General features: G+C 45.8%; 1 protein-coding gene and 1 long non-coding RNA gene across 2 annotated transcripts in view; one reads left to right on the top strand and one right to left on the bottom strand.

The window, feature by feature from the left end:
• Positions 1-77,598, top strand: part of LOC143639765 (uncharacterized) — a 215,757-nt gene extending 138,159 nt beyond the window's left edge. The window contains exons 3-4 of the long non-coding RNA XR_013154792.1: positions 45,179-45,265; positions 77,351-77,598. This is a non-coding gene — a long non-coding RNA (uncharacterized LOC143639765). The remainder of the gene's footprint in view (positions 1-45,178; positions 45,266-77,350) is intronic.
• Positions 77,599-129,195: 51,597 nt separating this feature from the next.
• On the bottom strand, positions 129,196-269,442 carry Anos1 (anosmin 1). The gene is made up of 14 exons (XM_077107807.1): positions 269,189-269,442; positions 249,521-249,568; positions 195,971-196,033; positions 183,451-183,673; positions 175,572-175,756; positions 173,897-174,026; positions 162,516-162,721; positions 158,113-158,257; positions 142,234-142,380; positions 136,459-136,553; positions 135,769-135,940; positions 135,360-135,580; positions 134,004-134,145; positions 129,196-132,484 (listed from the first exon to the last, which is right to left on the bottom strand). The coding sequence occupies exons 1-14, from the start codon at positions 269,393-269,395 to the stop codon at positions 132,426-132,428; spliced, it is 2,043 nt and encodes a 680-aa protein (XP_076963922.1). The 5' UTR covers positions 269,396-269,442; the 3' UTR covers positions 129,196-132,425.
• Positions 269,443-288,358: the final 18,916 nt, after the last annotated feature.

Genomic DNA, 288,358 nt, shown 5'->3' with positions numbered 1-288,358 from the left:
GGACCGTGTGACCTAAAGACATTTGAGAAAATGGGTGGAAACCACGTGCCTGTGTTTTCCTTTTCAAGCAAAATCTCAGGCTTAATGGATGCACTTGAACCTCCCAGGTCCCTGAATCTCGTCATAAATGATGTCTTGGAATCCCATCTGTGTTTGAACTCTTGGGTCTCCAGGTGTTATGGTTCAGATGGGTGACATTGGCTCACGTGTGAGAAAATGCAGGAAGGTTTAGAGCTGAAATGATTGAGTTATGACAGCCTTAACCCAATCAGTGCGTTAATCCACCGATGGAGATTAACATGTCGGCAAATATAGGAAAGTGGGGTGTGACCGGAGGAGGGGTCCCTGGGCTGTGCCTTTGGGGTCTCTGTCCTGTCCCTGGTGACAGAGCTCTCTCTGCTCCCTGGTGCCCTGTCCTGAGCTGCTCTCCTCCTCCAGGCCCTGCCGCCATTTTGTTCTGCCTCCCCTTGGGCCAGAGCCATGGAGTCGGCCAGCCATGGACTGAACCCCTAAAAATATGAGTCAAAATAAAGTTTTCTTCCTCTAAGATTTTCTTGTCAGATCTTTTGGTCACAGCAACACAAAAATCTGACCCAAACACCAGGATTGGTTACTTTACCACAGTGACTCATTCACTAAGTTGTTTATTTTGCTTTATGTTTTTATCTGAAATAAAAGAAAAAAAAATGTGGTTGGAAGGCCCTAGCTTTAATCAACCCAAACGTTTTCACTGATTAAAGATACTTGTAATACCAGAAAGACAAAGCATCCTGTTGGTTCTGCAGGTCTTCTGTTAGTTCAAGGTAACATCCTCTTCAATATCCCCTTTGGGACTCCTGAGAAAATTGTCGGCACTATGCTTGACACTCAAAAATTATAAAGTAAAACGAAAAACAAAATGGAACTTCTTTTTCTCATACAGGAGAGCCCATATAATATCGTCCATATGAAAACAGATAAAATGCAAAATGATAATTACTTAGTGCAGGCATCTTTAACGTAAATAGAAGGCAGGTGTGTGCGCATAATCTTAGAGAGCTTATTATAGGGGATGGTTTTAAATATAAAAGACATAAATATGTCTATGCTTGGAAATATAAGCCTATATATAAATATAAAAGATTTAAATATAAGTCTGTATTTAAATTGTATTTAAATATAAAAGATTTAAATATAAGTCTATATAAATCTATATTTAAATCTTATTTAAAAATAAAAGACTTATTTAAGTAAGGCTATATTTTTAAGTCTTTTATATTTAAATAAAGTTAAAGTATAAAGCCAAGATTTTAAATATAAAAATTCGGGCAAGGAAATGGGTATTAGCGTGCTAAGGAGCGTATGCATCACAACCCGTGGGAATCTGTTGAACGCTGGAGACTTGGGCTAAACTTGTACACAACTAGCGACCTTTTGGCCCACTCGCTTTTCTGCTTATGATTTTAGATCTGTTGACGTTTGTTTATGGTTTTGAATCATGGCCACAGCCACTTATGCTTTAATATGGTTTTGGACTATAAAAGGTGTCCTCAGACCACGGAAGGGCGTGGGAGGTGTAGACTTGTAGCCTGCCCTTGGCCCACCAGCTGGTGGACTGCACCGCTGGCTGGTGAATAAAGGCTCCCCTCTCCTGGTTTAAGATGGACTCGGAGATTTATTGCAATCTTGCCTTAACCTCAGCAAGTACCAGTAGCCCTGAGCCCTATGATGCTGGTTTTCCCTCTGCACATGCATCCCTACGCGTGAGTTCTTTTATTAATTAGAGGTCAACAGCGATAATACTGAAATAGAGCAGTTTTAGCAACGTGCAGTAATGCAGTTATCGGCTTCTTTGATTTATGTTTGGGACCGTTTCCAGTAGAATGAGGGTAACATGAGAGAATGGATTAGTGAAAGAGGTGGGAGACTACTGCCTACTTTGGGGGAGCAGATAAGACCTTGAGAATCCTGCGTTCTGGGGAGTGAGGGGCGGGGGGGGGTAAATGATACAGTGAATGAAGAAATTGGAAAGAAAAAGTCTATGTGCACATTTGGAGGGTCAAATTGATAGTACTTAGTAACCAATTGTATTTGGAGTTTACTGACAACCTGTGTTGTCTGTATGCTGGACCAGAAAGAGGGGGCTCAAGTCTGCACCAAGACCAACAATGTGGGCACGCTGGTGTCAGAAGCGGCCAGGTCGAGCAGCTGCCTCCACTCTTCCTGCTCACGTATAGGTGATGCTTCTCTTTGGAATTAGGAGCCAATTTAAGCCAGGGGTCTCACGGGACTCAATGTGCTGTGTTGCTCGCATGGTTTATCTTTCTTTTTGCAAATCATGATGATTAAAATAATGTAAAATGAGTCCTGAAATAATCGCACGGACTCATAATGTAGTGTATTAGTCTCATAAGGAAATACAAGAGTCAAAGCAAAACAAACATCCAGGTAGGCTGGACCCTGACTAGTGGTAAGCTCAGGATGCAGACAAAGCTCTGTATATAGGTACAAGACGTCGCTCAGCCTGTTTGAAAGGCCACTGTCTGCCTCCCGAGACTCCTGGCCCCAGCTCCGGGTCTCCAGGGTCCCATCTCTTCCTTGTCTTCCCTTCCTGGTTTAAGGACAAGTCACCTCTCAGTGGAGGGTCAGTTCTACTGCATTTGCACACAGACATCCTTCCCCTGGTGATCCAAACTGCCCCCAGTGAGGACTGGCCCCGAATATGCAAATATCCAGGTGACTATGGATCCTGTCTTCAAGGACAGCCCCAGCATCTGAAATCTCCCTCCCACTGACCATAGTCCACATTTTGTAATTAACACAGACCCTTTTGTTTTACAGAAATGGAGTTTATTTGACTTTTATGACTTAGACCCATCCGCGACTTCAGAAATCATTGCTCGAAAGTCCTACTTACTTTAAAGTAATGATGATGGGAAGTCCTGCTCATAGCACTTGTAAATTATACGGTAATTGTACACAGATCCAGCGACGTGCCCTGGCTGTGCCATTCATTATCGCAGTGACATTAATTATAGCAGTTAACCATGATCAGTTATCATTAGCACACTATTAATTAATAGCAAGTAGTCGTTAGTAGTGGAGCTAGATGACTAGGTTTTTTTTTTTTTTTTTAACATGTCACCTCTCTTTTAATAAGATTTTTAAACATTCAGCCTCAAGGAACATACAAAGTTTTACAAAGCAGCAAATAAAACAGCATTCCGAATTGATAATATTCCTTTAGTTGTTCAGATGAAATACATTTTAAAAATCTGCTCTAAGAATTGAAGACCCCTTTAAAAAAAATATGTGAGCATTCAATTGTGATTCTCTATCGGAGTACGATCATTAAAGTTCCTCTCTCCCTCTGCTTTCTTTACCTTCCTCAGAAGAAAACAAACACAATGCACTCAATGAAGCATGACATTATGCTGAATTGATTTTATGTTTAGGGGGTTTTACTCCCAACAAGGAATGGAAGCAGACCCACGGAATGGTGGAACACTTCTGGCTCTAATAAGGCAGGAGCAGTTGATGAGCCCGTCCTGAGCAAAGACATGATCTGAGGCTCTGTCTGTCAGGGACGGTGAACTTGCACCCTGAGTTTCTGGCATGACCCATTTCAAATTGTCTCAGAGACGAAAGTCAGAATCTTCCCTTGGAAAAAATGAAGTAGGCTCATCTTGGCACAGGGGTGAACGACTTTTTAAAAAAAGGCTTAAAATAAAGTAAGAGGGAATTTTTCTCACTCTGCTAAACATAAAATCGATTGTCTTCCAAGTTATGTCGAAGACATTTCCTAAAGAGGACTATTTAAAAGGTAGAATGTCAAGCCAGATGTGGTGGCACACACACCTGTATTCCCAGACCCGTGGGAGGCCAAGACAGGAGGACTACAAATTCAAGGCCAGCCTCAGTAACTTTAAAACTATGTGAAGCAAACAGTAAAAGAATAACCTCTACCAATATTTTTTAAATTAATTATTTGTTCCTGAATTGTTTATCACTTATTAAATTAATGGGGAAACTATTTATATTGAAAAACATGAGGAAAGGATGTACTCTAGTAAAATTAAGATATTACTTGCCTTTTGGTAAATGGATGGAGTTGGAGAATATCATGCTAAGTGAAGTAAGCCAATCCCCCCAAAAAACAAAGTCTGAATGTTCTCTCTGATAAGTGGATGCTGATCCATAATAGGGAAGACCTGGGAAAAATTAAATAATTTTGATGGGGCACAGGAGAGGGAGGGGTAGGGAGGGGACATAGGGGTAGGAAAGATGGTGGCATGAGATGGACATCATTACCCTAGGTACATGTATGACTGCACGTATGGTGTGACACTACATCATATACTACCATAAAAATGCAAAGTTGTGCTGCAATTGTGTACAATGAATCAAAATGAATTCTGTTGTCATATATATCTAATTAAAATAACTTTACAAATGAAAGTAGAATTCAATAATTCTCAAAAATAATTTTTTATTAAAGATTACTATTTAAAAAAAAAGGAAAGGAAGACCTGGCCTGATAATTAGAATGTCTAAATGCATTAAAGAAATTTATCACTTCCTGTTTCCATTAAAATGCGCCCATTAGTTTTATAAATGGCTTCCTATTCTAGTCAGTATTCTGAGCAGGTTTTTATTTTTCAAGCATGCAAATTGAATATGCTGGAATTTGATTCATATTATCTCTTGATTTCACCCTAGTGATTTCTCTTATCAGACTAAATAAATATGCATATTGTTTATACTAAGTGGCAAACAGTAATTTCACTTTGGAATGATAAAACGATGTTTGCTCTCTATCATCTGTATTTAAATAAATGCACTAATAAAGCATGCTTAGATTAAAAAAAGACTTTACTTGCATTTTGAAATAAAAGTAAAAATACATTATCAGGTGATGTATCATTGGAATGTAGGAAATGCCCCCATATATATATATATATATATATATATATATATATGATTTCTGAGACATTGCAGTACTAAGAGCACCAATTAGAAGAAAAGATGAAGAAAAATATAAGGATTTTGCAAATATTTTCTAGGAAGCGATTGAAAAATAAAAATGCATTAATATATTGAGCTTAAAGTAATGAAAAAGCAGTTTGGGGGGGTTGCTTTGTGTTTTTATTTATTTGTTTTTTCCTGGTGAGTTTTGTGTGGTGATAGGTGAAGTGATGGCTACACAGAAAGGTGACACAGGAAAGGGAGAAAGCAACAGATACGTTTGAGATATTTCCCTGTTTGTCTGTGACCATGGTTGCTTGAATCATGACTTTGAAGCTGTGGAGAGGCAGAACATCATGGTGGTATGTGGGTGGTGGAGCAAAGCTGTTACTTAATAGTGGCCAGGAAACAGAGAGAGAGGGGCCAAGGTTCTAATATTATCTTCAAGGGCATGCCCCCATTGACCTTGCCTCCTTCCACCAGGCCCCATCCCCAATGACCTAGCCTCCTTCCACCAGGCCCCACCCCCCATGACCTAGCCTCCTTCCAGAAGGCCCCGCCCCATTGACCTTGCCTCCTTCCACCAGGCAACACCCCCAAAGACCTAACCTCCTTCCACCAGGCCCCACCCCCAATGACCTAGCCTCCTTCCACCAGGCCCCGCCCCCAATGACCTAGACTCCTTCCACCAGGCCCCACCCCCAAAGACCTAGCCTCCTTTCACCAGGCCCCGCCCCCAATGACCTAGCCTCCTTCCACCAGGCCCCGCCCCCAATGACCTAGCCTCCTTCCACCAGGCCCCGCCCCCAATGACCTAGCCTCCTTCCACCAGGCCCCGCCCCCAATGACCTAGCCTCCTTCCACCAGGCCCCGCCCCCAATGACCTAGCCTCCTTCCACCAAGCCCCGCCCCCAATGACCTAGCCTCCTTCCACCAGGCCCCGCCCCCAATGACCTAGCCTCCTTCCACCAAGCCCCACCTTTCAAACATTTCAAGTAGTACCACAGCCTGGCAACCAAGTCTTCAACAAGTCAGCTTTCAGGGGACAATTACTTAAATCACAATACAAGCCCAGACAGAAAAGAAAACACAATAAATTAAAAATAAGAAAACTTTATGAGCTGTCTCCTCTGTGCTCCATCAGCCTCATGTCCTCCACTACACATAACTAATTTCACTAGTTTCTTGCAAACAGAAACAGGCGCTACCCTCTTTCCGTATCCCTATATAAAGACCAGACACTTGTGCAGATGCACATTATTAATAGTGTGGCTTCCCGTAGTTGGTTCAGCCATCCCTGCTAAGAGACACTGGGGTTGTTCCCAACTATTGATAAACTTACTTAGACTTGGTCACACTGTTGTCACTGGAGGAGGGTCCAAGGCATTCCCCAAGAGGGGAACTAGGCGCAAGCAGAGACTTATTTGGGAAAGTAAGGATCGCGCACTTGAAAGAAAATGGACCGCGCAGGCTGTCTGCAGAGCGCAGAGCGCCCTTTGCTGTGGTCCCGTATTGCACGGGTGTTTCTGCATTTCAGCTGTTTGTGGGCATTTCCTACATTCTAACGATCCGTGAGCACTTCTCTTTTGAGACTCAATTTCTTTTTTTTTTTTCTTTTTTCTGTATCTCCCAATTTCTTTCTCACTGTCAACTACAAGAAATCAAACATCGATGAAAGCTTTTCCTGTGTGTCTAGAACAGGAGAGATCCATCTGCATAGCCTATGGTAGTTTCATGCTCTGGACATACGGAAAAGCCTTGGTTTAATGTAGGACGATCATTGCTGAACCCGCAGCAGTATCTAGGCATCTGTCCGTTCTCCCCCAACCGCAGAAATGATTGGAAAAATGAAGACACAAGTAAAGCCCAGCTAATCCATCAAGTTTGACAATGAGTTTGTTATTAATAAATGCCTTTGATGGTGTCGAATCCAGGCCAGCTGTTTAGAAACGATCGGGATACGAAGCGTGCAAGTCTGCATTGGTCCCCAAGTAAAGTGTCTTGTGGATGGTGCGTCCATTTCTCTCACTCCTGTTTTTAGACATGAATATACTGAGCACGTTAACACATTTCAATCCAGCCCAGCCAAATTTGGGAGCGGGAAGCGGCTACAAGCCGCACTTTGCGTTCAAGTCTTGAGTCAGTTACTCATTTGCATTCATTGCTAACTGTGAGATCTGAGATGAGGTGCAGAGTCCTGGACATGTGCAGCCCCAGGATAGTCCTGCCTGGACACCCCAGGACGGGTGTACATGTTGTGTATAACACAAGCTGTTCCGGTGCAGGCCGCTCCCATCTGATCTCGGGGTACCCTGTGCTATTGGTTATTGAATGCCTGAGGTCCCTGTTGTCTGGTAGGACCCAACGGTGTTATGTTTTCATCTAAGCTCTCTGAAGCAGACCCAGCGCTTCTGTGAGTCCAAAAATCAACAAATATTTGGCAGAATAAGCATCCGAGGCTGAAGTAGCTGGATGGGTGAACTCCTGTACAAGAACAGCTGGTCTGAAGTTTAACCCCATCAGGGAAGATGAACATGATCGTCCATAAAAACTGACTTGGTAGCTACCGTAAAATGGAGATGTGAGACCAAAAACCATACCCCTGTCCAGACTGGGACATAACAGGATTTAGGAGCCCTCCGTTTGGAGAAAGAAGGCTCCTCAGCTTGGGATTGTCCAAAATGAACGTCTAGGTCTGTGGGAGCCACGGCCATGTATCGTCCCGGGGAGGGCCAGGCTGGCCCAGAGTCAAACAAACAGCAGATGAAATATGTGCTCACTCTGCCGCCCTTAATCTGCTCTCCGAAAGGAAGAAGACCAGATAAGGATGACTGATCTTCTAACGCTTCTCTAATTGCTTCGGGTTGTTCACACCCAGAACCTACAGTCGACAAAGTGCAGTCTTCAACAATATGAAAGATTGGGTCACGTGCTGCTGTGAAATTATGAATGAGCCCCGGAACCTTCTAAGAGCAGATGCCACGCCGGGCCCAGGTTCAGTCGCTCACGTTTCTTTGTCTTTAGGATTTTAGGGACCGTTTCAGAGTTAAAGGGAGCCAAAACTGGCAACGTGGAAGGCGTTATTACGCAGACACGTCACGTCTCTCTGTTAGGATGAACTAGCTACAATTTGTCATCAGTATTCAGTGGCGAAGACAGACCCTGCCTCAATATGTCTGGAGCAGTATCCAGGACCCTCATTGGGGTATAAAACCTACAAAGCTGGACCCCCGTGGGCTATGATGGGCTGACGGACTGACTTCCATACCTGGGTGCCCGTCCAAGACGCATCCGGTGCTCACTCACGAGAGACCCTAGTCTCAAGATGCTCACGATATGAGTGAGATTTTACTTACTTCTACGTACACTTCTGAATTATGACCTGGGTTGAAAAATATAGATTTTTAATGTTTGAATTACCAATGCCTTGACCAAGAACGAAACCCCTAAAGCACAAGAAGTCAAATCAAGAATCCATAAATGGGATAGCGTCAAGCTATAAAGCCTCTTCACGGCAAAGAAAGCTGGGAATGGAACCACCATTTGACCCAGCCATTGCCCTTCTCGGACTATTCCCTGAAGACCTTAAAAGAGCGTACTACAGGGATACTGCCACATCAATGATCATAGCAGCACAATTCATAATAGCTAGACTGTGGAACCAACCCCGATGCCCCTCAATAGATGAATGGATAAAAAAATGTGGCATTTATACACCATGGAGTATTATGCAGCACTAAAAAATGACAAAATCATGGAATTTGCAGGGAAATGGATGGTACTAGAGCAGATTATGCTTAGTGAAGTTAGCCAATCCCTAAAAAACAAATACCAAATGTCTTCTTTGATATAATGAGAGCAACTAAGAACAGAGCAGGGAGAAAGAAAGAGCAGGAAGAAAAGATTAACATTAAACAGAGACATGAGGTGGGAGGGAAAGGGAGAGAGAAAAAGGAAATTGCATGGAAATGGAGGGAGACCCTCAATGTTATACAAAATTACATATAAGAGGTTGTGAGGGGAAGGGGAAAATAAACAAGGAGGGAAATGAATTACAGTAGAGGGGGTAGAGAGAGAAGATGGGAGGGGAGGGGGGATAGTAGAGGATAGAAAAGGTAGCAGAATACAACAGTTACTAATAGGGCATTATGTAAAAATGTGGATGTGTAACCGATGTGATTCTGCAATCTGTATTTGGAGTTCATAATCCACTTGAATCTAATGTATGAAATACGATATGTCAAGAGCTTTGTAATGTTTTGAACAACCAATAAAAAAAAATAAAAATAATAAAAAAAAGAGAATAATCAGGAACATCAAGAGAGAGCCTGCGGCATGGGAGAAAATCGTTGCTGCCTGCACCTCAGGTAGAGCACTATTCTTTAGGATATATAAAGAACTCAAAAAAACTTAACACCAAAAAAAAAAAAAAAAAAACAAATAACTGAATCAATAAATAACCCAATCAGCTGAACAGACACTTCAGAAAAGAAGAAATACAATCAATCAACAAATGTGTGAAAAAATATTTAACATCTCTTCCGATTACAGAAACGCAAATTAAAACTGCACTGAGATTTCATCTCACTCCAGTCAGGAGGTGATTATCAAGAATACAAGCAACGATAAATGTTGGCGAGCATGTGGGGGAAAAGGCGCACTCCTACGCTGCTGGTGGGACTGCAAATTGGTGCAACCACTCTGGAAAGCAGGATGGAGATTCCTCAGAAAATATGGAATGGAACCACCATGTGACCCAGTTATCCCTCTCCTCTGTTTATACCCAAAGGACTTAAAATCAGCCCATTACGGGGACACAGCCACATCAATGTTTATAGCAGCTCAGTTCACAATAGCTGAACTGTGAAACCAACCTAGGTGCCCTTCAATAGATAATGGATAAAGAAACTGTGGTATATATATAAATATTTGTGGAATAAATGGATAAACACAGGAAGCCCACAATTTCCCCCCTCTGCACCCTCCCACATCCCAAGATGAAGACCGGGAGGGACACTTCTCGGTTCTCCTTTGTTCTCTCAGTGTGCACGAATTGGGCAACAGGGTTAGAATTCCATGTACGAGCAAATATCCAAGTGGGAAGTGTTCCGAATGACTCGGTGTGACCAGTCGGCTTAGTGGTGGGGCCTCAGGTCCTCGCCCAGGAGCGAGAGACCCTCTGATGTACACCGGCTCTCTGCCAGCCCCTGCCGGCCAACCTGCCCAGCTGCTTGCAAGCATATGGCCCTGAGTCGTTGCAGAAACCGTGGTAAGAGACCCCGGAGGGCATTTCTGGGAGAGACTAACCACTGGGTAGGGAACATTCCTGCACCCCATAGGCAAGAGCATCCTGGGATTCACTTGGTTTTAAACAAGGGGAAGAATCTTGTGGTTGGGTCAATGGAGGGTGAGTTAGAGAAGAGGAATCAGCTTAAACACCATGAAATGCATATTGACTGAGACTCATTCAGTCTCCATTCACAACACTCGATTTTGCTCTATTTATGTTGGCACGCCCTTAGCGTATTTGGTCACAACAAGCATCTCTGCTCCAAAGTCTTCTCCGATGTCTTCCTTTGCTTCTTCAATGAGAGAGTGGAACAACTGAGTTTGAATGTCTCTTTCCCCCATAAAGTGATGGAACCCAGTACTAAACACTCCCACCTCAACCCAGCCCAGGAGAGCAACCCACAACAACTGATTTTGTAAATCCGCCGGGTGCCAGGCGATGGAACCAGACAGCTGCATGGGATTTCCCCAACAAGGCATGGGGATCGTTCGTTTTAGGTCAGGAGAACCCAGCTGTATGTGCTTAAAACAGAAGTAATCTGCTTTGAGATAGTTAGATGATAGATAGATAGATAGATGGATAGATAGATAGAGATGATAGATAGAAGATAGGTAGATGGATGATAGATATAGGTCAAGTAGATTGATAGGGAGACATTTAGCTTGATATTCTCCAGTTCCATCCATTTACCAGCAAAAGCCATAATTTCGTTCTTCTTTATGGCTGAGTAATACTCCATTGTGTATCTGTACCACAGTTTCTTTACCCATTCATCTGTTGAAAGGCATTTAGGTCGGTTCCATAGTTTAGCTATTGTAAATTGAGCTGCTATAAACATTGATGTGGCTGTGTCCCTGTGGTGTGCTGATTTTAAGTCCTCTGGGTATTTGCTGAGGGGTGGGATAGCTGGGTCACATGGTGGTTCCATTCCAAGTTTCCTGAGGAATCTCCATCCTGCTCTCCAGAGTGGTGAAAAAGGACATCCCTGTCTTGTTCCAGTTTTATGCTTTCCATTTTTCTCCACTGAGAATGATGTTGGCCTCAGGTTTAGCATAGACACCTTTTACAACATCAATTTCAACATCTGTGTTACACGGATTGTTACAGTCTTCACATTTGTGCCACCATTTTCCATCTCTAGCAGAGGACTAAATGTGTGAGGTACATAGAGGGAGACGAAATGCAGAGAAACGCACACACTGAGCAAGGAGAAATCAGAACCTACCCGCTTTCAACCAACTTGGGAGGTGGTTAGGAGTAGCTGATAAAAGAGCCCCATAAATAAAGGAGGTTCTTGGCTGAAAGAAGGCGGGGAGATGCCCTCAGGGAAGTTCCTCTGTGCCTCTGAGCTCCCTGGAGAGCCAGACCTCCTGAAGATGGGAGATGTGTGCAGGTGGCTGGCGGCGATCAGACTGGCTTGTGAAATGTTCCCTGTGTTCTGAGCCGACAGGTGCGATCGTTTCCTGCTGGAAACCAAAGAGGCCAGCGACGTACACTTGCTTCTTCAGTGAACCCTGTGAATTTGAAACACACAAAGAAAGATCAGGCCAGGTAGGCTGCTGTAACAAAATACCACAAACTTATCAACCGTGGACCTTAACTCACCTGGAGCCTGGAAGGTCAAGGTCGGGGTGTGGCAGATGCAGCGTCTGCAGAGGGCTGCTTCCTGCCTCCTAAAAAACACCTTCTTTTATCTGTATGTATGTTTATTTATGTATTTACTTACTTATTTATTTAAATACTGGCCATCTCATCCCTAGATTTAATATGGTGATCTGTATCTCATTTTGATTGCAGCCGGGGTCTATCTGATTCATACAAAACTGACATGAACTTAATGTAGATCCTGTTTCCTTTGAGTCTCAGCTAAGCCCTGATGATAAGCCCGTGTGCTAGGAGGGTAGAGTGCTATAATACGTGATTACCAAGCCCACTTACCACGAGGAAGGAGACGGCATGCTGCCGTAAAATATTGCCGTACGTAGCACTATAATTTGATCTTCTGACCGGCTTTATTCTGTTAGAATTCGTCACTGGTCTTGAAGAGAATGACTAACGGCCCTTCATCAAGCTGTGAACATAATAAAACCATGCTTACAAGCAGGAGCTACTACTTTCCCCCCATTTTTTATGTTTTTTTTTTCTTTTTTTTTTTTGGCACTCGGATTGGACCCAGGGCCTCTTGCATGCTGAGCAGGCACCGTACCCCTGAACTGCACCCCCAGCCCCCTGGAACTCTTTCTTGACTTTATGGACCGTCAGGAGCTCCCACCCCATTTAGTCGAACAGAATCAGGCTTCAAGACCCACCCGCATCCCTTCACAGGCTGTTTGTCTCGGGGTCTGCTATTTAACATCACTGACATCCCATCTCATCTGTGAGATGGCCCTGAAATCAGCTACACCAGTCATTCTGGAGCTCACAGGTGCATGCGGTGCTGGAGGTACTGATTCCTGGGCCCCACGTGGGCTTCCCCTAGGGCTCAGAGTTTGCATTTCTGTGGAGCGTCCAGCTGATACGAAGACCTCCTAACTCATCGCCCCCTCTTCTAGCTTTACTGAGACGTCAGAAGATACAACCTTTCAGGCCTCAGTTAATAAGTCGGATAATCATTTGCATAAGCATTAAAGTGCACTCAAACACTTATGCAAATAAACTACCCGAAAGGCTTTCAAAGAGGAGAGAAATCAAACAAGCTTCTCAGGTCATCGCATTAGTCCACCCTTACCTGCACTTTGGCTTTCCACAGTTTCCATTAGCCATCGTCAACGGAAGTCCAAAAATATTAAATGGAAAATTATAAAAGTAATTTATAACATAAAATGTATGCATCTTGAATAGCATGATAAAATTTTGTGTGCTGTTCTCTTCTGTACATCGTGGGAGGTGACTCATTTCTTTATCAAGTGTATCCGTGTAGTATATGCTACCTGCCTGTTAGTTATTTAATAGCCCTCTCAGTATTCAAATTGGTGGTTGTGATATCCCAGTACTTATCTTCAAGCAACCTTTATTTGACTTAGTAGTGGCCCCGAAGCATAAGAGTAGGGATGATGGCCATTCCGATATACCAAAGGGAAGCTATAAAGTACTTCCTTTAAGTAAAGAGGTAAAAGGTCTCAACCTTATAGAGAAAAAAATTAAAAATATGCTGAGGTTCCTAAGACCTTTAGTAGGAACAAATCTACCCCTGAAATCAGAAAGAAGGAAAAAGAAATTTGGCCTGATATTTCTGTCGCACCTCAAATTACAAGTTATGCCCACAGTGCATAGCATACGCTTAAAGATGTCACGTCTAGGGTAAAAACTGCAAAAATGGCATATTTGGAGTTCAGTATTTTCTGCAATTGAAGGCATCCACAGGACATCTTGGGTTGGAGGAACAATTGTGTCCACTATTGAAATTGCAAATAATTCTCCTCAGGCTAAGTCTTTTATTTTGCTAAAATGTAAAGAAATCTCCAGGTAAATGATTCTTTCGGAAATTGAAATTTATGCATAGATTGGTATTTAAAAATTAGAGGAAGCTCTTTCTTATTGATAATTGGGGGAATAAATTTCTTAATAGTATCAGATTGCTATCCAAGATATTCATAGTGACTCTTAAATATTAATTCAGTGTACTTTAATACACGTTTAATAGATGCTAACGTACTATGCACTCTGCGAGATTTGAGTTACAAAGATCAATAAGACACTGACTGTGGACTCCAAAATGTGAAAAATGTGGCCATCGGTAAGAAGGTAAGATGGTGACTGGTAGAACAGGTTGATCAGGGGAACAAAGCCACTTGATGGGGACCTCAGTCTCCCCGAATCCTCCAGCCTGAGGTCTAGGGTATCCACCGGGACCAGCCCAGCTGGACCTGCAGAGAGTCCTCAACAGCAGGAGAGAAGTAGAGGCTGAGAACTGGGCAGCACCCCTGGGTTCTCTGTATCATATATGTCTCTATAAAGAAGGTGGAAGGCTCAGGTGTACAAGTTGCAGGCATCAGTGTTAATGGAATGCAAGCAATTATCTTAAAATACCTAATAACTTCTCTGAGTAGTGAAGCCCTAATAATTTCCCATCCCTTCTCTATAAAATTTCACAGCATGAATAAACCATCTCGGTGGCTCAAGGAGCCCTGTAATGTATCTGCATATTTCAGCATGACCCAAGGACCTAAGCATAATGACTTTGTCCTTAAATTTAGGAAAGGTCCACAAAATGAAGCAGGCTAATGAGAGAACACATGTTTCAGGGTGGATTGGGTGAATCCTGGAAGAGATTGTTAATAGATTGGGCTTCCAAGCATTTGAAAGGGAAATTGGGCTGATTTATCTCTAATAGACCTTTGCAGCCTGAAATGATTTGTCAGTGGTTCGAGTACTATGAAGAATTACAAAGAGGTATCAGGCTCTCAAGAACTTACATGGTCTTTTCAAAAATTTTGCTTCCGTTCATGCTTGAGTCTTAAAATAATACAGGAGAGCCTACTCAAATGTCTTACATGCAGCCACATCGACAGGGTATCAAAGGTATCAGTAGGGAAGCTCTCAAGGAAAAATAGTGTCGGGAAGGGACGAAGGGGTGAGGGTTATATTTTTTGTTTGTTTTAAATTTAAAAAATGCTATAGAATGATTCTTATTTGATAAAACTGACAGTAATAGTCATCTGTTAATATCCAACATATTCTCCTAACAGCAAGTTAAAGCAGTCAACATGTCTTCTCACAGTCTCCATGAGGCTGGAGTTTGCAGATGAACTAGGGCCACTGAGGCTCAAGTCTTTGAGGCAGTGGAAATCGTGTTGTCCACTGGGGCTTTAGCCTCTGAAGGCTCTGTGGTGCTGGAGGATCGGTGGGCTCTGGCAGGATAACCCACTAATGTAGACGCTGGCCTGAGGTCGCGGTTCTTCATCACATGAGTCTCTTACGGGGCTGCTTGAGCCTCCTCCCAACATGGCCGCTACATCCTCCCAAGTGAGTTACCCAAGAAATTGCAAGAGGAAAACCCAAATGTCTTTTGTGATATTTGGAAGTCACATGCCTTCATTTTTCTTAACTAGTCTTTTGCTTCTGCCAGTGAGCCCTACTTGGAATAAATGTCATACATGATCATAAAGAGGGGATACATTAGATTGTCTTACACAAGTAGAAGCTGGATAGTTCCACGGTGGCTGTCTACAGCCTGGAGAGGAGGAGGAACCAGTCCAAGAAGCTGGTGCTACAGAACAGAGGGACCAATCAGACAGCCCCAGCCCAGGACTGAAGACTCAGAAACCAGTGAGAGAGTCACTGGTCAGAGTCCCCTTTGGAAGACGACTCTGATTTTGATAATAAAAATTAATAAATGTTTAAAAAGAATTGAAGCAGACAAAATTATGCTATGTGCATACATGAATTTATCACAAACAATCCCATTACTATGTATAAATATTATCCACCCATAAAAACTTCATAAAGCAAATTTTGAATAAATCTTAAAAAAAAAAGAATTTCAGCTGACTTCTAAGCTGCTGGCTGTAATATTCTGGGAATAAGAAGTACACAAAGTAATTATATACCTTTGAAAGGTAATAACGTCTCTGTCCTGCCTGAAACCTCACCAGTAAAGTGCATGGTATAAAGAGGTTTGGAGGTGGCCACGTGCAGAATCAACTCAACCTTGGACTTGGCATGTTCATGTCATTCACATCACCTCTGACTTAGAAGCGCCTTTTTCAAAGCCTGAAGGTCAAACTTGGTGTCAACCAACTTGAGTTTTAGAAATTTGTTATAGCCTACGTTTTTTTTTTTTTAACTGATTTTTTAAAAAAGTAAATGACAGCAGAATGCATTTCAATCCTTATTGCACATATACAGCACAGTTTTTCCTATCTCTGGTTGTATGTAAAGTTTGTTGACACCAATTCATGTCTTCATACATGGACTTTGGATAATGACATCCGTCACATTCCACCGTTCTTGCTAACCCCCCCAAACCCTCCATGTTACCTTCAAAATAAATTCAAAATGGGTGAAACCAGTGTTGTCCAATAGACTGAGGATTGCAGATAAAGTCCACTCAGGTGGTTATACATTTCCTAGGGGAAATCAGTGGAAGCAATCATCGTAGCACAAGCTACGGTCACAGCGCTATGGTTTTAATGTGTGTCCTCCTGATTCCAGGTATTGGAACTGAATAGCAATGTAAAGGTAGAGAAGGGGGAAGCCCTTACAAAGTGACCAGGTCACAGGGGCTCCTGACTCATGACTAGAGTTAGGGCACTGAGGCTAGGAAGTCTTAAGGCTGGGTGGCTACATCATCTTGACTTCTATAAGTGCCTCAGGCTGCTTCTTGGCATGGTGGAATACCAGAAGGGCCAGTGGGTATAAGTAGAAGAAAGAAAAGGGAAACAAACCCCCATAGTAAATAGCCCATCCCCTTGGAAAGGCATCAATCTATTCCTGAGGTTCTGCCTGTGTTACAGCTTTCAGTTACTGTGACAAAATGCCAGAGATAATCAACTTAAAAGGAAAACATATTTGTTTGGGCTCATAGTTTCAGAGGGTTTGGCCCATGGATATTTGGCCTTTTGGATTTGGGCCTGTGGAAACACGGTATTGCACTAAGGCCCACCTCTCACTACTGTCATATTGAGGAATTAAAGTTCCACCCCATGAGTTTTCAGAGGATTTGCTCACCATAGCAAAGCTCGAATAGACTAGCTCACAGTTATAGCTCACAGTTATAGCTCACAGTTATAGCTCACATGTTCTCCCAGTAGGCTGAACTGGGAAACTTAATCCTTCTAACTGGATTGCTGTGGTTAGCATTACAAGATCTCCTGGTTGCATGAGGTCCTTCAAACCTACTCCGAGAATTCAGAAGTGGGCTCAAGACTCCCTGGCAACATTGTGCAGCGCCGCAAGAAAAACCAGTTGTCCAGAGAGAAATCAGAGCCCTTTTAACAGGACATGAGGTCAGCAGCAGATGAAGCAGTGGCACAACACAAGTCACGTTCCAACCACCAGCTCCTGACAAAGTGCATGAGGAAGCCCTCATCCTCAGCGGGGACCACCAACTCATGGGGTCGGTCCGTGGTTAGTCACTTGAGAGATCTGTGACCTACTTCTTATTCAGTCATGGTGTGCCGATGGCCAACTTGAATTTGTAAGGCAGTCACAGTATCCTGAATTGACAAAGCGGTAGGAAATAGAAAATGTACTTGAGAATAGGCACCCTCCGGCACGTCCAGGAAATAATTTCAAATGGGATTTGTAGTCCACATTCACTCGCGAAAGCATCACGCGGACTGTTGGATTGCCACTGAGATGCTTGTTCTAACCTTAAAACTGTTATCGTTTTTTAAAAAAAGAATTAAAAAATTCCCTCCTGAGGTTTGGGTTAGATATCTTTCTGGAGCGTATTTCCTGAATGTTATTGGCCAGGCACGGTGGTGCACGCCTGGCGTCCCAGTAACACGGGAGGCTAGAGCGAGTTTGAGGCCAAGCTCAGCAGCTCAGCAAGTCCACAGCTCAAGGTTTACGAATAAAAAAGGTGCTTCCCCACTACCAAAAAAAAAAAAAAGACTATTATTGGATTTGGTGGGTCTCATAAATTTATTTGAATAGAATTTGCACTTGTGAAAGAGGCCAAAATAATAATAACATGATTCTTTACCAAAAAAAAAAAGATTAGTTTGTACTCTATGGTGTACTATAATTGAACCATTTCTTAAAATTATTCCTCCATATGGTAAAAGTCAAGGTGGGAAGTTTTTTTTTAATGGAGTAATGTGCTAAGTTTGATAAAATTGTCGGTGGTATTTTTCTCTGCCAAAACCTGATGTTGATGTTATAACAACATTCGTGCAAGTTTCGAAAGAAGACGTATTTCTAGGACCCCTGACTGCATGTTTCCGCAGCTTCCACAGAGCCCTTGAGGGTTGAGAGGAAGGCTGTCATACTGAGGTCCAGAGAGGAGCGACCACTTTCCCTTGAGCGTGTAACACGAATCCCCACGCAGGGCTTTCTCAGGGTAAATCCCGCCAAAGATGTACACAGTGAGTGAGTCGGTCAGTTTTCTGTTACTGTGACAAATTACCTAGGATAACCAACCTGTAAGAAGGTCAGGTTTGGTTGGGCTTACAGTTTGGGAGGTTTTGGTCCATAGTCAATTGGGGGGATGCTTTCAGGGCTATAGTGAGCTAGCACATCACAGCGGGTGAAACTTCCCCAGGCAGAACCCAAAGAGCTCCCCCCCCAAAAGATGAGACTCGAGGCCAGACGGGCCGAGGGAAGGTGTCACAGTGGTGCTATTCCTGTGGCCAACTGAAGTGACACATTTGCATGTTTCTGGTTCTATTTAAAGTCCGTCTTTCTAAGAAGGCCCTCTGCTTCCAAGGAGCTTTCCCACCGCCTGGCCAGCGCGTGAGGTTCCCACCCTGAGTCACGCAACCCGTAAGGGAAGGGAAGTTTCAGAGGGCCTTTGTGAAGCAGCGAGCAAGTCTCTGGAGTAGCTGTCATAGTAACTGAAAGGGCTTTGTGCAGCATCCCCGTGGAATCTGTTGAGCAGCCAAGAGCTACTGAAACGGCAGGGATGGGCCCATTCGGATGGGCCTGGGAACAAAGAGGGTTCGGACTTCTCATGGGTACTGACTTCTCATGAATACTGAGTTCTCATGGGTACTGCTTCTGGTAAATACTGAGTTCTCATGGGTGCTGACTTCTCATGAATACTGAGTTCTCATGGGTGCTGACTTCTCATGAATACTGAGTTCTCATGGGTGCTGACTTCTCATGGGTACTGTCTTCTAATGAGTACTCACTTCTCTGAGTATTGACTTCTCATGGGTACTGTTTCCTTGTGAATACTGAGTTCTCATGGGTACTGATTTCTCATGAGTATTGATTTCTCATGGGTACTATCTTCTAATGGGTACTGACTTCTCATGAGTACTGACTTTTCATGCGTACTGTCTTCTAATGGTACTGACTTTCATGAGTACTGTCTTCTCATGGGTACTGTTTTCTTGTGAATACTGAGTTCTCAAGGGTACTGACTTCTCATGAGTACTGATTTCTCATGGGTACTGTCTTCCAATGGTACTGAATTTCATGAGTACTGTCTTCTCGTGGGTACTGTCTTCTTGTGAATACTGAGTTCTCATAGGTGCTGACTTCTCATGGGTACTGATTTCTCATGGGTTCTGACTTCTCATGGATACTGACTTCTCATTTCTGGTGCTAACGAAAGCTACTGTTTCTCATCTTCTTAGCCTCCTCCGGAGATGTTCTTAATCCATGAAGAGTAGCTCCCTGCTGCCCTAAAACTTAGGAAGGACAAGTGGGTCTTTATCTTCAACTGAGCCATCAGCTAGCATCACTGCAGGTGAGGTCTCTTCTTACACCATCGGCTTGGCATAGCTCAGCCTTTCTCTAAGTCTCTCTCAAATCTCAGATTTTCCTCTGCATCTAAAGTGTGGCGCTCCGCACAGGGAATCTGTGTCTGTTTAAGACAGCTTATCTGGCGACCTAGAGCAAGGAGGAGGGCCTTCCTAGTCCTCCTCAGAATGAGAAGTGGAAGGCTGCGGGTGGATCCAGTTTTCTTCTTCTTCTTCCTCCCTCTTCATCCTCTTCCTCCTCCTCCCTCCTCCTCCTCTTCCTCTTCCTCCTCCTCCTCCTCTTCCTCCCTCCCTCCTCCTCCTCCTCCTCTTCCTCTCCCCTCCTCCTCCTTTTCTTCTTCCTTCTCCTCCTCTTCCTCCTTCTCCTCCTCCTCTTCCTCCTCCTCCTCTTTCTCCTCCTCTTCCTCCTTCTTTCCTCCTTCTCCCTCTCCTCCCCCTCTTCTCCTCCTCCTCCTCCTTCTCCTCCTCCTCTTCCCCCTCTTCTTTCTCCACCTCTTCCTCCTTCTCTTCCTCCTCCTCCTCCTCCTCCTCTTCCTCTTCCTCCTCCTCCTCCTCTTCCTCCCTCCCTCCTCCTCCTCCTCCTCCTCTTCCTCTCCCCTCCTCCTCCTTTTCTTCTTCCTTCTCCTCCTCTTCCTCCTTCTCCTCCTCCTCTTCCTCCTCCTCCTCCTCCTCTTTCTCCTCCTCTTCCTCCTTCTTTCCTCCTTCTCCCTCTCCTCCCCCTCTTCTCCTCCTCCTCCTCCTTCTCCTCCTCCTCTTCCCCCTCTTCTTTCTCCACCTCTTCCTCCTCCTCTTCCTCCTCCTCCTCCTCCTCCTCCTCCTCTTCTTCTTCCTCCTCCTCCTCTTCCTCCTCCTCCTCTTCCTCCTCCTCCTCCTCCTCTTCCTCTTCCTCCTCCTCCCCCTCTTCCTCCTCCTCTCTTCCTCCTCTCCTCCTCCTCCTCTTCTCCTGGTGAACTTCATTGAATAAGATCTTTTGTTTACTCCAGAGACAGAGTAGAGAGTGGAGAGAAAAGGACTCCCCCCCTGTGGTCCAGGGCACGGCTTGGGGACACGGTAGAGCTCTGACCTAGGCAGAGCGTCTTTCCTCAACAGTGTCCTCTCCCCACAGGTGACCTCTGTCAAAGCCACCCTCTGAAATGCGGCAAACCCACTCTCATCCTGATGGCGTTAGGGGAATGGGCGTCTGATCCATTCCAGAGTCTCCCTCCACTCATCCTCTGTCCTTTATTCCCAAAGCCAGTGGTCCTGGGTCTGCAGTGTCAAGAGACCAAAGGGACTGACTTAAAATGGTCCTGGGCAGCCTGGCTACTTCTAACCAGCCGCTCCTGCCCGGTGGAAAGGAAGAAGTCCGTTAGGTCATTGACCACAAGCCCTCTGTGCAGCAGAACAGGTGCTGGACATTGTTCATCAAACCCAAGAACGCAGCAATCCATAGCAGGTGTGATGTCCAGTCCCTCTGACCCTGTCCTCTTGCTGCATGGTATCCGTCCACACCGAAGCAGAATTCAGACCACACACTCCAGCACCTGGGTGTCTGGCTGGGTTTGGATTTCCTGCAGTGTGGCAGTGGACCAAACAGCCCTGACCATGGGTCAGTTTCTATTAGTTACAGCGAAGCTTCTTTCTCCCATGCCATGGGGCCCTTCCAAGTTGTGAGCAAGCGTTGAGGTTTCCTTGGGCATGTTTGTGGCACACGATGCAGACCAGGCTCACCAGTCAGTGCGAAGGGCCGGGTAGAAAGCAGGAGGTTGACCCACCTGTCGTTACTCCACTCCGAGTGCTTCACGAACACTCTCCAGTCGAGGTACGGACTTCACACTGCTCCTTCCAGCCTGTACTGTTAATATACAGAGAGAAAACCAAGAGAAACGGAGAGGGCTTAGCTGAAATCAACCCAGTCCACCCAAAGATGGGTAGAACGTAAACCTCTGCCCATTTATAAAGCAGTAAAAGGAAAAGGAAAATGACCAGGAATGAAAGACCCCGCATCCTTGAGCGTCCACTGCCCGTCTCCCTGTCCCTCCAGGACACTCTTCCTGGGCGTTGGGATGCCATGTTGAGTCCTGCGTCTTCATATGTGAACAAAGGAAAGTTCTGTCTGATTCATTCCACTGTCTTTCCTGTTCCCATCCCTCCCCTTCATTCTCCTTTGTCTAATCTATTGAACTTCTGTTCTTCCCTCCACGACCCTTATTATGTGTTAGCATCCACATATCAGAGAGAACATTTGATTTGACCTTTGCTATTTTGGGGGACCAAATTATTTCACTTTAGCATAATAGTCTCCAGTTCCATTCATTTTACTGGCAAATGAGATGATTTCATTCTTCTTTGTGGCTGAGTAATATTCCATTGTGTTTATATACATCACATTTTTGTGATCCATTCATCTGTTGAAGGGCACCTAGGTTGCTTCCATAGCTTAGCTATTGTGAATTGTGCTGCTACACACATTGATGTGGCTGTTGTCACTGTAGTATGCTGACTTTAAGTCCCTTGGGTATATACAGAGGCATGGGATAGCTGGGTCACATGGTGGTTCTGTTCCAAATTTTCTGAGGCATCTCCATAGTGCTTTCCAGAGTAGTTGCGCCCATTGGCAGTCCCAGCACATGAACAGGCTCCTAATAAACAAAGACACACGCATGCACGTTTAATATGTCAAAATGCACTCTACTGTCACGCACATCTAGTCTCTGTCCACGCCCATGCTGTTACATTCCTTTTTTAAATTATCATAGTCACTCTATCATAAGTAGAAATTCAAGGTATTGAAGCCAAACAGTTTTTAAGAACCTAATTTTCACACCATAAGATCGGGGAGGGAAAACCAGAAGTTCAATGGGTTAGACAGAGGAGAACCAAGGAAAGACAGTGGAATGAATCAGACAGAACTTTCCTATGTTCAAGTTCAGTTTTAAAGAACTCAGAGTTGAGTCCTGAACTGAAGAAGAACTAGGAAGGCAATGACCATTATTTCGTGCACATCCTTATCCAAAAGTTGAGAACCATTTCCTTGTGGGCGCTAACCATGGCGACACGTCTTCTTGTTTATACTTTGACATGATAAGGAAAAAGCAAACTCACGTTTTCTGTAGCCAAAGCAGTAGAAAAATGTTATTTTAAGAAAAATTTAATATAAACTTCAACACGACAATATGGAGAAGATTTTGAGCCAAGTGACAATTTTATTTTTTTGTCTTAAAAGAAAATCAGTTTCTTTCTTTCTCTCCTTCTGTGGTCGGAACTTCAAACGGACTCATCACTGGGTCTGAGCACATTGAAGTATCGTTTTCTGGGCTGCACACTCTGGAGCCAGCACCACGCCCAGGAAAGGAGACCTGCCCTGTTTCATCTGGGACGCAGCGAGTCCACCTCTCTCCCCCTCTCTGCCCCGTCCCCACCTCTCCCTCCCCCCATTGGGCACGGATTTCCTGGTGTGGCTTCAGCGCCCTCCGGTCCTGCCCACAGGATGTCAGAGCCCCTCTCCCAGCCCAGCTACAAAGCAGGGCTCGGGATTCCCACCCACGCCCTTCTGGCTCAGAGCACCGTCCTCATCCGTCTCCAGAAATTCAAGTCTTTCAAGTCAGATGAAAGAAGAACTGGGCGCCAAGAGGGATCCTTGGGAAGCTGCCTGATTAAATCAGACCTCCCGGCCCCTCCCCTTTGAGGTCCCAGGAATAAAGTGCTTCAGCGGAGGTGACCTTAATGAAGTGGTGAACGTCGTAGATCACACACACACACACACACACACACACACACACACCACTTTGGACGCCAGCTCTTCTGACCCCCACCCCCAGGCTTTCTTTTCCAAGAAGCAATTGACCTGCTGCCCTGGCTGGCCTCAGGGGACAGGAGATGTCACATTTCTCAGCAAACTACCTGTTACCTGCAGGAGAAATGCAGGCCCAAAATAATGTCCCTGAGACCAAGTAGAGGTCCTATTCCAAGAGTAACCCCTAAAGAAAATTCCCCAAATAAGTGGAATGTAAGTCTATAAATTTAAAATTAACCCAGGTAATTTTCCTTCCCGTGTATCCATCTGTAAATAATAAAACTAAAGAAGAGAAAGCTAAGCCAAGATTTGGGGGGTTTGAAATAAAATTTACAGCTTTGTTACAATAGAAAGTGGGACTGCCAAGCCCTCCCTGAAAATAATGTTTTAGACATATTTTATGCGGTGAAATACTCAGGGGCCAGTGTTGGCATTCAAGTCTGTTATTGCAATCACCAAATGTCACTGTTGCCACAGGGCGATAGGGCAGTGGTAATACAAATAACATTACGCTTCCTCCTCTTAATTTCCCTGCAAACTGTAGCGAAGCCGACGTTCATGGAGACTTAGAAACACATAGAGCCAAAGTTAATGACCCAAGAATAAACCTTCCTCCACACTGGGATGTGAAATAGTCCTGTCGAAGGAAATAGATCAAAAATATTTCCTCTGGCTTCACGGCTTGACGCAACCAAGGCCTAGTATTCTAATTCCAAAGACTCCCTAGATTTTCTGCAAATTGGGAGGAGAGACACAAATGGTGAGTTAATGTGAAAACAAAATGTAGAAGGTGGTGATGGAGAATGGGGGGGGGGTGGGGAGAAATCATTTTGGTTCTCAGTCCTCTAGAGACAGAACCCTCAACTCAATATCAAGACCATGTGATCCCCATTTGAGAGCCTTGGTCCTAATGATGGTGATGTTCTGTAGTTCTGTGCTGCCTACTACGGAAGTTCTGGACAACCCAGGGCTGGGTTCAGTATGGTAGTCCTCAGAAACATAGGGCTGGATTCAATATGGTAGCCCTTAACAACCCAGGGCTGGATTCAATATGGTAGTCCTCAGAAACATAGAGCTGGATTCAATATGGTAGCCCTTAACAACCCAGGGCTGGATTCAATATGGAAACCTTCAACAACCCAGGGCTGAATTCAGTATGGAAGCCCTCAACAACCCAGGGCTGAATTCAGTATGGTAGTCCTCAGAAACATAGAGCTGGATTCAATATGGTAGCCCTTAACAACCCAGGGCTGAATTCAATATGGAAGCCCTCAACAACCCAGGGCTGAATTCAATATGGAAGCCCTCAACAACCCAGGACTGAATTCAATATGGAAGCCTTCAACAACGCAGGACTGAATTCAGTATGGAAGCCCTCAACAACACAGGACTGAATTCAGTATGGAAGCCCTCAACAACCCAGGGCTGAATTCAGTATGGTAGTCCTGAGAAACATAGGGCTGGATTCAATATGGTAGCCCTTAACAACCCAGGGCTGAATTCAATATGGTAGTCCTCAGAAACATAGAGCTGGATTCAATATGGTAGCCCTTAACAACCCAGGGCTGGATTCAATATGGAAACCTTCAACAACCCAGGGCTGAATTCAGTATGGAAGCCCTCAACAACCCAGGGCTGAATTCAGTATGGTAGTCCTCAGAAACATAGAGCTGGATTCAATATGGTAGCCCTTAACAACCCAGGGCTGAATTCAATATGGAAGCCCTCAACAACCCAGGGCTGAATTCAATATGGAAGCCCTCAACAACCCAGGGCTGAATTCAATATGGAAGCCCTCAACAACCCAGGGCTGAATTCAGTATGGAAGCCCTCAACAACCCAGGGCTGAATTCAGTATGGAAGCCCTCAACAACCCAGGGCTGAATTCAGTATGGTAGTCCTGAGAAACATAGGGCTGGATTCAATATGGTAGCCCTTAACAACCCAGGGCTGAATTCAGTATGGAAACCTTCAACAACCCAGGGCTGAATTCAATATGGAAGCCTTCAACAACCCAGGGCTGAATTCAATATGGAAGCCCTCAACAACCCAGGGCTGGATTCAATATGGAAGCCGTCAAAAACACAGGGCTGTTCAGTGCTTAAAATATGCCTAGGCGTCGGTGAAACTGAGCTCCTCGCTGCACTCAATGCTGATTGAGATTTAAGTTGCCACATGTGGCTAGTGGCTGCACTGTTGGACAGGAAAAATCCAATATGTGGATATGATTCTTGGGTCCATGATGGAAGGATCTTGAAGCAGATACCTGTTAGACAACAACAGACAAAGCACCCAGACACACGGACACAATGTGCATTGTGCACACACGCCCCAGTGCCCGTTCTCAAAGTTAATGCGTCTAAATCCATGGTCAGGAAGAGAATCTGCTTCCTAACTGGAGAATGCCTTGTGCTGCTTCGTTTCTGTGCCAGGCCCCTGCCGCAGCCAACGCTGAAGAAGCCAAGGCGCTCATTTTCAGACTGACCCACCCTTCCGTCAGGCAGACATTAAGTTTGCTAAACCTTCACATTTATTCATTCTCTTTACTTTATGCCAGATTACATTCTTAAGCTAAGCAAGCATTAGACGCCTTGGTGATTTACTTCTGGTCAGAGCAGCATTCCAGCAAGCTCAGGTATTTATTTGCTTCAGTTACAATGATCCCTTTGGAGGGAAATATTTTTGCTCAATAACTAACTGTTACTTAATGGCATTGCAAATATTTTAAAGTCAGGTACACTCAGCCAAGGCCCTCATGTATCAAAAGAAAAAAAAAAAAAAAAAGCAAGGTATTTTTCTCCTCTGTGCAAGGTCCCAGTTTCTCATGTCTTAGTGATTCCATTTTGCCAAAAGGGAATAGAACCTCTTTGAGTCGGCACATGCCCCCTGCATAAGGAAATTGAATACCGTGAATACGTTAGTCCTAAAAAATACTCAAGATAGATTTTTACATGATGTAGTAGATAAGGGGTGAGCATTTATCTTCCATCAACGGGACAGAAAGCAAAGGTTGGAGGTTTTGCACACGACATAGTTTCTGTTACGGCCCCTGCACTCTGCCCTGGGAACACAAGAGCATCCAGACAATATGCAAACAAATGAGCATGGGGGGCTGGGGTTGTAGCTCAGTGGTGGAGCACTTACGTCACACGCATGAGGCACTGGGTTCGATCCTCAGCACCACAGCAATCAATAAATAAAGCAAAGATATTGATTGGGTCCATCTACAACTAAAAAATATTTTTTTAAATGAGCATGGTTGTCTTCCAATAAAACTTTATTTACAAACACCATGTGGACGCGGATTTGGCCTCCAGACTGTGGTTGGCTGGGTACCCAGAGACTTAACCTTAAAGGTCCACAACATGTTGTGTGTAGCTACCTCCCTTACAAACCATGAGTGTGGACTGTGTCTCCCTAAAGAACACCTTACAAAACACGGCTTTACAGGAATCTTGAACACTAGACAAGATCACATTGTGCTTCCATCCTTGAACCCCCAAACCGTTGACCTGGGGTCTTGTCACAGCACACCATCTGCACAGATGTCACTTGGCATCACTGTAGGATAAAAACCCAAAGCACACCTACTGTTCCAGCGTCATCCTTGTCTGTGCAAGCACTGGACCAAAATCTATCTTTTTATCCTCTGTATTCACCTAATTACCACAGATTCCTGCCAGAAAACATCCAAGTCATGAACCCAGGCAAATGTCTTTGGAGGAAAGTTTTTGCATGAAAACTCTCATTGTTTTGTGATAGCCCTTATTATTGGGTTGGATCTCACACAATCAGGGAGTGGTCACTATTGCATTGCGTGAAGAAAATCTGTAGCAAAGTCCACCAGGGTTCGGGAGGTACAGCACACGGTCAGTAGTCGAGCTATAGCCCAGCTGGGCTTCCTACTGTGTCCTGGGGATTTTGACTGAACTCGAATAACACATTTGCAGGAGATGGTTTTCTTGTTTTTAGTAGTACTGACTTGGGGGACCAGGTAATTATGTCTATTGGGGGTTTTTCCCTTCCATGGTAGGACAAAAAAGTCAAGTATTCCTAATGATGTACAAATCTGCTATATTCACATACGTGGGCATATGTATGTATAATTTAAACAAAAATTTACTTCCTAGTTTAAACATGAAAGTAACATGCTTACAAATGTCTCCAGTTCTACCATTTGAATGCATTTTACTCCTGTTTTAAAATTAATTAATTTACTTGTTCTAATCTGTTGCACATGGCAGCAGAATGCTCTTTGATTTATTTACACAAATGGAGATGATTTTTGACTTCTTTGGTTGTACCCAAAGTAAGGTCACACCACTCATGCAATCATTCATGTACCCAAGGTAATGATGTCTGTCTCATTCCACCATCTTTCCTACCCCCCTGCCTCCTCCCTCCCTCCCTTGTGCCATGCCCCACCCAAAGTTCCTCCACTCATCCCATGCCCCCCCCCATTATGGATCCGCATCCACTTATCAGAGAAAACATTCGGCCTTTGTTTTTTTTGTGGATTGCCTTAATTCACTTAGCTTGATATTCTCCAACTCCATCCATTTACCTGCAAATACCATGATTTTATTATTTTTGAATGCTGAGTAATATTCCACTGTGTACATATACCACAGTTTCTTTATCCTTCATCTGTTGAAGGGTATTTAGGTTGCTTCCACAGGTTGGCTATTGTGAATTGAGCTGCTATAAACATCGATGTGGCTGCGTCACTATAGTATGATGGTTTTAAGTCCTTTGGGCGAATGCGTTTAGCTCTTCGTTAGGATTATGCATTGTTGGTTTGGCTCATTGCATTTCCAGAAGGAACTCACTTTCTCTCTCTGGGTAAGTTGGTTCTGCAGAACAGGGTGTGGCGTGCACGTGAGGTCTGATGTCTAAGGATGGATTCTGCGTCAGCCCAGGGCCACATTCCCCAGCTGCTGTGCCTATACAGGAATGCAGGGACAGAGGTCAGCACCAAAGTATCGTCCCCATCCCAGCAGACCACCTGACATAGGAGCCTGCTCCCACTCTATCTCCCCGGGCACTGTCTTACCCCGGAGAACACAGAGGGGGCGCTGTTGTCATTTGGATCACAGTGATGTATCTCCGGATCCTTGATGTGGGATCTGAGAGCTGAGCCGTAGAGCACTTGCCTCGCATGCGACGACCCTGGGTTCTTGTCACATGCTAGGCAATTGGGGACTACTGCAAAAACAAGCAAACAAAAAGCTTATCTACCCTTGAATCGCAGCTTGTACAACAAAACTTTTTTTTTTCTTTTTCCCCCGAAACACATTAAGAGGAGGCAAACAGTCAGTGTCCCCTTTACCCCTCAAAACACGAACCTGGTTTTGCTACTGAATGTTATTCTAATGAATGAAGCAGCCGCAAAGGGGATAGTAGGGGCCTTTCTCACTCTGGATTATCAGCCTCAGATTCAGTGGTTCTGTGTCCGCTGGTAAATTCTCAGCCACCCTGAAGTCCAGTTTTCCTGTTTCCAAAGCAGATAATGTGAGAATCCGTACTGCAGGCTCTGCACACCCAGCCTGGAGATCCTAGAGACAGCAGAGGATATCACTGGGGATATTACGTGACATTGACGGTTCTTTTCAAAAGCGCGTGGCTATTCCTGATGAACATTTAGAACCGTGCTTCTTAAACTTAGTGACCCATGAGAATCACCGGGTGGTTTCTCCATGTCATAGATCTACCCCACCCAGCCCCACGCAAGAGTCCCCCATGCAGTAGGTCTGCGTGGGGCCCAGTACTTACCACTGACCACGGATCCTCGGGGCACACGGATGCTCCTGCTTCAGAGGCCACAGTCACCATGAATCTAGGGAGATATTTAACTGTCATCCCTATCAGTATTTGTACGCGTTAAACAGCCAAATTCAATCAAGTGAAGAACATTGTTGTTCTGCATGAACTCAGACTATATTTTTTAATTAATTGTGTGGTCTGCGTGGGCCACCCAAAAGCCCTTGGGACACACGTGCCCCACGCCAGAGGCTTTGTCTCTGGACGCCCTGCGTGGGCGAGATGGCCGTGGAGGGGCGAAGACTCGGCCGCTGCTAAGTGTTGATCACTTATCACAGCAAGACAGAAAGCCCGCTGGAACCCTCAAGAGGCTTAGATGTAGTCACGCCACCTCAGGACGTTCTTGGGAACTCAGTGAAGATGGTGACTTTGTGGTGGAAACTGGAAATCTTAGCGTCTGCGCTTTTCGGGATGAATCATCACCATCATCAGGCGGTGTGCATGTGAATGTGCGTGGGGACCTCCTGTCTGAGCCTCAGCCTGGCTCATTAGAGTTCAGGGGAAAGGGACTTAACACTTCAAAGGCTGTCATTTAAAATGAGACCACTTGGTTCATGAAACAGCATCGTTGTTCTTTACATCCCATCAAAAAGGATTACAAAATGGATGGCGTTGGTTTAGAAAACCTAGCAGGGGGCCTAAGCGCCCCCCAGGTGGCAGGTCCAGCGGCTTGGGGCTTACTTCAGCACGTGGCCAGGGAGACGGTCTGGTGACCCCCTGCTTCTTGGTGGAATCTGCCCAAGACCCTGGTACTGGCTGGAAGTGAGTGGCTGCAGCCCAAGCCTGCTCGGCGAACCCCAAGCCGAGCGGCACTTCCCCCGGCTGCTGGAACAGGTAGCCTGGCTTCTCTTGTTCCTGGCTACCTGTCAAGGTGAACGCGGTTAGCAGGAGTCAGTCAAAACCTTGCTCTGGTGCATCGCATCACAAAGTAGTGACATTAGGAAGTAGGGAGCGTCCTTGTCCCTCTAACTCCCAGAGGCCAGAGAAGACAGCCAAGTTGACCGAGTCTGTTGGGGGTGGGGCAGCTGAAAGTTCTAGAATCTAGATGCCCACCCTTGACCGGTGCATAGGCTATTATATATATTCGGTGAAAAGAAATGTGTTCGAGATTCAGATACTTTTGTAGCAAGATAAAAGAAACAGCCAAGCAATAAAAGTCATTTTCAAATGGATTCCGCCTTGGCTGAACGTTTAGGGCCACTCCATGCTGTGCTCTAGGACATTCGATCGCAGAGGGACTTTTTTGTTTTTTTGTTTTCTCAAAATGTGAGCCAAGAGACTGCTTTAGAATCACCTATATTGGCTAAATTAAAATGCACACAAACATTTTAAAAAATCGAACTATAGTGCAGTGGTCTGAATGTTTGTGCCCCTTTCTTCCCTAAATTCATAGATTGAAACCTAATCACCAGATGATGATATATCAGGAGGTGGGACTCTGGGGACTGCTCAGGATACAAGGGTGCAGCCCCGTGAATAGGACAAGGGTCCTTATACAAGACCCAGAGAGCCCCCTGCCCTTCCACCATGGAGGACGCAGGAGAAGGCACATCTAGGAGCCAGGAAGCAGCCCTCAGCAGACCCCACGTCTGCCACACCTGGAGCTCGGGCTTCAGTCTGAACAAGCCACAAAGGTGGAGGTGACTCCGTGACTTTGGGAAACGCCTTCGACTCCGTGCTCCTGTGGGTCAAGAGTACCCGTGCCAGGGGAGGGACCTGGGGCAGGAAAGACGGTGCAGTGAGACGGACACCATCGCCCTGGGTACATGTGTGACTGCACGTGTGGTGCGACGCCGCGTCACGCTCAGCCAGAGAAATGAAACGGGCTCCAGGTGGGCTCAGTGACTGGAAATGCTTTCTGCTGTCACGAATAACTAATAATAGTTAGACAAAACAGAAATAAAATAAGTAAAAATTAAAAAGGAAACAGAAATACTGACATTGCCAAATAGAGATGCTTTGCACTCTTTCTTTTTACAGCGCAGTGTTAATGACCAGTAGAGGCGGACCACCCATCTACTGCAGAGACTGGACACTGTGCCCGACTTGAGCAATTTCTATTAACAATTGTCCCTGGGATTCATATCCTCCCAATTTTAGGTAAATATTTTTAAACCTTAGTAAGTATTTCAATGCACGTGAGCAGACAGAGGATTTTCATTTATTGATGGAGGAATGAAATCTCGAAGAAATGTTATAACCAGTCAAGAAGCAAGAGGTAAATTATGAAAAAGATTTTGAAAATAACTCAAGATAGACCAAACGACATTTTTCTAAAATAAGAAGACATTATTCCGAGGAATGACTGAGAATAATGAGAGGCTGTTCTCCAACAAGCAACGGAAATGGGAAGACTCTTGTGCTCACGTGGACATCGGAGGTGATAAAATCCGAGCCTGGTGCTCCCAGGCCCTAGATGGACCTAACAACCCGTTCTTTATGAAGTCAAGGGCTTTCCAAGTTAGTAGCTGATTACCAGGTTCAAGAGAAGAGTCCTCTCTACAGAGAACACGGTGCAGTCGTCATTAAAGCAATTAGCTCTTCTGTTTTAGGAGCCCCCCGAAGGATGCTCCGGAGAGAGGCAGCTTGACCAAGCCTGCTCTGAAGGGTGGTGGGTTCTTCCCTAGCTGTTGCTTTAAAATCTAAGAACATGGGGAGGGTTCAATGAGGGAGCCAAACTCTGTGCATTAATTTTCCAGATGTAAGCAATTGAAAATTTATAAGCAATTTAAAAGATGTGTTAAGAGCTGGTCGCGGTGGCCCAGACCTGTCATCCCAGCGGCTCGGGAGGCTGAGGCAGGAGGATCGTGAGTTCAAAGCCAGCCTCAGCCAAAGTGAGGCCCTAAGCAACTCAGGGAGACCCTGTCTCTAAATAAAATTCAAAAAAGGGCTGGGGATGTGGCTCAGGGGTCGAGTGTCCCTGAGTGCAATCCCTGGTATAAAATGAAAGTGTGTTGAAGATTGGGAGAGGACGGGGGGTCCTTGTCTCTTGGAACTGCAGACACAGCTGAGATCTTGGCATGCATTAGCTCCTGTGATCTGCACTTGCTTCTTGCCCGTGCATTCAGTGGCACTTGGACCTGGAGAATAGAATGAATTGATGTTGCTTCTAGCAAAGATGTGTTAATGTGTGGATGTATTTTAGGGGTGCACGTCGCTACCCCACGGCGGGGAATTACCCAGCCCCGGAGTCAGTAGGGCAGAGGCTGAGAAGCCCTGGGCTTGGGTTTCCACCTTCGGAATCTTGGAATGTCCCTGGGCCGAGGCTCACTGCAGCTGCGACTTGAGACCCGGGTTTCCAGGAAAGAGTTCTGAGTGAGCCCCACCTCCCTGTTGGTCAGCGTCTCCTGGCAACGCGTCTGGCCAGCCAGCGGGCTTCCCGGTAATAACTTGGGGGTGATGTCAGGCCAACTCTGCCCCATCTGTCTGCGACAGGGAGTCCACCTTAGCGGAGCCCGGCTCTGCACGCGCTGCCTGGCCAGACGGCGTGTGGTACAGCTGTGTTTGCACGCAGTTTGGATTGCAAACACTGGCCGTTTGTAACGTCCAGGCCAAGGATGGGAGGCACCTGGGTGGCTGGGAACGAAGTGGGATCCGAAGACACACGCTAAACATTCTGCAGTGCCCAGGACTGACCCCCAGAATCACCCACTCCAAAAGATCTGTAGCGAATCCTTAAAATGCTTTAAGTTCTTAGAACTCAGATTTGATGTGGTGCCAGCATTCCTTTCTGCATACGGGCTGGACTTTCTCAGCCCAGAAGCTGGGCACGGTGGCCCTGGATCAAGTAGCCGCCTCTCCACGTGCTCCCAGTTCCTCAGAGTGGTTGGTCCGGACAGCTGTCTGGGCAAACCTTCTGACCCTGGTACCTGCTCTCTCTCTCTCTCTCTCTCTCTCTGTCTCTGCTCTGTGACCTCCATGCCAGGTGACATATACCAACATGAGCAGATGCCCAATGGAATTTTTTACCCAGCCACCTGAGGGACAGCTAGCAAACACTGTTTCCCTGGAGTTGTTCACATTTCTTAGAATTTAACTCAAATCTGCACGTGAACTCTCGGCTTTCACCGTGAGCACATTTCCTCTGTAGCACCCCTGAGGGTATTTGCGCTGGGGATATATCGACACTGACGTCACGCTCTTCCAAGGGGTGTGCACGTGCGCTGTGCAGGGGGGAGGTGCTCGTGGGTGGAGGGCGAGGAGCTTTAAAAATTAGATATTATTTTTCTGTGTATGGCTGTTGGATTAGTCCAAGCCTCCAGATTTGGCTGGAAAAAAAATCACCCCGAAATTGGGTCTCAGACTGAGAGGCCTTGGCTGTTGATTTAGCGTGTGATGAATTCTGGTTATATCCGAGGTCTTTTCCTCTGACGGTGGGTCTCAACAGATGTGCATTCTGTAGACTACGGGAGACATTTTTTTCCAGTGGCCAGTGCTCTGTGTGCAAAGGGATGAATGTCCCTAGGTCCACTTTAATAAAAGCTCATTCGTAATAATTCCATTAGGCACTCACAGGAAACTCCCCGGACACTGGAGATGGTGACTGCAGTGTCAGCCAGCACCTTCTGCAGACGGAGACGTCAAATTCTGAGGCTTGTGTTCCGGGCTCTCAGGAAGCGCACCCCGATCCGTTTGATGTTGCTTTATGCATCGTGGCCGACTTCAAAAATTTTCGAAAAAATTATTTGATTCTACCTAGACTGGTTTTTTTTTTTTTTTTTGGCTTAAAATATGATCCAGGGTCTTCCAATCACACGTCATTTCTGCGATTCCCGCTGCCATCCGAATCGAGGGAACACTCAAAGAATTGCATTTTGACACATCAGCACAGAATATTATTGCTTTATAAAACACATTCCATGGTGTTATTTCCTAGCATGCTCAGGAAGAAAAAAAAAATCAGCTGGCTAATAGCTAGACCACAAACATGAAGATCATGCAGACTGTGGACTCAAGTGTCCTTTCCCACTCGCTGGCCCCCTGCAGCATGCTCTCGGCAAACCCAGAAATCCCACGGCGTCTCCGCCAGGCCCCCCGAGAGGAGCAGGACTTGGGTGGCCGGAAGCCGCTGATCCGTTAACAATCCAAGCCTGCAACAGGACTGTGCGGATTTGGCTGCTTGGATTCTGAAATGTGCCCCCTACGCCCAGGACAGGCAGCCGGACTTCTCCATCTGGGGGCATGCAGGGTATCTCAGCAGACCGTTCTGTCCTGCAGCTGGACCTTGTGTCACCTGTCGCTGTGTTCTCAGGCACCTGAGCCACCAGGAGTGGCCCTGACACTGTCAATTCAAGCATGAGCCAAAGAGAGCTCTAGGGGAGACACAGCCGCCGTCCCAAGTTCCTGGAAGAGCTCTTCACAGGGGCCAGCCCTGGGTGTGTGCCCCGCACGCACGTCAGTTAGAAATAAAAACAGGTTTTAGAAAAGCAAGATGAGGGGTGAGGTTCCTAGTCTGGCAAAACCACTTTCCCTGAATAGGAAAAGCCTTCCAGACGCAGTGTGATAACCGGGGTTACTTTGTTCCAAAACAAGGGGACAAGCGCTCTTTTATCTTCAATCTGCCTCAGGCCATTTCGCAAGGAGGCCTTCTGCTCCCTGAGAAGCCAAAACCTTTGATTCGCTCACTGTAAACTGCAATACATATTTGAGTCTGTGTGCAGGTGCGGTGGGAAGGGAGCTGGGATCCGGGCCTCTCTGATTGATGTTCATAAGGCAAAAAAAAAAAAAAAAACCAAAGATGTTTTCACACTGCGCTGCTTGGGTTTCTCTGTCTGTTCTGGACTCTTTGTAATGGAAAGAGCTTCTTTGTTTTGAAAGTTTGACGCCTTCCTTAAGATCAAGCTACTGGTCTTATCGGTCTGTGTCGTTTATACCTACAGGACACTTGATGATGATGTTATTTAACTAGAAAAATAGATGCACGTATGGATGCAGAAGGAGACACTGACATGGGCGCAGTTACACAAGAATCATTCACCCTTGATTGTCTGGCTTTGTCGAAGAAAATGGGTGGGCAGTTCACCTCACGTATCTCTCCAAATCCCTTCCCTGTTTGAGCCCCCAGGCAACTCTGTGCTAGATTTCAAGGAGGAGAAATAGGAGGCTTCAGAGAACAGCCAAAAGTATGGGACAAGGTGGTATCCACATCTTGTGTGCTGTGGTACTTCAGTAAAGTTTCTGAACCTCTCTGTTCATTGATTGTTTTTTTCACTTGCAAAACGGGATTGAAAACTGTTCCCCTTTCATATGAGAGGGGTGTGAAGGTTAAACACAGCATGAAATTTAGTGGAACACTTTGTGACCCTCCATGCTATGGAAGTGTTGCTACGACTGTTATCACAGATACTGAGTCAATCTCCTAAAATATGAATCACTGTCCCCAAGGCCACAACAACATATTTGTCATTTAAATGCAGGTCTGACTCCATGGCTCTTTCCTAAGGACAGCTTTGCCAATGGGAGTTTGGATCTGATATCCTGAATTGATTTTCTCAACTTTGTGGAGCTTGGATTTCATGAAGTAGGACGTATTCTTCTTTGGTCTCCTTTTCCTTATTGGTGGACTCTGGCACAGACGCTTCCTCATTATAATTCCTGTGATCCTCAAAGGTAGGATAAGTATCCGATAATTTTAAAGCATTTGAAAATTATGGCAAGTTGAAAGGCTTTAAGGTACCTTGCTTTCCCATAATACCAAACCAACTCCATCTTTTCTCCATTGATGGATAATAAGTAAAAAGGGCTGGGGATGTTGCTCGGTGGTTAAGCACCCCTACGCTCAGTCTCCAGTACTGAAAGAAGAAAAAGGAAGAATTGGTCTTTTGGTCTTGTAAAGGAGAATATTTGATGGGTGGAGTAACAGAGTGAATGATAGCTGTTTGATTTAAACTTTCTGAAAGTTCCCTAGAATTTAAAATAAAAGGAATTTTGACTTTAGCACCATACGTCCTGGGGTTGGCTGGAACTAGATATATTTCAATGATGGTTTTACATATAAAACCTTCCACAGGCCTTAAAGCCATGTCTTATTTTATGCAGAGTTTTCTATCCTTACATCAGAAAAGAGAATTAACATGTGAACATTCGTGAGAGTAAATGAGAGGCTTTATGTGAAGATGAATCATGGAACCTATTTAATGATCTTACATTTACAGTGGAATACTACTTAGCCTTTAAAAAGGTCTTGTTGACTCATGATTATAACTGCGTTTGTCTTTCCACGTAAAGTTGAGAATCATGTTTTCCACGGGTACCATCTCGAGCAATCTTACCTTTGGGTAGCCTTGGCACGTGGAGTTTAAATATTTAAAAACATCAATCCATCTGTGTCTTTTGCTTCTGCTTTACCAAAATTAGAAAATGCCGCCTTTCAAAATGGATTTGCACTTTTGTATCTTTTCTGCTTATTAAAGCTTGAGAAGATGCAAACCACAAACACCTAGAAATACAGTTTCACCAAGAGAAATGTCAAGAAAACATCTCTCCGGCCTCTGCCTGTCCGTGTTCCCTCCACCTGTCATGAACCCCCAGCGTGAATCACTTTTCCAAGGAAACAACTCCATCCCCAGGGCTTGCATAAAGTGAGGAGCCCGCCCCTCCAACTGGATCCCCCCCGCCCTCTTTTATACGGTTGAACCTTTTGAAAGGACTCAGTGACCGCGAGGTGAAAAAGTCGCATTTCCCCTTCCATGACTGCGCTGTGGCGATGAATCCATCCATTGTCTGCTGGACTTCAAACGGGCAGGGTCCTTCTGGATCCCTGAAGTCAGGCTAGTCGTTGGCACCACTGGGAGAGTGAACCAGGTCCTGCGGACACAAGTGCGGGAGTCGAGATCCTGGGGTTCTCCGTCTGTCCGCCTTTTAATGGGGCATCTCGGCTAAGCAACCCCGCAGGCAAAGGCCGCTCAGCTTTCCACATTCTGTGCTCCTCGTAGAACCGCGAGCTTCGTGCATCAGTGTGAAAGATGCCTGTGAGGACATTTCACTAATACAGAGGGACGTCGCTGCTCCAGCAGGGTCCCCTGGCTGATTTCCAAAGCTACCCTGCTGGAAGGGGTGTCCACCAAGCCAATCGTGTGCAAATAAGTTATGCACCTCTGTAGCCAAAATGTCCTGCACTGTCAAATTTTGGCAATGAAGCTCTGTGCATATTTCCTATCTGGCCAAATGTTTCAGAAACTTTTTTTTTAATTTTATTTTGGTGCCAAGTATTGAACCCGGGGTGCTTAACCACAAAGCCACTACCCTTTATTTGTATTATTATTATTATTTTTATTTTAAGGCAGGGTCTCTTTAAATTGTCACGGCCTCCCTAAGTTGCTGAGCCTGGCCTCCAACTCACAGTCCTCCTGCCTCAGCCTCCCCAGCCCCTGGGATTACAGGCAGGTGCTACCCCCTCTGGTGCAATCCAGTTTGTTGATCGACTTAATGTCAGAGTTCAACTGCTTCCATTTTTTTTCCATTTTCACTTTGGTGCCAATGCTTCTCTTTGACTTATCAAATCTTACACATTTTTTTTGAAATAAATATTATTGTGTACAGTTAGGATCTACAACCTGATATGGGGGAAGACAGACACACAGTGAAAAGCTTACTCTGGTGAAGCAATATCATATGTAGCATCTCTCCTTCAAGCAACTGTGGTTGTTTTTGTAGCAAGATCCAAAGCCATCTTGTCTCTGTCACAATGGTGCCACCTGCATTTCCGGCAGGAAAGCAGCAGAAGCGAGACAGAGGAAGGGGTGGACAAGCCCGTGTTCCAATAAAACTTTATCAGGAGCGTGAGGCTCCCAGACAGCAGTTTCCAAGCCTCGGTTGGCCCCCATGGAGGCTCCTGGAGGCCCATTTGCGTTTCACCATCCTGTCCCCTTCCCAGCACGTCGGTACTGCAGTCCCCCTTGGCAGCACCAAGAAAGGGTGCAACGTGGCCTTACCTGGGACTTCAAAGCCTGCTCCCTGCCAAATCCGGCCTCCCCAAGAGCTGGCCTCCTGCGCCGAGCAGGAGCCCACATGTGGGTTGCACCTTCCAATGTTTATTTCTTTTCCATCCGCTTTGTGGCAGAACTAGAAAGGCAGTGGGGGACGGGGAATGCCAAAGTACACAGGCTGTGTGCCCGCCAGAGGGAGGGGGTAGTGGTGGGGGGACTCGCAGCGGGAATTCCCAGTGCGAATGAGCCACGGCTGGCAGTTTCCAGTGTCCCTGGTTAGAATGAAGAGAGGGCAGCAGTCTCGCAGCTGAGAAGCTGGCGAACAGAAGAGTGGGCCGACAGAAAACGCCATTTACGATGTTTCTTCAGCTGGAATAAATATTAGTCCTGTTTTTCTCATTCTAAAATGATGCACCGTTTTAATAATTAAAACACAAATATGAGAATCAGTTTAACATTTTTTTTTTTAACTCAGGAAGTTTGGGTTGATTTTAAAAGATTTTTTTTTAATAAAGAAGAGGAGTCAATATCTTGCTTTTTTTAAAAAATTGAGCTGAACTATATGTGTCATAAAATACATTAGCTTTCTGTTGCTATAACAAATAGTACCTTTGTGTTAGCTTTCTGTTGCTATAACAAATAAAAGAGACAATCAACTTATAAAGACAAAAGGTTTATTTTGCCTCAAGTTTAAAAAAATGTTTAATTTATTTTGCCTCAAATTAAATTTTTTTTTTAATTGTAGACTAACACAATACCTTTATTTTATGTGTTTGTTTTTAGGTGGTGCTGAGGATTAAGCCCAGTGCCTCACACATCCCAGGCAAGCACCCTTCCACTGAGCTACAACCCTAGCCCTTGCTTCAAAGTTTTAGGGTTTCAATCCATGATTATTTGTCCCTTTTTCCTCTCTTTTTCAAGATTTGCCCACCCTAGATGTGGCTCCCACAAGGAACGATACTACCCTCTTGGCCCCCCTGGGCCTGGATTCTAAAGAAAAGCAAGTCCATATTAAAATAGTTAAGACTCTAGTATTGAATATTCCAAAAACATCAATTTTTCAAAGCAGAGCTTCATTTTAGATCCTAATGAGACCGATATTCAGTATGACATTAGTCATTAACACCGCTGTTCTCCCCTGGGGTCTCATTATTTTCTAAATCAGTTGAAGATACAAACTCACTCCATGAGCTAAGTTACTTGTTATTAATATCAGGATAAAACTGTTACATCTACTCGTTTCTTAGCTCATGTTGGCCACCTGTAAACACGTTCAACATGTGAACCAGCGAGGAAAGAGTGATATAAAGATTGACATTTACTGAGGGCTCACTACGGACGTGACATTCCATACAATCACTTATTTACTCACAGACAGACCGAGCGGTGGATAAACTAGTCAGGAAGTAGTCCAAGGTCTCAAGCAAATGCCAGACACGGTGGATAGTACCAAACTCAATATAGAATATGTTCTTTCCTATCTACGTATATTACGGCAAACTTTCGTCTTTTTTGCTTAAAGTAAGCATTTTACAGTTTCTCTTTAAGATATCTGAATGGCCAGCATCAGTATTCTTGTGCTTTGGTGCCATTATTAAGTAGAATAAGTTTTAGTTGAACACAAATACTGTGGTACTGTAAAGTGGGATCCTGACTGAGATATGTGCATACGGTGAGGGTAGTACATACAGTGTGGACACGCTGCACAGAGGGATGAGTCACACCCTGGGCAGGATGCCACGGGACAACGTGAGATTCCATCAGGCTACTCCGAAAGGCAGATGCTGGATTGTTTATTTCAGGAGTTTCTCATTTAATATTTCTGGACCATAGTTGAACTTGGGCAGCTGAAACTGTGGTCATGCAAAACCTCAGGAAACAGGGAAGTTACTACCTAATTATTTGTCTTAGAACACTTGGACACGCTCATTGAAAAATGACCTAGACCTTCAAAAAAAAGTGAACCCTTTCAAAAACCATCATAAAATGAAGCATAGACCTTTATGTAAAAATGCAGGATTCCATAACTCAACGTAGGTGCTATGTAGATAGTTATTATTTTTTATAGTTTAGGGTGTAGTGACAGTAAAAAAAAAAAAAAGTATACATGTTCACTGAAGTTGCAGATTTTTTTTAAGTTTTGATCTGCAGTTGGTGGAATCTGAGGATGCAGAGTTTGCAGATAGGGAAGGCCGATCTCAGAATGGAAAACTGCAGGAAATCAGGAAGAAGAGGCTGAACTGACTGTGTCCGTCAGCTTCCCTGCACTGTAAGAAAATACTGAGATAACTGGCTTATAAAGAAAAAAGGTTTATTTTTGGCTGACAGTTTTAGAGGTCTCTGTCTATGGTTGGTTCACCCTGTTGATTTGGGGACTCTGGTAAGGCAGCACGACTTGTGTCGCGGCCCAGAAAATCTGCTCAACTCTGAAGTTCATGGTCAAGATACAAAAGGAAAGAAAGAAGAAAGAAAGAAGAAGAGACCAGGGTCCCACAGGACCCTTCAAGAGCACACCACCCCAGTGACCCAAAGACCTCCCACTAAGAGCCACCTCCCTCGGGCTCCACCCCGCCCTGTGAGCCAATCTGGGGATCAAGCCTTTACCACATTGGAGGGCACTGAGGTCTCAACTATAGCTGACCCTTTGGTACCAGGTTCGAGTTGGAGACATGAGTGTAAACTTGTAAATGGACACAGGTGTTTGGGTTTGGAAATACTTGTGGCTCCCTGGTATGAGTCAGTGACTTCAAAAGCATCGATGTGAAATTTAAAATCAATCTCAATTGATCTGACATGATACAGGTCAGAACAGAGGTTCTCTTTGGTGCATTAAGAATAAGAGGGGAAGGAGAATTTTGTAAATATCTTTTTTTTTTTATATTTCATCCAAAAAACTTAGGCATCGTTCACAAGCCAAGGCCGGAAGGACATGGGCTAGATGCTGGGGAGCTGAGGGTTCTGGTTTTAAAGACTCTCATGGACATCTGGAAGAGATGCTGTAGTAATGCACCAGTAAATGACGACCATCCATCGAGGCCAAATGTGCCTGCTCCTAGAACCAAGCATGCAAATGGCCAGTAGTGCATTGGGTGGTGCACCCCCGGGCATAGGACTGTTACGGCAGGATGTGCACTCGCTTGGAGGGACTCTTTTTTTTTAAATACCTATTTTGTGTAACTAGTTGGGGTTCTTGTCTGTGCAAAGTTGAGGGTTTAATGTTTTGCTTCTGTTGAGCACAACATCCTGGTCTCTGGGGAGAAAGTTGTGAATGAGGGAAGTCTCTGATCACTTGTGCTCCTTCAGAGAAGTGGACGGGGTTTCCGACATGCCAGATGCTCCTTGCCCCTGTTCTGGGATAAATGTAAAATTAATAGGAACTGGTGTCTGCGGACTCATCCCGTTGTGTAGCTGTCCAGTGCTCATCAGCCTAAGACAGATGACCGCTCTCAGTGCGTCGAATGGCCGACCAGCCCGAGCCCGCTTCTCAGACGCGGAGAATTTTCCAGATGTTGGATAGGGGAAGCTAAGGGATATCACATCAGAGGTATTTTGAAATCTGCCAGCGGCTCAGGAGGCTGAGGCAGGAGGGTCGTGAGTTCAAAGCCAGCCTCAGCCAAAGTGACGCACTAAGCAACTCAGTGAGACCCTGACTCTAAATAAAATATAAAATAGGGCTGGGGACGGGGCTCTGTGGTCGAGGGACCTTGAGTTCCATCCCTGGTACCAAAAAAAGATTTTTTTAAATTGCTACTATATGATTCCATTTATATTAAGTTCGAATAATAAGACTCGTGCAAGGCCAAAGTCGCTCACTGGTATCTGCTTGTGTGCTTTACCAAGAATGGTCTTCCCTGGGCCTTGTGTGGTGACTTCAGCTTTCCGTTCAGTACAGTTTCTGAGACGTGTGGATGGAATTCACTTTCGCTCATGCATTTTGCTTCTGGCTTAACACGTCCCTGACTAACGTGGTTGAGATCTGGTCAGCAGAAGAGGTAGCCCCTGTTCATGGCCGCCCACCTCCTGTGCTCACGGCTGAGACCAGCCGTGGGACAACATTGGCCTCTAAACAGCCCTTTGGGGTCAACCGTGGTCTGCCACCTGTTTAATAAATAAGGTTTTATTGGAAAATAGCCACACTCCGTTCTTGCCTGTTGTCTGAGTCTGTTGCAGGCCACAGTGGCCGGGTGGGGTGGCCACAACAGAGCCCCCGTGGCATGCAAACCCTAAACATTTATTATCTAGAACAGGCATCCTATTATCTAGGATGTTAGCCTGAAAAACACATGCGTGGCAAAATCCCCAAACTGAAGGTGTTAGAAACATGCACTCAGATTCCTAGAGTAGGGAACTTTCCAGCTTTGTAAAGGTGGAAAAGGGGATTTAGTTTCAGCTCAGCCAATAGACTTCTCTTCTTTCCTTGAACCTTTTAAAAGCCATGTAACCAAAGTTATCCTTACCATACCCCTCCCCGCCTTTTCTTCCTTGCAAACCCACCTCCCACCCACCCTCGCTCAGGCCCTAAGAGAGGCATCGTCTGAGAAAGTGGGCAGTTGGCATTTTGCCACCATAAAATCCCAAGAGGATCGGAAACACCCACTGTGCATTTGTATACAGATCAGAAATCCACAGCCCAGTGTCTCTTGAGAGATATTTAAGAGCCACATGTTTGCATTCAGAACTCTCTTCCTTAGACATCACCCGAGGGGGTCCCCTGGGGAGCCAGTATTATTCTGGGAAACAAACAAACACAAACAGGCCTGCAAAGAGCCCAGGCTCTTGTCGGAAAGTGCACTGGGTCTGTCTTGCTCAGCCAGCCCCAGGATGCAAAAATGTGTATCTTGATTTAACTGAATCTCCACCCGGAGACTGGAGCCAGCCAAGTTCTGAGAAGTGTGGGCTGGGCTGAAGAGGCCAAGGTCATCCAGGTTGTGTGCCAAGAGGACACGGAAGAATGTGTCCGAGTTTCTCAGATCTCCCGATAACCCGGGCGGGGGCCGGCAGAGCCGAGCCCGGAACCCGAGAACCTTATCAAAGACACACAGAGGCGAAAACATGTTCTCGGTGGCCGGCTGCCACCTTGGATCCCAAACACAAGGGTGCTAGGGACCGCGGGCATTCTCCAATTACAGCCTCCGTTGTGTTTTTATTAAGCAGCTTCTGCCAGAGGACCCAGGCCCTTCATTTGGCACACCCGTGTGCAATAAGGAAGGCCTTGTGCAGGGCTGGGTCGGCTGTGAGTTCTGGGCACAGGCCCTCCCTGGCAGGGACTGGGTTCAAACAAGGAAGATTTATTCACGTGGACCTAGGAAGCCACGGGACCTTCAGTTAAGGCATAACCGAAGCAGAGTCCAGTATGAGACGGACCCCAGCCTCAAGGCCATGATCCGTTCTGTTCTGCCAATGGAATTTCCCCCTAGCACTTTGGATCAGCACAGTCCTGGCGATGTCTCAAAGCCTGATTCTGCCTCTCCTGGTTTCTGTTCTTGCATTGATAATTATTTCATGCCTGTGCGGATTTTCCTACTGGGTATATGCTCTTTCTCCTCCTCGCCTCTTTGGCGACAGACAGATGGACCCCACCTCTCCCTCCGCAGCAGCAGGCCAACGCAGACAGACGCTGAAGGATGCGTGGCTGCGTTTACCTTGAGCTCCGCCAACCTGGGAGTGCAGGAAGCAGGAGACTGCTCTTGAGTGCAGTTCACACCGTTCACCCCCAGCAGGCCGTGAACGGGACCCCGTTTTGAAGGTGAGACAGGCAGAAGGGGTGTTGTTGATGCTGGGCGTTACGTGCGCTCCTCTGGTAGGATGTGGTTCTGTGTCGGGGCTCCCCAGTCTGCAGTGGGGATTTTGCCTCTAACACTCTCAGCAAGTTTCCTGGTGGGTCGGAAAATGGAATCCAGCGTTTGTGGTCCTTTGGGTCAGCCCCTTCCTGTCTCCTTCTCCGTTTCCTGGCTCATGATATTAAGGATCTTGTTCTGCCCCCTGCATCCACCAAGATGTAGTGCCTCACCAGAAGCCCAAAGCTGTGGGTCCGCTCGATTATGGATTGGAACCTTCAGAACTGTGAACCCTATAACATTTGGTCTCTACAAGTTAGCTTATCTCAGGCATTTTGTTATAGTGACAGGAAGCTGACTGATACATAGGGCTTGCCCCTTCCAATTTGGAACTTTGAAATACAATAAAATAAAATCATATACTTGAGGAATCTCCTCCACTATATTCTGAATAACCTTTGCCCACAGTCATCAACAAATTTATTTACATTTACTTTTCTTCCTTTTCTTTTTTTCTTTCTTTCTTTCTTTTTTCTTTTTTTTTTTTTTTTTTTTTTTGATAATTTTAAAGTCCAAAATTGGACCATGTTGTAATTTTACAGCAGGGAGATGAGGATCCCAATCAGAAGTGCGTAGGATATGGAGGTGTGGGGATGCATCACGGAGAGCTCACGCCCCACCTTCCAATGATTCTGAACCTTCTCAGTATTCTCCACAAGAAACGATGACTGGTTAATTGGAAAGAATTTCAGAGTCTAAAAATACTTCTCCCATCTTAAAAGAATTCCATGCTGAGTGCCAATGATAATTATGCTCCCTGAGAGTTTGAGCAAACTTGGCCACATGGAAATCTTAGAGACTTCAGTCAAAAGGGTGCGTTTTAGAAACTAAAATTTATTAACAAGGGAGGATATTTAAGAGACGTGCATTCAAGTGAACTCACGGATCTTATGGAGGAAGGACTGAGCGTGCCATAGGATCGCATTGAAGTAGTACACGCACATTCACAGAAAACACACAGAGGGGGCCATGCAAAACTGGGGAAATACAAATAAGGTGGGTGGGCATCGATTGGTTCCCTCATTGTGACCTTTTCTGTCTGGAAGTTACTCTTGCAGGAAACTGGGTGAAGGATATGTGGGATCTCTCTGCATTATTTCTTGCACTCGCATATGGAATTGCAGTCACCTGCAAAAATAGATAAATATGATGTATATATTTATTAATAAATCAACATTTATTATATGCAAATCTGTATCTTTTTTTCTCTTAAGGAACTATGTGGAGAAAAGGAGAAACATGGCAGAGAACTTCACAGTACAGAAAGCATTGGTAATATTCCACGGTGGCCGGCAGAGAAGGTGGGTAGCGACTTAGAGGCAAAGGAATATATTGTATAAGGTTGAAAGAAGGTTGACAAATTCCATGTATCACTACGGAGAGAGAGAGAGAAGGAGATCAATTGACAAGCAAGTGGTTATGACAATGAAGGTCATGTCTGCAGGATTTTCCCTCCTTGATGTAAACAGTGGAAAAACCACAAACATGGTGCCCAGGGCCAGTGGGTGGAATGGAAGCCCATAACATCTGTCCTGGCTGCTAGGGCCGCCATTAAAGTGGAATCCAAAATCTCCCATGTAGCTTTCTTTCGATATGGTTTCTCAACTTATCAAACTAGATTTAAAGATAGTGTTTTGTCACCTCTTTGGAAAAACCATATCTTGGGTCCCAATGCTAATCAGGCCTTATATTACATCATGAAGAACAGGGAGAAATGAAAAAGGAACAGTCACCCTCGCCAGGCGGACTACTTCTTCTTCCATGAAATTTCTGGATATCGACACTGCAGTTCAACTCCTAAGTCTACGCCAAGGAAAAAATGAGTGAATGTGAACAGGAAAAGACTAGAGCAATAATGCACTAGTCTTTTATTTTATTTAATAAAATAAATCTGAGGACCTTGGCGGGGTAGGGTGGACAGTAGGAAGCCATCTCAGGCAAGAGCAAGAGAGAGACGTTGCTGCAGGGAGAGGTAGAAATTGGGAGCAGAGGTCCAAGAGGCAGGGTCCACGTTGGAAACTGTTTTGTGTCCTGCAGCCTCAATTCAAATGCTAGGTGTTTTTATTGTCCCCTCTTTGGCTCTGTGCTGCTAAGATGACGTATCACATATCCCTGGTCTCGGGAGGATTGGGTTTTGCCAGTGCAGGTGGGCTGAGGAGGATGAGAACAGGCTGGGTCTAGGTTTCTCTTAGCTAAATGACAGCCCCGTCTAAATGCCTGAGCCCCGGAATCCATCTTCCCGACCTTGATTTCTACGGCCCTGGCCCACGGACAGCAGAGAGTCGATACAGTGGCATGTGCTTACGGGGCTCTCAGATGCTCTCCGCTCCCAAACCTACCAATTATTTGAGGTCTTCTTGATTGATGCACGAGTGGCTTGATATCTCCTTTAATTTCTTTATTTATTCTGGCGTCTCTTGAAAACCATCCTCGGGACAAACGTTAGCTGTAGACACAGCTCAGGTCTTTGATTTACCAAGGCTCTACTTACGATAAAGGGCGTGATGGCTCAGAAGTAGTCCTCCTCGTTCAGTAGGGACCATACTTTGAAGTTTTCATTTGGATCTCTTTCCCGGCTGGTGCACAAATCTCTCCCCATCCTGGGCAGCGGCGGCGTCCACGATTCCCGGTTGGCTACAGGATCACAGGGGACTGGCAGGCACCCAACAGGTACTCAGCTCAGGTGTTAAGTAGGTGAGGGCCGCTCAACGCCTTTCCTACTTAGGACATTGTCAATTCTCGGTGGGTGCTAGGGTTCAGATATGAGGTGTCCCCCAAAAGCTCCTGGGTGAGCCAAGGCAAGAAGATTCAGAGGAAAAATGATTAGGTGGGGCTGGGGATGCGGCTCAAGCGGTAGCGCGCTCGCCTGGCATGCGTGCGGCCCGGGTTCGATCCTCAGCACCAGGTACAAACAAAGATGTTGTGTCCGCCGAAAACTAAAAAATAAATATTAAAAATTCTCTCTCTCTTTCTCTCTCTCTCGCTCTCTCTCTTTAAAAAAAAATGATTAGATGTTGAGTGTAACCTGATGAATGGATTAATCCACTTGCACGGATCAGCTGAGTGGTAACTGTAGGCAGGTAGGGTGTGGCCGCGGGAGGTGGGCACTGAGGGTGTGCCTTTGGATTTCGTTTTACCTCTCCTCCTTAGATCCAGCTGATGGTGGCCTCCACTTTCACGTCTTGCTGACAGCACCCACCCTGCTGTCTGAATAGCTGAATGCCGTAGCCCAGCCAAGCTGGCTCACCAGAAATGCCAGCGCTCTCGTGTGCTGGCCAGGCTTGTGCACCCCATTCCCGTGGACACATCCGTAAATGCCCAGTGCCCGCGGGAATGGGGCTTGCGCTGAGAGTGCGCCCCAGCGGGGGGTACCCAGGGTGGGGATTTCATGGAGCCCTGTGCGTAAGGCACCTTTCACCTCTGCCAATCACCGGTTCCCTAGGAGAACAGGTCTCCTCCCCTTAACCCCCCCGCAGCAGAATCTCCTGGGGACACTGTTGGACGTGCAGGTCCGGGTGTCCCTTCCCTCCCAGTTCTGCGTTAGTAGGTCTGTCTTAGGAGGAACCAATCCCTTACGTCTTTACCTATAAAATAACACCAAGAAATCATAGTAAAAGAGGACTTCAGAGCCGTTGAAAAGGCATTTACCAGTCAACATTATAATTATAGCAAAATATGGGACGATTTTAGGATCACAATGAAAAACATCTCTGTTCTAAAAAAAATGACTTGCTTCTATTGCCTTTTAAAATGAATAAGGTGCAAGTAAGCAGTTTCTGACTATTTTAAAATGCATTTAGAAAACTCAGTAAAGGAGACATTAGAGTGTGGAGCCCTCCTGGGGTATTGAACAGTCTCCCTGATAAAGCACTGTGCCTCCTCAAGAAATAAGTGACTCTTCCAGAAAAACAAAATGTCACTAATAAGTGTCACTAATAAATGTCACTAATCAGCGAGGCGCAGTGGCACATGCCTGTAATCCCAGCGACTTGGGAGGCTGAGGCAGGAGGATCCCAAGCTCAAAGCCAGCCTCAGCAACTTAGCGAGGCCCTAAGCAACTCAGCAAGACCTTGTTTCTAAATAAAAAGATTTTTAAAAAATTTTAAAAGGGTTGTGGATGTGGCTCAGTGGTTAAACACCCCTGGTACTAAAATAAAATGTCATCAATAAATGACAAAATGTCATCAGTAAGTATCACCAAAGAGGCCCAGGGCAGGAAATAGCAAAGAGGTCGCTCCTAGGAGTTCTTGTTTAGAAGGTTGGCCTGTGAATTCCTCTATTTGAACTCAGAAACCCCTGATGCATTTCTCTCTAGACAGACACTGTAGGGCCAGTTCCCTTTTAGAAGAATGTGTTTGTTTCTGACTGGCTCTTTATAGCTTATCACAAACTGAGTTGCTTAAACCAATGCAAATTTGCATTTATTGCATTTATTTATTTTTTTAGTTACACATGACAGTAGAGTGTATTTTGATATATAATACATACAAGGAGTATAACTTCCCATTCTTGTAGTTGCACATGATGTGGAGCTACACTCTTTATATATTCATATATGAGCCCAGGAGAGTTCTGTCCGATTCACTCTACTGTCTTTCCTATTCCCATCCACCCTGACCCTTCCCTTTATTCTCCTTTATCTAATCCAATGAACTTCTATTCTTCTCTCCCCACTACCCATTATTGTGAGTCAGAGGAACATTCGGCCTTTGTTTTGGGGGGGGCATTGGCTTATTTTGCTTAGCATGCTACTCTCTAGTTCCATACATTTACCAGCAATGCCATAATTTCATTTTTCTTCATGGCTGAGTAATATTCCATTGTGTATCTGTACCACAATTTCTTCATCCATTCATCGGTTGAAGGGCATCTAGGTTGGTTCCACAGCTTGGCTATTGTGAATCGAGCTGCTGTAAATATTGATGTGGCTGCGTCCCTGAAGTACGTTGTTTTTGAAAAGTCCTTTGGGAATGAGCCAAGGAGTGGGAGAGCCGGGTCGAAGGGTGGTTCCATTCCAAGTTTCCTGAGGAATCTCCATCCTGCTCTCCAGCGTGGGCGCACCCATTTTCAGTCCCACCAGCCAGCCCATGTGTTCTTTTGCATTTCGGTAGAAGTGGGAAATTCGCCTCCTTAAGATGAGACTGACATGTGGGTGAGGCTGGGTTCCCTCTGGGGACACGGGCTCATTCTCTCGCCTTCTCCAGATTCTAGACGCTTGGCGTGTGGCCCGTCCCTCCGTCTTTCTAGCCTCTACTTGGGTTATCCTGTCTGTTTCTCGGACTCTGAATCCCCTGCGTCTGTTTGTGGTTCTGCGGGTTGTATGACCTTCCCATCACCCACACACTCCCTTTTCACAAGCAGGCCACGTGTGCAAGGCTTTGGAGACCAGGACACGTTCCAGAGCGCCGTGGTTTGGGTCAGCATCCCTCAGAGGTCCGGGTGTCCGGGGCTTTGCCTCCTGACCCTGGTGCTATAGGTGGGTCATGGGGATTTTAGGAGGTGGGACTTGTGGAAGTCTGCAGTTCATTGGGTGGGTGGCTTCTTTGAGTTTCCTTCAGTCCCTGGGCACCAGGCAAGCAGTTTTCCTCTGCTGGGGGCTGTCTCTACTCAGCCCCCAGACAACCAGGCAAACTGCTCATGGACTAGAACCTCCAAAGCCAAGAGCCCAAACAAACCTTTCCTCCCTACAGATGGATGATCTCAGTTATTCCCTTACAGTAACGGAACGCAGACTGTCACAACTGACAACACTGATACATGTATATACATTTGAATGTATTTTTTTTTGTAGAGGAGAAAGAAAATCGGTTAACAGCTGTTGACATTGTGCTATTGTGTTTGTATTGATCTGACGAGGCTTTTGTAGCAAAATATCACACAGTGACTGTCAACAGAAATCCGTTTCCTCACAGTTCTAGGGACAGGGTTCTGTTTCCTAGGAGGACTGTGCCTGGCCTGCAGATGGCCACCCACTCACAGTATCCTCAGATGGTAGGAGGCACAGGCCCAGTGCCTCTTCCTTTTCTTATAGGATAGCAGAACCATCCGAACAGGTGGGCCCTGCCCCTTGATTTCATTTAACCCTGTGACTTCCTCAAAGGTCCTGTCTCCAAATGCAGTCCCATTGAGAGGAAAGCTTCAAATCACCAATTTTCGGGGAAAATAATTCAGTCCGTCACAGCATTTTTGTATCTGCCCAGGCTGTTGGGTGCAGGAGTGATTCAACCACAGCTTGAAGACAATAGATTCGCAAACTGCAAAGCTTCATAAACGTACAAATCTAACATCAGAATAGGTAGTTTGTAAGTCAGGCACGGGGGCACATGCCTGTGATCCCAGCCGTTTGGGAGGCTGAAACAGGAGGATCGCAAATTCGAGGTCAGCCTCGGCAACTTAGTGAGGTCCTAAGCAATTTATTGAGACCCTGTCTCTAAATAAAATATTAAAAGGTCTGGGGATGTGGCACATTGGTTAAGCACCACTGGGCTCAATTCCCTGTACCAAAAAACAAAAAAAGTTGTTTTTTGGACAAATAGTCCCAAGTAGAGGTCCAAAGACCAGTGTGCCCCTCCGGTGGCTTGGAAAACTCTGCCTGACTCTATCATTGTCCTGAATTGATGTTTGGTTTTGGATCAGTACCTGCCCTTCTCTTAAGGGTTGCTTCAAAAGAAAAGTAGGAATGATCGTAGACGCCCCTCAAGAACTTTGAAGAGCTTCGTGAGCGCCGTTTGTTTGCCCAAATGGACTGAGGAAGATCCCGGAGCTGAGAGACGCTCACCCGTCCTGCGAGCAAGCTGTTCAGGGACCCTAGGCAACAGGTCTGCAAAGACAGTTGGGCTTTAAGGAAAAGACGAAGAAAGAATCAAAAAAAGAGAATCACTCCATACCAATAAATATTCTCCCTTATAAAGAGCCCCCACAAACTCTGGGCAGGACCCGCCTAGGCTGTAAGTGAAAGATCAGCCACTAAAGAAGAGAAAGCCAGACTGAAGCTAAGAAGTGATTTACAAAAATGTAGGCTAATGGGGTCAAATTGTTCCCCTGCACTTAGGTGCATGCATGTGTATTTTCTCACTGTCCTTATGTCTACCCCGTCTGGAGTTCACGTAGATTTTATACTGTCATTTTACCAAAAAGTGACTTTGGACCGTACCTGGTGCTAACGTCCAGGAGGCGCATGGATTGAAACAGCACCTTGAGCAGGGCCACTGTAGGGGTTACCAACACAGTTCTGGTCCCCTGTGCCCTGCGGGAGCTTTTACACTCCAAACCTATGGAGCACCTGTTTGATTAAAGTCGGACCTGTGGCCATCTTATCCAACAGGGCACCGAGAGCAGGTGCATGCACACACTGCCTTGCACACATCCAGGCTCCGATCCACACCGCCCACCTTGGGAGAAGTCCTGGCAGAGTCTCGTGGGACGCAGAGCAAGCCCGAGACCTTTTTCACTCCCAAGGCAATTCCAACACTTAGCCTTTTGCAGTGTGCGTCCAACATCCGGCTTTTAATGAGCTTCATCAGAGGAACATTGTATTGGTTCAGCCGTTTATTGGTTCAGCCGTCCGCCTCGCCAGTTTGCACCGTGAGAAACATTTTGCCAGTGTGATCAAGCCCAGAATTCTCTCAGATACAGTGAGGGTTGCTAATAGGCTATACTGGACTCTACCAGCAGAACTGTAAGAAAAGGCTGATGTTTATTTTTTTTTTAATTAATATTTTTTCCTCCAAAAAACATTCTGTAGAAAACTCTTGCAAGACAATCAGATTACACTAAACTCTTTTTTTTTTTTTTTTTTTGGAAATAGGGGCTATGTCTGTGTTGAACCTTGATTTATTGTCTTTTCTCCAAGATCTCTCTTATTCTCATTGCTTGAAACAATTTAGCCTAATCCCTGCTATGCCCAAGAGTTTGATAAAAGCATGCTTGACCGACTTTAGTACCGTGTTGGGTACCAAGCTACCATTAGAAGAAGGAAATAGTGAGAGTCCGTAAACCATTCAGGAAACTCGGCGGCACGCACTGTTGATTCCACAGCACTCCATAAAGCAGCAGGTAGGAGGTGAGTGTCTTATGTTTTCAGGGGAAAAATAAATCCAAGTCTCCGATAATGCCATCTTATCACTCAAATCTCTTCCACGCAGCAGAGACGGGGCAGTTCATGGCTTGGTGATTGGGGTGCTGTTGGCACATTGGGAGTGAATTTCAACCGTGGATAGATATAAACAAGGCTGTGAGAGTATCGAGCTTTCCATCCTGCATGCCACAATGAAGGAATCTGTGCACTCAGAACGCACATTGGAAAATAGAGGGGCGTTAGGGTCCTGGAATGTCCAGTTGTCCGATAAAAACAAGGAAATCTGTAACGATGATGCACAGAAAATATGGCGTCTCCATATTTAAAGGCTCATTCCCCCCCATATCCACACACAGGTTCTAAAATATCGGAGAGATCCTCCACCCCTCTTCTTCTTCACATTTGGAGGAGGCCACAGAGGACCCCTGGTTTGGTGTGGTTGGAAATCACAAGGGCGATTCACCATTGGGAAGAGACGCTGTTTACGCCCCATGATCCAGACTGTCTCGAGTTTGGGAATTTGGGGACAACGACATTCAGAGCACGCTGTACAACACCGAGAGAGACTGACCGAAGCCAGAGAATGTCACTCCTATCAAAGCCTGCTGGTGGCCTCCTGTGTCTCTCAAAGAAAAGTCAAGTCTTTGCAAAACCAATATGGCCCCAGGAGCTTGGTCCAGGCCCATCACCCCCTCACCATTGTGGACCCGCACTCTCCCGCTTCCTGCCTTGCAGATAAGCCAGGTGCCTCCAGTTCTCCCTGACCAAGCCGCTCCCCGTCTGTACCCACAGGTCTGACCCGGAGTTAATGCACAGGTGGCCAGAGTCCAGGGCACCATGGGAGTCTCAATACGCCAATGAGCCAAAGAGGGATTCAGGTGAAAGAATGAATCCATGGTGGATGCCGTGGAGTTGGTGGAGGTTTTCCAACCAAGGACCCCCAGAAATCCGTAGGAGTTATGTGCAGCTCCCTAACTTGGCAAACGGAACACTCAATAGAAAAGTTTCACACAGAGATCTTTTTTTTTTTTTTTTTTTTTTTTTTTTTTTAAGAAGAGAGAGAGAGAGAGAGAATTCCAATATTTATTTTTTAGTTCTCGGCTGACACAACATCTTTGTATGTGGTGCTGAGGATCGAACCCGGGCCTCATGCATGCCAGGCGAGCGTGCTACTGTTTGAGCCACATCCCCAGCCCTCATGCAGAGATCTTAACCTCTATTTCAGATATCCCCAGGGCCTCGAGAAATTAATGGGTATGACATTTAAGGACATTCTGCGAACAAAAGCCCTGCTGGAACGAATAAAGGATTTAAAGCAAGGCAGCCTGAAATAGCTTGTATTGATCATTTTAGGAAATAGAAACACACACACACACACACCTAGTTCTACTGGGTTGTTGGATTTGGCTTCCATTTGCTGGGTCTATTCTTATGAATAGATCACAATGTTATTTTGGTTCTAAGAGAGTTTTTTTTTTTTTTTTTCCTCAATATTACCAGTAATTGAAATAAGGCTTTGTTTTGTTGAGTCCAATTATTTCCCCTGGTATTGTTTATGAAGAACCCATCCCAGGTACCAGGGTAAATTGAACAAAGCCCCTCTCCTGATGGGAACCAAATTACTAGGAGGAAAAGAAACCAACTGGACTTGGTGTGCACTCCCATAATACCAGTTACTTGGGAGGCTGAGGCAGGAGGATTGTGAGTTTGAGGCCAGCTTAGCTCACAAAGTGAGATTGTGTCTTAAAAATAAATGCATGGATGAATTAGTGGGTGGATGGATGGATGGATGGATTGATGGATGGAAAGAAAGATAGATAGAAGCATGAATGGAAGGATGGATGGATGGATGGATGGATGGATGGATGGATGGAAAGATGGATAGAAGGATGAATGGATGGATGGATGGATGGATGGAAAGATGGATAGAAGGATGAATGGAAGGATGGATGGATGGATGGATGGATGGATGGATGGAAAGATGGATAGAAGGATGAATGGAAGGATGGATGGAAGGATGGATGGATGGAAAGATGGATAGAAGGATGAATGGAAGGATGGATGGATGGAAAGATGGATAGAAGGATGAATGGAAGGATGGATGGATGGATGGATGGAGAGAAAGATTGATAGAAGGATGAATGGATGGAAAGAAAGAAGGATGGATGGACGGATGAATGGATGGAAAGAAGGATGGATGGACAGATGGACAAGCAATGTTCCCCTTCAGTGGTGAAGCGTGCTACAGTTAAGCAGAGTGAGAAGGTAGGTGGTAACAGGTGGGGAGGGGCTGTTTTGGACAGAGGGGTCTGCAGAGGCATCTGCAGGGACAGGTAAGAAGTGGAACCATCCTGGATGACCAGGAGAAGAGTTGGAGGCAAATAAAGCCAGCATCACTTCTGTGGCCCAGTGAGCTGGGAGCCGAGCCTCTCCACTCCCCTCTGTTGGGTTGGTGAAAATAGATCCTTCCGAGCCCCGGGGTGCATTTCTCTGAGGTGTGATTCTTTCTCAGGAACCTCGGCCCCCACTGCATTTGTCAATGTGGGGAGACATTTTCTGTTGTCCCAGTGGGGAAGAGGGAGGCTCCTGGCCACTACAGGTAAGCTGCCACACGTCTAAGATGCACCGGTGAGCTGACAACGGAGACCTGTCCAACCAGAGTACCAGGGGTGTCCTGGCTTAGCACCTGAGAGGGAAAGCAAAGGAGGTGGGGGGAAGATAAGGGCACGGCAGGAAGCCCGGAGCCCTGCTGGGTTGCTGAGAATACCCTGGAGCAGGTGGCTGTGAGTGCTTTCCCTAGGAGGAACCTGTCTCCCTGCAAAGAAACCACCAAGTATGCAAAATGCCAACTGAGGGATTATGAGTGGGCCTGTGCATGGGTAAAGGTAGGACTTCTTTTTAGGGTTTTTAAATCATATGATAAATAAATATTCATAGACACCATCTGAGCAACAAAAGTTTATCTTGGAGCCAGGCTTGGTGGTGCACGCCTGTAATCCCTGTGGCCTGGGAGGCCCAGACAGGAGGATCAAAGCTAGCCTCAGCAGAAAAAAAAAACGAGGCCCTAAAGCAATTCAGTGAGACCCTGTCTCTAAATAAAATACGAAATAGGGCTGGGGAAGTGGCTCAGTGGTTGAGGGCCCCTGAGTTCAATCCTTGGTACCAAAAAATAAAATAAAAAAAGTTCATCTTGGAGAACTGTGAGAAATAAATCTCTGTGACGTACGAATGACCTAGTTTGTTACAGCAGCAAGAGTAGACAGATACTTTCACAGGTGAGATCATTGTGCCACAGACTTGTCATTCCCAAGGTAACCCAGGGAGGTTAGCGTTATCATTGGCCTTTTTATATGAGGAACCAGGTCTGGGTGTGTGCAAGGTGTACAGCTAGTGAGGGGCAGACTTGGAGCAGAAACCCCTTCTCCTGCAATGGTGCAGTCATGGACCTTGACAGCCATACCATGCTGACTCCTGACGATATTTGAGGGGCAGGGGTAAAGGTCAGGGGTAAAGACACATGATCAAATCTTGCTTCTGCTTCTCATGCAAAATTTGGCCCAAATCCACCCCGTCTGAATTGCCTACCCAAGAAAGGACCATTACCGTGCATTTCTTTAAATATCCAAGTTGTGTTTGTTGAGATATTACAAGATGGTATTTCCGTATGTCAGCACCCTTGTGGAATATGCTTATTCAAAATTATTTTGTACCCCAAACTACTGACCCCAGAAAACAGGCAATGATGTATTTCTCCTCAGATCATGCCGATGTGCTTAAATGAGCCGAACTTGAATCACTTTAGAATGTGAACGTTTAGATGGGCCAGCAGAGCTTTTCATAGATGCCTTTAGACCCTGAGATGGAGACAGGTGCAGATATTAAAGTGAATATCTGCCTATCTACTCAGAAGTTATTACTGTTATTATGAATTTATTCCCATCAAAATTACCCGTCTTTGCAAATTCAGTGAATGATTCTGTGCATGGTACTAAAGGGCCATTTTCATTCCAGGGATAACTGTAAGATATATTTAAAAAGAAATGAGAGCTATAAATGGTCAGGTACAATGCAATTCTATTGGGCACCATCTCTTTTGAAATAGCAATGTGTAATATGATCAAGGCAATCATTTTTCTAAATGAAGATGGTTTCATTTTTATGCTTCCGATCCTTGCTATGCATCTTAATGGCCTCCGGGGTTTTATTTTTTATTTTTTTTCCTTCCTCACTAAAGTGAAGAAAATGTATTTTTTCTCCACTGCGTTGCTGCAATGCATTGCAAAATGTACATGTGAACAGGATTCTGCAAAAGAAAAAAAAAATCATGAACCAGAATTAGATAATTTTTCTCCTTTCTTTTTGTTTTTGTTGAAATGGAACATTTACCTTTCTAGGTAAGGGGTAAAGTCAAGGTGTTTTGTTTTTTTTAATTATCCTGTTTTAGGCATAGCGTATGTAACCCATGCAAATCTTTAAGTATGAAGTTTAATGAAATATTTCAAACGTATCTGCAGTTACCCTTTGATATCCACGTGGGAGGGATTTGTTCTACGAGCCCCTGTGGATGCCAAAATCCAGGGGATTCACAAGACCTTTGCATAAAATGTGCATCACCCAGGCACATCTTCTAGGGTACTTGAAACCACGTCTACATGACTTCTTGTCGCTCACTATTAAATAGTTGTTCTACTGGATTCTTTATATGTTGAGTGAGAATAACAACAGCCAAAAAACAAACAAACAAATAAGCAATTTTTTCAAGTATTTTGATCCTCAGGGGTTTGAACCCACAAAGGCAGAACCCAGAGATCCAGGAGGCCACCTGTGTATTCAACTAAACAGTGGACAGTGCTCCTTGGCTCTCCCAGCGGCCATCTATTAGAATTTCCATGGCCCCACAGACATGCAAATTCTTGGGACTGTCAATGTTTTTGCGGATTCATTCAAGCCCCTGGCTGGGTGGTGGTCAGCCATTCTGGTTTTAATTGGTGCTTTCCTGAGGAGTAATGGCCGGCAGTAACTTTTCATATGCTGATTGGCCATTCAGAAATCCCCGCTGGGAAAAAGTGTCCCTTCAAGTCTTTTGGAAATGTCTAAACGAGTTGTATTTTTGTGTGTGTGTTGATTTGGAGAATTTCTTTATGTCCTCTGTATTCCAGGCTCTGTGAGACCACTATAACTCTTTCTTTTTTGTTCTTACTGCGCTGAGGACTGAACCCAGGGCCTCATGCGTGCTCGGCAAGGGCTCCACCTCGGAGCGACACCCCTGTCCCCTTTGATTCTCTTTGTGCTATCTGCTGCTGAACAAAATTTTTTAATTTTAATGAAAACCAGTTTATTCATTGTTTTTCTTTCATGGCTAGTGATTTTGATCTTGTATTTTTTTTAAATATCGTATACCCCAAATTTATACGTATTTTCTTATTTTTTTTCCCTACACGTTTCACCACCTACATTTGACAGATGAGCTCTGACCCTTTCCTATTAGTTGATTTGAGGTAGAAGTAAAGATCTATTTTTAAAACACTGACACCATTTGAGCTAATATTGCCTATTTCGTTGACTGTTGGCCACCTTTTCACAAATAGCGTCAGAGCTGTGTACCCCTGAGTCTCACATCTAGAGAATCAATCAATGTGAATCAAAATATTTGAAAAAAAAAATTAGTGTCTCCACGGAACATGTGCCTGGTTTTTCTTGTTATTCCCTAAATAACGCACTGTGACAGTTCTTTGCCTAGCATCTCCATTGGCATTGACCTTGTATGAGGAATTCATTTTGTATTAGGTACTTAGATCATCTGGAGATGAATAAGTATGCCGGAGGATGTGTGTAAGTTGTGTGCAAAACTGCACCCTTTTATAGACAGGACCTGAACATCTGAGGATTTGGATACCTGTGGGGGTCCTGGAACCAATCCACTGTGGATATTGAGAGAGAGAGATGTAGGTCGTCCGTTCATAACGGACATTTCCTAGATTCTAGCTTCTGTTTTCCACATTTTTCTTCTGTTTCGATGATGGTAGCTTCACTAAAAATCTTGACATGTGATCAACCAAGTCCAGGAACACTGGTTTTCTTCAAAACTGCCTTGATATTCTACGCCCTTTGACCCTCCATCTGCATTTTACATGTCGACTTTTCCATTCCCACAAAGGTCCCCATGAAATATTGATAGGGCTAGCACAGAACCCATTAATCACCCGGGGGAGAAGGGGAACTTAAAAATGCTGAGCCCGCCACACTATAAACATGATGTATTTCTCGTTTTAGCGCTCTGATTTCCGTCAACACCTTGCGTTATTTCCTGGGTGAAATAATTTCCAATAATTAGATTTACTTATGGGTATGCGTATGTCTTCATTTATTTATTTGGTGTCTTCCGCTGGAGCGTCTAATTCATTATTAGTACTCGTAACCTTTCTGGGTTTTCATGAATCATGAAAGAACTATCCGGAGACACCCTTGGTCAAGCCAGTAATAATGGAAGCCATGTTTAAAACTCTTCCCCGGCTGCACAGAACTTTGTCAAGATACAGGGACAACAGTCGACGTCTGTCTTCTTTCCGCTTCTCCTTTGCTTTCCCATGTGTCTCAGATACAGCTGCATCTCAGCTAGTCTTCCCTGCGGTTCAGGGAGACGTCTCTCTCCCCACCACACACCATTTTAGGACCCGTCCTTGTGGGATGAGACTCTCAGCACATTTCCTTATCACGACTTCATAGCTTTATTGAAGTACTAACGCTGCTAATTCTCCCACCTTGTCCCTAAATCACACCAGGCACCTCACACACCTAAAGCATTACCTTTGCTCTCCCTGTTGGACTCTTGTGGACTCCCTTCCTCCTTGATGCTGAGCTCTTTTAATCTCCCTCTGTCCAGAAGCATAGAGATTGATCAAAATTTGGTTTTAGGGGAAGGGGGGGGGGTGCATCTCACTGCTAGACCATGCACTGGTGTTCTGGCTGGCATCCAAGTTGTCCCCCAAAAGCTCATGTGTGAGACAAGAAAGTTCAGAGGTGAAATGATTAGGTTTTGAGAGTTGTAGCCTAACAGTGGATTAATCCACTTGAATGGATTAACCCAGTGGCCGGAGGAGGTAGGTTACTGGGGTTGCTGCCTTTGTTGTTTACAGTTTGTTCCTGGTGAGTGGAACACTCTCTCTCTCTGCTTCCTTGTGCCATGTCCTGAGCTGCTTTCCTCCACCACACCCTACCGCCCTGATGTTCTGCCTCACCTTGAGCCCAGAGTTGTGGACTTGGCCAACCATGAACTGAGACCTTTGAAACCCTGAGCAAAAATAACCTTTTTCTCCTCTACGTGGTTCTTGTCTGCTATTTGGGTCACCAAAATGCAGAGGCTAATGTAAACATGTAGGTTCCATCTACAGGACCCAAACCAAACTGGATTTAAGTAAGATATTTCATTAGCCAAGTGCGTCTTTGAAACCATGTACTTTGGGGCACATTATTTTCCAGGGTCCCCTACAGACCACTGGTCTGTGGAGAGCTTCCTTCTCTCCCTTCCCCTGACAGTATTTAGTCCACTTTTGTACACCACAGAACATTCAACAGAGTCTTTGCTTCACGTCAATACTTAAAAAATACATGTCTACTTAAATCTGATTTCAATCAATGCAAATGGAAAACCGTAATGCACAGTGCTATCTGTTCTATTTAGGCTTTGCCAACCATGGGATCCTAAGAGAACCTTTGAAGTGCTAAAATGAAAAATAGTCAAAACTCCGCTCTGCTCTGCCTAGAGTCTCACTGAAGTATTCTGAACTAGCCGGTTTTTTTTTTTTTTTTAAAGCATATAATTTATGTACATTACAAAGCACCCCTTTGTTTCCGCAAGTCAACATTCTTAATGCAATCTGTCAAAGTGCCTTCTCCGTAAATTGCTTTGATGAACATGCCAGCCAGTCAGTTTCTTTTAAGGTGAAGAAAAGAGAAAGAAAGGAAGAGAAGAAAAAAAAAATAATAAAACTTTTGCAAGAGCAAAAACTAAAGTAAATAGAACAAGTCTAGACTTTTCTGCATATTTTTAGACCCAAGCTTGCAAGTACTTTGAACACTCCTCCCGGGAACCAGAACTCTGCACCAAAATTTGCAATTCAAAACCCCTGTTTTTGTTTTATAACAGATAGGGAACGCCAATTTCAGATTCTACCTACATAGTCACCCATGAGCAGGTCCTCAGCATGCACAGGCTTGACATAACTTTTAATGCTCAGCTAGGAAAGCAATCCTTAGCTTAATATATCTGAACTCCAACACTTCATGAAGACCGATAATCTCTGTTTCCTAGAGACTGTCTCCTGCAAGATCTCACCTTCAAGGATTGGGTCTTGGTTAGTTTTGAAATGCCTTTCTTTTATGTAGGAGTTGGTGCAACTAGTAGAATTTAGTAAAATGCCCTGGGTATATTTTTCTTGAAAATCAAAATGAAATGAAATGTATCTATCTTCCCTCCTCCCCCTTCCAGGGGTATTGATGTTGTTTTATAAAAATGTTGGAAAACAAAGTGGTAGAGAGGTCCATTTGCAAGAGCTTTTGATGACTTGAGACTTAAACTAACATTGTGGATTCAAACATTCAAGGGCACTCCACTACTGAGCCCTCCCCAGCCCTATTTTGTATTTTATTTAGGGACAGGGTCTCCCTGAGTTGCTTAGGGCCTCTCTTTTGCTGAGGCTGGCTCTGAACTGGCGATCCTCCTGCCTCAGCCTCCCGAGCCGCTGGGATGACAGGCGTGCATCGCGAGATGCCCGGCTTTCATCAAATTTATATGAGAATTGTTTTCTTTGGATATCTCCATACTTCTATTGAGTCCTAACTCTTATTTCCTTAGGCAGAATGATGGGAGTAGTTTGTTAAAACAAACTACAAATTTCTTCCACCGCTCCATATCGAGTAAGCCATCAAGGAAAATAACCCACAGATACTGTGCTTTGTCACTGTGATCTTTTCCCCACTGTATGGCGGAATATCAACGTCAGTCAGATAATCTTTCATTTCCCCTCCAAGTATTCCCAGCATGAAAAAAAATAAAGACAAAACACCCTTCTAGTGAATTGTCAGAGTGTCCTTGATAACAAAAGACGCTACTCAGGATTTCTCTCAAAAGCCTAGGAAATGGCGGCAGATGGATGTCACTGGTTTGCTCCATGTCAACAAGAAGCAGGGCAGGGAGAGAATGATGGGCTGAAAGACAGGCAGATGGAGAGACTCAGAGGCCAGTCCATAAAGTGGCCAACAGGGAGCCCCACGGGGGACGCACCCTTAAGGGGGCACCCCCCCCCCCCCGCAAGCAGGGCGAGGCTTCTTTACTTCTTGGATTTGTGAATTTTATTTTAGTTTTGCTTTTTTATTTTTAATGAATATCGTTTTTCTTTGACAAACCATCACTGTGTGCCTTTGCGGGGACAATATCATGTTTGGATACGTGTATTCGATGTCGAATGATTAAATCAGGCACGTGAACATATCCACCGCCTGCTGACTCACCCTTTGGGGTTCCGAGGCTCTTGAAGTACATTCTCTTGTTTTGGAACACACGGTTCAGGGCTATTCACTGTGGCCACCCTGCTCTGCATCGCTTCCCAATCTTTATCCTCTGGTCTATGAGAGTTTTGTACCTTGCACCAGTGACTTCCCCTGTCCCCCTCCCCCCACCCCCATCACTTTATATGTACATTTTGATCATTTCTGCATTTTCTTGAATGTCCCCCCCAAAAAGAAATCGGAATTCTTCAGGCTGGAACCCAAGGCCTTTGGGGATGAGGAGGGAGAGAGACCTGTCAAGACATAGTTTGCACCGTCTGGCCAAACGTATCCATGTCTGTCCCCGCGAACGTTTCTCCTGACCACCCAGCTGACCCCCAGGACCCCACGGTCACACATGGAAGGGCTCGCTCTTTGAGTCTCAGGTCAACCCACTGGACTCCCCTCGTCTGAGGCCACAAGAGCGTTTCCTAACAAGGTCCTCAGTAGTTAACCCTTCCCTTTAGGGAAAGCCGTTCCCAGACTGGACTGAGGAGAAGTCTGAGAAGTGAGGACTCAGTCCTGACCCGTCCATCACTGGAACTGGACCCTCTCCGATGCAGATATCTTAGGAGGATGTTGCATTCCTTCATGGGAATATGAAATACATAGTAATGGAGGTATTTAACTGTTCCGATTCCACTATGTCCCAGGGGGAGCAGGTATTTCCAAAGGTAAAGAGCTGAGAAGCAAGAGTTAGACCACAGTTTTAGCCCAGACCAAATGCAAAAATTTGAGACTGACCCATCCGTGTTTTTACACCTTGGGATGCCAACAGTGGTCCTGAGAGGTTTATTACTGTCAGCAAGTCTCTCCAGATGAAGGACACAAGGGGGTTTTTATCAGGAAACTCATGCATATTCATGCTGAGAAGAATCGTCAATCACAGGCAGAGGTGGGCACACTTCTGAGCATGCTCAGTGTGATATCTCGCTTCTCCTGTGCTGCATGGTTAACAATGGCAGGTGGGGATGCTGCATCTCCGTGGGGTGGAAATTCAGCCTTATAAAGACATTATAATGTGCAAAGTTGGGACTTCCCACTCCCAGATGACCTTGAGAGATGCAGCTTTGTGGTCACAAACTGGGAATCCGAGGAGGACATTGGGGTCCTGGGAGCAGAGGCTTTGGAATTGAGATGGTGGGGTGAAGACTATTTGGAAGACATGCCCACTGTCCACTGTCTGACACTGTGCTGACAGCAGGTGGTGACCTTGAAAAGGAGAATCGGCTCAAGAGTCCCATTAAGGATTGGAACTAAATATAGAGAAAAGCCAGGCTGTCACACTCTGCGTTGCTTGCACAGGGCTCAAACTCCATCCCGGTTGGAACCAGGTCCGCCTCCTCTGTGCATCATTTCTTGGAATGTTACTTAAAGACTATTGAGTCAATAAGGGACCCATTCTGCCTACGGAGACCCCCAAAAGTCAAGAACCATGGTGTCTTCTTTGAGATGTCTAGTACAGGTTGACTTTGTTCTCAGATATTTTCATCCATCCTCATTCTGTTCTCTCTGTTTAGGTTTCGTAGTTTGCTCCTGATGGGTCCCTTAGTCAGGGACACCAAGAAAGCACAACTATCTACCTCTGTATCAATTGACAGAGAGATGTCATTTTGCGAATCTGTGGTTCCCGGCTACTTTAATTCTGAAGAAGCACATGCATGGTCCTGGGGCAGAATGTCTCCTAGACTTGACCTGTAACCTTAACAGCTCTTTGACATCTCAGTTAAGTAATATTTTACAGTCATCTAGCGTCGCATCCGGTGCTCAGATAGGACTTTGTCATTACTCTTTTCTAGAGGGAAAACCTGAAATCACATGGTTCTAGCCCATGAAGACGTCCGAGAGGGACCCTCGGGTGCAGGATCAGCAGGGGTTTGCAGGTGCACACCTCGCTGAGCATCGGGATCAAGGGCAGCCAATGTTGACCTCCCTCAAGCTTCACCCTCGCTTCACACACCCACCCACCTATAATTAGCATTTGGGACATGCTTCACGTTCCTGAGATTCCTGTACAAACCAGAAGTGTGGAGAAGAATGGTTTGAATACTGTGAGGGCGGAGGGCTGGGCAGGTCTGCAGCCCATGACCCCTTCAAGAGCAGAGCTAAGAATAGCACATACCTAACAGGGATCCCCAGGCTCCCAAACCCACGTTCTGTATCTCTTTACTGGGGATCAGGTTTAAGCAACAACACAACTCAAAACAATAAATAAATAGAGAGAGAGAGAGATAAGTAAATAAATAAAATAAAGCAGAAAAAGGAAAAAATTCCAAGAAGTCACAGGTCCTTGAAATTAGAGGAATGGAACGAGATTGATATTTCTCTAAGTTTATGGGTTCATGATTTATTTGTGAACCCTGAAAAACCCTGAATCTTACCTGTGATGAAATAGAAAATGTTTGTTGTTATCATATGATACAGTCCCCATTCTAAAACGCCATGGTTTCAGGAAATAAAATCAATTTTTCTCCCTTCTCAGAATATATGAAAACTACATGTAACCTTAGCAAATGCACAACAGCCAACCTTAGACTCTTCTGCAAGCCTCAAACCTAAAGATGTATAGCTTTGATTTTTCCTAAAGGATTATTTTTCTCAGGCATTGAGATAGAAACAGCTCTGTTACGTAAATGCGTGCATTCAGGAACATTTGTTTTACCTTGGAATTGGTTCAACTTCACAAGACGTCTCGCATAAGATGAACTATGTGCTTAGGCAAATATTCCTATTAAACAAAATATATTGTTTTCTAGATTGGTATTGAGTGCCCTGAATCATTTTAGTTATGAATAAAACAAACACTTGGACGCTTACATACTTACACCATGAGAAAACAAATCTCCCCTTTCGAGTCTGGCAAGCAAATTACTGGGACGATTCACATCTCTCAGGGAACTGTATACACCATGACTTCATTTGAATGTGGTTCCATTTGTTTCTCCAAATTATCACAATCAAGATCCAAGGATATGGGAAAAAGGGGTTTTTTTTTGGACACTGTATTTCTTGCAAGAATTGTGTTAGACGTCACAAGACAGATATGTATTACAGTCATACACACACACAATTTTTATTCCTGGTTTGTAACAAAACAGGAGGAAGGCCAATAATTATTGTGCATGAACTATATGTTAGGTCTGAATCTTGCTGACAGATCTTAAGTTCAGGATGGTTCCTGACGTGGAGTATCTGAAAAGCTTGAATTTTTTTACTATTTTGGATTTCCTGCAATAGAATTGACTTGTAAAACTTCTGGTCACATTCTGTGTACTTAATACAATGAAAAAACGTTTTATAATGTCTGTGGTTTGGTCTGTGCTATAATGTGGGTCTTGGCTGTCCCTCAGAGGCTCCTGTGTTCAAGGCTTAGGAAGTGGTTGAACCTTTAACAGGTGCAGCCAGGTACGGGGTCTTTAGGTTTGGGGCTGATTCTGTCCTGGAAGCAGATGGTGGGACACCAGCCCCTTCTCTTCCTCTCTTTTCTTTCTGGTTGTGACAGAAAGTTTTGCTCTGCCATGATGTGCTGTCCCCTCAAACAATGAGTCCAACAGACAGTGGACTGGAATCTCCAGTACAGCGAATCAAAAAAAAAAAAAAAAACAAGAACCTTTTCTCTCTATTAAGTGGATTATCTCAGGTATTTGGTAACAGTGAAGGAAAGCTGACCAACAGTCTGTGCTAGCCTGTCATCTGTGAGATGAGTTCAAATGGAATAGAAAAATCAAGAAAACATTAATAGAAAGTTCTACAGACTCAAACCAACATCGGGACTTTACATAAATCTAAAGAACCCTTGTCATAGCGATAGTTGAAATTGAACTTCCATAATAAGAACATCTAGAAAGTAGTAGGTGAAAGCTTTCAACATTTAAACCCCTTCAGCTGTTTATAATCCTGAAATGACCACTAACCATTGAGGGTTGATTATACCAGTTTTTTTCAAGACGGAAGCTCTGGTCCTATTTGGAATTTTAAATTATTGTTCAGAAAGATAGTTAGAAAGTTTAGAAAGGGCTGGTTAATGTTTTGGATTTGATCTTATTTTTTCAATCAGAACTGTATCTTGAAATGGATGCTCCCAGTGATAAGAACTACTTGAGATGAAATAAATTGAACTAATAACCAACATAAGAGTAAATTGTCGCCTATTGATGTTTTCATTTTGTCGTAAGCCCCATAATTTTCTACAGGACTGTTTTTATGTGCTGTACTTTGCATCTATATCCAGGGCCCAGTCTGGATGTGAATGATTATATATGATGCTTAGAAATGGTCCCGTGTATTCTCATATCACCATCTGACGGGTATCAGCCTGCAAAACAGGCAAGAAAACATTCAGATATAAACACAAACAGCAACTTCATCAATGTGGAAAATGAGAGAGGGCCAACCACTCCACCAGCTACGGTCCAGAAATGACTCCAGGCTAGAACAAAACCAAGCGTCGGAGACAGAAGAGGCTTTGCTACCTGTGCCTGGCATTTTAAATTAAATGCTGCTTTTTTATTGTCTGAAATGAAAAATCAGTCATGTGATCAACTTAGGAGTCAACAAGTCTGTTTTTACAGGAGTGTCGCTTGAATGACCTCTGAAAGTCGGTAAAGGTTCCGATGTCAAGACCAAGCAATTCAGGTCAATTTCTTGACCACAAAAGATGAAGAAACCGAAGGTCCAGGTGGCTGAGCCATTTTTTTTTTTTTTAAAAACAAAGACAGATTTATCCAGAGATTTATTAGCACAATGTGTGAGTGTGTGTGTGTGTGTGTGTGAAAACTGTCATGAGTTTAAACTTTGAGGTTTACAAAGAAAGAAGGAAGGAGATAAAGAAATAAAGGAAGAAATCTTGCTGGTTAACCTATCATTAATAAAATACTACATTGAAAATAGTATACAAACCAAAGACGGAGGTATTCCTTTAAATATTGAGGCTTCTCCAATTAAAGTAGGTTTAGATCGACTTTTAAAATGGAAACAAATTTTGAATTGTTAAAACTGAAGTTCTGAAAATCAAAAGTTACAATTTTGCTTTTGAGTCTTATGACTGTATACCTAGTAAGCTCACTTAATTTAGAAAAGTTAAAAAAATATTAATGTAATATAAATATAATATTCCACCACAGGAACTTCAGATTGAAAAGAAAGCAAGGTCTCAATTTTTCTGTGTCAGGGTGGACATTTTAGTGCAATGTAATGATTCTTTAGGAATTTGTTAGAATTGTCCTGCAAATTGTTGAGAAATAGTCTTGCATCTAGAGCTGGTAAAATTCGGTAAGAAAACACCTTATCAGTATCTGTACTTGGCAAGAATGTGATTTTGGGGGTTGGCGTTGGGGCTCAGTAGTAGGGCACTAGCATGTGTGAGGCGCTGGGTTCAATCCCCAGCACCACATAAAAATAAAATAAATAAAATAAAGTACTGTGACCATCTACAATTAAAAATATTTTTTTTTAAAGAAGAATGTAGTTCTGTGCCAACGTACTCTAATAATTCCTAAAATAGAATAGCCTTAGGTTAGTGGGTGTTAGACTCCTTGTAGATCACACAGGGTCTGAGTTAATTTTGAGATGGATTTTCCAGAACATTCTGGGAAGCCAGTACATGTCTACCAAAAGGGAAGTTCAGAAATTCAGTGTCTCCCCAGGCATGGGGTCATCCAACTCTCCCTTCCTTCTTCCACCAGTGTGTGGTCTCCCTTCCTGCTTGACCAGTCCTCTAGGTCCGTGTCACCCACTGGCCTCTAGAATTTCCCGGGGAAGTCCCTTGCACTGGTGACTCACCCCACGGACCAGGCCGAGCCCATGGTCTTCCCCTCTCCTTGTGCACGTTGATGGGAATTTCTTCCATCCACGGGGAGACACGTTGTTTCCTCTTGTTGAATTGTTTATTCAAGCCATCTCCCTCCACGCTCTTGTGGAAACCTCTTGGGTCATGACCACAGGACACTAAAGAGGCGGGAATCACTGGCATTGGCCCATAACCCAAGAATGGCGACCTCGTGGGTAAAGTTGGAAGAAACAAAACCAAACGGTGGTCTGAAGGCGTGAACGAATAGTGGGGTCCTTCGTCTGCGAACCCACTAACTTTAGCCCTACACACTCAGCCATGCCTATTGGATGGGTTAAAGAGGGAGACACTCAACCACTGAGCCACATCCCCAGCCCCATTTTGTATTTTACTTAGAGACAGGGTCTCCCTGAGTTGCTGAGCACCTTGTTAAGTTGCTGAGGCTGGCTTTGAACTCGCGATCCTCCTGCCTCAGCCTCCCGAGCCACTAGAATTTACTGAGCACTTATTATAAATGTGTCATTTAGCCTAATCTCCTTAAGGAATACTCTGAAGCTGATTCGAGCACTGTCATTTATTTCTCAGATTTAAAATATCTGTATTTAAAATATGTGTTTGTATTAATCAAAATGTTGGCAGAGGACACAGGTAATAGCTACTGGAGTTTTGTTTTCAAGAGTTCAAATCCAAGGACCTTCCGTGTTAGGCAGCCTTTAAGGTGCCCCTAAAGATTCCTGACTTCCTGATATTTACACTCTTGTATAATTTCCTCCTTTTAATTGAGGACTGGACTCAGAAACTTCCTTATAACAGACAGAATATGGCACAGGTGATAGCAAGCCATTCCCAAGATTAGGTTATAAAAGACTCCCACTTCTGTGTTTGATCTGTTCCTTCTGTCTCTCCTCTCTCTCTCTCTCTCTCTCTCTCTCTCTCTCTCTCTCTCTCTCTCTCTCTTACACACACACACACACACACACACACACACACACACACACAGTATTGACTCAGAGGGAACCCAGCCACCAAGGAAGTAAGTAGAGAATCTCATTTCCAAGACGAGGTTATAAAAAGACTGTGGCTTGTGTCTTTGTTTGGGGTCATCTAAGTCTCCCTTCCTTCTTCCATGATCCAGAACCATCCAACCAAGCGGATCCCAGACCCCCAACTCCCAGGACTCACATGAGATGGGGGATGCTTGTCCTTTGCTATGTTTTGTTCTAGGGCAATTTGTCACAGAGGAAAAAAATCTATCTTGTAGCAAGAACAACAAAACCTGGTATAGCGAGTTAGTTTTCAGAGAGGGCTGTTACCACTCCCCACTCCACTTTTTGCTCACTCCAACTTGTAACTTGTTCTCGCACCCGAGCAACATGAAGTTGATTGCAGTTAGTCAACTTTAACGCAACACAAGCCAAATGTGCCCACTCTTTGGCGCCAGAGGCAGCATGACCAGAGAAACACAATTTTTTTTTCCCATCTGAATGGTGGTCCAAGGTCGTGATCCTTCAGTCAGTTCTCCTGTTGGAAAAATGTTCCCTCTAACGTACATTTCCCTCCAGAGTATGGAAGGCAAAGAGGTGGGACACTTTGGATCATGTCAGATGTAGGACAGGAAGCACTTCTGGTACCTTGACATTTTAATCAACCTGGCGCTTATGCAAGAACGCTTCTTTTGGTGAGTTCACAGAAAAGAAGATGAAAGAAACTGGGTGGCCGTGTCCCCTGGGGTCACCCTGTTTATGTCACGACTTCTCCCAGCACCTGGGGTTTGTGGAGGACGATGTGAGTCCTCCGGCAGTTTCTGAGACCTCTGGATCCGTGGGAATGCCTTGGGACACACAGTTAATAGACCCAGCAAGCCAGAGCTGGCAGACGCGTGTGAGCTCTTGGCTCCATCACCCCGATGCTCTGCCAAAACCAAAAACCAAGTAATGATGAAAACTTCATTTAGTTGGTGTTGACACAGATCAAGGTCTAATTTTGCACAGTCGTCCTAGAACTCCACCGTGGGATGAGTTATGGGGCAAAAATGTGTTGAAAGTGCTCCAAAGACCTCCCACGTGGATGCTGGTGTGAGTGGCAGCGTTGGGTCCCTTTAAATCATGCGTCTGAACAGATGTGGGGGGCTTCACCCCTCCATACTGTGGTTCCACGTATAGCAGAGACTGGCTACCTCCAGGAGGGCTATGCGACCACACGATTCCCAGTGGGAAAGGGGACATTTGAAGTACTGACTGGACAGTTTACAGTCTGGGTTGCCGTCGTCACCTCAGTGCTAGCTGTTACACACCAGGCGCGTTCACGCAGCGCAGAGCTCTCGGGGGGCACGGAACTGGGGAGGGTGTGAGATGCTTCCTGTTGTCTGGTTCCGTAAGAGGACCTGGGGGATGGGGTGGAGGCGGTTTCAAGTAAGAACCGTGCACACAGCTCGACTTCCGGAACCTGAAAGCCGTGAACTCATTGCACTCCACGGTGTAGTTAGAAGATGATCTTGTGCAATCAGGGGAAAACATCAAATCAGGAAAATCCACTTTTATACCAGGCTTTATATAATTTATTTGGATTTCAAACTTCAACGGAAAGAATGCGACCAAAAAATAAATAAATAAATAAAAATCAGGTGGTCCGTAGGTAACTCCCAGGTTAGGCATTGTGGTGCCATAGTTTATAAGGCAGAAAGTATGCATGGACCGTCCTCACTATTTATTGACACTGTATATGCAAGTTTGCCTTCTGTTATGTTTTAGATATATGCTGACCCCAGAACTCACAGGTGAGACCATACAATAATGTTCAGAGGTGAAATCACTAGATTACGAGAGGTGTGGCCTAATTATTGGATTAATCCACTAGTATGGATTAATTAGTTGGTAACTATAGATACATAGGGTATGGCTGGAGGAGGGGGTCCCTGGGCTGTGCCTTGGGGGTCTCTGTCCTGTCCCTGGTGACAGAGCTCTCTCTGCTCCCTGGTGCCCTGTCCTGAGCTGCTCTCCTCCTCCAGGCCCTGCCGCCATCTTGTTCTGCCTCCCCTTGGGCCAGAGCCATGGAGTCAGCCAACCATGGACGGAACCTCAGAAACCAGGAGCCCCAAATAAACTTTTCTCCCTCTAAGATGTTCTTGTCAGGTCTTTTGGTCACAATAATGAGAAAAGTAACCAAAACAAAAATACCTTCTTGTAAAATTTATTTAAGGCCCTATAAACGTTCATGGCACTTTCATGGTCATCCAGAGACTTGTGCAGAGTTGTAAAGCTCTTGAGCAGACCAAGATCCGTGCTGCTTGCATGATCGCGCTTTTCATTGGTGATTTTGCAATTTCAAAATGGCACCCCAACGTAATGCTGATGTGCTGTATGATCTTCCTAAGCCCACAAAGGCTGCCATGCACCTTACAGGGAAAACAGGTGTCTCATCTGAGCTTTGTTGAGGTATGAGTGATGGTGGTGTTGGGCATGCAGTCAATGTGAGTGATCCTATGATATGTGATAAGAAGGCATCTTTGAACAAAAATACAGGAAACCGAGTCATGGATTGATTGGCTGATGAACATGTGGCCAGATGCTTATAGACACCAGTGTCTGATTTCTCTAGGGACAGTAGTTTAGATTTTAATAATTCAGGGTTCGTGGTGACTTTGTAGGACATTACTACCACAGTAATGGAAATCGAATGTGTGTGTGTGTGTGTGTGTGTGTGTGTGTACGAATATGTGTATGTGTGTGACACTGTTGCAGGAGACATGTTCAAGTGTCAAGGGATCACAGAAAATCAGCACACCCAGGAAAGAAGGGCACCACGAAACGTGGGCGTAACTCTACTGCGTGGTCACAAGCACACAGAGGTAAAATCCCGTCTTCTTTCTTTGCGGACCTTGGTGAACCTCAAGTTGGCTCTTCCGCCCTCTCAGCAGTTGCCTGGCCGCTAACTGTTCGCTGATTAGTTTCAGTCCACTGAGAACCAATTGGAAAGTGGAAGAGTTCTCTTGGGTGTTCTAATGCCAAAGATTCTAGGTAGAGGTAGGCTTGTTGGTGTGGTTTAAATATTGAGGGTCCTTCAAAATCTTATGTGTGAGACAATCCAAGAAGGCCTAGAGGTGCAATTATGGGGTTATAGGAGCCTTAACCCAATCAGTGGATTAATCCACTTGAGTGGATTAATTGGATGGCAATTGTAGGCAGGCAGGGTGTGGCTGGAGGAGATGGTTTCCTGGGGACATGCCACACCAAGCGCGAGCCCTCAAGCAAACTGTGAATTCTGGGTGATGAAGTATCAGTGGGTTCATGGATTATAACAAATATGCCCTTCCTCTGGGGGGATGTGGATAATGTGGGTGGCTGTGCACATGTGGAAATGGGTGTATAAGAACTTGTGCTTGATTTTTCTATAATAAAACTCCTCTTTAAAAAAAAAATGCTACTTACGTCTGGGGGTGAAGCTCAGTGATAGAGCACTTGTCTAGCATGTGCATGGCCCTGGGCTCAATCCCCAGCATCAAATAATAATAATAACAACCACACACATTTGCAGAGACAAAACTAAGGGACATCAACTAGAGGCCGTGTGAATGGACATAGGATTGAATCTGGCTGTTCATTGAAAGGAAAGCAGATCATGAGAGTGTTGCACTGTAGGAATCCACAGGCGGGTTCATGGAGCATTAGTCCACATGGTGATGAGCCTGGTCGTGAGTTGCAATGAGACTCTCTTCCTACTACATAAAATATGCCTGGAAAAAGTAGCATTGATTTAAGCAAGATTCCTTGGTAAGATCCGAAGGGATTGCTACTTTCTTTATCTGAGAGACAGCATAAGACAAATTCCATCTTGGCACTATGCAATAAAGACAGAAACATTTTTATGTACAATCAGAATAAGTAGAAATGTTTGGCTATCATCCAAAATGTTTGAACACTCTCATGAAATTGCTAGTCACTCAAAAATCCTTCTAGAAGATTTTTAAGGAATTCAAAAAGTACAAGGACTCAAAAAGAGGTTCATATAAAAATGGTTTTTATACCCAAGTAATGCTCAGAAAAATATGCAAACAAATTGCATTTGCAATAGCAAACAAAATCATTATATTCCCTGGAGTAGACTTAACAAGTATATGAATAGAAAATGTGAAGAAAAGAAAACCATAAAGCTAAAGAAAATTAAAGTGCTTCAGAAAAATGAAGGCGTAAATTGTTACTGAGATGACACAATATTGTGGAAATGTTGATCCTGCCACAACTAATTTACAAAAATTCAAAACATCCTCAGCCAAAATTCCGTTTGTTGACTTATAAAATTCATCTGGAGTAAAAGAACAGCCAGAAAAAAAAAAAATAATGAAATGAGAAATTACAGAGGTGGGGGGGATTGCATGGGAACATGGAATGCTATAAACTTTAAGCTAAAGAGAAGAGACAGAGCCAAGAACAGACAGAGACCTCTAAGGCCAGGATGGTACCCGGTGGGTGGATGCAGAATCCTTGCGCCTGCCAAGACAGGCATCGAAACTGGATCCCTACCTCACTCCACATAACGAACCGCTTTCCAGATACATAAAAATGTACATGTCAAAAACAAAACTATAAAAAAGTGACTTTTTTGCAATATCCTGTCATTTGGGGGTATGACAATAAAAAAAGAAGATCTGAAGACCAATCCTGACATTTTCTTTATTCTCTTTGGAAATGTGCTGTATGCAAGTCAGTGAGGCTTTTAGCTGGAAACAGACGTTCCCATGTCAGTAAGCTTGTTTATTTCTGCTGTAGACTACCTCTGGAGTGTCCCCCGAAGGCCCATGTGTTAAGGGCTTGATCCATAGGTGGCGCTATTGGGAGGGGGTGGAGCCTTGAAAAGGCGGGGCCTGGCGGGAGGTCTTTAGGTCATTGGTGTTGGTTCTTGAAGAGGATTGGGGAACCACCACATTCTCTTCTCTCTTTTCTGTTTCCTGGTCAGGCGATGAACAGTTTTGCTCTACCATAGACTCACACCGCAGACCCAACACAATAGCAGCAACTGATCAGGACCTAGAACCTTCAAAACTATGAGCCAAAATTAACCTTTTCTCTTTATAAGTTTGCAAGACCATCTCAGGCATTTTGTTACAACAACAGAACACTGACTACCCCAGTTATCTACCCCCCAAAATAGCCTTTGCAATCAAAAAACTATAATGGATAAAGACATGAATACACAACTCCCAGCAGAGAGTAAAATAACCAGTAAACAAATAAAAATATTCCAACCTCACTACTGTCCCTTCTATAGACACACACACACACATACAAAAAAAAAATACTCAGAGACTTTACTTTTTTTCCTAGTATTTTGGCTTACACTTGACAGTGTCGTGATTCATATTGGGTTAAAGGGACTAACATAGACGATCTTGGTGGTATCTGTTATGTATGACAGCAGAATGCATTACGATTCATAGCACACACATAGAGCACAATTTTTCATGTCTCTGGTTGTACACGAAGTAGAGTCACACCAGTCGTGTACTTAGGGTGATGATGTCCATCTCATTCCACCATCTTTCCTACACCCGTGCCCCCTCTCTTCCCCTTCCCTCCCCTTTGCTCTATCTAGAGTTCATCTCATCCACCCATGCACCCCCCCATTATGAATCAGCACCTTATATCAGGGAAAACATTCAGCACTTGGTTTTTTGGTATTAGCTAATTTCACTTACCATGATGTTCTCCAACTCCATCCATTTACCTGCAAATGGCATGATTTTATTCTTTTTTAATGCTGAATAGTATTCCATTATGTATATATACCACATTTTCAGTACCCATTCATCCACTGAAGGGCATCTAGGTTGGTTCCACAGTTGAGCTGTTGTGAATTGTGCTGCTATGAACACTGATGTGGCTGTGTCCCTTTAGAGTGCTGTTTTTAAGTCCTTTGGGTATAGACCGAGGAGTAGGATAGCCCGGGTCAAATGGTGGTTCCATTCCTGGTTTTCTAAGTAATCTCCAAACTGCGAGAAAGTCATTTATTCTAGAAATATGACTTTGGAAGGCAAGATACATCTGAGCAATGAATAGCTAATATTTAGAAAAAGTGCTCCAAGCTCAAATCTCAACTATTTCTCATGAGTTCTCTAGTTACACAGAAAAGTCTTCTTGGTGGAGGGAGAATGGAGCTCAATTTGCTAGACTCTTGCATCTTTATTTCGGCAAAGGTGTTACGATGAGGATGACCGTACACCTAGAGAATGCAGGACCAGCTACATCCAGACCTTTTCCTCTGTTGGGACCACGAAGAGGGGTGGTTCCCGTCCACCAAGGCTCAGTTAGTTCCCTAATGGAACGAGGATATCAACCTCTCTTTTCTGGACACATGGTATTTCATATTCACATCCGTGTCGTCTGAACACTAAGATACCATCTGGGCAGAGTCGATAAGAACAGTCATAAATTTGGCATCATGTCGAACACCAAGTCTCCAAGACTCTGCATCTAATTTGTAGGTCACACCATGGAGAGACCAAACAGGGTCTGCATGGGGGGCTTTGTGTCCGTACATTAAATTAGCAGAAGCTGCCAGTCTGGAAGGAAAATAGGAGTGAATGATGGGGACAGAGGAGGGAGGAGTGCACCTTCCGTGAGGCACCTATGTCTCCTAAGCACCTTTTCCTAGATACCCTTGAAATTTCGTTATACCTGTGTGTGAGCTGGGCTGATGCGGTCTCCGTCATGGGCAACCCGAGTGACCTTCGCCGTTCATTTTCGTGTGTCTGCAGCAAGGCAGAAAGAGCACTGTCCTCGGATACATGGATAATGAGCGTCATAAACGGTCTAGGCAAAAATCAAACCATTTGCGAGGCCCTGGGTGGACTTTATTACACACCCCGTGTTCCAGGCATCCCGGGAACAACGGTAGCCAGAACATTGCAGACTGATGGCATATGAATATGTTAGTTTTATTATTTGTAGAAAAATCACCCGTGCAATCCAGCTTGTGATTTTTTAAAGACTGAGAGTATTTTTCCGGGAACGGCTGATCCCACCCAGAAAATGTTTATTTAGAGAAATTCTGAAACACATTCAAAGCAAACCAAGACAGATTTTCCTTGGGTCTTCTTTTTTTTCCTGTTTAACTCATTTCAATTTTGATCCGTCAGACCTGGCCTTGAATCTGCGTTGGATGTGCCCGTGGCTCGCTAGCTTCGGCCCGTGGCTGGATGCCTCTGGATTCTGCTCAAGCAGATTATGTGGAAATGCAAAGCTCACGTTACGCTAACAACCTGTGACTTCTGTAGCCACAGGGGAAGGAAAAAACATGCATTTTTTCCTATTCCGTGAAAAAGGTACTTACAGGTTGTTTCCCCGAGACAGACCTAGGAGGTGCCACAGAAACGACAGACTGCAATGATGCTACGCAGACCTTGGGTACCAGGGTCACACGGAGCGTGGATGGGGGTGTTCTTCATCTTATTAGAGTAACAGAAAGAAAGCTGAGCTCTGTCCTCGGGGAATGACAAGGTCTCTCCCCGTCCTGTCTGCCTGTGGGAGGTCTACCCTCCGGCCCCTTCCTCGGCAGTAATGCGAACATGCTTTTGACACCTCAGCATTAATTTAGTTAGTAATCAACCCGATTTCGTTTGGCGTCTGAAACTTTCTCCACTCGTTCTGTAAATTCAAATTACGGTTTTTCAGGTATGGTACAAATGTGTAAGATTCAACGCTCCGCCCCTTGCCATGGGTACATGATGACCGTAAAGATAAGATGTAGAACGTCCCTCTGACCCACACAGTTATGCCCAAGTTGCCAAAAGTCCACAGGAAAAAGCCAAAACCAGCAGAAGAAAGGAACAAAGGAGATGATACTCAACCTCAGAATTATAAACTGCACAGAGAATGCTCATAGGAGAAATGCTTACACTGGCAAAAATCGAGTAAAATCCAAACTTTAGCAACCAAACAAAGGACACCATTGTAACCCGTCAAACTGAAAAAAAATAACTTAGCAAAGAAATATATAATTTTAGAGATGGCGTGAAGAAACACATTTCTGCACACTATTGATATACGCAAAGTATGATTCGAGAGAAGATTCATTTAAAATTTGAATGGCCAGGACCGAACAAATTCTATGAGTATTTTTCAAATATTTGTATCACGAGCACACAGGATAAATGCACAAGATGATTCTTTGCCGCATGGTTTGTAAAGCCGTACTCTGTAAATTCCTGGGCCACTGAGAGAATAGAAGTGCTTAAAGCAATCACACATCCGCATAGAGACGTGTTAAAAGATTGTTAGAAATAGGAGAGCATCTCCATCGCCCTAGAAAGCTGTTCATTATGTTTTTAAATGAAAACAGTAGCTAGTACAGAAAGTATGTCTATTTAGTGCAATTATTTTAACAAGTATACCCCAAATAACGTGTACTAGGTCAAACACATTAGTTGTCTTTGAGACAGTAAATGGATGAGGGAGTATTAATCAAAGAGCTATTTCTCTTTTAATTTCTAGAATTCTTATTCATTGAATTCGTTGTGCAATCCTGAAAAATAAGTAATATTTTGTCTTTGAGGAAGGACACAAAATTGTAAAAACCCTTTACTTAACTCTTTTTTTTTTCCTCTTGGGTACTGGGGATGGACTCAGGGGCACTTGACCACTGAGCCCCCTCCCCAGCCCTATTTTGTATTTTATTTAGAGACAGGGTCTCCCTGAGTTGCTTAGGGCCTCGCTTTGGCTGAGGCTGGCTTTGAACTTGTGATCCTCCTGCCTCGGCCTCCCGAGCTGTTGGGATGACAGGCCTGCACCAGCATGCCCAGCTTCTTTAATTAACTCTTTAACTCTCTTCTCCCATCTCTGAGAATACCGTAAACAAAGTGCAGTGTCAGCATGCAATTGGGAAATTTAGATGGTGTCATTGGGTAAATTTTTCAAACACGGAATGCAAATATTACTGTTTGACTTAATTACTAATCTCTGTTCCTACTCATTTATCCTACAGACCAACTTCCAAAATGGTAATGACATTCAGTCTGAGATCCGTCTGTCGCTCTTGTGAACACACAAACCCCAGGATCACAATTCTGTCACCAGGACCAAAGAGAGCATTCACTGGTTTCCACAGCCGGACCCTTCTGCAGGCATTCATGACTGACAGGTGCCCTGGATGGAAGGAGGTAAGTCTCTCTCACTTGTGGGTGGTCTCAATGGCATGAGGTGGATCAAATGATGTTGTGTGGGCGTGTGAGCACGGCATGATGAATCCCACTCCCGTGTGTAATCACGATGCACCAATAAAGAATAATCTGCACAAAGCTTGTCCGAGTGCTAAGTCTTAACTGCATTTGGGGGAGGTTCTTCTGCTGATTAGGAAGCACAAGTCGTCTATCTTCTTTCAAAAGCCAATGAGGGGGATAGATTCAGCCAAGGGCAAGAGCCTGGCTCACTGCTGATGGGCAGGTTGGCTTGCACCACGCAGGCGCCGTGACAGCAGGCTCAGAACAAATCCGTGGGCCCGCTGACTCCTAGAGTGAATGCAGACAAGACAAGCGGGATTTGGTAATGTCCACCTTTGAATGATGGGAATTTCATTTTATTACGTGGTGAAATGATTAAGAAGTACCTGCAACCAAATTCAGAAAGACATGCCGGAGTCAGCCGGTTCCTGACCCTCCCTCTGGTACATTCCGCCCACATTATTATTCCATATTTACTAATCGTGTTCCTTTGTGCTTGCTCTGTGTTTATTAAGCTCTGTTAATCCATTTTTCCTCTTGTGTTATCATGCCCATGTCGAATATTTTCACTATCGTGTAATATGCTGCGTATTTTTTTACTTGCACATTTCCCAATGGCTGGACGTTTTGCTAATTGGGGTGATTTCTTAGTTTGACTAAGACTTTGACCAAGATCTTTTGATATTAATAAGTCCATGATACTTTGAGATCTTTTAATATTTAATATCGGCAAGATTGATTTCCAGATGTGGAATTGCCAAGTGAAGACGATACACAGTTTGGCCACTTGATGCACATGGCCCAAAAGCTTACCAAATCACAACTTATATCCACTGCACGCCTCTAAGGAACCAAAGAGTCCTACTTCTCAAAATCTTGAATCAACCCAACAAATTGAAAGCCAGATGTTAGTCTTTTTTTTTTTTTCCAATTGAGATTGAATTCTTTCCCATTTTTAAATGATTATTTCTTTTAGTTGTAGATGGATACATACCTTCATTTTTTTATTTTTTTATATGGGGCTGAGGTTCGAACCCACTGCCTCACACGTGCTAGGGAAGTGCTCTGCCACTGAGCTATAACCCCAGCCCCTCTCCATATGTTTTTGAAACCCTATCTAGTTCCTAGTTTGTGTGACAGATTTATTTTAACAAACAGAACCATTTATCTCCTTTATAGTTGTCTTCTGGAAGATTTTTTTAAAAAGGTCTTTGCTACTCTATGTAGAGATGGTTCTAAATACTGTCACTTAAGAACCAAAAAATGTGCTCTATATGTGTAATATGAATCGCGACGCATTCTGCTGTCATGTATAACAAGTTGGAATTTAAGAATTTTTTAAAAAGAACAAGAAAATGTCTCACAGACCCTGATACCTTGTTATACTCCCATGTTGAGTTTGAGTGCTAAGTTAATAAAATATAAAGCAGAGTTTCTTGCAGATACAAAGATACAAAGAAAAGAGTGGGAACTATTCATTCAGAAAATCCAAGTTTTCAATATCAAGAAATAGTGGGCTGGGGCTGGAGCCCAGAGGTGGAGCGCTTGCCTAGCCTGGGCAAGGCCCTGGGTTTGATCCCCAGCTCTGCAAAAGGAAATAAATGCATCAACAAGGGACAAGCTAGGGCCGCTTTTGAAAAACCTCATGGCATCCAAAGCCAGTAACCCTCCAGTGACCATTAGCCAGAGCATGGTCTAGTGGCCACAGCTGAGCTCCCAGGACGGCCCTGCAGGGTCAGGAGGCTGCCTGGAATCACAGCACCCCAGAAAGTCGGTATGGGAGGGCAAGTTGAAATGAAGAAACTGAGGCTCGTGTTGGTGGGCTATGGGCATCACCAACTTGACCTTAGACATGCCCTAACTCACCGGTCCGTGACTTTCAAGGACTATTCTTTTGTATCTTGGAGTTTCACATGGTAAGACAAGGGCCCAGCTCATCGACATCTGTCAACACCATTATTAAAAAACAGTTCTGCAGTTTTGCAATTGGGTCCCAAACTACCAGGATGAGTTGCATCCTAGTTAATGAAGTCAGAAGCTGGGTAGCTGGGTGTCGGGCCCCTTGGGGGATGTAGTTAATTAAATGTGCAATATGCTGCAGGATTTGCTGAGCCAGGACCGATTTCTAAGTCCCAACGAAGTCTCCATGTGTAAGCACGTACCATATCGTGAACGCCCCTTCTGTTCAACATTGAATGACTTCCAGTTGAGAAATCACCTTCGACTGAATGAATGAGGAGAGATTTCTGGATATATTCATAGCCGGACGTGGGCCATTTGGAATCCTTTTGCACGGGCCTTATGTATGAACTGTAGCCCCGACTCTAGTTCACCTTCCTTGTTCTCAGAGGGTCTCATGGCCCATTTCTTGCGACACCACTGCCTCCTGGCAGTGTTCATACACCCAGCCGATTTGGGGGTACACGTGTGAAACACCCCAGACCTCCTTACGCTTCCTGCGCGGTTCCCTTTCAGACCCAGAGAGCTCAACTGTGTGTTCTTGGAAACAGCTTTTATGTGTTTTCACTAAGAGAAACCAGGTGCAGGTGCGATCAACTTCGGCAGCCCATAAATTTCATAAAGAATGCATTCCTTTCCCTCTTCCCCACCAACAGCTGCTGAGGTTTGCCAGGCCTGAGAGACCTTGCTATGGAGGCATGACCTCTGAGCCCCGGGCAACCCTCTGCAAGACAGCCCAAGTCCACCCCTGAACTGTGCACCTGTTTAAACCATCTGCAGACCCCACCCTGCATAAATTCCCCTGCGCTTCCTCTACACTCATGGAGGCCCCGGGCTGAAGTCGCATCACAATGCTGTTGGGTCCACTCCAATCCATCCATGCAGTGAATATTTATTTGTGTGCGAGAATGCTTTATAGATCTATCAATTACCTCATTCCAGAAATGAAAAAGATAAAAGCATCTGTTCAGATATACCTTCAGTTTAATTGCTGTTCAATGCAATTTTCACTTACTAAATATGTCTGTTTGGAGGAGGATGTATTAGATATGACTTAAGGATGTGCATGATTTGTTTCAAAAAATTTTTTTTCAGAACTAAAATATTTAAAAATTAGATATGCGATCGAAAATACTATGGTGATGGTATTGTCATTGTGTAACTGTGGCCAAAAATAAAGCCACACATCCTGAATATTCAGGTATTAAATCATAGATTTAAATTTTTGTTTGAAGAAATCAGCAAACTAGGCTGACTCCACCCTCCACATTCAATATAGAGGGTATTCTGCGCCATCATCTTGATTCTGAAGGAAAGAGCAAAACTTTTCATCACATCCTAAATCTTCAGCAGGCTCCTTATGATTCACCATATTTTCACTGATAAGAGAAGGGCTTTTTCTACAAATAACCTTAGCCACAATTTGATCACTTCAAAATCCACTTGCCTACACTGAAAAAAAATAGATGCCTAAATTATGAGTCATGCAGATAAGAAGAGGTCGAAGTTCTTTTACTAGTGATTTCAGAGTCCTGGACACAGCACAGGAGCACAGGAGCGGCCTATTTAAGATGTGGGGACAATGGGATGGGCTGGGTAACTCTTCACTGTTACCCTAGTGAGGAGGCTGAAGTTAAAAGGGATAACAGAGTCAGACACACACAGGGAACGCAAGTGCGGAGGGGAGATACGTGGTGACAGAGAGAAGTCTACCCTGAAAAGAGCAGTCCTGGTTGTGGCTGATAACCAGTGAGGTCATGGGACTGTCTCAACATTCATTCATCCATCCATCCACTCATTCATCTATTGACCCATTCATCCACACATCCATTCATCAACTCATCCTTCCATTCATTCATGGGACTGTTTCAACATTCATTCACTCATCCATCCATCCATTCATTTATTCATTTATTGGTAGTGGTTTGGTGGGAACACTGTTGTAAATAATCATTCACCCACCCACTTACCCATCATCCATTCATTCATCTATGCATTCATTCATTTATCCACCCATTCATACACATCCATTCATACACATCCATTCATTAATACTTCCTTCCATTCATTCATTCAGCCATTCAGGCATTCATTCATAGTGCTATGGTATGGGTCTAAGCATTCATTCATCCATTCATTAATTCATATAGCCTCCCATTCATCCATCCTTACATTCTCTTATCTATGCATGCATTCATTCATTTATTCATTCATTCATTCATTCACTCATCCATTCATTTATTCATTCATGCTGCTATGGTGTGGATGCTCTTTGTCCCCACAAAGGCTCAGGTGTTGGGAGGGAGCTTAGTCCCCAAAGGGACATTATTGGGAGGTGGTGTGAATCTTTAAGAGGAGGGGCAGGGTGAGTTATTGGGGCTGCTGCCTTTGAAAGGGATTCAAGAGTTTCTCATGGGATCCTGGTTAGTTCTCAGGAAAGCGTTATTATAAAAGTGTGAACCTGTTTTAAGATGCAGTCTTTGGAGCTGGTGAGTTGAGCTCAGTAGCAGAATCATGTTTAGTATGGATATGACCTCTATCATAAAAACAAATGTTATCTTTCATCCCATGTGGTCTTCTCATTGCCAACTGTCATGAGGTGATGCAGCCAAGAGAAGAGCCCTGGCTAGAGCTCATGCCAATCCCTTTGTATCTGCAGCCTCCAGAACAATGAGTTGTATAAGCCTCTTTTCGTTTTAAAGTTAACTGACCTTGGGTATTTTGTTATAGTATCAGAACCTGATTAATACACCCACTATATACCCAAAGAATTGACAGGAGGCTTTCCATCCACAAGTAACCAAAATATGAGCTACAACTCAGTTGCTTACATAAAACACAGTATAGCCATCTTTCCATCAGAGCAGATCCCAGCTCTTCCTGTGTTTGTATCTTTCCTCCTCATGTCTTAGACAATGATACCCATTTGCCCCTTTCATCTAGCCCTGTATGCATCCTCGAACAGTTTTGTTTTGGAGAAGGAGGAAGACGTTAGTTAAAAATAATGAGAGTTACGTAGTTTTAACTGCACTTCACTTTTGTTTTTTATCCCTCCCACACTCTTCCTGGTCCACAGGACCCACACCAGCAAACCCATTCCCACTCCATCCACGGGGATCGGTGGAGGGTCCCACTCACCAAATCCCACACATTTCACTTTTACGACTCACCTTGTGTTCCAGCTGGGATCTGGAATGTCCCACGAAGGCTCAGTGTGTTCAGGCCGAGGTCCCCAGTACAGTAACATTCCTCTCTCTCTCTCTCTCCTTTCTGACTGCCATAGGTGAGCGGCTTTCTCCCACATGCCCTTCCGCCAGCCCTGGTTGGAGCCAGCCAACCATGGACTGAATGCTCTGAAACCATGAACCAAAACAGATTCTTCCCTCCCCAAATTGGTCTTCTCAAGGGTTTGACACAGTGATGAGAAGCTGAGATGCTTTGCGGGTGGGTTTTGTACCCCACCTGTGCGAAGACCCTAACATCCTGGTCCAGCTTGCTGGCTAAGTTGACGCACCGTCATACACTGTGTGAGGTCTGTCCTAGTAATTAGCTAAGGATTGTAAAAAAGTGAAAATGGACGTATACCCGTCCCCTAGAATATGTGTTTAATCCTTGCTCACAAATCATTTGATTGCATTTATTAATTGATTCTATGAATTTTTCTGTTCTTGCTCTCTCTCTCTGTGTTTAAAAATTAGCTCCTGAAGTATAAGCATGTGTTCTGGAAGAGAACGCTCCTGGACTTTTGAAACTAAGATGCTATTCAATACCGAGGTGGGGGCCTCCGTGAGGCCATCTGGCCTGTTAACTTCAAAACGAGTGGATTCATTGTGCCCGTGCTGCCCTGGGTTTCGATTCTGAGTCCATTAATTCGCCATTGACTTGGGAAGCACAGAAGCCTGCCATCTGATTTAGTCTTGGAAATAATGATATCGGCACTTACAGCTGATTTAGCGACCTGCCAGGCCACTTTGGGGAGCTTCTGACCCCGGTCATACCGGCCAGCTGAGATGGGGAGGGCAATAGGTCAAGCCCCATTTTAATTAACCTGAAGCCATTCGAACACCACCCCCGATTTTCAGAAATTGCTGTCTTCCTAAACTGACCCACAGGCTCTGCTGCTTCTGAAAGTCCCCATGTCACCAGGTCATCCTTATTCCTCAATGCCAATTCCTTATTTTAACCTGAAACGTCATTCTTTTTAGATCTGCAGGTTTCCATGCGCCCACACCACCACACACACCCACAAACTGATTACCTGAAAAGCATTACCCCTTCAAGGAAGCAGAACGATCTAAGTTGTTCATGGTGGTTTAAAAAAGCAGGCCTCTTGAACTAACAGCTATGCAAACAAGTTAGTAGAACAGAGTCTCACAAGGGATGTATTTTGAGATCTTTGCAGGTTTTCTGCAACTCTGCACAGATCCTATTAAATGTGCCCTGCCTCGGTCCAACTGAAGAACTGTATAAAGACTAGATTCATAGACACAGCAAGACTTTGAGGAGATTAAAAGAACACGCTCCTGATTTCGACCCGACTCTTCCATCTCCCAGTGTGGAAATGAGGGTCTACATGCAAAATCTTGCGCTTGAAAAATGGGATGAATTTTTCCATCAATCAGTTCTCTTCCAACATGACCGAGAATTGTGGCTGATCCCCCAATGCCAAGCACGTGTCCGACATGGGAAGGTCCACGGGCTCCCGTCTTGATGTCCCTCTTGGCCTTGGCATCCATTGGATTTGGGCATAGATAATGGAAACCTTGAGTCGTTTTTCAATCCCATGCTTGTGAGGGAGCCGCGGCCTAGTTTTGTGTAATGTGTAAAAACCACCATCTCTCAAACGCACCCCTCAAGAAATGTGTTCGCCTGTCTCCGTTTCTTATTGCAAATATGGGAAGCACAGATCTAAATTGAGGGGGGGCGGATTTTTTTTTGACCAGCTACGGAAACGAACTACTCCTTTCCTGATATATTGTGACTCTGTGTATTTTTTCAAAGATTAGATTCTACCCGATTTAAATATGGAACGTGGTTTGAAAGATTGTGTGTCGGTGGTTTGGAAAACTGGTAATACACTGACGTTAATAAGATATGTGGTATTTCTGAAATGAATCCTTTTCTGAAAATTCCATCTCCATCACTTAAATCACCTCTTGAATTTCATGCACTTGTGTATTTCAATTAAATAATCCATTGCTGCCCTCTGAGTCCTATCAGGATTCACATACGTGGTGCTTTTGCTATCTTCACATCAGGTCTCGGTTTCATTGTATTTAAAAGGCTTAAGCCCTTTCAAATATGTGGAAATTGTGGCACGTTAATAGTCAAAATCACCCCTATGTGTCTGCCCATTTAAGAGGCAGAAAAATCACTTTTAAAAACTCTAACATTTTCATTTTAAAAACTAAAAAAAATAACAGTTATGATAACATTAGGATTCTTGGAAATTCTATGCATAATTGTTGCAATCCTCCACTTGATTCTTCATAGACAGCGGAGTGTGAGGAGATGACAGATTTCACCAGCAGGTCCTCTGTGGCAAGATGTGTCCTCCTGTGACAGGCTCAGGTCAGAATGGAAAGCAGCTCAGTAGGTGGACAGGAGCACCTGGGGGAACTTGGGTGGTGACTCTGCAGGATCGCTGGCCCTTGACGTGAGTGACAGCATTGTCCAGCAAACCGAGATGCAAACTGAGATGAGGGCTGCTCTCTTACTTTAGATCCACCCACAACGTACAGAGCAACACTCGCAAGTGGAGGGTTTATAATGGATGAATCCAGGAACCGCATGAGGGGAAAAAGCAGGGCATCACTCAAAGGAGACTCAGCATCCACGGGATCTTTTAAATGACAGAGTCGCTTCCTCCGTCCGGATGCATTGCATGGTCACTTTGGGCATAAAAACGCACTTGGCCTCTCCCTCCAGAGAGCCTGGTGTCTAGTTCTGGCATGAAAGAGGCAAACTTAGACGATGCCCTCAATGCTGTGGGTTTGTTTTCTCTGTTCGATTATGAGAAGCAGAATTGAAAATGTTTCTTTCTGGTGGTTTTGATCATGCATGAAGCTCTGGCAGGAAAGGCCCCCCGCTGGGAGCCCTGGAGGGACAGCAGGGTTCAGAGGATGTGGACTCCTGTTAGTGAACGTCGCTATTTCCCTTGGAAAGTCCCGGGGCTGCCGGAAGGTACCAGTGGAATTGGCGTTTTCCAGGGAGCATCCCCAGAACACAGAGCCCCTGGGGAAATCATTGCATCAGATAACAGTCTGAAGGGACAGACGCAGAGTTAAGACTGTATCCCAAACTGAGTTTTAAAGAAATTGTGCTTTATCGGTAGGATGACATGCCTTGGGGAGAGAAATGTTCCACTAAGAGCTCTTCAGGGTTTTATTTTTCTAAGCAACTTAAGCAAAGAATCAGTGGGTGCTTCTCAGGAGTCTCCTGCTAACAGAAGGATCAGGTGGAGGTATTTCTTGCTTAAACTCAAGATTGGTGCCTCGTGCTGGCGCAAGCTGAATAAAGACTTGTGACCGTCAGAATCCACAGAAAGGACCTCCAGTGCATCTTTGCTGACCTCCTCCATGCCCAGGGTCACCAGGCACGTGCTAAATAAGCTGCTAAATAGCAATCGAGGGCAACACTCTAACAGTCAGCAGGAACACAGACCGATTGCTGCAAGACTGCAGGGAAGAAGGTGAGACTGGCTTCCTTCTGCTAGAGTTTGGATGTGGCTTGTGCCCCAAGCGTTCCCGCATTGGAAGCTTGGTCTCCCGAGACGCAATGTGAGAGGTGCTCAGACCTTTAGGAGGAAGAGCCTAGTGGGAAGTCATTATTTCCCTCAGAACACATTACAGTCTTTCTTAGGATGCTAGTGTCATCTGGCTTTGTATCATACCATGTGATATATCCTTCTGGCCCACACTCCCACCACTGTGAGGCCATCGGCCATGAGGTTCTTACCAGTGTCAAGACAACCTTGAGCAGCTCACGTCTTTGAGCAGCTAGAACTGAGAAACTAAATAAACCTTTTTTCTTTATAAGTCGCCCAGCCTCAGGCATTTCATTATGATTATGGAAGACACAATACTAGTGTTTCCAACTGGAATAGTGTAGAAAGTCTTTCTGGAAGATTCTTAGCTGTGCCTGGCTCTGCAAATTTGGATTTCTGGGTTGGTGCCATGTCATCTCTAACATTTGCTAAATTCAGCTGTACATGGGAATTACTCTTCACTGATCTCATGAAGGCATTTGTTTTCCTGGAATGGATTTTTAGAAAGGAGCCTCTACCTCTGTTATAATCTTGTACCAAGTGTGCAAAGCTGTGTGTGCATCTGGGAGCCTTCACATGCTTTCAGTTTTGCACCCAGAATCACTTCAGCATTGCCTTAACTAAACCCTTGGTAGCCTGGCTCCAGTGCATGGAATACACTGTGAGTTAGGATATAAACCGAAGCTGTCCATGAATGGCTCATTCATTCCCATAGCCAGTCCCATTTGAGTGGGTCTGAAAGATGCAGCATTGTCCTAGGCAGAAATTTGATCATAGAAAATCAAAAGATCCAGGGGCAGAAAATTGCTATGTAAAAAAATGCAAGGCAAAATAATAATAATTTGAGATATGCTTGGGTTAGAGGGGAGCAAAGATTTTTAAAATATTCCGGGTGTAAGTGCAATTTAATTTCCGGGTGTTCAAAAAAATCACGGAGAAAATTCAAAGAATGCCCCGGTGGTGGAGTAGATTTTCAGCCATTCAGGTAGGATTTGAATTGAAGAAAAGGTCCGCGTGTTGTAGATATAGTGGTAAAAAGAAGGAGGAGGAGAAAGAAATTGGGAGCATTTAAAAATCACTAAGAGAGTAAAGTTTAAATGTTCTTACCACAAAAGTGTTAAGTATTTGACATGACGTACGTTAACTAGCTTCAGGTCTTTATTCATCGTAGGACCCATAGACTGTGACATCCCTTGACACTCCGTACATGTATGCAACTCTAAGGTGTCGGATAACAATTAAAAGCCCATTTTTAAAGGAACTAGAAGCCAGTTTGCAAAATGAGTAAGAATATCTCCCCTCCTGCACCCCTGAATGTGGACTGGCTCCCAAGAAAACAGCATCTGGAAGGACAGAAATGGTCAGTCTGGCAGAGAAGTCTGGCAAGTAGCACCCTAAACAGTGATTTCCTAAACCTCTGACTCGGCGTTGTGAGACGGGCACCTACCTCTCAGGTATTTTCCTACAAAACCTGTCATCCCAGCCTGATCCTGGTACTAAAGTGCCTTCAACACTGTGCGTGTCTCTGGACTACCCTGGCAACTCCTTTGAGAACCCGAAGCTGTTCCGGAAGGAAGTTGCTCTTTTCTAACGAAAGGCGATGGTTCTGGGGGAGAGGGATGGTGAGACGGGTACTAACAGGAGGAAGTTAGGGACACATTGGTCGCAGCTGGCCAATGATCTGCCCTGAGAATGTTAAAGACCAAGACGGAATGAGCCATCAACATGGCGGCCAACGGTGAGGCCACAAAGAAGAGGTAGCTGTGGAAGGAGCTTTGGGAAAAGAACTGGTGCATTTTGTCGTTGGGTCTGGGTGATGAGTTTGATAGGAAATATTGGAGAGTAGAATCAAAGAGGGATGGCATTTTGGGCCTGAATGCCTGGGAAAATTGCCTGCCATTTCTAGAAATGGAGTCCTACCCAAGAAGATTGGGGCAGGAGAAAGAATCCATTTGGGGGGCCTATTGACTTAGAGAAGAGCATTCCAGCCGAGGTGCATCTGATGACCTCGTGGGTCGTCTTAAAGGGCTGTCTGGGGCGATCCCATGAAATAATTAAGCCCATGAAAAGGAATGTGTGAAGGGACAGCAGGTGAACTCTGGAGTCAGGCGTGGGAGGAAAAGTGGAGCCAAAGCATATTGGGAGACGGAAGCAAGTGCGATCTCAGCAGGCACAGGGCGGCCTTGGGGTGGATGCTTCTGGGTGGTGGGGGCTGTCTTTGAGCACTGCAGGCGTTGGGAGCCACATCTCTGTTCTCCACCTACTGTAGGCCCATAGTCCCTCCTGCCCCCGTGGTGACAGCCCCAGATGTCTCCAGACACTGCTGAGTGTCCCCTGTGGAGTGCAGTCCATCTGAGAACCGTTTACGTAGACTTAATCTCGTGATGTGCATGAGGTGGTGTCTGCAGACGGGCACAGCTGCGTAGAAGAGATGCCGTACAACCAGCATCGCAGCAGTATCAGCAGAGCAAGGGAGCGTTTCCAAAGGAGGACGTGCCCATCTGCTTCTTTGTGTTTGCTCTGGGGCCAGTAGCTCAGTTCTTAGGTGTTCCTGCTCAGCCCAAGTGCGTCTCTGGATGCATATGGTATCCCGTGATCCGGATGCAGGCAAGAATGTCATCGGCAATGGGATGTTCAAAGCAAAAGAGTTCTGGAAAAGAGCTGGTCACCTCCAGATGCTTCACCAGCTGGTCACCTCCAGAACAAGACAGGGACTGTTAGAGTACTTGGAAGGTACTCCCTTGGACCCCAGAATGTACAATACTATTTTTCCAACTGTTCTGTTTGCCTAAAGTTATTCAAAAACAAAACGTTTATGCAAAGGAAACTGAATCTGTCAAAGAGATCAGAAAATGTAAAGGTTTCACATTCAAAAGGAATTAACTTGGAAACTGGGATCCATCTCAGTTCTGAGCCTCATTTGCGAGTTCAGAGCAAGGCCAAGAGCGTGAAGTCGTCCTTGGAAATCGTAGGAAACAGTTAGACGTGGAGGGAAGCAAACGCTCCCCCAGGTGAGCCCTGGAAGCCAGCCAGAGAATCAGAATCACCCCCCTCTGTCCTCGGCCAGCCGTCTTCAGTGTTATAGATGGAACCCGAGCTCAGGGTCATCAAGTTACTTGTCCGATGACACTCAGCTGCGGGTTGCAGATGAAATTCAGTGTCGTCTCTACCCAAGCAAAAATCTCTCGTTTCCATTCATGGGATTCTCCCAGACAATGCAGACTTGGTTCAAATAATAGTAGTGATAATAATAAATCCTAAGACCCAGGAGCGGGAATTGAGGTATGCCTGTAGGTTTAGGGAGGACTGAGAGGACTCCAGCATCCTCCCTAATGAGGAGTAGCTAGGAAAAGGGGAGAGGCAAGAATCAGACTAGGAAGGAGCAGCTGGGGGTCCGTGGAGTAGCTCGAGATGTGACGTAAAAGGAGCAGCTAAGGAAATAGAAGAAGCGGAGTGGAGGGAAAGCTTGTCCTGAGGAGTACAAGGAGGAGCTAGAAAGAGGGGAGAAGCGTGCTTCATGGAGTGTGAGGAGCAGCTGGACAGAGTGGAGAAGCATGCACCGTGCAGTATAAGAAACAGCGGAAGGAAAGTCAACCTCCCTGACTCTACATTCCTCCCCCGTGCAGAAGGGCCATTTCGTGCCGCTGGAGTCTGCGATAAAATAATCTACATGACTGTCACGCAATGTGCATTTAAATGTTTCTTTTCCCTTCGTGAATCTCTTCCCTCCGATTGTGATGTGCACAGAAAGAATGTGGATCTATGGGCTGTGACCCCCGTTCTTGCAAAAGAAGCAAGGGACTCAGGCGTGGAGCAATGGATTCTTACCACTCCACTGGGTTTTATGTAAGAAGGAGTCTGACTGTCACAGAACAGCATTTCCAAACTAGAAAAGAGAGCAAAATTATTTAAATAGTGTGTTGCGCTCAAGGAAAGGAAAATTCGTCCCACTTTAAGGTGACGAGTGATGTTTTTGAAACCTCTTGTTAAGCTGAGAATCTGCAGTGTGAGAGCCACTTCGGAAATACCCAATGACCAAGGCAGTTAAGAATACTAAAAGGTATCCTCCGTTCACACTTCATCATGCTAGGTGTGAAGGTCTGGAAGCAATGACAACTCAGATTCCGGCACCAAGCTGAAACATTCTGGTTTTGCAGTGAAATTAGATCCTCTCGTATACAGCTTTCTCTCAAGATGATAATACCATATGGAGCCCAGAATGCAGGTAAAATGTGCGCATGTGTGTGTGCAATACTTTATTCTTAGTTTCATTAGGTCTTATTGTATTGACTACAAATCAGAAAAGCTGAGAAGGCAAGGAATTATAAGAATTAAAACAAAGGCATTCTTGAAAAACATTATGATCCCTGTACATAGTTGTGTTAGTCAGCTGTGCATTGCTGTCACAAAATACCTGAGGTAATTTGGTTATAGAGAAAGGGTTGATTTGGAGTTATGAGGATACAGGCTGGTAAAGGGGAGTGTGTAATGGAATAGAGTAAAAGGAATAAAGTAAATGGAATAAAGTAAAATAAAAAGGAACCGGGCAGTGTCTGTAGTCCCGTCAACCCCTCCAAGGGCTCACTCCCAACCACCTAACCTCCTCCCACTAAGCCACACTCCTAGGTCCACCACCTCCTGATTGTGCCACAAGATGGCAACCAGTTCTTCAACACATATGACTTTAAGGGACAGTCAAGCTCCAAACTACAGCAATAGTAGTGTGCTGGGAGACAGAAGACAATAACAAGGGCTTTACCATTAAGTACTTTGCTTCATGAGCTTTGGAGACATTTTTTCAAATCACAGCAGAATTACTGACCCTAAACTTGGCTGCATATCCTCACTTGCTCCTTCTCTTTCCAAACATAATATCCAATGCTCACTTGGTTTTTGTTATCCTCCTAAGAACATTTCTCCTTTTATTATACATACACATCTGTAAATAATATTTAGAATCGTCAGTATGAAGAAGTTATGTAGACAATACCATATTGTCTCTCTTCTTTGTCTTGCTTTTTTTTTTTTTTCCACACAAAATTGTGTGTCTGAGTTAGTCATGATGATGGATGAGGGTCTAATTCATTGATTTCAGTACAGGAAACATTCCATTGTATGTGTATTCCACAATGAATCAGTGAACATCTAAGTAGTTTCCAGTTTTGGGCTATTAGACACAAGGTTGTAATTTGTTTACACAATACTTGGGGCTCACATCCAGAGGCTTTTGATTGCCAAAACTGGGAAAGGAAGGAATGGTATGAATCAAAATAGACAAAGACATTGTTGAAAATATCATAGTCCCTGTATATAATTGTGTTAGTCAGCTGTTCATCACTGTAACAACACACTTGAGGTAATTTACTTATAAAGACAAAGGGTGCCAAAATATTCAAGAGTTTCCCAAGAGCAACACAGGTTTCTCATTTAGACCGGTGCCAGCCCAACTTCATCAGACTTTTGGGGGGTGATGTTCAGGTGTTGCTGTGTTACAGGGACACCTGAGTAGATTCTCACAGGTACCTGAGATCAAGTTTCTGGAGAAACTCTTGCATTTGATGGGCAAGGAATGATACCCATGAATACCATACTGAACCAGTCTGTAATTTGTTGACTCCGTTGCTTGGGGGCCCTTTTTTTAGGCAATAGATCACGGCAGGAGAGTGGTGGAGGGAGCCCTCTCACTTCTTGTCTGGCACAACAGAAAGGAAGATGCCAGCATCTCACAGTTTCCTTTAAGGACACGCCCCCAATGGCCTAACTTCCTCCCACTAGGCCCCGCCTCTTAAAGGTTCCATCACCTCCCAATAGCACTGAGCTGGGGACAGAATGTCCAAAGGTTTATGCAGATACCCTGGCATTTTATACAGGGGACTTGAGCACCCATGGACTTTGATGTCTTCTGTGTCTCGCTTTTTACCTTATTGATGGTCTTTCGATGAGCAAAAGTAAAGGCGATGTCAAAGTGTCGATGCTTCTGCGAGGTTTTAAGATGATTTGCACGGTGTTACACTTTGAGGACCGCTGTGAAGGCGTACAACTGTCTGAACACACTGGAATGATAACACGGAACCTCGCGTCCCCTTGGAAACGTCTGCCCTGCACCTGCCTAACGGGTCCCTCTCCTCCTCTCTCCACAAGAGACAACTGCGGGGATCCGGTCTGACACCATAGCTGGGTTTGGCCATTCCTGTGTATCATGCAAATGTGGTTTTTTCAAGAGTCTCTCTCCTGTGCTTGGTGACTTCTACTCAAGCAGAATGTTCCTGAGAGTCCTCCGTTGCTATGGTGTATATTAGTGTTTCCTTCCTTCCTATCCCTGAGCAACAATTGCTGCATAAATAGACCTCCATTTGTTTACTCCTCCTCCTGCAAGTGAATGCACTTTAGATTGTTTTCAGAGGTTGGCGGTTACGAGTTTGACATGTGTGAACAAGTCTTTCTGTGGACACATATTTCCATTTCTCCTGGGTCAATACTCGGGGAAGGAAGAGCTGGGTGTAGCGTGAGCAGACGGTAAACTTGGGAGGAAACGGCAAGGATGTTTTGCACGCAGCCATTGCCAACAGCGTGTGGGAGCTCTGACTGTTCGATGGCTCTGCCAACAGCTGATCATCTCAGTCTTTTTAATTTTGGTCCTTGCAAGCCGCTTCCAAAGCGGCTTCTCCCTGGGACTTAAATTCACTCTTCTCTAATGAGCATGCTCTGACTCATGCCTTTCTCCTTTGGGTATGGCAATGCTATTTGAAGGTCATAGACCTGGGTCAGAGGCATGGAGTGTGCTATGTCCTCCCTACCTTTACCCCCCGCCCCCCCCTGCTTTTTATTTCCTTAATGATATTTTTCCATGAGCATTTTTTTTTGAAAAACCTGATTTATCAACGTTTTTCCTCTATAATTAACTCATGGTGCATCCTGTCTGAAAGCTCTTTTTGGCAACCTTGGGATCACACAATAATGGGTTTGTTTAATTCTAGGTGTTTTAGGGCTTTGAATTTTCCATTCTTGCCTCGGGTGCAGTCAGATTTCCTATTTTTCTATACTGACGTCCAGTGGTTCCATCCCCATTTGTTTTAAATTTTTTAGATCGACGTGGAAGCGGCCAGGTGTAGACAGTACGTTCTTCCCTGCGTTCTCTGGGTGGTGGATCAGCTCGTGAGCCACATGATGCATGTGGTGGTCAGGGAGTGGGTAGCCCTGTTTCCCAGGGCTCGGGCCTCAGGGGGCTCTTTGCCCGGCTTCTCTAGCCAGAGGGACAGCGGGGCCTTGCCCTGGGGGGTTTAGCTGGTGACCAGTGCGTCTGCCCTGCTCACACAGGACGGGAGAGAGGAGAGCAAAGCTAAGGGGCAGAAGCACGGATTCCCTCCAGGCTGTCCGTGGGAGACCCAGGTAGGGTCCACACCAGATGGACTTGGTCACACGCTCTCACCTGACCTTCAGGGACATTTGTTCTTTGCCCCAAGACGTTCACTCTCCCCGGGTTTCCACCCCCTTCGCTCTGCACGATCAACAGGGTAAATAAGCTGGTCGATCATTCAGGCATTCAGGGATGATGTTTTCTTTTCTGCAATCCGTGTGCGCATCTGGTTTCCTGTCAACCTGTCTACTCTCCGTAAACTGCAGAGAATCAAGGGTCAGACCTTGCGAAGGCAGGACGGATGTTTTTTTTTTTTTCTCTCTCCCTGCAGGTCCCTGGGGCCGTTCACCTCTCCCTCCTCTGACCCCACGCAGCCCCGATTTATTTATGATGATTATAGCTTTCGAAACTCAAAGACAAGCAACGCGAGCCCTGGTCCGTGTTTACCGGGGCTGTTTCCGGGGATGCAGCTCCTTTGCAAATCCACGTGCATTTGGGGAATGGTGGCTGAGCAAGGATTGCTGATGTATCACTAGAATGGACCTCCCTCTGTAGGTGATCCACGGAGAGTAGAGGTTTAACAACGGCGAGTCTTCTAATCTGTGGCGTGGCGTGTCTTTTCTTAATTTCTTTCAGCAATGTTTTCGAGTTGCAGAATCGAGGTTTTGCTCAACCTTTGTTAAATTTATCCAGAATGATCTGTGTTGCAATGTTATTATAGAGGGCATTTTGGTATTAACACTCCATTTGCTTATCGCTAGCATTTTGAGAAAGAATGAATGTCCTTATCTGGCCTTGTATTGTACTCAAGCAAAATTCAGTAATTAGGACTAAGACCGACTGATATGCCTAAGCATTTTCTATGTAGAAAATCATGCTGTCTGCAAAAATAGTCCTATTTCTACCTTTTTAACATTCTTACCTTACTTTATATAGAACAATATATTCTGTTACTATACTAACTGTGACCTTTAGTGAAATTGTGGATAAAAAGGAGAGAAGGTTCTCTTTCTTCCCCTTAATTTACCTAGAAGTATTTAGACTTTTCCTCATCAGACTCCAAGGATGTTATCTCATCTTGAGTTTTGTCAATCGTCCACCCGAACTCTACTAAAATTTCTCTTTTTGTATCTTTTTTATCACTTACCCAATGACTTACATTTTTGAAACTTCAGGTTAATTAACCACTTCTACATGCCCCAGAGTTCCCAGCCAAAGGTACATGGAGAATTGACTCTCAGCAGTCCCTACCCTGGTGAGATTGTGTGATGGTGTAGATATGAGATGTCCCTTAAATCTCATGTGTGAGACAATGCAAGAAAGTTTGGTGGTGAAATGATTGGGTCGTGAGAGCCTTAACCTAATCAGTGCATTAATCTGCTGATATGGATTGACTCACTGGAAACTGTGGGCAGGTAGAGTATAGCTAGGGGAGGTGGTCACTGGGCTGTGCCTTGGGGGTCTCTGTCCTGTCCCTGGTGAGCCGAGCTCTCTCTGCTCCCTGGTGCCCTGTCCTGAGCTGCTCTCCTCCTCCAGGCCCTGCCGCCATCTTGTTCTGCTCCCCTGGGGCCAGAGCCATGGAGTCGGCCACCAGGGACTGGACCTCTGGAACCTCTAATTGTTTCTGTCAGGAGTTTTGGTCACAGCAATAAAAAGCTGACTGAAGCAGATTGGACATATAAGTGGCCCTCTTTAGCACGAAGCCAGGAGATGGTCATCCTAATTCCTAGATGTGAGTCTGACCATTGGGTGCCCCAAGCTGACACCCTTAACTATAAGCAAAACTCACCCTGCAACCCACAGTGGCCTCTCTCAGTGTCCTTCCCCGAGTCTCGGGTTTCACGTAGTCAGTCTACCCTCATTCAGTCCCACGTGGGCACAAAAACACAGGGCATTGGTTATTCTAGGGGAGCAAGGAACTGATCAACCTTGAGTCCAGCAGTCAGACACTGGGTGATGTCACACCTCTATTTAAATATTCACTTCTCATGGTTTTCTTTTTTTTTTTTTTTTTTTTTTTTGCATTGCTACGTGTTTAAAGCCAAAGAGACTGAACACACGGATGTCACCTGATTTTTTTTGTTTTTTTTTTTTTTTTTAGTTTTAATCCCAGGACTTTAATGAATCCTCACCCACTTCCCAAAGGAGCGTCAGCCTTTAGACACTGTGTCTTTGCTCTTGAGCTCAGCGTCCTAAGCACCTCGGGTTGTGCACACTCTCAGAGGAAAAGCTGTCTTGTTTGCGGTTCCCCTTCATTCCTAAGCCCTGTCCGGTCCGCCTCCCCCAAGGACAAACCACGCAGCTGCGTCCACAGGAGCAGGAGGTGCAGGTGAATTTTCCAGTCCAGTGAAGGGCAGGGAGGAGGAGAGGAGCTGTAGGACCCCCTCCCGCTGGAAGGGTCTATGATGCCATTGGTGAATCGCCTCTGCTCCGTCTCATTCTCGCGGCAACCAACTCAGAAGCCCTGAGAGCTGCATCAATCCCTTCCATGAGCAGAGCCCCCAGTGATCTCCAACTGGGCTCCGTGTCTTCAAAGGTCCAGCACCTGTCAACATGGCCACACTGGGGACCAAGTGTGTTATGCAAGAGCCCTTGGCGATACACTCAGACCCCATCACCCGACACCACAAACCACCTCCAAACTATCCGTTTATCTGCAATACGGAAGCCAGATCTCCAAGTGCTAAGTCATTAAGAGATGCCCGTCAAATTTGTCTGGGGGTTTCTTCTTGTTATCCCTTGCTCCCAAACCGCTGTTGTCCTTGACACGGCTCAACATGCTGTTTTAGTCTCCTATTTGCATCCGATTTTGTAACACTGGCATTGGCTCAAAGGTTCAGCTTAGGACCTTGGTCTCCTGAGAGGGGATGTTTCCTTTCAAAATCTGGGGTTACGATTTACATCCAATGCCACAGCGGTGGGCGCAGGCCAGTCCGAGGCAACGATCTGGCTGATGTCAATGCACCCTCCTAACAAGGGCGGCCAGTGTGTGTCTTCTTGTCCCACGAAGGGCGTGATGCTTGGCACACGGGGGGAGACGCGAGTGGAGGGCTGTCACCTTGCAGCATGCACAGAGGACAGGGAGGCTGGTCTGGAGCCTGCGTGTGAGTCAGAGGGGCAGCTACCCATCTGGCCAGCCTCTGGCAGCCTCTTCCCAATGGGGAAACAGAACTGAAGCACTGTCCCATACCTACTCTTCTTCCTGCCTCGGGAAAAGCTGTGTCGTCACGAGAATCCACTGAGAGCCCACGGTAACAGCATAGGTGTGCAAAGACCCGGGAACCTGCCCTCCTCTGTCTTGGTATCACTAAAGACCTTATGATACCCTTAGGTGAGACCCCAGGACAGACAGACACAGGCAGGTGAAACCCAGCATGGGAAAAATCCTATTAAGGCTTAAGTTCCTTCTCCAAATAAAACTGATTTTTTTTTTTTTTTACTTTAATAGAAAGTGATCCCCAAAATAATATCTGGATTTGAGCATCGGGTTGTCTTTGAACTTAATTAAGACAAAGTCCTTGAAAACAGCCCAATGTAGTGTAAACAGATAAAAGGAAAATCCAGTTTCCTGTGTTGTGACCTGTGAGACCTTTCTGTCCTCTTCTTCCATTACGTTTTTCCCGCTATTCAATTTACCTTCTTAAAAAAAAAAAAAAAAATTAGAATGGCTTGCCTCCTCTGGACTTGCAAAGTTCACCAAGAACAGTTCTCAGAAGGGGTCTCCCAAGAGCTGCCAAAATAGGATTCCATCCGAGATCCCAGTCACGGGGGATGGCAGTAGTGACCATGGACTGAGCAACACTCTTGAAAAGGCTGAAGGACAAACAGGCTAAGAAAATAGACATGTGGGCTGGGGCTGGGGCTCAGTGGTCGAGCGCTGGCCTAGCCTGTGTGAGGCACTGGGTTTGATTCTCAGCACCACGTCTAAATCAATTAAAGGTCCATTGGCAACACACACAAAAATATTAAAAAGAAGAGAATATGTGTGTTCTCACCTTCTCACCTGTCTAAAATATAATCAAGGAAAAGTTTATTTGGCTCAAAGTTTCAGAGGTCTCAGTCCATAGAAGGCCGACTCCATGGCTCTGGCCCCAGGGGAGGCAGAACAAAATGGCGGCAGGGCCTGGAGGAGGAGAGCAGCTCAGGAGAGGGCACCAGGGAGCAGAGAGAGCTCTGTCACCAGGGACAGGACAGAGACCCCCAAGGCACAGCCCAGGGACCCCCCTCCTCCAGCCACACCCCACCTGCTGCAGTCTCCACCCAGTGAGTCCATTCAAGTGGATTAATCCACTGACTAGGTTACACCTTCATAATCCAATCATTTTTCCTGTGAATATCCTTGCATTGTCTCACTCATGAACTTTTAGGGGACACTCGTATCCAAACCATAGCAAACTGCAACTCTGCCCCATTTCCAAACTTCATCTACTTGTTTACTAATTGTAATCAATCCTCACATCATGAAGTGGTAACCGCCTTCCCGCCCCCCCCCACACACGATAAATTCATTGCTTTCTTGCTGTTACCATACACTGCCACCTGACCGAACCATGCATATGTATGGAATTTCCCCCTAGATACACAATAAGGTCCTAGGGCATGAACCAGAGTGGATGGATGTCTTAGCATCTGCCACTATGCTTCATTCAGTGTAGATGGTCAATAAACCATTATTCATTGCCAAAATTCGCAATTTGCTTCTAGCAATTGTTTTAGTTATTTGTTTTTTCACTGCTGCAATCAAAAGGCCTGCTAACAATTTTAGAGGAGGAAGTTTATTTGGTGCTCACAGATTCAAGGGCCTCAATTCAATAGAGGGCCAACCCCACGGATAAGGCAGAAAACTCATGGCCGAAGAGTGTGGTGGAGGAAAACACCCGGAAATGGCCCCAGGAAGCAAAGAGTGAGCGCTATTCACCAAGAACATAATATATACCCCCAAGGGACGCCCCCATCTCCTCCAGCCACAGCCTACCTGCCTATTCACCGCCAAGTTAATCCACATCAGGAGACTAATGCACTGAGTGGATTAAGGCTCTCATAACCCGCTTTCTTCCACCATGATACTCTGTCTCACCTCAGAACCTAATTCAAAATGGATTCGGCCAACCATGGACCCAAACCTCTGAACCCATGAAAAATAAAAAACTTTTTCTTCCTTTAAGTTGTCTTCCTCTGGTGTTTTATCATAGCAACGTAAAGCTGACACACACACACACAGCCTAAACTCACACTTTTAAGATGGTGTTAAATAGTTATGATTTGCATTGCTTATTTTTATAATCCCAACAACAATTTTAACTTGTGGAAATCATGTTGTGCAGGGACAATGAGAAACAGGCGTTGAAGTCTTCATTTCTGCCTCCATTAAAGCAGGGAAGAGTTGGAGTGTGTTGAGTCTAACGTCTGTGTTTATATCCCCCCAGCTCGGTCCCTTTCCATGGGCATGGTTGTACTGTCACTTTATACAGCACAGCGGGCACTGATAGTTCACACGAATGGTAGGCGAAAGGCAGTTAAGCCCTCACAAGTGAATTCAAGATGAAACAGAAATTTATTGTCTTGGCTTTTCTTCTGTTCGCATGGCAAGTTCAGAGCTCCCCAATAACCGAGGGGGGTAGATAAAATTTTAAAAATGAAATGAAGAAGCATAGGATGTAAATAGCAGAGAAGTTTAGAAGGGAGTGGTCCATGTCAGTAGCCCCTGTTGTGTTAGATCCCATGGGGAGGTAGCATATTGGGGTAGGGAGCACGTGTGAGCAAATTTGGAAGCAAAAGAGAGAACAGGAGGACAGTGTTAGGGTCCCAATATCCCCTTCAAGGGAATGCCCGCCCAATAACCTACCCTCCTCCCACTAGGCCCCACCTCTTAAAGGCTCCGCCTTGCTGGGGAACAAGAGGGGGCCCTCCATTGGAGGATATTTACCCACAAGATAGCAATGTGTTTTCTAAGCCTCATTTTCTAAGATTATTCACAGATGATGGATTAGAATAATCGTCCCCTATAGGTAGATTACCATAAGAATCGTAGCTTTATCTTATCTAATGAGAATCCCAGAATGAGCGGTTGTTTAGATAAAATAAAACTACACTCTACCTTACCCTGTGGAATCATTTATTTGAAAATGATTTTAATGAGCCTAAAATGAAAATCACGCCCGTAGTTCTTCCAGGAAGGACGTTCAAGGCAATAGCGTCTTGGCCCAGTGACAAAGACACAACACCTAAGCATGCACAAGCAGAGAAGACACAGAAAGGAACCCATTTAATTCTCAGAATAGTGGTCTTTATTTTACCAGTCTCTCAAAGCCATGTCATAATTCCCAGCAAAGATGCGATTTATGACGCACGAATTTACTTTTCTACAATACCCACACGTCTCTTCATGAGTTTTATTCGTTGGTTGCCTCTAAAATGGCTCAACTCGGCAACTGTATATTATTATATAAATGATCTATTTTTATTCAACGGCATGAAAATAAACATTACTAAGTGACACCACTCGGCATAATTTCTCTTTGCCTCGTGAAGTGCAAATTGTAGCATTTTAGCTTGGAAATCTGTCGAGGCCAGCACTTCTCAAAGTTGAAAACTCCCAGGCTGGCGGGGGTCTGAGGCTCTCCCCAGAGACGCTGAATCTGCTGGTCCATGGACCACACTGGTGTGTGTGTGTGTGTGTGTGTGTGTGTGTGTGTGTCTGTGTGGTGCTGGGGATTGAACTCAGAGCCTTGTGCATGAGAGACAAGCACTCTACCAAACTGAGCTATGTCCCCAGCCCTGCATCTCTTCTTCACACCCCTTCCAGCAAGCTAAAAGTGGACTCTGTCCTGGGCAGTAGCCGCTGCAGCCTGACACTCCAGCTGCATTTGAGGACAGATGTTTGTGTTGGACAGCTAGAGGGGACAGAAGCGATCCTGCCGTGTCCCTGGGTTTTCGTGGCAGAAAACACTCCACGCCAGCGCATGTTCCTTTCTCTCGGGAAATCTAATTACCCCTGAGATGACCAGCTGTTGGTTCCGGCTGAACTATGGACCCTTCTTGGCTTGGGGAACCTGGGGTTGGGGTTATTTTGTTTGTCCTTACCTGGAACAATCTACTTCAGCCCAAAATGACAGATTTTGATGATCAGGATTTGTAGCAAATAAACAAAAAAAGAGTGCATCAGATATTAGTTTTTTTTTTTTTTAATTACAGCATAGGGCACCTTCTTAGGATTGAAAATAAGAGTGCAAATCTGCATAATATGGTTGGGGACAATGATCATCCCCCCAAATAATGACGAGATTTAACAGATTTTTTTTTCTTTCTTCTACATTCGTAGATGTACAGGTTAAATGAAAAAAAAGGACCTCATCTGAAACTTTGTTTTGTTTTTTGTTTGTTTGTTTGCTTTGTTTTCATAATTTTATTTAATAGAAGTCAAAAAGAGAAGGGATTTATCAGTGGCAGAGTCTCACTGTGTTTTTCTAGAAATCATGAACGCGTCTCTTGAAACACCTTGGTAGTATTAATATGACCAATCAAAATTTGCTTAATATTTGTTTTGACTTTTGCTTTTCATTCTGTAATTTTCTTATTTGAATATAACCTCCCATCTTTAAGATGGATCATTTTTTAAATCCCAGTCATTGTGAATTGCTTCAAAGGTTTCAATTCTAAAAAACGATAGAATTTTCTCAAAGATTTTTGTAATTCCAACCTAGATAAATCATAATAATTTGTGTTAATAGCAGAAGCATTGATCTTACAATGTATTCACCGCCCCCCCCCCCCAAAAAAAAACCAGTATATAATTGGGTTGAGGTTTTACCAAAGTAACAAGTGGCTGAAAATAGAGACATTTTGCTGAAAGGGTAAATTACATGCATACTTGAATTCACCTTGAAGGTTTGCAAGACATCTAACATGAGGCTAGAGGGGACAGAAGCCATCCTGCCAGGTCACTGGTTTTTCAGGGCAGAAAAATGGTGTCCTGTGGCTCGTAACCGTCCTGGAAGAACCTCGTGAGCTATAGCATACAGATGTCTGAGGCGGCAGCATGCAGACCTCGGAACACTGCTGTCTCGTGAAATCTTCACACAAGCACTTTAACGTGCCTGAGATTTATGGCTCAGGAATCCAGGGACAGGAATGCGTGTCTTATGACTCCCGTTACTTATGTAAGACAATACGAAGGATCCGCCGCTGCCGTGTGTGTGCGGGAGTGGGTGCTGATCCTTGCAAAGCATGGAGAATCGCTTAGTGGTCTCCAATCCTCCAAGGATGCTTGCAACCAATACAGGAGAGGAAGTGGGCAAAGCTAATAAAAGCTGCAGGCGTGGACTCCAATAGCTCCACGTGGAGTTTCTCCATCTTTTATACATCAGGCCATTGTAAGTGTATCCAATGAGCTCTGTCTCTTTATGGATCATTTATTACCTTAAAAAAAAATCCAATGTCCTCTGCTCTTCTATTTTTTACCAGAATCTATATGGCAAAGGAATGACTGAAATCTTCTGTTTTCCATTTCTCCATCTTATCATTTATTCATATTCTAGCTGGAAAAAAATTCTCAGTAATTTAGAAATAGGCAGGGTGCAGATAACATCGTGGATAGTGTCTGAAATCATCAGTGCATCATACGATACAAAATAGTCTGGCACTGTTGATTCCGCGGGGAGAGATACATACAGCTTGCCTAAAAAAAGATATTGCAGGAGGTGTTGCTTTTGAAATATGACTCGAGTTTAGAGAATGTAGCAGAAGTTGGAGCCAGTGATCTGGGCGGGAAGGCCAGCCAGAGATCTGTCTTTTCTTGAAGGTGCTTGGTACTTAATATTGGTACCAAGGCAGCTGTCGGTCTCAGAGACCACCAGGAGCTTGCCAGTTGGGATAGCTGGTATCTCCTGCAAATCAGCCGCCCAATCAAGGTTTTAAACACGTCCAGTTGTCACCTGCCTCGTTGCGTTCACCAGCTGCTACTTTTGGGAGAGTTACCATGCATACCACAATATCATTTCCAGTCTTGGAGAGGCCCCTTGAAAGCTTGCGAAGAGTCAGGCCCGAGTCTTTGCTGGAATCCTCTGGCAAACGTATCTCCCTATTTAACATCTCACTCCTTGGTTATGTGACTTCCAGGTGAGTGTCGAAGGGACCCATGCTTCTTACTAGGACAGAAGGAGAGGGGACCGTTGGAGACTCAGTTGTGACATTATGTGTATTTGCCATTAAGTATTTGACACCTACTGTCTGTATTGTGTAGATCTAGCAACTTGTGATATCCTCACAACCCCTTCGAACCCGTTAGGAAACACAGGGGGTGTTTGCTTTATCCCAACCTATTTATTTTTCCCATAGTCATTCCCCTGTCTCTGTGGTTCTTTCCCTCAGACAGGCGGACTAGAGGATGCATTTTTTCCATATAGACACAAGTTTATTGGCACCCAAGATTTCTGGCCCGGATTCCTCAAAACATAAGTCACGCCAGTGCTATTTCTGAAAAATCCAGGATGACATTGACATGTATGAATAACCCAAGCAGCTTGCGTACCTGCAATGATACTTGGATCCCGTTGCCGGGAGCCAACACGGAATGATTTTGCATTTATGGGATAATGCCCCTGCTGTGAACATTTTATGTAAAATTTGGAATGACCGTGGAATGAAGCCAATACCACATTGTGTTTCAGTTCACTGGATGTAAATAAGCACATTGTAAAAAAAAAAAAAAAAAAAAAGTGTGTACTATTAAAGTTTGAATCAAGAATGTGATCATTTCCAGTTTTTACATTTTGGCACGGGACTCTGCAGAAATTTTGCAATTGCTGTTTAAAAAGCGCAGGCATCCTGGACATGATACAGACGGCCCCCGCATAATCCCCAACAGCTTGAGAAACCTAAATATTATCAGGCATGTCTCTGGGTGAGAGGGGGCCCCCCCGCGCGCTCCTGTTCACTGTTTAACACAAGTTCTTGGACTTGGTGGCTGCCCCCGCCCCAGGGCCTGCGTTTGGTAGATCAGATAAACCAAGAGGAGAGTGCAAATCTCCTGTCAGAAAGCAATCTTCCTTGCTCAGAAAGTGTCAGCAGAAAAATTTACACAGAACGGGTTCGAAAGCCATCATTGGTCACCCAGGGAGGCATCGTTGTTTGGATTAATTTATGTGAATTTTCATCCCCGTTTCTGTTTTTATTCTCCTAACTGTATAGATAGATAGTCGGTCAAGCACACAGAAGATGCGTAAGCACTGAACAAAATTGACTGCAAACGCTCACCTCGATTTGGGAGGTGTTAAAACGTGGCCACATTTGCTTTGTTCTTTCATTTATTTATCAATATTTACCTCTGTCATCTGCCTATTTTTCTCCCTGTCATCTATTTCTGTCTGTATCTATTTCTAACAAATGATGTCCCTCTCTGGTTTCTGCCCGTTGTCTGACAAACCTCAATTCTGCCGTCTCTCCACGCGCACACACATTCCTACCTCCAGAACACGTGCTTCCTCTTTTCTGAACAACTCGAGACTGAGTATCAGGTACCACCTGCACCTTGCCCTGAAGATTTTGGTGCATGATTCCCCAGAATACAGACTGGCAAAAACCTAGGAAAGTTACCAAAAGTCCAAGAATTCACCCTTGGTAGTGTGGCTATTTAATTCCCAATCACGTTGGATCTTTCCCTATTTTCTCCTGGTGCAGGATGCAGTCTACAATCAGGAACCACATTACCGTTTCACGTATCTTTAATCCCCTTGTATCTGGAATAGTTCCTCCTTTTCTCATGTGCTTTTTTTTTTATGAACTTGGCATTTCTGAAGGTAGCAGGACACCTGTGTTCTTGGATGTCTTCCAACAGAAGCTTTTTAAAGTGACCCCCAATGATTGCTCTTGATTTATTTGTTTGGGGCAGGAATGCCACAAAAGAGATGCTATATTGATTTTTTCGGTAGGAAACTCAGAACTCCCTGATACGTCTTTCTCCTAACATGGGTGACGTTAAACTTCATCCTTTGGTGAAGCTGGAGTCTCCCAAACTTTCCTCTAGGAAGTTACTGATTTTCCCTTTTCGACTCATCAGTACTGGGTCATATTTATAAGAAATCAGTGGTATATTTTGAGACTCCCTATAGATCGTCTGTCCACCTAGTTTTGGTGTTGGGCAGCCTGTGATATCAAGGTGACAGGTCCAAATGCAGACTTTCTGATTCCATCACTCCATCTGTTTTTCTTTGTTGGCTTGGGTGCAAAATTTTAAGAGCCCTTTCAAACTGGCACCTGTGAATTCTCACATCCCCGGCATTTCCTATCTGCTTTCTAACGTAACCTTACCGCATTGTATAAAATGTCCAAAACAAAGATATTGATAAATCCAGAATGATTTTACCTACCCATTAATTTCTTAAGAGAGTGCATCGGCATACACGGTGATAAATACTTTTGCCAGGCACGGTGGTTGCACATGTGTAATCCTAGTGGGTTTGGAGGATTATTTTGAATGTTTCCAAACATAAGGAAACTACAGAGAAACTTTTCAACAAAAAAAAAAAAAGTATATTTAGGGCTTAATCTTCACCTCGGATTACTTAGCTGAAAATGTGAATAATTAGGTTATACTCTCATTTTTTATAAAGTTTTGCAATCCTAAAATGTGATTATATATGTATTTTTTTTTTTAATTTAAAAGGTGGTTCTCTATCCCATATTGTAAATGAAGACAGTTTTTTAGGGAGGAAATAGAAGGTGTGAGAAAACAGATGGAAAGCTCTTTCAGGGGTGTATTTTATTTATTTTGTGCAGGTGTTGCGGCCTGGGCTGGGGCTCAGCCGCAGAGCACATGTCCAGCAGGCGGGAGGCGCCAGCATCGCACACAGGCAAACACAGGTGCTGAACAGCGTTTTCAGTTTTGAGGAGTGAAATGATGGCCATCCACAGCAATGGTGCGATCCGGAATGAAACCTTTGTTGAAAGCAGAGAAGGAACAGCAAACTCGGAAATCGTCATGGCTGGAGAAATAAAGCCAGGTCGTCAGGTTTGCACCAATCAAAGCCGTTTCTTGTTTCAACACGGGAAGTCCTTCTTAGTCCATGAGACTCACCCAGCTTCATAGTGACCTTCCCAACCAGGCCACCTTCCGGAGCACGGCCCACTTCTACTGGGAAATAAGTGCTTGAGAAATAAATCTCACTGCTGGATTTTTAATTACAATGACTGATAGTGGTTTAAAAAAATAAATGGTGAGAGTTTCAGTATTCTCCTTTATCTGAATGTCTCCGGAGGATAGTTGATCTAGATTGTGCTTATTCTACTTGATAAGTCAACAGAAATGGGCATTTTTATCCCCCAAACATAGCAATGGTTCCCTCCCCCCAGTGGCCCTCCTTCTCTGTGGAGGAGATGCTAGAAGGAAAGATGCTTCCTCACAACTCTGTACCCTTCTGACAGAGGTCAGCCGACACCGGCTAGCTACTGCCCCAGGAGACCGCAGTGGCCAACAACACATTTAAAAATGGCGGACACTTGCATAGGCTGTCCACTCATGCAACAGAGACGTAGGAAGTACAGGTGCCCCCAAGTGTACTTTGTGGCCCCCTAGGGTGGGTTCAGCCTGCTGAGAAGGTTCCAGAAAGAGTCTGAGGCTCAGCTGTTCTCTTGCATTCTGTGTCTGGCACCGAATGAGAGGTTTAGAAGCTTCACTGGATTCTACTTGGTCCACTGAAGTCCCAGTGTTTGCTGAAGACATTGTAGCTGAGCAGGGGACCCCCCCACACACACACACACACAGACACACACACACACAGACTCATACAGAGCCAGAAGGTAACCAGGGAAGTGAAAGAAATGCAGTTCCAAAAATGGTAACTGAACATTAAAACAACAGTTATCTGCAGTAAGACATCTTTATGAGCTATTTATGGCTTATCTAAATTCCCATTTCCTGAAAGATAGACCAAAGAAACGTTTCATGAACCCTTTTATATCAGGCTGAACGGGCATTTATAACCCGGCACCGTGTACTCCACCACGAAGTGGACCCCATCATTTGTGATGAAAAGTGTGTCTGTAAGTGCTGTGCGTGGCCCGTGGTTGAATCAGAGACCCGACCTGCACCTTCTCTTCCTTCTTCCACTAGGGAAAACGCAGGAGGAATCGGAAGGCTGCCTCCCCTTCAAAACCAGCTGAGGTAGACTTGCTAAGCCAGAAGACCACCAGAGACCCACCCAGTTTCCATTTTTCTCTTCGAAGAGGCGACCGTCTGAAAATGCTCTCAGTATTTAAAGGGAAAAAGTGGCTGTTCCTCTATTTTCTGAGAGCACACTGGATTTAACCTCTATTACAATATGTGCTATATAATTTTTTTTCCTTTGGTACTAGGGGTTGAATTCAGGGACCCTAAACACTGAGCCACATTCCAGCCTTTTTAATTTTTTTTTCTTTGAGACAGAGTATTACTATGTTGCTTAGGATGTCACTATGTTGCTGAGGCCAGCCTCCAACTTGCAAACCTCCTGCCTCAGCCTCCTGAGCTGCTGGGATTACAGGTGTGCACCACATGTGCTATATTTTGCCACAATAATAATACGATATAATATAATATTCATAATAAGGGTACAGCAAATGCATTGGTTACCTGTGGCTATGGAGCATATCATCCCCAAATGCAGGGACTCAAGAGGATGACATTGGTGACCTTACAGCTTCTGAGGTCAGGAATTCTGGCGACTCTGTGGGGTCCTCTGGCTTAGGGCCTCTCTTGAGTTTGGAATCAGCTGGGACCTCAGTCACCTGAATCCTAGACTGTGCCCATCCAAGGGTGTATACAGCACGAAACACGGAAAGGTCGAGTTTTATTGTTCTAACAGCATTGCACAATGGGAACCTTATTTTCTACTGTGTGAAGAAGCAACTTCTGTTGAAGGACACAGAATACTAGGTTGCAAAGTTTTAGAACATCTTCCCTTGAGGTTTTTCTAGAAGATCAACCTAGATACCTAATGCTAATGAAGACAGAATCAAGACCTGTAAAATCCACTTTAGAATATTCTGATTTTTTTTTTGTCATGATACAGAGACAAGAGGCTCATTTTATCATCCATACTTATGAGCCACTGAGGTACGCAGGACTCTGCTATACATTATTAAATTTCATTTTAAGTGGAAAATGTTAATATTTTAACTCAAGAGTTTAAATGCTATTAATAATAATGCTATCTTTCTACTTTCTAAAGGGAAAACTTTTCAAGTTCCATTTGAGTCTTCTCCACTTTGGTTTCTGCATACTCTCTAGGAAGTATAGCCAGAGGCATGCATTAGCCTAAAAGTGAGATGACGTAACCCACTCAGAAAAGTCCAGGGATTTATATGCATGCACGTTCCTGATCCGTGAGAACTCGTGGCAAATAAAACACGGGTCAGGTGGAACTCTGAAGGTTGAAAGCATACGAGCACTCGACCACTGAGCCCCATCCCCAGCCTTATTTTATATTTTATTTAGAGACAGGATCTCCCTGAGATGCTTGGTACCTTGCTTTTGCTGAGGCTGACTTTGAACTTGCAATCCTCCTGCCTCAGCCTCCTGAGCTGCTGGTATTACAGGCATGCACCACCACGTCCAGCCAATTTTTGTTTATTTTTTTTTTTTTTACTTTGAAACAGTGTTTTGCTAAATCACCCAGGCTAGCTTCGGATCTGTGATCCCCCCACCTCCACCTCCTGTGTATTTTTTTCTTTAATTCATGCATAGAAGATAGAGAAGTTTCAAGCCAGTTATTGAAAACCCACATGAATACCAGGAAGCAGTTGCTTTGTTTGTCCCCTACAATTCCACACCACCTGGTGTCTGTTAACTCTATCACCTTGAAACTATCTCTGCCTGTCTCTGGGGTCGTTGGATTCCTAGGGGAACACAGCATCCTTATGCCCCCAAAGCACACACCACACCCAGATCTCTAGAGGAACTGGGGTGATATTTTGAATCCACAGCGTGGACATTTTCTAGTGTTGGCATTAATATTGGAAGAGCATTCTGCAACTTGACAAAGAGTATAGTTCAGTTTCCTCTTGACTAATTGGGTTTTTCCAGTTTCAATGACAGAAAATCACTCCATTTACGGTAAATGCAAGAAGACGTGAATCTCAGAAACCTGTGTGTTCTCCTTCAAGATAACAACTTGCTGAAGAGATAGGCTACTGGGGTCACTGATAGGGACCGCACCAAAAGAACAGGGACCCAAATAGAGCTAGAATCATGGATACAAGCAATGCTGAGAGACAGCTCTGATCAACATTACACTCGTCATCCTTAGCCACCGGGGCTGCATTTCTACACCGTAGCAGATGCCTGAAATCTCAGATACTACCAAACCCCACATATACTCTGTTTTTTTTTTTTTTTTTCCCTATCCCAACCTGTAATAAAATTTGATTCATAAATTAGGCCCAGTAAGAAAAAGTAACAACAATAACTTACCATAAATTTTAGCAAGTTCAGCATGAATTTTTCCTTTCCTATTAAAGATCTTCCACTTTTCCACTATGCAGATTTTTTTTTTTTGTAGTCATAGCCAATTGTTATTATCACTATTCTTGCCCTTTGGGGGCATTATTAAGTAAAATAAGGGTTACTTGAACATAGCTATTGTGATGCCCTGGCAGTCAGTAACTGAGAGGGCTACTAAGTGACTAACGGGCAGGTAGTATATACAATGTGGATACACTGGACAGAATTATGATTCACATCCAGGGCAAGGCAAAGTGGGGCAGCATGAACTTTCATCGTGCTACTCAAAATGACATGCAATTCAAAACTTGTGAGTTGTTTCTTTATGAAAGTCTCCTTTTAATAATTTAGACTTTGATTGATGCGAGTAACTGAAATTGTGGAAAGCAAAACCACTGATAAGAAAGACTGCTACATCCGGGTGCTCTTGTCTTTACAATTTTGGTATTTTTTTCCTACTTCTTCTCCCTCTTTTCTTTGTTACATTTTATCTTCTGCCTCCACCACCAGGTGAGGCTCGCTGCTTTTGCTGAATGTTTGCAAAACACTGGTGAGGACCTCATGCATAAGACAGCACCTGCGTCAACTCTCCCGGGAGGGGACTGTGGGCCACTGTGGTGCTTTCCCCACAATAGGATGTGGTTTTATGCAGGCCCTTGGAGTTCAGACAAAATCATTATTTTATTGGAACTGCTATGCTTTGAGCCAAATTACTTTCAGGCACATTGTGGTTATTTCTTCCACTACGCATCAGTTGCTGCAATAATGCCGAGCAAACGAAATCAATCAAAAACCTAGCTCTGGACAACAGCAGGCACAGGACAGCTTGTGGGGCTGCAGGTGAGCTCCAGGCTCTGGCAGGGATCCATTCCTGGTCCCTATGAAGCCCATTCTGTTTTCTCCTGACTCCCTGGGACATGCTCCCCGAGTGGCAGGTCCCAGGAATACACCTCATCAACACAGAAGGGGTGCATACAGCTCCCTGCGGAGGGAATGACATTGCAAAGCCCTCAGAGTGCATAGGGATGTAATCCCAGGTCTGGGAAGGCAGCAGAATTGGGAATCCTCCCGTCTTCCCTGGTGCCTGGTTAGTTAACATCATTATTTGTAAACATTTAGATACTCTGGAACATATGTATCCATCGCTTTATTCCCTCCAGGTGTATTAGGAGCATAACAAAAAGAGAAAACTAGAAAAAGACAGTTAAACTGAATCACATTGGGGAAAATTAAAAACATTTTTTTTCTGATTTTATAGTGATACTTTGTTTTTAGATAAAAATAACAAAAATAATTACAATAACTGCTTGCATACACATATGTCCAGTGTGTATACTGACAAATATTCTGTAACAAATAATGCACCATGATCAGGACTATGTAGCATTTAAAGAGAGTTGGATCAGGGTGGGATTTCCTCCACCCCCAAATAGGGAAGCATGCAGTGGAACAGCAGATTGCTTTAGACATGCACACGCCACATCCACATGACCTCAAAGAGCAAGAAGAATTATTTTGGCTAGTTTCTGGTGGAATCAGGGGAGTCCAAGGGAAAACTTAGCTGCAGTCCACTCTGACACTAAGGGAATGCATGCCCTCCAAAGTCGTCCTTGATTAAGAACCCCCGCGACTCCATGAGCCCAGAGAGATGTGGGTGATTTACAACAGAAGCGCTCTTGTTATTCTAAGTACCACTTGAGAAAGACCAGGGAGGGGATGTGGGTTTCATCTCTGAAGGCAACTCAAGCAGTACAGGACTCGGGATCAGTGTGAACTGATCGCATGCATGAGGCACAGGGACAATGTCCTCATCCTGTAATACACCACCCCTGGCGGGTGATAGCAGGAACCCTAAGCCTTACTTCAGACGGTTAGAAAGGATCGCATTCTGGGAATCGCCCAGTTCCCACCAGTTTGACAGCTACAAGAGGTATCAGCGACTGACCGCTGCCTCTCCACCTCAGCTGCATCTGGTCAGAAAGGATTGCAGCTGCGATGCTTACTTTAAGGTTTCTGTTGGATTTCTTTCCCCAGACCAGCAAGTAAATGCATTGTAGACGCACCCAGAGTAAATCGTACCCTGCACGGGGAAGTCAAACTCAGTACTCACTAGGACGGTCCCAACTTGGTTTCTGTGTCATTGGAGAAGGAGATACTGGCCTGTGATAAAATGAGCTCCTCTCAATAGACTCGACTTGAAGGAGAAGGGTCTGACAGCTGTTGGCCTTTGCTTTGAGGCGTGCAAACTAACACTGAGAGTGGCCCACTTTGCAGAGGAATATTGAACAGACTGGGCAAAGCCTTTTGTGGTTCCACGCATGACCAAGCTGGATGGCCCGTGATCTTCTGCAAGATAACAGACTGCAATCTGAATCTGAACAAAAATCTTAACTTCTGAACGTGGTCCAGACTCACCAAAGACGGCTATGAGACCATTCCAGATCTTTCCACGGTGTTCAAATTAAATAACAGAGTCACCAGGCCAAAACATAAGCCTACATGGGATCTAAAATGTCCAGATTTTACAAAACACTGTAATGAACAAAAAGCCTACATCAGAATACAAAATGACATAAAAAACAAAACAAAACAAAAAAAACACCCCAGGACATTTGTTAGCTGGGCATGATGGCACACACCTGTTTTTCCAGCTATGTCAGAGTCTGGGCGGGGAAGCTCTTGAGCCCAGCAACTTGAAACCAAGCGCGAAACTCACATTTAGACCCTCATCTCAAAAAATATTTTTTTTAAAAAAGGAAAATTAAATCCTATTTATTTGTAAATTATTTTATTTGCAAATTAGAGAAAAACATTGCATTGAACAAAAACCATGTCAATAAGGGGAATTATCACAGAAGTATCAATTATCTATCAATGAAATTATCTAGTATTTCTAGCAATTATCTAGCACTGAAAAGTTAGTTTTTGGTGTCGAAACCCTCAACCAAGATATCCATATACAAGCTTGCATTATTCTAGAAAAAAAATGAATCTAGGTGAAATCTATCATCTATATAAGAAGTTAGAAAATATAGACTTAAAATAGCAAAAAAAAAAAAATGTTTTTAAGGAAAGAAGACAGATGTAAAGTGGAAATGATTGTATCTGTAGCCAGAGTTATAGAATGGCTAGTGCTATGGTTTGGACCTGGAATGTGCTCCAAAGCGTCATGTTGAAAGCATTCTCTATATTGCAACCAAGTTCAGAGGTGGGGCTTTTGACCATTATAATATCTCAAGAGCTATGAGTTCATGAGTGGGTCCATCTATTGATGGCTGAATGGACTCCTTGGGAAATGTGAACTGGTCGGAGGACGTAGGTCACTGGGGTAGGCCCTGGAAGGATTTATCTTCTCAATCTCTTCCTGTCTCAAAGCTTCCCAGCTCCATTGAGCTGAGCTGCTCTCCTCCTCCAGGCCCTGCCGCCATTTTGTTCTGCCTCCCCTTGAGCCAGAGCCATGGAGTCGGCCCACCATGGACCGAACCTCTGAAATCTTTCCTCCTCCAAGTTGGTCTGGTCTGACATTTTGGTCACAGCACTACAAAACTAACACAAGTCGTAAAGATGAACACCCACGTATATAAACACAGACTCCTATACCTTCTGCTTGGTCATTATCTATAGGCTACATCCACATACCAACATCTGTCCACATAGGTGTGCCCACCTTTATGCACACGTGTGCACATGAGGGAGAGTGAAACTGCTCTGTATTTACTTGGAAGCACAAAAGCACATCTTTGATAATGAGGAAAATATAAAATGTGTCTGGTTGAGACGATGAAATAACACTGACCTTTCAAAGTTAATATGCGAACTTCATACAATTCCAGGTAGCATCGTTTTTTCAAAGCGCAAAACAAAAAGAACGTAACAATAGAGGTTCTAGCATGGGCGATTTTCTGTCACCAGCCACACTCATGTGAACTTCGCCAGGAAATTTAAAGTTGCTCCTCAGCTGGGCGCGGTGGCGCCTGGCTGTAATCCCATTGGCTTAGGAGGCTGAGGCAGGAGGATCGCAAGTTCAAAGCCAGCCTCAGCAATGGCAAGGCCCTAAGCAACTCAGTGAGACCCTGTCTCTAAATAAAATACAAAATAGGGCTGGGGATGGGGCTCAGTGGTCGAGTACCCCTGAGTTCAATCCCTGGTACCAATAATAATAATTATTATTATTATTGGATAATAATATTATTATTATTCAATATTATTGAATAATATGGAAATTCAGCACACTCCTGGAACAGGCTGATTTTTAGTTAGTAGACTGACCCTTTACCATTGTCTTTCCTTAATCCTGATAAAGAACTAGGCTTATATGCCCCCCTTCTCTGTTAGTGCAGATTTAGAAGTCGTAATTTGCATGTTGTTTGTGCACAGTTTTGTTGATGTAATGTTTTTTAAGGAAAGATCTATTGCATCTACTGATCATTTAGCATTGAACACAAGATGATATGATTCAGAAAAGCTTGATAATGAATGTTACACTCTGGAAATGCAAATTCTGACCTCTCCACTCTGAACGGCAGAGTTTCCCTGTCTTTTCAGCATTAAGATGCACCCAAGGAGGCAAAAATGACCTCCACGCCTACTTGAAATACTTTTTACATGATGATGTTTTGTTTTGTTTTTTTTTCCATGACAAAAGATGTTTCTTAAGATATTATTCTGGGTTCTGTGTATCACCAAAGCCAGGTAGTTCCACCTCATTATTGCACGTATATATATAAAAAAATACATAAACAAGACCTGGGCACAATGGCATGCACCTGTATTCCCAGTGACTCTGGAGGCTGAGTTAGGAGGCCAGCTTGGGCAACTAAGTGAGACCCTGTCTCAAATTTTAATAATTAAAAAAATTTAAAAAGTCAGGGATTTAGCTCAGTGGTACAGTAAGTTAGCACCTAAACACACACACACACACACACACACACACACACACACACACACTTAACATACTGGTCAATTATTTTGAGAACTTTAACTGGATATTAAATGAATGCATTTTAAAGAACAGTATTTTTCAATCGCCAAATAACAATTCCTTCTTATTGAAATATTTCCTGGACACCATGTAATCCTAGGATGTCCAGGTGGATACTGTTCTTTCTATAGCTGCAAAGAAATTCCCAGTTTTTGATTGTCATTCATGAAGATTGGATTTATGATGATAAAATGTAAGAATTATTCACTAGATGTTTAAATACATGCATGAAGCACTTGCTGAAAATACATTTTTTTTAAAACATAGTGCTTCAAGGATGTACAAATAAAGCCCAAAGGTTCGCAGGAAATATTAGAAACAGGAATCAGTTCTCTGACTTCTAGTGGCATCTCCTGAACTGAGAATCAGCTTTATTGCTGGGCATGGTGGGCATGCCTGTAAACCCAGTGTCTTGGGAGGCTGAGGCAGGAGGATCACAAGTTCAAAGCCAGCCTCAGCAACTTAGCAAGACCCTAAGCAACTCAGCAAGACCCTGTCTCTAAATAAAATATAAAAAAGGGCTAGGGATGTGGCTCAGTGGTTGAGTGCCCCTGAATTTAATTCCTTATAGAAAAAGAAAACGTCACTTTTATTAATGTTCACATGCCTCATTAGTAACCGTGACTGCTAGTTAGCAAGGGAGATGAAGAAATCCTTACTTCATTCTTTCCTATGACTGCTCATGAATATATCTTAGAAATGTTATTTCAGCGTAATATTTGCCTTCTGTAAAACTCACCCCACATAAGTCCATATGCATTTTTTATCGTTATCATTCTGCTGTGACATAAATAATGAGCAGAGTTTGAAATGAAAAAAAAAAGGTAAATGAAAACTCTCAAATAAAGCAAAAAAACTTAAATGTCTTTGTTTTGTAAAAAAAAAAAAACTTCATGTGCAATTGATTTTGGATAAATAATCTGTATTTGCCTACAGAATCACAATTATAATTCTGTGACTTAAAAAAAAAAATTAAAATGACCTGCTTAGCATTGAGAGCCACAGCCGAAGCGGCCCCAGCAAACTTCCAGCTGATTGGCTCACCGAGGCCCCAGCAACCAGCTGATTGGCTCCTCTGCAGTGATGCTCATTGGGCTGTTTCCCCGCCCTTTCAGAACACGGAGCTGCTCATTGGAGGACTCTTTTGGCTCCGCCCAAGCGACCCAGCCAATCAGCCTCAAGAGCGGGAAGAGATTGGGGGAGGTGCTCGAAGGGAGTGCCTGAGGCAGCAGTTGGGCGCTGAGGGAATTCCTGAAGAGCTGTGTGGTTTGGTGTGTGGTTCTAAAAATAAAGTTTGTTTCTTTTGACAAGTGGCTCCTGAATTGTGCCCAGCCAGACTGCGGCATTTGGTGGCCCGTACGGGGACCTACTGAGGGTAAGTGATAAGGTAAGCTGCTCACCCCTGAGGGCAGGGCGAGAGGATGGGGAGCCATTTTAAGATTCTACTTTCTTTTTGTTTTGCTTTTGTTTTAAGTTGCCTATCCCTGGAGATGAGTGAGACGGAAGAAAAACTGCTCACATCTGAGGAAAAACTATTTGCATCTGAGGAACAGATAGGGAGAAAGGACGGGAAACAGCCCAATGAGCATCACCGCAGAGGAACCAATCAGCTGGTTGCTGGGGCTGTGGTGAGCCAATCAGCTGGAAGTTTGCTGGGGCCACTATGAGCCAATCAGCTGGAAGTTTGCTGGGGCCGCTGTGAGCCAATCAGCTGGAAGTTTGCTGGGGCCGCTTTGGCTGTGGCTCTCAACAGCTTAGAAGTTCCTCTCTAGGCTACCCTGAGAAGAAGTAGCTGGAGATGCTCCTTTGATTGACTACTGCCTCGTGTTGCTACCCAGATCTGTGATACAGACGTGTTCTTAGAGTCTAAGAATGCTTCCCTGATAGCAGCCCGTTTCGACTGACACGCTTAAGAACATCAGGATTCCTTATAAAGGTCATATTACCTCCAAGCTTAGAGGTTGATACCTTTTAGTCTCTGAAGATGAAAAATACAATCTGTCCTCAAAGTGTTGCCTGTCATCCTCAGGATTGGAAAGGTCCTGAAGGCAAATGTCTCTCTGTGCCAGTGTGTGGTTGGCCTTTCACTAGTCCCGATCCATTCGCGAGCTGGATGATTGGTGACTTATGGTTGATGGAGGATTTCAGGACGATGAAACCAACTGAAGCCGTCAAAGGCACGCCATCAGAGCCCCAGGGATTTCCATCCCCACAGCACCTGGACAGTGGTCTTGATCATTTTGGTACCCTCCTACCACACAGATGACACAAGAGCAGTTGGATTCAGAAAGACGGCTCAATATGGAACCCCAGAAATGTCCGGGCGCGGGGGGTTGCACGCCTGTAATCCCAGAGGCTTGGGAGGCTGAGGCAGGAGGATTGCATGTTCAAAGACAGCCTCAGCAACAGCGAGGCCCTGAGCAACTCAGTGAGTCCCTGTCTTAAATAAAATACAAAATAGGGCTGGGGATGGGGCTCAGTGGCTAACGAGTTCAATGCCCAGAACCCCCCAAAAAATATAAAAAATAAAATAAAAAGAAGAACCACCAAAATGAATTCCAAAGCAGGACGCCCTGGCTAAAGGCCCCTGAGTTCAATGCCCAGAACCCCCCTGGCCCTCTCAGAGGACAGCCCTGTGCAGTGGCTGGCCCCCTCCTTGGGATCCCTGTGCTTGCTAACGCTGCCAACTGCCCAGCTCTGGAGAGGTGTTTTAATGCAGCCTCCCCGTGCACTGAGGGCGAGATGAGCACAGCGTCTGCAATAGCTTCAGCACTTCTGCTGCTGGAAGAGATCCAGCCAACTTCAGCCAGCGCTCAGCACCCCCTACAACACCAAGCCGACCGTTTGCTTTTGATTGTGTTTTTCATGGTGCGAGCTCACATCCCAGAAGTTTCCAGTCCCCGTGTTCTGGAGCATAGCTCTTGTCCCTCTCCGTCAGAAGTGAGAGCAGATGCAAAGAATGAGGCCCTGGCGGGCAAAGGCTAAGTGGGATCTATTTCCACTTAGTGAAAAGTGGTCCACACGTAACAAGCGTGTCTAAAGAGGTTCCGAGAGTCTCCGGGCTTCACAGTGATAAAGGGAGACTCTCGGATTCCTCCGGCCAACGGGGACTCAAGATTGTTCATTGCGGCTGATTGTGTTAACCAGCGAGTGAGAAGGGCCTTGCTGGATAGGTACACGACACTTGTGTGAATGGGCCATTCTTGGAGAAAGAGTGTCTTTCCCCATAACCAACATTTGTCCCTCTCTATTTCCATCCAGATTAATTTAAAAAAATAAAAATGTGGCCGATTTTTAAGACCACCTAGGGGTAAATAGCTGTTACTTTATGAACAATGAAAACAGGAAAAAAGGAGATCTGTCCCTGACATTCCAAATAAGTTCCCCTATTCCTTAGAAAACTGGGAATGGAACCTCCATGTGACCCAGCTGTCCCACTCCTTGGTCTATACCCAAAGGACTTAAACTCAGCAGACCACAGGGACGCAGCCACATCAGTGTTTATAGCAGCTCAATTCCCAATAGCTAAACTGTGGAAGCAACCCAGATGCCCTTCAGTAGATGAATGGATAAAGATACTGTGGCATATATACACACCGTGGAATATTACTCAGCATTAAAAGAGAATGAAATTATGACATTTGCAGGTAAATGGTTGGAATTGAAGAATATCATGCTAAGCGAAGTAAGCCAATCCCAAACACCAGAACGTTCTCTCTGATAAGTGGATGCTGATCCATAATGGAGGTGGGGGTGCATGGGGAGAATGAGGTTAGTTTGATTGGGCAAAGGAGAGAGAGGAGAGCGGAGGGGAGGATGGGGCAGGAAAGATGGTGGAATGAGATGGACATTATCACCCTGGGTACATGGACGACTGTACATGTGCTGTGTGTGACTCTACGTCATGTACAACCAGAGAAATGAAAAGTTGTGCTCTCTTTGTGTACAACGAATCAAAGTGCATTCTGCTGCCATGTTTATCTAATTAGAATAAATTAATTAATTAAAAATCAAACAAAAAAAAAAACAAGTTCTCCTAATTTTTTCCCTGTGCCTCAAAAACATCCTGTGTTCACCTTCAAACAAGCCTGTTTTTTTGCTCGCGGTCTTTACTCCTCCTCGGGCTTCTCTGGGCAGCAGTGAGAATCCACTCTGTTAGCACACATGGTCCCAGGGGCCCACCAAAAGGGTAGTGGGAGCATCACAAGGGGAAAAGGAGGTCTCTCGTGAGGCGGGAGGAGGCAAGTTCAAAGCCAGCCTTAGCCATGGCGAGATGCTAAGCAACTCAGGGAGACCCTGTCTCTAAATAAAATACAAAATAGGGCTGGGGAGGGGGCTCAGTGGTCGAGGGCCCCGAGTTGGGTTGGAAATGTCTGTCCACACCTCAAGTCCAGAGAGCTAGTGACCAGCTCAGTTGGTTCTTCTATTCACTCTTAGCAGAGGCTTCCCGTGACCCATAGCATAAAGTTCCACACAACACCCAACCAGTGAGATGGGACAAGCCACAACCCACAGCTGTCAAGAGCTTTGTCTGCAACGTGAGTTTTGCATACACAATTGTGAGCCGGGTGCCTCCCTGAATGAATATTATGCCTTGAGACAACCTCAAATGGCATTATTAAGCCCTCAGCATAAGCCAGACAATTAGAAGTCAACTGGACTGGACATAAAGCTAGCCAATGTTTTAATGAGAACAGACATCGATATGCAGCATATATAAACAAAAACACTTCAAGTAATATTTTTGCATTATGATTTTATGGTCATTTTTCTTTTGCTTTTGCTTTTTTAACTTTCATGTGGGTTTTACCTTGTAGGTAATTTGGGAGTTCAATAATGCACGCATCTATTTTGTGAGGTCATAAATTTCAACAAACTGAGGATTAATTTAAAATTTAAAACATTTCTACTTGTTAGAGTAAAGAAGTAAAAAAAGTTTAGGGCCCATGGATTTGTTTGCTTTGCGAGTGAGGGGTACTTGAAAGAGGACGGGGTACTCTGTAAGTACCCCTTGTGAAACTGCAATGTTGTGCTTCTAGAGAGCGTTGGGGTACTTGGGGTTTTTTGTGTTTTTTTTTTTTTAAAGTCCTGCCAAAGCCAAGAAATTCCCAAAGATAGACCAAAATCATTATTAGCATCTTGCACCAGGATTTTCCCAAATCCCCCAAATAATTCTCTCTAGTGACGTCATAAATATTTCAAGTGGTAGGAGCATTCAGTTACATCGTGTAACAACGCTTACAGAAATGGCCTCAAACAAAGATGATAACGTCGTAAGCTCCCTGGGGCGGGACTCTGGGAGTTCTATTTCCTAGGCTTCCCAACTTTCACTTCTTATAGGTTTGCAGACTCCAACCACTATGTACAAAGGGTGTAGAAGTTTAAACTAGCTATAGACAAACTTCTCCTGGGCTATGATTTGAAAATGTACAACTGAACACTTACACTGATACGTCAACAACTCAATCTGGATACGTCAAAGCGCCGTTTTTACTTTGCAAATGAAAACAAGAATCACCATTCCTGGTTAATATATGTGTGAATTTGTTGGTGAAATATGTTTGATCATTTCATTGATTAACAAACTTGGATACCTCATTATGTACACTGTATTTATTATTTCGACTTTGCAATACAATAGGTTGGTGCAATTTCAAAACTGGAAGGGTTTACAGAAGAAGGATATGTCTTCTCTTAGTATGGAGCAATTTTGCTTAAGGTATTAAGTGATATCAGTTTAAAAGTTCATATGGGAAAACAAAGATTGCTTTTTACAATATTGTGCCACTGGCTTAACTGATATTACTCTGTGATACAGATTACTTCTTTAAAACACAGGATCATCAATAAGATATAAAGTTATAGTACACAAAGCTCAGAGACATTTATTTCTGCACAACTCTTACTAAACTCATGCAATTAAAATGATTTGCACAAAATAAAGGCAGTATAACATCCATTGTTTGGGCATAATAGCCATTGGATGGGCTACGGGCACTCATTTAATTGTGTGAATGGTTTTCCACGTAACTTTCAGTAAGTATTCTCCAAAGGGTTTTCAAAAGCTTTTTCCCTTCCCTTTAGTTCCCTAAGCAACTCAGGGAGACCCTGTCTCTAAATAAAATACAACATAGGGCTGGGGATGGGGCTCAGTGGTTGAGTGCCCCTGTGTTCAATCCCTGGTACCACTCCCCAAAAAAGAAGCAAACTGGGTTCAACTCAGAAACAAAAATCAGGGCTCAGAATCATAACACTTCTTTTATTTCTATGCAAAAAAACAAAATGATTTTAAAAGAAAATGAAAGTCGGCCCAAGGCATAGCTAAGCAATTAACGGATGGAGTCTGGCCAATGAGCTTTCCCCAAATTGCCGGATCTTTCCATCACGATGAGAAATAAAGATGGAAAACAGTACAAAGACATTATTTCTTAACAGATGGCCCAAATCCTTACAACTTCCAACCGACGGTGTTGACAGGGAGGTGGGGGGAAATGAGCAGTCACAGAAAATTGTTGTCTGACTGAGCTAACTACCGAAAATAAATCCCACACAATCTGCAGTCTGGTTCAGATAGCGAAGGTCTAAAAAATCCCTGCATGGTATCTGCAGATAAGATGCCTAAGAACATGTGCGTGTGTGTGCAGACGGAGGGATGGGTGTGCACATTGAAGACACGCGCACAAGATCACACAGACCAACACACAGAGAGACGCACCGCAGTGAAATATGGGCATATGTCATTTTATGGCATTCTTATCTGTGACATTGTTATGAACAAGAACAAGGTGGCTGTCGGAGGGTTTGTATGGAAAGATCAGCAAGGCACATTATGCAGGTAGTGGGCACATTAATGGCCCTCCAGATACGTCTGCATCCTAATTTTTTTGTTTTTTGTTTTTTTTTCCAATACATTGGATTGAACTCAGGGGTGCTTTACCACTGAGCCCCATCCCCAGAAAATTTTGTTTTTTTATTTAGAAACAGGGTCTCACTGAGTTGCTTAGGGCGTCTCGCTAATTTGCTGAGGCTGGCCTCGAACTTGAGATCCTCCTGCTTCAGCCTCCCAAGCATGCGCCACTGTACCCTTCTGACGTCCTAATTTCTACAATTTACATGCATCTTAGTTTTCGTGGCCTAGAGGAATTAGAGTTGCTCCCTGGTTGGCTTTAAAATAAGAAAAGGTGCTGGATCCTGTGGGTGGGCCCAAAGCAACCACAAGAGTCACTGGGGATGGAAGAAGAAGGCAAAGAGATGGAGAGGTTAAAGCATTATCCTTTTCAGGGACCCAGCCCAGCTGCCATGGTTGTCTTTGAAGATGTGGGGATGAGGGGCTAGAGGCAGGGACGAGGCAGGGGTGGACGTCAGAGGAGGTTAGAACACACCTTCTCCCCTCTGACCCTGCAGAAGCAAGACAGCCCCGACAACACCTTCATTTCAGCCCGTTGTGACCAGTATCAGACGGTGACCAGGAAGGTGAGCTCACAGAACTGCGTGGCTTCACGTCACCACGTTTGCGGTGATTTGTGACGGCCGTGTCCGGAAGCCAGTGCTACTCACTAATGATGCCATTTCTTTGCAGGAGGTGTGGCCGCCTCCGGATGTGGTTTGGGAGCTGGACGTGACCTTGGAGACGCTGCATTGAGTTGTCACCTGTCAGACAGAACATGCGACCTCTGGGCTTAGTCACAGCTGTGAGTCTGAATGTCTCGTTATCTCGGTCTTTTAAGACTGCACATCTGTGTCACTCCACTGCATCTTAAAAGCACCGGGTGTCGTGTGGACAGAGAGAAAAACCACACCCCAACTCAGCTTCTCCTCCTGAGCTCTCTTGGCTTCTGACACGGACTGTGGGGCTGGATTGTCCCCGCACCCAGGCCAGCCATAGATTCTGCAGCAGCCACCTGAGGTGGGTCCTGCCGTCCAATCAGTTCTGACACTCTCTACCTGGAGGTGCCATCGGGTGTTACAGGTCCAGGGCTGCACCCCAAGAGCCCATTGCAAACCCCAGGTTGCATTCCCAGAGCTCCTGGACCCATCGCCTGTAAATCAAGGTTCCCTGAACCCCCTCCCAGGTCTGATCAGTCTGTCCAGGGAGCTGATGGCATCCCGGGAAGTGCGCCCTCATATGGAGTGGTTTATTGCAAAGGGAATTGCAAAGGGTACGGGGAAGAGATGCAGAGGGGGAGATGTGGGAGAAGGGGTGCGGAGCTCTCTGTCTGCACGTGGCCCCCTCCAGGAACAGCCACGTGATCAGCGATCCAGAAGCTGTCTAAATGCTGTCCTTTCTATTTTTATGGAGATTTTGCTGCCTCGACAGGGTTGAAGCATTAGGGACGTGGCAATGCCGCTGGACAGGAAGGGTCTGCTCTAGTGCAGTACACTGAGCAGGAACCACTGCCCAGTCCGAATTCTTGGACTCTCTGGGCTGCATTCCTTTCTCCAGGGTGGGGCAGGAGCCCTTCCGAAATGGGGGTGTACCATTTGCTATCAGACAAGGGAGGCGTGTTAGTCAGCCTTCCGCTGCTATAATGAAATACCTGAGATAATTCACTTAGAAAGAGAAAAGGTTTACGGTGGCTCACAGTTTGGGAGGCTCCCATCTATGGTGCTTTGATCCCCATTGCTTTAGGAGGCAGCTTCTCATGTCATGGGCAGGAAGGGAGGGAGAAGGAAAAGGGGCCAGGGTTCACGGATTCTCCTAGAGACCACACCCCAATGACCAGAGGACCTCCCCCAGCCCCCTGCTCTTAAAGGTTAGGACACTTTTTAGCAGTGTCACCCTGGGGGCCACGCCCTCAACTCCTGAGCCTTTGGGGACACTCCAGAGTCACATCATAAGACCTCTCCTGCTACTCTCTAGCTTTCTCTGACTCCATTGACGTCCTACCTGTGACTCCACAATTCTACTTTTCTGAGACCAGTTTCTCTGCCGTCCACAGCTCTTTCTGGAACTGACTCCTTACCCAATGGTAGACAGTTCCATCAGAGCATAAAACGAAGGGAGAGAATGGTTTCCCACGAGCGACATTTCTTTGGCCAAGATGGCCCCAGGGAGTCTGCGCTGGCTCCCGTCAGATCCAGAACACTTTTGCAGACCTGGATCCCCCAGAATTAGCCTCCAATCCCTCAGGCTTTCTGAGCTTGTTGGATCAAGGACGCTGGCCATCTTGGAATAAAGTTTATAGCAACGTCAAGCACCAACCAAGTGTTTTTGTTGCTGTTTTAAAAAACATATACTGAGCAAGGGAACGAAAAGCAGCTGAGTATTTTTCCACAGTGCCAATCGCTATGTAGAGAAACGTGGAAGAACGAGAGATTGTGGACAGCACCCATTTTGGGGTTAATGGACAGTCCAGGCGAGTTATAAGTGGAGAGTCTAGAGACTCCTTCTGACATGTGGACTTGGACTTTTTCAAAAGAAGTTGGGGAATGACTCAGTACTGGATTGGATTCCAAGCGCCATTCCGGGTTTGCCCTGGGTGGCCCTAGGAGCAGACCGTGTCCACCAGGTCATTTGTATGCAGGTCACCCCACGCATTCCGGGGGGACTGGACTTTCAGGATCAACTCCTCCTAGTCGGCACCCTGTCCGACCTACCCCCGGTGCGCAGCCCCGGGTGGGCAAATCCTTCAAGGACTGGATATTCTCCTTTATTCCAGAATTGCCTGGAAGGCGCCCTCCCAGCCCCCAAGCTGCGCCTTTGTTTCCTGCGGCTCCCGTCTCCATGGCTAAGAATCCTGGACAGACATCAAGTGAAGTCCCAGGAGCCAAGTCCCCAATGTCCTGTGTGGCTGAGAGAAGACACAGCCCTGAATAGCAAAGAGCAGCCCCAGTGAGAGATTTCTTAAGGGGATAAAGCGCACGTCAAAGACCCTGGAAGGGCTACACAGAGATGGCGGGGAGTCTCCTCCATCCCCACCAGAACACCCACTTTCAAGTTCTCGGTTACGGGCTGGGGACTGTGGAATGGGTGTTGACGGGGGCTGGTGCCTCGTGGCCCAGCGGGGCTGCCCTCGGCTTGCTTGCAATGCCAAGCCCCTTGGCAAGACTCGTCTGTTCCCTGAGCGGCACCCCAAGTGTCCCCTGTGCTTTTTACAGGGATGGGGGAGTCAGCAGCTGGACGGATGCGGATGTTTGGGCTTTGGGTCTCCTTTGAGGAAGGTGGTATTGGCCCTGGGAAGGCAGCTAGGGAGGTGCACGTCTTCTCTTGTGCGCACAGTGACAGTGGAATGGAGAGGGTCAGTCCTGCTGGGCTGTGGGCACACCTCGGGAGCCACTCGGAGCATGCCCAGGGCAAGACTCTGGGAGGACGACGTAAGGGGGGCGGACACCAGCTCAGCCGGCCATCTGAGGGGAAGACGGGGTTGCAGGGGACCAGGACAGTGAAGGACATTTTGCACCCATGTCCTGGAAACGCTGGGCGTCTTTGGCCAGCTGTCCCCCTTAGCATGGCTCCCGCTGGGAGTTCAGTCCTGGAAATGACTGCAGGAAATCCTAAATCACTGGGTGCAGTTCATATAGGAAAAAAAAAGAAAAAACATTAAATCATTCTCACAGGGACAAAATTATCTGGTGTCTTCCATCTATTCCATCAGCTAACGTTCACTCATGAGGGAAAATAATGCTTTGTTGATATTTATAGCAAACATTTGACACAGTTCAGTCCGCAGCCACTAGCTTCTGTACGATGCATGAACACAGGATCTTGGGTAACGTGTGCCCATGAACTATACCTCCAGCCAGGGGCGGTGGCACACGCCTGTAATCCCAGCAGCTTGGGAGGCTGAGGCAGGAGGACGGTGAGTTCAAAGCCAGCCTCCACAACTTAACAAGGCACTAAACAACTCGGCGAGACCCTGTCTCTAAATAAAATATTAAAAAGGGGTTGGGGATGGGGCTCAGTGGTTGAGTACCTCTGGGTTCAATTCCCCGGTACCAAAATGTGAGTGTGTGTGTGTGTGTGTGTGTGTGTACCTCCAAAGTGTATCCTCGATTTGTAGTGTGATCTGACTTGGCAGTTATTCGGGACTCAGAAATATTGGGTTAAATCAAATCTACCAACCTCATCATTTTAATTTTATCCCAATAGTCATATCAAACCTGCCAAAAGAAGTTCTATTTAGTATTTTTTTTTTTTTTCTTAACATCTCCATCCTAGACTGCCCAGTTCACCATGCAGTTGGCTCCTTGACCTGCAGGGATCAAACCCTTGCAGACCCTAGGGTGCTGAATCACTGTAAGCAAAACTATATAAACGTAGCCGTTGTTGGGAGTCTCCCAGATTTACTCAGACCCTGAAAATGGAGGGATCTCTCTCTGTGCACAACAATAAAAGCAATGACAGTTTTCTCCCGTTAGAGAGGTAAGGGAGGGCGGAGAGACCACAGCAAAAGTGTGCGTAAAAATGGTACAGGTTGTGCGTTATCTATCAGTGTCCACGCCAGGGGTCCAGCCCATGAAGTGCGGCAGGGAAGATACGCTGTGGCTGAATTGCCAGACTTTCATTCTGCACCAAGAGTTTGGAAAACCTCGTGTGGCAGCTGCGTGGTTGAACCAATGGGAACATCACATCAAAGCCTGCACCGTCAACATTCTGAGGGACTCAGTCAGGGGTTGATTCAAAAACAAAGAACAACCCAGAACAAACAATAAGCTGCTTCCACTGTATCAAGTCACGTTGACATTCAGCTTCCTCTCCATCTATACATAGATAATAGCTTAGTGTCATATAGATGTATTGCAGTAGAGACTTGGATACGTAGTATTCTATGCATATATGCATAGTATTCATGTATATATACAAAGTGTTTCATATTTATAATTTTCAGAATATAGTTTTCCATGCATATGTGTGCATGGTATTTTGTGCATCTATACATAGCATTTCGTACGTATCTGCATAGTATTTTCTACTTGCACACATACTTATGCAAATGTATCTGTGTGCTTATTTATGACAGTCTGGGTGCAAGTTCATCTTTGTGACTTGAGTTTGGGAGACAGCAGGCTGGCAGGAGGAAGGCTTTGGCACTTTACTGAAGAACAGTGGAGCTAGGGGGTGCACGCTCGTTTTCAGATCCTGCCAATCACTAGCCACCTGACCTCGGGCAGTTGACTTCAACAAGCCTTGCCTCACCGTCCTCGGCTTTAACACATTGCCAGTCCCACAGGGCGTTTGAAGAAATGAGCCAAGGAAGACAAAATAACACACTTACTACCTTAGAAGGAGCCAGTCCTGGGTAAATGGGAGTCTGGAGGCTAATGCTACCAGTAGCCTCTCCAGTAAATTCTAACAAACCTCAAGGATGGTCTTTCGCTCAGCTGAGGTAGACCCTTCCAGAAAGTCGTGAGGGATGTTTTGCATTATTTGGAATGAAATCCATTGCATCGGATTGGCTGCTGTTTGAGATGAGGAAGGAGAAATTGAAGGTGAAAAGGTCAAGTCAGGATCTGCTTTGGATTGCAGATAACTGATCAATTCTAATTGGCCGTCTTTGCCCTTAAATCACAACCAGCTGCCTTTGGAAGGCTATTACAAAAGGCTGGGAAAAGAGCAATAATTTCTGCTAACCTTCTAGAAAGAACCACAGTTACATTTGCCTGACCCCATACTTTATCGGTATTTCCCACGATAAAATTCTCTTTTGCACCCAAAGCAAGTTTGAACGGTGCCCATGCCATCTATCCCTGTACCGAGGTGTGCTGATTTGCTTATCTGCTCATATCGGTATCTGCACTATTATGTGTAATTTAATCCAGAAAATAAATTGGGGGGAAAAGCAACCCCCAGTGCAATGAAAATGTGAAGCTTCAATATGACTTTTTTTGCGTCTTCAGTTCAGCAAGTAGGGACATAGCTAGCACTGGTCATTCTGTACCTCCTCAAGAGCTGAGCAGCTCTGGGCACATGTTAGAATCATCCGGGGACATTTTAAAATGGCATTGATGTGCACGGTTCACTCCTGACCTGAAGGTGCCGGAGGACACTGGTCTCCTTAAAAACTCCCTTGAGGGTTCTCCGGCAGCCGGTTGTGACAGCCTCTGACCCAGGGGGAGGGTCAGGCTGACCATCAGAGCCGATGGTTCCAAACTCAACCTTTAAACTTGGCGTTAATCTGAAACTTGATTCTGTTTCCTACTCCAGGCGATGTTTAGTCTTCTAAACAATAGTGAATTTCAATGTCCTTTTATTTCTTCAGAGCCACTCTAGATCATAAATATGCAACACAATTCCTCTCAGGGAGATGATTTTTTTTTTTTTTCAAATCTATACATTTTACTTGCCCGTAAATTTAGTTTCATTGGATGCATAGATCTTTTTTTTTTCTAGACAGACTTGTTAAGCACTCAGCCATTTTTGAAAACAACCCATTGATGGAAATTCAAGATAAAATCAGATACACATTGAGTTGATCGTTTCTACCGTGTTAAAGTTAAAATTCATATAAAGTAAATTACATTCTGCTTTAGAGGAATGTGGAAAAAGGCAATATTTCCTTAAGCTAATTTACTTAGGGAGTTGCATTGTGTTTTAGATGTTCATCTGCTTAAAACACATTGGCTTGTACACATGTGATAAAACTTGCAAAGAATCAAATACCCACAAAACCTCACATGTACACCTTAGCCTGCCTGCGTATGATATATGGTGTGTATCAGCATCAATTTCCTGGTTTTGATATTGTGCTATAATTTTGGAAGATATCACATTATGGGAAACTAGATGAAGGGTTTAGAGGAATAATCTGATGATTCAGCCAGGCGTGATGGCACATGCCTACAATCTCAGCAAATCCAGAGGCTGAGTAAGGAGGCTCACAAGTTTGAGGCCAGCCTCAGCAGCTTAGTGGTAGAACCTAAGCCACTTAGTGAGACTTTGTCTCAAAATAAAAACTGCAAAATTGGGCTGGGGATGTGGCTCAGTGGTAAAGTACCTGTGAGTTCAATGCTCAGTACCAAAGGAAAAAAAAAAAGTTCAAGGTAGAGAAAAAATGGGTACATACTCTGTGTCCCAATTCCTATTTTCGAATTTCTGTTCTGTCATCTCTAAATCTACTTTTCCTTTAACAACAAGGTCCACCAATCACAAATCAGTAAACATTCTACTACTTATAATAATCTTATAAAATAATGATTTTATCTTATAATCTTATATATATGTATATTATCTACGAGTTACTAAACAGAACGTACATTAATACCGAATACGCCCTCCACCCATGTTGGCATTGGGGAATTAGGTGGTATTACGATATCACCTTTGAACGGAGGTGAGCGTCACACAATGTGAAATGAACCTATACGAGAAGCACAATTCAGTGGTATTTCGTACGTTTTCAATGGTTTACCACCACGGCTTCTGTCTGGTTCCAAAACATTTCCATCAACCAGAAAAGGAGGTCCCATACCCACAGAGCCAGTCCCTCCCCCGCCCTCTCCCCACAACCAGATGACGCCCAGTGTACTTTCTGCTCCTCTGGATTGACCATCCTGCATCCTTCCCATACACCTATTCTTGTCCTGTGTAGCCTTCCATACCTGAATTCCCGGTGGTGCTACAAACTTCATAACGCTGTACTTAGGTAGGGGAGATTGTAGGCCTTCAGTATTTTATGGAGTAGTAAAAAGAGACATTTGAATATATGCTATGAGCACCGCATAGATCCTCAATTTTCCGGATACAACCAGGCAGGAAAAAGCAATTTAAAACTGTAGACTGCAGTTTTACTACAGATAAAAAAAATGCCACCAGAGCTATTAGGAGTTGCAATTTTCAATACGATGAAAAGACCCCGAAGTGTTGATTGTCAAACTCCAAAATATTCTCATTAAACTGAAGTTCTGTCCTGTTCATACTGAGCAGACCCCAAATTCCATTCATAGTTTCAGGGAGACTTAGATATTTTGAAACTCTCATAGGACACTGGTGATTTTTCTTCTTAAATTAAAGACAAGAGAGAAGGGCAGGAGAGAGAGAGAGAGAGAGAGAGAGAGAGAGAGAGAGAGAGAGAGAGAGAGACTTCTTTAGGAAATAAATGGATCAAATCCCCAGACAGGTTTAAAGATGCTTTATTATTGAATCAGTATGTACAAACTCTAACAGGAAAATAACGAGAGTCACGGAATATCAGGCTATGTACAATACTTTCTTGTTTTTTCTTTACAAAACGTTTTTTACAAGATTACTTCTCTCTAAATAACATGGCAGACATACACAGAAATCCGACTGTTTTTTATTACACACATAAATAAATACTGACTTTCAGTGACCGTGAGAAGCGACATGACTTCTACAGACCTTTTGGGTGAGAGGGTAACAGCTCTGTTATCTGCAAACTACAATATAATTAAAGAAGAGGAAAAAAATAATAACTTTATAGAGAACTCAGTTAATCACTCTATCAATTGTATAAGTTGCTAAAATATTCAGCAGTGGTAAGACAGTCAGGAGGGTCCATGCCTTACGGGAAACCGACCGCGGTCATGCAACATCATAGGTGAGAATGCACGTCTTCATGGACTCCTTCATATTTCAAGGTGAAGTTTCAGGTACATGCAGATACTTAGCCTTGATGCTCTGGGTATGGTGTAAATCCTCATTTAAGACGATTTAGAGTTCTTTGCAATTATGGGGATGTGTAAATTTGAAAAACCGTGGACACAGTGTAATAAAGGATATAAATAAGTCAGTATTGTACATGGCATGTGCTGATACACTGGGCAAGATTAATATGTGTTCTTGCATGATACAGACACAAGCTGAAATTCAGTCTGGAAACTACATTTTGCACTGGATGTAGGGACAAAATTAGAGTCTATTAATTTCTTGGCTAACCCATAGCTCCTGGGGCTTTTCTCCTGCAAATGATTAGGTTTCTTATAAAGGGCAAATTCTCATCTTTTTAGTAAAGATCACTCTCTAGCACCAGTTCCCAACGGGGTCTTCTGGTGCCCTGGGGAACAGGTAAACACCCTGCAATGCCTAGCCCCCTACAGGAAAAGACCTCTGCAGGCCCAAATTAAAAGTGCTACATTTCTAGGATTTGGGTGTGTTTTTAATCTTAAAGTATCACTTCATAAACATTTCAAAAATACCTGTCATAAACTTGATTCTCTTTAATAATGTCATAGGCCGTAACAAGTCATTTAAAGGACACGTGGTAGTTTGTAGAAATCCTTTCCATGAAATTCCACTTAGAAAAAGATGTCAGCACAGTAAAATTCATTTCTAAGGAGTGAATCTTATAAGTGAAAATAATGTAGATGGCTGTTGGATATATTGAATTAACCATCTCTAATCTGGTGGAGATATTATTGATGAACTCGATTTTTTAATCATTGGATCTACTTTTCTCATTGGAGAGAAATACATCTAATTTCAATAAAGCACATTCAAAAATGATGAACTAAAATGGTATCTTATTTTGAAAAAAAAAACGAATAGATTTTTTGTCACTCACATTTCTAAAATTCAAAAAAATTAAACGATCTTTGATGATTTGATTATTACTGGGGATCACTAAAATTCAAAAAAGAAACATACTTCCTTTACTACTTCATTAATAGTGTTTTTCTTCCAGTAACACTATTAAAATTTAAATTTTTGAATACCATAACAAAATTAGACACTCATAAAAGCTGTTTTGGATTTCTTAAGGATGATGTCAGTTTCAGATTCTTCATCTGAACTGAAAATATATTTGCTCAAGGTCTTTTCCCCAGACAAAAGAAACACGATTAAATCTTATAACATTAAACTTACATAATAATTTAATAATATTTTTGTATCTATGTATATACTCCTGCATTTTTCACTATACAAAAGTACAAAACTCTGCTGGCATAAATATTTTGACTTGTTTGGGGACAGAGTTAGGTAAAAGATAATGCATGTAGCCAATCGTTAACAGTTTCAGTGTTTTTGAAATTTTAAGAAATTGAAATTCAGATGCTGGTAATGACCCTAGAATACATCATAGTTGGGGATAGCGAATGCATGCTCTGGTTATTTTCCTGTAGGTGTACGTACCTGGGTAATTTCGTATAGGAGTACATCTTCACATGTAAATATGTACAGACATAGATGAGCACACACACACTGGTGCTGCATAGACGCACATCTGTGCATATTTTAAACTACGTATGTGCGCGTTCCCTCAACTCAAATAGCTCTGTGTTTCGGGTTGCCTCCGCCCCCCAAACTCTGCACCACCATTATCCTGATGACGTATCTTGACTTGAGTTCATTGTACTTGGGGACGGTCTGGAATAGAATACATTTTCCAATCAAAAAGATTTAATAGATTTGAAAAAGTAAAAGTTAGTAAAAGGGAAATAATCATCCTTTTGCTCTCATCAATCAAAGACTTATTTATTTATTTCTTACTTCATTGAGAATATTCTCACGTGCAAATGAGCTTCCTTAGATTCAGAAAAGACAAAACTTGGTAAAGGTCTTTTAAAAATGCTTAAGAGTTCAGATCTTTTCATTTGAAGCAAGACATTTTTGAATTTATTGACAGTGAAACAAAGCAAATGACTGGTTGTTTTCTGCACCAACAAAATAAATAAGTTAACACATCAGGAAAATCTCCCACATAGGGTGAAGTATTAAAAGGTCTCCTCGAAAAAGAATCTTCATTGTTCCAGGGCAAAAATCTAGGAAGCATCTTAATTCATTGAGTTCCTCTGCTTTGTGGTGTCTTGTTAATAATGAGTTACAGACTGGATCTTCAGTGTTCTTTGTGTAAAAGGAAACCTAATACGCTTAATGTGGGACCATTTTTAGATTTAAATTTAGGAGTATAATTCAGACTACAAAGTCTGAGAGTTCAAAACCACCCATCCCCGATAAAAAGGCTCTTATGAAAGACTGGAGAAGTCAGGCCCAAGGGCTGCGTCGTCTTAGCTGATGTCTGCAAATCAAAGCAATGACTTAATCAAGTCTGATTTGTGGATTCAAGGTATGTGGGACGTGCAGGTGAACTGGGTCCTGGTTCCAATCCTCAGCTTTGATATCTTACTGTTCCAAATTCAGGGAGAGCTCGATTCTGCAAATAGTCAATCGCGATGAGCAAAACCGTAGACAACATTGAAATTCAGGGTTTGCAGGACCTGGTCTTGGTCTTGTTTTCGGAGGGAACCCTTGTCCGTCCTGGTGACTGACTGTGATGTTCCAGGAGCAGCTGGGACTCGCGGAGGTGCCCAGGAGAGGAAGGTCTCTCAGAAGTACCTGCTGCTTCTTTGGGGGCGTGGGTGGGGGACGTGGCAGTGTCCTGGGTCCCTCAAAGCCTTGGAGCAGTTCAGTATCTTTCCGGAGACGGCTTGTAATGATGCAGGTGATGGTGTTTCAGGTGGGGTCCTGGAAGTGACAGAACCCCTTGGTCACATTGCCCCACACATGGTGAATAAGAGTGCAAACCCATGGGCTCCTCAGGATGGCTTCGGACCACAGCTAGCGCTCCTGCCTCTGTGGGGAATCGTTCCTATTGCAACTCTGAGGGCCCAGACACACATTGTTCCTTCACTCTCTTCTCTGTCTTGCCCCGATTTTCCCTTCCTTGTGCCCACCCCCAAGCCGTGAAATCACCAAGAGAGAAGCTCCTAATCCTTCATGCAAATCATAATCTTCTTTATTGTTTCCTCAAAACACCATTTTAAAAAGAGAAGAAATGATTTTGGTAAACAGAATTTCAAAGGAGATTTGGAGAAACATTTTATTTAACCGTTACAAATGCAAACGGCTTGCAAACTCTCTCATTGAGACAGTTTTTGTCTTTCTGCAAACTACAAAGCAAGCCAGGTCGTAGATGCAAATGCTATCCACTGTTTCAAAAAAATCAGAGTTCAAGTTCAAAGGCAGGCTCAGCAACTTAGAGAGACCCTAAGCAGCTTAGCGGGACCCTGACTCTAGATAAAAAATAGAAAGGGCTGCGGAAGTGGCTCAGTGGTTTAGCGCTCCTGGTTCAATCTCCAGTAAAAAAAAAAAAAAAAAAAAAATTAGATTAATCTCAATTTTCTTATCCATACACAAATCTCACAAATCTTTAAGATTGGCTTTTGAATTTAAGCAATAAAAACTTTAACGAACTCCATGATATAAACAACATCAAGAGGCTGTTCATTTGGGAAGAGTAGGTGAACATATGTTTCATCAATTTTACTTAATTTGGCTCTAAATAGAGTAGATACAGTGGGTGTACTATAGGAAAACTCCTGCCATATATAATCGTAAAATCTCTAATAAAAAATGAGCATCTTCACAAAAATCAGTTCTTGTGTTTTAATCTATGAAAACCTTAATTTTTGCCTGGTGAAGTGGCACACACCTGTGTTCCCCGCGGCGCAGGAGGGTTCTGAAACCCAAGCCTGGCAACTCAGTGAGACCCTATCTCTAAATAAAAAAACTTAAAAAGGGATGGAGATGTGGCTCAGTGGTTAAGCACCCCCCAGATTCAATCCCTGGTACCGAAAATAGTAATAATAAAAATGAAATAAATTTTCAAAATTTCTAAAAAAATTTTAAACTTAAAAAAACTTCAAAGTGATATGAAACTATAGGCTTTTCCCATGTGTCCTTATGGATTAGGAGACAAGGAAAATGTATCATGTAGAAAATAAAATGGGAGGAAGGAAGGAAGGAAGAATCTAGAAGGAGTCGGGCAGGATCAACAGGCATGCAGTCAGCACCCGCCACATACTTTTCACTAAAGCAAATCCAGTAAATAGAGTCAGGCGGGGACCATCTTGTTCCAGATAAAGAGAATTCCTGCTTCCCAGACATGCACACTAACTAATGCCTTGTTCTCACTGATTTTCACCAAGATTTTTCCCTGCGCCCGCAAGGCCTGCCCGGGCACCTGGCCCCTGAGTCTACTCACTGTGGGCAGCCGAGGGCGGCAGGCCTGGGGTGCGGAAGGTCTTGATGGTGGCGGGCCCTTCTCCTCCTGTGGTTAGCACTTGAACTTCCAGCCGGTAAAGGGTGGATGGCCTCAGGTTGGGCACCGTTAGCACGTGATGGTCCTGCAGAGTGACATGCCACAGAGGCTCATCAGTGACCTAGCGGCAGCTGCATGTGTGTGGGGGGGGGACACAGTCTGTGGGGACCAGAGTGTCAGAGACATGCATGTTGGCTGGCTTCTGAAAGCCACAGTTCAGTCTGGACAAGGCTTCTCCTAATTTTCTGGACTTCTCTCTAGGGTTTCTTAGCACCTGACTCCACGTCTGGCAGCCGAGACCCTTGGCAGAGTTCAAGTGTGCCCAGCTGCCAGTTCTCAGCCCTCCCATTTCCCCCCCCCCCCCCCCCCGATTCCTTCACATGAGACTTTCCCATGGAGTAAGGTTCTCAGCGGCTCGTCTTGTGATGTGAATTCTTGATGATCCAAATGTCGGTGAGGAGCCAACGAGTTTCCTGACCACACCATCCGCCTGTCAATGCCCATAACCGAGCCCAACGGTGGACATTCATAAAATAACGACTTTCTCGTTTCCACGGAACCTCTCCTTCCGGGATTTTCAAGGTGTTTTTGTTTTGGATTGTCTTTTGAATTTTGGAGCAAGATTTGGATATTCTAAGAAGGTTTTCAGACAGGGTGAAAAAAAGAAAAAAAAAGCCCACACATGATTTTTTTTTTCTTCCCAAGCCAAGGAATTAAGTGGCTTGGAAGAGTGTCCAACTAATTAGGGGCTGTCGCCAAATCTGAAGGGGGGAAGGAAAGACAGACAACAAACTTCTTTGAGCTATTTTTCCCCCAATTCAGCACTTCAAACAGGGCATGTCCACTTGGACCAGAGGGACGCGGGGTTACCAAAGATGGAAGGCAATGGCTGGGTTTGCTTTAGATAGAGGTGGGGCAAGGCCTGTGGAAGCTGGCCCTAACAAAGAGTGGGTGGCGACGGCGTCTGCCAGTTCTTAGCTCTTTCTTTAAATATATTTTTTAGTGGTAGATGGACACAATAATTTTTATTGATTTATTTTTATGTGATACTGAGGCTCGAACCTCCCACGGGCCGGGCAAGTGCTGTCCCGCTGAGCGACAGCCCCAGCCCCAGTTCTCAGCTGGGATCCTTGTGACATGGCCTAGCGCTCACAACATGATGTGCTCAGGGGACAGGTGCAGAAACGGGAGTCCAGGTCACGGCGGGCAGCATGACCCACCTAAGCTGCTCCGACCGATGGCCATGGGAAGTGAGCCTCGGATACCAACATGGGGGTCTGGGAACCAAGGGACACCTACTGCAGGCAGTATCTGGGACTGTGAGATGATGCTGTTGGGCAGACTGTTCTGCCTGCTCTCCGTGGTCACCTCCGCCCACGTCACTTGAAACCCAGTCATGGGCTGGTAGAGGTTGGCTTTGGTCATCTTCCAAGCAAAGTGGCCAGTGATGTTGACGTCTTGGACGACGAAGGAGGCAGAAAGGTTCTCTGGCTTGGCCAGGGCTTTGGACACAACGGGACCTGGGGGAATGCAAAGCGAGGCGGTCAGGGTAGGCTCCTGCAGAGAGCGTCCCCAGGGGCTGGTGGGTGTGTTTCTCCTACAGAAAAACAAACTCACAGCAACTGCAGGCAGCCGGTCTGCAAGGAGGAACATTTTCAAAAGGGTCACCGGCCACCAGGGACCTGGACGTGCATCAAGTTCTCCCTACCTGTGTCACCGGGACAATTAACATGCTTGTGGCTTTTCCCCTTCAGAGCAGAGCACGGCGGGGTAGAGAAGAAAATGATCTCTGCCTTCGAGTGGCTCTTCGGCCGGATAGGTTGGACGCTCACCTTATATTTGCAGGAAAAGGACAGGTCCTGAAGAATGATGTGATTTTCCTGCAACAAGAGAAAGAGCAATAAAAAATAAATCTTTGGGAGGCTGAGGCAGGAGGATCGTGAGCTCAAAGCCTCAGCAAAAGTGAGGCCCTGAGCAGCTCAGGGAGACCCTGTCTCTAAATAAAATACAAAATAGGGCTGGGGACGGGGCTCAGTGGGCGAGAGCCCCCGAGTTCAATTCCTGATACAAAAATAATAATAATAATAATAATCCAGACATTTTATGCAGTTAAAATAAAGGAGACAGATACTCGGAAAAAGTCTTCCACTGTCCTAGGGACTCTGTAAGCACTGTGCTGGCCACAGAAGGTCTCAAGGCAGTGGTATAAATGGATAAAGATGGAGTGGACATCATCTTTGGTATCCCAGTTGTCCGCAGGTCATTATGTAATAGCAGTTGGTGAGAATGAGTTATCCGTGGCACGTATGTGGTTTGCACAGCCCTCTGACCTGTTACATGCACAAACCAAATGCATCCCCAAACTACACAGAGCCGACGAGTACAGCAGTCTCCTTACGTGGGTCACAGCAGATGATGTCTCCGATCCGGCCGTTTTGTTGAGGGCACACACTTCTGGAAACCACTGCACGTGGTATCTGTTGATGCTGGGATCTGTGGTGTCAAAACACACAAAAGAAACAGCCTGGTAGTCACGTTCCACATGTGGGAGTCAGCGTGCCATGACTGTCACAAACACCTGACAGAATCAACTTATAAAGAGAAAAGGTTTATTTTGGCTTTCGGGTTCAACATCACCCTTGGGCAGACTCTTTGCTTTCAAGCATCCTAGAAAGCAGCACACCATGGTGGGGACAACAGGCTGAGCCAACCTGCTCCCCGCATGGTCAGGGAGTGAAAAGAGAAGAAGAGGAAGAGGCCAAGGTCCCACAGATTCCTTGGAGACATGTCCCCAACAACCAAAAGAACTCCCACTAGGCCCCACCTCTTACAAAGGCTCCGTCACCTCCCAGCCAAGTTGGGGACCAAATCTTCAACACATGGGCCCTGGGGGACATTCCAGGTCCAAACCATGTAGCCTGATGTTCTTAAAACTGAGAGAACAGAGCCGGGCGCGGTGGCACACGCCTGTCATCCCAGCAGCTCAGGAGGCTGAGGCAGGAGGATCATCAGTTCAAAGCCAGCCTCAGCCAAAGTGAGGCCCTAAGCAACTCAGGGAGACCCTGTCTCTGAATAAAATACAAAATAGGGCTGGGGAGGGGGCTCAGGGGTCGAGTGCCCCTGAGTTCAATCTTCAGTACCCCCCCTCGCCCAAACTGAGAGAGCAGGAAGACAGAAAATAAAATTCTACAGGCATGCGTTAAAAAAATGCATAGTCAAAGGCGGTATGCAGATTCAGTAGAAATCCTGATTATTTAGTGAATATGGAGAATAAACCTGTGTTGAAATTTAAGCATGGCAGAGAAATACAGCAATGACTCAGCGCAACACTATTAGTCACCCCAGTGTGCCCCGGGCTGTGAGAGGCCAGGCTCTGCCCCTGATTCACCTCGCATCTGGAACATTCAGGCCAAGAGAAGGAATCTCTTTGAAGAAATTGGGTTGATGTGGTGGGAACTGGTTTTGAGCAACTTGGAAGCAGACAAGAAGCTATTGAAATAAGAGAGAATCAACAGATATAAAGTGGGCACCCGTGACATTGAGTTCAAAAGGAAATGGCTTAGAAGGGGCTCTTATGTTTACATGGCAGACATCAAGACCCCTTTAAAAAAAAAAAAAAAGAATTCTGCATTCTACGTAAGGATGAAGTCAATCCATGAGTGGATGCCCAGTGTAATGGACCACACAGAAAGGGCCGCCCTCCTGTATCCTGCAAACGGATGGAACTAGGCTAATAATGAACAAAATACACCAGTAAAATACATGTTAGGCGGCTTGGAAGGCTGAGGCAGGAGGATGGTGAGTTCAAAGCCAGCCTCTGCAACTCAGCAAGATGCTATCTCTAAATAAAATATAAAAAAAGGGATGCGGCTCAGTGGTTAAGTACCCCTGAGTTCAATCCCTGGTACCAAAAAAAAAAAAAAAAAGATATATGTTAAGTTAGAAGATCATAAGTCTACAGGTAATCCCAGACACTGGGGTGGTAGGGCATATTGACCACAGGCTAGCACTTTACATATGGTGGCTCACACTGGAGCAAGGAATGGGGTCACCCACACTCAGGGTCCCTAACTCTGCACACTTGATCTCTGCCCCTAAATCACCCACACTGCACTCGGGGTACAGGAGATAACCTTGAGCACAACATGGGTGTCGGGAAACTAGTCCCCCAAACTCACTGAGCCTCTGCCCTTTCTCTGTAACTAAGGATGTACACAAGGGCAGGGCCAAGGGCTGGGCAGGTGTTTGAAGACCAGCAATGTGCGAAGCCCCTGTGGCCAGACAGATGCCACCCCCGTGGTTGCTTTGAACACCAGGGACGGGTTCCCTTGGGCAGATGGACGCCTGGAAGGGCTTCTCTCTGGGCTCATATCAAGGTGCTGGACGGCTGTGTTCCTCTGGAGGCTCTAGGGGAGAGAGTGTCCATGTCTTCTCGAGTTTCCGGAGGGTTAGGGTGACCTTCCTCCATCTTTAAGTCACTGAGTGGCTTTCCTTTGATTTTAGAAGAGAGATGGTAGGCCACTTGGCCTTCCAGGTCTCGCCTCGTGACATTCACAGCTGCCTGGGCAGGGTCCTCTCATGTAGCGTCCCCTCTGGTTGTCGGTGGTTTGTTCCTGGGATTGTTGGACTCATCCTGTGACCCCCTTTGGCGACAGCTGCATGAACTCCAAGATGGCGCCCACTTGATGTCACTTTTGGGTGCACAAAGATAAGCACCGTACAAGATAGGAATATACTCAGCAAATATTTATCAAACGAATATAACTACATAAAAAAAAATTAGAGGTAAATTTTTTGAGCTGAATTAAAAAGAATCAGTTTGGAGACCCTCACTCCTGCAATAGTGATTTAGAGGGAATGTCTCTACCTTCCTCTTCCAAGTTATTGAAATCTTAAGAGCTTATACTTTAGATTTTGAGTGCAGAGATTGACTTGTACCTAGAATATTAAAGGTAACATTGTTCAAGCAAACAATGAATAAGAAATATTGGGAAAAAATAGCAATACATTGGTAAAAAGTAATACAAATGAAAAGAGTATAACAGTTGTCATAAAAAGTAAAAAGTAATACAAATGAAAAGAGTATGACAGTTGTATGTAAATAGTTGTTACATAGCGTTTACATTGTATTAGGTATTACAAGTTGCTTAGAGATGATATAAAGTATACAGAAGAAGGTGCATAATTTATATGCAAATATAATAATTCTATATCAAGCACATGAATATCCACAGGGAATTTGGAACCGATCTCCTGCAGACGCCAGGGTACAACTGTACATGAAAATTCTATTGTGACTGCCCAATTAATCTACTTCTGGACTCCATTCCTTCCTTCCACAAACCAATAGCATCAGGTAGAAGTCCTTGAAACAGTATTTTTAAATTTGGGAATTTACTTTCAATATGCCTCAAACATGAGATGCGTTCAAAGACATCTAACTCGCCGTGCACAGCGTAAATGAAGGGAACTAAAATTTTCCGTTGATTGCAAACGCCTACGTTCATGAAAGGCTCATGATCAGGCACCATGGGTTTCTCGACATTGCATCTCTGAGAACCAGAGTGCATCTTGGGGTACCCAAGGACAACAGCCAGCCTGGGAACCAAAGGTCACAGCTGCAGCGAGAGGGGACATACGTTTGGAAGGACACTATAGAACTATCATGTCCAAGCTGCTAAACACAAGTCACAAGGACATCGGTTTTAAAATCCATGTCACTTCGTTGCTTTTGGATGTGGTCTCTTATTGCACGACGGTTATATCATGCGTTGTAATGTCAGATTCGATACCACTGTGCACCCGATGTCGGCTGATGAATACAGACAGAATTTCTCGCCTGTATGTTTTAAATGACTGATTTACAGATTTGAGAAAATGATAGTTTAAATAATCCAAGGTTAGAAATAAATATGGAGAATATCAACGTAACGGTATTTCTGGATTCAGAGTCAGAATATGAATAAAAAAAAATGCAGTTATAAAATACCAAAAGCAAACATGACAAAATGAAGCTCAGAAAACACATGTCACCTATAATCGGATCAAAATGAACACATCTTGGAATAACCACAATAAAAAGTCTTATTGTCTCTTTATAATAATATATCAGGAGGCAGGATTGACAGGAAAATTTAAAATCTGAATAAAGGAATATATCACCATGCTTACAGGTTGTAAGATTCAGTATTTTTATTATTTAATTATTTTTCTTTTGTGGTTCTGGAGTTTGAATCCAGGACCCTTTGCATGCTAGGAAAACACTCTACCAACTGAGCTATATCCCAGCCCTCAGTTGTATACTTCTTTATTTGGTACTGGGGCCTGAACCCAGGAGTACTTAAACACTGAATCAAAACATTAGCCTGTTTTGTTTTGTTTTGTAATTTTTATTTTGAGACAGGGTCTCTAAGTTGCGTAGGGCCTCCTTACGTTGCTAAGACTAGCCTCCAACTTGTGATCCTCCCGCCTCTGCCTCCCAAACCACTTGGATTATGGGCATGAACGACCATGCTGGGCAGTATTTTTAAACAAGATGTGAATTCTCCAATCATGAATACATAGATGAATTGCGACATTAATATAAAGCACAAAAGGTTCGTGTAGAAACTGAAGGATTGATTTAAACAGTTATCGTAAAATGCAAAGGGCTAAGAGTTGTTGAGACAATTTGTAAAAACAAGTAAAAAACTTGGGGATGTCTCATGAAACTAATTAATAAGTCTACAATGGTTAAGACAGTGAGCTATTGTCTCAAAATTGAAAAAATATGTCAAAGGACAATATGAAAATTCCCCCAAAGTAACCTGCATATGTATGCTTGATTGGGTACAAACCTAGTACCACAGAGCTTTAGAAAAAGACTCGTTTTCATTTATTTATTTATTTGGCACCAGAGATTGAATCCAAAGGGCACTCAACCACTGAGCCACATCCCCAGCCCTTTTTATTTTTTATTTTGAGACGGGTTCTTCCTAAGTTGCTTATTAGGGCCTTGCTAAGTAGCTGAGGCTGGCTTTGAACTTGGGATCCTCCTGTCTCAGCCTCCTGAGCTGCTGGATTACAGGTACACACCACCACCACACCTGGAAAGTTTTAGCATTATTAAGAAAATATGGTTGATATTGATATTATTCTATAATTTTATTTAACAGCTGATCAATGCAATAGTTCAAATAAAATTTAATGTTATATTTTTATAAATTGATTTTAATATGGATATGTGATTTTGCTATATAATCATTTAATAAATGTTTAATGAATTATAAATTCAATTAACTTATGCTAGGAATGGAATGCATTAATTATAAGAGCTATGTTGCTTGGTTTATAGAATAGTTCTCAGCAGCTTGAAAGAAAATTCTGGAGCAACAGTTAAAAACCCCCTCTTTTGCTTATGTTTTTAAGATGCATAGAAGCATTTAAATTTTGCATGTCATGTATTCTAAAGTGCTCTTGCCACAATTAATATCCTCAGGGTAAAGGAAATGAAAGGAATTTATACCAAAGATAAATGCTCAGAGAAGAAGAATCTATCCCAAGGAGAAGTGTTCATTATAACATTGATTATGAAATTGGAAATTATACAGGAACCCTCATGCGTTGCTGCACTGGAATAGTGAGGTGGTACGTCAGGAGAAGCCATAGGATGCAGCCACTTGAAAATGTCAGGAGAACTGGGTGGTGATGGTACAGACCCATGCAATGCTGTGTGCCAATAATTGTGTATGTTTCATGCACACATGTCCACACATCCACGGGAAACACCCGATTGAAACACAGATGCGTACACAGCTTCTGAAAGAAGACCAATCCACATGCAATTCCAATAACTGATATTGAGGTGATACTTTCCAAATTAGGTAACATGGTTCTTAATTTTTTTTAATAAAAATTAATTTAGCCGGGCACGATGTTGTACACCTGTAACCCCGGCATCTCGGGAGGCTGAGGCAGGAGGATCGTGAGTTCAAAGCCAGCCTCAGCAAAAACGAGATACTAAAGCAACTCAGTGAGACCCTGTCTCTAAATAAAGTACAAATAGGGCTGGGGAGGTGGCTCAGTGGTCAAGGGCCCCTGAGTTCAAGCCTTAGTATAAAACAAAAAATTGTATTTATTTATATCAGTGCACAATTTCACACAAGTCATAATGAAGCAGAACCTCTCGGCCTACCTTCTGTCTTTTTCCAGTAGACCTTGACTTGAAGCTGGTTGTCTTGGTAGAAAGGGGCTCCGATTTCCAGGGGGCGCGGGGGCCGTCTTCTTTGGAAGGGGGACTGTGTTTGGATCACAGCTTTTCTAGGTTTCCCAACCTGCTCTTCTACAAAAAAAAAAAAAAAAAAAAAAAAAAAAAAAAAAAAAAAAAACATCACTTTATTGACTTATTGAGAACAATCTGATATTAACTCCAGGGTATTTCCCGCCATCCTGTCCCTCTTTCCCACCCAGGGCCTCTTGGTCGCTGTGGAAGGTGATGAACGCATGTTCTTTTATGTTTGAGATAATGACCCCCAGCCGCTTCCCAATGCGCTGGGATGCCTACAGGTGTGTCACACAGAATTCCCAGACCTTAAATTGGTAGTCCATCCATGTTTACCATGTTGGCACTTCAGAAACAGGAACAGGTAACATTTCTCATTGTAGATAAGCATTTTTAAAAAAAGAAGAATGTGCGCTCTTGTTCATTACTACTTTTGAAGCCTGGATTTTTTTTTTTTCCTATTCTGTATTTTAAAATGTTCTCCACACATACTCAGAGAGTGAGAAAAGCAAGAATCACGCTTACTTTTATATAAGAGCTTGAAAAACTCCATATTCAACAAGAGCTCAGGATATGCTATGATGAATAATATAATTTAATATACTATAATATAATAATTTCAGAATATTTCTTTGAAATAAACCATTCAAACTTTGACTCTTTTTTTTTTTTTTTTTTGGTACCAGGGATGGATCCCAGGGGTTCTTAACCACTGAGCCACATCCCCAGCCCTTTTTATTATATATTTTGAGACAGAGTCTCGTTGAGTTGCTTTGAGCCTCTCACTAAGTTGCTGAGACTGACTTTGAACTTGAAATCCTCCTGCCTCAGCCTCCTGAGCTGCTGGGATTCCCGACATGTGCCTACATCTTTATTTGTGTGAATTTCATCAAAAAGCAGCAACAAATGGTACGGGGCAAAGTGACATGGATGACGGATGTTGGTAGGCCTGTGCATATGCACTTTCTCAAGCCAAAGTTGGCGCCCGTGAGTGACCGCTGTGAGCATCCTTAGGTGATGCTTCCTGGTGTCTGCAGATGGGTGGTAAGTATGTGTTACAAAGGAACATAGCTACCACGTGCCTTGATCCCAAGACACTATGGCGGGGACTGGTTGATTGGGTGGACAGGGGAAGGCCTCTCCGTTTAAGCTGAGGCTGGGTTAACAGGAAGAAGCCTGCAGGGGAAAGCGTCTGAGCCAGGAGAACTGTGCTCTGGGCGGGATGCCCTGCAAGGAGAGGTGTGACTCTCATGCTACCAGGCAATAGGAGTCCAGCAACTAGCGCTGTCAGGGGATGAGCAATAAGGGCTGCTCAACAGGCAGGATGGGGGTCCTAATCCCCTCAGACTGGGTTCCTATAGGAAGAGGAGTTTAGGATGCAGATGTGCACAGAGTTAAGACCCAGGGAGGACAGGCAGGGGACACCTGTAGGCTAATGGAAAGATTGGAGGAAGGCTCAGAAGAATGGGCATCGCTGGCACCTTGGTCTTGAACTCAACTTGCAGAACTACGAGAAAATACATGTCTGTTGTTTAAGCCCCTCACTCTGGAGCGGGTGGGGTACAGTAGCCCCAGGAAACCAAGACAGTAGAAATGGAAACATCCCTTCCAGGGACACTGGGTACAGGGATGTTGAAGATTGGCTACTTCTTATTCCTTGTTCTATGAACATCGCAGAAAATTTGAAGATACCAAGATGCGCAGAGAGTCAGATCAAAATAACCTGAATGGAAAATGCACAGTGACTTATTAAAGATACTCAAGTAACTAACAGGATGCAGAATCCTCTCTCTTTTCCACCCACCTTTGACACAGCCCTTGATACAGTAACTCTTGTCAAGTTGGATCACAGTGAGACCAAACTCAGGATCTCCTGATATTTGGAGATATTTTCCTATTTGGAAACCAACAATTGGTACATATTTAGCTGCACTCTTGCAGGTCCTGCTGGGGAGGTGACCTGGTCAGGGCACCATGACCCCAGTGGGTGGTGGAGGGCCAGCCTGGGATTCCCTAAGAGGGTTAGTGGGGCAGCGGGAGTGGGCCTGCAGAGGGGTGGGCTCTTGTGCATATGCAGCAGCACAGTTAGTCGGGGTGTGGGCAGAGGGGCCATGAGGATTAGTTGGCGCCCATTCCATGCAGAGCTATGTATCTGGAGTGATGTTTGCCTGGCACCTCAAGCCAGATACACAACTGATAGGATCAGAGGGCAGAGGTGTCTGTGAGAGGGAGAATGGCCCAGCTGGGAGGAGAGCAGCTGCAGGGGAGAGGCAGAGGGTTTGCATCAGGAGCTGGAAGGTGCAGGAAGGCAGCCCCCTAATCCAGAGGCTGTCAGGTGAGGCAGGAGGCCCCGCAGAGCAGCCCAGGGCAGTGGGGGGCCCTCTCCTCCTTCCTTCCCTGTGACCTGGAGGCCAGAGCTGAGGAATGCAGTGCCCTGCCCTGAAGGCCTACTGTGTGCTGAGTGTGAGACACAGGGTGGGCACCCCAGGCTCAGCACCCCACGGCCTGAGGGCCATGTCCGGCCTGGACCACTCACATGGTGACCCTGACTTACACACTTAAGTGTCTGACAGAGACAGAGAAGGGTCTGTGATACCTGCAAATTACCCAAATTCCCAAATTCAGTCTTCATACATAAATTTTCTTGAAATAGAGCCTCAAGGTTTGGGGTAACCTCTGTGCAGAGCAACTTTGCTGCTAGCGATGAAGAGCTGGGCTGCCCCACAGTTTAACCACCTAGTATTGGCTCCACCCAGAAATGTGTGTGTGTGTCTGTGTGTGTGTGTGTGCGCGCGCGAGCACACAGGGATGGGGTAGAGGGGGTGTTGGGGGTTGGACCTACATCCAAGACTGGAGAGAGCTGTAGCATTTACAAGTGACCAGGCAGAAATAATGGAGCCCAAGGTTCAGGACAATCCTACCTTAGAGGGGACAGCCCACCCCAAGTGCCCAAAGTCTCAATTGATACAATCAGAGGCCAAAGCCCTTCTTCTATGTCATCGACATACAGTGCCCTGTCCATACCAGACATGAATGATGCAAACTTTCAAGCTACAAGGTTGATTTTTTTTTTTTTCGGTTTCCCTGAGAAACTCTAGAACGCCCACGATTTTTCTCTCAGACCCTGCCTTCCCTCCAGCCCCACCCCAAAGTGTGTTTGTGTATTTCCTGGTCTCTCTTCTGCTCTACCCTGGAGACCATGCTCCGGGGGAAGAGGGACTGCTTGGGTTACAGCTGTGTCCCCTGCCTCTCAACAGGAAGACCATGGAGCTCAAGTTCCAACACTGTGCGGAGACTTTGCATAGAAACATCAGCCCAGACAAAGTGTCCAAGGGACCTAAGCCTGGTTTCTGCCCTTCTTTATCACATCAGAAACACAATTTCATACTTTCTGTATCATTCATATAATGGAATAATATTAACTATGTGAAGGAATACAGAATATTTTACATTGTTATTAGTAATGTGCCCATTACTATTTTAAAATATTTTAACCAACTTCATTGATAAATAATAAGTTTCAATTTAATTGACAACATATAAGCTATGTGAATGTAGAGATAAACCCATCAGTGTGTTACAGAGGACATCCTGAGAACATTGACGAATAGTTATATAACGTAATTTGTACAAATGACAATGTGCTACACAAATTATTATACTTCTAATCTTTATTATTTGAAAGCATGTCGTTAAAATTTCCCCTTTTCTTCTTGGAAATTAGCTAGATTGATGGCTTCCACTGAGAGCAATGTGAGCCATTGGAAATTGCCTGGAGACGCTGTGGATTGGCTCAGCTGGCCCTCAGAGACCAGGACTGCTGCTCCCCGTCCCATGCACAGGACAGCACCAACCACCAGAAGGTCAGGCCCCACCCTCTACAGTGTCCAGCTGGAGACACTACAGGGGAGAGTCTTGGGAAGAAAGAACAGGACAATCTCTAGGAGAACAAACCTTCACTATTCTTATCACTACTCCATGAAATAAGAAGCAACACTTAACTAAGAAATGGGCACGTGGGCCGGAGGACACCACCCTGGTCAGTCTCTAACCAGGGAGACGCGGGAGTGGGTGGCCAGGGGTGAGGGGTCAACAGTGTCCTAGATTCGGGGCTCCTCAGGTGACACAGAGGAGGGCTGGGGAGTGGCAGACCTGTGAGTCCAAGTAGTGACCAGTCCACTGGTGGCCAAGAGCCTCCCCGTGGGGTAGAGCGGAGTCAGTAGGACACGATGGTGACTGTAGGTCTGTATCTGAAAAGAAGGTGACCGTTGGGCCCTCTGGGGGCGGTCAGGGGCTCCATCGGGCTGGGTGGTCTTTGGGGCTCAGGGGGGCTCTTCTGCTGAGGCTGCTGAGCAGGGCGATCAGGCCCGAGGCCCCTGGACTGGGGGGCACTTGCGCCCGGGTCTCCAGCTGCAAGACAGTGTCCTTGGCCGGTGCAGTGCTTGCACCACGGGACACAGTGGGCACGGCCAGCCAGGGGGTGGCTGGGGGGCAGGCCCTGCCTGGGTCTCCTGGGCACTGGGCGGAAGATTCTGGTGAGAGGTTCCGGCTGGGGCGCGAAGGGCCGCACCACTCCCTTGCTGATCACAGGCACGAAAGCAGAGGGCCGGGGCTCCGGGGTCCTTGGGGGCTCTGGAACCTGAAGCTTAGGATCCTCGGGCTTGGAGACCTGGGGCTTGGCCACCTGGGGCTTGGTGTCCTGGGGCTTGGAGACCTGGGGCTTGGCGACCTGGGGCTTGGAGACCTGGGGCTTGGCCACCTGGGGCTTGGGGACCTCAGGCTCTGGCTTCTCAAACCAGAGAGGACCGTCAAACTTCTTTCTGCCTTTGGGGCACTTGCTGAGGGCCTGGAGCACCGTGGTCTTGGCGCACGGGTCTGGGGTGGGCTCCACGGGAGGGCACTCATAGCGGGTCCCTGGGCGCTGGGGCGGGTCCATGAGGACGGTGACCGCGCTGCGGATCCGACGGCGCCTCTGGGCACCCGGAGGCCCTCCCTTGGTGTGGTCGGCGCGAGGGGCGCTCAGTCCCGCCTTCAAGAGCTGCCAGAGAGGGGGCTTGGGCGCCCCGGGTTGGGCAGCTGGGGGGTCCGCTGGCCTGGGGCCTTCATTTGGCTCGGTCTTTGGCACGATGCGGGGCAGGGCTCGGGAGAGGACAAAGAACCCCGGGAAGACGAGGGCAGGATGGAAGAGCCCTGGGTCCCGGGGACGGCGCACGGACCTGGGGCTGGCAGAACCGGGCTGCTGCGCGCGGCAGGATGGCAGCGCGGCCCAGGGGGTGTGCAGGCACCTGTTCAGGCACCTGGCCAGGGAGGCGCCCATGAGCGCGGGGCTGCGGGGGCTGCTTCCCGATGAGTCGCGTGGAGAGCAGAAGCCACAGGTGCACTGTTCAGTGGTGCTTGGTATCCAGGCAAGCCAAGCGGGCGGGACCCCGGTTGCTATGTCCCCCCACCTTGAGGACACTAGGACGTCACAGCAGGCGGCGACAGCCCAGGTCCCACCCTCTTGGGAGCGCAGTCCTCTCTCCTGCTGCTCAGCACAGCGCTCTGGGTGGGAGGGTCGTGACCTGCTTCCCCTTTCACCTGAGAAGAATTTCTGCAGTCAGCGATGGGATCAGGATTCCCTGGAGGAACCGAACCAACGGGAGGTTAAAAGGGGACTTATTAGGTCCGCTCCTGCGACCAGAAGCCGGAGAGTCCACCACGGCCGTCTGCAGGCTGGAGAGCTGGGAGAACCAGGAGACGCACCATCCAGGAGGCTGGGCCCCGAACAAGAGGATCCACCGTCCTCCCTGGTCCAAGCCCCAAGGCTTCTGGAAACTCCCTGCAGAATCACTGGCAGAGTCCACTTGGGAAGAGGGAAGAAGCCAGAGTGGACAACCTGAGTTGATGGCCGGACCAGTCAAGAGCCCGTTGGAGAAGAAGGGAGCTTGTCTCTGCTGGGGCCTCCCGGTGCCTGCGGCTTTTATCCCCTCCAAGCCGCCCTCCTGTTGATCCGAGCTGCCCCCCGCTTAGGGAGGGTCTCCTCTCCAATTGGCTCAGCCAGAAGCCAATCATTCCTAGACACACCCTCCTGGACACACCCAGAATCTTCTTAATCCTCACCTCTTAAGCCCATCCAGTCCACATTCCACTTCACCATTTCAGCTATTGGAGAGGGGCACTGGCCACACCGTCAACATGAACATAGCTGGACGTGGTGGAGCCCATCTGCAGGGTCACCAGCTCAGAAGTCTGAGGCAGGAGGATAGCAAGTTTGAGGCCAGCCTCAGCAACTAGTGAGGATGCAGGCAGTTTACAAGACCATGTCTGTAGATTTAGGGGGAAAAGGGGTTGGGTATGAAGCTTAGTAGTTAAGCTCCTGCCCCTGTGTTCAACCCCCAGAAACCCCTCCCCCAAACTGACCATAATACACAGGGATGCGCTCTTAGGGAAAATCAAACAACTAATCTCATCAGGAAAGATGGCTATGTTTCATTCTCCTGAGACGGTTGTTAATATCACTTTTTGCAATTTAGCTTTTATGGAAATGGCTAAGACCATCCAGGATGATCTATGTATGCCGGCAGTTTTGATTTTACACGGACTTTCCGGTAATGGTCAGCTCCATGTGTTCATATAGGATGATTTCCTTCATTTCTATTGTTAATCTTGGAGTAGAGTGAGGCGCGTTTCCCACTAATGGTTGGAAATGTTCGATTTAGAAAACAAATTGTCAATGGGTTTTGGGGGGAACTGATTGTACTGCTTATAAGTCTATTAAAGGTAGTGTGTATCCATCTTTTTTGAAGAAAATTTCCTTTTCAAAGCACACCAATGAGAAAGCAACTGGAAAGTCCCAAACGCCAAAATGGAAATGTCTGGGGACAAAATATAGAAACTAAGGAGGTAACAAATTAGAGTGCGGCACCCGTTCATCCAGGTTTACAATGAGGACTGAGTGTTGAAGACAGTGCTAGACTCACTGAGGAAGTGTCCAAAGTTTTGAGGTCACACAGGGCCAAGAGTCTGGCACTTAGGGTGGGGTCAGCCAGTGGGTGGAAGGGAATGGCTACCTGTCTTCACTCCATGTGAGGTCATTTTTTGCCAATTCTTTATTTAAGAAAGGATCCCCAGCTCTGTGATGTGAAAAGAGGTTTCTAGAAGAGCCAGATGGGGTGTGAAAGCAAGTGTGATTGCATTCCAGGAAAACCTTAGGTACAAAACAGGTTTAGGGTGGGTGTGGCCCCTGGGCCCTGGTTTGCACGACTCTGAGAAAGAGCTATTAGCATCCATTAAAGATGAAGAAAAGGAGCACTTGAGCAAATATTAAAAATCACATCCAGTTTGACAAACTTCCAAGCAAATAGCAATGGATTGAATCCTGGAGCTGTCTAGGGCTAAAATATATCCTCCTTACCAGGAGTTAGCTACTAAGTGGGACAGGCACGTTTACACACCAATTCCTGATACATCTTCAATATGGTGTTGGTTTTATTCTAGCTAACACTGTTTGGTTTCTCCAGCCAGTGATATCTAAGATCCCGGGACCACTCTTTATTTATTTGTTGTTTTCTTTTAGGGTCCAAGATAATACTTGGATCATTTCATATTGAACTGAGCCTATCTAGAAAGGTTCACACCTGCCACCTCTGTGACCCTCAACTGAGCATGCCCAGAGTGCTCAAGCCTGCCACCTTTAAATGTCTGTGTTCCCCGTCTGAGCCTTTCACAGTGACTTTGAGCTCAACAAGCACAGACATGTGTCCACCGACTTCTTTTCTCCAACCATGATCCTGAACTGACGGTGTCAGAAATGTACATCCTCACTCAGACATGCTCAGGGAGGGGCCCAGCCCCCACTGTGAATATGGATAGACTCCCAGAATAAAATTCCACGCTCCTTTCTTTGGGGAGAGCTTTGCTTTGCAGGCAGCCCCAGTGCTGTCCTTAATCACTGTGGGTAATACCTCTTCTCCATTTTTTTTATTTTCTTGCTGTGCCCAATAGCTGTGCCTTCTTCAAGAAGTGGATCTCTTGCACTGGGTTGTGAGTGTTCATTGACAACATACACAACTTAGTAATGATGAAAGAAAAAGAAAAAAAAAACCCACGTTTCCCTTTCACTCATGTACTGAATTGACAGTTTGCACACGCAGACATTGTGCTCTTTGATGGAAGTCTTCTCTGTCTCTTGAAGTTCCAATAGCCCTTGGAGAGGTGCGTTAAGATACATTGATTCTAGTCAGATGGGCAATGTCGTATCAAGGTTTCCTACCAAAGCTAGGATGCCCCCATTCTTTGGAAGGTGGGAGGAAGAGGGAAGGCGAGGCTGAGTGGGAAAGTCTCCCTAACCAGGGGAAGGCGGGGTGCATTAGGGAGAGTCAGGCTGCCGAAGAAACTTGGCATGGCCCGTGCATTGTTTCCTTGGGGTGACCTGTCCACTCAGTGACCTATCTCAAGGACTACTAATGGTGATGCACAGTGCCCCAGGTCTAATGGTTGTGGCCACCAGCATGGAGTGACATAATCCAGTTCTGCCCCAGGTCTTTACTAAACACACATCCAGGAGTCAAGATGCTCACAGGGCCTTTTCCATTTCTAAAGTCTTTGAACATCTTTGATCTTCTCCAGCAGATAATAAAGTTGGCCATCAAGACACTCTGTCTCATGTCGGTGTGAATTTCATCTTGCTATTTGCTTTTAAATCCTGTGCAAACTTTAATCTTTCACTAGAGAGGTAAGGACTTATTTTTGTGGTTTTACTGGAAGAAATGGAGGGCAGCCAGGGCTGCAGGACAGGCGCACACTGTGCACGCTGAAATGCTAGGGTGTGTGTCTGAGTCTATAGGACCGTCTCTTCCACTTTGGCATGAAGTCTGTTTTCTACTCGATAGTAGTCCTAAGTACTAAGAAAATCAAAGATTCATGCTATTTTTTCAAACATCCAAATTGAAACTAACTTTACAGATTAAGATATTCAGAGTATTCTCTCCATTTTTTTTTTTTTTCATATTTCGGAAAGCCAGAAGAATATTCCAGTTCCAGGAGGTAACAATAAAATATCGAGAGTCTGTCAACCTTGGAGTTATTCCTCCTGCCTCCAAGAAAGCACACTACATTTCCATTAAAGACAGAGTTACCTCCTCCAGCCTTCAAGGGAAACTTTTATAAAACTGCATGCACATTCAGCCTCTGCCTGCATGAAAATATTGATCATTAAAACCCCTGGTAGCCTGCAGACCTGGAAGAATGTAATTCAAAAAGTAATTTATATGCTGACAGTTACTACTCCCCCACTTCCTATAAAATATAATTTCTCTTGCTTAGAGTGTAAAGTCCTAATTACTCTTTACTTCCAGGTGGATCATGATGAAATATGGAGTGTTCTTGTGAAAGTCATACAGTAGTGTTTATGAGATTATATATCAAGCTTCAGATAGGAAATCTTGACAAACATTCAGCTCTACCCCACATAATCTGTTACAAAGCCAGTCTCTTCTGTAGAATAACCAGAGACCCGAGCCATGTAGGTTGCTGTAGGGAGTTTGCTCTGTGTTTTTGCTTTCATTACTTTTCTGAATCTACAAGAGGTGCAAGAGATTCCGAAATCTCTGAATGCAGCTATTTCTAGGGAATCCATCTTTAGAATAGAGCAGCTATTGTGAGGTTAGCCATCATACTCTCTTGGTTCAGGGAAGACACTAATTTTTAAAGATGATTATAAGAGATCCTAACCCTTAGGAATCAATGACATATCTCGGTGGTCAGGATTTTAATATTATGTATGGCAACATACTCACTTAGCAGACCTAATTCTAGTGTCTTTCCATAGGCTAGAAACTCTCACCCATAAAGAGAATTCGTCTGGTATGGTTAGCCACATGATTAAAATGTGCAAACATCCTGGAAAAGACAGAGGACGTTGGTTGCTGGAAGATAACAAAAAAAAAATACCATTTCTGTCTCCTTGTTTTTACTCCTGTATCCGATGGATCAACTGAATGACACCTATAGAAAGCTCTGGAATGTTCTAGGAAGGAGACTGGATGAAAAAAAACAGAGTAAGGAAAGGCGTGTTTTCAAAATGAAGGCTGAGAAGATCCACCCAAGGAACCCTGAGGTTCTAGGCAAGGAAAGGGATACCTTGCTCATCCCATCTCACTCGTATGCATGGTGCAGTGATTATACACAGGAGTCAGGGTGGATGGCCCATACAGACAGATAACCCACGTGGGATTACACACAGATAACCGTGGTGTCTCACCAAGACAGATGCTCACAACAGCCGACACAGGTGTGTGAGTTGGGAAGTGTGTCTAGACACCACTGAGTAGAGTCGGCTACTTGGAGGAGAACCCTGGAAGAAGGGATAGATGTGCTCACACAAGAAGGGATTTAGCTTACCGAGAGGGAGGGGGCTTAAAATACTGCGGAATGTGGCCTAAGGGGAAGAGAAAGGATTGGGACCTTACTCAGAAGAAGGAGATCGTCAAAGATCTCCCTGAGGAGGCTGAGGCAGGAGGATTGTGAGTTCAAAGCCAGCCTCAGCAATAGCAAGGTGCTAAGCAACTCAGGGAGACCCTGTCTCTAAAGAAAATGCAAAATAGGGCTGGGGACGGGGCTCAGGGGTCGAGCGCCCCTGAGCTCAGTCCCTGGTATCAAAAAAAAGAAGTCACTGAGTTTGCAGAGCTGGGTGAGGAGGGCCAGGAAGACTGAGAAGGCCAGGCACGTGCTGTGGCCAAGGAGCGCTCCACAGACATTTCCACGTGAGCAGGACCACGGCCAGACAGACCCCGGATGATGGAACCTCAACAATGAGCAGTTGAGGTGGCAGCTTTCCCCTGCTTGCTCCTGTTCTGGGAAGACACACATATTAAATTATGGGAGTTGGCAAACCCACACCAGTTGCTAACAGGGAAAGAATGTTGTTGACTGGAAAGAGCCGGAGTGCAGAGGGCCATGCTCATTTCACAGCACGGATGGAATCCCCACCGTCCACGGGAAAAGAAGGGATGCAGACGTTGGATGCAATTTGATAAGATTTTGGTGTTGGAGAGAAATGAGGCAGACAGTGGCTCAGGATAGAGTTTGGGGGAAAACAACAAGAAAAGAAAGTGGAACTCTACAGGATGGCGATGTTAATTTCATGAGAAAGAGATGACAGGGTCTGAGCTAGAGTCACAGCTGGACAGATGTCACATATGATCTAAAATCAGAGACAAAGGACTTTCTGCAGAATTGGATTCGAGAAAGAAAGGGAACAGGAGGTGGAAACCTGGGTTTGGGGCCGTTGGCCTGAGCCCTTTACTAATGGGGAGCCATTTACTAAGAAGACAGGAGCTGGGTGGCCCTGGTGAGCGGGGAAGGGACTCTCAAGTTCATGGTTGGAGGCATTGGGTCTGGGGGCCTGCTGCCCTGCAGGTGGAGGTGCTGCGAGGCAGCTCAAAGTGGCACCGGTCAGAGGGAGGCAGAGAGAGTCACTAGCAGGTGGTCCAGGCGCGGGAGAGAATGGCCTCCCGCCTCCTTCTCCCTCCCAGGCTGGGTCCTCTGCCCTGCGTGCTGTGCCCAGTCCTTCCTTATCTGTGCCCTGCTGCTGTATGGAAAGGTGTCTGTGGGTCAGGAGCGCACAGAGGACGGGAGGCTCACGGGGAAGAATGTGGCGCTCATTCCCCTCCTCCAAGTTAGCTCCCTCTTCTCCCAGGGCTCCCCAGGATTCTACAGGCAATGCACAGGCCTTTATTTTACCTTTATCTCCAAATTCAAGATCAGGCACTTTTAAGGTGGAGACCAGAATACATCCAGTGTTGGAAAAAATGTCTGTGTGTGTGTGTGTGTGTGCGTGTGTGTGTGTGTGCATGTGTGTGTGTGTGTGCATATGTGTGAGTGTGTGTGTGTGTGTGCATATGTGTGTGTGTGTGCGCGCGCGCGTGTGTGTATACACTCAGCCCTCCATATCTGTAGGCTCTACATCTGTGGATTCAACAGAATCTAGGTCAAAAATACTTGGGAAAAACATTGCTGTTGTATGGAACACATAGTGACTTTTCCTTGTTATATTTTTTTAATCTTTATTTATTTCTTTATTTTTATGTGGTGCCGAGGACCGAACCCAGTGCCTCACCCATGCGAGGCAAGCACTCTACCACTGAGCCCCAGCCCTAGCCCCCTTTTTCTCATTAATAGTTTCTAAACAATATACTAGACTGACCATGCACGTAGTGTGGACGCTGTGTCCTAAGTCATCTAGAGATGATTCAAAGTGCATGGGGGTGGGTATGTGCATGGGTTAGTTGCAAAGACTATGCTATTTTATGTAAAGGATTTGACTTCCCGTGGATTTGGGTATCCATGGGACAGTGGTCTGGGAACCGATCTCCCAGAGACACTGAGAAATGACTGTATTTGTATAGGTGAGTGCACGTGTATGTGAATATACACACATGAGCACTATGTTTACAGAAAAATTGACAGGACATCTACACTATACGGAGGATGTACATCATATATATATATTATCATGCAATTAAAGGGTACTAAGCACTATGTATGTCTGTGTAGTACAGCATAATATTTCTAGCATCATAGACAGTCACAACCCATTTCACAGGCCTACATTTTAATGCAAAGAATAAATAAATGACTAGATTTAAAAACGAATGAAGCTGTTGGGTTTGGTGGCAGAGGCCTGTAATCCCAGCAGCTCTAGAGGCTGAGATGGGAGGATCACAAGTTCAAAGCCAGCCTCAGCAACACAGTGAGGTCATAAGCAACTCAGGAGACCCTGTCTCTAGATAAAACATAAAAAAAAGGGTTGGAGATGTGGCTCAGTGATTAAGTGCCCCTGGGTTTTGATCCCTAGTACAAAAAAAAAAAAATGAAGCTTCTTAACACATAGAAATAGTTCCATGAGATGTTTTAGGGAACAGTTATATAGTACCTGGACTTATACATAAAAATTGACTCCTTTGAGTCAATCTCCAGAGAGAGGATTTCTCCAAAAGCCAGGAAGCTGTGATTCTGGTACTTGTAGAAAGTGTCATATCCCACCAACCTGCTCGTGTGGAGCCTTTTCCCCAGGGGGTGGAAGATAATTATGAGCAACTGCTGCATCTAACTCTGCAGAGCTAGTGTTGCCTCTGCGAAGCTAAGTGCATTCTTTGCCTCCTCATCAAGATCCACTCCTTGAGGGAGGCAGGGTTCTGCTAGTCTAATGAGCCAATGGCCCCAGGGTCCCCAGGACAAGGGGCCTTGCCCCTGGCCATCTCTCTCATTCCTGCCCTGGTTTCCTGAGCCCTTTCCAGGTGCCCCAACACGGCAGTCCTTTCCAGCCCCGCACACTGAACAAGCCACAAACATCAAGGAACTTATTTTACAACTAAGATGTGCATGTCCTGTGAGATCCTCTTGTTTTGCTCAGTTGGTGACAAACATACTACTTAAGGGGAAAAAAATGGAAACAAGGAAAACCAATGTGAGAATTCTTAGGTAACTTCACTCAACGGAGCATTAGGTTAACGCCTGAAGCAAGAAAGGCATTAAAAATCATTGAAACATATATGGAAAATATGCATTTGGATAGAATTGATATAAGTTTGCCTTTATTATTTATTGTACTACCAACAAAAAATATTCCTACAGGAGTATTTTGGCAAGAAGGTCCATTATTATGGATACATTTATCTTATTCTCCTAACACTATTCTTACTAGGTATCCTGAGGCTGTAGGACAATTAATACTCAAAGGAATAAAAGCAGTGAAGGGAGTGTTTGGAATTTCTCCCAATAAAATTATTACTCCATATACTATGAATCAAATTGATGAGTTAGCTAATGAGTTAAATACTTGGGCAATAATCATGTGCAAATCTAATGTTTCATTTGATAACCACTTACCGTCTAATCCTTTATTGTCTTTTTGGTCATTGCATCCTGTAATTTTCCCAAAAATGACAAGAAAAACACCTAACATGAATGCTCCAAATATATTCACTGATGGGTCAAATAATGGTACAGCAGCAATAGTTACACCTGATCAAACTTTTACATTTTTAGTACCCAAACAATCAGCTCAAAAGGTTGAGCTTATGGCAGTATTACAGGCTTTTGTGATGTTTAAAGATTCTGTATTTAATTTATTTTCCAATAGTCAGTATATAGTTAATGCTATAGTATCCCTTGAAGATGCTGGTAGGATTTCCCCTTCCTCTACTGTTTTCTCTTTGCTTTCCACTATACAAAGTCTAATCTGGTTTATATGAACAAAAAAGGAGGTTAACAGATCTGTTTGTTTACTTTCACCTTTCCTTTTCATTATATTTAATAATTCTATTGAAGATAAGGTACATTGTTAAGAAAATTGTTTTCTAAAAAAGAAAATTGTTTTCTTTTAGTGCCTTCTGGAATGTTATATAATTTTTTCTTTAGCCATTATTGCCAGAATTCCTATCTTCATCCCAGTGCCGGTGAAGACAAAAATAAAACCAATCTACAGCTTCTGCAATAGCCATCACTGAACTGCTTGCAGCACTTGCCTGGACTATGTGTCACTTGTATGCATTGTGAACTATCTGTTGGTGCACTACCACAACTATCTCTTGTGGTAGTGTTGGGGTATTTATGCTGATGGTGTCATTGGTGGTACAAGTTTTTCCAAAAGGAGCCGTCAATTAGCTTGCTGTATCTTCCTCCCTTCTGCTTGTCATGGTCATTCAGCTAAAATTTGGGGACCAACAGAGGTGAGGCAAAGAACCTCACCCCCACTCCCCCCCGCCGCTGATACAAAGACCTCTCCACAGGTGTGGCTGTATACTGGACTGGTAGTCAGTGACGGGTAAGTTCCAATTGCAATGGTACCAACCTAAGACAGGAGGCTGATGCCTTGAGGTCAGCTCATCCGATGACGGGTAAGAACCATATGTAGTATTGGACAACCTAAGGCAGGCACGGTCCCTAAGCCACATGCTTGTTGTTTAAACAGAGAGGGGGAGATGTTGAGAGCCACAGCCAAAGGGGCCCCAGCAAACTTCCAGCTGCCAGCTGATGATTGGCTCCCAGCAGCCCCAGCAACCTCTAGCTGCCAACTGATTGGCTCCTCTGCGGTGATGCTCATTGGGCTGTTTCCCCGCCCTTTCAGACCATGGAGCTGCTCACTGGGGGACTTTTTTTGGCTCCGCCCATGTGACCCAACCAATCGGCCTCAAGAGCAGGAGGAGTGGGGGAGTTGAGAGGCTTGTGGGAAGCCGGTGGTGGCAGTTGGGCTCTGAAGGTTTTCCTGAGGAGCTGTTTTGTTTGGCGTGTGTGGTTCTAAAAATAAAGTTCGTTTCTTTTGACAAGTGGCTCCTGAATTGTGCCCAGCCAGACTGCAGCATTGGTGTATCTTCCTCCCTTCTGCTTGTCATGTCCAAAAAGTAACATGACCACAGTGTGACACCAAGAAAAACAGGCATACCACACTTTCAGGAGAGAAACAAAAACTATAACAATTTGACAGCTTGTGTTCTCTTTAGAGAGAAGTATCCTTGTGCAAATAACGGAAGTGCAAAAATAGATGGCTCACAAGGTACGGCTTTCTTTCTTTTGGTGGCAGTCCTTGGGATGGAACCCAGGGACTCTCCCATGCTACACAAGTGCTCTACCACCGAGGTGCATCCTGCCCTGTTTTCTTGTTCAGTTTCCTTCACGACACCAAGACAATTGCAACAACAATAAACACCACAAAAATATCTCCAGAGGTGGAACTGTTTTGCACCTCGTTCTTCCATAGATACACAGGTGCGTGTCACAATTGAGCTCAAGACGCTTGTCGAGGTCACTTACTGTAATTGGTGGGGTGTGGGGACGTGAAGTGAAGGGACACCTTGGCGCTCTTGAGGCGGGTCTGCCCCCAGTATGTGATGGCCTGCAGTTCCACGGTGTAGTCGTAACCTGGCTGAAGTCTCTCCAGGACCACGAAATTCTGGAGCTGCAAACAGAGGGAGTATCCCCGAGCCCCATTAGAAACGGTCTTCGCCTCTCGTTTCCATAGCAAACCTTACCAGACATTGTGAAGCACACCAACGTGTAGCTTGCATGGACCTTTAATTTCCCAAGGTCAGACACCGTGTGGATTTGCACCATAGAAAATCCACTTTTACCGCGGATCAAAATAGATTTCATAAAAAGGCCAAAACCCGTTAAATAGTAATTGTCCTAATTCAACAACTGCATGTACAGGAGCAAATGATTTCAAACACACTTCCTTCTAGACAGTGGTCTGAACAGAAAAGAGGGCTCTTCCTAATGAAGTTACAAAGGCTTGTGTTGCCAGAGACCAGGGACAGTTATGAGATGGCATTAATTGCCCTTCTTTGCTATCTGTTCTACATCTCCTGGGTGTAGTTCCACCAAAAGTTACAAAACAAATCAGCTTCAAAAAACTACTTGAAGATATTTCTGCCATCATTATTGTCAATGTCAAACACTGACCCAATTTTCTATAGATGCTGCTGCGATTGAAAGGAAGTAAAGCAAAACTGCGTAATTGGCCTAATATCTTGGGGACAAGATAGGAATTCTGCAAAGGCTAAAGGAGAAGGTGATGTCTCCAGGTGCACAGAGCAAGGTGGAATTGGAACTGAAGATTACAGTTAGGAGAAGTTTAGTAAAGCCTCCTTCCAGGAACTTGTATTCAAGACAAAGAAGATCATTGCCTTAGAATTTAAAACACTCATTGAAATATAATGCACTTGGTCATTTAAAAAAGACAGGTGGTGGACAGGTGTAGTGGCACACGCCTATAATCTCAGTGACTCATGAGGCTGAGGTTGGAGGATCGTGAGTTAGACCAGCCTCAGCAACTTAGTGAGGCCCTAAACAAGTTAACAAGACTCCATCTCAAAAAAAAATAATAATAATAAATAAATAAAAATAAAAAGGCCTGGGATATGGCTCAGTAGTAGAGGGTCTTTGGGTTAAATATGTGGTGCCAAAAAAAAAAAAAAGTGATATTGAAAAGAATGCTTTTCTATAAAGGGGTCATCCTGGTGGTAATTAGCATTCATGAAGAACATATGTCAGTTATTAATGCAACATCAATCAACAGAGGATTAACACTATTCTTTCCAGCAGAGAACATTGTAGTTCTCTATATTCAATGTGCTACTTTAAGATCATTCCAGTTTTATGTATCGAGTTACACTGTTGTCTGAAATGGTGAAACATTGAATCCTATAAGTAAATGTTTTGCTTAAATTCCTCTATTAGCATCCTGATTCTAACTTCGTGTGTTTGGAGATGTCTTTGCAGAGAGGGAACAGGATATTCACAGGCATTTCCAAATCAGGAGTTTAATGCTGTCTGTGGTATCAGCTCTGGGACGAGCCCCTCAGTGGAAGTCTGGGTCAGATTCCGGACTGCCGTGGCTGCCCCTGGTGATATCTGGGCTCACCAGCTCACCAGCCGGTATCCCGCAGTGAGACTCTGCTTCCCCAAGGATGATTTCCTATTTTAACCACTAGCAGGTCTGCATAAGTCTGGGTTCCCCATTTCCGTTAAGTAGGATTTATCTGTTTAATTGCATCTCATTCTTCCTAAACTCTATTTTCCACCAGGTCAATTAAAATTCACTTTTCAAAGAGCCTTCACTTGGAAGTTCCCACTTTATTTAGTTACCATGGATATTAGAACGGCATCTTAAGAAAAGGGGATAGTCGATCCCCAGGAGGAAATTCCTTGGTGTCTTATTTCTTTGGTGCTTTTCTGTTTTCTGATCTTATTGATCAGTTGGCCAAACTTTAATATGTGAAAGATGCAATAATGCACATAGAATGTAGCTTGTCTCTTTTCCATTGGAAAATACAAGACACTCTTGAGATAGTTGACCCATAATTTGGGCTACCCTGGGTGTTACGGTTTAGATATAAAGTGTCCCTCAAAAGCTCCTGCTGAGACAATGCGAGAATGTTCAGAGGTAAAATGACTATATTATGGGGTGTAATCCAATTAGGGCATCAATCCCCTGAGAGGGATTAACTGGGTGGTAACTATAGGCAGGTGGAGTGTGTGTGGCTGCAGGAGGTGGGTCCTTGAGGGACATGCCTTTGGGATTTATATTTTGTCCATGGTGAGCAGTCTCTCTCTCTCTCTCTCTCTCTCTCTCTCTCTCTCTCTCTCTCTCTCTCTCTGCCTCACCTTGGGCCCAGAACTATGGAGTCAGCCATCTATGGACTGAGACCTCGGGAACCATGAACCCGAAATAAACTTCTCCCCTAAAATTGTTCTTTGCCAGTTCTTTTGGTCACTGCAGTGAAAAGGTGACTCACACACTGGGCTTATGGATACTTAAATTACTAACTGCATTGGATCATTGTGATTGATTTAATTTATGATTTTTATGCTTTGTTTATTTAATGGGCATATGATAGACATCAGTTGCCAATATCCCTAGTGTAGCTTTGATGCTGTCTGGTTACGAACGTCATATAACGCCACCTGAAGTAGGGAACTTTAACATTTCATCATGTCATTTTTTTTTTTTTCCTTTGGATTCCAGGGATTTTACAACTTTAGCTCTTGAGCTATTTCTATCAGACAAAACATGGCAGGATTCTTCAACATAAGAAATCAACCTGTATGACAATATCTTCAAAATGAAAATAGTTTAACAGTTAAATACCAATGATACGGGCTTTTGGAGACATAATTTATAATTCTAAGTAGCACAGATATCAAAATCTTTAGTGCAAAAAAAAAATCCCATCTTTTAAAAAGTATTTTTAGGGCTGGGGATGTGGCTCTAGCAGTAGCGTGCTCGCCTGGCATGCATGCTACCTGGGTTCGATCCTCAGCACCACATACAAAAACAAAGATGTTGTGTCCGCTGATAACGAAATAAATATTTTTAAAAATTCTCTCTCTCTTTAAAAAAAAGTATTTTTAAACAGAATTCATTTAGGAAATCAGCTTCATAAATGAGGGAGAAGAGTGTTTATATAAATTTATAACATCAAAATAAAGGAAGGTATACCAAAAGAAAACCGAGTAGCTAACTCCTTTATGCACCAAAATCTCCTGTTCACTACGATAGAAATCTCACTGCAGAGAAGGGCTCAATGAAGATTATATTCTTGGCATCTGGATGATAAAGCCCTTCAGGTTCTTCTTAAATCAGTGTGAAAAACACGTGATCCAACTGTACTTTCTAAGTTGTGTGCAGGTGGGAAAACCTTGGAACAGGAGAACCATGAATATTTGCCTTTCAATTTACAAGGTTCTTTTAAGACAGAGAGAGAGAGAGAGAGAGAGAGAGAGAGAGAGAGAGAGAGAGAGAGAGCGCTGCGTATAAAGGACATCTTACATTATTTCATCTTTGTGGCTACATAGGTAAGAAGGACCTATGTTAATTGTGGCTTTGATTTCTGGAGGTGACTTTGTAACTGCCATTAGAATAAGAGTAGGTGAGTGGACTCAATTCAATTGTGTTTGCCTAGGATGGGACAAAAACCCTTGGCACGCATGCTCCTTGGTGCTCAGTTACTCTAACAAATGCCTCAGAAGATCAACTTAGAAAACATCTGTCCTGGCTGACAGTTTTAGAGGTCTCAGTCCCTGACTGGTGGTCCTCTTTTTTTGGAGAGGTGGGTATGGGGATTGATCTCAGAGGCACTTGACCAGTGAGCCCCATCCCCAGCCCTATTTTATATTTTATTTAGTGACAGGGTCTCACTGAGTTGCTTAGCACCTCACTAAGTTGCTGAGGCTGGCTTTGAACTCGCGATCCTCCTGTCTCAGCCTCCTGAGCTGCTGGGATGACAGGTGTGTGCCATGGTACCCAGCTGGAGACCCCTTTGCTGTGGGCAATGTATCATGGCCAGAGTAGGTGCACAGTAAGATTGCTCTTCTGATTGCTTAGAAGCCAAGAGGTAGAAGAAGCGGCTGGGGCCCTTTGGCCCCTTCAAGGACACACCGCCAGTGACTCTTGGGTCCTGTCTCCTGAAGACTCCACCCCCCTCCCCACAGCTCCAAGCAGGAGACCAACCCTTTAACACATACACGGACCTTCAGGGGACACTTGTCCAACCGACCCTAGTTGGTGTCTCTACCTTTCCAGAGACACAGGCAGAATGAAGGGGAAGATGAGCCTTCCCTCCTGTGTCCCTCTTAGCTCAAGACAGGCCACTCTTCCGACTTGGGGTTCACAGACACCCTGCACGACGCGGCCCTTCCTCCTCGTTTCCACTCACCCCATCTGTGGTTTTTCTCCGCTTCTTCTTTGTGGGGACAAGGGACTTGTTGCTGACCGTCCAGCTCCAAAACACCTTGTAGTGGTGCACGGGGATATCTGGCTCCTCGGGGAGGTCCCAGGCAATGGTCACCGTTACAGTCCCGTCACTGTTGACAGTGGAGTTGGCCAGTTGGAGGTTAGCGGGGGCTGGTGGTGCCGACGGATCTGTAACCCCAGGGAAAAGAGAAGCCATCTGAGTCACCGACCAAAATTGGTGTCAGCAGTGTGACACCAATTTTATGTGCATTGTCATGTAACCCGATGACTTATGTATAACGTCCAGTTTTGCAGTTTTACCCTTTCTGGTTTTCTGAAAACCAAAATCGCAGCTGTCAGGTGTAAGATCGGGTGCTGAAATCACCAGCCTACAAAACTCTGTACGGAGAAGGCATCGTGTGATTGCAGCCAGAGGGTCTGCTCATCATTTCTAGTTGCAAATTGAGCACAGGCAGATGCCCCACACCACAGGCCACCTACAGATGCCCCCACAGCAGAACAAGGCCCAGGGTTCCAGCTACAATGCCATCTGCACAGGAGGCCCAGAGAGACCATGTCGAACAACGCAGGAACGAAGAAGCCAGGAGAAAATGTACCCATGTTGTGACTGTCAGTCATTCCAAGCTTTGGAACGACAGCTAAAGGAGTTATATTAAAAAAATCCCTAGCTTTCTGCAGGATGGAGATTCTTAGAAAGCTTGGAATGGAACCACTGTTTGATACAGCTATCCCAGTCCTTAGTCTATACCCAAAGGACTGAAAATCAGCACACTACAGGGACACAGGCACATCAATGTTTATAGCAGCTCAATTCACAAGAGCTAAACTATGGAACTAACCTAGGTGCCCTTCAATAGATGAATGGATAAAGAAACTGTGGTTTATATACACAATGGAATGTTACTTAGCCATAAAGAAGAATGAAATGATGGCATTTGCTGGTAGACGGATGGATCTGGAGAATATCATGCCAAGTGAAATAAGCCAATCCCAAAGAATCAAAGGCCAAATGTTTTTTTCTGATATGTGGATGCTGATTCACAATGGGGAGGGGATAGGGAAGAACAAAGGTTCTTTGCATGAGGCAGAGGGGAGTGAAGGGAGGAGGGGTATGGGGTAGGAAGGACGGTGGAACGAATCAGACATTATTACACTAGGTACTTGTACGATTGCACGAATGGTGTGACTACATCATGTACAACCAGAGAAATGAAAACTTGGCTCCACTTGTGAACAATGAATTGAAATTGAAATTCTGTTCTTATGTACAACTAATTAGAACAAATACAAAAATAAAAAATAAATCCCTAGCTTCACTTCTGGGATCCACAGTGCCTGGGGCTTTAGGTAGGCTAGTTGCTTCGTTATTTAAAAAAAGAAAGTTTCGTGGTTTTTCTGGTGTGGGAAGCATAGGCCCCTTGCTTGTGAGAAGTCTGCTTTGGTCACCTGTAGTGGTCACCTCCTTCTCTCTGCAACACACCCCTCCCGGCTTCCAGGATGCCTCTCTCCACTGAATCTGCCTTCAGGTTCACGCCAAGCTCCTGCTCAGGCACCTGCCCCTGGTTCCTCACATTCCATCAGCTCTTAACACGGGAGCATTTCAAGGTACTTGTTACAATACCAGAAAGCTAATATAGTCCCCCTGACCAAGAAAACTTTACCACCATTTTCTCCAAAGTCCTTATTTTACCAGTAGATTTAGCACATGTCATCTGTAAAATAATGTATATCTTTCAGACATTTTCTCAAAAGTAAGGCTCCTTTGGACTCCTGATCATACCAAGATGGTGCACTTCCATGACATTGATGTGATTCTTCATGACAGACCAAACAAGGCTCTACATCGGAGCAAATGCCCCTTTATTGAGGGACAGCTCTGCATATTTATAGAGCTGGGGGTGGTTTGACAGTTGGCATGGGGTGCTTTCTGATTGGTGGGTAAGGATCAGGTGAGCAGCAGGGCTAGTCTGATTGGTGGGTAAGGATCAGGTAAGCCAGCAGGGCTAGTCTGATTGGTGGGTAAGGATCAGGTGAGCAGCAGGGCTAGTCTGATTGGTGGGTAAGGATCAGGTGAGCCAGCAGGGCTAGTCTGATTGGTGGGTAAGGATCAGGTGAGCAGCAGGGCTAGTCTGATTGGTGGGTAAGGATCAGGTGAGCCAGCAGGGCTAGTCTGATTGGTGGGTAAGGATCAGGTGAGCAGCAGGGCTAGTCTGATTGGTGGGTAAGGATCAGGTGAGCAGCAGGGCTAGTCTGATTGGTGGGTAAGGATCAGGTGAGCCAGCAGGGCTAGTCTGATTGGTGGGTAAGGATCAGGTGAGCAGCAGGGCTAGTCTGATTGGTGGGTAAGGATCAGGTGAGCCAGCAGGGCTAGTCTGATTGGTGGGTAAGGATCAGGTGAGCAGCAGGGCTAGTCTGATTGGTGGGTAAGGATCAGGTGAGCCAGCAGGGCTAGTCTGATTGGTGGGTAAGGATCAGGTGAGCCAGCAGGGCTAGTCTGATTGGTGGGTAAGGATCAGGTGAGCCAGCAGGGCTCACTATTGGACGGCTCTTCTTGGGGGATGGGGAAGTTAGTCTTTGGAGCTGGGGTAACTCCCAACACTTCTAATTGCTTCCTCCTCCATCACTATTAAACTGCAAAGTCAAAATACAGACTGCAGATTAAAAATACTAGAAAAGATGATTCCATCTGTCCTGAATGCACCCAGACATTTTCCTGTCAGTGCAACAACACTCATGTAGCACTCCATGCGTGACGTACCATGAGTAACTGGAGAAGATCAAAACCTATAGGGGGACGTGCATGGGTTACGTGCAAACCGTACACAGTTTTTATGTGGAACTTGAGCATCCTCCTTGGAAGCTGATAGATGATTGTGCTTATTTCTTTTCTGTCTCCCTGCCCTGGAGCTAATCAAAGCTCTCTCTCTTTCCTTCGCTCCTACATGCCTAGCATTCCCAAGAGCCCCTAGCACACAGCAAATGCTCAGTCAACATTTGCTGAATGATTGACAGAGAGGCTTCACGTAATGGTGAACTTGGACTGGTCAAGAGATATTGCAGTTTCAGGCTCAAACTTGTCAATCAAAATGGTCAGATCATAAGATCCCCGGGTGAAATGCAAAGTCAGAGGGGTGCTAGTCCCATTTGAGATAAGAGAGTCACAGCAGCACCCTTCTGTTATGGAGAGTTTGGTCCTTCACCTATGAAAGGGAGTGGCAGGTCCTTGCAGGACAGAGCTAAGCTGACAAGTGAATCATCACCGCAAAGCAAGAGGAAAGTTAAGATGCAGGAACACACCGTCCACACTGCCTGAGAGTCTGCCCTGGAAATAGGTCAACTTGTGAGCTTTCTAGATATGCTACGCTCATGGAGAAAAACCAAAGATGGTCTCTTCCAAAGAAACATATGAGGAAATAATGCTTTCAAAATATGAAGGTTTGATTTATACTTTCCCAAAACTAAGACTTGGATGCACAATCTACACCACCAAGAGGGTGCACTCCCATTACTAAGATAAGACAGTCTCAAAGCATTTCCTTCCTTAAAAAAAAAATCTCTGTTAAATCACAAAGCAATGGAGAATTGTGAAGATGTGAAGATAACCCACTCATAGCTCCCAGAACATGAATGGCTATTATTTATTTATTTATGGTACCAGGGATTGAACCCAGGGGTGCTTAACCATTGAGTCACATCCCAGCCCTTTGGGTATTATATTTAGAGACAGGGTCTCGCTGAGTTGCTTAGGGCCTTGCTAAGTTGCTGAGGCTGGCTTTGAGCTGATGATCCTCCTGCCTCAGACCCCGAGCTGGTAGGATGACAGGCATGCGCCACCATGCCCAGGTGAATGGCTGCTATTTTTACACATTTTAATTTGCAAAATGTTCTAATTACATCTCATTTGCAAAATAAGCCACGAGCCAAATTTGAAGCATGGTCTAAGAATGGCCAACCCCTCGTCAAGAGCGTTTTAAAAGCTATTATGGAATCAACTTCCTGAAACTTGACATGAACACTGCTTATCTGCAATTTTACTGACACGTGATTATATGCTATTGATTGAATGTTGGCATTGCTGTTCCCGTTTGGAGATAGGGGGTGGGAGGACTAATTTCTCACTTCTCTAGCTCCAGATTATAGAGGGAGAGGGTTGGATCCACAGTGCAAGACCAGCCTTTTCTCAACTCCCCCATCTGAGTTTGACACCAAAGCATGTTCCTGTGTCTCGATTTTCTTGCTGATTCATTCCAATATTCCTTTGCACCTTCACAATTACCTGCAGGAATGCACCCCGGAAAACACAAAGCAAGCCCACTCTCGGAGATAACTGAACTCAACTTCGTAGGCAAACTATGTTGAATACTTAACATGTAAATCCAACTGTGGCTTTTGAGAACAATAGTTCCTTTTATCGGTGATCCTAGGTGTTGCTTTCAGCCAAGAAGATGGACCTGCTCACTTCCAGCAAGTCAGATTTCAGGTTTTATCGCGTAACCTTTTCTGGCACATGTCACAAGCAACGAAGTAACAGGCACGAAGTCTTAGCACAATGGGACACTTTGAGCCCAGGCGGTGGGCAAAGTGACAAATGAAACCACTTATCACCCTTGGCGGAATGCAGGTCTATTATGGCACTGACGTGGACCCTCATGGGAAAGGACCGTGTCCGCCTGTCCCGGGAGAAACTCCGCCACTTTCTGTGAGGCAGACTCCTGTAAGGTTTGCAGACAATGCTATCTGTTACACAGAAACCATGTCTGCATGCTAAAACAAAACAAAAAAACCCAGATAAATAGCCAGGGCTACAAAGAAAGTAGCCACTATAAATAATCACAGGGTAACACACAGCCCAGAATAAAAACTATATGTATTGCAGGAAAATGAATGTCCATGTCTGAGGTCACACTTCCCACTGAGCTGCGTCCCAGGAGTACGTCTGAAGGTGTGAGATTGAGATCAACTGCAGTTTTATTTTAAAAGTCATGTTGCAACCATGTTGCAAATTCTCCAAGCCAATAGAAAATTGGTTCTAACATTTAGACTTGATTTTTCCTTTCCGGATTTCACACTTGGGATACTTGACCTTCCTCTCAAAGAAAAAAAAAAAAAAAATCTTCCCCATACAATATCTTAAATATCCAGGGCATTAGTCTTTGGGAAGTCACTGAAGCTTCGTGGCAGGTAAATTTGCAACTATTCAATGCTCTCAAGACTCATCGACGACTAACGGGTTTCTCATTGGGAGTGGAACATAGGTGCAGCCCTGGGTTAGTACAGTCTTGGGTCTCCAAGGAGACACCTTTCCTTTGTTCTGTATTCAGAAATGGAGAAAAAGATGGGGGAAAAAAACCCCTCTGAATTTGGAGGGAAAAAAATACCATAAATATTCAAAGACCTATTAGGTTAATAATGCCTTCAGTTGGATTTGACCCTTCCTAAGTTCCCTGAAATGTGTATTATTTTGCAATGTCCAGTTGATAACTGACTAATTTAAAATGCCCCAAACAAATGTCGACCTACTTTGAAAACCATAAGAAAAAATATACGGATTCGGATTTTTTCTTACATGGTTCACAGACTTGGAATATTTTCTTCTTTCCGTGCTCATGCGCATATACACTAGTCTCAAGAGCCCAAAGCAAACCATTTATTTCCAAGACTCTTCAGAGTTGTAAATCTGATCTTACTGTATTACACTATCGCCACTGAGCAGCTTGTCTTTCCAATGAGAAGTCGGCAATATATGCATTTTTACCCATTCCATGGATAGAAACAGTGTCAAGAGGAGGTTAAAATCCCATCTGCTGATAAAGAAGCAAAAAAGAACACAAACCCATCCTGTACTTTTCTATGTGGACGACCCTCATCCCAAATAGTGTGCCTGCCAAATTAGGGTCTCCGCTCGTTAAACATCAGTTGCTTTCTTATCCCGAGAAATGGACAAAAATGGAAGGCCTATCTAATGCTGAGAGAAGAGAGAGAACATGGAACCGAGGGATATGCGACTTTGGCAGCTATCGCCTCCATTTTTAAAGGAAAATTTGCACTACTTAATAATACCAGGTTTCCTTTCCCAGTGGGAAAGCTATGAAGATATGCGCATAAAACGCAGTTCAACATTTCTTAGCGGCAGTGTGTAAGAGGAATCGCAGGTGGTTGAGTTAAACAACAGGGTCGCACCCAGATTCCCTGGTGCTTTGTAATTCCAGGGCTCCCCTGCACCTCTTTGTCTGAGACTGTCTAGACCCAAAGCCAGCTCTGCCGTGCACAAGCCAGGTGTGGGGTGTGGGGCTTGCGCAGTGAGTGACAGGAGGTGGCACCTGGATACCACAGCTCCCCTATGCACCTCTCCAGGGAGTAACCCTAGATGGGTACTGTGTCCCACACCAGCCCCTGAGCTCCCCTTGGGGACAGAGGTCCTCTTGGCCACGGTGGTAACAAGCGTGAGACACCCCCCTTTACTGTCTTCTTCCTGTCTCACGTCCCCTCTCACCTTGCCCTCATTTCCTGGATCACGTCCTACCTGAAGTACTACGCACACTCAAACCTCGGAGCCGTCGATGCTCAGAATCCTCTGGCTGTGGGGAGACTCCTAGCTTGGACTGTCAACCTCTCCTTTGGCTAAGCACCCCGTGTCAACAGATCTGGGGATGTGCCGATACATCTACTCCATGCACTCTGAACTTTCCAGTCGTTTTATCCAAGCGGAACGACACAGAAAAGTTGAGGTAGATCCTAGGATCTGGCAGGATTAGTGACCAGAAAAACACTAGGATGACCTATGGAGTGACCTGTATTGAAGGTAAATCAATATGTGCAGGGAGGACCATTTCTATGTTCTAAATAAAGAGAGAAAAAAGCAGAGTCATTAGTCTATTCAAGTACTATTAACTTTATTATTATTATTATTTTGGTACTGGGGATGGAACCTAGGGATGCTTAACCACTGAGCTACATCTCAAGACATATTTTTGTATTTCATTTAGAGACAGAGTCTCACTGAGTTGCTTCGGGCCTCCCTAAGAGGCTGAGGCTGGCTTTGAACTCGCGATCCTCCTGCCTCAGCCTCCCAAGCCGCTGGGATTACAGGCATGAGTCACCATGCCTGGCTATTTTTAAAATTTCAATCCAATTTCCCTACTCAAATACTGGCGGAAAAAATGGTATGCAGGCTTTAAACAAGTAAATTTTAAAAAGCACTCCAAGCTCTCTTTTATTCTTTTGGCTGCCGGGAAAATAAATAATAATACTGATTTTACCCATTCTGTAATCCTGGATAGATTCTGGAGCAGGTGGGACTTGGTGGTTACCAGGAGCAGGGTATGCATAAAAGTGAGTCACTGATCCATGCATTCGATTACTTATAATCTATGCACTGAGAATTCCCTATAAAACACAGATGTTTACTGAACAGTCCGTCAGGGCAGAATAAATGAGTTAAAAAGAAATTACCTTAAACCGTCACCAGTCCATTCTGGCAAACTACAGACTCATTTCGAATTTAACACAATCATAAGGAAGATAATGGGAAGAATTTTGGCTTTTTTATGAAAATTGGGGTTATAGCCTATGGATGCCCAGCGGTGAGGCTAAAGTAAATAGAACTATTTTTTTTTAAATCATTCTTTCCTTTTCCTACTTAATTTTACTTTTATTTCCAGAGGAGTTCATGGCAAATGAAAAAATAATTCCTTCCCATTACGGCTAGATTACTACCTGCCCCAAATACACGAGATGATTGCTTGCCCTTGAACACAGTGTACGGCTGTGGGAACATTGATTCTTTCTTAAAGCAATGTTAAATCACCAGGAGGCGGGCACGATTCTAGTTCTGCAGCAAAACAGAAATAAATGGGCCTTTATGGACAGAAAAGGCACCCTGAGTTTCAAAACAGGGTGGCCACCATGAGAGTGTTGACCTGTTCCACTGGGAAAGTCAAGGTCAGGAAAACAAGTTATTTTTCTGATTTCGGTTTCTCTTTCCATGACTCAGGATTCATTCCTTTTTCAAATCAGTGACGTCTGGTCTAGCGGCTCTGACATGTTAGGCACTGGAGTTAGTAACTGCACCCAAAGGCAAAAATATCTGTGGGACACACACATTCACCCTGACTCCACAGAAGACACAACAGCAAAACGTTTACCATGTAAAACGTTCGAGGTAGGAAGTGACAACCGAGAAAGAAGGGAGCAGGGGAAATGAGGTGGTGGAAGAGTCAGCTTTGCAACTGTATGGAGAAAGAACTTTCTGGTTCCAAGAAGTAGCCATGCAAAGGTCCAGTGGCAACGGAGAGTTTGGAGTGTTGGGCAGAGGTGGGAGGAAGTTTGAGAAGGAGGGTCTTCTAAGTCTGTTGACATGGTAAAGAACATTGCTTCCAATCAAGTTAGACCTGGAGGTATGAGGACGTGCTAAGCTCAAAACAGACCCAAGGTAACAGATGTCAACAGAATCACTCAGACTATGGAGTGACTGGGCGGTCCATCCTCATTTGAATGGACAGACTGAGTGGTCACTATAGGCAGGTGGAGTGTGGCTGGAGGAAATGAGTCACTGGGGGTGTGCTCTGGAATGGTGTATCTTCCCTGTGGTCTGTCCCTCCCTCTCCACCCCTCTCTCTGCTTCTTGATTCCACCATGAGCTGAGCTGCTCTCCTCCTCCTCCATTGGGCCCCTCCACCATGATGTTCCACCATGACGCTTTTGGACCCAGAGCCATGGAGTTGGCCATCTACGGACTGGACCTCTGAAACCGTGAGCCATAGTAAACTTTTCCTCTTCTAAGTTGTTCGTGTCAGATGTTTTGGTCACAGCGTTAGTAAAACTAACTAAAACACATGCAGAGAAGGAAATCTGGTATTTCTTGAGGGCTTGCTGGTGACTTATTGGAAATGACTCTTCAGTTGTTTTTTTTTTGTGTGTGTGTGTGTGTGTGTGTGATGAACTGCACAGAGGACAGCATTGTCCATCACTAAACTAATCATTGAAGGATGCTAATTATTCTAATAGGGTTGCCATTCAAATACATGGGTAATAAAAAAAAAGCTAAAGCAATAGAAAAAACTTTCTATCTTTAAATTTTCCCAGTGAGGCATGGTCTTACTGGGAGGATGGATTTGTTCTAACCCCAAATATTGGTGATGATGCTACAGTACTGTAAATAATACAAGTTATTGGGTTGCACACCTGTGAAGTAATAGAACCTACCATACATTCTGTGCAGAACTTTTTGGTTTTTAAGAGTTGAAGAACTAATGTCTGGGATGTGCTTCCCAAGGCAACATTTGGGAAGTTTGGAGCCTATTTAGAGAAGCAGGAAACAGAACAATACTTTCATGGTGACTGCAATGTTTCAAAAGAGGGTGCATTTTTGTTCAATAAAAGCCAAATTAAATTCAGAGGCAGTCGCTCTAATCCTGGTCTATTGTATTGCTCTGAAATACAAAGTGTTGAAACTGAGTAGCTTTCCAACCTTGTGATCCTCTCCCCCCATGACGGTCCTGAGACTGTCTGCAGACCTCCGCTTGGGTGCTAAAGGTCTTCTGAGAGCAGGGCTCTATAAAGAATCACGGGAGCCAAGCCACCTCTCCCCCCCCCCCCCACGAGTCAGGAGGTGCCACCGGTCTTACAGGTAACATGACTCTGTCTCCAGAGACCACGGACTGCTTGAGTCTGACGTGTGAGACAGCAGCCTTGTTCTGAAAGTCCCAGCCCAGACCCTGCTAGCTACTGAACAGATGGGAACACGTTTGGATCCCCAACGTGTCTGGATCCCATTTGAACCGTGCAAACAAGGTGAAGAGGCCTCAAGCTTTTTATGGATCCCTGCCTCCTAACCTAGGATTAATTATTCATTTCACTAGCCTCTCCAAGTGCACAGGCCACCTGGAGACAGAGTCCGGTCTGACGGTTTGGCGTCTTTATCTGCAATTTCACTATAAAGCATGCTTAGTTGTGTGTTGTATTTGCCTCCCTGAAACAAAAGATACCTTTCTCTTTTTGGGAAAAAAAAATGACTTTTTCCTAAGAAAGATAAAAATCTACAATGCACTCTGTAATGGAGTCCGAATAATATTTTTAGTACAAGTTTTCTTCTCCAGTCCTGTGTTATGCAGAGAAAGTGGTAGCAAATAGAGATGGACAGACTGAGATGGGGACATTTTTACAGTCATGCCCCAGAAACTGCAGCATGTAGCAGCCACACCATTGATGCTGTAAGGCTGGCATTAATTGTTACTACCACAACGCACTCGGCTTACTTTTATTGTAAATGAATTCGCTTCCATAGAAATCTGGGTTAGTAAGTGCACATGACATTTTTTGTCTATAAAACTAGATCTTGGGGCTTGGGTTGTGGCTCAGCGGCAGAACGCTCGCCTTGCGCATGCGAGACCCTGGGTTCGATCCTCAGCACCACATAAAAATAAATAAGTAAAATAAAGGTATTGTGTCCAACTACAACTAAAAAATAAATATTAAAAAAAACCCTAGATCTTGATTAGTCAAGTGGATGATAAATTAGTTTTGACAGTGCTTTGGAGAAATAAACCTGATATCATTGCTATCTGGTTAAATTATGTCCTTCGACTCTTATACAATAAACTAACCACTGATGTCATAGAGGAGCATCTGATTCTACAGAGGTTTTAAATAGCAATAAACGGGGAATTTCAAAAATTTTAGCAATGACAAAGAAAATCTAGGAGGGGTCCAGGTTCTAGACATTATGAAACAAAACAAAGAGTCTAATTCACTCAGTTAACAGCTATTTTATGAAAGATGAGATAGTTTAAAGCACTTAAAACTCAGGCTTCCTCCCCAGAATTTGTAGAATGATGCTTGGTGAAATTTTTTTTTTTTGTACTAGGAATTCAACCCAGGGACACTTGATCACTGAGACACATCCTTACCCATTTTTGTATTTTATTTAGAGACAGGGTCTTGCTGAGTTGCTTAGGGCCTCACTAAGTTGCTGAGGCTGGCTTTGAATTCTCTATCCTCCTGCCTCAGCCTCCCAGGTAGCTGGGGTTACAGGCGTGAGCCACTGTGCCCAGCTTGACGGAGAATCTTAGTGAAGACGTTGAGTAGAAGCCCAACCTGGAAGACCCCAACTTCAAAATTTAGAAAGTCCCCTCATTATCATTTTCTGTGACAACTTGAAGGAAAAACTCCGCTGACCTCCTTAACCATAATGCCCATGGTACCTTCCAACACATCTGGTCCCCTTCTGTAACAACAGCATGGCCGCCTGCTGACCAACCACCACATGGAGATGGGAATCACATCCCAGGTGTGTCAGGGAGCAAAGCGAGGGTCCCCCACTGGGCGCAGGACAGCAAGACTGACCTTTGGAAGAGCGGAAGTGTTTGCTGGGTGCAGTGAAGCCCCGAGTCCCGTGCACGTTGACGGCGGCCACTCGGAACTGGTACCACCTGCTGGGTCTTATGTCGGTCATTTGGACCCGCTCATCCGTGGTCTGAAGGGAATGTCACAGAGCACGGGTCAGTTTTCATTCTGATGTGTCCTTGGGTGTGTTTCCAAAATGACACAAACTCTTTAGCCAATGCAAAAAATAATCTTGACCTCCCTTTGCATGAGCCCCTCTTATCATTTCCAGATACAAAGAGAGTCATTGGGAAGCAGGAAACTTTGGACGCCGTCTCATCTCCAAAAGTTAAACACCTCTGGGAGTCAAAAGTCTTATCACAAACGCTTGGGCTATTTTAAAATCTGATGACTAAATGGAGCATTCGAGAGATTCACTCAATAGAGAATGTGTACCCCGCGATTGCACGATAGACGAGAAAGTCTCAATTCATTCCAGGTTATAGAAAGAAGATGCCTCTTAAACTTGCACACCAAATAGAATTCTAGAAGCAGGCATAAGAACCCACATGCTTAAAGACTGGTGACTATATCAAGAAGTTAACCGTAGCTCAAAACAATTTTTTATTTGAGTAAATCACGTGATATCATGAGAATCTGGTTCTGACCCTCAAAAGTAAGTATTTCACCTTTTGTATCCAGGAATTCTGCACACTTGGATTCAAAATATTTGCAACACATTTGGAAATATTTTGACATATTTGGAAAAATACTTTGGAAGATATTTGGGTGAAAAATATTTGTAAAAAAAAATGGTATCTGTATTGAATACATACATGCTTTTTTAATTCCCTTATGATGCGTCCCTGAACAGTACAGTTGATCGATATTGAATCATATGATTAACAATATGATTTATCCCTTAACAATGACTTAGATAGCATTCAGATTCCTTAGGTATTCTAAGTCATCTAGCCAGGACTTCAAGTAGAAAAGAGGATTTGCACAGGCTCCCGGAAAATACTGTGCTGTGAGGGATTTGAGCATCATCAGATTTTGGAATCTGCAGGGGATCCTAAAAAATAATATCCTGCATGGCTATCCAGAGACAACTGTCTCTTCTTGTGCAATTAAAAAAAAATAGATACTGGGTGAGACAAGTAGGTTTTCTTGCATCTACTGCTAGGGTCTCAAGATGGCAAGTAAGTTTAGCAGCCTTCAGCCAGATGGGTTGTACTGACTTACAACGTCTGGTGCAGACTCACCTGGGCTCTGAGGGTGAAGCTGGGGAAATAGGACGGAATCAGACATTCCCAAACTTCTTAACGGTGATTTATTACGGCAATGCTTACGTCCATCTCTCAAAGCTAAACGTTTCTGAGACCCAAGGAAGGGTAAGACTCAAACGTGGCATTCTACCTGGTTTGGCTGAATTTGAGACAATTTGGGATGACTCTGGCATGTAGCGTTTCAGCTCTGAGTTTGAAAAAACTTAAAGCCGGAATGATAATCTGGAGCATTGGACAAAGAATCGCATGTGGCATGAGCTAGCAAAAGCAACAGGAGTCCAACGATAATGTGGGGTGTTCCTTTTACGTCAAGCTCTTCACTTATTTCTTCTGTCCTGACGGAGGCATAGTAAGTCAACGTGCTGTGCTAAATGTGTGCAGGGGACACTCTCCAGGAAAAGACTTACCTGGGCCACCGTCTGCCAGTGAGTGGCATCGTCCTCGCTGGGGTGGATCCCATAATTCCATCTTCTTTGTACCACGTAGATGACGGGCTCAATGGAAACGTTGAATTTTGAGGACCACTTCACCTCCAGCTGTCCCGACTTGTGCTCGGTGAATCGTAATTCTTTCCTGGGCTTCAAGGGGACCCCTGGAACAAGACCAGGTCAATTAAAGCCACCTGCATGGGCCCCGAGTGCGGGTAAATGCTGAGGAAGGAAATCTACAAGAGAGACCAGTCTCCTCTGCCACCCACCAAGATTCCACCTCCTTCCGTAAACGTGACCTCTCCGCATCAGGGATAACAGGGGACATCTGACATCAGGTGCAATCCATCCTGCGCCGTGAATATTACTCCCTTTCCCTTTTTCTTTCCTTCTAGAGGGACACAATCAATTGCTGGGCATGGACAAATCTTTGCCTCAATCAAGGGTCACATGGAAGTCACACAGGACGGTCATTACCAAAAACTCAAGTCATCTCTCTTTTTTTCTAAGATGCTCCGTTTCTTCGGTGACATTCTAAGGTCATGAAATTACAGTTCCAAGATTTGCTCTCTTTTCTGCCTCAGGGAGTATTTTCCTTTGAGGGGAAGGAAAACACACACACACACACACACACACACACACACACACACGGCAGTGCTGAGCTCAGCTGTCAAACCTCACAAGTGTGAGTCTTTGGGATTCAACTTTAAAATTGGAAAATGATGAATGTAGAACGCTTGGCTTTGGCAGGAGGGAACGCATTGCTTCCAACGTCCCTCACAGGTGTCTCCCTTTAAAATACTAATCCTAAGGCACCGAAAGCTCATTTGAAAAATCCAGTTCAGAAGGCTCTATTTCTTTTTTCCATTTCTTGAGTTTAAACAGAGAGGAAACTGGAAAATGTGGAATCACAAAATAAATAAGAAGGGATGCATGTTGGTGTCAATGGCTGAATCTCAATTCCTTTTTTTTTTTTTTTTTTTGACTGAATTCACATTAAAGTCTTGTTTAGGGAGATTTTAAACTCACCAAATGCTTAGGTGGATAGAGCAGGGTGATTTTAAATGAGCCTCTTCACAGGTGGTCAAAGTCATTGACACAGAAAATATTTTCTGGGCAGCACACTTCCCACACCTATTATGGGCTCCATACTGATACTGTCTTGGGTTGTGGCTGCATCTGGCCGTTCAGTTTAATATCAGTCTGTCTCAACGGGCTGTGGCTCCCTGAAGTGGGTGAGCGGTTGGTTCCTCGTCTGCATTTTGAACGTGATGTAATGGAGTCTGAGGGAGAGGGGTTTGCCTGGGGCTACGATTGGATCAAATTCCTTTCTGAATTCTCTCCATCTTTCTGCCTTTCAAAGTAGGAAAGGACGCCTAGGAGAATGGAGCAGAGAGGTGGTTTTTGATTGACCTACGAATCCCTGGAACATTCTGTTCTGACGCTCTGGGGTTTAGCTGGTCATCGTGGGGCTTGGCTGAGCCAGCCTTTCTCTCCCGTTCAGCCACGTCACGGGCGCTTTTCAAGCCAGCACCCTGAACTTGACTTCTGGGCGCAGAACCTTGAGACGGATGTTCCTTGTGACAACTAGCCGACTTCTGTCCAGCCGAATTTCCCTCCACATATGCCCCCTTTTCCTGTGACGGCGGTCTTTGCAACGGTGCTGTTCTTTAGGCGAGACCTGCTTTGGTTTGTTCTTATCCCACCAGCATCTACTGGGTTTATGCATAGAAATTCCCCAATCGTCCATCTCCACGGAGACCTCCTGCTCTCGTTTTCTCTGTCTCCTGCCTCTCCTTCTCAGCTTCTCCGCTCATCTCTGCATCTGTCAATCACATGACTGACATTTATCTGTTGATTTATTCCAGGGTACCTCCTGCATTTCCACCAAAGATCCCATCTTTGAATTACCTTTCCCAGAAACACACAATAGTTGGTTGATGGTATTATTATTATTATCATACCCAATCGTCTTTCATTCTGTTTTCTGACTGTAGACACTTAAGTACTTCCAGACCCACACCAAATGCCACCCCTCTGTGTCTCTTTCCCTAAATTTCCCAGTTGGAAAAAAAAAAGGATCCATTCTTTGGGCTCTTTCAACTCTTGAACGTACAACTGTCAGGATGTGCGTTTAACTGCCCCTTTGCTGCAAAGAGCTCATTTAACGATGCCTGTCTTCGGCATGAAGCTACAGCCCCCAGAGGTCATTCCCACCTCTTGGAATGCCCCACAGGAGAACATTATGCAAGACTAAATGGTCACTAAATATTTGCTGGAGGAACCTCCTCCCTGACTTTCTGTACTCCAGGCAAGAACGAACCCAGGGAAATGAGAAAAGTTGGAAACATTTGCGTAAACCTTTTCAACAGTGGCGAGCCCTCCGCTCGAAACTCACTTCCAAAAGTGACCCCTGATCCCAGGTATTGTGTGCTGCCTTCCCAACCATGTATACTTTCAAATAACTCAACTCTCTTCTATCATGGGTATATTACTCAAATACACATTCACTTTATTTTTTTTTAAAGAAAAGAAGGTTCATACTAAAAACCAAAGCAGTCAAAATGTTTTCAAGTAGAACAGGTTTTGTTTGTTTGTTTGTTTGCATTGTCTATAGTATTTTCCCAGTTTCAAAATAATTTTTTATAGATAAGATGGGAATCCCTAAGTCAACTCATGACCAATTTAATACCAGAAGTAGGTCTCTATTTCTTGTGTCATGAAAAAAGTTACTCAAACTTGTTCAGAGTGATGAGAATCCAAACTGAACAGAAAGATCCTTTTTGTGATGCTTTTGTGTCCTTCTTGGGTTTGAGATGGGCAGGCAGGTGATAGACGCGTGATTCTACTCAGAGGCTACGCAGGTCTGAGGACATTTCCTGATTCCCTGGATCTCTCTGTGCATGGTGGAGAAGATGACCAGTTAGTTCTGCAGACTTTCAGAGCAGTTTCTGAGACATGCAAATCTGCCCTTCTCCCTGGCTGGCTGCCATATCATCTTCTAGGGCGAACACAGTTGTGGTAAATATCCCAGCCGTTCAACTAACCTGAACCTATCGGAAGCACATGCAAGCATCCAGAGCTCTTTGCTGGAAGGATTCAATCTTGAATAGCATTCAACCACCTACAGCCTTCCTCGGAGGTAATGAGCATCAGGGCCACGCCGGTTCAAGTTTCTCCATTAAAAAATCTCTTTAATTATGATGTGCAATGCTCCTGCGATTTGCATGTTAAGAAACGGTCCATCTGCTTTGCATTAAGGGTAGCTGGCTCCCTTGATTGGAAGTCATTCCGGCTCTCCTCTGTAATTGTGTGCAGATGGGGGCTCCACACCCCCAGGACCTCCAGCCCTCTCTGGCAGAGCACACCATCCTCCGGAGCCCAGCGAGCATCCCGATTGCATAACCAGATGTGGAGGTGGGGTCACTCCTCATGGGCTTTCCGTTCCAACCGTGATTAGAAATTTTCTACCTAAAAGCTGTTTTTGAACCAATTAGCCATCTGAAATCTAAACTATCCTGATGAGAAATATAAAAATATTATCATATGTCACCCCACGAGCTGTGACAAAACAGGTTCCTTTTTTCTTTCTTTAAAATGCAAAAAAACATATTTTGGTAGCATCACAGCGACAGAAACCCAGTCCTTTAAAAGATGCTAAGAAGAAACTGATAGAAGAATCAATGATGATAAATAATCAACAGTTGCCTAGCCATGTCGAGATTAGTTATCAGTGTCAAAGTTTTCCCCTCGTAGGTCTAAATGATTTGAACATACTGTATTAATTCATCTCTAAAGTCCTGAAATTTGGATTTTGCATTATTAAGATATGTGTGAAAATATTAAATCAACTCTGTCATTGGATCTTTTGAAAAAGAAATAAATGGGCAAATGATTGATTGCTGATTGGTTTGTGACAAAGAGAAAACAGAGATAATGGAGAGGTGGAAGTTGCTCTGAAACTTGGTGAAAATTTTAACTTTCCTCCTATGGCGAGACTTGCTTTTCATAGAATGAGAAACTTCCTGCCTCTCCACTCCTGTGAACACTTCATGTCTTTTATTTCACTGCTCTTCACTTTATTGAAAAGCAAAAAAAAAAAAAAAAGAGAGAGAGAAGTCTGTTGTTTATTTCAAACTCTAACACAAGTCCGTTCAAGTTAGCTGCAAAGGCATCAGCTCAAGGTCACCCATGACATAACCCAATTCTGATGCTCTGAAATCATGGAGAATTCTGCCCATCACATTTTCAAAACACCCATTGTTTATAAAAACACAGGTTTTCACATATATATACATGTGAAGCATGTGAGGGTATAAAATCTGCACCTCTTACCTCCCCTCCAAGAATCACAGAAATAGAAAGTGTGGACGTGTATGCTCTATTAGCTAAAAACTTTAGTAACATGAAAAACAGTTAAATCGATGCTCTTAAATATCAATTTGTTGCAAGAATTCAGAAAACAACTTGCACACTCAGATGATTCCTTTGTGTTTGACGAGCTCATCCATGAACCCGGCGCGGGGTGAGGGCGGGTTTCATCTTGCTCTTTGTGCCCAGAATGGGTCACGGCAAATGAGAGACACTCCACAGATGTTTATTCAACTGAAAGGTATCAGTACTGCAAGATCTAGGGGACATCCGCTCCTTTTCAACTTAAACCAGGGAAAACATGGAGCCAATATTCTTGAGGATTCCCAAACAGCCCCTACCTAGGTGACCATGTTTTAAGAGGTGAATATCTAATAAGTAAACAAACTCATGAGAAATGGACAAGTTGGTCATGATTGCCCAGTAGAATTTGGTCCTCTGTGGTCTACACTCTGTATTTAATTGAAATTCTTCAGGTCTACAAAGTAACCTAAGACTAAGGTCAGTGTGGTTAGGGGAGAATCGTAGGTTATTCCTTAGTGTTAAATGCTGATAAACCAGTGATTTTATTAGATTATAAATGTTTGATAATGACATATGTCTTCATTGGATGATGATGATGATGATGATGATGATGATGATGATGATTTCTAATGATACCCAGCAAGAGCTTTGGTTTGGGATATTATTTCAATAGGTGTTAGACAGACACCAAGTCACATCAGAACATCCCAGGGTCCTGGGGCCATCAGCATTAGTTTCTGATGAGAGCAAGCAGGTTGACTTCTACTGAGAAGGTCAACAAGGATTCCAAGTTGCTACTAGGCTAAGAGGTTATTGAAAGGATTCTGACAGGATCTATTTGATCCTTCTTAGACACACAAACTTACTCACGGGGAGTCTCAAATGCTCCTGGGAGAGATATATATATATATATAATTGTTTTCCAAAAATAATTTAGTTTTGTCATTCTTTTTTTTAAAAAATTTTCTTTTAGCTGTTGATGAACACAATTATTTAATTAATTTATTTAATTTATTTATTTCTATGTGGTGCTGAGGCTCAAACCCAGTACCTCATGAGTACAAGGTAAGCACCCTGCCACTGAGCCACAATCTCAGCCCAGTTTTCTCATTTTTATTATGCAAACATTATTGGCTCATTGCAGCTTCATAAAGTCCATTCATTCTATTGGTGGCTTATGCTCTATGAATTGCCTATTCCCACAAAATACAAGTTCAGAGCTTTCTTTGTTGCACAAGAGTGACTTTAGCACTTCTTAAAAATCCACTCTGGAACCACCATTTGACCCAGCTATCCCACGCCTCAGTTTATACCCAAAGGACTTAAATCAGCATAGTACAGTGACGAGGCCACATCAATGGTTTATGGTAGCTCAATTCACACTAGCTAAACTGTGGAAGAAACCTAGGTGCCCTTCAATAGACGAATGGATGAAGAAAATGTGGTACGTCTACAGAGTGGAATATTACTCAGCAATAAAAGAGAATAAAATTTTCAGGTAGATGAATGGAGCTGGAGAAGATCATGCTAAGTGAAGTAAACCAATCCCAGGAAACCAAGGGCCAAATGTTCTCTCTGATAAGTGGATGCTGATCTATAATGGGTGTGTGTGTGTGTGTGTGTGTGTGTGTGTGTGTGGTGGGGAGGATGGAGGAACTTTATTGGGACAAGTTGAGCATGGAGGGTAGGAAAGATGGTGGAATGAGATGGACGTCATCACCCTAGGTACATGTACGACTGCACATGTGGTGCGACTCTGCATCATGTACAACCAGAGAAAGGAAAAGCTGTCCTCCATTTGTGTACAATGAATCAAAATGCGTTCTGCTGTCATCATGTATCACTAATTAGAACCAATAAAAATAAATAAAGAAAAAAAAATAAAAGAAAAAAATCCATTCTATTTAGTTACATACAGGTTTAAATATGTCTTTATATAATTCATCTGGTCGGTCCTTCCTGGAATTGTTCTTATTTCCTGTGAAACTGGCACATCTGAAATTCACACTGATTCTCCAATGTTTTTATTTTTAAATGCATATTTTAATTCCCATCATCACTTTTGAAATCTGCTTGTTTGGAAACCCGGTGAGTTTTACAAAGGGCTTAAAAATGAATATTCTGTCAGCATCTCATGGTGAAGAGCATACAATCAGTCGTCCCGGGGAGAAGTTTCATAACATCACAGTTTTTAGAAATGAAATAGTTTTAGATGTTGGGGTTCTAAGGATCCAGGAGGCATCTTTCAAAAATTAATAACATCAGGTGGATTCTACAGGTTTCCAGGGGAAGGCATTTCCAAGAGGCAGACCGGTGCATTAGTTCTGCAGAGGTGAGCTCCTGAGGGGAAGGGACTTTTAATAGTAGCCGTTCGGTACAGACCCCAAAACTAGTATTGCTAGTGAACACTGCTCTATACCCAGATTGTCAAAAACCTACCAGCGGGTAGAAATGATGGGCATTTGGCACGTGCATACCAAAGAGTGAGGGACAGACAGCTGTTGTTCTCCTTGTAATGATCTACAGCTACGGATTGATTCTACTCTCTATTCAAATTGTACCCCAAAACTAACAGAATGTGTGTATCCTTGTGTGGCTTGATAATATGCAAACAATTCATAATCCACCCGAATGGCCTGGGTCTGAAACACCCTCATCAGGCTTACGGAAGGCTGGAGTGCTCTAGAATGTGCTTTTGAGTGCCAACTATCCTATCTGCAGACATGTGGGATGGAGGGAGTCCCCATGTTCGGAAAGAGGGTCGTTCTTCTTTCTCAAGATGACCACTCAAAATATTTAAAGTCTGCACCAGGACACGTCTGTTCTTGGATTGTGCCGACAGAAAATCCCCAGTGCAAGTATGTTTATTGTGCATTTTTCAAGCGTTCCTCAACCCCAGCCTCCTTTCTGCAGATTTGCAATGTTCTTATTACATCGTTACCCAGTACAGCTTAATTGACTTAGTCTGCCTTTGAGGAAAAAAAAAAAAATACACCGAGTTCATGGATTGCTGCTATCCTTTGTATATGGCAAATTAAAACTCTGGCTGGGCTCTGTGGCGCGTGCCTGTCAGCCCAGCAACTTGGGAGGCTGAGGCAGGGGAAATACAAGTTCAAGGCCAGCCTCAGCCACGTAGCAAGGTCCTAAGCAACTTCGCAAGATCCCGTCTCTTAATAAAATATAAAAATGGGCTGGGGAGAGGGCTCAGTGGTTAAGCCCCCCTGGGTCCAATCCCTGGTACCATAAAAAAAAAAAAAAATCCCACAACAAAACTCCAACTCTGTTGTTTACTGTGTCTCACATTGTGGCTGAGGTCTGTGCGTGTTTTAAGACACGTGGGCAGGACACGGGATGAAGGTCCCTCGTGTTTTGCATTCTTGTGGGCATGGCTGAGCCCTTCCCAGCCGCACACAGCCTCCCGTGTCGGTGACGGCCTCTGCCCCTCCAGGGCTTTGCTCTTTACCTTTGTACAGCGTCTTGGGCACCTGGCAGGTGTGGCCGCAGCCGTTGGAGCAGCATTTCTTCACGCCCGAACACTCGTGGTCAACCTCGCAGCTCTCCACGCAGGCGGCTGCAAACCCACTGGCCTTCTCCGGGGCCGGGCAGTCCCCCTGCTTCACCAGCAGGATGTACTTGAGAAACTCACAGCTGGTTAAGCACTCGTAGTTCTTCTTGGGGAACAGAGGCTGCGAGAGAGAAGCAGAAGGGAGACACAGAGGATTTTTTTTTTCTTTTTTTATAAAAGGTTCCATTAAAGACACATGAAGTCTGATTCCTAGGCATCCTAAAAGAAGAACTTCTATTTTCCATTTTGAGCCAGGATCTTGCTAAGTTGCTTAGGACTTTGCCAAGTTGCTGAGGCTGGCCTCCTGCCTCAGCCTCCCAAGTCCCTGAGATTATGTGTGTGCAACACCACACCCAGCCCCTTGAACGTTTTATGAGATAGGTACATTTTTTTAACTCAACCCCCAGCAAGGTTACATTCCATGGTAATCTCCCAAAGGAATAAGACCCACGAGATGATTTTAGATTGCACACAACGGTCATACCGCGCGTCTGAGTGAACAGTCTCATCAAATGGATCTTGTTCCTCAGGAAAAACGGACCCATGCATCATCTTCTCACCCTTGAGACATGAGCTACTGTCACAAGATTCTGGCTCTTTCTGCCCATGAGCTGAGGAGCATCTGAGGCTCCTAAAAGCTTCCCCACCAGAGAGTACAAGAGAGAATGATATTTTGGGTTCCTTGGCCTCCGTTGGGCTTATGAAAGAATAGCCAAGACGGCTCCCCACCCCTCCAGCCCAACCTAACCCTAACCCTCCTGAGTTTCCTACAAAAGATGCCTGACGAGGTAGCCATCAGCATCCTGAATTCCACCTTAAACCGCCTTTGACCTTTATGGAAGTTGGCTGTCACCCCAATACTGTAGCCCTGGTACAGTCCACTTGTACCTGGAACACACCTGTCCAGGCGGGTTCCATGTCTCGGCCTTCTTTTGAGCCAGGAATGGCCTGAATTGATATCATTACAAAAATGTCTGTACCCCTGTGGATCTAGACTTTTAAGTAATGAAGGGTGACCACTGACACCCATATCGTCCCTTCCAAGGAGGATGTGGTGATGCTAGATATCGTGGTTTAGATGTGGTGTCCCCCAAAAGCTCATGTATGGAAAAACGCAAGAAAGTTTAGAGGTGAAATAATTGGGTTATGAATGGTAGAACCTACTTAGTGGGTTAATCCACTTGGATGGACTCACTGGGTGGTGACTGTAGGCAGGTGGGGTGTGGCTGGAGGAGGGGGTCCCTGGGCTGTGCCTTTGGGGTCTCTCTCCTGTCCCTGGTGAGCAGAGCTCTCTCTGCTCCCTGGTGCCCTGTCCTGAGCTGCTCTCCTCCTCCAGGCCCTGCCGCCATTTTGTTCTGCCTCTCCTTGGGCCAGAGCCATGGAGTCGGCCCACCATGGACTGAACCTCTGAAACCAGGAGCCCCAAATCAACTTTTCCTCCTCTAATCTTTCTTGTCAGATCTTTTGATCACAGTGGTGAACAAGATCACTAAAAACACCAGCACTTTGCAGAAGAAGGGAAAGTATGGTGGTGCCACACCAGACACAGAAGGAGAGCCACACCCTGCCAGGCAAGCCTGCTGTCAACTGCTCCGTGCACAGAAAGCCATCTGGCACATCTTAGGCCCTTAGCCCATGTCAGGCACTGCTCCTGAAACAGCTCAGGGGATCCCCAATGTGATGCACTAAGCAACTCAGGACACCCTGTCTCTAAATAAAATGAAATAGGGCTGAGGATGTGGCTCAGTGGTTATGTGTCTTGAGTTGGTTCAATCCCTGGTACCCAAATTAAAAAAAAAAAAAAAAAAAAAAAATCTCTTGTCTGAAGCACTCTTATCTCTGCAGAGAGCTGTAGCCACTGTCCTCCCTAAATAACAGCGATTTCATTAGCTTATTCATCTTGTTGAAGATGATAGGAAATGTTGAACTAAAATGTGTGTCTGGCCAATATTATGCATATTTTACCACAATTTATAAAAATATTTTAAAGAGCTAGAATTTGTACGTACCAAGCGCACACGCATAGCATCCAATAGTACCCATGTCTTACAGCCACAATGATTTTTTGATATAGCAAATTTAATGTACTGAGCCTTTGTTCCAGTTAAAGGCCAGGGAAAGATTTTGTGTTTTTTCTTCATTGGCAAAAGAGGTGAGACTAGAAGCATCATCTACAAAAAGCATAATTCCAAGGTGTGAATCAGACTGGTAGATGCCACCCAAAGTGGGTAGTTCTACATAAAATTTGAAAATGGCACGAATCAATTGTACTAAAATCAAAGCTGGACTTAAAAACCTTACAGGTTAGACTTGGAAGAAGAGCTACAGTTTCAACATCGAAGCTCCACAAATTTGCAACTGGTTCATTCAAAAGCCACTTTGTAAACATTTAAAGTATCAAGATCTCTTCCGGGTTTTGTCTTCCATTATTTCATAGCTCATTTTTTTTCTGTGGGTGGTTTAGTTGTGTTTTATTTGGTTGGCTTGGGGAGTTTGAAATTTAGTTCCAAACCCAAGTGAGTAATCCAGAAAGTATGCTGACAGACTTGTTACAATTAAGCAGTAAGCACCAGCCTCCCTCTTTCCACAGGATGTATACATTACAAGCGACAAAAGGAAGGACCCAGTTACCAAGATCATTGGCCTCCAACCCACAGGCTAGGATCTCCAACCCCAGAACTGCTCCTTACCTCTGGTGAGCATCTGCTCTTTGCTAAGTTGGAAATCACAGGGAGGTGGTTTGCATCCTGCGCTAATCAAATCAACTCCACTCAAACACAGAACATATGAATACAGTGGAACAAATTCACAGAGGGAAACAGCATGAGTCTGACGTCAGCTTCCAAAGACTGCACTCTCCATTCATATATCACCCGAAGGATGTGCCTGTCAATCACTGCACCCTTGATCCAGGAAACGGAGATGTGTCTCCTCCCACTGAGAACTCACCGAGCTAACGGGGCAGACTTAGAAACAACAACCACAAAGACAAACAAACAAAGTGCCTTAGAACAGATCTGAAACATTTATCCTCAAAGAGAGTAAAAGAAGAAGGGGCATGGGTTAGCTGTACCATTTGCACACAAAGGAACTAAGTGCCCTTTTCCCGGGATCTACACACAGTCAGGGCTGAGTGACTTGTGTCTTCTCTTTTCCAACTGTTCCACATTTGTTTTTCACTGTTCCACATTTCCAAAGCCTTCCGTTACTCTGACAAAAACTTTACAAGATCCAAAGAGGGAACTTGGGCTCTGCTCCTTCCACGGTGCGGCCGGACTCTAGTTTTCCACCTGGTGCTTCTAGGTAAGGACTGGAATCTGCTCATGGGGACATGGAATATGTTGCATCTTGTAAAAAACAGTCTGAGGGGGGATTGAACTTGGGGGCACTCAATCGCTGAGCCACACCCACAGCCCTATTTTGTGTTTTATTTAGAGACAGGGGAGTTGCTTAGCGCCTTGCTGTGGCTGAGGCTGGCTTTGAACTCCTGATCCTCCCACCTCAGCCTCCTGAGCAGTTGGGATGACAGGTGTAAGCCACTGCGCCCAGCTCAGACAGAGGTTTTTACTTAAGTGAAGTTCACTTTATAATTGGGTGCATTTGGTACAACAGGAGCTCTGTTTTATGATTTCTATTTATTAAAGATAATTTTTTTCCCTCTATCCATTTCCCTGGATAATTATCTTGAAATAGGTTGAAAAAACACTAATAGTGTGAAAATGAATTGGAAAAATATGTTGTCTACACATAAGCTGTCTCTGCTTGTCTTTAATCGCGGACTTGATGAGAATTTATTGAAGTGGGTTAAATAAGAAGAAAATGTAGACATGTCAAAGGAAACTATATGTGACTATTGATCCTCTAGACAGAAACAAAATGTATAAACTAGTCTCCTAACAGCAAACGGCAAATCCTGTCAACGCGGATTATGTGGGCCTCAGAAAAGTAACCTCTAACCATGGAGCCTGCAAAATTTCCTGCTATATTATAAATTAATGATGGCATGAATCCATTGTACTGAAACCAAAGCTCAATTGAAGAACCTTACAGGTAAAACTTGGAAGTTTTTCAAATTACTCTGAGTAAAAAGCCTATTAACTTCATAGTAAATAAAAATACACATAGCAACCCAGATTTATGTGCTAGCATTCAATTTCTTGCTGGTACAATGACTTCCCGTGAATTAAGTCAAGTTATTAATTGTAAAATTAATGTAACCACAATTCCTTCATAAAGCTCTTCATACGATTAACTTCAAAAAAATCATATAAATGGAAATATTTCCTCAGGTCTTTAATTACAATTTAAACTTTGGAAAAAAAATATGATTATTATAGGCCCTAATTTTCTTTTCCTACCTTTGCTATTCCCCAAACCAAGAACAAAATTGACATTCAAAGGCCATGTACTTTCTATCAGATAACTACAGGAATGGATGTCATTTTGCATCCAGAGAAGAAATATAAAGCAAAATGATAAAAGAAAATCTCTTAGTGGTACATTGGATAAAGTGAAAAATCCTCCATATTTTTAAAAATACATATAATCATATTATATATTAATATTCAACCTTAAGTCTTATAAAAGTCTCCTATGTCTTATCTCCAAATATCTAAAGAGTAATGCGTGCTTTTTAGTGCCTTATCTGAGCAATGTGCTAAGCTTCAATAGGAAAAAAATAAATAAAACCATCTTACCTACTTGTGGCCAATAGGTCAAGATAAAATCTATAGTAGGTCATCTTCTGATATGAGTGTGACATCCTCATCCTCATCATCACCATCATCACTATCAACACCACCGTCATCACCATGACCCTCATGACTGTCACCATCACCACCAACACCTCATCATTATCATTCCATGAACGTCATCATGACTGTTGCTATCACTACTGTCATCACCAGTATGACCACCATCACCACCACCATGACCATCATTATCATCCTTGATATCATCCCATCATCATCAGAACCACTGTCATCACCACCATCAATATCATCACCATCACCATCATCCCATCACCATCTCTGCCATCACCACCAACATCACCATCTTGATCACCATCATCATCACCATAAGTACCATCAAATTCTTCTCCATCATCATTACCATCACCACCACCATTAACCACCACCATCACCACCACCATCCTCACCATCACCACCACCATCCTCACCACCATCACCACCACCATTATCACCACCATCCTCACCATCACCACCACCATCCTCACCACCATCACCACCACCATTAACCACCACCATCACCACCACCATCCTCACCTTCACCACCACCATCACCACCACCATCCTCACCATCACCACCACCATCATCACCACCATCCTCACCATCACCACCACCATCCTCACCTTCACCACCACCATCACCACCACCATCCTCACCTTCACCACCACCATCACCACCACCATCCTCACCATCACCACCACCATCCTCACCACCATCACCACCACCATTAACCACCACCATCACCACCACCATCCTCACCTTCACCACCACCATCACCACCACCATCCTCACCGTCACCACCACCATCATCACCACCATCCTCACCATCACCACCACCATCACCACCACCATCACTACCACCATCACCACCACCATCCTCACCATCACCACCACCATCCTCACCACCATCACCACCACCATTATCACCACCATCCTCACCATCACCACCACCATCACCACCACCATCCTCCCCACCGTCACCACCACCATCACCACCATCTTCACCACCATCCTCACCACCACCATCCTCACCGTCACCACCACCATCATCACCACCATCCTCACCATCACCACCACCATCACCACCACCATCCTCACCATCACCACCACCATCACCACCACCATCCTCACCATCACCACCACCATCACCACCACCATTAACCACCACCATCACCACCACCATCCTCACCTTCACCACCACCATCACCACCACCATCCTCACCATCACCACCACCATCATCACCACCATCCTCACCATCACCACCACCATCCTCACCTTCACCACCACCATCACCACCACCATCCTCACCTTCACCACCACCATCACCACCACCATCCTCACCATCACCACCACCATCCTCACCACCATCACCACCACCATTAACCACCACCATCACCACCACCATCCTCACCTTCACCACCACCATCACTACCACCATCCTCACCGTCACCACCACCATCATCACCACCATCCTCACCATCACCACCACCATCACCACCACCATCACTACCACCATCACCACCACCATCCTCACCATCACCACCACCATCCTCACCACCATCACCACCACCATTATCACCACCATCCTCACCATCACCACCACCATCACCACCACCATCCTCCCCACCGTCACCACCACCATCACCACCATCTTCACCACCATCCTCACCACCACCATCCTCACCGTCACCACCACCATCATCACCACCATCCTCACCATCACCACCACCATCACCACCACCATCCTCACCATCACCACCACCATCACCACCACCATCCTCACCACCACCATCCTCACCGTCACCACCACCATCATCACCACCATCCTCACCATCACCACCACCATCACCACCACCATCCTCACCATCACCACCACCATCACCACTGCCATCCTCACCATCACCACCACCATCCTCACCACCATCACCACCACCATTATCACCACCATCCTCACCACCATCCTCCCCACCATCACCACCACCATCACCACCATCATCACCACCACCATCACCACTGCCATCCTCACCATCATCACCACCACTATTATCACCACCATCCTCACCATCACCACCATCTTCCCCATCTCACCACCACCATCACCACCACCTTCCTCCCCACCATCACCACCACCATCACCACCACCATCCTCACCATCACCACCACCATCACCACCATCATCCACCACCATCACCACCACCATGCTCACCATCATCACCACCATCACCACCACCTCCCTCCCCACCATCACCACCATCATCCACCACCATCACCACCACCATGCTCACCATCATCACCACCATCATCACCACCACTATGCTCACCACTATCACCATCATATCTGTAGTAGTGAAGCTCAGCAGGTGCAGCTATCTACCATCCTTCCTCTTGTAGCAGAGCTCCACTTCCTCATCTGAATTCTGCCACTGGAGTCCTCATGACCAACATTATTTCCTTCTACTAATTAAGTTATCAGGAGCTCAGGGAGATCATGTGTCCAAAATCACAAATCAAATAAGAATCCAAGCAACCATTAGGCCCAATGTTGTTTTAAGGTGTCGGGGTCAATATGAGAAGACTCTCATTAACCCAGTGGTTCTCAAGTTGCTTCCCTATTGGACCCCCTGGGGACCTTCTAAAAATGATGCCCTGGGTAAATTCCTGATCTGTTACTTTAACCACCCTGGAAAGCACCCAAAAAAGTGGCCATTTTTAAAGCACTCTTGGTGATTTCAGTGTATGGCCAAGATTAAAAACAAACACAACCGCTGGATGAATTGATCCTAATGAGTTATGACAACTCATGTCAGATTTTTTTTCAACCAAATGAGGTCATTCAAGATCTGGCATTCAGGGTTTTTACCTGGAACTAGTCATGTAAGAACCGTCTGCCTGGAATGTAGTAAAAATCCAGGTTCCCAAGAGGAAAAGTGTATGCAAACACACTCAGAACAGCGAACCCCACTTATTAGAATGCTAGGTAGTAGTGGGAACCTTCTAGAAGTTTTTGAATTTTCAGATCCCAGCCCAGAATCAACCAGTTAAGCAAGTGTTTTTTTTTTTTAATTTGCTTTAAATTTTCATCTAATAAATTAAGATAAAAGAAATGAGTTCTGGTATTCTTTTGCACCACAGGGTGGTTACATTTAAGGGGCATTTCTAAGGAGAATAGTCTCAGTTCTGCTGGGTTTGCGCTTCTTGAAAGCTAACCTATGGCTATTTCTGGGTGGTTGAATTTAGAGTAATGGTTTGGTTTTATTCTTTAGTGTAACTTAATCGCTCAACTAATTTTTAGTGACCAGGTAAGATTTCTCTAAAAGTCTATAAGAAATAAAGACCTAAAAAGAGGAAAACTGGAACGACTAAGTGTACCTTTCAGAGAAGGCATCTAAACACTAAGAAAAGATAAAGAGTTCTCACTGCAGATGTTTCTAATTTATGCCTGGAAACGCGAGGGTAATTTGCCCAGAAACTCAATTATAAATAGTAATGTATTAGAGGTGATTGCAATTAATTTGTTTCCCAAGCACATCAGAGACCTTGGCCATGGACAATATAAAATTAGAAGAAAATCAAAGAAGAACACAACAAGGTTACAGAGTGAGAAGAGGTCAGTCTCCACACACAGAAATGATCAATGCTGAGCCTATGGAAATGTTAACTACCCTAAAAATTGATCGTTACACTGTGTATACATGTATCAGATTATCATCCTATACCCCATAAGTGTGCACAAATATCATGTATCAATGAAAAAAATGTTAAGTCACAAGAAAATCAGATCCTTGTATATTAGGAGGCCACTTTGTTATCAGTTCGGACCTTTTTGGTTGGTTTGTTTCAATTCGAGTCATCCTATATTTATCTTGGTTCCTCCTTAGTCTAACTCCTTTCAGTACAAATATGCACTCCCTTGGACGGGAGGACACGTAAGTCAGCAGCTGTCCACAGTCCTGCTGCAGACTCTTCAGAGGATGCTTCAGCACATGGAGAGTTCCAGAAGTTCAACCTTCCTAGAGATCCAGGGATGGCGAGGACACAGGTCTAAAACACGGTTTCTTTCCTTCCTGCATTCTATTAATGGGGATCACCGAGCGCCCCATTAGACAATCAGCCACGGAAGCCACCTGCCCTCACGTTTGGAAAGCACAGTGGCACTCAGGTTCGCGCAGTCTGATGGTGAATCCAAGCACCTGGGACCATGATGGCGCCCGCGCTTAGCCGTTGGCCCATGCCTCAGCCACACCATGAGTCTTGACCGCGGCCACCCAAGGACTGCTCCCCCTGCAAGTCCACGGTGACCCCCACAGGGCAGAACCCGAGGATCTGGTTTCAAGGCCTGACCACCTGGACGCAGCCAGTAGCCCCCGTTCTTTGCTTGGAAGTTCAGGTGACCCAAAGAGACTTTGTGTCTCATCCACCACGCACACCACCCGAACTGCCACGCGAGCACCTCCAGAGAATTAACGACTTCCCCCAGGAAGAGTCAGGAGCCCACCGGGACCCCCTTGGGAAGAGAGTCCCAAGTTAAAAAAATCTTTGGAATAAAAACTGAGTCCACCTTTTGTTTTTGACTCCAATTGAATAAACCCAGGGCGGCTCACTAACTCCAAAGAGCAGAGGTGGGTGGTCCTTTCTATCAGTTCTATGATGGGGCCCCCAAAAACAGTTTTTGCAAGAAAAAAAAAAAGCATGCATATATTCCAACTGAAGAGCACCAAATTCCACGCCCCTTTGTCCCTTTGGGAGGAGACTAGAGAGGTAAGCTATTGTTCTGATGCACTAAAGAAAAAGATTAGTAAACCATACTAAATTCTATGTGCTGATCTCCCCTCCCTACACACACACACACACACACACACACACACACACCGTCTGGGGCATATTTGATCATTTTACAGGGGTTCCCAGACTTGGAGCTTTACTTCAGATCCTAAAGAGACGCACTGATTTAACATCTACGTTATGCAGCAGTTGAGGGATATGTTTTAAGAACAAGAAATCCCCACATACGGAAGTAACTCTTTAGTGATTTGGTTTTAGTCAAGCTCAAACAAAAGAAAAAATGTAACTATCACTTTCCTATGTACATATATGGATATACCACAGGGAATCTCACCATCGTGGACATCCATAAGAAAATTTTTAAAAAATAACTCTGGATAAATGACAGAATGTCTCTTCTTCATAGGAAAATTTATTTTGTGATTAAAATTACCAAGAACTAAATTCTTCTTTTGTTGTTGTGATTATTTTTAAAATTGATACATTATCCTTAAAAGTGGAATTCATTGTTACATATTCATATATGCACAGAATATGATTTGGCCCACAGTCTAAATGGTTAGGTAAGTTTTACGATGTAATTATGTCTATGGAGTCTCTTAGAGCAGAAATTGGAAAACTTTCTGAAAAGGAGTATAATAGTTGCTTAACTAAACTTTTTTTTTTCTTTTTTCTTTTTTTTTTTTTTGCAGGGTGGAGAAGCTGGGGATTGAACCAGGGGTGTTTTACCTCTGAGCTGTATCCTCAGCCTTTTGGTATTTTATTTTAAGACAGGGTCTTGCTAAATTACAGAGGCTGGCCTTGGAATTTGGATCCTCCTGCCTCAGCCTTCCAAGTCACTGGAATTATAAGCATATACTACTGCGCCTAGCTTCAACTAGACCTTTGGATCTGATGTTGTCAACTTACATTACCAATGAGGGGGATCAGTCAGGAATAGTCGCGTTTCAGACACACCCCGGGCTGTGACCTACAAGCCTGTAATACATAGTTAATACCACCGATCTACTATTTTGATAGTGTAGCTGACAAGCTTTCTACAGTATCTTCACAGTCATTGTCTATTTTTATAAGAACACCGTCCAAGGTCACGAGGGTAAATCTTAAGATTTGAAAATGAGGTTAAACGTGGTACACTAAATGATTTGCCCAAATTCACAGGGTGAGTTAATTTCAAAGTTCAGATGAGGATCGAGTTCATCTGATTTTCGTCCAGACGGGCTTCCATCCAGGAGAATACCTTCAAGAAGGCAGGGATTTATTTGTTTATGTCTCATTTGCTTATTGCTGCACCTCGATCAAACTGCTGGGCAAATCGTAGGTATTCGCAAAGTGCGTGTTAAACGAATGAAGTTCACCAATTTCATTTCAGTTCATTGGGATAATAGACCTGCCCATTGTTAAAGCTAAGCTTTGGAGTATTAAATGGAATGCATATGGTTTCTGGAAAAGCTTAGATTTCAATAAAACAGATGGCACCATGTCAGTCCTTGGGGAGGCGGAAGCCATGATTTATGCTTTTGTGTCTCTTCCGCCGCCTCCCGAGAATGTTGGTTGCACACAGAGACTGAGGGTGGGTCTTCTTATTGGATGTAACACTAGATCATTAGCTCACCCTGCCTGTCAGTCTCAGAGCAATTGGTTAAATGACCTTGACTCCCTGCAAGGGCTCTGTGTGTGATTGAAGGCATCTGAATCCTTGCAATTACCAAAGGTTTCCAAAGGCTTCCTGCACAGGAACCCTCAGGTGGAAGAGCTTCTAGCAAACAGGCGTTACTGTGGAAAGGTCTGCAAATGGTCAGTATTCCTGCTAGACACCAAATGCTGCAAAGGAACTCTCAGAGATTACGAAGATCACAAGGTGGTCACTTACTGAGACGTATTTCCTTCCACGTTTGCAAACTAACACTGCAGCACATGACCCGGGGTGATTGACAGCTCGAAGCCCGCCCCCACCCCAGTCTACACTGTGCCATTAGGAAGAGGTGCCTGAGACAGGGGCTTAGACCCAGCCCTTCCGCCTGGGATTAGATCTCCACCTCAGGTACCCAGCCCCGGTGTAGTAGCTGCCTGCTGCTTTACTCCAAGGTCGTTGGGAAGGTCAAATGAGATGATGGGGATGTGCTATTCACACGGCGCATTGTGGACGTAATAATGATCCCAATGAGGATGTAACGATGATCCCAATTTGGCACCCAGCTTCTCAGAATAGTCTGTGTTCTGCCAAGGGGACCTCACATCAGCCCTTGCCACAGTGGTTGGAGACCGGACCACTGTGGCTGCCCACAGTGTCCTCTGGAGGACAGTCCTTCCAGCCCAGCCCTCCCCCATTCCCTTCCAAGACCCCCGATGACATCATTTCATTTGGATGCCACGGGGCATCTCTGCTGGCCCTACGGAGCGCCCCTTAGTGACCTCTGTCAACTCTTTCCTCTTCTGGTCCTGTTTGCCTCTCGAGGTCACTGTCTTTGACCCTGGACAATCCGCCAGTCTTCCTAGCTACGTCTTATAAGAAACCAGGTTGGCACCCAGCCTGTGCCCCTGAGCGGCAGGTGACATCTCAGCCAAGCATCCCTCCCCGTCCCCAGCACGACTGATGATGTCAGACAGCGATCCTCCAGGACCGGGGCCTGTTCCTCGTCTGACCGACAGCACAGGCAAAGGTAGGCAAGCATTCTGCCCAAGAAAGGAGGAGTGAGACAGAAGGATCGAGAAGTGCTATTCCCAATAACAGGGGTCGTCTCTTCCTAGTGGCAAAAGGCATTTTCAGACCCTGCAGAGACAGAGCTGGGGGCTACCCGTGATGGGAGTATGGACAGTTTGCATCTCTAAAGGGCACCCTGTCTGCCATGGATGGGTGAAATAATCAACTTGCCGCTCTCTTACCTCACAGAAGGTCTGACACTGGTGTTTCCTTAGGTCCCCTGGTTCCTTGCAGGGTTCCAGACACTGGAGGAAAGACAAAAAATATATATATACATGGGTGAGAACCAAAGCAAGGGAAGGCGCGAAGTCATCCGTGGGCTTCCCATGCCTCTTAGTCCTCCTGGTGGGTTTAGGAAATCCAACCAATCAGCTGGTCGTCGAACTGCTTGGGCATCTTTGTAGAACAGAAACCAAAAAAAGAAAAAAAAAAAGTGCATTTCAACCCAATTGACCAAGGAAAGTCACAGAGGTTGGCAGTGAGCTATAGGAAGAGTAATGATATTTATTCACCATCAGAAAGAACACCCTGCAAGAGACATGTCTTATTCCGTCAGGAGTACTTTTTAAAGTGTGCCGCTTCTGGTGAAATTTTTTTTATCATGAAATTAAATATCCACTTGCTTTTAAATTGGCAACATTGGGCTATCTTTTGCATGTAATTGAGTGAAAATTTTTACTGTTTTATGTTTTGGCGATTTTTTAAGTACACAGATGCATTCTTATTATCTATGATCACCATGTTCAAAATAGGTCATTGAACATATTCCTGTTACCTAACTGAAATTTTGTATCCTTAGACCAACACCTCCCCAATTCTCTGACTCTCCCCATCCATCCCCAGACTCAGTAATTCCTATTCTATTCTCAATTTCTATGAGATCAACTTTTCCAGATTCCCCAGGAGTGAGATCATACAGTATTTTCCTTTCCATATCTGATCTATTTCATGGAACATAACATTCTCCAGTTGTATCCATGTGACCATATGTATTTTAATAAATCAAAGAATCAAAGAGAGTAGCCAACCTGCATTCCTTCATAACAACTGTAATAATAAATAACACCGGTAAATACAAAATTGTATACATATATAGCACATAGTTTATTACCATGTATATAGTTCATATAGCAAATGCACAAATATGTATAGAAAATACACAGAGAGGTATACTATATGCCTGTGTGTGTGTATATATATATATAACAATTGGCCTCATGATTCACATAAAAATGAAGAATTTATATACAAGGAGACTTGATTCTCAAAATTATAATTATAGGTCATTCAACTTTTAATCAGTAAAAGTTAGTGGTTTTGTATATTCAAATGTTAGTCAACTCAGTATAGGCACGACATTATCACAAGCCTATGATTATTTTACCTGTATATTTCTTTTTTGGTGCTGGGATTGAACTCAGGGCCACTCAATCACTGAGCCACATCCCCAGCCCTATTTTGCATTTTATTTAGAGACAGGGTTTCACTGAGTTGCTTAGAACAGTGAAGTGAAATAAGCCAATCTCAAAAAACCAAAGGCCAAATGTTTTCTCTGATATGCAGATGGGAATTCACAGTGGGGCGTGGCTAGGGAGGAACTGAGGTTCTTTGGGTAAGGCAGAGGGGAGTGAAGGGAGGCGGAGGGATAGGAGGATGGAAAAGATAGTAGAATCAGACACTATGACCCTGTGTGTGTGTCTGATTACACGAACCATGTGATTCTACATCATGCACAACCAGAAGAATGAGAAGTTATACTCCATCTATGTATGATGTGACACAGTGCAGTCTACTGTCATGGATTAACTAATTACGATAGATAGATAGATAGATAGATAGATAGATAGATAGATGATAAATAGATAGATAGATAGATGATAGATAGATAGATAGATAGATGATAGATAGATAGATGATAGATAGATAGATAGATGATAGATAGATAGATGATAGGTAGATAGATGATAGATAGATAGATAGATAGATGATAGATAGATAGATGATAGATAGATGATAGATAGATAGATAGATAGATAGATAGATGATAGGTAGATAGATGATAGATAGATGATAGATAGATAGATAGATAGATGATAAATAGATGATAGATAGATGGATAGATAGATAGATGATAGATAGATAGATGAAAATCCTCTATAAAACCTATCCATCAAGAATAGCCCAGATACGCTGGGCACAGTCTTGCACACCTGTTATGGAGGCCTCTCGGGAGGCTGAGACTGGAGGATCACAAATTCAAAGCCAGCCTCAGCAACCTAGTGAGTCCCTATGCAATTTGGCAAGACTCTGTCTCTAAATAAACACATTTTTCGAAAAGGGCTGGGGATGTGGCTCTGTGGTTCAGTGCCCCAGGTACCTCCCCGCCACCAAGAAAAAGAAAAAGAACAGCCGGGTACAGTCATTTGCGTAAATATTCGTCAGGTCTATCTGTCAAAGCTTTGCCTGCTTTGATCACAACGGAAGCTCAAGTCAAGGAAAAACTGGCAGTCATTCCTCTCGTGCTTTATACAGAAGAAACTACTTTCTGTTCCTTCCAAGTATAAAAATGGTGTGTCAAAAAGAGTGCGGCCCCGGAAATCTCTCCAGGAGAGAAGCAGATTTGAGAGAAATCCCACCAGCATAGCACTGTGACTTATGACAGGCCACCCTGCAATGCTATGGTCGTGTGCTGCCCGCAAGTTCTCCGGTCAGAAACCAAAGGTGACATTCTCAGCACGCCATGTCGGGCTTTAAGACACGGAATGATTGATGGCCTGAAGTCACTCCTGGTAAGGCTACCTCTCCAAGCCCAGGGAGGAAGACTTCAAATCTTAGGGGGAGGAAATTCGAGCAAGAGAGCTCATCCCATGTGCTACCATTAGGAATGCAAGCAGATAACATCTTTTTAAAAAACTTCGCCCAGAAAGATACATTCTCAAGGTGATTTGCTTAGACGATCATTCTACATGAAATGCATATTTTAAAATCTATAGCAATTCAAAATATGCTCATCCAACATGGTAGAAACGAGAATGAAAGTTTCCCGGGCACAGGAATTTGGTGACGTTTTCTAAAATGTTCTCAGCATACCGTAGAGAACTTTGCTTCTACTGCAATGGATTTGCAGCAGGAGAGAGTAGGTATAAGTGAGTTGTTGGGCATCTTGGGGGAGCGTGGGTGCCCTGAGGACATTCGGCAGTCTCTGAAGGCAACGACACATGTCCCGGCTGGAGGCAAGGGGGCACTACTCATTTCTAGGGGGACGCTGCATAAACACAGCCACACGCACAGGATAGCTCTCCTGCAGGACAGAACACTATCCAGCTCCAAGTGCCAATCAGGGCAAAGGTGAGACCCTCTGGATGCCACACAGGGGTCACCTCTAACATGGTGGGTCCTAAAGGTCAAAGGACTGAAGGCCACTCTGAAGTAATTGTACACAGTTCCGTCATCTTTGTCCTTCCAAAGCATGGTTTTGGTCATATAAGTTCCCTGATAAGAGCTAGTCAATCAATATCAAATCAGGTACAATGGGTGGGGTTTGGCATTCTGAATTTCTGGTCGAGCAGCAAACCCTGCTAATCAGGTTCTTCAAGCTCGTGAATTGCCTTCAGCGCAGCTGGTCTATTTTCTGTCCCCCAAATGCAAAGTTTTCTTTCTGTGTCCATTCTGTTACTGTCTTTTTTTCTTAAAGAGCCCTTATCTACTCAAATCGACTATAGCATCAAACTATTTGTGTTGTCCACATGAGTACATAGGGAATACCTCTGTGCTCGATAGAACATTTGTCATTTTTCTCCAAGAATTCTCACATTTGATTTTTACTCTGCCTCAGTTCGTTTTACAATGCTATAACAAAACACATGAGGCTCCATACTTTATAGAGAAAAGAGGTTTAGGTTGGCTTCCTGTTCTAAAGGCTAGATGCAGTGACCACATGGGGTGAGGTCTTCCCTGGCTGTATCATAACATGGCAGAGAACACAAAGGGAATCAGTCTGTGGTTAAGATCAAATGTTATTTGCATTAGAGCATGCTGGTCTACTGATACCTCTTGCTACAGGAGCTTAAGAAGATAATGTATGGAAAAGAGATTTGTGATCAGAAAGGTACTTGGCAAAATCTATGGGATCAGTAAATTATTGTGACCCCAAAGAAGATTCAGTCTCACAATGGCCTGACTCAGAGGAGACAAAGTATTGGCAAAGAAGGAACCGGTTGCTACTGCCTTGATGACCTGCCATCTGGTAAATTCAGCACAAGATCCCATACACGCAGCCAAACACCTTCATTAAAGTCTCGTGAGGAAACTAAACCAATAGCCGCGGAAGTACAAGTCGTCATCATGTTATGCCAAGTAAACAGAATCCACGCCGAAACAAAGCAACAGCGTTCCATACGTTTCCTGTACAGATGAGCATCTGCGAAACCAATAAATACGGATTGATATTTCCTCTGTGCAACGCGCCCGTCTCCTCACCAGGACAGAGGAAATAGAGCAAGAACATTGTTCCCTGAGGGAGTGTGGAGTTGATCAAGGGAAAAACACATGTGGGTAAGTCAGTCTGCATCCACCAAGCATGAACATGGACGAGAGAAGAGAAATCGGCCACAGGAAGCACAGAGTTGGTTTCTCCAGCTCACATTTCAGGAGAGTGGAGTGTTGCAGGAGAGCGTGGGTTGGAGATGGGGTGTGGCAGTGAGGAAAAGCAAGAAAGAGTTTGTAGAAGATGGTACACATCTCCCCTCCAATGGATCTACTGTCAACATGTCACTGGGTGGCCAAGGACATTGGGCAAAAAGGAGCGAATGGGAAATACAACATAAGTTCATGAATGCTTTACTCAGAATTTTGGCTGCTGTGACCCAAAAGACATGACAGGAACAACTGTAGAGGAGGAAAAGTTGATATGGGCTCATGGTTTCCAAGGTTCAGTCTATGGTGGGCCGACTCCATGGCTCTGGCCCAAGGGGAGCAGAACAAAATGGCGGCAGGGCCTGGAGGAGGAGAGCAGCTCAGGACAGGGCACCAGGGAGCAGAGAGAGCTCTGCTCACCAGGGACAGGACAGAGACCCCAAAGGCACAGCCCAGGGACCCCCTCTTCCAGCCACACCGCACCTGCTGCAGTCACCACCCAGTTAATCCATTCAAGTGGATTAATCCATTGATGAGATGCAGGATCCTATAACCTAATCATTTTACCTGCAAACTTTCTTGCTTTGTCTCACACATGAGCTTTGGGGGACACGTCCTGTCTAGGAAACCACAGCACATGGTACAGAGGCATGGCGTGACGCGTTGGAGGCACGCAGGAGAGAGTCAGGGAGGGGTCTCGCATGCCATCGGAAATGTAGACATGGAGTTTAGAGCAACGGCCAAAGCTAATGGTGGACCGCCACGGGCTTCTGCTGTCTCCCTCCCCACTCCATTCACTCATTCTTACCAAGTTCTGCTCATTCATGACACACCTGCAAAATCTCTAAGCCACACCAACCTCACCTCCCAGGACCCTGCCGTCTACGCAGGTGACAGCAGCCTGTTCACTGGTGATTTATGATGAGGGAAAAGTCCAGGCGGGTAGTTGGCTTCAGGTCTGTGCATTGCCAACAACTGGTGCAGGTCATCCAGGCTGAGTATTCGGCTCAGACAGCGAAGATTTGGGGTGGAAAGGCACAGGACCGTGCACATGTGTGTTCCCCTTGTCCAGGGACACTTCTCCAGTCGGGCGGGAAAGGGCTGAGGATTGGTGCTCTTGCAGGGGGTTGTGCGGAGACACCTTGGGCCACCTCCCAGCTAAGGAGATCAGAGACTAATGACTCCAGGTGGCTCTCAGGACAAGCAGGAAAGAAAAACGAAAAAAAACATGGCGCTTTGGAGTGAGGACTAGAGGAGACTCCCTCACGGACCACTTGCCAAAGGTCTTCTTCTCCATCCAAATTGTATTTTTTAAATTTTATTTTAATTTTGGGGGACCAGGGATTGAGCTCAGGGACACTTAACCCCTGAGCCCTTTTTTAAAAATTTTACTTTTTATTTAGAGAGACGGGGTCTCGCTGAGTTGCTTAAGGCCTCACTAAGTTGCTGAGGCTGGGTGTGAATCAAGTTGTATTTTCATGTCTCTGGACCAGAGGTTTCAAGATGCTGGTTTTCTTCCCAGAAATTCCGGTAGCTTCTGTGTGGCCAGAAGGTAGACAAGAGAGGGAAAAATTCAAGAGCAGGGAGGTCACATGGTCTCTTTTTTACCAAAACTATTTTTTGTTGAACAATTTTTTAAAAAATCAATGACAGCTGATATCTGGGTTACGGCTTCCTGTTAGAAAGGCGGCCCCTTTCTCTGGGAAGCGGCAGATCTGTTTCTAAGAGGAAGGCTGCTTTGTCCCCCAATGCATTTCTTAAAATATGTGCACCCTGCTCACTTGAGAAGTATTCATGGAGCGCCTCCAGGTCTAAATTGGTGTAGAGATTGTCACGATCCTGTGTGTCGATAAGCACAGTGTGTCTTGCCAAAATAACGACATCCTTTGGCAGGCGCGAGGCCGGTGGAGGTAGGAGCAGAGAGCAGACCCGGAGGCACAGAGGGCCTGCGGATAGGGCCGGTGCAACCACAGGGGGCAGAAGGCACTTCACGCCACCCGTCACGGTTCCCTGAGTTCCCAAAGGTAGGCTGTCCCACCTCGCTGTGCATGGGGACACCTGGACAGCATTTTACCACAACTGTTTCTTACCGGGAAGGTCGCTCTCGCCTCAAGAGCTCTTGCACTGTTGTGCATTTAGAAACGAACCAAAGCACAAAGCGGAGAAAATGACCTCGTGAACAGAAAACCGTTCTCGATTTCTTCTCCCCGAGACTGCCGAGATGCCCATCGCGCACCTTTCTTGATTCCCAAGGTGGCTTTCTTTCTCAGCATGCATCCTGATTTTTGAGCTGGGTTGTCTGTAATGGCATTTTAGCACAGCGCTGAAGTTTCAAATAGCTTCTCCCCCATTAAAAATAGATTGTGCCACCGTGGTGCATGTGACCCAGCAGCTTGGGAGGCTGAGGCAGGAGGATCGTGAGTTCAAAGTCGGCCTCAGCAATGGTGAGGCCCTAAGCAACTCAGGGAGACCCTGTCTCTAAATAGAATACCAAATAGGGCTGGGGACGGGGCTCAGTGGTCGAGTGCCCCTGGGTTCAATCGCCGGTACCCTCCCCCGCAAAAAGATATTGTGAAAAGAAAGTGATAATTCTACAGGGGAGACACTTGGTAGAAAAGACCTTGAAGAGATCAAAGTTGACATTTGCAGGAATGAGGGAAGAAAAAGAAAGAAACAAATCCGTATAACTCCTGAGAAGATACAGCCTGCAGGGCGCAGTGTCCCCCAGGTGGGGACCGTGCCCCAAATGCAGGACCTCAGTCTGGCCAGGAGGAAACGTGAGACTGAGGAGCCGTGTGCAATGCCATGGGCGTCTGGACATCAGAACGTCAGCGTCCTGCAAGACAAAGAGAGACTGAAGACCAGCTTCAGATTGAAGGAGACCTGTGGCAACCCAATGCCCCGCGTCCTGACAGAGGAGACCCCGGGTCAGACAAAACAGGCCATAAAGGCCAACAGCGGGACAACCGATGATACCTGAATACACAGTGCCGATTAGATGATAGCATTACATCAGTGCTCTGCCCCCGACCTGGCTAACACCACGGCCGTTACTCAAGAGAACGTGCTTGGTCTTATGAGACGCATGCAGAGTTATTAGGAGTTAAAGATTCAAGATGTCTGCAGCTTATAAGGTGGGAAAAAAACTAATTGCAAATAAATATAATGAGATGTAACAAATGTAAGGCCAAAATATTAACCACTGGCCAATATAGACTGGGTTAAGCAACTAGAAATGAACCACCCAATCCGGCCCCTGACTTGTTTCTATAAATAAAGTTTTATTGGAGCCCAGCCATACCCACTAATTTACATACTATACGTCCCCCATTTGCACACTAGTGAGTAGTTGTACAGATGATCAAGCAAGCTAAACATATTCACCCGGTTGTTACCAAGAAGTTTGCTGTAGATAAAGCATGGTTAAAAGTTTATTGCATTATTGTTGTTTTTCTAGGTTTTTAGAAAATAAAGTAAAAAGTTAAAAATAAATATACAGGGCAAGGGTTATGGCTCAATGGAGCAGTGCTTGCCTAGCACGTGTGAGACACTGGGTTGGATCCTCAGCACCACGTAAAAAAAAATGAATAAATAAAGGTGTTGTGTCCATGTGCAACTAAAAAAAAAATCTGAAAGTATATAAATTACAAGATATAAAATACAAAATAATATGAAAATTACTTCACATCTCAAGATCACACGTTTTCTTCAGCCACCATCATTTATAAAGTGCGTATGGACCTAGATTTGTGAGCAAAAGATCCTTTTAAAAATTCATCGGGCTGCAGATGCAGCTCAGTGACACAGCGGCTGCCTGGCACGTTATTCATGCCCATTTCCCATTTCACATATAACATGTATACTAAAGAGCACATCCAGGGGCTGGGGCTGGGGCTCAGGGGTAGAGCGGTCGCCTAGCCCAGGTGAAGCCCTGGGTTCCATCCTCAGCACCACATTCAAACAATAATTTAAATAAAGGTATTGTGTCCACGTACAACGAAAAAAGTAACAACAACAACAAAAAGTACAGTCAGCCGGGCGCAGTGGTGCACGCCTGTCATCCCAGCGGCTCGGGAGGCTGAGGCAGGAGGATCGAGAGTTCAAAGCCAGCCTCAGCCAAAGGGAGGCCCTAAGCAACTCAGGGAGACCCTGTCTCTAAATAAAATCCAAAACAGGGCTGGGGATGGGGCTCAGGGGTGGAGAGTCCCTGAGTTCAATCCCTGGGTACCAAAAAAAAAAAAAAAAGGGGGTATCAACAAGCTTTAAAAATTCACACACACACTCACACACACACACACATGCACGCACACACACACACCATTTTTTTATTATACTTTGATCATAGGCATCTGTGTCCCTTGGAAGACTATCAAATCGGCCACTTATCTTTTTCCACCATGGACCCCCAGGTGACCAAAGGAGCTGAACAAACCGGGCAGAACCCACAGCCAGCTTCATGGACAGTTCTAGAGAACCGCGCCCTTCGTGTTCCCACGCTGTCACGAGTACGTATACTGCAGCCCCTGACTCCTGAGAAATGAAATCTGTCTATCCAACGGGTGGGTGACGGGAGAAGGCGCCAAGAGACGTTCTCAAAGGAGGCATGTCCTTGGGGGTCTGAGGATTCAGCCACCGTGAGCACGCTCATGTCTTGCAGTTAGACGCAGCCTGCAAACGTGACCTTCGTATGTGTCATTGCAGATTCAGAGGACCCGTGGGGACTTTAACCCAAACTCGCGCTTTGCACCATGTTGCCTGGATATTTAGTTCTGCTCTCCCTTTGCCTTAAGAGGTGATACCGAGGTGCTCTCAGCGAAGGAAATTCTGTCCTAATAATCAAGCAACTAAAGCCATTTGTCCACCGAACCCGAACAGGCAGCAGGCGCCAACTCCGTAGGCAGATGAATGAAGGTTCAGGGATCCCCATCTCCCCGGCCGTCAGCTCACGGGCTGCAGGAGCCGATTCTGCACCGGGAGCAAAGCAGACCTCTGTGTCTCCCGATGGAGTTTCCCCGGCTTACACCCCGGACCTCAAATGCAGGGTTAGGAACCCGGCCAAAGATGTCCCCTTGTCCTGCAGGTCTGTCGTTGGCTCCTGGGCTAATGGAGCCCCGAGGAGTGCACTTTGTGTCTACCCTCCTCATCAGTCGCTCTGCCGAAGCCAAACTGCTCAACTAAAGCAGCACCCCCCCCGCACCCCGTTCTTCACACTTCCTGTCTTTTTAGAAGCACCAAAGCCCCTGTGTTAAGTGACTCCCAGTTTTCAGACCTGGAACGCTTCATGGATACATGAGCTCCAGTCCCCCCGCCCGGGGATTGAACCCAGGGGTGCTTAACCACCGAGCCTCATCCCCAGCCCTTTTTATTTTTTATTGAGAGACAAGGTCTTACTAGATTGTTCAGGGCCTCACTATATTGTTGAGGCTGGCCTCCAACTGGCAATCCTCCTGCCTCAGCCTCCCAAGCTGCTGGGATGACAGGTATGTGCCACCGCACCTGGATGTCTGTCTGCTTTTAAAGGGTGATGGCAGAACTTGTTAGTCAAACCAATTCAAAGCCACAGGATTGATCTATGGGGGGGAAAAAAAAGTAGACAGAGTACAGATATTGGAGATAGGTCTGGGCAGGAAATAATGATCAGGATTAGCCAGGCCAGAGCAGATGAGATGGACGAAAATCATGTTCCAGATAGGTTGGATCATTTGAAGGTTTGAAAATCAAGCTGCCATTTCCAGCCACACAAAGGCTTCCGCTGTGTTCTCAGTTGAATGACGTCAATGATCCACAATGTAGAAGTAGCTACCTCCGTACTGGGCAAACAGAGATTGGAATCTAGGAAGCCTGAGGCCAACTGAGGACAGAGGTCCGAAATGCATCTCTTAGAGAGGACATTTCGGCTCCCTTTATCAGACACAAAAGATCTAGCCAGGTGCTGTGGCCACGCCTGTAATCCCAGTGGCTCGGGAGGCTGAGGCAGGAGGATTGCAAGTTCAAGGCCAGCCTCCGCGACTTAGAGAGGCCCTAAGCAACTCAGGGAGACCCTAACTCTAAATAACAAAGTAAAAAGTGCTGGGGATGTGACGCACTGCTTACTGGCCCCTGGGTTCAATATCCAGTACGAAAGAAAGCAAGGAAGCAAGAAAGCAAGAAAGAAAGAAAGAGAGAGAGATGTAGCTTCTGTTTCTGACTGTCATTTGAAGAGCTAACCATTGCGTTCCCATAGAAGGATGGCAATAAGAGGTTTGATTTGCCAAATGCGGAAATCCCGTTGGTGATAGTCCCTGAATTGGAAAATATCTTACGCCAGGGCATCACCGCACTGTGACAGGCGTGTGTGACATTCGTAACATGGATAATACCGTGAATGGCTACTTGCTTCCATGGGGGAGAGGGGTTTTAAAAGGATGTCACTCCTACGTCGAATTCATTTGGAAATTTCAAACAGGGAGTAGAAACCCCCCGATCTGAACAGGATTTCTGCAGGGAAGCTCCACTCTGCTGAGCCTTGTAACTGGCCAGCCACACACAGGAAGAGAGACTAACAGAGGATCCCTCACTGGATCCATCCTCTCCCTGTGCGCTGAGCTCGCCTCCCACGTCTCCATTCACGAGAGCGAACGTGAACACCCTGAATCCCTGGAATAATTCCACAACAGAAGCTTCCCCAACACTGTGGCTCGCTTCCTAATGGCCCTGGGTCCGTTTCAACATTCAAGGAAAACTTAGAAACCTCTCCCTGTCTATCGAAAATACTAGAAACGCGTGCTGCATTTACCTTTTTTTTTTTTTTTTTTGTACTGGGGGTTGACCTCCAGGGGCACCCCACCCCTGAGCCCCGTCCCCAGCCCTGTTTTGCATTTGATTTAGAGACAGGGTCTCCCTGAGTGGCTTAGGGCCTCGCTTTGGTGGAGGCTGGCTTTAAACTCTCGATCCTCCTGCCTCAGCCTCCCAATATGGTACTCATTTGTAACAGGAAATCAGAAGCAAAGAATTCATTTGCAACCAGAATGCAAAGCCTCCAGCACATCCCACATGAGCCAGGGACCTCAGAGTCCCCTGGTGCCCCCGGTGCTGTGCTCCTGGGGCGCGGAGACCACCTAACCATCAGAGAAGGGGGCCCCCAGCCGTCTTTGTGCCTGCTGTGACGTGGGCTCTCCCTCTCTGGCTGCTCAGCACCCTCTCTGTGCCACCCTCGGTGGCCTGAACAGCCGGAGCCGTGGGGCCTTTCAGTGCCGATTTCACGGGGGGATAGAATGGGGGCCGCCTCTTGGGGGCCCTCAAAGCCCTCCTTTGTGGGCCGCCGGGGTCAGGTTAAGCGCTGCGTTGGGGCAGGACGCATCTGTTGGTCTTCACACCAGGAGAGGGGGAGGGGGAGGGGCAGGGGGAGGGGGAGGGCCCCTGGCAGAGCCCAGCTTGCTGCAGGCTGCAGTGGACAGAGGATCAGGCAGGTGGGACCACTGCCTTCCACACCAGGAGAAGAGGGGCCCTTCCCTGTCACCCACACTGGCCCCCCCTGGTTGCTCTGCAAAGACAGAAACAAAAAAATCACAGCCTTTGCCCAGAACCTGCCCCCCCAATTTCAGAAATGACCCCGGAGAGCTGGCATCTCTTGGAAGACTTGCATCTCCCCCTCGGACAGCGGAAGCACCGAGTTGTGACGTGCATCCTTCTCCCTGCACCTCAGGTGGCCCTAGTGGGGTGACGTTTGGCCTCCAGGGCAAGGAGAGGCGCGTCCACTTGACCTCCAGTCTCTGTACAGAAGGGCTTTGCCCAGTGTCCATTATGGGCGTCAGTTCCAGACACAGTCCCCGCTCCACAAAGAAGCCAGGGACAGAGGATGTCCTCCGAAATGTGACCACAGCCAAAACCTTGCTCCGTCTCATCCAACTGGGGCCGTTGTGCCAGCCGTAGCCTGATATGGGGGCCCGGCCCTGTGTCAGCCCTGCTGCACCCCAGCACCCTAGAGTAGCAGGGATCTCCTTCTAGTGCATTCCACCCCCAATAGACGCAGCAAGAACATCCAGACGCTCAGCCTAGGCTTAGGAGCTCTCCGCACACTAGTCACCGCTACCTGCGCTCTGACCCCAAACGATATTAAAAAACTCGTCACCTTCCCTACCCCAAGTCGCTGGGCCTAATAATAGTAACCATTGGCGTTAACCAGCCCACCTGCACTTCTCCACGTTTGTACCCATTTATCAGAGCCGCACTATTCATATGCTCTGGCTCCATTATCCACAACCGAAATGCTGAACAAGGTTCCTGCAAAACCGGAGGGCCATCCAAAGCTCTACCACCATTTACTTCTTCCTCGCTTATCATTGCTGCATTTACTTTTTTTTTTTTTTTTTTTTTTTTGGTACTGGGGATTGAATTCAGTACCTGAGCCCCATCCCCAGCCCTATTTTGTGTTTTATTGAGAGACAGGGTCTCCCTGAGTTGCTTAGGGCCTCGCTTTGGCTGAGGCTGGCTTTGAACTCATGATCCTCCTGCCTCAGCCTCCATTTTTAAGAGGAAATCAGATGCAAAGAATTTATTTGCCTTAAGGCTTCGCATGAACAGGTCTTCCTTTCTTAACTGGGTTTACTCCAAGGACTTAGTGACGGAGTCTGAAAATACATTGTACACCAACGCCTGAGCCCTCACTATTACTCGTATTACCTCTTCCCTTGGAGCCGTCTACAGCCCATGAATAATTTTCTCTGCTTTAATAGGACAACCTCGATTTTCCACATGAATTTCTGTTAATGAAAATAACCCTCAATTAATCAACTCTATTTAACGCCTCTTTGAGCGGCAGGATTCTTCCTTCCAAATCACATTCCTCCTGTGAATACAGCAATCTTGACTCCACCTCTGCACCTTAGTTTCCCAGTAGATCCACAATCCAGCCGGCCCCGGTGTCTGGTTGTGGTACGTTTCTGTTTCCTTCTGCAGAATTCTGTAAGATGAGGTTGTTAATCCCAAAGGCCAGCCGATGCACAGAAAAGTAGACCTTTTAAACAAGGAGGCAGCTATGTGAATTAAGCACATCGGTCAGACCCACGAAATGTCCAAATGAGGAAGGAATTTTGGGGAAGAGAGAGCAATAGAAATTCATGTCCAGGGGAACCATTGGAAGATGTGTGGGGATGTGTGACATAAACTCAAAACAAAACTTTCAAAACCAAAATATACCCGGCATGTGTATAAACTCTATCCATACCACCTGGTACTTGGCTGCAAATTACAAAATGGTATTATTCTTAATCTCCAAAAGATGGAAATAACCATAATATATATTAAGTGATGAGTGAATAAATAAAATCATAAACACAGTGGAATATTACTTGGCAATGAAAAGGAGCGGAATACTGACCCCCACTCCATCCGGCGTAGTGTGGACCTTAAACACACTACACTGAGTGATAGAAGAAAGTTGCTCCAAACTTGGACAGACAGGAACCTCTAAAGCCATGAGCCAAAATGAGCCTTGCCTCTTTCTAAGTTGATTTCCTCAGGTATTATTTGTTACAGTAACAGGAAGCTGACCAAAACCATTCCACTTCTATGAAATGTTTAGAATGTAAAGTGCTTTACAGGACAATTAAGATACTTTTTTTTCTGTGTTGGTTACCTACAGAAAATACAGCATTTTGAAAAACAAATGATCTCTTGAAAGCAAAAGTAAATTCTCAACATACCAATGCAAGAATTGGTACTCATTTAAAAATCCCTAAAAGCATATAGAGAAGGTATTTATATTGGAATAAATTTGGCTGTATTTGCAACCTGGAATCATACACTTTTTAAAAATCCAGTAGTTTAGTAAAATGGTAATTATTTGAAGACACTAGTGAAGTAAAGTTTCAAGCTTAAGTTATGCATTGTGCTTTTGAATTGTGTCCTGCTACTCTACATTTGCATGACTCTTATTCTGCTTCCACTCAAGGTTTAGGTGATGAGAACATTGTTAGGAAGACCACCATCAACCTTAACATTAAATTAGGTGGTATTCCCACAAAATAAAGGACTTTGACCATGCCAAAATTCAGTTTCAAATGCATGCTCCTAGAAGGTGTGCTAGTCAGCTTTCTGTGACTATCACAAAACACCTGAAATAATCAACTTTTTTAAAAAAGGAAAGGTTTATTTTGGCTCCCAGTTCTGGAAACTTCCATCAGTGGTGACTCCATGTGGTTGTTTGGAATCCGGTAATGGGGTAAGAACACGGGGCAATCCTGGAAGGCACCTTCAGACACATTCTTTTGAATTCTGTGGACCAAGGGGCTTTGGAAACTGCTGGTGGGCTTTTGAAGTCCTTGGAGACTTGCCCCATTGAAAGAATGTCTTATTTTTTTCTGCAGGAAAATAGACTGTGAACACCAACAGCTATTTTCCGTCTTTCCATCTCTGCTTGACCATCCTAGAATGTTTTATAACTTTGTAGTCTGCAATTACAAAGAAAGCCGACCCCCAAAGGTCTTGAAAGTAAGTGCTGTTACAACAGAATATTTCTTATGGCATGCGCAAGCCACGGAGGTCAAGGCCCGGGGCTTGGTGTCAGTGACGACATTTGTAGCTGTCGAGGAGGTCTTGCTGTGCCCCCAGACACGGGAGCCACCAGATGGGAAGAAGCTCCATTTCTCGGCCTCGGAACTACGGACACTTGGGGCCAGATAAATCTTTCAACATCTGTACCAATCAGAGAAATGCAAGTCAAAACTACTCTGAGATTCCCTCTCACTGCAGTCAGAATGGCAGTTACGACGAACACAGGCAGCAATAAATATCGGCCAGGATGTGGGGGAAAGGCTCACTCCTACGTGGCTGGTGGGGCTGCAAATTGGTGCAACCACTCTGGAAAGCAGGATGGAGATGCCTCAGGAAACTTGGAAGGGAACCACCATGTGACCCAGCTGTCCCACTCCTCGGTCTATACCCAAGGGACTGAAAATCAGCACACTAGAGGGACACAGCCACATCCATGTTTATAGCAGCTCGGTTCACAAGAGCTAAACTATGGAACCAACCTAGGTGCCCTTCAGCAGATGAATGGATAAAGAAACTATTGTATATAGACACAATGGAATATTACTCAGCACGGAAAAAGAATAAAATCATGGCATTGGCAGGTAAATGGACGGAGTTGGAGAATATCATGCTAAGCAAAGTAAGCCAGTCCCCAAAAAAACAAAGACTGAATGTTCTCTCTGATAAGTGAATGCTGATCCATAATGGGGGAGGGCATGAGGAGAATGGAGGAACTTTGGATTGGGCAAAGGAGAGGGGGCAAGGGGATAGGAAAGAGGGTGGAATGAGAGGGACATCATCACGTTAGGGACATATATAACGGCATGAATGATGTGACTCAACGACGTGCACAGCCAGAGAAATGAAAAGCTGTGCTCTATTTGTGTACGGTGAATTGAAATGCATTCCGCTATCGTGCACAACTAATTAGAACAAATCAAAAAAAAAAAAAAAAAACAAAAAAAAAATTTGTCCTGCACATTGTTGTAAGGTGCTAGCAACTTCTTATGCTGCATTTCACAAGTACCAGTTAATTGCACTTCCATCTCTAGATGTGAAACCCAATGTCTCCAGATATCGCCCCTATTTGAGAACGACTGGAATACGGTAGCAGTTGGTGACTAGAGAGACTCTACCCAGATCCTCGGGGTTCCCAGGGACAGCCCTCTCTCTGCACCCAGATCCTGACTTCCCACTAAACGTGTCCACCGTGGCTTTCTTGCAGGGAGCTGAGAGGAGCTCAATTGACCAGAAGCAACTCACTCTCACGATGGTTGGAAGGATGAAAGGAAAGGAAAAGGAAAACGCATAGGTAGAACTGGCCCTCAAAAATGACTTTATGGTCCACCAGCTATGTTCATAAACCAACTCGGCTTCGAATAGCAGATCTCTGGGGTTTTTTTCTTTCTTTCTTTCTTTTGGAATATTTATGTGGAAGCAGAATCTGTTGGCTTTAGCGCAAGCCGGGTGTAATTGCAGCTAGGAGCTATTTGAGACACGTTTTTTCCTCTTGGCGACCAGCGCTGTGTACAGTCACTATGTGCAACTAAAAAAAGATGCTAAGGCTTCCAAGAAGATGAATGAAGGACTTGGACGCACTCCTTCAGCTCAGGCAGCTAATTCGGGGCAAATCATGTCACCCAAAATTCCCACTTCCACAGAGCTCTGGAAATCCGGTGAGAGTCCTTCAATTACAATGATGTTACATAAAGAGATAAATGAGCTCATTAAAAGAATGCTTCCGAGGTTCACTTTCCTAATGAAAACTAACGGACACGCTTTCAAAGTGGACCGCTATGATATACTGAAATAGAATAATTACATAAAGATAATTACATTGCAAAGGAAGCAAGTTTAATTGGATCAAGTAAATGCTAAACAACAACCAAAAAAATCCAATAAACATTCAAACTCAATACCTATTTGTCATAATTCCAGAGTTGCCGTGGGAAAAAAAAAAACTGATCGACTTTCAAATGGTGAAAGTTTTTATGCTTTGCTATAGCTAAATCAAGTTGAAGAGAGAAGAAAGTTTAATGTACGTTAACTTTATGTTTGTGATGTTTTGACTCGATGCTGTGGATTCATAAAAAAAGGAAACACAAAATTTGCTACTCTAATTAAGTAACAATATTATCTTTAAAAATACTATTGTGAACTCTGTATTTAAAAATACAGAGGTGAACACCTGTCTTCCCAGTGGATCAGGAGGCTGAGGCAGGAGGATCGTGAGTTCAAAGCCAGCCTCAGCCAAAGGGAGGCCCTAAGCAGCTCAGGGAGACCCTGTCTCTAAATAAAATGCAAAATAGGGCTGGGGATGTGGCTCAGTGATTAAGTGCCCCTGAGTTCAATCCCTGGTATAAAAAAAAAAAAAAAAAAACCCAATACTTTTATGAATCTTTGAAAGGTATGCAATTGTTATTTTTTAAGAGCTAGGTTTGATGTATTTGCTTGTTTGTTTCTTAAATTCTCTTGACTTAGTTCTCTCCGGGTGAAGATTTGTGCAGGGTGTTGAAGGACCTTGCAGAGAATCAAATGCTTCTAGGTGCGACATCAACAAAACTCGGATCCAGAAGAGAATATTCACTCAGAGGGCTTTTATTTAATGCAAAGAGCAAAGACCTGGGGCCATCTTCCGAGTCGCCATCTCCTAAACCACCCGACGCCCCAGGAAGATGGTTCCGATGCAGAAAGTTTGAAAGAAGTGGAACCTGTTCTTGCAGATTTTAGGGTTGAAGGATGGATCCTCGACTCCCTGGGTCCCGGGACCTGGTCTGCGTCAGGGTCTCAGAAGTCCCCCCTTCAGGGTCGCCTGGCTCCTCTCAGGGACATGACTTCCCGCCTGCATGTCCCCTGCAGGTCACAGGTGGCGGGGCCTGTGCCCGGAGGCCAGGCCGGGCTGCAGGTCCAGGGCTTCTGGGAAGGAAGCTGTGGGGTCAGCACCGGGGGCCGTTGATAGAAGTGCCCTTTAACCTGCATTCCTACCACCCCTGTCTGCTGCCCGGGTCAGGCCAGGGTGAAACCACACAGCAGAACCTCCGTAGCACATCTTGATATCTTTTTATTAACTTTTTAACGTGTTCTTGTCATTCTGTTTCACGGTCCACAGAGACTCCCCCCGTGAGTCCATCACGACTTCCTCCTCGCTGTACTTTAGCCCCATCCTCATGATCCCATCTTTGATAGCCGCAATAACAAGATCACTCCTTGGTTCTCATCAGTCTTCCTAGAGACACTTTGCATGAGCAGGAAGCACTTTGAATAAATGCAGGAAAAAAACTTTCCATCCACGTCATCTGCCTCCCTGGAACCAAGTCCTACCATTTAAAAGTTCTCACCAAGCTGCTCAAAGGCCTGTCATCCCGAGAACGCCGGAGGCCGAGGCAGGAGGATCTCCAGTTCTGAGGCCAGCCTTGGCCAGATCCAGTCTTGAAATAAATAAATAAATCAGTAAAAAGTTCTGGGGCGCAGCTGAGTGGTAGAGCACCCCCGGGTTCAATCTCCAGTGCCAAATAAATAGATGCTACTCCCTACTAGGAATGATCAGGTCAGAGTGTTGCCTGCAGGATGAGAACCATGCATCTCTGGAATTCAGCTCCAGGGGATGGGCCATTGTCCCCAGGTGGTGCATTCCCCCTGTTGAGACCTGCAGCTTTTCTGGCGGCCCCAGGTGGTCCTGGGTTTCCTCAGGTGGCTGCAGAATGCACAGCAGCCCTGGGCGAGCATCGGATCTCCGTCCATTTGCAAAGGAAAATAGCATTTACCAAAGACAGAGAGAGCAGAAAAGATAAATTAAATAGAACGACGACGGTAGGAATCGCGCAAAAGAGAGGATCCGAGTACAAGCCTACAAAATCGGGCCTGACAACGGTAGAGGTCTGATGTTGCTGGATCGACACCCACGGAAGGCTGTCCTTTAGCCACCCTGCTGGACGGAAGCAGGAGAGGTGTCTCCCGGGAGGGGAAATCCAATTTGTAGTCACAGAGGGAGTACTGGGTGGGAAGGGCTGTGAAAGGGAGCCGGGGCTCAACACAACCCGTGCATCAATGAGAGACATTTCAAAGACTTAAAAGAAAAATCACTGATGCCCATTGCTAATTAATCATCCCGCGGATTCTCATGCAAATGCGGGCTGGAGGGCTTTGATCAGTACTGACACCTGAAAGAAAGCACACAGTGTCTCCGGACCCAGGGTGACTGGGAGAGCCAGGACGGGTGCAAGCCACAGACCCTGCTGCGTGGCTGCCTAATACCCTGGGAACTCGGGTGCCCCGCTCAGAGCAGCAGAGAGCGGGCCCGGCAGCTCCGAGGTGCACCTCCCAGACCACAAGGCGGGCACCCTGCTCAAAAGCAGGCGGCCTTCCCAGGCCCTCTTCCTAAACAATGCAAAGAGCCTTCCAGAAATGTTCCGTGTGCATTAGAAAGGAGAGCCGGAGCCCAGCCTGAAAGTTCAGGGCTGCTACCCCACGCTAGAGAGGCTGAGGCAGGAGTATCGTAAGTTGGAGGCCAGCCTCAGCAACTTCATGAGACCCTGTGGATTCTACCCTCATGTATAACTAAAAAGAATTAAAAAAAAAAAAACAAAACCCTGCTCAAATGAAAAGATAAAAATTGCCTGGAGGGTTATGGTTGTGGCTCCGCAGTAGAGCGCTCGCCTAGCATGGGCAAGGCCCTGGGTTCGATCCTCAGCGTCCAACTACAATTAAAAAATAAATATTAAAAAAACAGTGTTGGGAATGCAGCTCCACGGTAGAACATCGCCAGGTTCAGTCCCTCCTACCCAAAATGAAAATAAAATGAGCACGGGACATGTTCAGACCTTAAAACAAGGGAGAAGTGCTACATTACCCAGAGACTGGCAAAATAATAGAACTGTCACCTCCTTGATGCACAAAATGTAAAGATTATTTGGAAAAAAATTAAAGAAAAAAAGTATCATTAGTATTATTATTATTATTTTAGCACAATGTTCTCATCTGGTATTTCCCAAGGGTGGTCAAGCATACATTTTTTTTTTTTAATCTGATTTAGAAAGAGAGATTTGCCTGAGCCACCTCAGGTTTGTGGAATACTGAAAACCATGCACAGTCATATGGAATCTAAAAACAGTTTTCCAAGTTGAGATTTCTAGAAAGTCATGCAATAAAATATGTAAGAGCTGGACAGAGCCCACAGCAGTGTCCCCTTCTCACCCCCATGAAGCAGACTCCTGTCCATCTGAGAACCTAACTGACACCCATTTACTTGCCTCCAGCATCGGCTGCAATTTGCAACCCAAGGAGTCCGAGGTCCTGCCTCCTGAGGCTGAATCCTCCCAGTGCCCGGGTGGCACAGACAGAAAGAAGATACACAGAGCAGGGAACCCACCATCCTGGGCCTGCCATGCATTCAGGGTTAGGGTTTAGATAGGAAGACTACCCCCAAAAGCTCTAGTGTGAGACAATGCAATAATGCTTAGAGGTGAAAAGACTAGATTATGAGAGCCTTAATCTGATCAGTGGATTAATCCACTTGAATGGACTCACTGGGTGGTGACTGCAGCAGGTGGGGTGTGGCTGGAGGAGGGGGTCCCTGGGCTGTGCCTTGGGGGTCTCTGTCCTGTCCCTGGTGACAGAGCTCTCTCTGCTCCCTGGTGCCCTGTCCTGAGCTGCTCTCCTCCTCCAGGCCCTGCCGCCATTTTGTTCTGCTCCCCTTGGGCCAGAGCCATGGGGTCGGCCAACCACGGACTGAACCTCGGAAACCAAGAGCTGAGATAATCTCTTCCTCCATCACTTTTAAAGCTCTCAATACCCACTGAACAGGGGGACGTTTTCCAACAAGAGAAGAACAACTTGATCTGCTACTATCATTCAAGTATCCATAAGTTTAAAAACACACAAGCAGACTGGGAGAATAACACAAAATTTAAAAATAATCGTCTTCCAAAGTTCAGAAAATTTGTATCCTAAAAACAGAATGCTATAATTTGAATCTGAAATGCACCCCCCCACACACACAAAAAAAATTCCAAGTGTTGAAGGCTTGGTCCCCAGCTATTGGAAGGTAGTGGAGTCTTTAAGAGGAGGGGCCTAATGTGAGGTCTTTAGGTCATTGGGGGCGTGCCCTAAAAGCAATTGTCAAAACACAGTCTCTTCCTCTCTTTCTTTCACATCCCAGTCATGAGGTGAATGGGCTTCCTTCAACACACCCTCCTGCCTTGGTGTACAGTGCTACCACATACCCAAAGCAACGGTGGCCAATCAGTCTCAGAGTGAAACCTCCAAGACAAACCTTTTGTCTTTATAAGGTGATCCATCTCAGGTATTTGTTACAGTAATGGAAAGTTAACACACAGGATGAGAGTGTCTTCCTCGTGGCGTTGCGGAAGAGTTTCATACTGTTCTTTCTTAAGCCACACTTCACTAAAACCTAGTATCTCACCAAAGCAAAATCAATGCCATCACTTCATAGGGTCCAAAAAATTGTGTGTGTGTGTACTCAGTCCTCCGGCGAACTCGAATAAACTAATTTTCATACCTATTTGGAAAATGTAGTATGATTCACCACGCCCACACAAAAGTGTGTTTCCCTGAAATTTTTGCTTTTGCTTCTTAATCAGCTGTTTATTTCCTCTGTTCTAGGTTTGGTGATTCTTGGAGGAGAAGACAGAAGAAAAACAGCTCAATGAATTGGTCCACGGGGACCCTGTGAGATTCTGCTTGGATTCTGTTATGATTTGAATGGGTCCACACCCCCGAATTTTTATGTATTGGAAGATGAACCCTCAAAGTCACATGTGATGGCGTCTGGAGCTGGGCCTTGGGGGTTTGGTAGGATTAGATGGGTCGTGAGGGTCAGGTTCCCCGAGATGGCATTAGTGGCTTTGTAAGAGGGGCAGGGAGACCTGAGGTAGCACACCCGCTCCGTCTCACCAAGTGAGGCCCTCCACCATGTGGTCACGGGGTAAGAAGGCTCTCACTAGAGGCCAGAGCTGGGCTCTGGGACTTCCCAGCCTCTGGGACTGTGAGCTAAGTAAACCTCTTTTCTGCATAAATTGCCCAGTCTCTGGTATTTGGTTATAGCAACAGAAAACGGACTAAGGCAGATGGGTGGAAAGTACGTGCCCAAGCAGTGAACCCTCATTACCTCTCCAAGGAGGCTGAGAGGACCCTAACTCCCTGAGATCATCTCAGATATCTTGCTTCCTCCCACCTCCCAATTCCAGTCCATCAGTAGGTCCCTGCCGACATTCTCTGCCCCACTTCCTCCAGATTCTTACTTGCCGATGCAGCCAGGCACAACCTTTTATAGTACCTTATAGTACTCCTCTCATATGCCATCTCCCCGTGATCTGAGTTCTTCTCCTCTGCTTTCGTCACCAACCACCATCTCTGGATCTGCTGATTGTGAATTTTACCTGTCCTGCTCCCTCACAGGTAGCAGGTGGGCACACTGTGTGTCTGCGGACAGGCAGTATGTCTGCCTTTTTAATACAAGATCACCAGGGTCCATAATAGCCTTAGGCATGACAGAGTAGGTGTCAGAGAATGCATAAAGAATCTGGTGGTACAGCACAGGGCCCAGGGCTTTATTTCCGGTTAAACTGTACTGAGTAGCAAGCTTGGTACCACATGGTACTGGTTTGGGGCTGACCACCATCAACAGGACGGCAGCCCTCTGGGAATTTACCAGCGCACCATAGTGAATTTCTACCCTCTCAATACCTCAACACCTTAGGCTTGGACCACACCCAAACTCTAGGCTCTTCATAGCAACCACTAAGAAATGCCAAGGAAGGTGTGGGTCTCATTCCATTTGCCTACAGATGGGCAGGGCCTGGGGGTAGCCCAGTGGTGGGGCAGGGGCCTAGCATGTACCAGGTCCTGGGTTTGCTCCCCAGCTCTGCAAACAGTCAAAATCAAAATAAAGATGGGGACGGGGTTTAGCATAGGAACCAAACGTGTTTCTGAACTTCTGCTAAGAACTCGCCATCCTGAGGTCATGCTTAAATAAGCAAAAGCCCCTTCTCAAACAAACCAGACGTCGCACACCCTGATTCTTGATTTTGCCTCCATCTGGTTTACCAAGGACGGGCCTCGTGGCCGCTGGGTAAGAATTGAACTTGAAACACCTGTGACCTATGCCCAATGGCAAAATTAACTCTGGGATCTCCACCCCCTGCAGTGTGTTGATAGGATTCACCCATCCGCTCACCCTTCTAGAACAGTCTACAAGCTCTTGAAACTCTCATTCAAACACTGGAGGCCAAATACAGTCTGATACCTGTTATTCCAATGGTTGAAAAAAAGTCCCCCCCCCCCCAAAAAAATGCAGCAATTAGCAATTGTATGCAGATCAACAGAGTGTTCAAAAGCAGAGTTTATGGGTGCAGTCTTGGTCCATTCATCGTGTGTGTGTGAGCTTCAGTAGCAGAATCCAGGCTTTGCAGCAGCCCAGAGAAAGAATTTGCCAACCTGGTCTCATTCATCTCCTCTGGCCCACAACAGGGCAGGGTGCACAGAGGACGTGCATCACATATTTATCACTGTCAGCAACATTGTAACCTTTGGAAACAATCTGAGATTCCCCCCAATTGTTTCCTTTGGTCTCAGAATGCACTTTTGAGGCCATTCACGAAACAGGGCTCCGGTGGTTTCCAAGCAAGTTTATCTTCTCTCCGAGGAAGTTCATCAGCCAGGATACAGTGGAGAGGGGGTTTATCTGAAGAGACGTTGTTCCGTCCAAGGCTCCGCCAGCATCGGCAGCATCGGCAGAGCAAGTGGAAATATGAAGCCGTCCCTTTGATTCTCCAAACCTTGGAGTCGATACCCAACACCGTTATCACGGACACCAGCACCGGCCCTTGCCAAGAGCATGGGTAAGTGTGGGCTGAGCTGAAGGGAGCAGAATTAAGGAACCCGAGGATTCCAAGATGACCGGCTTTTCTCCACCGGCCAATGCCTCACCCAGCTCCTGCTTCCAAATTGCTGGCTCCTGCGATCACCTGGAATTGGGACGGAATCCTCCCTTCTGCCACAGCAAGCCCTCTGCCCTTGGATCGAGCGGTGACGTGAGGGACACTGGCTGTGGCACTGGATTGCTTTGCCCACTCAGGCTCTCTGTGCCTCAGTTTTCTCACCAATATAATGGGGGCAAACACACACCTCTCACTGCTTCCCTCCAGTGATAGCGGAGGTGTGTGACTGTCTTGGTTCTACTTTAGAAGAGAATTCCACCACACCCTGTCCTTCCAGCGCTCACAAATTTGCCTTCATGTCAGTGCATTTATGTCCATCTCCCGGGGTGGGGGGGACGTGGCTGTGGGCTGCTGCTCCTCCTCTCCTCTCCCCTCTCCTTTCCTCCCCTGCCCCTCCTCCTCCCCCTCCTCCTCCCCCTCCTCCTCCCCCTCCTCCTCCTCCATCTCCTCCTCCTCCTCCTCCTCCTCCTCCTTCCCTTCTCCCCCTCCTCCCCCTCCTCCTCCTCCTCCTCCTCCCCCTCCTCCTTCTCCTCCTCCTCCTGCTCCTCCTTATCCTCCTCCTCCCCCTCCTCCTGCTCCTCCTCCTCCCCCTCCTCCCCCTCCTCCTCCATCTCCTCCTCCTCCTCCTCCTGCTCCTCCTCCTCCCCCTCCTCCTCCTCCTCTCCCTCCTCCTCCCCTCCCCCTCCCTCTCCTCCTCCTCCTTCCCTCCTCCTGCTCCTCCTCCTCCTACCCCTCCTCCTCCTCCTCCTCCCCTCCCAGTCCTCCTCCTCCTCCTTCTCCTCCTCCTTCTACCCCTCCTCCTCCTTCCTCCTCCCCTCCCAGTCCTCCTCCTCCCCCTCCCCCTCCTCCTGCTCCTCCTTATCCTCCTGCTCCCCCTCCTCCTCCTCCTCCTCCTCCCCCTCCTCCTCCTCCTCCCCCTCCTCCTCCTCCTGCTCCTCCTCCTCCCCCTCCTCCTGCTCCTCCCCCTCCTCCTCCATCTCCTCCTCCTCCTCCTCCTGCTCCTCCTCCTCCCCCTCCTCCTCCTCCTCTCCCTCCTCCTCCCCTCCCCCTCCCTCTCCTCCTCCTCCTTCTCCTCCTCCTGCTCCTCCTCCTCCTACCCCTCCTTCTCCTCCTCCTCCCCTCCCAGTCCTCCTCCTTCTCCTCCTCCTTCTACCCCTCCTCCTCCTCCTCCCCTCCCAGTCCTCCTCCTCCCCCTCCCCCTCCTCCTGCTCCTCCTTATCCTCCTGCTCCCCCTCCCCCTCCTCCTCCTCCCCCTCCTCCTCCCCCTCCTCCTTCCCCTCCTCCTCCTCCATCTCCTCCTCCTCCTCCTTCTCCTCCTCATCATCATCCTCCTCCTCCATCTCCTCCTCCTCCTCCTTCTCCTCCTCCTCCCCTTCTCCCCCTCCTCCCCCTCCTCCTCCTCCTCCTCCCCCTCCTCCTTCTCCTCCTCCTCCTCCTTATCCTCCTCCTCCCCCTCCTCCTCCTGCTCCTCCTCCTCCCCCTCCTCCTCCATCTCCTCCTCCTCCTCCTGCTCCACCTCCTCCCCCTCCTCCTCCTCCTCTCCCTCCTCCTCCCCTCCCCCTCCCTCTCCTCCTTCTCCTTCTCCTCCTCCTGCTCCTCCTCCTCCTACCCCTCCTCCTCCTCCTCCCCTCCCAGTCCTCCTCCTCCTCCTTCTCCTCCTCCTGCTCCTCCTTATCCTCCTGCTCCCCCTCCCCCTCCTCCTCCTCCCCCTCCTCCTCCCCCTCCCCCTCCTCCTCCTCCTCTCCCTCCTCCCCCTCCTCCTCCTGCAGATTGCTGTTTTTCTGCCCAGGTTATCTCCCTGCCTCCTGCCCCACTTCATTGAAGCCCCCTCCTTTCTGCATGGGATGGACCCTTGGCTTCCCACGGTCCCCAAAGCCACGCACCAAATCCACGCCTGACTCTACTCTGCTCACTGCCCCCCCAGCCCTCTACATTCACCCCAACAAATGTGCGTCCCAGCCATGGAGCCAGGGCCGTGGATCCCCCAGGGTCCAGAGTGGAGCTGAGAGAAGCCCACAAACGATGGAATTTGGTCTCACTCAAAGAGCAGTCTGGCCTTTGTCCCTTGTCCCCCGGGGGTGGCAACCTCTAAATCTTGGTCAATTTCCTCAGTGACATCATGGCAGCCCTTCGGGACGGAGAGGGGCACTGGAGATTGGTGCTGACCACCCGGGCAAGGAGTCCATCAGATGTGCCTCCCTAATGAAGCCCCCCGGGGGAACAACTCCGGACCCTGAGCTCAGGGGGTTGGGGATCAACTCTGCAAGCTGTCACACAGAGGTGACAGGAAAGAATCTCACCCCGGGGGCTTTGCATTGATTGGGTTCGAATTTGGATGCTTCCCCTCGACCAGGGCTCCCGTGCAGCCTGCAGGTGCCCCCTTATCCCCCGGGAACGTCCCCAGACCTCCTGTGCAAGCCACAGCCTCAGAGGGCACCCCCCCCCAGGAATGCCCTGGTGTTAACCTTCACCCCCAGGAATGCCCTGGTGTTAACCTTCACCCCCAGGAATGCCCTGGTGTTAACCTTCACCCCCAGGAATGCCCTGGTGTTAACCTTCACCCCCAGGAATGCCCTGGTGTTAACCTTCACCCCCAGGAATGCCCTGGTGTTAACCTTCACACACCTATCATGAAGATTCTCAAAGTACGTGAGCAAAAGATTAAAAGCACCAACAATGAAACAGAAGAGCGATAAATGATGAGCATGTGGTCTCTTTCCCCCTGTGTCTGTCTCTCCCCGAATGTTCTATGTTTCTGGGGCATATTTTTGGATAGCGGTTGGCGATGGGAACTGAAAGCGCGGGTCATAGAACCTTGGAGAAGGGGCAGCCACTGTGCTCAGCACAAAGAAGAACCTCAATGAACAGCACCTTCGCTCTGGGAGGCTGCTTGGCTGGCTTGGTGTCTTGGTTCTGCCTTTTTCCCCCCTTGGTCTTGTGCATACTCACATACAACTCACCCTTTGCCCGGACCACGACCTTTCAGGATATGTCAAGGTCAGCCAGCATGCCCTGCCAGCATAACACCACCTTTCATTCACTCCCTGTTTCCACCTTCCTCTCTTGTATTTACTGCTGCTCCTTTTGATTTGGTAGTGCTGAAGGTACTTCATGCTAGGTGAGCACTGCACCACGGAGCTACATCCCCAGACCTCGATTGAATTTATAATTAAGAGATGCAATTACGTCAGGGGAGATGGTGCAGAGACCCACCATCCCAGCTGTTTGGGAGGCTGAGGAAAGAGGATCCCAGGTGGGAGGCCAGCCTCTAAAACTTAGCAACACCCTGTCTCAAAATAAAAAATAAAAGGGACTGGGGTGGGGGTGTAGGTGTAGCATTTGCATAGCATGGACAAAGCCCTGGGTTTGATCAATCTTCAGAGAGAGAGAGAGAGAGAGAGACTTGATCCCAAAACCATTTTATTATTTGTTCAGTACACATAGTTCATGCTCTATATGTAAATACACCCTGCAAAATGTGGAAATCACCTATAAATAGTAAGTCCTCGATATATATCGAAATACATGGAATTTTAACGGCCCAGAGAGCAGCAGGAACCTGGGAAAGCCCGGAAGCTAAATAGCAGGCTGCGAATAACAGAAAACTTACAGTGTGAAAGGGTGGGCATTTTTAATAATAGGGCATTGGTACAAACAGTTTGCAGAGCTACCCGGGGAGAAGGTACGCGGGCCTGCTACTGGGCTGGCTAGGGCCCCAGAGCCACATGCCAGGGGGCTCAAACTGCAGAAATACCTTCTCTCATAGTCCTGGAGCCTGGAATCGCAAGATCAAGGTACCAGCACCTTAATAATAATTAATCTACTCAATGAGGATATAGAGATGTGCATATTTTTTTTTTGGGTGGTGCTGAGGCTCAAACACAGGGTCTTACACACGCTAAGTCTGTGCTCTACCACTGAGCTAACCCCACCTTGTATTTAACAATTTTCTTTTTTTTTTTTTTTTTTTACTAAGGGGCACTTAACCACTGAGCCATATCCCCAGCCCTTTTTATTCTTTATGCTGAGACAGCATCTCACTAAGGTGCTTAGGTCCTTCTAGTTTGCTGAGGCTGGCCTCAAACTTGCAGTCCTCCTACCTCAGCCTCCCAAGTCACTGGGATGACAGGCATGTGCCACCCCACTCGGGTATGTTTAACGAATTTTAAAGAATAACATGGGCAGAGAGGAATTGAAGGAATTGGAAAGAACTGAGAATGCCCCTTTTTTTTTTCACTCTTAGCAATTCAATGAGTCCCAGACCGTTATTAGATCATTTTATGGTATGCCATAAATACTACAATAAAAAAAAGAAATCATGAGCCTGGAGTTGAAACTCCGTGACAGAGTGCTTGTCTAGGATGGAAGAGGCTCTGGGTTTGATCTCCAGAATTGCAAACACTGGTAATAATTGTCCCGCTCCGGGGACCCGTGAGAAAATTCACACATGCGGAACACACACGAAATGCATGCGTGAAGTCTGTTCTCAAGTTTCACCCTTTGAACCCGTGGAGGTGTTCTTGTAATGAGAGCTGATGCCAAGTCAGGAATTGTGAGTGTGCCCACCCCAAAGGCACAGAATGGCATCTCAGCGACGGCGATAACCTTAAGAGGAAATATTCCGCATTTTCCAAATGCCCCAGCAGGAACGTGGGACAAACTGGTTCTAGAGGAAGCCGTGGCGTCCATCCAGAAGGAGGGTGTTTGCACCAGCTCTACAAGAGCCCTTCTACTCCACCTTTCTGGCCAGTGTCCACGAATTCCCAAGTGGGTGACCCGACTCTGGCTGCCTCACGCGCCTCAGTGCCCTGGGACAAGCTCCAGAGAGGCTGGACTGCTGTGAGCGTCGCCCCAACCCACTGACCACCCTCTTGCTCCCCACTGCAAACCAACACACCCAGCAGACTGTGGCTGTCACTCACAGGGAGAGCCCAGGAGAAAACACCTGCTGGTTGGACCAGTGCAAAGAGCAAACATACCAACCAGGAGGCGCGGCCTTGAGCTGAATATGTGCAAATCTGTACATTTTCTCCATGCCTCGTGGAGTGCAGCGAGCTACTGACAGTTCTCCTTAAAGTTCTGGCACTCGTACGGCGGTCTTTGCTTATCTGAAGTTTTGGGGTTGAACCCAGGGGTGCTCAAACACTGAGCCTCATCTCCAGCCCTTTTTAATATTTTATTTAGAGACAGGGTCTCACTGAGTTGCTCAGGGCCTCACTAGGTTGCTGGGGCTGGCTTTGAACTTGCTACCCTCCTGCCTCAGCCTCCTGACTAGCTAGAACTACAGACGTGCAATAAAATTTTAGTTTTTTATATGATACAGTTACAATCACTCTCTTTTATTATTAGTTGTTAGTTTCTTACTGGGCTTAATTTATTAATTAGACCTCATCATAGGTATATCTTTACAAGAAAAAAAAACATAGTTGGTTTCAATATGCTTTCCACTGTTTCGGGAATCAATGGTGAGTCTTGGAGCATGTTCAATGGGGGACCACGGTGCATCAAAATTCAGGTCTGTGATAAGGAGAAAATGAGTTTCCTTTGCTTTATAATACAGTCTAACTCTTCTGTGTTGCACAAACAAGACTCTTTTGGAACTTCATTCAAGATTTAGAACATCAAGCCAGGCACATTGGCGCATGCCTGTGCATCCCAGCAACTCGGGAGGCTGAGGCAGGAGGATCACAAGTTTGAGGCCAGCCTCAGCCTTGAGCAACTTAAGGAGACCCCATCTCAAAATAAAAAATAAAAAGGGCTCGGGATGTGGCTCAGTGGTTAAGTACCCCTGGGTTCAATCCCTGGCACAAAATAAGAAGAAAAAGAAGAAAGATTTAGAATATCATCTTTCCTTTTAGAGAGAATCCCAGGAAACCAGCTCATCAAGTTATCCCAGGTTTCAAATGAGAAGGTAGCAAGCCACAAAGAAGGATGTCGGGGCTCGCAGCAGGCAGGGGCCAGTGCTCACCTTTATGGGAGTCACCCACCCCTCGTCCTCTCCGCAGCCTGTGACGTGCATTGCATAGAGGATATTCTCAGGCATGGTGGGTTTCTTTTGGAGAGGAGGCCAGAGAGTAAATTAAAGGATTGACTTGCCAAAGATGAAAAGGAACTGCTCTATCCATAAGGGGTGTTCTCCCCCAGCCCATCTGGGGCAGAAGGGCAAGACCACAGCTGGGAAGAGGCTGGGAAGAGAGGAGGTCAGAGCAGGCCGTTAAAGCCCTATGTCCTGGATTCAAATCCTCTCTCTCCCAGATCCCCCAGAATAGAGAAGGGGAGAAAGAAAAGTCACCGCTTCCTAGAATTGCAACAAGGCCCAAGTGCGTTGATACTTGCAAAAGGCTTACAGGACCCAGAGGCACCTAAGGTGCATTAAATTCCAGGGGTCGCCATGAGAACCCCTGGGTGCGTCAGAGCAGGACTGAGCACACACAAAGGTGCGGGTCAGAGCAGGACTGAGCACACACAAAGGTGCAGGTCAGAGCACACACAAAGGTGCAGGTCAGAGCAGGACTGAGCACAACAAAGGTGCGGGTCAGAGCAGGACTGAGCACACACAAAGGTGCGGGTCAGAGCACACACAAAGGTGCAGGTCAGAACAGGACTGAGCACACATAAAGATGTGGGTGGCAGCTTCCTGAACACCATGATGGCGGGAAATGAGGGGCCAAAGCAAGAGTTAGGATCCAAAGTCGGTGATATCAGTGGTTGCCAGGAATTTGGAGCAACGACAGGAAGAGGCCAAGCACAGAGAACCCTCAGGACAATGAAACCACTCTTACTACAGCGATGGATGCCTGTCACTCAGCACTTGCAAAACCTCACAGTGTGTGCAACAGGAATGGGGACGCCATGTTTTTTGTAATATAGTGAATAGCAATGTATCCATCTGCACCCATCCGTGGTGACACACCTGCTGGGCCATGCAAGGTGACCTAACGAGGCACTCTTTCCTCTTTTCTTTCTCTTTTCCTGAGACAGGGTCTCACTGTGTGGCTGGCTTGCATCTCTGGGCTCAAGTGGTGCTCTTCCTGGGTCTCTCATAGCCAGGATTACAGGGGTCCACCACTGAGCTCAGCTTTACTCTATTTTTCTACAAAACTAAATCTGCTTTATTTAAAAAAAAAATCATTCATTTAAAGAAAATCAAAGACCCTCTTGTTATTCTCCTGCAGGTGGCAGGCACATAAATATTTAATCAAGGATGATAAGCTATAGAGGAAAAGTTCTAAGTGTAAAGACGATGTTAAAAATTCACGTGCTAGAGCCGGGCATGGTGGTGCACGCCTGTCATCCCAGCGGCTCGGGAGGCTGAGGCAGGAGGATCTCGAGTTCAAAGTCAGCCTCGGTAAAAGCTAGGCACTGAGGAAATCAGTGAGACCCTGTCTCTAGATAAAATACAAAATAGGGCTGGGGAGGGGGCTCAGTGGCTGAGGGCCCCTGAGTTTAACCCCAGAAAAAAACATGAATGTGTTAGATGAAAGGGAAAGAAATCTACGTAGAAGTAAATAAAGAAATAAAAAATGGACGCATGGCCCAGGGCAGGGGCCCACGTCTGGAGTCCCAACTGCCGGGGAGGCTGAGGCAGGAAGAACACTTGAGCCCAGGACCTTGACAACAAAGTGACAGCCTTTTTTTTTAGAGGCATGTCACCAAGCTGCTGGGAGTCCAGATGTGTGCCACCACCCCTAGCTAAAAAAAGAATATTCCAAAGAAAGCAAGTGAGTAAATAGTTAGGTGACTTTCTTAGAGTAAGTGAGGAATATGCCGGTTACGGGAACTCACTCCTTTGCTAAATATTTAAACTGCCACCGGCAGGAGAAGAGTCCTCGTGGTCTTTAAGGGTTTATCATCCACAGCAAGTTGTCAAAGCACCGGTTACAGAGCAGGGAACCCCCTTCCAGGAGATGCAAGGAGGTGAACGCTGGAGTCTCCGCAGTATTTCCACTCTCCACCTTCTGAGGGGGTTCAAGAGAGGTCACCGAATTTGCCGAAGGAAAGACCTTCCCTATGAATGAGCATCGTCTCATTTAAATATTTAACACTCAAACGTATTTATCCCCGAAAAGTGGGTCACAGCATGGAGAGATCAGCGGTTGCTTGTGAGCAAGCGCAAAAGGATGGCTCTTTTCTTGTTGTTACTGAGGGGCACGGGGCAGGTTTATTTTCAGAATCGTGATTTCCTCTCCGTTAAGAAAAGAATCATTCTGAAGGCTGGACGTTGAGTGGGGAAACAAACTTGAAGAGTTGCCCACATCCACTCGGAGTCGCACATTTTTAGGTCTTAGGAAATACTTTTGCATGCTTATGAAAGCCAAAGTTGTGTCAAATAAATCAACAGTCACCCATACTATGATGCTACATATTATAAAAGATATATATTTTATATGTATGTATATATATATCCCTTTATTAAAAAAAGAGGAATTAGTTCTTTTTTTAACTTTTAAAAAGTTTGTTATTCTTATTCAAAAAATTAGAACTATACATATATGTCTATCATGCACAATGTTATTTTCAGACATTGTTCATTGTAAATGGTGAGATCAGGTTGATTGAGACATGCATGACGTCACAGGCTTATGATTTGTAGTGAGAACATTTACAACCTTCTCTCTCCCCCTCCCTCCCTCCCTCCCCCCATCTCTCTTTCCCTCCCTCCCTCCCTCCCTCTCTCCCTCCCTCCCACCCTCCCTCTCTCTCCCTCTCTCCCTCCCTCTCTCTCCCTCCCTCTCTCCCTCTCCCTCCCTCCCTCTCCCTCTCTCTCCCTCCCTCTCCCTCTTTCTCCCTCCCTCCCTCTCTCTCCCTCTCCCTCCCTCCCTCTCCCTCTCCCTCCCTCCCTCCCTCTCTCTCTCCCTCCCTCTCTCTCTCCCTCCCTCCCTCCCTCTCTCTCCCTCCCTCCCTCCCTCTCTCTCCCTCCCTCTCCCTCTCTCTCCCTCCCTCTCCCTCTCTCTCCCTCCCTCTCTCTCTCCCTCCCTCTCTCTCCCTTTCTCCCTCCTCCTCCCTCTCTCTCCCTCCCTCCCTCCCTCTCTCTCCCTCCCTCTCTCTCCCTTTCTCCCTCCTCCTCCCTCTCTCTCCCTCCCTCTCTCCCTCTCCCTCTCCCTCCCTCTCCCTTCCTCTCTCTCCCTCCCTCCCTCTCTCTCTCCCTCCCTCCCTCTCTCTCTCCCTCTCTCTTCCTCCCTCTGTCCCTCTCCCTCCCTCTCCCTCCCTCCCTCTCTCTCCCTCCCTCCCTCTCTCTCTCCCTCCCTCCCTCTCTCTCTCCCTCTCTCTCCCTCCCTCCCTCCCTCTCTCTCTCCCTCTCTCTCCCTCCCTCCCTCCCTCTCTCTCTCCCTCTCTCTCCCTCCCTCTCTCCCTCTCCCTCCCTCTCCCTTCCTCTCTCTCCCTCCCTCCCTCTCTTCCTCCCTCTCTCCCTCTCCCTCCCTCCCTCTCTTTCCCTCCCTCCCTCTCTCTCTCTCCCTCCCTCCCTCTCTCTCTCCCTCCCTCCCTCTCTCTTTCCCTCTCTCTCTTCCTCCCTCTCTCCCTCTCCCTCCCTCCCTCTCTTTCCCTCCCTCCCTCTCTCTCTCTCCCTCCCTCCCTCTCTCTCTCCCTCCCCCTCCCTCCCTCTCTCCCCTCCCTCCCTCCCCTCCTTCCCCCCTCTCTCTCCCTCCCTTCCCCCTCTCTCTCCCTCCCCCCTCCCCCTCCCCCTTCCTCCCCCTTTCTCCCCGCCCCCTTCAACAGTACCATACATTGTCATCAGCCCTGGTAACTGTGCCCTAGAGGACTCCTGAGCTGACCTACCTGGGTGACACTTTGTACCCTCTGCTCAGCCCCCCCCCCCCATTCCCTTGCTACCTTCTCCACTTAGATGCGGAACCCATTGGCCCACACTCCCGGGCGCCCACTGCTCCGTGGTGGCTGGGCACAAGCCATCCCTGCTGTCCTGCCCGGGCAACTTCACATTAGAGAATCACACCGGGAACCCACAGGCTCATGCCAACAGGGGTTACAAGCTCACACACACACAGCAGGGAAATGCCCTGGCCTCAGAGGTCCCCAGGGCCTCCCACTGGGGACTCCCGCTGCTAATGCCCAGGACGGTGCCTATAATCCCTCCTGGGTCAGCCCAGCGCCCTGAAGAGGCTGTGGAGGAGGGCTGGCGGAACCGGTGGGGAGTGACCCTCCATGCAAACCATTTCCCTGGTCCAGTGACCTGAGGTCAGTGCTCTTACCTCACCAGCCCTGGGTGGGGGTGCATCCGCTCCCAGCGGGGGTGAGCCTTCCCTGCAAGCCTGGCTGCATCCCGGATGGGGCAGGAGGAGGTGAGCAGCAAGGTTCAGCTCCTGTTTCCTGAATAAAGTCCTGAGAACCAGCCGCCCTGCAGGCTTTGCTGGACGCACAGCCTGTTAATTTACCAACTGGGGTGTTGGACCCGAACACCAGCCAGATCCTGCTTCCCAGCTGGAGCTCAGTCTGCCCTGGGGCGGGAGGCTGGAGGGGTGGGCAGGAGAGCAGCCTGCCCTTCATTCTTCCAGCGGGAGGGCAAGGGCGACCTTGTGCCCACCTGGATTCACCCTTCAGGCACCGATTCGGTTAACAGGACTCAGTTCTCCTGTGTGTTAACAGCCATGCGTTTAATACATATGTCTGAATGGCGGCTAAACTCTGGTGGTATTGCCTACGTGGTGGGTTTATTAGGAAGGAGGTGGTGTTCTTCTGTTTGGCAGAGTGACGAGAGAGATTTTGCACAGCGCTGATGTTGCTTTGAAAACAGGCAGAACCATGCCGTTTGGCAGTCAGACCGCTTTCTGCCCACGAAACTACCGCCTTCACCAGGACAGGAGGTCTGCACCAGGGGTCAGAGGGCTTTTCCAGATGCTGTCAGAAAATGCACCCTAATTTGGACAAGAAGATCCTAATACCCTCAGCCTTCAAGAGGAGGATGGAATTGGCATCACCCACGGGATTCTGAAGGACTCGCCTACACCACGCACGCCTCTCCTCCTCTCCTTTCCAAATTGTCTTCTCTGTTCTGGATTTTGAGAGTTTCAGGGAAGGCGGAGGAAGTTCTGTTATGCCTTGAAATATGAAACAAAACCCATTCGTATCTGGAAAAGCTCTCCTTCATGTCCCCAAGTGGCTTGATTCATTTCCCAGGCTGAGTGCTGGTTCCCATGGGAGATGGAAGGACCAAATGCTCAGACGCTTGCAGAGATGAAAGGGTGGGGGCAGCCTTGGGGAGCGCTGAGGACTCACACCTCCCGACCCAGGGTCCCAAAGAGAAGCCATTTCCCACCCCGAGAAGCTCTGTTTCCAAACCCCCCGCCCCCCATTACCTCTCCTCTCAAGGTGACAAATAGCCTCTCCTCCTGTTCCAAAGGCCAACAGTAAACTTCACAGGCTCAGACCAAGCAGAAACCCAACCGAAGTGCCTTTTGGCTCATTTCTTTGTAACAAGACACTTAGGGTCTGGGATTATTACTTGACCTGAGAAGAATCCTTGAGACTCTTTCCCTTCGGTGTGATAGAAAAACCAGGCGACTCAGTCAGTGCGCCCATCTGTGGTGACATTGCAGAAACCATTTCACAAGAGCCTCCACTAACTCATCTGTCCTCCAAAAAGTATTCTTGTTAACCTTTTTTTTTTAAGAGGTGGGGAAAAAAAAAATACCTCCTCGGCCTGTTTTGCGGTTTGGTTAACGTTCCTGTGATCCCGGGAAGTGAGGCTTAAAATCTGCAAGTTTCACGAATAAACTAAGAACCAGCCCTTACAATAACAAAGGTTCCCATCAAGTGATGTTATCGCTTTATCTCTTCTTCAGGGTCTTAACCACAGAGGTGATCCAAATAGTATGCACAGAAGTGAGGAGTCTGCACACACCCCATTTGTGGGAAATTTGTCATCTGCACCCCCAGTTCTGTGAGTCATCTCTGAAATATGGACGCCTCAGAGGAACTCCAAATGCATGTCCCCAGGTGAACTGTAATATTTATATATTTCACCTCCCCTCTAGCCTCTCCCTGTTCTGTCTTCCCTTCCTGCAACCAGGGGCATGGATCCAAGGGGCTGTCGTCATTCCCACAGTCCCTTTTGGATCAAAGACTCATTCATTCTTCCCGAATACGATCGGAAATGCATATGGCGGCCACCAAAGGAGGTGCAGAAAATGAGTCCCGTGTGCCTGGGCTACAGAACATCCCATCCGGGAAACGAGCTTTTCAAAGTCCAAATGCTGTGGGTCTGGCACCCCCAGTGAGCACAAAGCTCCTTTCAAAAGTTGACGGAGAAAAAGAGAGAGACTCCCACGTATCTGAAGCACCAGAGACTCTCGGGTGTTTTGTAACATAATGTATTCCACATTTTCATGAGCATCGTTTTCGGGCCAAAACATGTGGCCATGCACACACCGACCACATGCTGGCGGAGACTCTCCTGCGGAATCCCGAAGGAGTTGCTAAAATTCTTCACTTTAGGCAGGGCATGGTATATGAGATGATAGTGATGTGATATATGCACCTTGGTGTCACTGTCACTAGGAATAACTTCCGCTGTAGCTCTCTTCCAAGACACTCCCATAGATGCACAGCAGGACAGGAAAGAATGACAGACAGACGTAGCTTCTCTCTGCAGGTGGAGCCAGAGGAGATGCAGGTCTTAACCAGGAACCCAGCACCGTCATCGAGGTGTCTAAACCGAGAAGCCCCGGCCAACGCGCTCTGGAATTTCCATCTCAACAACCCGGTTCAGGAATACTGGGGTCCTCTGTCGTCAGCTTTGCTTGCTGTGAGCAAGATACCCAACGAGAACAGGAAGGAAATATTTATTGGGAGCTCAGGGTTTCAGAGGTTCCGTCCATACATGGCCGACTGCATTGCCCTGGGCCCAAGATGAGGCAGAACATCAGGGCGGAAGGGGATGGTGGAGAGAATCTGTTCAGCTCATGGTGGAGTCAGGAAACAGAGAGAGAGGAGCGGGGTGAGCCACAGGGATGATGCGCCCTTCCAGGGACAGCCCCCTGTGACCCACCTCCTGCAGCCACGCCCCACCTGCTAACAGTGAGCACCCATTCAAACTAGGGTGGACTGAGTAGGTCGTATCTCACAGTCCGTCATTGCACCTCCAAGGTTAATTCTGACATTAACAACACAGGAGCATTTATGGGACACCTCGTGTTCAAACCGTAACTGAGACCCTAACTGATATGCCCTGACTTCCAAGAGCAAAATGCTCTTTGGGACGGATTTGTTTATTTAATGCAATAGCCAACCAGCCACCTTTAGTTGGTAGGGCCAGCAAATCTTTCCAAGTGGGTGCTGAGCTCCCGTGCGTCTGGTTTAATGTTGCAGATTTTGATTTCTTCCCCAGGTTAATTCATTTGGCTGACAGGGCATCATGCAGGTTGACCACCTCTCTGGCTTTTCCTTTTAAAGTAGAAGCTAAGAAAAGCCAAGGTGCCTATATCATGTTCTGTACATAGATATAAGCTACTGCAGGCAAAAAGTCTTTCTCAACACATGATTAGAATATACAGGAATCCTTTATCCAGATTCCCTTCACCTGCCTCCCCCCACACCTCGCTCTTCCCAACCCCTGGTAATTATTCTTCTGCATGCAGGTTGGTTCTGTTTGACCTCAACGTAGAAGAGGGAATATGTGGTACTCATCTTTCCACACCTGGCTTATTTCACTTAAAATAATGTCCTCTGGTTCAATCCATTTTGTTGCAAAAAAACAGGATTTCATTCTTTTTCATGGCCAAATAATATTCTGTTGCATATGTGCGCCATGTTTTCTTATTCAATCATCTGCTGATGAGCACCTGGATAGATTCCACATCTTGGATATTGGGAACAGTTTTGCAGTAAACATGGGCATGCAGGTATCTCTTTGGTATACTGACTTCTTTTCCTTTGGACATATGCCCAAGGGTGGGATATCTGGGTCACATGGTAGTTCATTTTTAGTTTTTGAGGAGATTCCACACTGTTCTCTGTAACGGCTGTACTCAGTTCCATTCCCACCAACAGTAGAGAGGGCTCCCTTTAGCCACATCCTTACCTACATCTTCTATTTGGTCTGTTTGTTCATTTTGGATCATAGTCATTCTTGCTCCATGAACAGAGGTGATATCTCACTCTAGTCCCGAGGGAAAGAGCAAATTGAAACGACATTTTCTTTATAACTTCCTGTCTCCCCTTTCAAGGTGGATCGTGGAAAACTGAGAGACAAAAAGGTGTGTTCAGAGTCTTGAGTGCTGGCCTGTTTCTGAAGTTGTATATTGCCTACTTTGAAACTTGATCCAAGGAGACAGGGTAGAAGAGACAGGTGGCTAGCTCCCAAGCCAGAAAACCTGGGCCCCACTCCTATGACACAGATGTGGCCAAGTCAACTTCTCTTTAAAAATGTTTTCATTGTGGCCGGGCACAGCCATGCACGCTTGTAATCCCAGCAGCTCGGGAGGCTGAGGTAGGAGGTTCACAAGTTGAAGGCCAGCCTCAGTATCTTAGTGAGACTCTGTCTCAAAATAAAAAAAATTGTGGGCTGGGGTTATAGCTCGGTAGTAGAGCACTTGCCTAGCATATGTGAAGCACTGGGTTCGATTCTCAGCACCATGTATAAATAAATAAAATAAAGGTGCATCAGCAACTAATTTATAAATAAATAAATAAAGAGAGCTGGGATGTTGCTCAGTGGTTAAGCATCCCTAGTACCAAAGTAAATAATAAATTCACGAATTCACATATCAAGACAGACAGACAAACCACACACACAGCTTCCTGTGACATTTCCAGCCAGGTAACTCACTCCCGATGGGGGTAACTCACTCCGGGTGCTGGGGGCTGACCACGTCCAGCACCATCCAGGGATTCTACAACCTGTGGTCAATGGCCAATGTGGTTGCTGGTGACCACTTGGAACGGTACTGTCTTCCGATTTACTGAGGTCAGTATAAAAAGGGCTGGGTGGGATACAGCCGTCAGCCTGGGTTTTCCTTCCACCTAATTGTTTATTCTCTGCCTGCGACTTGCAGCAGCCAGGGCCTCCCAACCCAGCAATGCATAAAAAAGGTTCAGAAGTAATAATAAACGGGGAGCAGGCTCCGCGGGGGCTTCCCATCCAGGCCTGCCACCCACCGAGGGCGTAATGAGAGGGACAGACACCTATCAGCCGTGGGGTCCAGAAGCAAAGAGAAAAATTAACAGCGGAACCACCCCGGGCCCTTCCCGCTGGGCTCCCCATCCCCTCCCCGCAGGGAGCAGGTCTGGATTGTTCTCTGGCAGCAGGAGCGACCTGCCCCAGAAAGCTCCGCTCTGTCGCCCGTGTCCCTCATTACAGAGCCCTCCCAGGCTGCCGGAACTTCCAGAGAGGCTGGGGCAGAGGAAGGAGCCCACTGCCCATCTCTGACTGTATTTTGGTCCCTCTAGTCCAGCCTCTGTCCACCCCAGCCTGCAGGGACTCAGGATTCCTGTCCACGTCCACAAGATCCACTTTCCATCCCCCCGTAGCCCAGAAGGGGAACTGTGGGCTGCAGCTACCGAGGGCATGTTCCAAACCAAGGGAGAGCTTGCAGGCCCCCGCACACGCCATGATCAATGTCTGAGGAGCTAGGAAGGCTAGCTGCCCTGAGTTGATCATGAGCCGTCCTACACAGGTATTGAATACCACATCTCATCCCGTAAAGACACGCAAATGTATGTCCTTTTAAAAACTTTCAGATTTAGCTGAGTTGTGCTGGTGCACGCCTGTGATCTCAGCGGCTCCGGAGGCTGAGGCAAGAGGATCATGAGTTCAAAGCCAGCTTCAGCCAAAGCGAGGCCCTAAGCAACTCAGTGAGGCCCTGTCTCTAAATAAAATGCAAATTAGGGCTGGGGACGGACATGGGTACCAAAAACAAACAAATAAACAAAAAACAACAATACCTAAAAAAGCTCCCAACAACAACAACAACAACAACAAAAAAAAACCTTTCAAACTTAAAAATCACAAAAATTAGTTGCAAGGGTTATTCCAATATATTGAAGTTTAGTAAATATCCATCTCATCCAAGGAGTAAACACAATATTCCATATAAAATGGGACAGTTATAGCAGGTGAGGGGATCCTGTAAGTTACCGAGGTTCCCTCCGTGAGCACCAGCTCAGAAGGAATATCAGGTCAAACACGTGAGGCTGCTCTGAGTTTTGAAGGAGACTGAAATTCAAGTGCCTGAGTTGCTTAGGGCCTCGCTTTAGCGGAGGCTGGCTTTGACCTCGCGATCCTCCTGCCTCAGCCTCCTGAACCGCTGGGATGACAGGTGTGCACCACGGCACCCGACTGTACCCAAGTTTTCTAAATGAGGAAAAGAACAGCTCTATTCTTGGGTTTTGGGGAGAACCGTAAGGAGGTCTCTACCAGTCCAGGTTCTCCACCCACTTCACGGTCTCCAAGCTTTGAGCCCCTACTCTGACCGCAGCCATGGGAGCCCTAAGATACAGGAAAGAACAAGGTCACGCCCTGCCCAGCCAGGAGCTGTAACCTGGCCCCTAGCTGTGACCTAGCCCCTAGCTGTGACCTAGCCCCTAGCTGTAACCTAGCCGCTAGCTGTGACCTAGCCCCTAGCTGTGACCTAGCCCCTAGCTGTGACCTAGCCCCTCTTCTTAAGCAGGTGTCAATCCATTGGAGCAGACAGAAACATTAACCAGTCCCCCAAATTCCAGGCTCTGGTGCAGAGGAAAGAAATCCGGGGGCTCACCCAGACTCCGTGGGTCATATAATGTGGAAAGAAAATCCCCCGCCTGCCCGCCAGCTCTCAGTGAACCAAAAGAGAGCAACATAAACAACCCTGACGACCAAACAAACTGTCAGGCATCTCTGAGACGCAAGGGGTTTTCCAAAGGACTAATTGTTCTGAAATCATTCATGGAAACAGAAAATGGTGATTTGGGAGAAAGACAGTGGGGAGTTAGTGTTTAATGGGAACAAACATTATATTATGTACGTTTATCTCAATAAAAAATATCAACAGCAACCGGGCGCGGTGGCGCACACCTGTCATCCCAGCAGCTCAGGAGGCTGGGGCAGGAGGATCAAGAGTTCAAAGCCAGCCTCGGCCAAAGCGAGGCACCAACCAACTCCTGTTTTACATAGAGTGAGGCTGCTGCAGCTGAGCCACGTGGATGCTGCTAGGGATCTGCCTCTAGGAGCTTTAAAGTCTCCGTTTAGTGGGTCAGACTCTTGCTTCTCAAAGTGCGGTTTGTGGACCACCTGCCTCACCAGCGTCTGGGAGCCTGTTGGAGATGCCAAGCCTCGAGCCCCACCTGACCTGCTGAATTTGAGTTTGTATTTGCACATGGTCTCCCAGGGATGCACTTTAAGATTTGAAGAAATTTAATCCAGAGGAGTGACCACAAAGGTGGATCTTGGCACGGGGCATGTCAATCATCTCTCTGAGCTTCTTTGACTGGAAAAAGAGATGGGGTGTCGTGGGGGGATACAGGCAAAGTCAGAGGGTTGCCTGGCTTCAGGCATATGCAAAAAGGTGAGGATCCTGGGGAGGATGACATACTAATTGAGAGAGAAACCACTTCTAGCAGACTATTGTGCATGTGCTATATGTCAAATAAACACCACCCTGTATTCCATGCCAAAAAAAAATCACATCATTCCATCCAACGTAAATTGTATCTAAGTCAGAGTTCCAGTCTCCTGGTGTTGCAAGAGAATAGCATTTCTAACAATGTAATGTACTGGTGAAAGACTGGCTTGGGCGTGCTAAAAATCACTTTTCGTGGGTGTTGATCTTCATTTTAGATGTGAAGTACATGAATAAGAGTTAAATCATGAACCATTACTTGTCATATTTGCAAGTTCATGAAAATGTCCAATGAACACACAGAATTACGATGGTCAGTGCTTCTCCTAGGTAGTGAGGTCACTTGCAGGCTGACCTCGAATTCTCTCTGCCCTTCCTAGAATAGAAGGACTTATCAGTGATAAGGATAATGAGGCACCATGACTCAACCAACTCAGGGTCCACCATATATAAACAACAGCAAAAACGTAAATAAATAAAGAGAGAGTAAACGAGAGAAAGAGAAACGAATGTGAAAATAAGCACAACTGCTTGCTAGCACAGAGGAGAGACTCCATAACTGATCCTAGGACTAATGGAATATAAAGAGAGGGAAAGATGTAGGGGTAAAAAAACTGATCTGGCCTTTGGAAAAAAGAAGAATTTCACAGGAAAAAAAATTACACATCTGCACACACATTTGCAAATATAGATTAAAGTAAGGATTGTAACAAGAAGAGCCAAGACAGTTAATGTGGGCCGTGTAACAGGTGCTATTGCAGAGATGAGATGTGAGCTGAGCTATTAGCTCTTCATAAAAAAAAAAAAAAAATCATTATGCAGTCACTGTTGGTATCATCGCTGGTTTTGTTTGTTTGCTTGTTTTTATTTTAAGATGAGAACACGGAGGCATAGAAGGCAAATTCCCTCTTCCAAGATCCTCCCTCCCACCTCTCCAAAATGGCCCATGTAAAAGCCAAGAGGTAAGGCACAACATGCATGCTGTCCAGTCTGGCACAATTGTCCAATCAGGATGAAAAGAGGAAGTGAAAACATACTCGGGAATGAACAAGGATGCACAGAGTTGCCAGAGAGTGAAGGACACTCGAGTAGGTGCTGCGCATCAGACCTGAGCCTGAGCCTGCGGCACCAGCGTGCACAGAGATCCCCGGAGCAGTGCTTGGTCTCAGACCCCAGCTCCAAGTCCGGAGGGAGGGCTGGGGCACCTACCCTTCAGCAATCATATCCCGAGGGATTCTTGCACATGCTCAAGGGGGCCCTAAGGATGACAGCAAAATCAGAGGTGGTTGTACTAGGACATTTCAGGGAGAAGCATCTGAGTGATGTCCAAGGGGATGGCAAACTAGCTTGAGACTAATCCAGGGGATTTTGCAGATGGTTGCACTAAAGGTAAAGGAAAGAAAAGGTTTTAAGTGGAATTGTGAGATTTTTAGCTTGAGTGATTGAGAGAATGTTCATGATTTTAATTAATATCAAGAATCCAGAGAAGTGCAGGGTTAGGGAGACCGAATTAGCATGCTGTCCCAGGCCACCAAGAGTGGCACTCACAAAGTCCCAAATACCGCCTCATCAGGGCACTCACGCCAAACTCTTCCTACCGAGCTGCCTAGCACCTCTCACCGGAACGGAAGAGGGCATGGGTTTAATTTATGACACAGTAATATACAGGGTGCAGGAGTTTGGAGCCGAAATGTCCCCCAAAACACTGTGTATAAAAGACTTGGTCTCAGCATGGTGGCACACACCTGTAATCCCAGTGGCTCAGGAGGCTGAGGCAGGAGGATCCCAAATTCAAAGCCAGCCTCAGCAACAGCCAGGCACTAAGCAACTCAGTGAGACCCTGTCTCTAAATAAAATGCAAAATGGGGCTGGGAATGGGGCTCACTGTTGAGTGCCCCTGAGTTCAACCCCAGTACCCGCCCCCCAAAAAAATGAATAAATAGAAGGTTTGGTCTCTAACCTGTGGCACTATGGGGAGGTGCTGGACCCTTTAAGAGGAGGGGCCTAATGGAAGGAAGTTAGGTCATTGGGGGTGTGGCCTTAAAGAAGACTTGGCTCCTCCCTCCCTCCTTCTCTGCCTTTCTCTCTACTGCTCTGAGGACATGCACAGGAACCCCTCCATGTGCCCCTGCACAGGCCCAGAGCAATGTCACCAAGTGGCCTTGAGCTGACCTGTTCCTGTAGGACTTGGGGACTGGGAAAGAGGAGCTTCAGTTCTATTCTTTAAAAGCATCCTTAGGTGCCATTTGTGCTGCCACACAAGCTTGACAGAGAATGTCCCGCGAGCCCAGGGAGAGGGCAGCGAATAGGCACCATGTGGGTCTCATCCAGAGGGCAAACTCTGGGGGCCTGAGGTTAGGACTGTGGGGATCCAGCACAGCACCCCGCAGAGCCACGCAGGGGTCCCTCTCCCAAACCACACGACTTCCTGCAGCCAAATACCACCTTAGGACTGAGCAGAAAATCATCTCAAATGCAGGGTTGACTTCTACCTTTACCAACTGGAGGACAAAAGGTCCAAGGCAGGTTCCTTGGATTTCTGTTTCAAAAGGACAGGGGAGTGGGGAGACAGGGTGCCCAGCGCGCTCCTGGAGGAACCGGCCTGCCTTCCCATGTCTTCAAAGACAGCAAAGGCTTCGGGGTGAGGCTGCCCGGGGGCTTGCAGCCACTGCCGGCCTTTGCAGACCTGGGGAGGAGCTGCGATGCGGCTCCGTGCACCACTTTGGAGATGGCTGAGATTTACAGTTGATTAGGCTGCATAGTTCAGTGGCTTTCTCAAAAGATTCTCGGAAGGGATTATTTCTGCGCCCAAAGAAGCCCCAGAGAATAGGGGAGGCTGCGCGAGCGGGCCGTAATGTGAATTCCCGGGACTGGGTACACTGTGCTCAGTGAAGCGGATAAAGCAAAGTTAAAGAAGCATTTAGCGCTGCAGAATGCCCGCCTTAATAAGTATCTTTTTTTTTTTTTTTTTTTTTTTTTTTTTTGGTGGAAGGATTTAGGAGGAGGGGAGGGCTCTTCTTAGAGCAGGCTTTATTTCCTCTTACAAAAAGGGAAAACGTGCCTACAGTTGGATGTAAAAAGCCCCCACCTCGCAGGCCTGCCCCCTCGGTCCCCAAGGCAAAGTTGCTGAGCGCACGCTCCAGACGCGGAGGCATGAATCTTCACAGTCCCCAAGCGACTGTGAGGCTTCCCTTGGGAAAGGCGGCTCATTCATCCACCGCAGACCAAGTTCAGCCCCCTCGGCTGTGAGAACTGCGGCCATCAAATGCTGCACGTCACCAGCCAGCTTGTCCCCAGGAAGATCTGAGGTGGCCTCTCCAAGACGCTCCCGTCCAGGCGCACGGGGAGAGTTCTGCAGAGGGTGGCTGCAGGCTGCTGAGCTCCACAAAGGCTCTCCGCTTGCACATTGCAGGGGACATCCTACACCCAGTGCCTTCCCCAGGTCTGATGCGCACGTTGGTAGGACCTAAGTCACTGGTCATGAATTACATGCAGGTTGTGGGATGGGCCAGTGTCACCGTGTGCTGTCTGTCAAACTATCTCAAACCCTTCTCCTGCTTCAACGTGGCCATAAAAACAGCATCCCCCTCCCTGCCCCTGTCGCCTGAGTGGCATTGCCCTTGTACTTAAAGAAGGTGAACCCCGGTGGATCAATATTTATCTCCAATTTTCAACTTGGACTCCAGGAACCTCCGGGGGGGGGGGGGGGGGGAGGCAGAGAATCAACATAAACACTGAGTGCTCACAATAGCAGAGAGAGAAAGAGAGAGCGAGCGAAAGGAAGAAAGAATCTTTTACAAAAGCAGACCCTTAAGTCACTTTTCCCCCACACAAATGGAAAATGGACTGGCTGCCACTGGGGGCTTTGCTCTGAAAGGCCCGATGGAGAGAGGTCCTTTCTTTATTGTGTCGTTTTAGAGACTATTCTTTGACCTCTGCTATTTATGACGGGGGCTCTGTGAAGACGGGGCCAAACCCCCTCGCCTCGGCTGGCCCCCAACCAACAAAGGGTGTTACCCCGGCTGGAGGCGCCTCATTCCCCATCCGAACACGTCCACACAGCGCTCCCTTTCCGTCATTTACGCCCTTCTCCCTTCTTTTAATTGCCAGAGCCTTTACCCACCCAATTTATAAGAGGTTCCCACTGCTGCTTTACAACCATGGGGTGGTCCCCAAATCACGCCTTCGCAGCCGAAAGAAAGACCTGGGTTCTGAATACAGATGTCTTGTCACTTCAGTTAGTGGGACTGTCACGTTTGGTACCAAATGGTTCATGGAATGGAACAAGCTTCCACCACAACATGGAGCCATTCTTGATTGTCTTTTTAAAAACATTTTTAGTTGTGGATGAACACAATACCTTTATTTACAAAATGTACTCTATCCATAAGAATGGTGTTTGTGCCTGCCTGATGGATGGATTGTTTCAAGATGGTGCACACTTTGATTTGGGTACCAGAAGGATGCAGTGAGTTTGAAAAGCTACCTCTTGGGCAAGCCCCAAGTGTAGGGTGGCATTGGGACACTTCAAGGTCATTTCATAGCTGGCAAACTTCATTTCCCTGTGAAACGAAAGGTCTAAACAAGGACGTTTGTCGGAGGAACAAGGCAAACCCACTTCCGGACGCCCATCAAAGAAAGTAAAAAAGGGTTTGTGACGGGAATCCTCCTTAGAAAAAATGCTTTTCTCCTTCCAGCTCAGAAGAGAGCAAAAAGTTCAGCCTCAATGGTATATGACACATCTACATCTAAATAACTTCACACTGAACAAGGAGTATAAAATAAATGCCCCGCTTAGCCATTAAGCGCGCGCACAACACACACACACACACACACACACACACACACACTACTCAAACAACAACATGCTTTGGGCAATGGACTAAGGATAGGCTCTGACCTAAACTACTTGAAAAACAAGTGAAACAAAGTAGCTGAAAGTCATCATTTATGAGACGAGTCCAGTTTTACTCCATTTGAGAGAGAAAAGTCCTGAGAAAGGCACATGATGTTTCTCGATGATCATTAAATCCATAGTCTTTCTTTCAGTCAAGTTGAACGGCAAGACAGTGTCCATGTTTAAAAATAAATAAGGCCAGGTGGATGGTGCACGCCTGTAATCCCAGCAGCTTGGGAGGCTGAGGCAGGAGGATCACGAGTTCAAAGCCAGCCTCAGCAACAGCAAAGTGCTAAGCAACTCAGTGAGACCCCGTCTCTAAATAAAATAACAAAATAGGGCTGGGGACGGGGCTCAGTGGTCGAGCAATCCTGAAGTCAGTCCTCGGTACCCAAATAAATAAATAAAATGAAAACATAGACTTGTTTTTTTTATAAGGACTATTCTTTTATGGCTACAAGGACACAAAGTTTCCAGACTATGCATAAACACAAATTGAGTTTCCTAACACAAATTCTTGGGCGTAATTGGGTAAAGCCACTAGATTTGAACCTCATTTCAAGGATTACGCATGGAATGGGGTTGAAATCATGAACGTAGAAAAGTGATTGCTGACCCCGTATTTCAACAGAGAGTTTTTGCTCCTGTGGAGACTGTTTGGGGACGGGTGTACCACACAGTGCATCTCATGCTGCATGCTGCCAGATGCTGACCCACCCAGCTATGAAAATCCACCGTCATCTCCTTTCCCAAACATAAGGCTCCCCATAGCTCAGTCGGCCTGGGTGCTTCTGTGCAGGGACCATCGGGATCCCCTACATCTTCCAACAGTGGCTGAGCTGCATGCCCCGCAGGCCTGCTGATAAACACCTTACAACTTCCCAACATCGGTCAGGCCGGGATCGCCCCGCAGTGGGACTCGATTCTGAGGGTTTTGACATGGTCCACACACACTGCCCTCTGCGGCCAGACTTCAGGAGCCCTTCTTCAATCGTGAACCAAGTCGGAGATTCCACCAGCGTCTCCTTGCATCCCAGGGAAGGGGAAATGAATAGTAAGCCCTTCGGAAAGAATGAGGACTCAGACTTACACGGGGGAGCCTGCTCCCTTGCACCGTCTGTCCTTTGAAGTTGACAGCAGGGGGAAGCGTCTCACACCCGCAAAGCGGACGTGGAAAATCAGAAACACATTGAGCCGTTAACTTGTCACTGATGGGATTTGGATCTGCATAAGAACCCATTCTTTGCCTTCAGGATTGAGTGCGTTACCTACCTAGCGGGGAGCGGTGCTCGGTCTTTTAGCAGATAGACTAGTGTGGGGGCCCACACGACCTGGAATGCGCCGGTTCCTGCAGGCTAAAGATCACCCACGTGCCAACTAATATGTCTGATGAAAGTCGCCAGCAGGCCGGCGGAAAACACTTAGCATCACGCCAATCTAGGACACCCCTTCACGTTGTCCCCCTGCTAGAGGCTCCAATTAGAACCCTGGGCTTGCATTCCCGGGACAGATGGAGGGGGTGTGGCACTTCTCCAAATGCTGAAATCCTGAACCCGCCCGTGTACTTGCAGAATCACTAGTAGGCACAGGGCTGGAAGCTTCCGGAAGTTTCTCTCCAATCCCAGGACTAACAAATTCCTTTACCACATAAGAAAATGGCATGTGCTGAGTACCCTCTCTGGAAGGTATATTTTTTTCTCACATTGTCTCTTTTTTTCTTTCCTCTCTTATTCTTTGTATTTCAGCCTTTATATCAGAGATGGTATCCCCCGGTTAATGCTCCTGTAGGGTCATATTGGATGATGTCATTGTAAATGATGTTGCTCATGAAGTGATAGACTAGGCTTGCTGGTGATCATTTGCTATTCAAAAGGTCAAGTTTGACATAAAGGCCATTGAGCTACTTAAAATCATGCTTTTATTTTATTTTATTTTTGGTGATGATATTATAGGATCGTCAGACAAATTTGCATTTAACTTTGAATTAAAATTAGTTATGCTAGTATAATACTGTATTAATGCTTTTTCTAGAGAAAACTATTTGAAAGCTCACACACACACAAACCATTTCTTCCCCTTGCCTTCTTCTTTTTAGGTACCCAGATTGAACCCAGGGGTGCTTAACCACTGAGCCACATCATCCTCAGCCCTATTTACTTTTAATTTTGAGGCAGGGTCTTGCTAAATTGCCGAGGCTGGCTTTGAACCTGTGATCCTCCTGCCTCAACCTCCTGAGTTGCTGGGATTACAGGCGTGCACCAGAATGAGCAGGAAACTATTCATATACATTATCCAGAGCCTAAGGTCAAAGCAGTTAATCCATTCAAGTGGATTAATCCACTTTCTATCAAGAAAATTAAGGAAATCCTGGAATATTTCTCTTTTCTCTTCTAATACCATCACATCATATTTATTTTCTCCTCGGCAATCAAGATGTGATCTTTCCTTGAAAAAATATTGATGTTGGCATCCAAGGCAAAGAAGAATTCATTATATACCACTGAGAAGTTTTCTTCAGGAAACTGGATGGATGCTCGATCCCAGAGGGGCATGAGCCTGCACTTCTCTTATGAGTCTCTGTGAAAGGTGGGTCTGCCTGAGAGGCGGTTCCCGGCTTCCAAAACCAGACTAGTACATTGGATAAGGGATGCTGGCTCCACATCAACTTTGCCCTTGGATTTACCACTTAAAGTCAGGGAATATTGCATGCATGCAGGAAGTATCATAAGAGGCTGAAAGTACATAATGCCTCTGAAATTTTGATCCATGGTTCATTGGCACCGCAAACCCAAACAGATACTCCGCTTTGTTCTTGGGTATTTGGAGATTGAGCGCATTTCCATGTATGTCTGTGGTTTCGTTTTGCTCCCGAGACATGTTTTCCTTGGGCTTTCTGGATTTACTGTTATTATCTCATAAATCTTTGAACGCATCTAATACGAAACAAAAAACCTTCGACAGTCACATGCATTTGTGTTCCAGAGGGTTGACCCTTGTCCAATAAATTTCACAGATGCCCAAGTGAATCTGTGCAGATGTTCTTGAAAGCAAAACCAGTCTTCCTCACCTCTCAATTGGGCTCTGAATCAACCTGGAAGATGACCAAGAATTTGGAGGGTAGCCCTTGGAGGAACCGAACTCCCACTGAGATCAAAGCAGCGCACCCAGGCACCAAGAGGAGTCCCTGAACTCCTGCTTCAATACACAAACTCAAAACCCAATGGGAAGCGGAAGTCCAGCCATGGAGACGGGGCTCAGAGGAGGAAAGAGGGGGCTGCAGGCTCCCGCAGAACAGTGCACGGACATTCAGGGAGCCACTATCAGATGAAAGGTGTTCGAAGTTTATCCAGAGCCTACGGTCAAAGGAGTTTCCACCCAATTAATCCATTCAAGTGGATTAATCCACTGATGAGGTTACACCTTTCATCATCCAGTCACTTCTCCTCTGAACTTTCTTGCATTGTCTCACAGGTGAGCTCTTGGGGGACTCCTCTGAGCCAGCATATAACAAGACAGGCACAAAGTACCAATGAGACCAAGGACAGCCTGGGCGCTTAGTCTGGGTGACCGGGAAATGAGGTGTAGGGTACAGGCAGCAGGATTCCACTGCTCTGTCTGAAGGGTCCTTCCCGGAATCAGTGGTGTAGTCCGGAGCAGGAGTAGGGTCCGGGACACCCATGAGTATGTGCACGGGTTCAGCCGGGGGAGAGGGATGGTGGCAGCGGAGGAGGTGAGCAGTTAGCGGGGGCAGAGGGATCCTGCCCTGGGGGGATTCTGAAGGAGAACTCACTGGCTTTGCAGATAGTAACCAGAAGTCACAGGGAAGTGTGAGGTGTCTATAAAACATTACGCAATCCCTATCTTATAATATCTAATAAGAAAATCATGCTGTGAGCCAGACACAGTGGCGCATGCCTGGAACTCCAGCTGCTCAGGAGGCTGAGGTAGGAGGATTGCAAGTTCAAGGCCGGCCTCAGAAATTTAGCCAGGCCCCAAGCAACTTGGTGAGACTGTGTCTGTAAATAAAAAGTAAAAATTCCTGGGGAAGTGACTCAGTGGTTAAGTGCCCCCTGGGTTCAACCCCTGGTAAATAATAATAATAATAATAGTGATGAGATGTGACTCAGGGATTAAGCATCCCTGGGTTTGATCCTTAGTACCCAAAAAAAGAAAAAGAAAGAAAATCATATTGCATTCAAAACTACTCTGAGATTCCATCCCACTCCAGTCAGAATGGCAATTGTGAAGAATACAAACAACAATAAGTGTTGGCGAGGATGTGGGGAAAAGGCGCACTCATACGTGGCTGGTGGGACTGCAAAGTGGTGCAACCACTCTGGAAAGCAGAATGGGGCTTCCTCAGAAAACTGGGAATGGAACCTCCATTTGACCCAGCTATCCCACCCCTCAGTCTATACTTAAAATCAGTGTGGTATAATGACGCAGCCACATCAATGTTTATAGCAGCACAATTCCCAATAGCTAAACTATGGAACCAATCTAAGTGCCCTTCCACTGATAAATGGATAAAGAAAAGGTGATGTAAATACACAATGGAATATTACTCAGCCTTAAAGAAGAATGAAATGATGGCATTTGTTGGTAAATGGGTGGAGCTGGAGAATATCAGGCTCAGTGAAGTAAGCCAATCCCCCAAATCCAAAGGCTGAATGTTTTCTCTGTTATGTGGATGCTAATTCACAGTGGGGGACAGGCAGCTAGGGAAGAATGGAGATACTATGGATTAGGTACAGGGCAGTAAAAGGAGGGGAAATGGTATGGGGTAGAATGGATAGTAGAATGAATGGGACATTATGACCCTGTGTGTGTATATGGCTATACGACTGGTGTGATTCTACATCTTGTACAACCGGCAGAATGAGAAGTTATGCTCCATCTATGTATGATGTATCAAAATACATTCAACTGTCATGTAGAAATTAGAACAAATAGGAAAATGTGTTAAAATATTTAAAAATCATATTGTCAACCTTACTTCTGTGGTTTTTAAAAGTGTTCTGTCTCAATATTTGTTTAAAATCGATTTTTTAAACTTGTTGACCCAAATACAACACGGTTCAGGGCAGACAGGGACCTAGACCTCAGCATTATTTCTACTTATTGTTAAGTGATTCCAGAACTGTGATCAAATGTGTGCATTCCTGAGTTTTCTGTTCTATAAAATAGAACTTAGTAGCCTATGGGTGAAGAGAAAAAAATTGTACAATATCTCATGAAACACCAGAGAAATGCACACTGTGATCTTGTGTTCCTGTATCCAGTTGTGATAACACCCAAGGAGATGAAGTTTGGTTAATATGTAAGGTTCACACCAAGGATTCCCTAAGATCACAAATGAAAGGTAATTCTTAAACTTATGTTAGTTTTATAATGTATTCCATAGTTTCCGATGGAGTTAGCTGTGACTTATTGATCCATTCTTGCTTTCCTGCAAGAGAAATTGACTGCTTTTCCTGGAAAATTCAAAGACTGAAGTCAAATCTTCATGATTCAGTTGCAAAATATGGCTTAACAATCTATGATGCCATTTTCTTTCATTGCAATGTTTACGTAAATATGTCACATGACCCTCTTCTATTCAAATGACCTTCAAGTCTGAAAAAAACCTAATTTCTCCATGGAATAATGAGAAAATGAGTGCTTAAATAAGAAATAACACTGATAAAACAAATTACCATTCATGTAATGTCCAACTATTCAAAACAACACTTCTGAAATTTAGTCAGTCTCATAGTAAGACAGACACATAAGTAGACAGGCAAATTCCAAAAGTTCATCTGCAATGATGACATAAATAAATCACCCAAAATTCCAGCTGAAGAATGAATTGATATGACAGACACCAGGAAATGACTTATCAGAGCAAATGCTTAGGCTATTCCATAAAGAGAGTAAATGGATCCTAAACCAGATTTCATTTCTGTTTCAGATCTACACAGTCAGAGGTAAGCCGAGCAGATTCTCACCAACTCACTTCACAAAGCATGAGGAATCCTGTTCCACTTTTAAATAACCTTGATGCCATTAAATGACACAGTGTGTGCAGAATCTGCAGTTTAGAAATATTATCCTTCTATCATTTAAGACAATGTGTCTAAAAGACCTTTCAAAATAGTCATGTTACACACACAAGTTGTTTCAATATTGTTAGGTGCTTCTCACATGAAATTTTGGTTATGAAATAAAAGATTCTTCCATTTTTGGCTCAATAGTTCATCTATGAAATAAACATATTTAAACACTATTCTGATTCCAACATTGCTGTAGTTATTAAGAAGCTTACAAATTTTATTATTCATATAATCTGAATATAAAACCAGCTTAATACTGACTAGACTACCACTGTGTGTGTGTGTGTGTGTGTGTGTGTGTGTGTGCACGCATGCGTGTCTAATTTGTAAGATTGTGATGTTTGGAGGACGATTTTTAAAAATTATTCTACTACATATTTTAAAAAGTTTATAGTGTGTGTGACTGTGTGTGAGTGCTTGTGTTCAGCAAGAAAGAAAATTTAAAGAACATAAAAGACACTTTAATTAAAGAATCAAATTATTTAACCAGAAATTTCTAGAAACCAACCAAAAACTACTTACAAAATAACACAGGAGTAAGTAGAAGGCATTAAATATTCCAGTCTAACTGGAGGGCATTTCTCCTTTAAAAACTTTTTTTATTAAAAACATAAAGTTATGCACGCCTGTATTCCCAGCAACTCTGGAGGCTGAGGCAGGAGGATCGCGAGTTCAAAACCACCCTCAGCTAAGCAAATCAGTGAGACCCTGTCTCTAAATAAAATACAAAATAGGCTGGGGATGGGGCTCAGGGGTGAGGTGTCCTTGAGTTCAATCCCCAGTGCCCACTCCCCTTAAAAATGAGGGTACAAGCTCAGTGGCAGAGCATGTGCTTAGCATGAGCAAGGACCTGGGTTCAATTCCTGGCATGCGTTTGCACACACATAACACAGAATAAAGAGAAAATGTGGTAGAATATTAAAGCCTCTACCTTCAGGAAATTATCTGTACCAATGTATGTGAAGTGTACCGTGTAAGCACTCGTAGAAACTGGATGCATGTGATTTCTCTGCGCTCTGCCACTTCCTGTGACTCCCCATTCCAAAATTAACAGCTGGTTACAGTAAGAACACAGTTGTAGGAAACCTACCTTCGAACATTGCTTGTGATTCTGGCACCAAACCAGGGAGCCGTTGTTCTGCAAAAAAAGAAAAAAAGAAAGATTGACCCATTTAATGACTTTCTAATGGTGCATATTTTAAAAATATTTACTTTTTAAAAGACCCATCTTGCAATGTTGATGCGTTTCTAAGGAAGAAAACATGTCTCTAAGGTAATGGCTGCTTTTGTCATCAACTTTATGATATAAATAAAGACACGAAACACGGACGATTCCAAGATGTCCAGAAGGGAAGAGCGTCTGAGCCAACTCTCACGGTGTGTGGAGCCACGAGAGACCGCCTGCCAGGGTCGTGAACAGTAGGCATTCTGTCCAGAGTCAGCAGTTTTGGGAAATGTACAAGTTGGGCATCTCGGAGGCTTTTGAGCTTAGCCAAACGACAATCATGAGAGGCAGAGCTCACAGGACAAGCCTCTCATTTTCTTTTCCTGTGTGAACACCGTGGAGTGGTCGGGCGTGAACCTGGATCATACAGCCCTACGTCACGCTGGATGACAGGGTATAGCCTTTGCTCCTGGGCTCTACAGCATGTCACTGTACCGAATGCCACAGGCAATTGGAACGATCCTAGTCACGAATCTAAACATATCTGAATATAAGTGCGGTACCTTCAAAGTAGGTCACATTGAGTTCTCAATTCAACTGTCACCGTAGGGGACCGCCGTCATGGTCGCAATCTGTTGCTGACCTTTAAAACCTCCTTCTGCGGCATGTGAGGGTGTGGCTGAACCACTCGGCATGCTTCACACCCACTTAATAGACAACACACTCCGGAGCTTATTTATGATCCTGAACATTTCCACCTGGGAACCTGGCATGCACCGTGACTAACATTTGGGACACGATTTCCCTGCGCTTGTGATATTTCAAGTTGGATTGTGCCGGGCGGGGGTGTCAGCAAAGCTATGAAGGATGGGGATGGAGTTCGGTGGCCCATTTCCCAGGTTAGAAGCTCTAGGCTTTGGCCTTGAAGAATATCTGCATGAACAGAGTAGTAGTGCATAACCTCAGTGGTAAAGCGCCCCCGAGTTCAACCTCTATTATTCCTCCTGCCAAATTAAATAAAAACATGATTAAGGCCTCCGATGCCTTGTTCTCGGCTTTGGAGATACCAGGATGAATTCACCAAGTGAGGTGCTGGTGTCCCCTGTTTGTTCTGGGCGCAGTTGGCTCCTGCTGGGACTACCGGGGAACGCGTCCCTCTGAGCACAACCCGGCCTCACCGCGAGAGTCTCACCCTCGTTATTTGGGGTTGGAAAGCAGTAAGGCTGGGTCAGGGCCAGTCCCCGACTCAGTAAGGAAAGCCACAGTCAGACACAGGGGTGGGACTGGCACTGGGTTATGGAGGAATCCCCAGGTTTCCAATCTTGGAAGGGAGAGATAAGAATGGACATGGATGGTTTTGAATAGTCTATGTTGGGGAAGCAGTAGGTCATGATGTAGCTCCGTGGCAGAGTGGTCACCTAGCATGCCCAAGGTCCTGGGTTCAACCCCCAGCACTGCGATCCATCAATCTGCCGGTCAGATTGGTGGACTGGGTGGAGAAGAAGGGAGGCAATCAGGTAAACGGGCAAGAAGTGGATTATAGTGGATTTGGACTAATCTCTAGATATTCACGTTTTTTAATTTAACAAATGTCCGAGGGTTAAGAAAATAAAAGACAAGATTATATCCATGAGACAGGCATGGAATACCTTGTTTCCTTTGCACCCTGACTGTTCAGAGAGTGGACAAACTTTAACAAAAAACACAAAAGAGCCCCGCAAAGATCACCATCGGCACCGGGACCCCAGTTTCCCAATGCAAACCCTCTCCCCGCCCCACAAACCCCATGCTCTGCAACCTGCTGGTTCCTCTGCACCCACCCAAATGAAACGGACTCATAAGCCTCAGAGTCCAGATGTTACGTTGTTATGTTTTATTGAGAATTAATACCAATGCATTATCTCAATCAAGGCAGCTTCACTGTAAGCAAAAATTCCCACTCACATTAAATAAAAAGCTCTGTCTTTACAAAGGAATATTTGGGGCAATAGCAAGCAAGCAATGAAGGTGATTATGATTAGGGAAGAGAGTGTGCTTAAGACGATTAAAGAGAATCCATATAAAGACTTACAAAATGATTGGCAGGAACTTAGATATCAGGGGAGGGGGAAAGGGGGCCCACTATCATTATTGGGTTTTATTAGGGTGGGGGTTACCAGGGATTGAACTCAGGGGCACTTGACCTCTGAGCCCCATCCCCAGCCCTATTTTGTATTTTATTTAGAGACAGGGTCTCACTGAGTTGCTTACGGCCTCCCTTTGGCTGAGGCTGGCTTTGAACTCGCGATCCTCCTGCCTCAGCCTCCCAAGCTGCGGGGATGACAGGCGTGTGCCACTGTGCCCAGCTCCATCATTATTGCTTTTAGGAGTAGAGGAATGATCCCACACTTAACATCTCCCTGCCGTAATGGATAACACTCACCCTGGACTCTCTGATTCCGTCTGATCAGTGAGATTCAGAAGCATTCATTATTGCAAATACAAAAAGACAGTCTTTGCAATACAAGGGCTGCCTCTCCTGTGTTTCTCCCTGGGTGGTAGCTGCCTCTCAGCATTTGCCCACACTGGGAATGTGCAGCGGCTTAGTACTTTTGCTTTGTTTCCAATTTGATTGGCCGGCATGGATGGTCCCAGGCTATATATTTGTTGGTTGCAAGGATTCTCCAGTACATCATTTGTCTTTTGGATTTATTCATGGAGATTGTTCTACAAAGACATTTGCCACACACCCACCTGCATATATATGCATGCAATTAAGCACACACACACACATGCACGCGCACACACACGCATGTATGTATACTTTTTTTCCCCAAAATATATGTCTCGTTCCTTTGAGGATCTTGGGTGTCCTGTTTTTCTGCCAGTGTCTTATTTTGCCCCACACCAAGATCCTGTGCTGCTCTGTACCCCTACAGCCATCTCTGAGCCTTTACCATAGCGTTTATCTCTGCAAAGCACCTGCCTAACAGCATCAGGTACTTTGTTAGCCAAACCCTCACTTTGCTGGCCACTCTGTTTGGCCCAGGTGTGCCCATGTGTCCCAGGGCTGCCGACCCCATAATTTGCTTACCTGTAAGGCTCCGTGAGCAAACGAATCATGGAAAATTCCAAGCCCCCCACTCCCTGCGTCACCCCACCCCGGGGGAAGTTCTCCCTCCTGCTACGAGAGCCTTCACCGGCTCAGCCACTTGACCAGCAAAATAAAACACAGCATTTGCAATAAAGTCTTGTTCTGGCGTCAGGCCAGCCCCGGCGAAGCATCAAAGTGCCTTCGAAAGAGCTTTGCTGGCGCATCATTACCGTAACCTCCAGGTAGGATCAGACAGGGGGGCTTCCATAATCATAGAAAGATTACATCCTGCATTTTGTTGGTTTAACCGGATCAAACATGAACGCCAGTCCAGCCAACTTTCAGTTTCTGGAAGTTCAATCGCCTGCACCCGGCTGTAATTTCAATGACATTTTCAAAGTCTCTCCATCTGTAGCCCTTTTGATTATTGTTTTCCCTTAAAGAAAAAATAATTCTTCAAAAGCTTCCAGCAAAGAAAACACTCCATTCACTCAAAGACACCCACATGGGAGGGATCAAGATGAATGAAAACTGGTTATCTAGATCAAGCATCCGAAAAGAGAAGTATCAACCATCCTGTGTACTGTCTTTAATATAACCAGAGCTAGAGGAACAACAGAATCAGCTGCGGTTTCGAAAATACCAAACTGTGGACAACCAAATCCATGCAAAGAAACTGCCCATGACCAGCCATGATTCTCCACTGACGATTTTGTTACTATGTAAAATGCTTTTTTTAAAGGAAATAATTAAAATGGAGAGATTCCTTTGACCCCAGATATTTTCCTATTAGCTTAGAACCGTGGTATAATATAATTTGCTTTAATTTATGATGTTAAGGGTGTTTTTGCTGTTGTCAGAGGTCAGGGGAGAGAGAAGGAAAAGGCAGAGAAAAGAGTATTTTTTTTTTTTCTTTTTAAGTGCTGGGGATTGAACCCAGGGCCTCGGGCACACTAAGCATATGGCCCACCATTGAACCACACTCCCAGAACCCTTAGTAAGACACCCCCAGCCTGAAACACCCAGAGTCCCTGCTCTTCCCCAGCTCTCTCACCCCTGGCCGAGTGCCCAACACACAGACAACCATCTTAATAAATATTAATTGAAGGGGGGGGTTCATATAAAGGAGTTTAAACTTCAGACATTATTAAATCATAAGAATTAAAGAAATAGAGTGAGCTGAACCACTTCCCATTTTCCCTGTAGCTTTTAGGAAGTAGGTCCTGTATTTTGTTTTCTACAGAATAAATGTCCACCAGCTTCCGCAGGAAAATACAGGAAATGGAACCAAAGTTTGCCTTTGGGGTCAAATAGAAGCATCTGAGAAATAATCACCACCGTCCTGTATTCCCGGCCTCCAGAATCATGAGCCAAATCCACTTCTACGCTTGATCAATGACTCGCCCCAAGTATTTTGTAACAGTAACAGAAAACAGACCAAGACAGCATCATATTTCTATGTTAATGTGTATACTTACATTTAATTGATTAATGAATGTCTAACAGGCTTATAGTTAGCGTGTTATATTTATACTCTCTATTTGGACCGAATTTATATTCTCTGGTAAACTGCAGGCTGTCCCTCAAATCATACAAAACCCTGGACGATTTCAAGATAAAATAAATGACATGTTCTGAAGCAAATCCAACTTTAAGCAGATTTAGAGGGAGCATTAAGTATAATAACTGAAATTCGGTAAATGAGTCGTGTTACAAAACGAGGAAGCGTGAGTAATGGAGTTGCTACCATCAACTGAACAAGCAGAGCTCTGTTCCTGCAAAAATGCAGATCTGTGGACACGGATTCCATTCCCCTCACAGCTTGTCCTTGGCAGCGGAGACCAGGAAAAGCGCAGATGACTTCAGACGTCCAAGACAGCATGCCCGGGCCCGTCTCTGAGGTCTTAACTTTCCTAGTAAACACTGTGTGGATTCTTCTCCACCTAGGAACGTCTCTCCAGCTGCCACAGCTACTTGTTTGGAAAACAGTCAGGGGCTGGTTATGGGGTGAAGGGATGTGTCCAGATGGGCACAGGTGGGAATGACCATCTGCTTCCAGCACTGTCTCCAGCGGGGGAGGCTGAGTTGGCCTCGCTACTTGTATTTCTGACCCTTACCGTGAAACTCACCTATCTTAGCATTCATAGTTTGCTCTGAATGATTAATCCACCAAATGGATTAATCCACTTCTGCAGATACCGCTCTCTTTTCATTGACTGAAAGCCCCATCTCTGGACCTTGCCCTGTTGGCCTCCAAGAGGTGAGCTTTTCTGGGGACCTTTCTAGATGTACGTGTGTCCTTGCCCAATTCAGGATGGCTCTCAAGGTTTTCTGAGCTCCAGAGAGAGTGTGGGATCCTCCAAGGCCGTTCCTGCCGCGGCACAACAGCCCCACCCTGCCTCCTCTTCCATGACTCCTTCCATCCCTCCCAGGGTCAGCCCTGTGAGCCGCACTGCCCAGGGGTACCCTGGGCTCCAACCTCAAACCCTGGAACACGTGTCCTGAATCTGCAGACTTAGGAAAACCACTGAGGGCAGAGTATGACTTCACGTCATGTCACACGCTTTCCTGGTACCTGGGGCACTGTGGTCTGTTGAGGCTGCTTCCCAAAGAACACACACACACACACACACACACACACACGCACACACACACACACACACACACACACACACACACGGTCATTCCAACTTGTTAATGGAAGTTGCTTTGCTCCTGGGCTTTGAAAAGTCACTTTAGTGCAAAGCTGTGTATGCAACAATTGAACAGAAGTGACTTTGGGGTTTTTTGGTTTTGTTTCTTTTTGTAAAAAAAGGAAATGGGTGTCAACCCCAAAGCCCCCAAACAATAAGTGCAACCCACCATATATATATATATCTATAAATCCAACCCTGTAGAACTGTGAGCCCAAATAAACCTCTCCTCTTTTTAAGTTCATTATCCCAGGGATTTTTGTTGCAGTAATGGAAAGCTTGCACACATACTTGACTGTAATTCTCCGGAAAGAGAAGAAAGTGATTGCAAGTTTAAAAGTGGCTGAAATGTATCTTGTTTCCCTGAACGGTTGTTATTACTATTATGTTTTGATGGCAGGATGTTTTATGTGCCTAGCGGAAAATTTATCAAGGGGGAATTCCAGCAAAAGTGAAAGTTACACAGTTACCAAAACCTTGATTTTTGCAAGCCGTTTTAGCTACATCAGGATTCCAAGTTGTCCACCTCGGGAAAGGGAATGTATAATTGCTGTTTTTTACTCACAAATGATTGCACATCATTTTCTACATTGTTTTATCAAACTTGATCAAGGACTTTGGGATTGTTACTTCTCTATGGTTAATGACACGACTCACAGTGTGTTTCACAACTCTCTGAACTGCACTATCATCAACAGTGGTCATTTTTTCTCTGCAAAGGGCACTTATCAACGGGCATTTCTGTCAGTCTCTCTCCTCCAAAGCAAAGGGTCGACAGAGGCCAAGTGTGTTTCCTCACTATAACCAGAATAACAAAAGGGACCCAGAGTGAGGTTCCAAATATCCACTGGCAACGTCTGTGAACTTTTGAATCTGACTCAGCTCACGCCACGCAGTTACAAGTCCTTGGAGGGTCGTTTGATCCATCGCCTTGCGAAACAGTGCAAATGTATCTGTTAATGACGTGTAACTGTCTCATAACACACCATTCTTTGCAAGGAAAGAGGTCCCTGTCACACGCCACCCTGCCTCATGAATTTCCCCATCCCCCAAATCCCTTGCAAAATCTCAGATCCCACTCCAGAGCAAAAGAGGAGGGGCACAGGATTAGCAGCGTCCAGAGTCTCTGCCTGCTGATATTTTCTTCTCTAATTGACTAAGTCCTCTAATAACCTTCTCCAAAGTGTCGGCCATGCCAAAGGAAGAGGTCAGGCCCACCAGAGGAAAATGCGATGCAGATGGCCTCTTGTCCTGGTGTGAGGAAAGAAGGTCACAAACGCTGTAAGGCAACATGGGGGATACTCGAGGGCAGGACGGAGAGAAGAGCCCAGACCTGTCACATCCTGGAAGTGAACGTGAAAATGAGGATCTTTTGAAAACCTGCTCCCTGGTGTCCAGGGAGAAGGGGGGCGTGAAGGACAGGGCCCGAGGCAGGACCTATGAGCTTTCAACCTCAAAGGACCACGCCTAAGACTGTCCAGAATCGTCCAGAATCATCCTGCATCTGGACAGCGCGCCAACGCCATCAGCAACGGTGGTGACTCAAGCTTCCGCGGAACATTCCAGACCACAGGAAATGCAAGAGTTAACGGGGTTTCCAGTGCAACATCCTCCCTCTTTGGATGAGGGCATGGGGTCTCGGGAAGTCTAAAAAAAGCATGAAAGCCTGGGGAATTGAAAAAAATAAAAACATGCAACAATGTCATCGAGTCAAAGACGACTTAATTAAAATACACTTCTCTTGGAGACAGATTTTCTTGGAGACAGGCGTCCTGTGTAATAAATCCTTATTTTCCCAGGAAAGCCTCCCCCGAGGAATGTGACAGACATGCAAAAGGCCCCACGTCACTCCCGGCCTGCCGAGGGGGCACCTCCGGGGTAGGCGCAGTAAGCGGTGTGCACAGCTCTGCCCGGTGGTGCAGCCTGAGGTCCTGCCGCAGTGGACATGAGGACAATTCCTCTTCCCTGGCGACCCGCGGATCGGCGTCAAGACTCCAGATGTGGCTTTCTTCCATCTCTCCAGGTTTACCCAGCAGCCTCCGGAGTCCTCCGTCCGACTTGCATGGGGAGTTCCGAGGACTCCAGTTACTGAAAAAGGACCATCCTTTTGATAAGCTCATAGACTGAACTCGGGGCTTGTGGATACGTTCGTGCACCTACAATTCCCAACTAGGGCTCCTCAGTTTCTGCTTCTGCAAGACAGAGACCCGGGAGCACTGGGAGCCCAGGTAAGCATGTCCGGTGTGGTCCCTACCAAGTTGCCGTTTCCTTCATGCAAGACCACCTTCGTTAGAAAGGTGTAGGAAGATGTTATTCGTTGCTTCAGATGACAATGAGGTAGGTGACCAAAGCACACTCCAGCCGGGCACGGTGGTGCATGCCTGTAATCCCAGTGGCTCTGGAGGCTGAGGCAGGAGGATCACCAGTTCAAAGCCAGCCTCAGCCAAAGCAAGGCTCTAAGCAACTCAGTGCAACCCTGTCTCTAAATAAAATGCAAAATAGGGCTGGGGATGGGGCTCAGGGTCAAATGCCCCTGAGTTCAATCCATGGTACTAAAACAAAACCCACATATTCCAAAGGCACTCTCAAATCACCCTATTATTTTTCAAAATAGATGCTTGACAGCTGTAGGTCTTGACAGCTGCAATCTGTCCTGCGAAAGAAGTTATTCCCATGAGGCACATTATCTGGCATGCTGACCTGCAGAGGTTAAGGATCAATCTTAAGTTATCAAGCTAATTACTCACAAGAGCAGCCAGAAAGAATAGGTTTCTAGAGCCTGTGAACTGGAATCTACTGTGAAGATGGTTATCACCCTTTCTAAAAGTTCTGGCTGAAAATATATCTAATGCCCTGTAAATGGAAACTGTTATTTCCACTTCAAAATATGAACATATTCATTCAAAATATGAACATATTTTGAAATACGCTCATAAATCTTAGATGCACCTATTTTCATGATTGAAAAAGACCCACCACCTCAATAGGCACAAAAAGTGTGTAGGGCTGGGGGTTGAGGTTTTGCAGAGGGGAAAGTCTAACCAGGAGAAAACATTGCGAGAAATACACATTTTCCCCCGTGCACATGACTTGGCTCAGTGTTGGATTTTTGTCACATTGTTTTCTTGTGATGTATGCTTTCTCATTATTCTAATTTACATGTTATTCACTGGGGACTGCAGACTAATTCATCACGCTAAATTGGAGCACCTCGCGGTCTGTAAAACCCCCCGGAACTTTTGTGACAGTCTAACTCATTCATCACAATTCCGGGTTCCTTTGGTACAAACTTCAAAAAAGATACCATGTTTTAATGAGGGATCACTTGAGAAAACATGATGAATTAAGTGTGTGCGAGAGAAAAAAGAACAACAGCCCCAAGAAAAAGCTTTGCAATGCAGAAAATCTCCATCCCGAGACAGTCGCGTGTGACCCGCAGAGCCATAAGCACCCAGCATCCGGGAAGCCGGGTGTGTTCTGGAAAGAGAATACCTGGCATCCAGTGAGTTGTGCTCCTTGTCCAATGTCTATCCAGACTTTTGTGCCTCATCTTAAAATTCTACCTAAGCTCTCCCATGTAGCATATGGCAAGAAGAGATCTTTAGGGAAACAGATGCACAGGAAAGATACTTGGATTCCATGTTCCATCTGTAGAACCAAGCGCTTGCAGGTCAACCTAGAAGGTAGCTTGCTCACTTGGAGATTAGATGAGCTTTTTATTGTTATGCACGTGTTTATTGGCTCTCAGAGAAGAGTGTGAGGCTCCGAGGATCCGGGGCTACGCGCACACTACTCATTTATTTGAACCCAGGGATCTTTAGCAGCAGGTGCTCATTCTGGATATAACACACCTTAAAAGGGCCAATCTTTCTGCAGAGCTGAGTTCAAAGTTCTAAGTAAATTGCTTGGCAATGAAGCAAAACCCAGTCAAGCATGATTGCTCCTGAAATTAAGGCAAGGAACAGCAAAAAAAAAAAAGTGTTTAGAAAAGAACATTCTTTACAAAGGTGGACCAAGGGAAGAGAGAGGGAGTCAGTTACATTTGGGAAAGAGAAAGTTAAGGGGCTATTTGAAAGTTTTCAAGGGTAACCGTGTCTTTTGGTGGTTATCTTCCTCCGCCTGTGTGCAGGGATGTCTGTCCCGCCATGCTGGAGCAAGCTCCCAGGGTCACACAAGCTTCCAGAGTCCCTGACTTGAAAGATGTATGAGTGAGAAACTGGTGGGGTCGGAGTGCTCCTAGGGACAGGGCTATCTGGTTCTAGCACATGTCCTCCCGTCTCTGAGGTGCAACCATTGCTACAAGCACCTGCTATCTGTCAGGCTAAGTCCCTTGAAAATACAAGATTGCAACTTGATCACCTCTGAAGCCCCGGCACTCAGCAAAGCACCAGGCACAGCACAGCTACTTGGAATGATTGGCAGTTGTGGGGATGTTTGTTGTAGAGTGGAAGCTGGACCCATACAGTCGGGTGCTGCATGAAGACCTTTCATCCACCAACGAGGCATGCTTACGGTCGATTCTGGTTTCTGTGTTGACATGTCTACACTTGAGCACTATTTTAGACTTTACTCCTTCCAGTCATTTAAAAAGAATTTGCCAGAAAGCTATGTGCTGTGTCATGCCGGCAGCAGCCCCACATGGCTCTTATTCACCAGGTCACCTGTCTGCATCAGGAAGCCATAGAGTGATTGACATGTGCCATTCACGCTTGCACAGGGACACTCTGTGGTGCTCACTCGATGTCCACACAGCCCCAGGATGCCAGGCACGCTGCTCATGGTCTACGTTGCCCAGGTTGGAGACTGCACCCCACCGTGTGAGATGATCAGGGTGGAGAATATGCAGAAATGAAACTCGACCTGTAACTTCCCAGAAGGGTTCAAAGCAGAAAACTTTTTTTTTCCAAAAAATTCAGAGTAACAAATAGAGTTTGTGAACCTATTCTTGTTGGAAACAGGTTCAACGTACAACTCCAATCCACGTCTCCTGGGGGAAATAGCAAGAGGCTAAAATGCAGCTGGAGGTCTGTCCTCATGTGTCACTCCTAAATATTTGCTTTTCTAGGGTGATGGTTCACCGGTGGATATGTGCTGCCTAGATTTTTTTTTTTTAAATTTCTTTGCAGCTGTGAGGATGTTAGCTCATAACATTTGATACAAAAGTTTGGAAACAACAACAGCAAAAAATGTTCTCTATGTTGTTCCGATTCTGCTCCGGTGCTGGGGGCGGCAGGGGGGTGGGGGTGCATCTTCCCAGATGTGGGTCATGTCTGGAGAGAAGAGCAAATATTTGGTGATTGCTTTCACCAAACATAAAATAAAGACAAGGGAGCAGGGGGAGGTGGGGTTCAATCCCCAGTATCAAGAACAAACAAAAAATAAGCAAAAAGAGAACTGTGGGGTACCTATTTTAGGTTTTAGAGTTCTAGTTCTGAAACACTGACCTCCCTAGGCCAAAGGCAATTGAAAAGAACCACAGTGGACACAGCCTTTCCACTGCCCCCCGCCCCTCCGTGTTCTTCTCGTCTTTTCTGAAAGCAATCAGTAATTCTGCAGAGGCTTGGCATACTCATGGGGAGCAGACAGGAGGGCCAGCCGCAAGTTTATGCCAGTTTGTGACTCTGCCTTTATTTAGATCATGCATATAGCAGGCTGTCGGGGGAGAACGGGTAACCCCGACAGCCACGTGGCTGGGGGGGTCCCCTGCTCCTCGTTTATACGTAGTTCGTCCTCTACCGTGGGCGAAGCTATTCAGAGGGGACAGAGAGCTGTGGAGCAGGACATAAAACACCAGCAAGTAGGGACAGAAGTCAGGAGTTGGCCATAAAAGAGACGGTGGAAAGCCAAAATGGTGTGCACGGAGGGACCCCAGGAAACACGGCCACATTCCAAACAGGCATAGTGCATCAGGTGTGCAACTCTGCAGGAACAGTGTTTCAAAAGAGCACTCTGCCTCCCAGTTACGTAGGGACTCAAAAACGGGCTCAGACCCTTGTGCAGGTCTGGAAACCGTCTTTTCCAACGATGCATTACTAAAGAAGCAAACCAGAGTTGATGAAGTTCCACTCGATGAGCCACTTGCAGTAACCCAACAGGTCTGCGGTGACTAGGCGAAGTCACCTTTCAGGGGGAATCTTTGTGTGGGTTTGTGCTGGGACTTTCTCAGCTCCCCCTGCCCCAAATCTGGTTTTAGAGAAGCTCCCAGTGATGTTCCAAGCCAGAATGCAATGCATAGCTTTATCTTCAGACAAAAACCTCGTTTGCACTCGGGGGACAGAGTACCACCCAAAACCACGTGGTGTGTTCCGTTATCAATACGTTAGAATAATTGGGGAAGGAAAAAAGTGTGACCTGGAAGACAGAAAAAAAAAGGGGGGGGGGAATTCCCCAAATTCCCTAAGTTAGATGAATCCCCATCGTCCGTCTTGTCCTGGCGCTGGTGGGATTGATGACATCCTTTGGAAGGTGATGGATCACTTTGCAAAATTAATGCTTCTCGTGTCATTAAGGGACCTCTCCATTTTATGTTTTCATTTCTGGACTTAGGGAATTGTCACTTTTCTGGATATCACCAGAAATGACGAAAGTTACCATTTAGAACAAAAGGTCAGCAGAAGGTAAATGAAGTAGTTTAGGTATTTTTTTTTTTCTTCTTCTATTTCCTTTTTTCAACCCTTTGGATTGGGGGTGATGCCTCTCGGATTGCCCTGAAGACAGGTTTTAAGGTTTTAGGGGGTGAACACCCTCCCCAAAGAGTCCCATCTCTACATTCTGTTTTCACGCAAACTTGATTGCTTTGGATTCCCCTTTGCTCAGAATCTCTCCTTCCCTGTTTTTCAGATCTTACAGGAAAGATGGAAAGACACCCTTGGTGTAAAGACGCCGGCGCCCAAAGCCAAACAGAAGGAAAGAGAACAAACAGGAGAGACTCTTGGGGGTCCTGCAAATAGTTGTCACATACACACGAGACACTACTGCCACTTACAAAGGCTCCCAGAAGGTCCCAGCAGAACAGCAATTGCAGCCAAGAGCCAGGGAATGTCGAGAGACCCAGACCCCAGGTATTCCCGGACGACCTGACCCTTCTCTGTGATGCCAAGGGTCCAGTTTGGTGGTGCTAGGAACTCAGTGAACCGCTGAAAATCTGGGTGGATCTATAGGAAGCAAATTTACAAAGGGGCGAAAAATACTCTTTGTCTGAGAAATGTGAATTTGCATGATCGTTGGTCAATGAATACACCAATTTAAGAGACGATGGATAGCGCTATCTGCTGTCCCTCTGCCGTTGAAGGTGATGGTCTTGGGGGCAGGATGCACAACCAGCGTGCTGGGTGCTTGTGACCTAGGAGACCCACAAGGATGCCGTGTTTTCCAGGGTCTCGTTCGTTGGAAGGATTTGGTGGGTATGTGCCCAGGGATGGTGTCCATGGGCTGATATTTTTTAAGACTCTTTCTATCCTAAAAGCAAACTTGTAACCATCCAGGACCCCCTCACGGTCATGCAACCAAGAGCTCCAAGAAAAAAGAGAGAAGGGAGCACTCTGACCCTGGGCAGATGACGCGGGCTATCCTCACCACCTTCTCTCACCACCAACGCGCCGAGAAGCGGGGTCACTGAGAATGAAGGTCAAGCGGATATTTACCAAGCACCGAACCACATCCCAGCCCTTTTTATTTGTTATTCGGAGACAGGGTCTTGCCAAAGTTGTTTAGGGCCTCGCTAAGTTGCTGAGGCTGGCCTTGAACTTGGGATCCTCCTGCCTCAGCCTCCTGAGTTGCTGGAATTGTAGGCATGCACCACAAATGCCAGGCCGCTCCGGGGCTCTTTCTTGGAGTGGGAGTGGGGGGGGGGGTTGCCGAGGGTCTCCATAAAGTCCTACTGAGATTCACCCTGACCCTCGAGAACCAGGAAAAACAGCCCTAGGGCCAGCTGTGGGCGTGATGGTCTGGGCACAGTCTTGACGCACCCTGCAGGACACAGGGCTTGGGCTGTGTGAATGTCCATTCCTTGTGAACAGTCTCACTTTGAAATCACACCAACCATGGGACGCCTGGACAGGATTCGATCAACGGGTCTTGTGTTTTACGAAAGAGCAACACAGAAAATGAGCCGGCCACCAACACGGCCTTCCTGTTCCCTTCTGTGCCAACCGTGCTGATGGGCTGCCAGGGAGAAGTGCTTTTTCCCAACCTTCTCTATAACCGGGGGGGGGGGGAATGCCTCCCCTCCTCTCTTTGAAACCACGCGTGACATCTTTCCAGAATAAAGGAGCAGGTGTAGAAGGAAGCTTGTTGGACTTTGTGCTGGGAAAATCCAAAGTCGGCTGATGCTGCACCACTCCATCAACCTTGCATCTGTCTCCCCAGACCTTCTGGACAGTTCTGTGGCTAAGGATGTCCTCGCCCCACACTAACCTACCCGCCAATCACACTCTCTGAAGCTCTCGCGAACGGTGTGGACTTTTTACACGTCACTCGACGCTGGGCCAATGACGTTGGTATATATTGGGCCCCAGGTTTGGAGTCTTTTTGGCTGAAATCTCTTGGAGATGAGAACCGATTCAAACAACCCTAAAGGTCCCGAGTGTAAACCTCTTTATGTGCAAGTTTTAAAACCTGTATACGGCCCCAAGGTCTTCTTTAAAGGTGTAATGACAAGTCAGGGAGTCGTGAAACCTGGGTTATATATTGACTATGGTGCTCAAACTGCACATTCTTCAATCAATCATTTCTACATAATCAATTTTGGAAAACACAGAAGTGATGAGTTGGACCAGGCAGGCGGGGACTAGTCTGCAGGGAGAGATGCTAAATTCTCTGTCTCTCAAAGGCCCAGGTGCTAAAGACTTGGTCTCCATGGTACTGCCACTGGGTGGTGGTGCACCCTTAAAGAGGTGGGGCTTGGGGAGAGGTCTTAGGTCATTGGGGGTGTGCCCTCAAAGAGGATCATGGGACCTGGCTGCTCCCTCTTCCCTTCTCATTTACTTCTTGTCCATGAGGAGAGCAGTGTTTCCCACACAGACTTACCACAGGCCAATGGATGATGGACCAGAAACTAAGCCAAAGTGAATCTTTGCTCTTTACAAGTCACTCTCTCAGATGATGTGTTCTAGTAACTGAAAACTGACCAGCGCTCTGAAGTCTGGGGCGGTTTTGGATATCTTTGGTTCATGTAAAGAGGGACAGCTCAGTCATACTTCATGATGGCCATATGGTGACAGCATGCCCTCAAACCATGGAGCCCTGGACATGTCAATTAGACATGTCGAAGGGTGGCCAGTGTCAGAACCCAAAGGCAGCCCCCAGAGAGCACCATCATGGAACCAGTTACTGCGGTGATACAAAGGCTTACCATGAAATCTGGAGAATTGCTTTGAATAAGTAGAGTAGCCTTCAGATTTGGCACTAAGGTAGGCCCCCTACTTTGGGTACTCGGGATTGATTTCAGGGTCTCACTAAGTTGCAGAGGCTGGCCTCCAGCTTGTCATCCTCCTGCCTCAGCCTCCTGAGTTGCTGCAATGATAGGTATGTTCCATTGCTCCGGGAAAACTGGGGGTTTTGTTGGTTGGTTTGCTTGCTTGTTTTTTGTTTGGTTTTGGTTTGAGCGCTGGGTTCCAAACACAGGGCTTCACATGGGCTAGGCACATGCTCTATCGCTGAGTCACTTTTAAAAGTGGAAATACTTCCATTACAACATTAACTTTTTTAAAAATTTGTTTGTTTGGGTACTGGGAATTAAACCCAGGGATGCTTTACCACTGCTATACCCCCAGCCCTTTTTTAATTTTTAATTTTGAAACAGGGTCTCCTGGTCTCACCCTTATGATCCTCCTGCCTCAGCCTCCCAAGTCGTTAAGATGACAGGTGTGTAGCCCTGGGCCCAGTGACAACATCAACTTTGTGATTCAGGCTCCAAGTGCTCACATACTGCATGTATTATATCACATTTAATCAAATATATAAAACCATATATATTTGAAATGAACAAGTCAATAAGCCTATTTTCTACTATTTTTTAAGATGTTCCATTACAGTCAAAATAAGGTGGACTTTTAAGTCAGTACAAGGACAAACATGTATTAAAAACATGATGATTTACACCAGGCATGGAGGTGCACCCCTGGGACCCCAGCCACTTGGGAGGCTGAGGCAGGAGGACTGCAAGTTCAAGGCTGTCCTCGGCAAATTAGCAAGGCGCTGTACTCAGTGGGACAGCTCCCCTGGGTTCAGTCCCAGTACCCCCCCCCCCAGCCAGAGATCCAGGGAGTGGATTAGGAAAACCCAAGACCTGAATCCCTTCTTTCTTCCCGGGTGACTCTCGATGCATGGCCGTCCTGCCTAGTCCTTAAACTCAGCAGGGACAAGGTGCTTGCCCACCCAACCCTGACCCAGGCAGCTCGCAAATCCAATAGGTAGCTTGGGTAACACACTTGGGGTGGCCCGTCTGCTGTGGGCAAGGGCATTTGGTCATAGGAAGGGGACGTGGCCTTTCCTGCCAGGCCAGAGGACAGCAGCTGGCAGAGAGGAGTCCCGGCCAGCACCACATCTGTGCATACAAGTGTGTGCCCGCGTCCCCCCGCAACCCTCCTGCATACCCAGAAGACTTTGCAGGGGGCGCTGCAACCTCCTTCCAACCTTTCCGACTTGCTTGTCCTGCTGCCCATCGCAAGGCTCCCCCCAGGGATGAGTCTGGACATGCAAATTCTGCACCTCTGGAGACTGGGCACACAGGTGACAGGCTCTGACATTTGCATGTAAAACCACTACCGCCCAATATAAAGATGCACAGGGCACTTCCCACCCGTCATTTAACTTGTAAATGTCTCTTGGCTGCGAGCAACACTCCACAGTGCATTCAAGACGGGACGTCAAGAGAGAAAGAAGGCCCCACAAGAAAGGAAAAGATGCTGTGCTCTACTTCTGTAGCGCGCCCCCGCCTTTCTCTCTGAATAAAGACACACCATATTTCCATTTTGCATCACCCAGAGTGCCAGCACTGTAGGCTTCTTTCTCCCTATGTCGGGCATTGTCTCTAGCATGTTCTGTCTTCTGATCTAGCCTTTCTGGGTAAGTCATCATCTGCTAACTGGCATGAGGGTTTTGACGTGGAGAAACGGCACGCTCTGCCTGTGAGACCCACCTCCGACGCGGCTGATTGGGGGTCCCCGGCTCCACAGCCCACCTCCCTGGGTCACACCCATAGCCTCGCAGCTCCTCCTTATTTCCTGGTAGAAAGGATGTCCTTCCCAATAACCACCTGCTAACCACCTTCAGGAACCAGGGGCACATTCCTTAGTAAGAGGGTGAGCTTGGGAAAGCACCTTCTTTTCAGTCTGAAATTCTGAGGTCCTCCAGGCAGGGACAGAGGCCAGGTACTGTTCACTACCGTGGCCACCTGCAGGCTTCCACTTGGTGTCCATACCGCTTCAGTCTTGGATGACAGCCGCTGTGTGGAGCCCAATCAGCCCACAGACCTCCAAGTCCCAGCTGTAAACCTCCATCTAGGCTTCCCACCCTGACTGCTGCAGCGCTGGGCGGTGTAAGGGGGTGGAAAGAACTGGGTGCAGAGGCTTCTGGAGATCCCTGCCTCCTCCGCCGGCCTCTAATAGGTCACTGCCCCTGGGGGCTGCCAGCCACTGTCTATAAAAATTCTCTACCCTGATGAGCGCAGGTTGCGCTCATCCCAGCCCCAGCCTGGCAGGGCTCATGCTGGGGACTCCCCACACCTGGCTGTCATCCAGGTTCAAAGCAAGTCTTTTTCCATCTTTAAAAAAAAAAGCAGCTTTGAACCATCCCGGAAATCATGGGAGCAAGTACCTACTCATGAAAGAGCCTTCTTCATGGGCTCCCTCCTGGGAGGTGCCGAGTCACAGGAATGGAACCTTTCTAGGACTCGGAGGGGCTCACCCTTTTCACCCATTAATAAATCCCACATGCAGGGTCGTGCATGGACCCAGGATGACCCGTCCAGTGTCCCTCCTGGGGGTTTTGTTTTTAAAGGCAGGAGTGGGGGAGGGGGCCGGGAAGCTGGGCCACCTTTCCAAATCTTGGGAAGACTCACTGCCTGCAACTTAAACAAATCCGCTAGGTATTCCTAGGGTAGGGTTCAACCTCCACAAATGGCTTTGCAATTAATTACAAAATCCCCAGCAGTTATTAAGTCCTAACTGAGTAATTTGCAGCTTATTTTACCCCAGCTAATTAAAATGTAATTGGGATTGTCTGGCAACGGGTACTCTGTCAGCAGTTTTTCTTGGGAAGAGAAATCAAGCCAAGAGACCACAAGAAAACCCTTTCACGGGACTTGGCTTGATCTAAACTGCTTCTGTAGCCGCTGCAACTGTAAAACAAATAAATTACTGCAGCTGACAATTCTGTAAAAAGAAGGGGGGGGGGAACAGATACTCTTCTTCCCTGGGAATGGGCTGCTCCTTTTTGTTTCACGTTGCCTTCTTGTTGAAACAATAGCATGGCCTGTTCTCAGGAGAGTGACTTTCAGGGTTGGCCCAGGTGGTTTGGAACCAGGTGCCTGGGGTGCAGGTGCCCTCCAGGAGATCCCTGTAATTCCACCAGCCTCGGGGGGCGCTGGGTGCTAGGGTTTCTTTTCCCGCCCTGGGGACCCAGGAGGAGCGTCTCCAAGTCTCTGGACATTGCTTCTCTGACTTAGAACAAACAGAAGTGCACACTCCACAAACGGCAGGGGTGGATTGGACCACTGAAGATGCCAACTTTGAGCTCAACTGTCGGGAAGGCCATGCCAGGTCTAGGGAAGATCACCCCCACACCCCACCATCGGCTGCACCAAACCCCCTCTCTTTGGAGTCACCCCTGCTGCAGGGTTGGAGGGGCGCACACTGGAAGAGCCGAGCGCCGGACTTCCAATCCCTGCCCAGACTGGGAAACCGCGTCTGTGTCTGCCCTCTGCCTTTCCGCCCTGGGGCTGGAAGTTGGGAGCCTGGAACAGGTGGGCAGCTAAAGGTAGAGACGAGAAGGAGAGGGGGAGACAAGAAACAGGGCGTGTGAGAGGATGGTTCCGGAGCTCGCAGGGAGAGGCGAGTCCCGGAGCTGCTGGCGCGCGCCCACCCGCACCGGGAATGCGGCGCAGGTCCTGCGGGGTCCTGGCACAGCGCAGGGTCCCCTCAATAGCCACCGGCGGCGCCGACAGTGCCTACACACACACACACACACACACACACACACACACACACGCCTCCACCCTCCAGGTGGAAGAATCTCCATGCGCTGGTGGACACTCTGACCCCGGGATTCGTCCCGGAGCATCCAAACGCGGCCCTGCTAAGTTCCCCGTTCTCTGAAACTGTTCCCCAGCAAGACCTAGAACCTCTGGAGCTCCCAAAGGCGCAGCCACTGTGCACACTGTGCTCTCACCCCGGGGCACGCAGCCTGGCCCGGATGCCCACACTGGGCGCGGGAAGGGGAGGCGGCGAGCTCTGCGCCCGCGGGGCTTTAGCGCCAGGAGTTCGGCGCAGACCAAAGTGTCCGCCCGCGGGCACCTGCGGCAGCCGGGCGCGGCCTCGGGACCCGTTCCGGGCGGGCAGCTCCCAGGGCTGCGGAGCCACCGGGAGTTTGCTGGACTCGCCACCCCGCCCCGCCGGAGTGGGCGCGCGCGCAAGTCTTGGGAGACCAGCAGATCCGCACACCCACACTCGGAACCCGCAAAACTGCGCTCGCTCTCTCTCTCTCTCTCTCTCTCTCTCTCTCTCTCTCTCTCTCTCCCGCCCTGGGGGGCGCGCGCCCCGGTGCGTCCCCAGCCGCCGCGCGCACCGCGGGGAGGACCCGGGAGGGCGGGCGAGGGGTCCCCGGTACCTGGAAGTGCTGGGCCAGGGCCGAGAGGCGCGTGATCTGCAGGCTGAGGCAGCGGGAGGCGCAGCGGGCGCGCTGGACGCTCCCGGCGGACAGCGACTCGTCCAGCCGCCGCGCGGCCGCGGCTCCGGGGCTGGGCGCCAGGCAGCCCCCGCAGGCCGCCAGCCAGAGGCAGAGGGTCAGGGCTGCGCCGGGCGCCGCGGGCTCCATGGCGGCGGGTCGCGGGCGCCGGGCGCTGGCCGTGGCTCCCAGCTCCGCGCCGGGGCCGCACTGGCGGGGACCTCGGCCGCGAGTCGCCCGCAAAGTTCCACCGTCCAACTCCAGCCCCCGGCCCTGCACGCGACCGCCCGGCCGCCTCCCGCGGGGGCGGGGTGAGGGTGACAGGCCGCCGCGCCATTGGCTGCGAGCGCAGTGAGTGACGGGGAGGCCGCGCCCGGGCCCGTGGGCAGGTCTGAGGGTCCCCCCCGAACGGGGCGCCCCCGGGAGGGCCACGCCCAGCGCTTCCCCGAGCCTCGGGGTCACCGCGGGGTGGGTCCCCCCGGCGGGCACCCCCACCGTCCGCATTACCACCTTCCTGACCCCCTCCCTCCCCAGCAGCCGGACCAACAGGCAGGTGCGAGCTGGCCAGGGCTGCAAGGGAGGGGCTCCTGGGTCCCCTGGGGGCCTCAGAAGTGCCCCGGAGGGATGACAGATGGCCCCTAAATTGCTTCTCCCCATTTATCTCCCACCCGGGGTGGAGGCTTCGCTGCAGGTCCAGCAGAGGTCAGTGCCCCTAAGCACCTGTAGCAAGGCTGGACCCTTCTCTGAGCTCCACCAGGAAGGGACAGCCTCCGGGCGAACGCGCACACACACGCACACACACACACACACACACTCCTGTTGGAATGTGGAGTCACTGATTGACATTCCTGGGCTCTGACATCCCCACATTCCCACTCGGAAGGCACTTGTGGAACCGGGCGTTAGCAGCACCACACAGCTCAGATCCCGGCGGTGCTCATCATACTCAAAAGATGACATCAGAACGCCTGATTCCCTTTTGCAGACAGACTTTATAGGGGATTACCCGCAATCCCCAGCACTGGCCTGTGCGCTACCCGTTTCCACTCTACAGTTTTGACTTCTTCCAGTTAACAAATTATAATGACCACCACCTGCAACTATGATACCTATGATTTTTTTTTTTCAAGAACATCATCTTACATGTGCATTTCTTCACACAGGTAAAATCAGCAAGAGCAACAGAATTCATCAGCCTTGGTGTGTTTCTAAGAGCAGTGAAAAGTCTACCCAAGTGATCTGGTTCTAAAGGATCGACAGGAAAAGGTGGCTTCATGGGTATGCAACCTGTGCGACTGTGCCAGATCTCACTCCTAGAAGAATGTGCACTGGGTTGAACGTTTTGTTCTCACTGCTGTGAACCTATGATTTTTAACAAGTTTCTGAACTTTCATTTTATAAGCGGCCTTATAGAAATTATAGAAACTGTCCTACCTGAAGGTTTTAGCCTCCACAATGTTATATACTTGGGGCCAGAAACCTAAAAATTTAGCCATGAGCTCAAATTACGAAAAGCTCTCCAAAAACCATAGGGGATCCTTCCCTAGTGTTTGTGTTTAAAAGTGAAGCAAATACCTGGTCATGGTGACGGCAAGCCTTTTCGGCGCACCCACATTTCTTATGGTAATTCTGATTTATGATTTTGCATGTCGAATCATGAAATTTGTATCCCAGAAAGCGCGACCACAAGGACAACCAGTGAGCTTTTAAAAACAGCTTCTAGATGTTCAAAGGGATCACTGTCTAGTATTCAAAGCCAGGTGTACGTTACTTTCTGTGGGTTCCACACCAGATTCATTTCTATGAATAAATGCATTTCCTAATAAGCCACAAAGAGAACAACTAGTCCTTTGAACAGAAAGCGCGAGCTTCAACATATAGATCCACCTTATGTTAGGATAATGCGTATGTTGAAATAATACTTGGTTCTGTTGCTCTTTTCCTTTAGAATTATCACAGGCATCTTCTGAGTGCTGCAGGCCTTTCTGAAATTATTTATTTTTATGGCAGTTTGAAATTCCTTTTCAAAGAAAAGCATCCTAGTAAAATGAGACAGCAGTTAAAATCTAGTTGTTGTTTTTTGTTTTTTTTTAATGTCACCCATTTCTACCCATTGTATGCTACAGCTCATCTTGCAAATTGGCACTGGAACTTCTTTATTTGTTTATTTATTTATTTGGTACTAGGTATTGAACCAGGGGTGCTTGGCCTCTCGGCCACATCCAGCCCTTTTAATTTTAAATTTTGGACAGGGTGTCGCTGAGTTACTTAGGGCCTCACTAAGTTGCTGCTGAGGCTGGCTTTGAACTTGGGATCCCACTGCCTCAGCCTCCCGGGTTGCTTGGATTAGAGTGGAATCTCAACTTTTAAACATCCCTCCGGGCGATGCTCTAGCTAACCAACCGTATGGAGATAACTTTCCTGTGTTCGTATGTGAATACACAACCAGCGAAACTCCATGTCATGTACAACGCAAGAGAATGAGATCCTACTTAGAATGAGTCACATTCCATGTGTGTATAATATGTCAAAATGCACTCTACCATCATATACCTAAAAAGAACAAATTTTTAAAATACAGTATAAAAGCACATATCTCATTAAAAATGAAGCCGAATATTTAAACAGCATCTCTGGCAATATTGATTCAATATTTGTCTGTTTGTGTTGTATGGATAGGACATAGCAAACTCTTTAGTAATAATCACGTTGACTAGTTGTTATATATATATATATATATATATATATATATATATATATATATATATATATATTTTTTTTATGGGGGGGGGAGTACCAGGGATTGAACTCAGGGGCACTCGACCCCTGAGCCCCATCCCCAGCCCTATTTTGTAGTTTATTTAGAGACAGAGTCTCACTGAGTTGCTTAGGGCCTCACTAAGTGGCTGAGGCTGGCTGGCTTTGGATTTGCAATCCTCCTGCCTCAGCCTCCCAAGCCTCTGGGCTGAGAGGCGTGCACCACCGTGCCCAGTCAGAACCCTTTTTTAACTGGGGAAAAACAGAGACTTGAATTGGACAGCATTTAGGAGTTGCAAACAGATTGTCCTTTGAGGATCAGTGACAGGAGTAGGGGGAGCGCAGAAGTGAGGTTGATTTTCCCCTCTCATTGTCTCTACGGATGGTGCGTTATCATGGGTCTTCTCTGGGCAACTGCGCTTCAAGTCAGCCAATGCAAAACTGGAAAGGGCAAGAACGAGGCCCCTCAAGTTTGCTGGCCCATACCCGCCTCTGTGTTCCTGGGCTAAGTGCTCGGAATTTGGTAGTTCAGCCTGGGTCTTCCCTCCTCCTTCAGACGCAGCCCCCTTACTTAGGCTCAGCTTTCGATTGGGGGATTCAAGGACAGGTGGGATCTTGGGTGATGGAAGAGGTCCACGGGCTAAGGTCTTAGATCCAAGAGCGTGGGTGATGTAGAAGAGAGCTCCCAGGAGAGAAAAGAAACTGTGACGTGGGAAGTCCAGGGTACAATGAAGAACCGCAGGGGAAATGTCAGATTTGCATCTTTTACCATACGATTTTCAGGAGACAGTGGGATGTGCTTCTAGGGTACTGAACCCAAGTGGTTCCCAAAGGACCGCTGAATCATTTGGCAAACAGTGATTAGCTTTTTACATAGGATCACTGGATATATACTCTAGTTCTCACGAAGGAACACGCACTCGCTGTCAATCATCTGCTTTCTTTCATCACCTTGCAAGGCTGGATGCTCTGTGTGGGGATGATCTTATCACAAAACATAGTTTCCCCCTTTAACAAGATTATAAAAGTGTAATCACAGCCCAGTGAAAGGGTCTCATTTTTTATTAATCACCTGGATGTCTATTAAGATTTTTTACAAATGATCAGGAATGCGTGGTTCTTTTAATTACTTTTGCACTTTAAAGAATATTTTAAAGACATTTTAAACTTTTCTTGAAAAAAAAAAAAAAAAAAAGATACCAAGGATTGTCAAATCCTATGGTTTCAAACTCCGGCTACTGTTCAAGAATTTCTCTCCTGACCTCATCCACCTGCTCATCGGGGGTCACTGTCAGTTGGTGTTAAATTTGTCTTGGAGCTTGTTCTGCAGTGAGACCAAAAGCGTATTCTAGGCAAACTTGGGACTCCCGATTGACACCTGGCTGCAGTTGTGACTAAAATAATAACTAAAACATGCAACATTATCGGAATGCACGGTCCCATGTTTCAGAGTTCCGTGCAGGAGGACTGTTACCCCTCCCAGCGCCTCGCCAGGGGAATTTGTCACTTTTAACACATGTGGTGGCATCTGGTGTTTTTAGTGCTTTGCTCAGCATGGGCTGGACCAAGGAAGGGTTTCTGAAATCAGGTGGCTTCAAAGGATATCAGATGCCTGTAAAATCAGTGACGAGGAAGTCAACTAGTTTCACTCAAATTCCAAATTTTACTCAAATTCCAATGATTGCAACTTGGAGAAGCAACCATAAGGCTGTCAGAGTTGCTATGTCTGACATTGTATATGAGCTGTAGATAGAGAAGAAAAAGCATGCAAATCGTCACAAATGAAATACTATTTAATAGTCAAATGTGGGGAGCCGTTTAAAATATGAAAAATAACTTGTATATTTTTGGTTCTTGAGAAGACCAAAATATTACTGGCATACCCCCAAACAAACATTTGGAGACGCATAAATGAATTTTAAGAAACTTACAGAAATTGAACAAAATCTTAAATGATATAACTAACTAAAAAATGCATTTCAGTCATTTCTGAGTGGCTTATTTTCAAGTGAAAAGGGGGTTCTTTAGCATGATACAGTTTCCAGTAAACTTCATGCCTAAAATTTTGTGAAATGGGGCTTTCTTTTAGCTTTGTCTTGTAACACAACTCCAACGAGCATGTCTTTATTCTGCGTTTCATTCTTAAATATGGAAAGAAAGCTACAGGTGCTCTTCAGAATGATTGAAACCGTGTTCTGTTCAAAGTCTTAAGTGGGTTTTTCTGCTCTGATGTTTTCAAGCCCCTTGAAATTTACATTGAGCTGTATAAATACCAAGAGATTTGGAGAGAAGATTTGCAAGGTCAAGAGCGGCTTTTAATAGGAGACAGCGCCACACGCTGGCCAGACAGGTGAAATGCGAAGGAAAGGAACCGGTCCACTCTTGGGCATCTATATCTGACCAGGACAATCATGCCCTATCTTCCCTTCATAACAACTTAATGACTTCCAGGGTGCATTTAAAATTAGGGACGCTTTCTCGTGTGCGTACAGACACCCTGATCAAAGTTAGGAAAACTAGCACTTCCTTCCAACAATTTTTTCCCCCTAGTTCTGACCCGCTTTGCAAACTCCACCATGAAATTCAGTGAGCCAGGGCAAACAGTCCGTGAATAGATGTCTGAGAGCTTCAATCCAGAACAGCTCAAGCTTTGCAAGCTTCTTAGGGTTTTGCAAAATAGGAGAACACATGAATAAAGTTTGCCAGGTGAAGCAGGGTTAAAAAAAAAAAAAAAAAAAAGTAGCCGACAATCTTGACCTTGTTAGGGAACATAATGACCCAGAAACTGAGGAAATACGCTCACCGGAGAACTTCAGAGGAACCCGGTGCTACTTCAGGACCACGTGAACAGGATCTGTGAATGAAATCACCGAGGCATGGATTAATAGCTTCCTCTTCCAAATCCACAGGGGCTGAAAACCTCCCTTAGGATACACATCAAACACACACACACACACACACACACACACACACACACACACACATTTTGGTTTACACCCAGCATTTTCTATGGTGGCTAATTTGAACCACCTGGAAAATATTCTGCTCTGTGGCTGGATATTGGGTGTCACAAGGACTCAGAAGTCAAAAAGTGTTTCCTTCCCTTCTGTTCGGCTTCTCTTTGTTTTGTGGATCTGGGAAAGTCCATCTCTTATTTCCATGTCGACCCTGAGTTTCAGAGACCACCAATGTCACAATGTTCTTTTTTTTTCTTAGCAATGTACATTTTATTAATCATTCGTGTGTGACAGTCAGATACCAAAGATAGCATCTTTGGTATCTGACTGTCTTTAAGTAGAGATCCCTCAAGGGACTATTTTTCCTAAAGTCTCTGAAGAAGGTATTTGGTAACATTGTAACAACTTTCCTGCTCAAAAAGAGTTTAAGTGGAGGGATGGCTATGTGTTCAAGAGTGCTCTTTTTCCCTTCCTTCACACAATTAGTAGCTCCCGTTCTGGACAATGAACAAGAGATCAGATGGTCTTCATCCACAAGGGATTTCTTTTCAGCATCTTGATATTTATACCGTAATGATCTTTACATATGAGAGGACTGTGCTAGGAAATGTTCAGCTGAGAGCAACCAAATAGGCAGACATGCACCCAAATTAGAAGCAGCCAGTCAAAACAACGCGGTAATTGCAGAGCTGGTTAACTCTTTCATGTTAGAAGAGTAGTGTTCAGTGCTCTTCCAGGCATTATACAGGAAGAGGAAAAGAAAGAAGGGGGGGGTGAAGAAATGAAGGAAGGAAGGAGATCTAAGCCTTTTTCAATTTTCAGAGAATCAGGTACTCATGTGCATTGTTTATTAAAAATCAAAACAGTTTTTGCCCAAAATTGGAGTTTTATTCCTTCTTCCCTTCGTCCAAAAAGTTAGCTGAAATAATGGCTATTTCTGCAAAAAATTGTAAAGTTGTGACTTTATCCTAATGCCCGCTGAGATACGGAGGGATTAGGAGACGTGATGTGGATGTCGATACAGGTACAGAGGAAGGTGGCTGGGAAGGGTGACGGATACGACCCTGGAGTGTGATGGTGTTGGAATTCCAGTTGTATCAAGGGGGGGCTGTGCCATCTCCGCCAATTCCTTGTCTTCTCTTACCTTCCCTTTGCGAAACAGACAGCGCCATTGAGGCACACCCCCAGGATTATTTTGAGGCAACATGCCTAAAGGACTGAGTTGAGAGCATCCATGATCCATAAGGCATGCCCAACAGTGCCAGGTAAACACAACGTTCTGAAAAAACGCGAGCCCCAAATAAACTAGGCCTCCCGTAAGTCGATCTTGTCGGGTCTTTCGACCACAGGGATGCAGAAGCTGGCTGAAACATATAGCCCCCTGTTTCCTGGTTGCCACGACGACAGCAGCTCCCTTTGCCCCGCCCTTCAGCCAGGATGTTCTGCCTCCCCTTGGGCCCAGAGCAGTGCAGCTGGCCACCTGTGGGCGGCGGCCTCTGGAAACGTGAGCCCCCAATCAACTTTGGCTTCTCTGAGTTGTTGAGATGTCCTTCTCTCCTCTTTGCACTTGACTTATTTGTCATCTTGGCTTTCAACAAATATACTCTCTTGCATGAAGGGTTCCTTGCCATTCTTGCATAGAACCGTAGCACTAGCCGAGCGAGGTGGCGCACTCCTGTCATCCCAGGGTGGCTCGGGAGGCTGGGGCAGGAGGATCGCGAGTTCAAAGCCAGCCTCTACCAAAGTAAGGCTGCAAGGAACTCAGTGAGACCCTGTCTCTAAATAAAATGCAAAATAGGGCTGGGGATGGGGCTCAGGGGTAGAGAGCCCCTGACCTCAATCCTTGTACTGCCCTGCTCTCCTGCCCCTGCCAAATCCTCACTCTCTTTGGGTTTGTTATCATTATAATCATTGCATTTTAATGCATCTCTGTTCCCGTCTCTATCTCCATCTCTATCTCCATCTGGACTTCACACTGTGCCCATCTTAGAGCCATTTCTGATAGTTGTCCAGCAACCTCTTTGCCTGGGTCTGGAACTCACACACATTTACTCCCTCTCCAGTCTGCAACCTCGTTTCCTGTGTTAGTTACTGTCTTGCTTTTTGGTTTCCTAATCGTATTAGTTCTATAACTTTTACTCAGGGGGTTCGGAAGAAGGGCATAGGCGTTTACCAACAGTGGGAGAGTTAGCAGACATTTCCAAGGCCTGCAAACTAGTTACAGCAAGCTGTGCACCACCCCGCACCCCACTCTCTGCGTCCCAGAATGCAATTTGGCTGATGTCATGCCCACAAGCCCGGCTGTCCCCGCCAGCAGGGGGCAGTACAGGGCAGGCCTGTGAGCCCCAGCACCTGCCCTTAGAGTCCCACACACTGGAGCCTCAAGGTCCCTCCCCGACAAAAGAGCTTCATGCACAAAGCCTTAAATGACAGGATTGAGTCAGAAAAAAACCTGGAGAAATGAGGAAGGAAATTCTCAAACCGTTATCTGACACAAGGAAGCAAATGAGGGGTTATTTCAAGGACGATGGCAGTCCCAGAGAAATACCATCTCCCCAGTAAAGTGCAGAATGCAGTGACTTTGAGAAATCCAGAGAGAAAAGAGAGAGGGGCCGTGCTTGGGCTTTGGATGTATTGGATCCTATGAAAATGAAGACGCTGTCTTTGCAAAAGACATCTGAAAGGAAAAAAGTAACTACAAGGTGGGAAATGTATTTTCACCCCATGCACAGCCGACCAAGGATTCGGATCACTGGTGATCAGAAAAGAGACCTCCGGAAAGATGAGCCTTGATGCTATTTGAACATAAGTTGATGAGGTGACTGTATACTCTACCATGCTCACTTTGGGCTGAAAGTTAAGTGTTCTTGGAGAACACGAACCTCCACAGTGTGGCTTGTCAGTTTACTAAAGGGGTATGGATGGATGATGTGACTCTGCAGAAGAGTCGGACTACACCTCAAGACAGCAGCTGTTCACATAGGGCAACCCAGAGGACCATATTGCTCGTTGAATGTAGAAGCCACGAACAAATGTATAACTGCACAGCTCATGTTAGCAAGACCCCCAAACCGGCAGAATGTCCACTGATGGAGGGCAGATACGCAAGGCACATAACAAAGTATCATACAAAATCAAAAAATCACTGCAGAGACGTATATCTTAAAGAAAAACCTTACAATAGTAAACATCATGGTTTGGATGTAAGGTATCCCCCAAGGGCTCATGTGTGAGACAATGAAGAAGTTTTAGGGGAGAACTGATTGGGTTATGAGGGTCTTCACCCAGTAAGTGAATTAATCCCTTCACGGGGATTAGCTGAGTGGTAACTGGAGGCAGGTGGCTGTGGCTGGAGGAGGTGGCATTGGGGCATGGCTTTGGGTATATATTTTGAATCTGGAGAGGGGAGTCTCTCTCTGCTTGCTGACCATGATGTGAGCTGCTTCCGTCCACCACCCTCTCCGACCGTGATGTCCTGCCTCCCCTTGAGCCCCGAGGATGGAGCCTGCTGTCTACGGACTGAGACCTCTGAAACTGTGAGCCCCCAAATCAACTCTTCCTCCTCTACCGTTGTTCTGGTCGGGTCTTTCAGTCACAGCAGTGAAAAAGCTGACCAAAGACAGAAAATATAAAAAATCCTGCCGCGGATTGCCTACGGCCGGGTGACCCCCTTGTACAGGGGAGGTGACCATGATGAAGATGCGCTGATCAGGAGGCTGGGGTGAGCAATCAGGCTCCATGAGGAAGCTCTTTATATATCAGGGGTGCAGACCTTGGACCCAAGTTTCCAGACGAAGGGGCTGAAGCCATGATCAAAGCAGCAGATGCGTGTTCAGCAATGAGGACTTCATTACTCATTATGTTCTTCCTTATCTTACTGACCTTGCCTAGAAAACTTACATTAGAAAGCGGATAAAGTAGCCTGTTGCATGAGGCTCACTCGAGGTCTGCCTAAGCCCCCACGCACACTTCAACTTAGATGGACTCGGTCAGGTGGGGGAGCATTTGCCTTTTTTTTTAAAGTCATTTTCTATAGGAACGGTCAGCATGTTGTTTTTGAAGTGTGGAGTTGTAACTGCGTTGAGCGGGGACAGTCAACAGTATGAACCTGAACGTTTCACTCTTGCAAAATGTGTGCATGATCCAGGTTCTCATACACTGCGTTTTTGTGTGTGTGCTGGTCTTGGACCAGTAACATTTTTCATTTGTTGTTACTTGCTTTTCAAGCCTTGTTTAGCCACTTAAAGACAATATACTGATAGGGCATGGTGGTGCACGCCTGTAATACCAGAAATTTGGGAGGCTGAGGCAGGAGGATCACAAGTTGGAGGCCAGCCTCAGCAACTTAGCGAAACCCTGAGCAACTGAGCGAGGCCCTATCTCAAAAATTAAAAAATGATAGGTCTGAGGATTTGGCTCCGTAGTGAATCATCCTTGGGTTCAATTCCCAGTGCAAAGAAAGAAAGAAAGAAAAGACTACTAATGGCACAATTTGCCTCAAGGTCATTACAAGTTGTATATTTTTTCCAATTTAGAAATGACAAGAAAAAGACACAATGTGAAAGATCATGAATTATAATCTATACAATTACATGTTCTTGAAATATTTTTGTGGGGGAGGGGGTACCAAGGATTGAACTGGGAGGCACTCGACCACTGAGCCCCGTCCCCAGCCCTATTTTGTATTTTATTTAGAGACAGGGTCTCACTGAGTTGCTCAAGCCCTTGCTTTTGCTGAGGCTGGCTTTGAACTCACGATCCTCCTGCCTCAGCCTCCTGAGCCTCTGGGATTACAGGTGTGCACCACTGCACTGGGCCCATATTCTTGAAATTTAAAAAAATGAGGTAAAAATAACAGTGCCCTACTCTATGTTTATTCTATGTTTATCAGAATATCTATTCTATCAGAATATCTATGTTTATTCTATGTTTATTTAACCAGTTACAAAAAGTCCAGCTGTTCTGCAGCAATATCAAATATATTATTTGTTGAAAAAATTAGTCAAAATGACACTTTTTTTCAGATGCTCAGTCAGAGATGAATGATTACTTAGTGATCAAATATTATTCTTGGGGATAGCAAGGTACAAAAAAATAATGTTTAGGTGACCGGAAAGTGTTGATCCGGAGAACGGGATTGCTTTGCAGAGCTGTCTCAAGTCCCTGGTCAAACAATATCTCACAGTCGAAGAAATTAGAAGCTAAAAAGCCGGAGAGAGGGAACGGCTCAGGGGGAGACTCCGAGAGCTATTCGCTAGAGGACTGTCATGACAACATCCCAACTCCCCGGCTGACTCGGGGACCAAGGGCGAACAGAGATAAAGGAGATCTAAAAGGGTCACCAGTCAGACAAACTGTCAGGGTCACATGGCCGGCCTTAGATCCATCGATGGTCCAGGCGTGGAGTCTCTGCTTGGGCACCTGGGGGCACGTCTGAAACAGGGCCATGATAGAAACCCGCGAGTGGGAAGTCCACACCCCCATCTGGCCTTGGAGAATTTTCTTCTGCTTTTACTGAATTGTCTAACCCGTCCCTGGGAGGGAAAATGTAGCCAGCTTCTCTTCTATGTCAAAACCCACAACCAATTCAGGGAGCGTCCCTGGTAAGGGGGTGGGGAGGACTTTTGTGTTCATTTAGTCCAAGTAAAAGGAGGCCAACGAGAATAATACAACTGGACAACCAGAATATCTATGTCCGAACCACAAGGCATTTTGCTTAATTGGATTGGATGTCTTAGGTATCAGTACTTTGTGCATGCTAGGTGACTGCTCTTTGTGCATGATAGGCAAGTGCTCTTTGTGCATGCTAGGTGACTGCTCTTTGTGCATGATAGGCGAGTGCTCTTTGTGCATGCTAGGTGACTGCTCTTTGTGCATGCTAGGTGACTGCTCTTTGTGCATGATAGGCGAGTGCTCTTTGTGCATGGTAGGCGAGTGCTCTACCCCTGAGCCACAACCCCAGCCTTTTTTTTATATTTTATTATGAGATAGGGTCTTACTAAGTTGCTGAGGCTGGCCTTGAACGTGTGATCCTCCGGCCTCAGCCTCCCATCTCTGGTATTACAGGCTGAGCCTGGCAAATAACAGTATTTCTTAAAGCACCCAGATGATCCTAACACCTGTAAAGATGAGTATGAGCAAGCAAGTTTTCTCCTAAAGTCCAATGGCAGACTTGAAAAAAGTTATGAGAATTTGGCACAAAGAAGGGTCACTTGTGGTTACTCAGTCCGCGCCCTTGACGCGTGTGGACAGAACCACTGTTGACTGTGGAGTCTGTCTGGTGTACTGTAGAATACTGAGCAGCATCCCTGGCACCCCCTCACTGGAGGCCAGCAGCACCTCTCTGGCTGTGACAGCCTCCTGACATTGCCAAATGTCCCCTGAGGAGGGAATCCCTCTCCCAGTCCAGAATCCCTTGCGTCAGCAACTGCTCCGTGAGCAGACACTCAGATAGTACATGGCTGTTGTATTCTGCAACCTGCATACGGGGTAAAATTGGGAGTCCATAACCCGCTATTTGCCATGTTGCATCTCGTGAACATCCTCAGGACGAGCGATCTCTCTCCAAAACCCCTTCCAAGGAACGTTCTGCAATTCCCTGACATCATAGCCTCCAGGGGTGACCAGACGCAGCCCCCCCGGGGATCCTCTGTCTGGAAGACCCTGGGGGAAAGATGATGCGTAATAAATACCTGACTGTACCAGACCCTTGTTCACACTAAACCTCCTATAAGGCCACCCTGACCTCCACATTTCAACCTGGAAACCAACCCCAGTTCCTGACACTCGGGATCCCCTTTCCCCGGGCTTGACTGTGTCCCCACGGGGAACTCATCACCTTTTATTATCATCCTTATTTGTTCTGATTAGCTCTCCAGGAGAGTAGACTGCCCTTTGACACATGATACATGAATAACTTCCCATTCTTCTGGTTGTGCATGATGGAGAATCCCAGTGGTCCCGTGGTCATATATGCACACAGGACAATAATGTCCAATTCATTCTATTGCCCTTCCTACCCCATACCCCTCCCCTCCCTTCACCCCCCTCTGCCTAAGCCAAAGTAACTCTACTCTTCCCCATTGTGAATTAAGCATCTGCATATCAGAGAAAACATCTGGCCTTTGTTTTTTTGGAGGGATTGGCTTATTTCACTTAGCATGATAGTCTCCAGCTCCATCCATTTACCGGCAAATGCCATCATTTCATTCTTTTTTATGGCTGAGTAATATTTCATCATGTATATATACCACATTTTCTTTATCTGTTGAAGGGCACCTATGTTGTTTCCATAATTTAGCTATTATGTATTCAGCTGCTATAAACATTGATGTGGCTGTGTCACTATAATATGGCGATTTGTGATGAGTGGGATAGCTGGGTCAAATGGTGGTTCCATTCCAAGTTTCCTGAGGAATCTCCATACTGCCTTCCATAGTGGTTGCACCAATTTGCAGACCCACTGGCAATGTATGAGTGGACCTTTTCCCCCATATCCTCACCAAAATTTATTGTTGCTTATATTCTTGATAATTGCCATTCTGATTAGAGTGAGATGAAATCTTAGAGTGGTAGGATCTGACTTCCTTAACAAGACTCCTAAAGCACAAGACGTAAAACCAGGAGTCAATAAATGAAATGGATTCAAACTAAAAAGCTTCTTTTCAGCAAAGGAAACAATCAATAACAGGAAGAGAGAGCCTACAGAGTGGGAGAAAATCTTTATCACCTGCACCTCAGACAGCACACCCATCTCCAGGATATATGAAGAGCTCAAAAAAACTCAACACCAAAAAGACAAATGATCCAATCAATACACGAACTAAGGAACCTAACAGACACTTCACAGAAGAAGAAATACAATCGATCAACAAATATATGAACAAAAGTTCAACATCTCTAACACTCAGAGAAATGCAAATCAAAACTCGTCACCTTTGACAGTCTGAAGAACATAAAAGAAAATGGTTGTTTTGTGAAATAAAATAATGATTTTTAAATAATCTGGAACACTTACCGTGAGCTGTCTCCCCAGAACGAGATCTCTGTGGGAACAGATATCTTTGCCCATCTACTGTGTTCCTTGTACTGGCCTCGCTCTCTGTATCTGGTGCTAATCCTGCAAGCCACGCCCCAAGCTCTCCTAGGAGTCTGTCTGGGATGAGCGGATGTTTCTAGGTGGCTGCAATTGTCGTGCACTTAGAGGCTATGATACTTAGGGCCTCACCACCTCCTAAGTATACAGACCTGGGTGTATAGTATTCCACCTCCCACTAGGCTCTTCCCTCCATGGGTGGCTTCCTGAGTTTTCATTTTGCCTTACCTTACTTTACCAATCCCTGCTGGGTTTTGACATATTTTCATTGCCTTTCCGGATTATTTCTCCTGATTTCAATGGGAATAGTCTCTGCTCTCCCGGTAGCTCTTGAAATACACGATTCTATTTCTTCTAGTTTTTAACACTTGTCTCCCACGGTTGGTCAAAGACAGCAAATGAAGGCAGTGGACATCCTGATCTTGCCCCACCGCGTCAGAAAGCCAAATAATCATTCAGCTCCACAGGTTTGGAAGAACGGCTCTCGTTTTATAGGTCCTCTTCATTATCCTGTGAGATTTGCAGCATAAATCACCTGGCGCCTACAAGCCGTATAATCTGACGTACAGTAACATCGCAGTCCTGTCCAGCCAAGTAATTTATCACGAGCTTTTAATTATATGAAGAGATACACTAAATTTATCTCTGTGTCCTTATCATTCAGCTCAACGCCTGGGATGTAACTGCTGCCTGATAAATGCTTATTTAATGACAAAATGAATGAACTGAAAGAATTAAAAATTATGCATGCCTGGGGTAGAGGTTACACATCACGATGTGAGATGGCAGGAGAAATCTGGCAGCCTGTGAGCTCAGAGAGGAAGAGAAACCCCCCTCATTTGCAACACAAAAACCCTGCGGCAGACTCCCGGTGGCTTAGGAGGAAAAGAAGGATCTCCCAGCAGCTGGGCAGCCTGGCCTCTCCACAGGGTTGGGACATCTCAGAACAGATAATAGTTATTGTCTGATGCTCAGTGTGGTGACCTTGGTTCTGCCTGGGGAAGGTCATTCCCCTGAGGGTCCAAGCATGCTTTGTGACCCAGATACGCAGGACCACAGGATGGGAGTAGAGACCTTAACCGTCTTGTTCTATAATTTGCATGTATCAGTGGGATGGCCTGGGAAGGGGGTGTGTTAAAGGTCTGGCCCCCAACCCATGGTGCTATTGGGGGATGTGGTTCCTTTAAGAGGTGGAGCCTAGCGGGAGGAAGTTAGGTTATTGGGATCATGGCTTCTTCCAAGCTCTCCCGGCCATGATGTGCTGCCCTGCCACCGGTCCCAAAGCAATGGGCCGCAAATCTCTCCAAGCGGACTAACGCCAACAGCCGGGAGTTGTTATCACCTTCACGGCTTCAGAATTTCCTGGGGAGGTCTCATGCAGCAGCAGCAGGATCATGGCGGACCTACAATGGGTCACAGGGGTTTTTCCAAGGCATGGAGTCCCTGCTCTGCCACTGCTTTGGAGGGAGAAGTTCACCATCGTGTCCTGACTCCATGAGTGTCCCCAATGGGCCCCTACAAAGTTGGGTCGCCCTTTGACCTCCAGGTCATGGTGGGGTATCCTGGGGTTCCCCTGGAACCAGAGGGGGATAACGTGGTGAGGAGCTGACAGGAGGCATTTCCCGGGGTGCCCCTGGGGGAAGACGGGCATGCTGCCATTTCTCCACCCAGCCTCTCTCTGGTTTCATTTCAGCTCAGGCCCTTGCACCTCCCTTGGGATCCACTCTGGCTGGTTGTCTGCTTCCTGTGCCCACCCATGGAGCCAAGGCAAGGCCTTCCCTCTGCCCACCAGCCTCCACCCTGGGGGTGTGTGGGCTCTGCGGCAGGTGGGCTTGCCATGTTGCACGGGAAATCTCAAGTTCTAGGCTCACCCGCAACCCTGTGCACATCATACCCATCACACGCACATCACTTTCTGTTTACATGTCATAAAAGGTTCCAGAGGTTTGGGATACGCACTGCCACAGTGATGATATGGAATTTGAAGATGGTGCCTTTAAAGCGATTTCCGTTCGAGATTCGATTTTAACGTGGCTCTTGTGCACCCACCCTCTGCCATATTGAGCCTCCTTTTCAGTTAGGATGTGGCCACGGGTGGCTTTAGCTCTGCACACATTGCTGATTGACATGGATACAAGCGAGAGGTGGGTTTTTTAGACGATGTCCCTGTTGCGCAAACATCGTAGACAAAGGCGAATGTACACCAACAACTCTTAGCTGTCTCTTAGGGGAATGCCATTGTGTATGTGGCCCCTCATTGACAGAAATGTCGTATGACTGTATTTTTAAACGACCTGCTCATTTTCCCCATGTGTCTTCAGGTCAAGATTCTCCTTTGGGCATCCCTAAAACTCTTACAGAGCACCCAGTAGGAATGCATGTGGTAGAACGGCTGATTTTTATCAGATCCACCACGTATGGTTGCACTTGGAAGAGAGATCACTCATTGTCCTCAGGTGCATTAAAGGCAAAGACATTTCCCTTTTTTATTTTATGCAGACCAGTGCTATGCTGTGTTGAATCTTGCGGAGCACACATCACACGCCACAGAGTCCCAACTCCCCCTTGACTCAAAACACTTGTGAAATTCTCTGAGCAGGAGCAGCGTTTAGCAAGGCATTGGAAGGCTGTCATGGAGGATTTTAATTTTGCCACAGAAGCCCCTTCTCTTCCGATACAGCTTTACCATAAAGAAACCTCCCTGTTTGAGCCAACAGTCGCTGCACAATCTGCTTTCAATCACGCCTCTCGCTCCTTTTGAATTCCCAAAGAACCCAAATTCGTTTTTCATTAGAGTGTTTCTGAAGTTTTGCAAAGTATGACCCGGATGGCACACACGGAGAATGAAAAGCAGACTTCTTCGCTAGAGCCTGAACAGGCTCCTGTCATGAGACATATCCGTCTTGGGCTGGGCGATGACTGATGGTCTCTGAGCCCTTCCTGGTCCCCAAAAAAAGGGAGATCCGAAGCACAGGTTGGGTGTGGCCCGCTCTCCCCATGGAACAAGGGAAAACCCTTGTGCTGTGCATTATTCTCCCCGAGAGACATTTTTTTTTTCATCAAACTATGTCAGTGATGTTTGTCGACTCCAACAAGGTTTTAATTTCCTCTCTCTCTTTTCAGAATATTCACATATTCCTATAAATAAATGAAAACGAGAAAACAACATGATCCTATCTATCTTCCCAACATTCAGCAAGGCAGAGAAACTAGCAGACTCAGAGGAGGCTGTATGTAGAACAGAGTTTTCATGAGTTAGACTTCAGGGTGTTTCCTTGGGGTCATGGGGTCATCAGTGTATGTCTATGTCAAAAAATGACAGCTGACACAACGGCACACACCTGTAATCCCAGCCGCTTGGGAGGCTGAGGCGGGACGGTTACGTTCAAAGCCAGCCTCAGCAACTTAGTGAGAGCTAAGCAACTCAGTGAGGCCCTGTCTCTAAATAAAATACAAAATAGAGCTCAGGATGTGGCCCAGTGGTCGAGTGCCCCTGAGTTCAATCCCTAGTACCCAGCCCCCCCCCCAAAAAAAAATTAGTTCCAATTTGTATGCTTGAAAAAATAGCATGAATATTTGATTTTTTTAGTATTTATGATGAGTACAAGAAGAAAGCAAACTTCATGCCAAAGTGGAAGAAACATTCTTGTATCCTCAGAGACACACCTCAGACCTTGGGCATGCACAGTGTCCGTCTGTCCGTTAGCCCTGGCACACTTGAACTGTGCTCTGGTGGATGGAATTCTGCTCTCAATTTCTACAAGTAAAAAATCAGTGGTTCAGCCTTGAGGTATACAGAAATAAATTCTTACCTCTCTAGTGAAAGACTGAAGTTTGTATGGGATTTAAAAGCAAAGAGCAAGACAAACTTCACATAGACATGAAACAGCATTTTCGCGACCGTCTTCATGATGTGCAGGAGAATTCTCAGTAGCACAGATTTTTAAACACCTTCAAAATGTAACGGGCCCTGTGAGCATCTTCACTCCTGAAGGGGTTATTTAGTAAAGACTTGGGGTGAAACTGGGAGGATTCTGTCCCTCGGGGGGTGGTGACAATGAGATGGGTCAGACCTGGGCCCTGGGCTTGTCTTCTGTCCTGTGTGATCCTCTGCCCTGCACTCCAAGCCCACTGGCCACACTGGCTGTCCAAGGGCAGCACGCGCTCATTCAAAATCCTTAATCTAAACAATACGAACCTGACTTATGTTCACTGTCACGTCTCCTTTAATCAGATCCTGGAGATGGGCCCCTCAGTGTGCAGTCACCCCAGGGAAACAACAGACAGGCCATGCCAAGTTTCCTGTGCAGGTGGACTCTCCCTAATGCACCTGCCGTCCCCTGCTGAGGGAGGGCTTTCCCACCCAGCCTCACCTGCCCTCTTCCTCCCACTTTCCACAGAATATGAACCTCACAGCTGTGTTAGGAACACTGGATACCACACTCCCCGTGGGTCTAGAATCAGGGCATCTTAACCACCTCTCAAGGGCCATTGGTTTGAAGAGGCAGGAAAGCCTACCACCCCAAAGCAGAATCTCTGGGTGTGCAAACTTGTGAATTCACTACATGAGCCAAAGGGAACCAGGAGGTTGGTCCTTTTTAGTTTCCTCATAGTTGTCTATGAAAACGCACAGCCCAGTGCAAGAGATCCACTTCTCTGAACAGGACACAGCCAATGGGCAGGACCAGGGATAAAAGAATGGACAAGAGGTATCACCTACAGGGATTAAGGACAGCCCTGGAGTGACCTATAAAGCAACGCTCTCCACAAAGGAGCATACAAATTTTATTCTGGGAGTCTATCCATATTCATGTTGGGACTGGGCCCATTCCTGAGCATGTCTGGGTGAGGATGTACATTTCTGATACAGTCAGTACAGGATGATGGTTGGAGAAAAGTAGCTGGACACCTCTCTGTGCATGCTCAGGTCACAGTCCTAGAGGATACTGTAAAGTGATCAGATGGGAACACAGATATTTAAAGGCGGCAGACCTAACCACGTCTGGGCATGCTCAGTTCAGGGTCACAGACGTGGCACGAGAGCACATGTTTGGATAAGCTCAGTTCAGTATTATAATGAATCAAGTATTATCAAGGAGCCTAAAAGGAAAAAAAAAGAAAGAATGCTCCCGAGATCTTTGAGATCTTGGCTGGTTCTTTATAAGATTCTCCAAGACATTTAGCTAAAGCAAAAGAAAGACCATTTGAAGACCTGTTAGGAATTTCCCCTAAAGGTGCCTGGCTCACCTAGTGGCCAACAGACCCACCACCTGGTGATGAAGACATATTTTTGGCCTGAGAAGC

This window comes from Callospermophilus lateralis, chromosome Y, assembly GCF_048772815.1.
Source record: "Callospermophilus lateralis isolate mCalLat2 chromosome Y, mCalLat2.hap1, whole genome shotgun sequence".
Lineage (NCBI taxonomy): Eukaryota > Metazoa > Chordata > Mammalia > Rodentia > Sciuridae > Callospermophilus > Callospermophilus lateralis.
The sequence above is the reverse complement of the archived record's forward strand: the minus strand, read 5'-3'. Positions and strand labels throughout refer to the sequence as shown.

Bases quoted from the DNA above. Each gene is read 5' to 3' on its own strand.
- Anos1 (XM_077107807.1), bottom strand. From the start codon at position 269,395: ATGGAGCCCGCGGCGCCCGGCGCAGCCCTGACCCTCTGCCTCTGGCTG. The intron at 175,757-183,450 runs GTAAAGAGCAAA...GTCTTGTTCCAG, and splicing joins GCCCAAGACGCTGTACAAAG to GGGTCCCCTTGAAGCCCAGG. The intron at 135,941-136,458 runs GTAAGGAGACTG...CTCTTGTTGCAG, and splicing joins CATCATCTGCTGTGACCCAC to GAAAATCACATCATTCTTCA.